General features: G+C 36.5%; 1 non-coding gene and 1 pseudogene across 2 annotated transcripts; both read left to right on the top strand.

Moving 5' to 3' along the window:
• The first annotated feature begins 67263 nt into the window (after positions 1–67263).
• On the top strand, positions 67264–270481 carry LOC147577219 (dolichyl-diphosphooligosaccharide--protein glycosyltransferase subunit TMEM258 pseudogene; annotated as a pseudogene). The gene is made up of 3 exons (XR_015240039.1): positions 67264–67347; positions 179260–179332; positions 269790–270481. The product of XR_015240039.1 is annotated as a dolichyl-diphosphooligosaccharide--protein glycosyltransferase subunit TMEM258 pseudogene (transcript).
• Positions 269444–269548, top strand: LOC112850559 (U6 spliceosomal RNA). Its single transcript, XR_003222678.1, has one exon. It is a non-coding gene; the product is annotated as a U6 spliceosomal RNA (small nuclear RNA).
• Positions 270482–288358: the final 17877 nt, after the last annotated feature.

Below are 288358 nucleotides of genomic sequence, written 5' to 3'. Positions count from 1 at the left end.
GTGTCACATAGATGTGACTTTAATTACAAATCCCTATAGAATTCTTGAGTAGAATACAAATAAACAGAATAAATAAGAAAGGACAAGTGGGATTTTTTTTTTCCAGAAAAATCTGTGGGAATTTAAAATATTTCTTAACTATTTGATAACACAGGTTTCTTATCTGTGAAATAGAAATGACTATAGCACAGGGTTGGGTAGAGGATAAGCTGAAAAGCATCCATTGCTTGAATATTATATTGACTATAATAATGCAACTATGGTTAAATCCTGCCAGAAAGGCAGATGATTCATTTGGCCTCCTGTATTTTATGTGAATATGCCTATGTTTAAAAACATACTGTCATTTCAAAATAAATGATAAAGTTTCTCATTTATATTGCCATCCACTCTAAAAATATGTATTTGCAATCTCTCTGTGTTGTTACTTTTGTAGTTCTATATTCCAGGTAGATTTTTGGAAAACATAGTATCAAAAAATTTTGTAAAATCTTAGGCCTATTGATTGAAATACATAGCTATTCTTGCTATTGGCAATTGCTTAGGATTTAAAAATTTTTTCCCATTGAAAAACGTGTGTGAAAAATATGACTAACATGATACATCTCATTCTTCAAAGCCGATCAGGATGTTCTTTCTGGTTTCATTCATAAATAAGACTAATATGTGTGAGGAAGTAATCTTTTATTTGATCTATTTGACAATTTATTTATTTGACAATTTTCAGTATAAATAGCAATTTATTTTCTCACTCAGTGTTTGAACTTTGTTCTCTTTCTGGAAATTGTAACTAAAATTTACAAAAATGAAGTCTTTTACGTATAATATGTTTGACATTAATTAGCTTCGTTTCTTGGATACTGGTGTGAAGGACATAAATTCACTTTTGGACTCAGGAGACCACACTTAATAATAAATGGATGAATATTTAGGAAAAAAAAAACCAACACCATTGCATGTGAAATGCACCTAAGTAAGGGCCTATGAAAAAAGACTGGAAAGCAGTCTTTCCTATGTAACAGATATACAGAATCAAGATTTAGAGAATGTCAAATGATCTGCTATTAATAACATTCTTCCCATTTGGTCACTTTACTTTAATGTCTTTATTATATATAAATACTAATCATATATATTTATGACCACATATGTAATCACAAGAATGAACGACAATCATCTCTTAAAATTCAAATTATTAAATAGGAAAATTTTAATACCTCGTAGGACACCCTTATTATATATAGAAGATGCTTCATATCTGTTAGAGATGCTTAAAACAGTTCCATAAATAGATACTTCCACTTACTTCCTGTATATCACATTTTTTTAAAAGTTTTTTCAACATTCCTAAAAGATTTATCTTACTCAATGGCCCTGTCCCTCAAAAGAGCGCAGGTATGACACTTCTCAAGAATTCCAGTGTTATGGTAATTTGTAGAGAACAGCATATTACAATACAAATGGCTGGGGCCAAGTGATTCAATTAGATGGCAGGTTAACGATCACACAACAGCTCTGGGAATCATTGTGAAGCTAAAATAAAGATTTTGCTAGCCATGAGTCAAAAAAAAAAAAAAAAAAAAAAAGGAAGAAAAGATTGTCTTTTTTTTAAAGAGATTATGCCCTTCCAAATTCAGACAGTTTATGGCCAGTTTGAAAATTATGGAGGTGGTAGGTAGCAGTTATTTTTTTTTTAAGGTGATTATTTGGCAAAATAAGAGTTACCCTTAGCCCATCTATCCTTCCAATTGAAAAAAAAAAAACAACTAGTGTTTGAAATCTTGAAATCTAGAAGCCTGTTAAGTTCTGTTAAGAAGTTCAGTTATACACACTAGCCTTCCTAAGTGGGTGGCTACATTTGTGGCTCAGCAAAACAAAACACAACACTTTACATGGCCCTTAAAGATCACTTTCACTAGTCAAGAAATGTGTGAACCCAAAGTGTCTACTGTTTTTCTATAAAAACTGGTTGCTTTTTTAGGTTTGTCTATTGAAATGCAATCATGTTTTTGTTTTGTTGTTGTTGTTGTTGTTGTTGTTGTTTTTAGACCATTGTCTAGATGATATGTTGTCTGGAGACACACTTTACATTTAAAGACAGAAATAAATTGAAAGTAAAATAATGAAAAAAAGTTATATTATTTAAACAGTAACATTAAAAAAATATAGCATGGTTATATTAATATCAGGTGAAATATACTATAATACAAATATAACTGGAGATAAAGAAGGAACTTTCATCATGACAAAAGGTTTGATCCATCAGGAACATGTAGCATTTAGAAACATATATGCACCTCACAACAGAACCCCAAAATACTTGAAGCAAAACTGGCTGAATTGAAAGGAGACATAGATGATTCAACAATAAGAGTTGAGAGACTTCAGCACCTTACTTTCAATAATGGACAACATGACTAGGCAACAGATTGGGAAATATATGACTTGGACAACACTATAAACCAACTAGACCTAACATATTGAAAGACAGCAGACTACACATTCTTCTCAAGGGCACATGGGAAATTCTCCAGAATACGATATGCTAGGCCACAAAATTAGCCTCAATAAATTTTAGATGATTGAAATCATACTGAGTATATTTTATGATCATAATTGAATGAAGTTAGAAATTAATAACAAGGATATTTTGGACATTAACAAATATGTGAAAATTGACCAACATACTCCTAAGTAACCAATGGGTTAAGGGTAGGATAGAAAGGAAATTAGAAAATACTTTTACTTAAATGAAAAGGAAGACAGAACGTATTGAAACTTAAGAGATGAAATGAAAGAAGTTTTTGGAGAGAAATAGAGAGTTATAAACATTAAGTAAAAAAGAAGAAAGATATAAAACAATCTAACTTTCTACCTTAAGACACTGGGAAAAGAGAAAACTAAATCTAATAGAGTAGAAGCAAAGGAATAATGAAGTAGAAAAGTAATGAAATGGAGACTGGAAAAACAAAAAATAAAAGCAAAAGTTGATTCTTTGTAAAGATCAACAAAATGGACAAACTTTTAGCTGAACTGATGAGAGAAAAAAAAATAGAGAAGACTCAAATTACCAAAACCATGAATGAGAGTGGGAACCTTACTTTAAATTTTAGTTACAAAATGATTACAATGGAATACTATAAAAAACTATATGATAACATATTAGATAATTTAGTTGAAATGGACAAATTCCTAGAAAGATAGAATTACTGAAACTTACTCAAAAAGAAATAGAACACCTGAGTAGACCTACAAGTAAAGAAATTGAATTGGCAATTTAAAACTTCCCCCAAAGAAAAACCCAGAATCAGATAACTTTATTTGGAAATTCTACCATATATTTAAAAAATAAGAATGATACCAATTTCTGACAAACTCTTCCAAAAATAAAAAAAAGGAGAGACCGTTTTCTAACTCATCCTATGATGCCAGGTTTACCCTACTACCAAACCAGACAAAGGAAATCCAAGATAAGAAAATGACATACTGTTATCTTTTATGAATATAGAGACACAAAAATCTCCAGAAAAATACTAGCACACAGAATCCAGAAACATATGAAAAGGATTGTATACTATGATCAAGTAGGACTTATTCAAGGAACGCACAGTTGGTTCATCTTATGAAATCAACAAGAGTAATACACTATATCAATAAAATATTTTATGGCTAATTGATTTTCAGCAATGATCTGAACACAATTCAGTGAAAGAAAGAATAATTCTTTCAATAAAAGGAGCTGGGACAACTGGACATCCACATGCAAAAGAATGATGTTGGATCCATCTTTACATCATACAAAAAAAACTAACGTGTGCACAACAACCTCTCTCTTAGAAGAAAATGTAGGAATATATTTTCATCATCTTGAGATAGGCAAAATTTTCTTAGATATGAAACCAAAATCTTAAGCAATGAAAGAAAAAATAGATAAAAAATAGGACACCATCAAAATTAAAAATTTCTGTACTTCAAAGGATTCATCAAGTGAAAAGACAACCTATAGAATCAGAGAGAATACTGTATATATGATAAGATACTTGAATGTAGAATGTATAAAAAACTCTTGCAGCCAAATAATATAAATAATCTTATTTAAAATAAACAAAGGAATTGAATAGTCATTTCTCCAAAAATAGCCTGTGTAAGCACATTAAAAGATGCTTGACATTATTAGTCATCAAGGATATGTATATCAAAAGTACAATGCATTGCAACTTTGCAACCACCAGGATAACTGTAATTTAAAAAAATGAGGACAGATTACTGGTTTCTAGTGTTAGGGATGTGGGGTTTCTAGGTGTTAGGGACGTGGGGGATGGGTGGGTGTGGTTACCAAGGGGGAACAGGAGGCTTCCTTGTGGTGATGGAATTGTTTTGTATTTTGACTGATTGTATCAATGTCAATATTCTGAGTATTCCCTTGCACTGTAGTTTTACAAGATATTACTGAGTGAGGGAAATGGGGTGAAAGATACATGGGCTCTCTAAATTATTTCTTATAACTGCATATGAATATGCATTTATCTCAAAACAAAAGTTTAATTTAAAAAAGCATAAGGGACCTTTTCTTCATTGACAACTTGAGAGGCTGACATGACTTAGCAAAATAACACCCTTTAGTATTGGCTGCCTTGATGTCAGAGACCCTACTTTTATCAAGTTGTGGCACAGTAGAAAATGGTAAGTAATTCTGAGATGACTCAGCTCCAGCTCCATCTGGCTGCCCCAAAGGCTGAGGATATAATAATATTGGGACACCTTGATCACACAGTTGGCACACCAGCTTGCTATAGTGCCCCAGTTAAGAAGCTGTATCCTGGAAAGCCTAAAATGTCTTTGAGAGGATTCCTAAATCCACCATCTGAGTATAGCATGTGTCAGGCACAAAAATTACTACGAAAGAGCAAATAAATATACTGTATTTATCATACTTGCTTCAACCAGTATTACTTGGCTGAGTAGATGACTTCATGTTGAATTGGGAGGAAAAATAACACAAATGTCAAACGCCATGATAAACATTTATTTATTAATCATTGTCAGCCTAGGAGTACTTCCTTAAACAAGGAATCAGAGGAAGGAATCTTTTGTATTTACTACCATAAATAGTTGAAAATGGTGCATCTTGAAAATGTTCCCTGTATTACTCAAATAACCAACATTGTCTTCATGACTGTTGTCACCCTGCTAATTCTAACAATCATTGCACTCTTCTAATTGTTATTATAAGCTCTAATTGCCCTGTTCTTTGATCTATCTTATGTTGTCCCTCAGGCACTACTTGTCACTTCATGATTTGTTTTGGGAATTGACTTGCATACTTAGTCCAGTGATGGTCTAGTGGACAAAAAAAAAAAATGAAATTCTGTGCATGTGAGACAATGAACACATGATTCCTCACAAAGAATATCAGTTTTGAACAAATAATAGCTACCATATATAAATATGAATTCAATGGTGTAAATATTTCTTAGAAAGGACAACAGCACTGGTATCTGAAGAATCATAAAGGCTGCTTTTTTATATCAAAAAATAAATATTACCTTTTTGTATAGATGTGAAAAGAATCCATTTATTTCTTAAATTTATGTCCTAGTTCCCTCAATATGATACTGTATAAATAATTTATCTTTGTAATGTATTATATATTAATATTTAATTTTCTTCTGGTTCTAATATTATCATATTCAGGCACCAGAAAAATATATGTGCACATATATTTTTATGGAACTTACTGAAATCTTCAGATGTGTACTTAAGTTTTATGTAGATACTTCTTATGTAATATGAACCTTCACCCATTTGCTACTTCACCCATTTGCTACTAATTTTAATTGTTCCCAAGAGCAGATTTATGGGTTCAATATCAATTATTTTTGAAATATGCCTAAAATATTACCATTAAATCATACATTGGGGATTCTAATTTCCTCAAATAAATAATGTCCAAACACCCAAATATCAAGCCATTTCTTTGTGACTAGAAGAAAACAACTATTTAATCTGTAAGATATTTGAGAAACCACTTTTTAAAAATAATAAGGAAATGGACACACCTATATTTCTAACTGTTGAAGTATAACAGTTATGAAACTCCAAAAATGTTTTAAGATATGCTATGAAGCACAGCTTTATTTCCTTCCTACTTAAAACATTTTAACTAAGTTTATTATAAAGGTTAACCTACTTGACAGGCCCAAATAACAGAAGTACAGTAACACAAGCACTCCTTCAATTATCCCCCAAAACAAGGATAAAGCAATATAATCCTATCTCAAGATATTCCCAAATTTAACAGAGTGGTCATCTTTGAAAGCTAGTTTTCTTTTGAAGAGTTTATTTTCAGATAACTGAAAAATGTTAAATGCTGCTGACCACTAAAAAGACATTTAATGAGCAATAAAATATAACAACAAAAATGTTAAAGCTTGTTCCTCTTTCTTAAATATGTATGGTATTTTAGTGAGCTTTTGATCTGTTGGCTGTATTCCCTCATCCTTGAAACTAGGATAAGGAAGGCCTAGATGCCTTGCAGTTTCTCAGGAAGTTCAAGTTGTTTTGCATGCTAGTTTTCTAGCTGTCCCAGGTCTCTAATCCATTAACATGAAAGTGCCTTGAGTCTTCACCAATCTTATGATTTTTTTCTTAAATGTAAATAATAATAGTACTTATCTGATAATATTGCTCTGGAGATAAAATGAATTAATTCATATATATAGATATGAATATATATGATGTATTTATATATATTTATATATATAGATATAAATATATATTTAATGTTTATTTATTTTTGAGAGATAGAGAGAGCAGGAGCAGAAGTGGGGCAGAAAGAGAAGGAGACACAGAATCTGAAGCAGGTTCCAGGCTCTGAATGTCAGCACAGAGCCCGACTTGGGGCTTTAACTCACAAAGTGTGAGATCATGACCTGAGCCGAAGTTGGATGCTTAACCTACTGAGCCACCCAGGTGCCCCATGAGTTAATTTGCTTAAAATGCCTAGAACAGTCCTGAAACATGGTAAAAACTCAAAAAAAAGAAAGAAAGGAAGGAAGGAAGGAAGGAAGGAAGGAAGGAAGGAAGGAAGGAAGGAAGGAAGAAAAGAAAAAAAAGAAGTTAGTTGCTCTGATTATTATTGCTCCTGCTAAGCTTGAAAATTAAAGGATACTCATGTAATTAAGCAGTATTTGCCTAAAAGCACATATTCTAAAATATTACTCAGGCAAAAATTTATTAAGTGGCTTCTATCTCATCTTGATTCTAATCTCAAAATAGATTACTATTTATATACTATTTGCTTTAATTTTGGTTTCCAGGAAAGACTTTGAATCAGAACAATCTGTTTTGAATCTTGTCACTTCTATTTACTAGTTACATGACCCTAGTAAAGTTAATCTTTCTAAGCTTCCCTTCATTTGGCTGTAAAGTAAGGATAATTCTCTTGGGGTTTTGGGTAAAAATCAAAGAACATAATATGTATAAATATCTAACATATAACTTGGCCCACAATAGTACTCAATAACTGTTCTTTTCCACTCCTATTTTATAGTTTTCAAAGTTATGATCTGAAAATAATGATTATGATGCATAAAGCCAATTTTAGCTCAATGCAACACGCTAATTTAAATCTATTCTCCATTGCTTAAACCAAGGAAAATTTTATAGTTAAGAATCAACTACTCTGATTTTTCTATTGGCTCAGAGAGAATTAAGCATGAAATTATAAAAATAAGGAAGAGCTGTTACCTTTTTACTAAATTTCTTCTCTAATACATACATGACAAACTTGTCCTAATCCTTTTCAGATAATTTGGCAATAAAAAACTGGTCTTGCCATTTCCCTATGTAACCCTTTGGATGGTCTTTACCTAGGTCAGGGAAACATTATATATAAAATACCAACAAACATTTAGATTTGTCCAGGTAATAATTCTTAAATTTGTTTAACTCCTTTTTTTATGTTATCAAGCAAATGAATACATATGTGACTATGACTGAGAAATGTAGAAAAATGTAGCAACATAAAAATGATCACTCATAATCTCACACTCAAAAAGAACCATTATCTAACATTTTTTTCATTCTTTTTATTTTTCTTCCTTTTTTTTTGCAGAAAATCCAATTCATTTTTTTAAAGCTTATTTATTTTGAGAGAGAGAGAGAGACAGTGTACCTGTGTGTGCCGGGGAGGGGCAGAGAGAGAAGGAGAGAAAGAATCCCAAGCAGACTCTGCACTGTCAGCAGAGTGCCCTCCAAGGGGATCCATCTCATGAACCATGAATTGATGACATGAGCCAAAATCAAGAGTCAGACACTTAACTGAGCCACCCTGGTGCCCATTTTTAAATATTTCATAAACTTATTTTACATTGGAAAGACACTAGAAAACTTCACAAAGGCGAAGCTTTTGGGAGTGAGCCAGTACGAGTAGCATGGGCTTTTCAAGGAGGGATGGGGGTCGGCTCCTCAGAACCATCTCAGGCAGCAGAGCCACCTGGAGTCCTCAGTGTGCTGGACAGGGAGGAAATGAAATTACATGAAGGAGCCCATCACTTTCTTGGGTTGAATTCTTCTGGGTACAAGGGAAGATCACATGTGGTCAAAGTTAGCCTTGAACATTTCTTCATTTACAGTGAGGTCTCACTAACTGGGGCAGGACTGAGCAGAGTAAACCCTTGCTTTCCATCTTCTTTCTCACACCAATATCAGGTACTCACTCTTTGAGGGAGAAAAGCAGATAAAATCTCTGAACTATGCAACTTTAAATCATTCTCACACTTTTATTCTTCCTCCCTCTTTTGTGTAGACCATAGAGTTGAATCCTGAGAAGTTAAATGTTCATAAAAAATACTTTTATTACTTTGCACTTATTTTTCTTATAGCTTTAAACATATCCAGTATATGTAAGGGAGCTTACATTCAGAATGAAGCCAGACTGAATGGTTATATTACTCGTGTAATATACTTATATATGTAATAAAATTATGTATTATATTAATATATTATGTATAATTACTTGATTATATATGATCATATATCAATTCAGGAAACTCCTCCTCCAACCTTCCATTGGTGGACCATTTGGAAAAAAATACTCAAGTTTCCTCTATTTGTTGGGCCTCTTCTATCATAAGGACTTCCAGAGTTACCATTAGTTTAGGAGATGTTGCTGGATCATCTAAACAATGAGCCTTTCAACACTCAGCACAAATAGGGAGTCCAATAGGGAAGGCATAAAACATCCTGGGAATTATAAAAGCACAAGTGGCCTTGAATTCATATAAATTCTACAGTACTAATATGGATCCTGAAAGAGTTAGAGGCCTTCTTCAGGTACTGCAGGATGACCTGAAATTCTTCCCATAGCACCCTTCTCCTGCTTTTCTAGTATGTAAGAGACTTGGTGGACCAGAGAGAGGTGTTCTGAATATCATGTTCTGAGAGGTTTTCTGAGTACCATTTGCCTGGGTGGCTTAGAAAGAAATATCTCCATTAAATCTAGAAACACTGTGCAATAAAACTCAGGGTAGGAGAGGAGCATAACAAGGCTAGAGGTTTATTTTATGTGGAATAAGATCAAGATCATCAGTAATTTTTAAAAAAAAGACAAGTTTAATTTGAGACTAAAGATGCTCTTTGGAGGAAATTGATCCCCCCGGTGACAAGCTGTGTTTGATTTCAGATATTTTTGTTAGAAAATTAGCCCTAGTGTGAGTGAAAGCACCCACCATATATCTCCTCCCATGTTCCCTAGCTCACTCTTCTCCTGTGAGAGAAATAGAGAACTACAGACATCTGGAAAACACCTCAGGTGGAAACATATTTGTAAGACCCACGTCAGCCCTGGAGGATGGATGTTCTCTGTGCTGTGGGAAAGGGTGGTTCATCAGGAGATGGAAAGGGCTAGGAAGGGCTTCAGGGGTAGAATTTTGGAGAGGGAGGAAAGAAAGAAATTATGGAACCAGGGAGAACACTTGGGCTAAGCAAGCAGGCCATGATTCTTCCGGATATCAAAGGAGTTTATTGGCTAAACTAGGGAGGTGTTCTTCCCTCCATCAAACTCTACATTCTTGCTAGAATATTTTAGTTAAGAATAGCTTAAATCTCCCTTGGGTCTAGGGTGTTATGATGTAGATAAGGAGCTGTAAAGCAGAGTTAGGGACAGAGAAAGAGTTTTTTGTCCTGGTACCAGTAAGTTTCTTATTTGGAGCAAAAGCAGATTCCTGTTTGTATGTGCGTGTGTCTGTATGTGAACTCTTCTTTGGAGAATAGCCAGTTGTAATTCCTTTTGAGCAAACTCTTAGCTCTTTTAAGATACACCCGAGACAGTTCAGTAATAAGCCTAAGATTCAAAATGCTTTTTGTTCCATTAGATGATGATTTCAAGCTGCACTGGTGCTTTCTAATGGACCCATTTTGAGTTCTGATCAAGTTTGGTTTTTAATATTGGTGCAAACAGAATCATCAAAGCAGCTGCCTCCATAAAATGGGATGGGATATAGAGGGTTTGTTGAGAGTTTAGTTGGACCTTTGCTTACATTTATTTCAAGATTTTGATAAACAAATTCCAAGATGGATATCATCTTTTCATACCTAAGAGAACACTTTGATGCACTTGTAAATATTAACATATTCTAGCATATGTAATATGGCATATGTAATAAATACAATTGAATAGTGACTCAATAATATAGCTGGGAAGCCTCAGTATAATACAACCCAAATTTGGTACTTTTTTTTTTTTTTTTTTTTTTTTTTTTTTTTTTACTATACACAGGCCTCATTGGTTATTTGGACTGGTAAAATGGAGGCAAAGGGGTAAATACTCATGCATTTAATGATCATATTTTTATTGGTGCTTGCTTGCTTTTGTTTGTTTTGTTTCATTTTGTTTTGTTTTTAAAGCTGCCATAATGTCTTCCACTAGTACATATAATGATCGGTGCAAATTAGAGAAGACATCCCTTCTGGGTTGACCTGTTATGAAAGGACAACCTCTTTATTTGTACCCCTGATCGGCATTTATCATATCCTCCTGCTCTCTAATTTTTGACCCGGCTTTTTCAAGCTGGCTCTACAGATGTGCTTGCTCTCTTCTGTTCCTTTGAGTCAGCAGTGTTGGCTTCATTTTACTGATGAGGAAACTGAAGTTCGGTGAATAACTCGCCCGAGGACACACTTTTGTAGTTAGTGTGACAGGGACTGGACAATAAGCATGCCTCGCATCAGAGTCTGAGCTAGGAAATACTGTCTTTTAGGGAGCTGATACATGAATTTAGTGCAATTTTATGCCTGCAACTGAGATAATTGGAAAATTAATATTCACTGTCATTTTCAGAATCATTATCTCTTGTGACAGTAAATGAAGGTTTTCCTGGGACCTCACTGGAAAGATGATGGGATTACTTCAAATGCAGGTTCAATAAACATTTGTTGAGTGCAAAATGTAGCAAGTGCTAATTGATATGAGAGATAAAAAGGCAGCACAGCCAAGCAAGTCTCCTTCATCAAGCAAGTTCCACTCATATATCCAGTGGACAGACATAAAAGACTGAGCCCATTTGTGGCAGATTTCATTTCCCAAACTTGGCCCCACCATATCTTCTGCTCTTTTTTTTTTTTTTTTAACGTTTATTTATTTTTGAGACAGAGAGAAAGAGAGCATGAACAGGGGAGGGGCATAGAGAGAGTGGGAGACACAGAATCCGCAACAGTCTCCAGGCTCTGAGCGGTCAGCACAGAGCCCAACGCGGGGCTCGAACTCACAGACCATGAGATCATGACCTGAGCTGAAGTCGGACGCTTAACCGACCGAGCCACCCAGGCGCCCCATATCTTCTGCTCTTTGACACGCTGTTTTACAGTGTAGGCTTGCCACTCCTGCATCAAAGGCAGAATCTTACTCCCTTTCCCTTGAGTCAGGATGGGCTTTGAATCTGCTGTGACTGATAAAATACAGAAGTGATGCTGTGTGACTTCTGAGGTTGTGTCATAAAAGACTAAACAGTCTTCACTTTGTTTGCTGGAACACTATCTCTTGGAGCCATGAGCCAAGAGCATCTCTGGTAGATAAGAGATACGGCAACCACCATGGTAAGGTGGCCATGTGATGAAGAAATGAAGCCGTGTGGGGGAGACCTCATGGAAACACTCTATAAGTCATCCCGACTCAGGCACCAGCCATGTTGAGACAAGAAACATCTACATGATTTCAGACTTCAGCTGTCTTGATTATCTAGCCTTGAATTCTCAGAGCCCTGAATGTGGAGCAGAGATAAGCCATCCCTGAGATGCCCTGCCCCATTCCTACAAGATCCATGAGCAGATAAGATAATTGTTACTTTATACTATGAAATTTGGAGTCATTTAAAAAAATTTTTTTTTTTTATGCAGCAATAGTAATAGGCAGGGGAATACTCTTAGGATCTGCACACAGATGCACATTTTTTCCCCCCTCTAGCTTTATCTGGCACTTTTTATAAAGGGGAAGCAAAAAGATGTTGGAAGACAAGTAAGCCAATATACCTAAAGATCTTATTTCCTAAGTGATTTCTAATTTTAGAAATACTATAACAGCACTTTTTAAAATTAAACAAAAATATATATAAAATGTTCTAAAGGAAGGAGTACATAGGTTTTAACACAAATGAACACTAAAAAAATTCCCAGGACACTGTCTCCTTTATGCTGTTTCAAACACTAACAGGAGATGAGGAAGTACTGTCATTACTTTTATTATATATTATTTGGTGCCTGAGTTATATTTTATCCAAAATAGAGAAATCTCTATTTCTACCCTCTGGGTATACAATGTAAATCAGAGAGACGTTGTAAGTGTCTCTGACAGAACCCAGAGTGTTCTGATTTCTTTATGCTGATTTGGAAGTTTTCAAACAACCTAATCACCAGAATGTAAAGATATCAAGTGAAATGGAAAGCAATGACAGAACACTCTTTCGAGTCTCAAGTCTTTATTTCAACAGGGTAACTCTCTATTTTCAGTTCTTCATAAAAGAAGCCAATTGCATGCTCCATAATAGTTATAAGAATTACAAGATGCTGAGTTCAGTGATGTGCAAAGAATAGTTTAAATGAATGTTAAAAAAAAAAAAAAGACACATCTTTGGAATTTGGCTGTACATATGTTGGAAAAAATAAAAACAATAAAATCTACTAATTAGATCCAAGGACTATCTGAATTAGTAATAAGTCTGAATCACACATTAGGATAAGGAACTGTGATTTTATTACTTTACAATGAAATAAAATAACTTCTGCAGTTAGAAAGACCTTTTTCAGTACAAGTTCTGCATGACTGTTTCTTTTACTAAATGGATAATTTATAACTTGCATCACTGATCAACTGACCCTCCCTCCCCAGCCCTGCATTTGTTGAGAACTTGCGTTTTCTAAGAACTCAACAAACATGTAGCAAATATTAGTCTCATGCCTAGTACTAGTGTACAAGATGTGGAGAGTTCTAGTGAAAACAAATTATTTTCCTTGTTCTCCATGAATTTAAATTTTGATTGGGAAGTTATTTTTAAGAAAAAAAATAGCCAACTTTTTTGTATTCAGAATACAAAGTGATTTATAATTCTATTTTGTAATACAGGAATTCTTAGAGAATTCAGATCTAAAGAATTGCTAAAGGCTTCTTAGACAACATTGCCTTGGCAACAGTAGAAGATCAGAAATTATCTAAATCTCTGAGGAAACGGAACTCTATTTGGACAATAAGACTTGTAAGTCTTACTTAATTTACCTTCTGTATTGTAATAGTTTGGTTGAGAAACACTTTCTTTTCAGTTACGTATTTCTTTCTTTTCAGGTAAATCTGGGTCCAGGCTAGCATCTAGATACTAGATGATCTTATTGAAGCTATCTGAATTAATGGAACTTAAAAAGTTTTAACCTTTAAAATAATCACGTACTCTACATAATACAAATGGCTAAAGTATCAGTGTTAAGTATCATGGATTATTGATTATTGGAGTGACTTGAATTATTGTTGAATTTGGTGGTTTTCTCTGAGACCTGATACTGGAGAGAAACAATGGGTTAGTGTCAGAAGACAGGAATTTTCAGCCTTTATTTTTATCTTATCTTATCTTATCTTATCTTATCTTATCTTATCTTATCTTATCTTATCTATCATCATTTTATTTTATTTTGAGAGAGGGAGAGGGAGCTCATGCAGGCACACAAGCAGGAGAGGGGCAGAGGGAGAGGGTGAGTATCTTAAGCCAGCTCCATAACCAGCACAGAGCCCTACACAGCACCATGTCACGACTCTGGGATCATGACGTGAGCTGAAATCAAGTCAGAGGCTTAAACGACTGAGCCCCCCAGGTGCCCCTGAATTTGGCGTCCTAATGCTACTCTCTACCTGTTTTGTGGTTAAGGAAGCCATTTAAACCTCTGTAAATCAATCTGAGTTAGTAATGAGTCTCAGTCACACATTAAGACAGGGAAAGGCATTTTTTAAACAATAACTTAAACCATTACAAAATGATTTCCAAGTACAAGTTGGAAGACCACTAAAATAAAGTTTTCTCATCTACTTAACAGATCTGATAATACCATCTCATGGAGTGTTTGTGAGGATTAAATGAGATAGAGTGAATGAAAAAAAATTTTAAGAGGAAATTTGATACACAAATTATAGACATTATTATGATCCTCTAATTTTTTTCCAGAAGCTTTTAGAAAAAACAGCTTTATTCTGGAAACAAGGGTTCTATCATAGAAATAGTATCAAACCAGTAGAGATTTGTTGATCATCTGCAGTGCTGCCCTCTTTTCTTATTTTGGTGAACTCAGTGAGGACAATAGCATACCTTGATTCATGATGTTAAAAAATAATTCAACAATATTGAGCAGTTGACTTAAAAGGGTCTTTAATTCAGAATAAAATGTAGAGTAATTGTCTGATTATCTAACATGACTCCTAACCATTTATAACTTAGCAGTCCTTTTTTCAAAGAAGTAGTAAAAAATTTAGTTTCCAATCTGCTTGCTAGTGTGTGTATGGGAAGGGGAAAAAAGCAAAGGGCAAACAATACTTAAGGAAAAGTCAGTCGCTTTTTTAGGAGCATTTGCAGAAGTAAAGTGACTAAGTTTCCTCCAGGGCCTTCAGGCTCAGTGGAGTCAAATAGTTTACTTTGGCCTCTATCATGATAATTGGCTTGTAACTCCCTCTGTACTTGCCTTTGTATCCTCTGTAAGCCCCAGGAGGGGACACACCTCACTCTGGGGGCTGTTTTGTTTTTCTAAGTTGCTTTGAAGCCAACTCTGTGCAAAAACTAAGAAACTTCCAGTGTGGCCTTGGGTTTCCTTACTGATATTCACAGCAGGATTTTACCCAGGATGTTCCAAAAATTGCAAGGTGTTAGGGCACTTGGGTGACTCAGTCTGTTAAGTGTCTGACTTTTGATTCTGGCTCAGGTTGTGATCTCACAGTATGTGGGATGGAGCCCCACATAGGGCTCTGTGCTGACATCTCTGCAGAGCCCACTTGGGATTCTCTCTCTCCCTTTCTCTCAGCCCCTCTCTACTCACGCTCTCTCAAAATATATAAATAAACACTAATTTTTTTTTTTTAATTACAAGGAGTTTTCGGGTTCTTCCTCAGCTCTTGCCTCACACAAATCCTCTACAATCCTGAAGAGTAAATTTAACGTTCTTACTTAGCTATCTTCCCAATTCATACAGGAGAAAGTTCAATCTGCTTTATAACCTGGGCCCAATCTACCTTTTAGTATTCTTTCTTGCCACTCTCTCATACCCACTCAACAATTTCTGCACACAGAATTGTCTGTTTTGGCTTACTTTTGCCATGCTCTCACTTTCATGCCTTCATGGTTGGCTCAGGATAAGCTCTCTACCTGGAATGCCTTTTTTTTCCCTCTCTCTTTTCTGCAGAGCAATGGTCTGTTCATCTTCTCTGTTCTAAAGCTGCCTTTCACTCACACTTATAAGTTCTTCTTCGCCTACCGTAAAGCAATATTAGTTATATGCATGCCATAGAACATTGTATAAGCCTCTGCTAGAGTAATTATCACAGTATCTATTATTATGTGTTATTTTTCCTGTTTTAAACAACAGAATGTAAGCATCCTGAACACAGAACTCTGTTCCATAAATTCTTATCTCTTTTCCTTTAGGGACTGGCTTGGTACCAGTTATATGCCAAGTATTTCCTAAATACTAAATGGAGATGTTTTCAAATTTATACTGAATTTGTCAAGAAGAGAAAATATACTCTCTTTTTACTAGTAAAACAACGGCACTATACTTCCCCTGTGTATGAACAGATTTTGAAACTCATAAGGCATTGCACAAACGTCGGTGTTCTGGTTGTCTTGATCCATTTATTCCTGTAGCAGTGGTGGAGCTTAGCGGTTGAGAGCATGGAACTCTGCTGACCAACTGGGTTGGAATCCTGGCTGTACCACCTACTGGCTATTTACTCTTGGGCAAGATAGTTAAAATTTCTATGCCTCAGTTTTCTTGACTGTAAAACAGGATTAGTTTCCTTGCTAGTTGCTAGTGTGGATGTGAAAAAAAAATGACAACAAAACTTAGTGCTTAAAGTGCAGCTGTATTTCATAGTGTTGTTATGAGGATTTTGATGGGCTAATCCATGTGAAAAAACAAACAAAAACTCAAACAGGCCTTGGCACATAACAATGTGAGGGTAGGCAATTGGCAATTCATCGAAGATATGGAGTGTTCATTAACAAAAATATTCGTTGAGTGTCCAGTAGGTAATAGGCACTATTCTATGTGGAACAAACCAATAAACAAAGAAAATATGACTGATGTGTCATGGAGAAAATTAGAGCAGAGGAAGGGGAGAGAAAGGGAGGGATTGGTATTTTAAACAGGGTCGTCAGGGAAAACTTCTACGGAAAATGAAATGTGTAGCTGAGGAGAGATTGTTCTAGGTGGGGGAATAGCAAGTGCTCAGGCCCCGGGCAGGAACGTGGGTGGAATATTTGAGGAATGGTTATGGCCAGTGTGGCCAGGTAGGAATGAGCCAGGAGGGGAGTAATCAGTGATTTGGTAACAGAGGGCCAGAAGCTGGATCCTGAAGGGCATGGATTACCTTGCATTTTATGCTGGCTGGTAGTTTTTCAGTAGAGGAGTGATGTGATCTCTTACCTTTAAAAGGCCCCACAACAGACTGGCTATTGACAGTGGAAGAATAGATATGAGGCTATTACAACAATCCAGACTCTGGTGCTAATAATTATTTTCTGCTGCTTTAAAACAAAAATATCTAATGAACAATTATCATATGTGCATTTATTACTTTTAACAGTTTTTCACTATTTTCTCACTGGAGACAATATATCAGAATCTAATTTTGTTATTAAAATCCTCATTGATTTTATTTCTAGTCTTAAAGTTTAAGAGTTGTTCCGTGGTCTTACTTTCACATTTTCTGATACCTTGCTATAATATTCTGCATGGAATGTGAACAAGAAACCAAATGCTGTTAGTAATTGTATTTTAGCACAATCACTGCCCCCCAAGTGCTTACCTCTGCATTCAGTAACCAAATACTAGGAATATTCTGAATGGCCTGGGGTAACTTCAGATTTTATTATAAATTTAGGTTTAAATAGAAATATGTTTTTATATCATTTATATTCCTTTTGTTTTTTCCATTTTATTATTTCCTTCGATGAGGTAATTCATTTCTAGTTCTACAGTAATGCTACTGCCCTTTAATATCTCTTATTCACCTTTCTCTTTCTACCTGCTCTCTTCACACTCTCTTGCTACCTGCTTCAGTCTTTACTTTCTTCTCCCTCCCCATGAACATAACGATTGATTTCTATTTCAATTTTTCTTCCATGTTTTTCATAAATTTCCACATTGACATGTTATCATTCTTTATATTCACTTTTTATTTTTGTATTTCCTAAAAGCAGCTTAGATGTTCAGTGCCAACATAATTTCTTGATAAGCTCTGTATAAATACCACAAGTAGATTTTTATGTCATCCTCAGTGCATATTGTTCAGTAACCACAAATATGACAGTCACTCTGCTGAAGCGTTGACCTTACAAATGATTGGTGACAAATAACTCTCAATGAACTTTGTACATCACTGTTTATTTGCACTGTGAATTCTAGTTTAATCATGAGAAATGTTTATTTTCCCACCATGTGGTGTATATAGTTATGCTAAAATACTTCATTACTATTTTTTTTTTAAAACAACCTAACCTGCTGGTGAGAGAAAAAACGCGGGGTGTGGGGTGGGAAAAGGTGTACAATTAGTGTAAAGCCTCTGGAAAAGTGACAAGATAAAGATTTAAAAAAAAAAAAAAGAACGTCAATATCTGTTAACCCAATTTTATGAACTTTATGAGATTGAGAGATCACAGATGACTAATTTTGGGGACAGAATTTACAAAAGCCAGTTGGGGGTGGGTTAAATGTCTAAGCGAAATGCAAGAAGGTTGCCCAGAACATTTTACTGACCTCATCCCCTATTGCCATAGACAGCAGCATCTCAAGTAGCTGTATAGAATGGGGCTGGTTTCTGATGCCTACCATTCTGATTAGCAATTACAACTGAAATAAAGAAAGTGCCATCATAGAATGGTCTCCTTGATTACACAGAGAATCCTGTAAGAGCCCAGTTATGTACATGATGTTTGGTGAAGAAGATGAAGGATGAAAATAGAAGAATGAACAGGCTAATGTAGAACCACTCACTCAGCGTCATCAAGATGTACTCAGGTCATCCGTGTTTCCAAATAGATGAGCACTTGTTTACTTGCTTTTCTACCATAGTTCCTTGAGAAAATCTTGTTTCATATACAACATATCCTTCCAACTGAGGGAAAATTACTTTCATTTTTAATTTTCCAATTCAAAAAACTGTCCTAAAGTGAGGGATTTGACAAAAGTGCTTCAATTACTCTTGATTTTGTGGGTTTCAAGACATTTGAAGAAATGTTACCAAAATATTAAGCATAGAGGTGGGACATTTGAAACCACTTGGGTTAATATTGGTTGCATTTGTTTTCACAGCACAGATACAATAATCCCAGTAGCTCAGTTATGTTCTAGTGCTATTTCTGATTCTCATCACTTTAGATAAAGAAGTGGCCAAATTTCAGTAAGGTTATTGGGTGACTTCGGGCAAGCATTTTTCATCAAAATAGTCAGTATCCGTATGTTTGGGAGTGGGTGGGTAGGTGGGTGGGCAGTGGTCAAGTCTGCTAAAACCCAAACCAAATGAATAAAGAAACAACCCCCACCCCCCAAAGCAGTAAAACCCCAAAGTACTGATATTTCTTTGTAAACCATGTGGAACATTTTCTCTGAATAAGAAAGGCAGACATTTTTACTTTATACTAGAGAATATCATCTTTTCTAAAATCCAGAATTACTGATATGGGACCTTGGCAATTACAAAACATTTACACATCTATATCATTAGCTCAGACTTCTTTCCCTTCACTCCAGAGGCTTAGTTCTACCTTCCCTGAAACTTCTTCCCGTGGGTATCCCACAAACAATCCAAACTCAGTCTGACAAAAATGAGACCATTCTTTTATGCCTCAAATCAGATGCTCCTTCTTTATTTCTTCTCTCAGTTATAGTTCTACCAGTCACCCAGGCCGGAATATTTAGCATCTTTGATTCATACTCTTATATCAATCTCTGCATTTGATAGATCACTAAATCCTGAATACACTCACTTTTACCATCTCTAAATCTACCCATTCCTCTGCATGTCCTTATTTTCCTGTTCACAGTGTTTAAATATTGACAGGTATTTTTTGAGTACTTTCTATATGTCAGATGGGGATACAAGGTGAAGACAAAGTCTAGATTTACCTTACCTGAGTAAAAATATATTTTAGTCTTCCCCCTTCTGAATAGTCGTCCTCATATTTACCATGGAGATCACTCTAAAATATGGATTCAGTATTCTATATTGAAATTGGCTCCTTATCATCTCTAAAATAAAACCCCGTCTCAATCCAAAGCTCTATAAGACCAGATTCTTGTCTACATTTCTAATCTAGTCTCCTTTCATTGCCCTCTCCTCCTCTCTCCCAATTTATGTTCCAACCGTATTGAAATGGCTTCATACTTTCCGTGCATCCATGCCTTTTTACAATGCTTCCCATGTGTCTGGAATATCCTTTCTTAATACCTTCATTTAAAACTCCAGTCATGCTGCCTTGGATCTACTGTACAGTGGGGAATAAAAGGGGTGTCTCCCTTTTCCTTACTTTTAAAGAGGATTCCAGTATTTAATCAGCAAGCATAAGATTGGGGTAGTTGCCTTTTTAATTCTTGCTTGCTGATTATTAAACGATGTGTAGATGCTGAATTTTATTAAATGTTTTTTCTGAATCTATTGAAGTTATCACCTTTTCCTACTAATGTGATGACTTCTGTTAATCACTTTTAAATGATAATACCATCTTTCTATTCCTGGGATGAACCTAATTGGGTTGTCATGTATTAGACATGCTAAAATTAGATCTAGGATACTTGCATCCTTGTTAATTTGTTAGATTGGTCTATTCATTTTTCATCCTATAGTTATGTGGTTGGGTATCAAGATTATAGCAACTTCATAAAATGATTGAAGAATATTTTCTATATTTCAGTTAACTGGAATTAGTTGATAGAATTATCTATCCCTTCAATGTCTGGAAGAACTCACCTACAAATCTAGGCATAAAGTTTTCTTTTTGGATGAGGTTTTTAACTACTGATTTAGTTTTCAAATGCCATATGGAGTATAAATGTTAAATTGTATTTTTCTAGGAAATTTGTCATTAATCTAAGTTTTTATTGAACTATAATTGACATTTGTTTCAGATGTACAACAAATGATTTGATATATGTACATTTTGCAAAATGATCATCACAAGTTTAGTTACATCCATCACCACACGTAGTTACAATTTTTCTCTTATGATGAACTTATTATTATTACCAGTCAATGCTTGTATGCTTTCTCCATACATTTGTGTATTCCTTTATCTAAACCTTAATTTGACTGGCCTATGCTTATGGATTCTTAAGAAAGTCCTTTTTTCAGACCCTGGAGCCTAGGTTAAGAAAAACAAGCTCCCTTCTCACCTCTCTTTCATCTCATTTTCTTCCTTCCTTCCTCCCTCCCTTCCTTCCTTCCTTCCTTCCTTCCTTCCTTCCTTCCTTCCTTCCTTCCTTTTTAATTTGTTTTTTTGTTTTCACTGACTGAATGGCTCACTGAGAGTCCTAGCTTTTGAGGAAGTTTTGCTCCAGATCTCTGAAAAGGCTCCATTCCTGCTCTAAGCCTCTTTTTTGCTGAGATTAGTCGCTATACCCAGCATATTCCCAGAATAAGTTTGTTCTCATCTCTCTGGAATTTATTTTCCTCCTTGATATCAACCCCTAAGGATTTCCCTTATTTTCTTACAGATCAATCATTCCTTTAACAGGGATTATTTTATTTTTCCAGAAAATTTGTTTCATTGTTTGAAGGTTTTCAAATTATTCAGTCTACCCTGTTGCCATAAACAGAAGTTACAATCTTTTCATTTCTTTTTCTCCTCCTCCTATCCTCCTTCTCCTTCTCATCTACAACGTGGTCCTCTCTGTACTCTAGGGACGATTTGAAGATGCAAAAGTATTTGACAAATATATGTAACCATATTAATTAATGGAGGCAGGTAACTTTACTGTTATATGAAATTGTCCTTGACTGAAAAGGTATATATCCCAGCTTACTGTATCCATTAATGCTCTATGATTTAAAGTGTGCAATGATAATGCATTTCAAAATTGATTTTGCCTGTTTTTCTTATTCTTTCTTCCTCTTTAATTTCCAGTGCCTACCACAGTTTCTGGTATGGAATTGGTATTAATTTTGGTGAAGTAATGCATAAATAAATACACACCTAATATAAATGCATAAACTCACATACACTGTACTAAGGAAGTAAGGAAGAAAGGGGATGAAATTTTGGGTTTTGTTTTCTATCCTAATATTGGAGTGGAAAATTGTTTAAATAAATTCTAAATCACTCAAGTTGTATGTAGTTCAAATATAATAATGCATAGAACATTGCATCCATTGTGAGTCAGATCTCAGGATTGAGATATCAAAATATCAGAAACTTGAGAATTTTATTTCCTTTATTAATTCATTTTTAAACTTCAGGCCTTAGGATTTTTCAGTAACTTAGCTCTGATTAAAATAGTAAACTAGGAGAAATAAGTCATTGTGAACTTGACTGGTTCACATTTTGTTAACTGATATCCTTTAACAGAACATTGTATTTCAAATAATTAAAAAATATATCAGAAACTGTCTTGTATAGGTGGGTAATAAATGAATGTTTATTAAATTTGATCATTTAAAGAGATAAATGTGAGAAGGTAATTATTCTGATTGTAACCAAAGAGGGCTATATGTTGTAAAAACACATTTTAGAGAAACTGTGCTAAAATTAAAACTGAGACTTCTCTAAGGTAGCATTTTAAGAACATTTAAATTTAATTCCTACTCTTAATGCTTGGTATTAAAATGTGCTATGCATGTGACATAGACAAAGCTTCCAGAACTTCAGGGACAAAGGTCAGATACTGAAATGTAAATACACTTATAAGGGAGGGAGTTTGGTAGAAAGCTTAATGTGGTGGTCAGTGGAGGTTTGCCTTTTTAATCACAATTCCTACAGGAAAAGACAGAATGTATGTCAATCTTATTGGACATATTTTTATTTCAAGCATAGGAATAAAAGATTGCATTGTATTCAGAAAATTAAATGCAGTTTTCTCTATAGCAATATTTATTTCAGCAATTTATTATTTAATGTAAGAGCTATTTACAAAATAAAGATCCTGACAGGGCACCTGGCTGGCTCAGTCAGTTGAGCATCCGACTTCGGCTCAGGTCAGTGGTTCATGGGTTCCAGCCCTGTGTTGGGCTCTGTGCTGACAGCTCAGAGCCTGGAGCCTTCTTCAGCTTCTGTGTCTCTCTTTCTCTCTGCCCCTCCCCTGCTCTCACACTCTGTTTCTCTCTCCCTCAAAATAAACACTAAAATAAATAAATAAATAAATAAATAAATAAATAAATAAATAAACAAACAAATAAATAAATGTCTTGAAACTTATTAATACTTAAAATAGAACAAGAAGTAAATTTCATAACAGGATATGTATGTCAAATGTGATTAGAATAAATGCAATTTAAATAAAAATTCCAATGTGAAATATGTGTCACTATTCCATGTTCTCTTTAAAAATTCATTCGTAGTAACTTACATGGACAGTCATTGTCAATTGTCATGATGAAACATAACCTCAATTTTGTTTTTAATTTTTTTTTAATGTTTATTATTTTTGAAGAGAGAGAGAGACAGATCGTGAGTGGGGGAGGGGGAGAGAGAGAGGAGACACAGAATCTGAAGCAGGCTCCAGGCTCTGAGCTGTCAGCATAGAGCCCGAGGCGGGGCTCAAACCCACCAGCCCTGAGATCATGACCTGAGCTGACGTCGGACGCTTAACCAACTGAGCCACCCAGGTGCCCCAACCTCAACTTTTTTAACATCATTTTTTTTTGTTTTGTTTTTTACTAAGAGCCTTTGATATGATATGAAACCAGTTGTTTTTGAGACTAAAAAAACCTAGCCACATTAAGTACTTCAACATACAACTTTACCATGTACAAAGCTCTTTTTCTATAGAGAAGAGATTCTTCCTCTGATTCCTCATTAAAATCACCAGAAAATCATTTTTAAGTCACCAGAAGGACTTCAAAATGCCAGTTCCACGGCCCAACCTTGGTCCAATTAAATTGATTTTTATTCTTATTTATTCTCATTCTTATTTTATTCTTTTATTCTGTTGATAATGTACACTGAGTTGGCAAGACATTTTATAACAATAAATATATAAATATCTGAAAAAATGAAGTGAAACATTTAACCTAAGTCAGATGTGTCTACTGTAACCATGCTAGTTCTGAGCATGATGCCTGGTGCAGGTAGAGGCAATTTGCCTGCACAGAATAAGTAAAGGGGAGATAATGAGGTCCTTACTTATAATTTTGATGGAAGTTTAGGAAGCAGACTGTGCTTGGGCCTGTGTATGTCCTGGTCCTTTAAAAAATAGCAATTCATTATCAAAGTAGTTTGACTTATTAACAGTTTTTGTCTCCCCCCCCCCACTTTTTGATTAAAAAGGGAACATATTGATGTATGGGTTTTCTAAACTGTGACAGCCAGTGGGCCATAGTGGATTTGTTAGAGTTGTTAGAAGGTTTATGGTTTGTTTTGCCTTTTTATGGAGAGAAAAAATTTTTGATTAAAAATAGGAAAGCACAGGAAGATAGTCTACATAAGGTACTGTCAGTTTCTGGATAGATAAAAGAAACAGAGAAAACATGTAATATAGTGAGCATTTTTAGATGCAGGAAGAAATTAATATTTAAGATGAAATATATAATGAAAGAATAAGATTTTATAAAGATAAAATAGAGGAAATTGCTTAGCACTTAACATTTTGTTCTTTCTGCATTTGAAAGTGTATTGCTCACATTATTGGGTTGTTCCTGGATATGACCATTCAAATTCTGGGAAATAATAGGCATGTTTATTCATTGTATTTCCCTTCTACAATGTTTCCTAGCTTTTTCCCTGAGAAAATCCTCATATTAGAATGTTTATAATGGACCTGAGATATAGACTTATGAGAACTTCTGTTTTTCCATTTTCCCCTGAGCTTTATGTGATGAAAGGGACATAAAACATAGACTCCCTCTTCTTCAAATGTGGATCAGTAAGTCAGGTTTTTGGTAATGACTCAACACACGACTTCACCAGGATTGATTTTCCATCTAAGACCTTGCACAAATGTGTGTATTTATGTCCTTGGCTTCCTTTAATCTCAGAAAGGATGAGAAGCTATGGACTGTGATCATGTATGTAAAGTCAGCATGATACTATTGTTATTAAATATCCAAATATAATTTGTTGTATTGTTAAGGAGGTTGATCCCTTTAAACATAATTAAAAACATTTTTTTAATGTTTATTTATTTTTGAGAGACAGAGAGGCAGAGCATGAGCGGGGGAGGGGCAGAGAGAGAGGGAGACACAGAATCTGAAACAGGCTCCAGGCTCTGAGCTGTCAGCACAGAGCCCGACGCGGGGCTCGAACTCACGAACCGCGAGATCACGACCTGAGCCGAAGCTGGATGCTTAACCGACTGAGCCACCCAGTTGCCCCTAAACATAATTTTTAATAGAAAACCCATTTGGTAAATTGTAGTTTATTAGAAAAATCCATTCCTACCATCTGGCTGTACATTACTCTCTAGTGGTTGCTTCTTCATATTACAAGTATGGTCTCAAATACAGAAGGCATATTTCACTGATTCCATTGCTTCTACTGATGGCAAAAATCACTGTCTTCATGGTCCAGAGCAAGACCAGCTGAGAGTCATTTTTTCCTTCTTAGTAACTGGTAACTGGCTCCAAAGGTCAAAGTGCGAGTTTTCTATGCGTCAATTTTCATGTTGGAATGGACTTTCAAGTGAGGTGAGGAGTCAGGAAATGTTTTTCTAGCAAGCGCTGTGCTAGATATCTAGATGTCTAAGGCACGGTTCCCAAGGAGCTCACGGTCCAGCGACTGAGCCAGTGAAAAGTACTGATAAATCAGTGTGCTTTGATGTGAATGCTGAGGAAGCAGCCTCAGTTTGGGACTGTGAGGAAGATGTCCCAAAGGAGGTGATATTTAAACTCCATCTTAAGGGCTGAGGTTTTCAGGTGGTTAAGGGAGTGAAGAACATTCCATGCAAAAGAGAGAGTCTGGGGCATTCTGCAATAATGGGAAGTTGCAATACAGGAATCCATAGAGCAGGAGAGGTGATATAGCCAGAAGTAAAGCATGACAGGAGTTTGTATTTTTTTTTTCCGTGGAGGTAACTGGTAGGATAATACCATCACATTTTGCCATTAAAAAATTAGCTCTAATGGACTGATGATGTGAGAGAATAGTTAGGCAGCCATTGCTATGATCTTAGACAAAGATGATAAGGATGTGACCTAAAGCAGTTGCCATGAGAAAACTAGAAGAGATAGGACTCGGGATACTGATGAATAATGGTATGTGGGCAGTAGCAGTATAAAAGGAAACTCAAATATGTTTGTTTCAGGTAAATGAGTGAGTAGTGATTTCCTGATTAAAATAGAGAATATGTGGGGCGCCTGGGTGGCGCAGTCGGTTGAGCGTCCGACTTCAGCCAGGTCACGATCTCGCGGTCTGTGAGTTCGAGCCCCGCGTCGGGCTCTGGGCTGATGGCTCAGAGCCTGGAGCCTGTTTCCGATTCTGTGTCTCCCTCTCTCTCTGCCCCTCCCCCGTTCATGCACTGTCTCTCTCTGTCCCAAAAATAAATAAACGTTGAAAAAAAAAAATTAAAAAAAAAATAATAAAAAAATAATAAAAAAAATAAAATAGAGAATATGTGAGCAGGAGCAGATTTGGACCAAGCAGAAAGATGTTTGTCTGTTCGTTTGGGTCATTTTGGGGTTTAATGAAGGCAATTTCTTATCTTTCCAACTGAAAGAGGATGGGCCCTCAAGTCAGGACCTCTTCCAAGAGCTTGCCTTCAAGTAAATTTCTTCATTTTATCCAGAGACAAGAAATAAAAGTGATACTTAAAAAGACATAAAGAGGGGCACCTATGTGGCTCAGTCAGTTAAGTGTCTGACTTCAGCTCAGGCCATGATCTCATGGTTTGTGAGTTTGAGCCCCGCAGGGGGCTCTCTGCTATCAGCACAGAGCCCACTTTGGATCCTCTGCCCCTCTCTCTCTCTTCCCCTCTCCAATTCATGCGCTCTCTCTCTGTCTCTCATTCTCTCTCTCAAAAATAAACATTAAAAAATAAATAAAAAAACATACAAAGACATAAAAAGAAAAGACAGGTTCAATTTTATTCATTCTTATTCTGAGTATCCAGTGGTTTGGCAAGGGTGGGAGAGATAACACTGTCTCATAAGAGAACAGTTTTCATTAAAAGTCCACAAGTATAAATAAAATGTTGTAGATATTTATTGAAGAGAGTACTCTTCCCTGGAATCCTGTGTTACTTTATAAATACCTAATACAGTCTTAATCATATAGTTATAGTTATGGCTATTGAGGACATGGCCTGGGTTTTCTAAATCTTTGTATTTCTAGGACCTAATTATATAGCTCTACACCTACCATGTAATTAGAACATAATTGGGCTCCCAAAATATTTTGTGAATTGAAGTACCCATTAAGTAATTTCTGTAGTAATTATAAATGATTTAATCAGCTTCTTTAAAGGAGATCTTTATTTCTCAATTTAAAAAATATTACATTGTCACCTTGTAAAATAAATATTTACGTCACACCTGAGATAAAATAGCATATATATTATAAACATTTCCGAACTGTTCATATGGATCTTTCTTTTTTTTTTTAAATGTTTGTTTATTTTAGAGAGAGACAGAGTGTGAGCAGGGGAGGGGCAGGGATAGAGACAGACAGACAGACAGACAGACAGACAGACAGAATCCGAAGCAGGCTCCAGCCTCCAAGAGCTGTGAGCACAGAGCCTGACACGAGGCCGGAACCCACAAACTAGGAGATCATGACCTGAGCCGAAGTTGGACACTTAACCGACTGAGCCACCCAGGGGTCCTTCAGATGAAACTTTCAGACATGTAATTGCTATACATTACCGAGTTACTGTGTCACATCATGCTATGTTGTTTATAATGCTTTTTGTAACCTAATTATTTTGATTATTTCTTTTTTTGATGTATATTTTATCATTAAAAGGTAGGCTACACCAGAGAAGGGAGTCCACCTATCGAATTTCCATTTGTACCCTCAGTGTGCAGGATAGAATGTGGCTCATAATTAGTGCTCAGTATACTTCTGTTGAATGGAAAAGTTAATACTTTTTAAAAAATCAAATTATATCGCTCTGTTAGGAAGAAATAGCGGAGGCCTTATTTGTAAGAGTAATATATAGATACATTGTAAATTTGTAATAAATAAAGCTTTATCTATTTCCTACTACCTGTAGCAATAGCTTTAGTATTTAGAATACCATGGTTGCCAGGCACTGTATGAAATCCTTTAGTTCCATTTAATTTTGGTAATTTTGCAAATAGTTTCTAACATTAGCAATATTTTATAGATGAAGAGCATGAGACTCAGAATGTTTCCATAACTTGCCCAAAGTCACACAGTTGAGTCAGGATTTGAATTCGTGTGTAAAATGGCAAACCTGTTAAATTCTTCATTGCAATTAAATTTAGTTTTTTTCCCCAAAGATCTAACGTGTCACAAAATTCAAAAGCTATTTTAAGAAAAAAATATAAAGAATTTTAATGAAAATTAGAAAATGAAGATATTCTTACTTGTCCTCAGAACAGATGTGTCAAATGATAGGATTTCCATTGCACAGGTATTTCGTCAAGTGTCTCAGGCTGACATGTCTCTTAAATCTGTATTGCTACACCTTACAGTAAACTATGCCCGACCACAGCAAGAAGGGATATGAGATAACGTGTCGATTATGAAAATAAGGAAAAATACTACATTTTTCCTCCACTATATCCCCCTTATTAGCCCTAAAGCATTGTGATAGATTTTTCTTTTGAGATACAAAGAGAATAATAAAACAAAATATTTTCTTTTTTGTTTTCTATGGAAACTTAACCTTCTCGTTCCTATGTGTACACAGAGGAATAAATGTCGCATTACCAGAGTTATTCCAAAGATTTATAATATACTTCATACTTCAAATAAAAACATCTCCCTCCAGGCCAGTTTGTATGAGTTTTTCCAGTGAGCATAAGAAAAAGACAACTAAAATTAAAGTCAAAATTACCTTGCTGAGAAATATATGTGCTAAAAAATGTTCCTTTTCTATAAACCCTGTAGAAATATCGAGATTTTCATAAATGAATAAAATGATCTTGAATTTTGTATAGAATAATTAAGTCATCAATAGCCAAGAAACTTGTAGAAAATGATGAAAAATATATACCACACCTTCTGTATTCATTCATCTATTGATGGACACTTAGGTTGTATCCATATCTTGGCTACTGTGAATAATGCTGTAGGAAACATAGGGGTGCATATATATTTTCAAATTAATGTTTTCATTTTCTTTGGGTAAATACCCAGTAGTGGAATTATTGGATCATCTGATCCAATATTTTTAATTTTTTGAGGAGTGAATACATCATGGATACAGCATACAAAGATACAGCATAGGGAACATAGTCAGTAATATTATGGTAGTGTTGTCTGATGGCAGATGGTAGCTACACGTATGGTGAGCATAGTATAACATATGGACGTGTTGAATTACTATGCTGTACACCTGAAACTAATGTAACATTGTGTGTCAGCTATATGCAAATAAAAATTGTTTTAAAGATGAATAGGGGAGGCGTGCTTTATAGATCCAGGGCATATAATTAAGCTATTATAATCAAATGAGTGGTAGTCCATGGGAATAAGTGAATAGACCAGTGGAATGAAATAAACCAGAAATAGATCCAGGCATAAATGAAAATTCAAATCTGACAAAGGTAGACTTTCCACTGAATGGAATGGCACAAGGACAAATGATGTGGCAAAAGTGGCTTCCGTATGAAAAAAAAAAAAAGTAAAATTTTGTCCAATGCACATAATTGCCAAAATAATATTCCAAATTGATTCATATTTAAATGTATAAATTAAACAATAAATATCTTAGAAAAAATCTAGGAGGCTATATATACAATTTTGAAGCTGGATCTTTTTAACAAAGACTAGAAATTCGAAAACCATTTAAAAAGGTATAGAAATGATTGACAATATTAAAAATAACACACTTGAAAGGTGAAATGTTAGCAAAGTCAATTGATGAATGGTAGCCTTGGGGGGCAAGAGATGACAAAGGATTAGAATTTGTACAATATGATTTTAAACATTCTATAAGAAAAGATACAAATCAATAGGAAATTTACCAAAGAACAGGAAGAGGCAATTCAGAGAGGAGCAAATCTATATGGACACCAAACATGAAAAGATGGTTAACTTCACTAGTAATGCAGGAAGTACAAATTAAATTGATAATGAGATCTTGAATGCTTATCAGACTGGAAACATTTTAAAGCTGTATAATACCTAGTGCTCACAATAATGTGAAACAATGTCAAATTGTGAAAGTTTCTAGGTTTTGCGGGGAAAGCAATTTGGCAATATATATAAAAAAATGAAAAATACACTTTGATGAATTTTATTAAATAACTCTTTGACCAAGAAAGCAGTCTTCATCCTGGGCATCTATCCACAGAGATAGAAAAAGCAAACGTAAGAATATGTAGGTTCAAAGATGGGTGCTTCAGCATTGTTAATAGTGGCAAAATCTAGAAGATGAAGTCAATTCTCAGAACAAAGCAAGAAACAAAACTTTCTGCAAAAATAAGGAAAAATAGATAAGACATGTCTTGAACAGAAAAGAGAGAGGAGGCAACTCATCTATGATTATAGCAAGATTTTGTGCCAATGTTAATATTGATGGGCAGAATTTTATTATAGCGATCATGTCCTGCTTACCTTTTTTCCTGAATCATGTAATAGAAATGATAAATTCTGGCTTTTAGCAAAATCAGTGCAACTTCTAAGCTGATGGAAGATTAATGAAATAGTATCAGCGTCAAATGAGGTTGGATTCTGGTCAGTGTTGCAGAAGAATCCAGTCTTTTAAAATAATCAGCCCAAGTTACACTAACCTTTAAGACTATATAACTTTGAACTTCACTGTGTAGCTTTGATACCTAATTTTACTTTGAACCCTGATCTTGACTCATGAAGTTCTATTGCATAACATGGAAGGAATTGACAAAATGCCCCTAAAAGCTGCCTAGTTTTCCATAATTCATTTCCTCCTTTTTTAACAGATATTCCCAAGGTAATAATTTTTGTAAATTGTGTAATCCCATGGGCAAGACCATAATCTTGGTCACTTCAGCAATGAACTTATGTAGTCCTTAAAAACCATTCATCAAGATATTATTTTCTCATAAAGAAAGAGCAGAAAACAAATTTAAGTTTCTAACACTGGGAATTATTTTCATTGGACTTCCCCAAGGAAATGCCACCAATATCCTGAAAATATATTTCCTATGATTTCTTCTGACTGATTGACCTGTAACTCTGAGCAGAGTAGTAGCATTGTGGAATGTTAGAAAGGAAGGTCCCTGATGTTGTTTAATTCAGCATATCTCTTTAACAATGCCGATACTGAGATCAAGAGAAGCCGAGAGGTTTGCTAAAGCAGGGACTGAGCTGCACCTAGAGCAAGAGCTTAATTCCCGGGAAAAGGATTTTTATTTTAATTTTTTTATTATTTATTTATTTATCTTTGAGAGAGAGAGAACAAGCAGGGGAGGGGCAGAGAGAGAGGTAGACAGAGAATCCGAAGCAGGCTCAAGGGTGTCCGCATAGAGCCTGACGTGGGTCTGCAACTCACAACTGTGAGACCATGACCTGAGCTGAAGTTGGATGCTAAACTGACTGAGCCACCCAGGTGCCCTGGGAAAGGATTTTTAGATGACACCATGTTCCTTTCCTTGATAAATATTATTAAAATATTGTTTAACTAAAAGTATTCCTGGAAATTTTTTTCTTGTTCATTTTGTATCAGCCAATGCAAATATGTGTAATTGTTCAGAGGTTGGAAGCATCTTATGTTCTTGTTTTTACTGCAGGATCTTCTAAAATGTTCATATGTAGGAGCTCCTGGGTGGCTCAGTGGTTTAGCATCTGACTTTGGATCAGGTCATGATCTCCTGGTTCCTGAGTTCAAGCCCCATGTAGGGCTCTGTGCTGACAGCTCAGAGCCTAGAACCTGCTTTGGATTCTGTCTTCCTCTCTCTTCTCCTCCCCCACTTGTGCTCTGTCTCTTTCTCAAAAATAAACACACACACACACACACACACACACACACACACACACACACATATATGCATATATATGTTAAACATATATATATATATATATACACATATATATAAAATGTTAGTCTTATCATACATGATTTGCAAAAATCTTGGAGGAAAATCTTTAAAAACTATAGTAAATTTCAAAGATGGAGGCAAATTTCTTAAAAGGCATGAACTTTAGAAGCCACAACACAAAACATAAAAATTTTGGACAATATGAAGAAAATATGGGTTCCAAGTCAAATAGACTTGGAAAATTTTTGTAATATTAACTGCTGATATTATATCTGGTCCAGTCAGGACCTGATATCGGTTACATCTTTGGTAAGATGTTTCTCTTCTTGGGGTTCCTTTCGGCAGGGAGGGGGCTGGAATACCCAGGCTGGTCTAGCAAAGTCACTTCCAGCCTCATAGTCTATTTACCCCATGATGTAAAAATATATATTTACTCCTAAGTCTGTTTATCCCGTGATGACATACAAATGAGTGCCATGAAGTAGAAAACATTGGGAATTCCTAATCTTTAATATACAAAGAACTTTTGTGAACTATCATGAAAAGCCAGATAGCCCAATAGAAATATGGATATGAAAGACAGTTCACAGAAATGCATATCCAAATTGCCATTGTAAGAAGACTCTGTATTTGTTTAGTAACCATGGAGATGCAGATTGAAGTAAAAGCTAGATATCTCTTTACATCTATAAAGACAGCAAAAATTAAAAAGTACAGTGAAATCTGGTTCTAGGGGTACAAAGAGAAGAATACTTCCATTCACTGCTGGTGGTTAGGTAAAAAATTTCAGCCCTTTTGGAAAAATGATCTGGCAATGTCTGTGTAGCTTTAAACTGTAATATTTTGGGGGCGCCTGGGTGGCTCTGTCAGTTAAGCGTTGACTTCAGCTCAGGTCATGATCTCACAGTTCATGGGTTTGAGCCCATATCAGGCTCTGTGCTGACAGCTCAAAGCCTGGAGCCTGCTTCGGATTCTGTGTCTCCCTCTCTCTCTTCCCCTCCCCTGCTCGTTGTCTGTTGCACTCTGTCTCTCAAAAATAAACAAACATTAAAATTTTTTTTAAAGTGTATATTTTTTGGACACAATAATTCCACTTTTGGAAATATATTCCATAAAATAGAGTCATCTGCATTGATTTGTACACCCAGACACGTACACATTCAAGGATGCTTATTGCATTATTGTGTATTATTTTTCATAACAGTATAAATCAGGAACCAATATAAACAAATATTAATAGAGAAGTGCTATATTCAATGTAATGATAACTTGAAATATAATAAGCCTTTCTGTAAGAGAGAAATAGCTAAGAAAAGACTCTTTTAGAATGAGAAATCAGTTTATATAAAATGCTAGCAATAAATTACAATAATATTGATTTTCTTGTGTCTACTAATATTGATTTTTTTTGTATTTATAGGGATAACTTTCAGATATAATATTTAATTTTCAGTCATAACATTTTCATCTAGATAATTATATTTTGGGAGATGGCATAATGTGTCTTCTTTTTCATTTAAAGACAGTATATTTTTATCTTTGTCCAGGTCACCTGGCTGAAGCAGGAACCACGATGGATCTATCTGGGAGGGGGGTGGGGGTGGGGGTGGGGAGGGGTGGGGGTGGGGCAACTCTTGTGGGAAATGCCACTCAAGACAAAGAGAGGTGGGGATGAAGTTTCCTGGATTTTCCTTTCATCACTCTTTTGATAGCTCTCATCTGCTAATCCCAGTTGGAAACATAGCCTATGGGAATCCCTGCCTTCAGTATAAAGCAGACTAGAGTAAGGGCAAGCAATGGATCTGAGGGAAAATTGTCCCAGCACCGGCACACTTTTCCTTTGGAAGAATGATATATTTGACAGTTTTCCTCAACTCTGTCATCATCGCTAAGATTTTTTCAGATGATCTCCAGATTTAGGTTTGTTGTTTTATAAAACTAACTAAAGAAAAGTTAGAGAATTTTGGGGAAAATTTTGTCCTGTGACTAGTCTAAGAGGAATCTTAAATCTATGTAAAATTTCATTAATTTTATTACCATAATATTCATACCACTTCTTTGCCATTCTCAGGCATTTTTATTGCAGTTCTTTTTTTTTTTCTTTTCTCACCTACAAACGATCCTTTAGGTAGGTGGCACAGCCTTAAGACATTGCTCTATTCTTTCTTAGCATTTTGTCTTGTATGTAAGGAAGATGATTCCAAACACAAATGGATTATTTGCTTTTAAGTCCTACTTTTTCTGCTTGGAAGTGTGTAGATTTTATTTTTAAATATTGTATTGAAATTTAATACAAACAAATGAAAACTTTAGCCTGTCACTTAAAGAACTTTTTTGATTTGAAGCTTCAATTCTGTCTTTGGTGTAGAGATATTTTTCTTCTTTGATTATTGCTCTTTACCTTGATTCCTTTTATGACTATATTAAATATCCTATTTATTCACATGTTTTTAACCACAGATGAAATTAACAACTACCTTATCTTGACTTGCTTGAAATATTTTTAATGGAAAGGGCCTGAAATTGCGGGCATGCATATGATTCCATTTTGCTTGTGTCTAGGATTTATATAGACTTTTTCTAGATAATTTTTGTGTTTGTCATTCCCGTGTGTACTTGGAAGAGGAAGAATTAAACATCTTCACTCAAGGGGCGCCTGGGTGGCGCAGTCGGTTAAGCGTCCGACTTCAGCCAGGTCACGATCTCACGGTCTGTGAGTTCGAGCCCCGCGTCGGGCTCTGGGCTGATGGCTCAGAGCCTGGAGCCTGTTTCCGATTCTGTGTCTCCCTCTCTCTCTGCCCTTCCCCCGTTCATGCTCTGTCTCTCTCTGTCCCAAAAATAAATAAAAAATGTTGAAAAAAAAAAAAATTTAAACATCTTCACTCAAATCACCATTCTAAACAAGAAGTATATCTTAATTAAATTTATGTATTAATCAACATACAGTTTTCTCCAAATATTACCAGAGCACATGGCTAATTGAGTAAATTAGAAAGTATCCTCTTACCTCAAGGAGTTTCTAAGTTGTTGAAGAGGGGGAAAAGACATTCTTTCAAAAATTGAGGGAACTGAGAATTTTGATTCATCTCTAGGACTGTTTGGTATCACAGGTTCGCAGGCTTATTATTGGTGTGAGCCAACCCTATCCATCTACTCATCCTAATTGCAGTGTCCCATTGGTATACTATGATGTCAGGTTTAGAGAACATGGCACAGTGGAATAGCTTTGGAGACCAACAGATTCCTGACTCTTTAAGCAAGCACTCTGATTCCAGTTTCCTCATATCTAAAATGAGGCTAATCCTACTTGTGTATATTACTAATTTATTTGAGACACTTTTATTAAGTGGTTACAATGTGCTGTATCATGTATTAGGATTCTGGGGTTGTGAAGATGAATAATATCCAGTATCTACCTTCAAGGATTAAAAAGACTGAGAATTATGTGAGACTGATGTCTTCATTTATTTAAGAAATATTTGTAACGAACATAATTGTTGTTAGGAACTCCCCTAGGCACTAAGATATTGAGATGAATATTGGGATGAATAAAGCAAACTTATTAGACAATGGTGATGACATTTTAGCAGAAGACAAAGGTAAGATGATTAAAAATTATAAAAAATCATGTCACATATAGAGAAGTTCTGTGAAGACAAATAAAGCAAGATTGGGAATAGAGAATATATGGGACTGAAGAGTGGGAAAGGGAGCTACTTGAGATAGGATAGTCTGGGTGGTCTTTCTGGAAAATGGGAGAAGGAGAAGCAGATTTGGAGTGTTTCAGAAACACAGAATCAAGGAGGGGTGCCTGGATGGCTCAGTTGGTTAAGCATCTGACTCTTGATTTCCACTCAGGTCATGATCCCAGGGTAGTGGGATCAAGCCCGGCGTGGGGCCCCACACTCAGCATGGAGCCTGCTTAAGATTTTCTCTCTCTCCTTCTTTTCCTCTCCCCAACTCATGCATGCTGTCTCTAACATAAAATAAAATAAAATGAAAAATAAAAAAAAGAAAGAAACAGCAACAAGGCAAGAGTTGCAGAGCTGAGAATGGAGTGGGATTTCCTAGGCTTTGTTGCATGGTAAGGACTTGAGATTTTATTCTAAGTGTTACAATGAGGAAATCATTGAGGAATTTATACAGAGGACATGATTTGATTTGTGCTTTGCAAAGATAAGTCTTGCTCTTGAGCCGGGATAGCTTGTAGAGGGGCTGGGGTAGAAGCAAGGGAAAGGAGAGGTGGGGTGGCAGTGAGGGGGAGGCTGACATTGGGGTGCAGGAGACAAAGCTGTGACTTTGACTTGGAGGTAGTGATGGAGTGAATGAGATATCATCAGATAATATGGTATTTGGTAGGGGTGGTTTTTTGTTAAATAATTCCATTATTATCATCAAGTCTGTGTTAAGCAGCAAAAAGAAGCCATATATTCAGTCATGAGTCAAGTAGGATAAAAAGTAAAAACATTTTTTCTCCTAAATCTTATAAGAGAAATTAGATGGTATTAAAAATAGTCATGTAAGAGTTTTCATGACGAGGCCATGGAAGAATTTCTACAACTTTGTAAGAAAAAAAAATACCAATGGAAAATAGAGAAAAGAAACTAAAAGGAAGAATGTATGGCTAATAAACTTATGAAAATACGCTCAACTCTATTGTGTAATCAAGAAAATTCAAATTAAAATATAAGGAGATTATATCACACCCATGTTTTTGCCAAAATTAAACACTAACCGGTATTGACAAAGATATGGAAAAATAAAAACATTTATACAAACTGTTGGTAGAAGTTTATATTGATATAAACATGCTGGACAACAACATTGCAGTATATAATAAATTTGAAATTGCTATTTCTCTATGACTCAGCAATTCTACTCCTAGCTGTATACTCTAAAGCAGATGTTCTCAAAGTTTCTTCTTGGACCTGTAGCACCTGTGTCACCTAGGAACTTGTTAGATATGCAAAATCTTAGGCCCTGTAATGGTTAATTGTATATGTCAATCTAACTGAGCTAAGGGATGTCCAGACAGTTGGTAAAACATTATTTGTGAGGGTGTTTCTAGAGATAAGCATTTGAATCAGTAGACTGAAAAGATCTCCGTTACCAATGTGGGTGGGCATTCCCTTGAGGGCCTGAATAGAACAAAGAGGTGGAGGAAGGGCAAATTTCCTCTCTTTATTCTTGAGCTGGGACATCCATCTTTTCCTGCTTTCAGATATCAGATTATGAGAACCTCTGATTATGAGGTCTTTGGACTCTGGGTCTTACCCCAGTTTGCCCCCTTCATCCCTCTCAGGCCTTCCACCTTGGATTGGATTATATTGGTTTTCCAGCAGAGAATGAATAATTAATTATTTAATAGTGCAGATATGTTCTGCAGCAGATCATGGGACTTCTCTGCCTCCATAACTGTGTGAGCCAATTCCTATATCTTTTCTGATATATATCTATATCTATTTTTTTAACTGGTTTCATTTCTCTGGATAACCTTAATACAGGCCCCATCCCTAACCTACTGAATTAGAAACATTGAGGTTGAGGCCCAACTATCATGTTTTAATAAGCACTCTAGGTGATTATAGAGCTAAAATGTGAGAACTACTGCATTAAAGAAAGATTTGCACATGTGTACCAGAAACATGTACAAATAGGTTAAAGCATCTCTTTAAAATAGCAAAATACTGAAAATAACCCATGTGTCTGTTAATAGTATAAATTATAAATGAATACTGTATAACAGTGAAATGAATGAACTACAGCTGAATACAACATACATAAATCCCAGAAATAAAATAGTCAAAAAACAAGGCAGAAATTGCAAGTGAAAACTTAATAAATACACATATTCCAAAAAATGAAGAGCATCTTATTGAGGGAAATAAATATATGTGGTAAAAATGGTAAAGTGTTGTGGAAGAAAGAAGGGAATAATAAACTAAAATTTCAGGAAAGTGGTTATTTATGAAGGAGCAGAAAATTGGGTAAGATCAGGGAGGAGCCCTTAGTAGTCTCCAAAATGATGATAAAATTTCATTTCCTAAACTGGGTAAGGTGTGAATATTCATTGTATATGGTGCTTTATAACCTACAATATTTTATAAATACTTGGTTTTTGTTTCCTCAATATTTGGCAACAATAGTAATAATAAATGCAACACTATTAGTGGAAATAAAGCAAACAAACAAAAAGAGATCATGGAGAACAAAGTGGACTACTTTCTCTGAGGTATCCACCCTGTTAGGAAGAATGTAAAAAAAAAAGTTCAAGAATAACACAATATTTGCATTCACATCCGTTCTCCTTTTCTCATCATCTTTCCTTTTCCTCCATGTACAAGTTCAATCATGAAAATTTATCCTCACTTTAAGTTCAAAGTCAAACTTGTTTTTTAAAAGTGGATCATATAGGAAGATGCACAGATAACTAAGAAAAATAAGCCTGGAAATGCAGAAAATAAATCCTAAAAATTTTAAGTGCAAATATCCTGATTCAATTAAAAATGCTAAGCTCCAGTGAGTGACTAAATATTACATCAGCATGTTCCCTGAGTTTTAATGAGGCAAGGAAGAACTGTAATCCTTGCAAGAAGGGCAAGTGACAGAGGACATTATGTGAACAACATGTTCTCTACTCGGTAACACTATAGAAATACTGCCTCCTTGTCATCGACTCTCAGTTGCTGTTTATACAGGAAATAGGATTAAAATGCATGCTGGCCATCCACACTGCACATGTAAATTCACTTCAATCAAGTTAACTAATTATTACAATAAAATATTCTGTATATAAGCAGAGGAAATTCCTTTCCTTCCATAATTACATTTAGGCACTTAAGGATGACAAGTTTCAATTATAAAAGGAAGAGTTAACCATTTCTGTCCTTCTTAGAAGCATGCTATCATTTGAGTAGTATTTTATTTTGGCAACTAAACAAGTGAAGACAGGTGCATGTGCATGGAGACAGATTCTATGTGTAATATTTCAAAGAGTACTTTTGAGACAGGAGTTATTGTGCTAACTGCATAATGTGCTGTTTTGCCACAGAGTAAGATAGTTATCTTCCCCACAGGATGCCAGTTAGGGACAATAGAAACTTTACATTGCTTTGAATTATGTGTTGAAAAATAGTTTTTTTTAAATAAGTAGGTATAACCCAAATGAATAAAAAATATTATTAAAAAGCATATAAATAATAGTGTTTCAGTTTCAACACTGCTGGAGTAGAATAGTTGTTTTTGATATAATTTCTGTTGGTTTTTGCAGTTGGAAGCATAGACCACAAAGGTTTTCATTTAAACTGTTTAAATTTTTTAAAGACTTTAATTGAACAACTGAAATGCAATACGAGTTTAAGAAGCTGGACTCTTTGAGATGTCTCACTAAGGGCAGTCAATGAACTTGTGAGCAAATTCTAGAAAGGGCATTGAAACTATGTCTTACGGAAGTGCATTATCAAATGACTGGGCTTTTTATCAAAGCTTTGCTTTGTTTTTTCTTTTTTTTAATGTTTATATTTGAGAGAGAGACAGAGTGCAAGAGAGGGAAGAGCAGAAAGAGAGGGAGACACAGAATCCAAAGCAGGCTCCAGACTCTACGCTGTCAGCACAGAGCCTGACACAGGGCTTGAATTCACCAGCCCTGAGATCATGATCTGAGCCGAAGTTGGATGCTAACTTACTGAGCCACCCAGGCACCCCATCAAAGCTTTGCTTTAATATGAAGTAGTTTCTCAAGCTAAGTAATGAATAGTACTGATATCTAACTATATTTTATTCCCAAATTAGCAAATATTAAATATAAACCTAAATGCTTTTAAAGACAGTTTTCTAATGAAGCCATCATGTATTAGTAAAACACAAAAACAAGACACTGACATCTAACTATATTTCAGTATCAAGTTAACAATTAATAAAAATAATTTTGGAGCGGGAGTGATCAAGATTGGTACTCTCATTTGTTGCTGATAATTACGTAAACAATACAAAATTTATCAAAGTCAGTTTAATAACAGAAAATAATAGCCTTAAGAATATTTCTACCCTGAGTTGCCTGGCATGCACTGGGGAGACCCAAGAACATGGTTCTCCCAGTGATGTAGCAGCAAAGGAAAAGAAAGGGATGAAGCTCTGCCACTTAGTTGACAGCCAGCCCAAGTAGAAGTCACACATTAAAGTGTGACAGGGGCACTTCTGAGAAGATGACTTAATAGGAGGATCCTAAGCTCAACTTGTCTTATGGACATACCAAGATAACAGGCACATTAGTGCCACTAATTCAGAAGATGACCCAAACAGACTTTCCGCAGTTAAGGTGACTACAATGGCCCATGAAGACATAGCTGGGAACCAAACCCCTGGTGAAACTAACCACAAGCAGGAAGGACATCACAAGCATGGAAAGCTAGAGAATCAGATACCTCCTCAGGCATCCAGGGCACGGGGGACCCGTACTAGGAAGACAAATACCCATAACAGTTGTTTTTGAAAACCAACGGGGCTTAACTTCACCAGTTTTTACAAGTGGGGCTTAACTCTGGGTACTTCAAAAATCATTGGGCTTAGCTCTGAGGGAACCAGAGGGCCACAGGAAACTGAATCCCTGTCCTTAAAGAGCTGGCATAACAGATAATTTGCTGAGATACAGTATAGAAACAGCAGTTTGAAAAGCACCTGGGTATACATGAAAGAGATTTACTTTCTAACCTCAGAATATATGCTGGTGGGTCAGGGATCTTTAAGAGACTTCCCAAGAACAAAAGAGCTGACAGGCACCATCTCTCCCCACCCCTCTTCCCCCCAGCCTGGATAGTTGGCAAAAGCCAATGTGAACATTATCCTTCTATCTTGCTAACATTGTGCACCCAGCCCCTACATTCTCCTGTGGATTGGCCCATCCAACTCACCCCACTTGGCAGGTGTCTTTCCAAAGTGGTTTCTTCTTCTATACATCCTGCAAATAGTCCTAGCAGAGACTGGCACTCTCCAAAGTGACTCCTGCCCTGTGGAGAGGGGAATATAACCACACATACCAGTGTGCCTATGGTCCCACCAGCCAGACACCAGCAGTAGAGAAATATTATCTTGTTGATCAGTGCTACTGAAGTTCCAGCAGATGGACTGGGGTCAGACATTGTGTCTGACTGCTGGCCCCACTCACCAATAGAAACTTCTCAGAGAATGGCACAGGTTGAGAGTCCTGCAATTCTGTGCCACTGCAGCCTTGGCAGATGGGTTGAGGGCAAGCATCTGTTCTGATGATTGACACTAACCCAACTACAAGCCTACAGTGGGCCCATACTGGCCCCCTAGGAGCACAAGGACCAAACCCTGCCCAATGTGCCCACAACAAGCAAAGTGGGTCATTGCAGCTAACGTTCTGAACTGAAGACAAATGTGGCTCAGCCACAACAGTAGGGCACACACAACCCACATAGGAGACACCTCTGAAGTTCCAGGTTCTGTTGAGCAGGGAGCATTGACACCACAGGACCTGTTCTTAATACAAATGCTACTTTCAAGGTCAGGAGACATTGCTGGCTTTACTAATACATAAAAACAAACACGGAGAGTTAGATAAAATAAGGATACAAATGAAGATGTCTCAAATGAAAGCACAGGACAAAACCACAGCAAAAGAGCTAAATAAAAAGGAGATAAACAATATGCCTGATGAAGAACTCAAAGTAATGATCATAAAGAGACTCACTGGGCTTGAGAAAAGAGTGGAGGATGTCAGTGAGACCTTCAACAAAGAGAAAATATAAAACAGAACCAATCAGAGATGAGAAACTCAGTCACTAAAATAAAAACTAGAGGGAATCAATAGCAGATTAGTGGAGGCAGAGGAACACTTCTGTAACCTGGAAGATTGGTTAATGGAAAATAACCAATCTGAACAGCACAAAGAAAAAAGAATAATGAAAATGAGAATAGATTAAGGGAATTTAATGACATCATCAAGAATAACATTTGCATTATAGGGATCCGAGAAGGAGAAGAGACAGAGAAAGGGGCAGAAAATTTATTTGAAGAAATAATAACTGAATACTCATAATCTGGGGAAGGAAACAGACATCTAGATCCAGGAAGCCCAGAGAATGAAGGAGGTCCACACTAAGACACATAATAACTAAAATGTCAAAAAGTAGTAATAAAAAGAGAATTTTAAAAGCAGCAAGAGAAAAGAAAATAGGTATATACCAGGGAAACTCCATAAGGCTATCGGCTGATTTTTAGCTGAAATTCTGCAGGCCAAAAGGGAGTGGCATGATATGCATAAAGTACTGAAAGGAAAAACAAAACCAAACCTTGCAGAATAGTCTACCTAGCAAAATTATCATTCAGAATAGAAGGAGAGAGAAAGAGTTTCTAGACAATCAGAAGTTAGAGTTCATGACTGCTAAACCAGCCTTACAAGAAACATTAAAGGAAATTCTATGTATTCTATAGTATTATCAGAATATGGAAAATAAATATTGTCTTTTGAATATACTCAGTAGTTTAGCATTTTAAAACCATATTATACCCCATACAACATCAAAAATTTTGGAGAATTTCTACACCATTTTAACATAGTGTAGAATTTAGAATATTTTTTTCTGATACCAGTTAGTAACGCATTTTTCAGAAATGCAAAAAGGATTAATGGTGGTCCTGTGTACAAACCTTCCAGTTGATTCAGAATATACTAGAAACTTAAGAGCCCCTTGATTTCAGAATCCATCAACTTACTTGTTTATAAGTTCTGGTTGTATTTTATAAAGTGGATTTTTATAATCCACTTTATAAATGTTCTGGGATAGGTTTAAGATATTAGATTTTTCTTACAGGCATAAGTGGCAACTCAAATGCAAAGTTAAGTAATTGTTCTTTTATAGGTTCCAGATGACACTAAATATCATTCTGAGTGAACATGGTGATCTGCTTGTATCTGTAGTTCTTGAAAGCCTCACATCTTTGTTCTTATTCTGATATTTCCTGTGTAAACTGGCAAATGCTACTAGATTTGATAAATTGTCTTTAAACTCTTTAAGGGAACAACAGGAAAAACAAGGAGTAGTTGTTTATGGAGCAAGAAGGGGAAGTTACTTTAGTAAGTACATTGCAGTAAAAGATAAAGGATCACTTTCAAATTATATGTAAGTGGCAGACATTTCTTCTTAGCTTGGTGGAAGGGAGGGCAGGTAAACTCAATTTTAGATTAAATAACGGTATTAATATCAAGTGGCAATGTATTTGAAGAAGGAACAATAAAATTCATTTGAACTAAATTAAATTTGACTCTGGGATGGATTAAGGAAGTATATATTGTTTTTGATAAACAGTTTTGTGAGTTAACCATATGTGTGGTGCCACAGTTAACAAATATCAATAGTATCTAACTAAAGTTAATATTGAGATGAGCTTCAAAATCATGAAACCCTATCAAATAACCAGTGTTGGAAGGAGGCCGGTTAAAAATTATAGAATTATTGGGGCGCCTGGGTGGCTCAGTCGGTTAAGCGTCGACTCCTGATTTCCGCTCAGGTCATGATCTCACGGTTTGTGGGATCGAGCCCCACATTAGGCTCTGCTGACTGCATGGAGAATGCTTCAGATTCTCTCTCTCCTCTTCTCTCTGTCCCTCCCTGGCTCATGTTCTCGCTCAAAAATAAAGAAACTTAAAAAATTTAATTAAAAAGAATTATAGAATTATAGAGAAATCCATTTGTGATTTTCAGGGCACCTGGGTAGCTCAGTCGGTTGATCATCCGACTTTGACTCAGGTTGTGATGAGCATCTGACTTCAGCTCAGGCATGATCTCGCAGTTCATGGGTTCTAGCCCTGTGTCAGGCTCTGTGCTGACAGTGCAGAGCCTGGAGCCTGCTTTGGATTCTGTGTCTCCTTGTCTCTGCCCCTCCCTCACTTGTGCTCTGTTTCCCTCTCTCAAAAATGAATAAGCATTATTATTTTTTTTTAATTTGAAAGCAACTGACAGTTGGAGGGGATTTTTCCCAAGGGTGATCCTAGACATAGTGCAGTTGGCAGCAGTAAAGAGTTCCCTAGGTTTCTACTTACCGTGTTTAAGTCTGAACCTATGAAAATGTTTTGGGGCATTATTTTTCTTGGTCTCCTCTTTCTTTTATCATTCAACAACACCTTACTTTCTAAGCTCTGTTTTACCCGAATGCGTCCCTAAAATGCAATTTATTTAATATATGGATGGATTGATCTAAGGTCCATTTGAAAGGCTTTTAAACTCTCTTACATTGGCCACCAGAAATTTCCCAGTTTGTAATGGCACTTTGCTTAAAAGTGTGTTAGAATAATTTTAGTTAGATAAATCTTTCTTAAAAAGGTAGATATAGTTGAATGTTATTGCTCACATGTAGTTTGGGTAAATTTGTTAAATCAGACAATTTCCAGTTTTCAGAACTTTTAAAATTGATGGTTAATAAATATGCATTAAAGTTCAAAGGTCTTGGGGCCCTTGGGTGGCTTAGTCAGTTGAGCATCCAATTCTTGATTTAGGCTCAGGTCATGATACCAGAGTTGTGATGTTGAGCCCCCCAACCCCCACCACCACCATCAGGCTCCACTGAGTGTGGAGCCTGCTTAAGATTCTCTCTCTATCTCTCTCTGTCTCTCTGTCTCTCTCTCCCTCTCTCTCTCTCCCTCCCTCTGCCTTTCTCCCCTACTCATGCTCTCTCTCTTTCAAAAAAAAAACTGCAGGGGTGCCTGGGTGTCGCAGTCGGTTAAGCGTCCAACTTCAGCCAGGTCACGATCTCGCGGTCCGTGAGTTCGAGCCCCGCGTCGGGCTCTGGGCTGATGGCTCAGAGCCTGGAGCCTGTTTCCGATTCTGTGTCTCCCTCTCTCTCTGCCCCTCCCCCGTTCATGCTCTGTCTCTCTCTGTCCCAAAAATAAATAAACGTTGAAAAAAAAAAATGAAAAAAAAAACAAAACTGCAAAGATCTTAAGTGTGCATAGTTTGGTGATCTTTTTCAAAGTGAATGCATGCATTTTTAAGGCTATTTATTTTCCTCTAAGTACTGCTTTGGCTGCTTTCCATAATTTTTATTTGTTGTGTTTTCATTATTTATTTTAAAATATTTTATAATTCTCACTACTTTTTTGGCTTTTTAAATTATAAAATATTTTAAGATATTTTATAATTCTCACTACTTTTTTGACCCAAGATTATATGTGTTCTGCTTACTTTCCCAACATTTTGAGAATATTTTAGTTATCTTTTTCTTGTTTATTTCTGCATCACATCTATTATAGCCAGAGAATATACTGCATATGATTTCAATGTTTTGAAGTTTGTTGAGACTTTATGGTCTAGAAAATTATTGCTTTTAGTGAATGTTTCATGTGCACTGAAAAGAATGTATGTTCTTCAGTTTTGTTAATCATGGTACTAAAACATATATTCTTACTGATTTTCTGTTCCCTCTTTGTGACAATGATTTTGTAACATCATTTTCCACTGGGATAACATAAAATAATATAGTGTTTCCTTTAACATGGTTGATTTATAAACCTTCCTCATTTAGTATTAAAGAGATTTAAAATACTTATGTTTGAAAAACAAAGCAGAACACATCTGACTGGGCATAAATAGATTATTATCTCATTATGTCCACATCTGCATCTTTAAGGTAGGCATTCAGCTATCTGAATGCACACTTCTGGTGCCTGCAAAGCATTTTCTTGTTAAATACAAAATGAGAAGCATATGCTGTTGAAATTATATGCTCATCTCCCTAGCATCTTACCATTATAGTATATTTCATTGTGACTTCTAACTGCCTGATGACTTTCACTGATTTCTAGAGACTCCTCTACTCACTTTCAAATCAGGCCAGAATTTCTTGGAATTAATGACTCCCAGGAAAACTTTTAACTGATGACTGGTAGGAATTCTATAAATACCTCAGTGTGTTTTTCCCTGAGTGAGATAATTCAGAGCTGTTGTGTCCTACTGGATCTCAGAGTCTTCTAGCATTCCAGTGACTCCCTTAGTGGTAAATGACTTGGAAACAGACACTCTTTGTTGCCCTTCCTTCCTTGTCTTCATCCCTCTGTACCTGCTAGTATTTCCTAGGGTCAATTCCAAAATAAATTCCTTACATTAGATTCCTTGTTACAGAATCTCCTTATGGAAAAATCTAGACTAAGATATTTTGTTATAGAAGGGGTAAAAGGAATGAGATTCTTAGAATGGAATTTGGGATTAAGTACTTGCCAACCACATGGCAAAAAGGAACCCATTGTTGGTGATGAAGAATGGTGTTAAACCCTGGCATAGTAAAACATCACAACTACTAAGTAATTGTGACAATTGCTAAATATCATGAGATATTAAGTTGAGGTATGGGAGAAGGGAGATATATTGGCTTGTGTAATATCTTTAGCAGTTAAGTGACATGGGCAATGTGATTAAGGATGGTGGAGTGAATTTATTGTTAAATGCATCAGTGTCTTGAGGAAGAAAATGACAAGCTCAGATCAAGGCCTGGTATCCCTGCCACTAAAGAGCAGGATATACCAAAAATTAGTGATTGTGGCAGTGTTAGAGTGACAAAGAAAGGTGAATTTCCAGTCCTGCCATTGCCTATGTAACGTCAGAGAACATTAAGTAGAATGGGGACCCCATGACCAGAGATGGGGTCATTAGTGGAGGAGCTTGAGGTAGACTATGTAGTTTGGCAGAGGGTTCTAGCAGCCACAGAAATTTCTCTTTCTAGAAGATAACAGCTTTCCCCTGCTTCAAAACCATGCCAAAAGGCCATACCTGAGGTGAATATACTGCAAAGTCATGCTGTAAACAGCAAATGAGGAACTGAGGGCTTCCAACAATCATGTGAGTGAGCTTGGAAATGAATCCTTTGCATCCAGTTAAAACCCCAGATCTCTGAATTTCTGGCCAATGCCTTAATCTGCAACATGGTGAGACACCCTGAGCCAGAACTACCCATCATGATGTTTCACATAAGACATTGGCCACAGATTCAGAGACAACCTACTCTCATATTCCTTACCCACAGTAACTGTGAGATTACAAATGTTTGTTCTTTTAAGCCACCACTTTGTGGGTAATTTGTTACACAGCAATAGATAACATACAGTGGGAGAGCAAAATGCTGTAATGGGAAAATTATAATCCATCGCACAATTTTCAGATCTGAGCCCAGAGCTAATCATCTGAGAGGAAGGTCGATTCTCTTTGTAAAGACACAGCAAGGCTCCTCAGTTCTATAAAGATATTTATGGACTTTTACCAAAGCAGCTGTTCACTGTGGAAAGAGAAATATATAGATTTTTAAAGAGCTGTTGAACTGACATGAGTAGATCCAAAATGCCACAGTAATCTTGTTAGAGTGAGGAAGTCTGAAAGCCCAGCAATAAAGACTCAAGTCTGTTTCAAAATGCACCCAACATGACTCTATGGCCTTATAGTATGGTTATTTCCTTACTACTTAAGTGCCTAATTGAGGTGGATATACTTAGCGGCTGGAAAAACCTCTTATACTGTTTGCCTCTTCTACCCCAAACCAAGATAGTATATTGTAAGCAATCCTGAGTGCATATGGAGTGGAATGGCAGAGATTAGTGCCAGGCTCAATGACTTGAAGGATGCAGAGGTGGTGATCCTATTGTATCTCTGCTTAATGAACCTGTATAAGTCTCTGAAAAATGAAACAAAACAAAACAAAAACACCCCAGATCCTATGGTAGATAATGGTAGACATTGGTAGCTCCAATTATAGCTGCTGTGTAGGGTGCAGATCTTTACTAGACAAATCGACACAGCCTGTGCCAGTGGATATGTACCTATTCATCCTATCAATACATGCTTTCAATCCCCATAAGAAACTTCTGTTTCAGAAGCAGTTTACATTCACATTTAAAGAACAGCATTACATATTCTTGATCTTGCCTCAGGCCTGTGTTAATTGTCCTGCTCTCTGTCACAGTATAGTCTGAAGAGATCTTGATCATCTGGACATTCTACATCTTGATCATCTGGACATTCTATATAATATTATACTGGCCCGGTATATTGATGACAACAGTGAGGAAAATGGATGCCCTTTGGATTACTAGGGCAAACAGAGCTACTTGCCTCTAATTTGGGTAGCCTGAGACTCAGACATTTTATAACTAATACCTTAGTGAGTATTCAATATGCTCTGGGCACTGTTCCAAGTGCTTTACATGTTAGTCCATTTAATCTTTAGCAATCCTATAAGGTAATATGAGGTATCTATGGGATAAAATGAGGACACTAAGAGCTTAAGTACATTGACCAAAGTCACAGTTTGGAAGTGGCAAATCTTTTTGAATTATTCTTTTCCTCTCTCAATGTCAAGTCCATTGCTATCCTTTATTGATGCTAAATAAATCAATCCTTGACCATACCTCTTATCTTCTCTTTTTCTACTCTTTTATCTTTACCTTTTCTAATATACTAAGTCTGACAGACCAGGTAATTAAGCTTATGAGAACTCTGTATGAAATCAGAGTAAATGGGATCATCAAGTGGTCACTCAACTTTGTAACATCTGTTTAGATTCTTCAGATACTTTCTCAGGTGTATTTTTCTAGTTGAGGTTGCTGAATAAGTTGATTCATAGAAAAGTGAAGTTGAATATACTTCCAGAGTGAAGTTCCATTTGAACCAGAACCCCTATTGAGTGAAGTTGCCTCTTCCTGTTTCTGTTTTTATGTTTTTCCGTATATTAAAGCCAGTTCAGTTCTTTCAAATTTGTTAGAGTTATATTATCAATTTAAATCAAATGTTTTGGGTATATGTAGATAAATCCATATTATTGCTCAGTGCTCCAAAAATTAGGATAACTAGAATGTACACATATTTAGTGGAGGAACAGAATTTGAAACTATAAACTAAATTACTGTTAATAGTGACCTATTCCTTTAAAACAGTAAATATCTTAGAAGCATACATTTAAAGCAGTTAACCAGAACTTTAAGCACCGTATTATATTTTAAACACAAAACCCTACTTTGAGGGGCGCCTGGGTGGCTCAGTTAAGTGCCTGACTACACTTCAGGTCATGACCTTGCAGTTGGTGAATTTATGCCCACGTTGGGCTCTGTGCTGACAGCTCAGAGCCTGGAGCCTGCTTCAGATTCTGTGTCTCCCTCTCTGCTCCTCCCCACTTGTGCTCTGTCTCTGTCTCTCAAAAATAAATAAACATTAAAAATTTTTTTTAATTTAAAACATTACTTTGAAATGTTTTGCAAGAAGAGGAAAAGAAAAATGATTAAGGAGATAAATAATTGTACCCCTAAAACCAGACCCTTTCAAATGACTTCTAGGTATACTTGTCAGTTGAATTTCAAATAAGTTATGGGAATATGGTTTTCCTTCATGTGGTTGTGGCCTTTCCAGTTTTTTTTTCTTTATTAGTTTCATATTTTACATACCAGATTTGCTATTTGATATATAGTGCCATGAAAATGTGTCAGCTGACTAAATGCTTACTTTATAAGTTAAGTGTGATAGAATTAAGATGATTAATTGAGAAAGCTGCTGCTTAGAAGGGAATATATTAAACATTTAATGTATTTAGCTGGATAACTACATCATTAACTTCATATTCTTGTACATTCTTTCATATTCCTTCTGAAGAGAGTCAGTAGCTTGAGACTTGACCCAACAACTACTAACAAGGGAGTTGTCTGCAAAGATAAAAGCTTTGAAAATCACAACAAATAAAGCATCTTGTTTTCCATTAAGTTACATTCAAATACCCATGTACTATAGCCTGTAATTAAGTCAAATATCAATTTTAATCACTGCATCCTTACTTAGTACATAATTTCTGTAATGCAATTCCAGCAGTATAATATCAAGCAGCTAAAATGCCCTAGTTAAATGGAATTTTAACTGCTGCAAATTGAGACATAGAGAAAATCACCATACCTGTATTCAAGCAGTTAAGCTGAGAGATTTATGTTTGGGAAAGTAAGGGAATAAAGACTGGTTTAGTCCATATATTTAACAAACATGTTGTTAGGCTGATTTACAACGTCCCTATTGGTTTTGAAATAAGGCTACTGGCTGTGACTTGATTTTAAAGAGTGAATAGAAAAAGATCTTTAAAGATAGGATTCCCATTCCATTGGCTAAAAAATTGAGCCTAAAATTACATTTTGAAGATTGACATCTAGAAGATAGCAGAGGTTAATTTGGGGGGGGGGGCAATAAACGCCTTCACTCTGCTAGCTTTCCAAGAAAGGAGTTTGTGCATGGAAAAGCTTTATTATTTAAACTACAACTTGCAGTTCTTCAATTAGAAGCAATTTCACATGTCAGATTTCAAGTCTATACAACATCTCACATAAATGTAGCAATTGCCTTGTATATCACTTGGCAACAGCTCAACTCTGTTTAGGTCTGTAGGAAAATATTTTGAGGAGAAATAGAGACTGCAAAATAATTACTAATGTCACCATGCTTTCTTTACATTGACATATCCTCATATTAGAAAAAATTGTCTGGTCATATCCTGGATGTTGCTAGGATTAAAAACTCTTGCTCCTTTCTTTAAGGAGTTGGCCCAACATCCACACTGTCGTTGTTCCAAGAAATGGAAATTATCTATGAGATGTCATGTAGCTAATGGTTCTAGAGCCTTGATAGAAAATTTACAATAAAAAAAAAAGAAAGGTTTGGAAATTATGAATAATTCATCTGACCATTCAGCACAAAATGTTCAGCTGAAATATCTCAGTGTTTTGTATACAAATGTATACAAGCTAAAGCTACTCCTTTTTCTCTGAGGGAAAGGGAAAAGTTTTTTGGTCACACCTTTCTTTCAGCATCCAACTTTGAAACCCCCATTTGGATGAGGTTCATGTTCATAGTTTTTGAATTATTGATTACTTGAAGGCCAAGCTATCTCAATCTGTGTCATAGATGCATAATTTATCATGATATTTAAAAGCATGTGTAACTGAAAGGCTTCTGGAACTTTAATCCGATGCCTAATGACAACACATTTTGAGCTTTTTTTTTTTTTTTTTTTTTTTTTTTTTTTATGTTTTCAAAGTCTTGGCAGAAAGACAGGGCTTTCTGGTGCAGTGGCCTCACGTGAAAGCTCAGTATCTTTTAATGTTCCCTTTCTCTCTTTGAATTTTATACTTTTCCTTTCCTTTTTGATTTGGTTCTTTTTTTTTTTTTTTTCCCTGAGTCCTTCATGACGCTAATTCTTTCTTTGGTCGTCTTTGTATTTTTTTAAGACTCTATTTCACAGACCTCTCCATGGTGCCTCGCATTTATTCTTTGTATCTCTCTTCTTTATGTTCTTCTTTTGTGCATTCTGCCTTCTTGGATTTCTAATGCTTGAGAAAACCCTTTCAGCCATTTATTTCCTATTTATTATCTTATTTTTCTTTGTAGTGAGAGCCTAGTTAATTTATTACTGGTCTGAATTTTGTCTCTGATGCTTCTAATATTTGCTGCACCACAGTGGAGAAAAGAGGTGGATAATGACAAACTTCCTTTAACTGCTGTTGTTGGAATGGTCAAGTTGAGTGGGGTGATTTCAAAGCCAGGGGTGATTCAGGCCTTCCATTTTCCCAGAGGTCAAGTCAGCCAACACTACAATGAGGCCGCCACCTTCCCACTTCCTTGCTTCTAACCCTGGCAATGGCAACTTCACACTTAAGTTGCAACTGACAGAAAATTCCAACTCAGCAGAGGGTCAGAAAAGAAAAAGGGGCCAAGAATTGTGGGTGGGATGGAAGGGGATATGTAAGCTCCTTCAAGGCTCAAAGGGCAGCCACACGCTTCAATAAAAACTTGGGGGAAAAACCACCCCGTGTTTCTATTTTAAATGGCTTTTTAGTTTTTGTCTCCGTTGTTTTGAACTCTTCTTTCAAAGCATGGCTTGAGTAATCTTTCTTAGAATGTAATCGTTCTTACCTTTTGGTTCCTGGATTATGTAAATTTATCATAAAGAGCTGTTGTTTTACGTATGTGATACAAATCAGAATCCACATTTCACTTGCCCCACTGTTTTCAGGAACTTGACTGTTGGCTAGAATAAGATTCTCAAAAAAGGATAGTATCTACAGAGATACATGTGATGGCCAATTTAGGACTTTATGCATAATTTTTTAGATAGAATTAAATACGTTTATTGTGAGGACACACTAGGAGATGTATTTAGAAGTAAAATTTACAATTTGATTCAGCATTCCTGGACTTTATGTAACCTGCTTGTAAAAGGATCCTAAGATTGGTGAAGATCACTTGATATGTTAGCAATATTTTGCCTTTTCTTGAAATTTCTATATGTAGCTGTTTTATTTCAGAAGATGGAATTCAACCCTTGGTGTATAAAAATCCACCTACTGCAGGTCTTTACTTCTCATAACAGGGAAAAATTACCTATAGTCAGGGCATTCCATTTCATTACCCTATTAACATGACCTCTAGGCTTCCAGAACTTGTTATCTTTAGATAATATGGTATTGACTTCTTATATTGCTCTTCATGTGCCAAGACAAGGGATGTTTTTTTTCCTCTACATTAATGCAAAGCTTCTTCAAGATCCATGCACCAAAGTTACACTTCACACCTTTGAACTAAGGTGCCTGGGAGGGCTTTTAATTCCCAGTATAGACAACTGGCTGAGCTCTCAACTCCTCTGTTAGGAGGGCTTACATGTGAGCTCTTCCATTAGGCCTTTCACTGCAAACTTCTAACTAGGTAGCCACTCATTTATTTGGTTCTCTCTGTAATGTGTTCATTTCTCAGTCATAGCCCCTAGAACATGTTACACACCCAAGATTGTGCTTGATATAAAATAAGCATTTAGTATTTGTTGACTGGCTGATGGGTGAACTGGATGGGTACTTGATCATGTGCTGTTCCTTCATCAGGCTGGCATGCTGGTCAATTCATTCCTCTGGGTTTTTGCTGATGCATTCCTTCTGAATGGTCAGTGCTCTGACTAGCTGAATAAGGTTAGAAGAAGAAGAGGACAGGAATAAATAGCCAACATTATTTAAGGGCCAGCTGAGCCAGGCACTGTTCTGAGCACTTTACATCTATTTGTTCATTTTACCTCACAACTACCCTGTGAGGCAGGTACTAGTATTATCCCCATTTGACAATAAAATAAAACTAAGACTCTGAGAGATTAATGAACCTTCTATGATTTTAGAACTAGTGTGGAAATTGATTCAGTCCTGTGCATTTGACTGAAGACGTCATGCATATCACCTTCTTCTGTCCTGTCTTACTTAAATAGTGAATGCAAACTTATTTTTCCAAAATCTTTATGGGGTTAAAAGATAAACCGAGGCATATTAAAAACTTTTCAAGAGTTTATTTGGGAAAAAAATTGATTTGAATCTGCCAAACTGGAAGTAATAGGAGCAGGAGAAAGACTTATATACCAACAGCCAGGGGAAAGGCTTATATAGAGAAAGTACAGAAACAAAGAAAAGAAATTATTTGATTGGCTATAACTTAAAGCCTACCTGGCTATTTGTGATTGGTGTCCCTCTTACCTTTCTGTTGTGTAACCTGGAAGCATTTACAGGCCTAGAGTTTGGTTTGCTTATACAGGTGCCACAGCATTAGATCGACCTCAGCCTAATGGCCTCTTTGTTCAATTAATTTAACAATTGCCAATTATTCCTCCATGGAGCATTTTTTGCCATCATAGAAATTTCAGTTTTTTCTCCTTTGGATAGAGTTAGATGAAATTATCACATTTATTTTATGGGACTATTTAAAATGTGTTTCTCCTGTTCCTTGAGGTCTGGATGATACTTACCATCTTATTTCTGGTGCCTGCACATTTCCTGAGCCATAGCTGAATAAACAAATGAATGTCCTTACTATAAAAATCTTTATAACACTTACATGTTTTACAGTTATTTATCTTATCATCTCTTAGCCTCTTTCCTAGCCTTGCCTCTAAAAATGTGTAAAATCATCAGTTGAACGAAGGGAAGAATAAATATGTGAAGGTGTGAATACATGCAGGTGACTGCAGGGTGAAAGGTTTGTTCTTAAATTGGATTTGTCAGGCTATCCAAAATTTATTTCCCCTTTTCTTGTTTGTCTGAAAAATTCCAACTCCAGTTTGAAGACTTGAGGTATGCATCTTTTATCAGGAGAACTCCCATCCCCCAATATTTACATCCAATATTTACACCTACTCCAGTCTGGCAGAGGGGATATGGCTCCTTGTTCTAGCCTCAATGCCCAGACCTTATCTCCATGATAGCACTTCCCACCTTGTGGTACCATTGTTTATTCAAAGGTCTGAGTCTCCCAGTAGACTTAAGACCTGAAGACCAGTGTCTTATTTAACTGTACATCTTTAGTGTGTAGCATATTTCTTAGCCTGCAGTCAACAGTCAATAGTTATTTATTGAATAAATCGGTTATTCTATATATCAGTAAATTGGGGACATCCTGAAAATTAATAGAGAGAAGGGAAAGTTAAAGCTATTCTTTTTTTTTTTTCCCCCTCAGTTTGTGTAACTTGGGTAGGGAGATTGCAGCTGCAGGAAAACTCCTTCACTTTGAAAACAGTCACTTAGTGCTGTTTAAAAATATACAATAGGGGCACCTGGATGGCTCAATAAGTTAAGAATCCAACTTTGGCTCAGGTCATGATCTCACGGTTTGTGAGTTTGAGCCCCATATCAGGGTATCAGCAGAGTCCACTTCGGATCCTCTGTCTCCCTCTTTCTGCCTTTCCCCTGCTTATGCTCGTTCTCTCTCTCTCAAAAATAAATTAACATTAAAAAAATAAATTAACATTAAAAAAATAAAAAATAAATAAGTAAGTAAGTAAATAAATAAATACAAGAAAAATCACTTTAGGTCAATAACTGTAAATATGCAAACTAGGGCTTCCAAAACTTTCCATAATAAAAAGTAAAAATCAAACACTTATTTTTAAAAAATTAATCAATATTGGTCCATGGTAGAAGGGTTATAAGGATTTTTAATTTTTCATAATGGGTGATTATATATATATATTCTCTATTTGCTATTCAGGATTGGTGGGGCAACATTCCTCCCCACATCTGCACCTATCAAGACACTACTATATCTTTGAAAAGGACTCCAAATTATTTTTATTTTTATTTATTTATTTTTGAAAAACTTTAAAAGTTTATTTATTTATTTTCAGAGAGAGAGAGAGAGGGCACAAGCTGGGGAGGGGCAAAGGGAGAGGGAGAGACAGAATCCCAAGCAGGCTCCACACCATAAGTGCTGAGCCCAAAACTTGGCTCGAACCCACGAACTGTGAGATCATGACCTCAGCTGAGTTCAAGAGACCGACACTGAATGGACTAAACCACCCAGACACCCCTGTTTTTAAATAAATTAACATATGTTTCTGGGAGTTGAGTCTGTGTTTGCCTGTATTACCTTGAGATCAAATTCTGACAGAATATGGGACATTTCCCCCTTGCTTTAGTTTGACCTCATATTTCCTAGTCCTAAATTGAAATGTGTGTTATTTCCTGGGCAGGGAAATAGGTAAAAGTCGACGAGGGCAGTGCGTTTTAAGAAAGACTCCCCAATGTGTGAGTATTGTGTAAGGAAGCAAGTTTTTGGCTTGGATTATTTATTAATGCTTCCTAAAGTTGAGCAATTTCCCATAAAACTATGGAATAACTTATTTTATATATATATATATATATATATATATATATATATATAAAATTCATTTTCTTCTTAAGTCTTTGTATTATTTTCATGCTTATTTCCAGTTGGTAGATGAAGACAGAGGGACAAATTCATATACAAGCAAGATTCTAGGCAAAGATTTTTTTTTAATGTAATTTATTGTCAACCTGGGTAACATATGGTGTGTAAAGTGCACTCTTAGTTTTTGGGGTAGAGTCCCGTGGTTCATCGCTTACATACAACACCCAGTAGTCATCCCAACAAGTGCTCTCCTCAATGCTCATTACCCATTTTCCCCTTCCCCCAATACCCCATCCATCCTCAGTTTGTTCTCCGTATTTAAGAATCTCTTAGGGTTTGCCTCCTTCCCTCTCTGTTTGTAACTATTTTTTCCTCTTCCCTTACCCCATGGTCTTCTGTTAAGTTTACAAAGATTTTAATATGAGATTAAAAAAAGATACATTGGGGTGCCTGGGTGTCTCAGTTGGTTAAGCATCCGACTTCAGCTCAGGTCATGATCTCACAGTTCGTGGGATCAAGCCCCACATTGGGCTCTGTGCTGACAGCTCAGAACCTGGAACCTACTTTGGATTCTGTGTCTTCCTCTCTCTTTGCTCCTCTCCCACTCATGATCTGTTTCTCAAAAATAAATAAATGTTTAAAAAAATTAAAAAAAAGGATTCACTCAAACAACTCATTTACTTTAGCACTATTTTTTGTTTAGGAAAAAAGATTCATAAAAGTTGAATATGTTTTTAAAATTTAATGTTTTCAAAGATTTTATTTTTATTTTTTATTATTATTTTCTTAAGTAGGCTCCACACCCAGTACGGAGCTCAGCATGGGACTTGAACTCACAACCCTGAGATCAAGACCAGAGCTGAGATCAAGAGCTCAACCAACTGAGCCTCCCTGGCACATCTATTGTTTTATTTTTAAGAGTATTAATTTTACACAGGCTACATGAATGTATAAGTAGCTTTTAACATATTCTAGGGGCATATTTATATGTATATAAATGTATGTATATGTTTTTATAATCTACACAGCTCTGAAATTAGTTTTGAAATGTATGGGAAAACAGGATTTGTTACATGTGCTCCTTCTTAAGTCTCTGAATAGCTATGTACGCTATATTTTACTGTACAAAATGATTGGATGTTATACAGAATTATTTTCTAGCTGGTGTCATGAGGGACAATTTTTTTTGCAAAGAATTCTTTTACTATTTTAGAGTGTCTTTTTAAAATAATGACAATTTTAATATAAAATTAATATCCGTAGACTTTTAAGAACACAGCAAGTATTACAAAAAGAATTTGCGAGACCTGATTTAGAATATATTGACTAAAATAAAATTTATTCATATTAATTTAGATCATAACTGCTTTTGAACATCATGAAACATATGAATGACTTTATTCCAAGTGAAGATCATTCAGTAGACTCAAACTATAGTGCTTTCCAAAGGAATTTCCTTTTAATGGCTTGCAGATGGTGTTGTGTTCAATGCCAGTGAAAAAAATGAATTCAGCTTTAAGACATAAAAGTTTACATGAAATTAATCCCCTGCGTGGATTAAGTATTTCCACTATCATGGAAAGAAATTTGGAAAAGAGTAATAACAGATATTTTAAAAATGTATTACTGAAAATGTTTGCTAAATATTTTAATGATATTCCTAAAGCAATCCCTTAAATTGAAAGCCCCCAAAATAAGTAATTTTCTTTCAGAGAGAGGAAGTCTCTTTAGGGATAGAGGAAGAAAATCTTAACATTTCAATATCCTATATTTATTTTTTTTCAATCAGCATTTTATTTTTTTATTTTTTAATTTTTTTTTCAACATTTATTTATTTTTGGGACAGAGAGAGACAGAGCATGAACGGGGGAGGGGCAGAGAGAGAGGGAGACACAGAATCCGAAACAGGCTCCAGGCTCTGAGCCGTCAGCCCAGAGCCCGACGCGGGGCTGGAACTCACGGACCGCGAGATCGTGACCTGGCTGAAGTCGACGCTTAACCGATTGCGCCACCCAGGCGCCCCACAATCAGCATTTTAAAATGCTAAATATAATATATGAAAAACGAAGTTTCTAAAAAATAAACATTCCTTTTAAAGGCAAAATGTATCTGTAACCTGTTTCAAATGTGTAAACCAGTGCTTCACAAAAGTGGTCCTATAAGTATACGCATCACCACCAGCTTGAGGATTCTTACTAAAATGATGGGGGTGGAACTGGGGGATATGTGGCCTAAGGTGTCTTGTCATGGGAACACAACACAGTGTTCCCAGTTTCCCAGCCCAGTTTCACAGTGGCTGAAAGACCATCTAGGATCTTACTCTCCTTGAGTCTCCCCACTAAGCCCCAAATAGCCATGTAGTGAGGGTAAAGGAAGCTAACTGTAAGCTGCTACTAAAAGAACTGAATTTCATGGCTTAAACTGAGCTTGTTGAGAATAGATTCCCAACTCTTAACTTTTAAAATTGGCTTTAGAAAATGAAGATGCCTAGACCCCATCCCAGCTCTTATATTAGAATGTGACTTGGTCCCACCCCTCTGGACCCTTACCTCCAGTACTCACCCAATGTGTTCAGTGCTCTGAATTTTAGGTGGGCTGAATTTTCAGCTCTTCCTGGGTATCAGCCTGACTCTTGCTTCTAGGCCTCAGCACATAATGTCATTTCTGTCTCAAATACTCTTCACTGCCTCCTCTCCTCTCCTTGTGCCTCTTTCATCACCTTGGTCAACCAGGACTCTTTCTGCAGGCAAGGTGCCTGGATATGTGCTTCCATAGAACTTGGCCTTTCCCCTCTCAAACAAATGCCTCTTTATTTGTTTATCTTCCCTGCTGGATTGTGAGTTTCCTGAGGTTAGGAAGCATGCTTCTTCGCTCGCTACTCTATTTCAGTGTCTAGAACACCTGCCCTCAAGAAATATTTACTGAAAGATCTTTTTTTTTATTTCCTAAGGGTGCTAGAATTCTGATAAACCATTCAGAACTAGTAGCATCCCAATATTAGCATTTCTTTAGTCATCTATCAAGTCTTTTTTTTCCCCCCATAAAATGAGGACCTCTGTATAAAATCTTGGAGATCTGCATTTTTTTTTCCTTTTAAAGGGGCTGAGCATACTCATTATACCAAGTTGCCCTATGCATTTTAAACATGCTATTAGCTTTAGAATTAAGACATAATCTAAAGGAAGTGCTAGGAACCAGTCCAAAATCCAAACAGGAAGTAAAGAAAGCAGTTGAGAGGGAAGCTAATAGTCATCTGGACTCCTCTCTATCTCAAGCATCCTTTCCTTACACCCATCCCAACACTGGGGTCAGTTCTGCCCCAACATCTGGGAGCAGTTCTAACTTCAATACAGGGGACTTTAAGTATTTTTAACTGAATACTCGAGGACACGCACAGGTGAATCTACTTTCCTCTGGTTTTACTCTCATCTTTTGTTTCATTTCTAGAAAATTCAGTGCCTGTCTTGTTAGGAGATCACTTCCTCCACTTATACTGCACTTGGGGAAACTGAGTGCAGAACAGCACGTCAGTAGTTTCTCATGACCCACGGGGGGCTTACTAGTTTGACCCTAAGTGGTCGTTCCTGTTCATGTTCAAACAATCAACAACACACCCAACCCTTGAGAAATGTGAGCGCATACTACTCACCCTCCTTCTCCAAACGCTCCCTCAGAAATAAAACATACCCCTGGGTAGCTCTTTCTCCCTCATCACTTTCGCCAGATGTCGATTGCCGAATTCCTCAGTTCTTTTATTACCAACAATCATTCCAGAAGATGTGTTGTTACTCTCTCTCCAGAACATGAAGTACTCATATCTATTTTGCTCATGACATCTACTTCATTTGCACGTGGTCCAAGATGAAAACTATAAGCGGTAGACTTGTACATATTGGCATTTCAGTCCTATGATTCCTGATGTTCTCCCTAAAGTTAGGAGGTGATTCAATTTGCAGTGATTTCTGTGCATGTAATTATTACTGTGTAACACAATATTTTAAGAGTACATTAACTCGTGCCTTATGAGATGACGTATGGCATAGCTATACAAATAGCAGCAGCTTGGATGATCTAGAGTTCAAAAAAGAATGGAAGAATGGTATTATCCTTCAATTATGACTGTGTCTGAGATCCATATGCCAAGTCTTGTCAGGCTCATGCCTGTGGGTGCCTGCATTCTGTGTCATATTTACTCTCTGTATACCAGATAACAGAAAAACAAACAAACGTGAAGTTCAGAGTGCAGATCTCTTTCAGAAAAAGCACGTAATGTGTATAGTAAAATTGCTTAGGCTAAGAAAAAGATTGTGCCAGTTTATAATAAAAATGAGGCTTTAAATAGTTTATAAGTGGAATATTTAAAAAATCCTCTTTGGCTTTTGTGACCTTCAAAAATAGCCCTGATTATCAAAGCAGAAATAAATCAGATGTGTGAATCAAATTTTCCCCTACAAATAAACACTCGCGACATCGCGTTAAAATAAATTCCATAGGATTTATGGGTAAATGAGACTCCAGTGCCAGCAGTGTTGCCTGTCTGATCAACTTCTAAAAGGCAAAATTTTTTGGCAATAGACTCTTCCTTGCCATAATGCAGATTGCATTTTTAATTTTGCAAATGTCTATTGATTGACCATTGTGTCCTTGACATTGTACTAGGTACCAGGCACTCAGCGATTAAGCCTGCCTATGGAGGAATTACAAGTGTTTTACTTGCAGTCAACCGATGTTCTCCCTTAACTCTGATCGTTGTCGGAAACTAAATCTGGGTTAGGAGGAACAGAAAAGAAAAATAAATGAGAAAAGCATTTTTCATGAAGAACTATTCTGCAAAGAATACCTTATTTTTTTCTTTTCTCTCTTTGTCCCAAATCTAATCTTTTTATCTGACGTTGACATTTATTCTTTGCCAAATGTTTAGTCTTGCTATTGATTTATTCTTTGCCAAATGTTACTATTTTGTTGACACCCTCTATCATTTATTTACCCCATATTTTATTTACTGTAATCTATGTATGCACGGAGCAAGATAGATTGGGGAGTGAGACTCTCAGAGTATGGTTTTAGACCTCTTAAGAAAAATTTCCTTTAGTTCTCTCCTCTGCTCACTGCTCTGAAGATCGAGTCAGTATTGTGAGGCAGATGTGAATTAGGTAAACCCATTTCTGCAGGCCTATTAGATTTTTATGATTAAGATATATAATATTATATATATATATATAAGCTGTAGCTAGTATCTTACAAAGTTTTCTTACTCTGAATATACTAAAAATGATTGTCGTAGTTGGAAGAAGGAACTACAATGTCAAAGTGTTAAGACAAACATTTGTCAGTTGATAGCCAAATTGGAAAAACATTATAAGAGATTATAATGAAATTCACTTTATATGTCTATTATCAATACTAATATTTTTATCTGTGAAAAGAGATTCATTATTTCAACTTTTTAATTATGAGAACTCAACTTTTTCCACTTCATATGAAGAATCCAGGCTCCATAGATATTTTGCAAGATTACTTTTCTTTAAATAAACATGTACATGTATATATGTGTATATATATATATATATATATATATATATATATATATGTATAACATACACACACACACACACACAGATGAATAGCTTTTTAAATATGAGCGTACAGGGACAACTAATGAATCTCTTTATTTCTTAATTGTTCTTTCCTCCTGTGGACTTTGGACAGTGCTTTTTTATTTTAGGTAACAGGTAATTCAGTTAAATGAATTGGTTATTTTCAGCAAACAGATCCTTCTTGGCCTCCCACTGGGTCTGAGGCACTGAGTCAGGAGTTGGAATTAATCACCAGGTCAGGGAAAATTCCAAACAATCATTAGTGTCTGGAATCATATGAGACATTTCCTCATGATAACATCATAAAATTGAGAAGGAAAAATTGCCTTCCTGAATTACAAACTGCAGAATTGAGAAGGTAGCATCAACTACAAATTTATCCACTTATTAGGGAATTTAAAACTTTATCATTTTGTAGAGAAAGAGCCCATATTGTTATTCTATGTGCCATTTATACAGCTTTAAAAACCCCCAAAGATTTACTGACAAAGATGCTAAACTTCTGCTTTTAGAAATTACCTGAACAGTGCCAGAGACAAATTTCTGTTTGAGTATAAAGCCATTATTTCCAATAAATCAATTTATTGGGGGTAAAGATTTCAACCATCAACTTTCTCTGTGATGATTTTACATTTTTTATTATGTTATGAGATTATGCCGTAGCCTATGCCAGAAGCCTGTTGCTGTGAGCTAGAAAGATGAGAATTTAATGAGGTATAAAACATATACACAAATTGCAACGTCAATGATGATGTCTTAATAGCTTAAGAGGCTTGCATAACTGCATTATAAACTGGAACATAAAAAGATACAGCATGTTGACATCAAGCTTGTAAATCAGCAACCCAAAGGCCTAAGAGCTTCACAATCTAGAGCAGAGGCAATTTGCTTCAGTATTCTTAACAACAACAAAAAGCAGAGTGCACAACATCCATAGAGAACTGTTTTCTTATTCCAAAAGTAAGAAATCCTGCCATTTGCAACAATGTGGATGGAACTGGAGGGGATTATGCTAAGTGAAATAAATCAATCAGAGGAAGACAGATATCATATGTTTTCACTCATTTGTGGAACTTGAGAAACTTAACAGAAGACCATGGGGAGGGGAAAGAATAGTTTCAGAGAGGGAGGCAAACCATAAGAGATTAAATACAGAGAACGATTGAGGGTTGATGGGAGCGCAGGGGAGAGGGGAAAATGGATGATGGGCATTGAGGAGGGCACTTACTGGGATGAACACTGGTGTTGTATGTAAACGATGAATCACGGGAATCTACCCCCCAAGCCAAGAGCACACTGTATACACTGTATGTTAGCTAACTTGACAATAAGTTATATAACAAAAATAAATAAATAAAAATAAAAGTAGGCTGGATTTACTTCTTTGTTAAAATGAAACAACCTAAGTCTTAGAGAAAGAGCGAAGTTAATTTTTTAAAATCATTTTTTCCCCTGTAAATCAGATGACAGAATAAGAAGCCATTTCATTTTTATTACAACTAAAAGCCGAAGCAAAGGAATGGGAAAGGCAGAATGGGTGTGGAAAGGAAAGGTGATCCTTTTCATGTATTGGGATCACCACCAATCTAGTCTCTGCTTTCTCAGTTTATTAATGAGATCTCTGAAAAGTAACCCAGACAGATTCATTTGTTTTACAACTCAAAGATTTCCTGAGAATATCTTCCTAAACCTTTAGTTCTGGAAGTCAGTTCTATTTGCTGTCATGCCATGCTTTCCTTACTTCCCTAGGTTTAAAACCAGCAGCTACAGCAGCAGCAACAACTTGCTGAACGTCACGGACAACCTCTGATAACGTCAGGGCCCCACAGCCGTGCCAGAGAGCTTTCAATATTTCTAGATTTTTTATTCCTGAATTGGGAAAAAAGTCTGTTGGATTATGAGGGATACCAACTTGGTTGTTATATTTTATTAATATATTTAGGAGAAGGATAAAAAGTGAAGGAGCAATATATCAGAGAGATAAAGATCCAGCTTTCTTTTTTAAATTGGCCAGACCTCATAGGTTCGATTTCCAGATCTGCTAATTAATAATTTAAGAAATGTGTGATCTTGGGTAAATTCCTTATTTTCACTATATTTCTATCTCCACGTCTGTAAAATGGGAATTATAATGATGATAATAATAATAATAGCTACCTTGAGGTTGCCTTTTTAGTTAGAACAAAACCTGGTGCACAGTAACACTCTATATAGAATTAAATGTTGGACAGCTCAGTCCTTTTCTTCAAGACTTTCCCTAATTAATCAGGGACACTGGCATACCTCTGTTGCTGTTTCATATGGATTCAGAACATCTTTATAATTATTTTTGAAGCTTGACACTTTCATACAGATTAAGGAAAATCTAGAGAAAAACTTGCTTTGAAGGCAAAATGTTAATATCTAAGTCAATAGTATTCCTCTTAGAATGTGTTTTCTGTTGAAAACTTTTCCTTTTGTTAAAAGGAAAGCACATTCACATTCTCAGCATTTACAGCTAAGTGAAAAACTGAAAAACATTTGACTGTCAAAAGTTTTATTACATGTCAAAACTTGAATTTTTATTAGAATATGATGGAAAAAATTTCAAGTTGATTTTTTCTCACTTAAATAGGCAGAAATTTTGTATTTTAATTAGCTTTGGAAGTTGTCACTATCTTTTATTACTTGAGAAAAAATAGATTTTTCTATATATGAAAATAGAACTAAATAGTGTTTAATTTAAAAATCCATATATGCATTCCAGTATTTTCCAAAAAAGTCTGATTTAAGCATCACTCAGGGTCCTTCTTGATAATGCAGATTCCCAGGGTTCATTCCAGAGCTATCAAATCAGAAGCTCCAGGAGAGTTTGTAATAATGTGCTAGGTGATTCCTCTGATCAGATAAGTATGTAAAGAACTAACTTAAACAAATGTTTCTCTGAATTAAACATGTCTTTGAGATATTTAATCATTAAAAGACAACATGGACTTTCTAAGAGAGAGGCTTCTATTGATAAAAATAGCACAAGTTTGAAGGGCAATAAAGTTTATATTTTATCAACACAACTAATTTATTACCTTAATTCCTTTTAACCATCTCACACTATTCACACTAGTTATATTTAAATTTGTAATTTCCTCAGAATCACAAAATGTTTTGACTCTCTGACAGTCAAAACTAAGAAGTGCAGATCATACCTAAGGAGCTTTGTAAGTGCAGACCTACTGTTGCTGGTTTAATTTGTGAAGGGATTTTAAATATTGATTTTTTTTTTTCTTTAACAAATGACTTAAACTATCTGCATGTTGGTGCCTGCCAAGGTATTGTGTGAAATTTTACCAGCTGGGAATTATTCCCTCATTCTCTGGTGTGATTAACACTTCCAGCTGTAGAATAATTAAAATGTCAATCAGTTCTGAAACAGAGCAAAACAGTTTCTCATTTGATCCGTCAGTTGGAAGGCTAAATGGGGAACACGTCAGGTGTCTGGCCCTCATCACAACCAGAGTTCACATCCCACCCCTCCGTTCTCCCCCACCACCTCCCCTCTTCTGCCTTTGAGTACACACACACTCTGGAGGCGGAGGGCACGTTCTGCGCAAGTGTGGTTCTTCAATATGCCATCATTTTTTGAAAATGTGTTTTGTTGATTATCCTTAAGGAATTGGAGGAAAAGGAGGTCAGAAGTTTAAGTGATGGTTGGATATATGTGTTTTCTGCATGGTACATGTTTCTCAGACCATGTTAACATACATTCCATTAACTTTTCCCCTGCTTTCTTGAGATATAATTGACATATAACCTTGCATAAATTTAAGGTATACAACGTGTTGATCTGATACACTTCTGTATCATAAAATGATTACCATAATAGCCTTGGCCAGTACCTTCACCACCTCACATAATTGCCATTGTGTATGTGTGTGTGTGTGTGTGTGTGTGTGTGTGTGTGTGTGTGTGTGTTCAGAACATTCAAGAGCTACTCTTTTGGCAACTTGCAAGTATACAATACAGAATTACTAACCGTAATCACCATACTGTACATTAGATTCCCAGAATTTAATCATCTTATAACTGGAAGTTTGTTTAGTTTTGAAACTTCTTCCTTTCTGACCTGTGGGCATTGACCTGATGTATGCCTCCCATATATAATCTTCCATAATGATCAGGCTTCTAGGTCTAGGAGAAAAAATCCACACCATGCCGTATGCAAGGCATGTTGTTCAATGATTAATGCTACATAACGTTCTAGAGTCTTTAGTCTTGTGCCAATATGGTGGCTGGAAAATGCAGGGTGAAACAGAAATTTAGATTCATGCATCCTTGAATGTTCCAGCCCCATCTCTGCTTCTTAGATATTCTTTTATAGGTCTCGATGCCTGGAGTCAGCAGTGGCTGTGTGGCTTTTATGTTTTCCTGTTAGAGTTCTTTTTAACTTAATTAAGGCCTTAATAGGAGTTTTATTTCCCTTAGAGGGTTATTGTGAAGTTTAAAGTGGCCTCAGACACAAGTACCCAAAATACCTGTTCCATCAAATATCTTTCTGAACTTCCAATTTTACTCAGAGGAATATTGCTAATCAGGTATGTGAACTGTTTTGGATGAATCTGATATTCTAGGTAACAGTCTGTCTGACTTCTATAGTGATTATTTTGGTGTGTTTTTTTTTTTTTTTTAAGCCTTTTAAGAGGTGGTAGCAAAATGTGAGTTTCTGAAAAGGGTGCCAAATTGGTGGAAGCTAAAAAAGTTGGGTTTCTGAGAAAGGTCCTCTCATCTGAAGGAACCCTGAGGATCTCGTAAGCTAGTGCCTACTTTGCTGACAGACTGAAGCCCAGGTAACATGGTAATGCCTCTGTGATTTATATCTTCACATACACCATTTGTAGCACATTTGCTAGAGCACATTTATAGACTTAACTCTTTAAAGCTCCTTTCTTGGGGCGCCTGGGTGGCTCAGTCGGTTGAGCGTCCGACTTCGGCTCAGGTCATGATCTCGCAGTTCGTGGGTTCGAGCCCCGCATCGGGCTCTGTGCTGACAGCTCAGAGCCTGGAGCCTGTTTCAGATTCTGTGTCTCCCTCTCTCTCTGCCCCTCCCCCACTTGCACTCTGTCTCTCTCTGTCTCAAAAATAAATAAACATTAAAAAAATTAAAAAAAAATAAAGCTCCTTTCTTACCATTTTTCTCCTTCTAAAATAGTTGTGCACACATGTGTTTTTTGAATTTTTGTTACTGCTAAAAAATTTACTCTTTTTACTATTTTTTCCTCTTTCTTCAACACCAAACATCTTTGTTCCAAAAGAGGAGTTAAGACAGCTGTAATCTTGGTTTACTTTTATGGGCAAAAGAATTATTTTACTGATTTCTTGAGTCATTATTCTTATACATTAAAGGTAATCTTTTCCTCGGATGACCATGCTTTTATTGTGTGGCTAAGATTATATCAACAAGGGCCAGTCCACTGATCTCTTAAGATTCACACTTGAAAAGGAAATTTGGGATCCAATAAGGGAGGTGAGACTGCAGTTCAACTAAAGAAATTGCCTTTTAAAAAGGACAGTGAAATTCCTTCAAGTACAAGGTGTGCACCTTGAGCTGTTAAAAACTGTAGTTATTGTTGGAATTTTACTCTGGGTAGCAGATATTTTAATGTTGATGAGTCCCGAGTGCAATACTCTTGGCTATTTTTGAAGACTGTAGTGCGTTAGAAAGCAAAAAAATATAAAGTTACCCCAAAAATGTCAACATCGCATCTGAATGGGTTCAGAGCAAAATCAGTCCATGCCCTGATGCCTTGTGCTTTCTCTGAGAATACAATAACTACAAATGGTGCCAGGGGGAAAAGGGAAAGGGCTTCTGTTGACTTCAAATAAAGGCGATATCTGACAAAAGGGAAGCAAATGGTACCTGGATCCGCTATTAACAAAAGCCTTGTATATCTACAGCTGCACTCTATGAGCACTTTGGAAATTAAAGAATTGCCAGCTTTTCCACTTTGGGACAAAAAACATTTGTGCTAAACAGCCGGTAAGTAAGTGCAGTAAACATATTTTTACAGTGAATAGAATTGTTTTATATTTTGGGGACTGATGGTGAATTTCTACTGCTTCTTGATTAGCAAACATTTGGCAGTTCTCGAGTCTTTAGACATTAAAATGCCAACACAGATTTTTATTCTCAGACTGAGCTCCTATATTTTTTTTCATCCCTCTAACAATTATCCTCAAAACATTTGAAAGCACTAAAATAAAACGTGTTCTGAAAACACATTAGGAAACGTTTTACCTGTGTGACTTTAATAAGCATGTAAATAAAAAAGTACTGGGTTGCTGTTGAACTTCCTTAGGGCAGACATGAGAACACAGTACATGCGTAATGGCTGTTTAAACTGTTGGTGGGCACTTCCTAAGGTCTTGCCTTGGGACAACCAAGGGTTTTACTGCTGTACAAGAAGGCTAGTAAAAACAGATGTTTGTGCAAAGCTTCTTGGGTTTCTCTTTTAGTAGTGAGATTCCTGCTCATTTTTTGAAACCAAGAAATTTCTAAGAGATTTGTAAGTTTTCAACAATGACTTTTACTCACTTTGATTTTTAAGGGTCACGTCCTTATGAAATCTTTTGTTATTATATTGTAATTACCTCCTTTGGAAGATTTTCTTTTAAATGATAATTTTGAGTATCTGACATTTCTACCTTAACAATGCCTTTAAGATCAGGAGATTGACTATATTTGTTTTGCATCCATACTGTCAATATTATTTTTCATTATAGTTAGATTAGCTAATGAAATAGAAGGCAGCTTTTTAATTATCAGCTTTTACAAAATTTGAAAATGCAAAGAAAACTCGTGAGTAAAATAGTTTAATTTTGCAGTGGCTTACATCTTGGTTGCAATGCAGGATTTTGCAAATCTGTGATTGTATGAGTGTGTTGTGGATGTATTTGTGCATGTGTGTATGTGTGTGTGTACAAGGGGGAGTCATGGCTTTGTCATTATAGCTAAACATTTTAATTATAACATGATGGTGGTGTATTCGTTTGCCCTGGAACAAATTATCACAAAGCGGCTTAAGACAACACACTTTTATCGTCTTTCAGTTCTGGAGGTGAGCAATCTGAAATGGGTTTCACTGGGGTTAAAATCAGAGTGTCAGCAGGATTACCTCTTCTGGAGGTCTAAGGGAGAGTCTTCTTCTTTTTTTTTCTTTTTTTCCTTTTCTATTTTCTAAAGGCTGCTTGCATTCCTTGGCTCCTGGCTGCCTCCTCTATTTTTGGAGCTAGCAATGGCATCACTCTGACCTATTTCCATCAGCGCCTGTCCTTTTCTGACTCTGATTCTTCTGCCTCCCTGTTCTAAGGACCTTTGCGATTATATTGGTCCCACCTGGATGATCCGGGATAAGTTCATTATCTCCAGCTCAGAATTCTTAGTTTAACCAGAGCAGCAGTCACTTATGCCATGTAAGAGAATATACTTAAAGGTTCTTGGCATTAGGACACAGACATCTTTGGCAGGGAGCATCATTCTGCCTACTATATGCCTTTTAAGCGGCACGAAATTCTCTCCTAATAAAATTCTCACCACTCACCTCTCCCTTCAGCAACACTGCCCACGATTTCTTACCTCTCCTGAATTCCCGCATTTCTATCATCCGACTAGTTCACCTATTATCTCAGGTAACCATCCTTGGGTGTACATGAAATTAATGTGGATGCAACTTGCCCAACCTCCCCCCAGTACACCTACTTCAGAAACTCTGGACTTTTCCTGACTTCTCCCTCATGTGGGGTGGAAACATTACTTCTAGAACAGAATTCTTCAACCTGCATTTCTTTTCTCCGTGCTGCTTCAGTTCCCTGAAACTGAAGCATATCTTTCTTCCAGAGGTGCCATTTCTGTCAGATCTTACACTGGAAGTAAATTCTTTTTCTACTTCTCATACTCAAAATGCATCCGGCCCCTTATTCCTTGAAGGCTCTTCCAGACCATTATTCCACCACCATCATTTCACAATCCCTCCTCCCTTGAAGTTGTGTTCTCTCCATACTTCAGCCTCTCCTGTGTATCTTCGTTAATATTCTAGAGCGGTCCTTGCAAAACTATCTGTGAGGTAAAAGACCAGTTTTTCTTTTTCCCAACCTGTTGTCAACTAATACTTTAGTAAAAATATAATAAATATGAGTTATTTGGGGATTAAAAGAAGAAAAAAACAAGACATTACTAAATACAAAGCAAAATTTTATAAGATTCAATCTAAAATATTTCAATAAATATAATCAAAACAAATAAAATAGGATAAAATAATAAGAATCATAAAAATTAAACATAATGCATTGAAAAATGTGCTTGTGAATGGTTAATATAGGGTATAGTCATATTGCTCATAGCAGTGTGTTATTCTGCATCATAACTAAACAGGAACAAAGAGTTTTAAGTGGAATAACAACTTTCCATATTTTCCCCTATGTACTCTGAATAAACACCATAAATACATATTGTTTGTCTTTGAAAAATAGGCTTGCTTATATAAAATAGAGGGTCTGATAACTATGTACTTGCAGAAGATAATGCAAATCTAAATTTTTTTTTCTATATTATCCTTTCATACAGGAAGCTTAGGGTATTTGTTCTTAACTTTAATCCAAAATGAAATAAGTGATGCTCTTTTTTTCAAAATATGTTCAGTGTTTCATCAGTACCTGATTTTAATAATTTATCCAGTAAGGTGCAATTAAATCTAAATTATACTTAGATGAAAGAAATAGATTCTAAAGCCGTGAAATTCCCATGTATGGAAGTTTCTGTGTACTCTTCTTTTGATGGAAAAGTAAATTCTCAATATTCTATCAAATGCAGGAGGTATTTGGTTATAACTTTCCAAACGTAGGCAGTGTCAACACAATCACCCTTTCAGTGATGATTATTGTTAAACCTTGGAACTTATCACAAGCTGTAGAAATTTTGTTATTTCATGCTTTTAAATTTCATTTTTTCCCTTTAATTTATCAGATTTAATTTATCAGCAAATTCACCCATTCCTTCCCTGGATGGAAGTATTAAGATAACTAAAAATGCCAAATGTATCATGCCAGTAAGCAAGCCTGGCTGTAAAATCACATCTTTAGAAAACTGATACCAAACTAGAAATGGATTGGATTTATTTCCTAGTTTAAATATCTTCAGTAAAACTTTTGCCTTAATAAATGTCATGCCTCATTCATGCAACAATTTTTAAATAATAAACTTTTCATATTTTTAAAATAGATAATAATCTCAAAGTTAATATATTAGCCTTTACGTAACCACAGTTTTCACTCTGACACCAGGCTTTCTGTTTAGTTCCACTGAAAACATTTTATAGGAAGACTCTCTTGATGAAGGAAGCGCCATGTTGATTTATACTTTTTGCTCAAGCTCGGAAATCTGGGCAATAACCCAGAATGTTTCCCTGTTTTTGCACCTGTGAAATGTGCCATCAGAAAATACTTCTACACCAAGCTTATACTCCAAACCGTATTTGCTAACTACTTTTATACATTCTAGAGCTAGTTGTGTTCATTGGCACTGAAGCTAGAAGAAAGGGTGGGGGGAGAAAGAAATGAAACCTCTCTTCATACCAGCTTCATGTTTGGATTGCAGTTATACTAAAAGAAATGCCATAGTAGCAACATCTGTGCATTCAAAAAGTTGCAGTTAAAAATGTGTCCTTAGCTTTATCTAGTCTATGTATCTGTCCTTCTTATTATTAGCCATTTCCTAATTTTTGAGCTATGGTGTCACTGGAAAGTGATACTTGAACTACACACTTTGCCACAGATACACCCAACATTTTCAAAGAAACATCTTTGACGTAATTTTTTACTTCCACCTTGGGAAATAATATATAGATTTTTATTCATAGTAAACCAAGCTGCTACTCTGTAAGAAGTCTCCAAGCTAAAATGCTTAAGTGAGGATTATTGAATGTCTACTCTACCAGCTTTTGAATTCGAAGCGCTTTTAAAAAATTATTTTGACTCCCTAGTCTCACCCTGAAACAGAAAAAGAAAATTTGATTTTAACTTATGTTATTTATGTTATTTCTTTATGGTTTTAATCCTTCACTAGCCACTACATTTCCAAAATAATATACCTTGGTTTTAGCACTTCCTCATCCCTTGTGACTAAAAGATCAAATTCAGTATATAAGGAATTGTATATGTTTTGTGGTAAAACCATTATGTATTCTACTGATCTTCATTTTTTGGAGAAACGCCCACTATCATCATTTGGTTTGCTATTATGGCTGCATATGCAGTATACAAGAGCTATGTCTTGGCAAAAAGGTCTAGTGATGCTTATTTCACCTGTTGTAAATTAGGGAAAAGTAAATTCAAATTTTATTTTCCTAATTAATAATGTGAAGAATTTTATTGTTTTAAGTTTATTTATTTTGAGAGAGAGAGAGAAAAAGAGAGAAAGAGAGAAAGCAGGACAGGGACCGAGGGAGAGAGAGAGAGAATCCCAAGCAGGCTCTGTGACAGTGCAGAGCCCTATGTGGAGCTCAAACTCTTCAACTACGAGATTATGACCTGAGACAAAGTCAGATACTTAATGAGCCACCCAGGCGCCCCTAGACTATAATTTTAAAACAAGCTTGATTAAAAATTAAAATTATTTTAAAATAATAAGAGAGAAGAATATAAATAATTGTTTTTCTCATACTTCTGTATGTTTTTGGATTATGGTTAATGAATTAATCTTAAAATGTCACAGATTGTAACACTGTGCCATATACGAGTTTTAAAATACCCAATCTGGTATATACACTGCCAATGAGATGAGATCGCTGATTCTGTGCTTGGATGTCACAGCAATGTTGAATTGTTATAAACATTTCTAAACATTTATTTTCAATTTCTGAAAATAGTTCAGTTTTCCAGACAAGTAACAGAGGGATCTGCACCAGTTCAGTTACCATACTTTGGCCTCAAAATTATAGGCTATAAAAATATCTCGTGAAGTTAATTAAAATGCAGATTCAGAGTCAATAGATCTGAAGTGGAGTCCAAGAGTATGAGTTTTTTTTAAACCCCCTTAGGTGTCTCTTATAGGGAGTATTTAGACTACAGCTTTGTGATGCAATCTCCAAGAAAGCTATATTCTCTTGATCTTATGCTGATCTTATTTTACTAATCCTTGGAATAAAATTTCTGAAAATGTTGAGCAGGAATCACCTGGAGTGCTTGTCGACAAAGTAGATTGGTAATTCTCACTGCAGAATCTCCAAGAGTGGGACCTGGGAATCTGCATTTTTAAGAAGCTTTTCCAGGCTCCTTATGTATATGTAAGTCTAGAACCCACTAGCCTGCATGCTATGTGTCATCTGCTTTCTTCCATTTTCTCCTGTATTTCTAATCATTTTTATTCAAATACAGCATGACATTTATTCTACTTTTAGCTTTCTCATTATTTTCCTTTCTACTTTACTGGCTTCTATTTCCTTCCTACCAAGGTTTTCTCTTCTTTTATGAGGTAACCCAGTCTCATGACTTTACCATGTAACCTCTCTGGATAAATCATATTTTTAATGTGGACTTCCATCTTTTATTCTATCTTATATTTTCAATTCCTCTGGGCAACTCTTATATTTTTGGCATTTCAATAAAAGTTTGAACAGAACTGAATTTATCTGCTCTCCCAAACTCTTTTATATGTTGATTTTTTGGGGTATCATTTTACAAATGCCACCATTTTCCCAGTCTCTAGGATCAAGTCTTTAGATTTGTGCTTATTTCTTGCTTTGATAGGCAAGATTCTAAAATGACTCCTGTGATTTGTACTCCTTGAAATACATCCCTTTTTGTAATCCTCTCCTTTTTAGTGAAGGCAGAACTGTGATTCACTTCTAACTATTAGAATGCGGCAACAGTGAAAGAATTGCTTAGATGTAGCTAATGTCTCTAACCCCTTAACTTTAAGTTCGCTAAATGGGAGATTATCCTGGGTAGACCTGTCTTAATCATGTAAGTCCTCTGTAAGAGGAAACAGCAGACACCCTATTCCACACTGGCTTTTAAGACACAAGCTGCCATGAATTCTATAGCATCAAGGAATGAATCCTGCCAACAACCTGAAGAAATTTGGAAATGGGTTCTTCCCTAGTCAAGCCTCCAAATTAAATGCAGCCCCACTACCATTTTGATATCAGCTTTGTGAACCTTGAGCTGAATACCCAGCAAGGCTACGTCCAAACTTCTGACTTAAAGAAACTAGAGATAATAAATGTTTGTTGTTTAAGCCACTAGTATTGAGTAACTTGTTATGCAGCAACAGAAGAAGACTAATACACTTCTTTTCCTTCAATTTCCAGTTTCTCTTCAAATGAGGCAGAATTTACTATTCTGCCTATACATTATTTCTTACTCCCATCTTTCACCTTCTGTTGGTGCCACTTTGATTCCGAATCTCATTTATTCCCTTTTTATCACTGAAATGTCCTTTTAAATGCTCTTTTGTTTTCTATATCTCATCCTAAGAACCACTACAGGCACTAATCATGTCTCTCTAGCTGGAAAGAGAGAGGGTCAGTGTGGTTATATAGTGTAATGTTTGATCTGTGATTTTGCTGTAGAGAAGTTAGAGGACAATCATGTCCATGGCAGAGCTACCAGAATGGGTGGCTGAGATGGAGAGAGAAGGACCCTAGAGATAGGTTAAGGTTAATAGAAATCACAATCACTATGTTGTATATGCTATCCAGGTGGACATTGAAAGTATAAAATATGCTGGTTATTTTAATGTAATATTTTTTTTTTAATTTTTTTTTTCAACGTTTATTTATTTTTGGGACAGAGAGAGACAGAGCATGAACAGGGGAGGGGCAGAGAGAGAGGGAGACACAGAATCGGAAACAGGCTCCAGGCTCTGAGCCATCAGCCCAGAGCCCGACGCGGGGCTCGAACTCACGGACCGCGAGATCGTGACCTGGCTGAAGTTGGACGCTTAACCGACTGCGCCACCCAGGCGCCCCTTTTAATGTAATATTAATATAAGAACTGAATATATATGGGGCACCTGGGTGGCGCAGTCGGTTAAGTGTCCGACTTCGGCTCAGGTAGTGATCTCGTGGTCCATGAGTTCGAGCCCTGCGTCGGGCTCTGTGCTGACAGCTCAGAGCCTGGAGCCTGTTTCAGATTCTGTGTCTCCCTCTCTCTGACTCTCCCCCGTTCATGCTCTGTCTCTCTCTGTCCCGAAAATAAATAAACGTTAAAAAAAAAAAAAACAGGAACTGAATATAAATGGAATGACCCATTTTATATTGTTTCTCATGCCTATCTTCATAGAAACTTAGTAATAGTGCCCCTTGACTTTTTGAGAAAAAATAAAAGAAAATATGAATGTTATCTAACTCTTTACACCTTGTAACAAAAGTCATGTGTTTCAAAGTCCAGACAAAAAAATTTGATGCCATGTAAGAAAAAAACAAAACAAAACAAAACAAAAAAACCCTTATGATTGTCAAACCTGCTAACAAAAGGTGACTCACTTAAGCTCTTTCATACAGTGGCTGCTTTCCACTAGGAAAAACAAATGCCAGTGTTAATCAAACCAGCATGGAAGTTAATTAGAACCCCAAGAACAAGCAGATGGGCTTTGCACCTTGGACACATGAGTACCCTATTTCTAAAGATGACCTCAAAAGATTGCATAACAATCAAGCTCGGCACAAGTCAAAAATAACTAATTAACTTTTCATTTTTCCCATAGTAATTTAGTCTTGCTCTTTGAAAATATTTTTAAACTGAGAAATCCCCATTAATTTCTGTATATTGGTTGTTCAAAGGAGGGTAATGACCCTTTACTTGATTGTACATACCCATCATTTAATTTATTTTTATGTGTGCCTTAAAAACAACTCTCAAACATGAGGCATCTTTAGTTAATGGCCTCATTAAATTTGAATACAGAGACAGGATTCTAGAGATTAGAAAACTTCCGAACACTATATGGAAAATATTTCCTTATCTACCTAAGAGTTAAGAGAGAGATGGCCATAACCTGTCCCAGAGGCGCTAGTGGAGGGACTCTTCCACTATCCCAGACCCCTGGAGGCTTAGAGTGGAAACGTTGGGAAGATAGTGCATCGAGGAAGGCTTTCTTCCCAACAGTTCCTTCGATGTTTTAGATGCTGCTCTCACCTCCTTCAGGAGTGGAATCTGCCCACTCATTGGTTGCCCAGACCCAGCACTGATAAGATCAGGGGTCACCTGCCTTGTCACTGGGACAGGTTTTGTTTTGTTGTGCTAGTTTTTTTCTATAATCAATCTACTGAGGCCCCACAATTATATTAACTGACCCGGATGAGCTTAACTCTGTCCTTCCCTTTCACTTTTGTATAGAATCCTGACAACTGGCCTAGATTTTCTCTAACCCATGCCCCCCATGCTCTGAAGTTGCTTATGACCTTTGGATACCTGCCTTGGTTTTGTGGAGCATCTTCCCTTCCTGACCCTAGAGTACAGTTCCCCACATGGGAACTGCTTTACAAATAAATGTCTCATTTGTGAATTGTGATTTCAGCTGTTGACCACTCACCATGTTAACCCATTACTTCCCTCCATTTGCTCATAAACAAAAAAAAAAAGCGCATTTTTTGCAATGTGCAAACTATTGGGGATACAGAAATAAATAAGGTGTCTGCACTTGAGTGACTGGTAAAGGAGACAAATATGGGGGAAAAAGAAAAGAAGGTTCCTGCCACTGTAGAAAGAGACCTCGTGCGGAAGATGACTGCTATAAGCCCCACGAAGCAGGATTACATAGCATGCGTGTAGCAAGAGATTGCCTCATATGTAGGTAGGCCCTTGTAGGGGATATGGGCCCTCCCCCAGCCTAGTGACAAAAGGCAGTGAGTCCTGGCTCTGGGCTGCTCTGGCAGGATTGGCACTCTCCCTTGTAGCTGACCAGACTTTGGACACCCACCATGAGGGACCAGAGACTCCTGGAGAGCTATGTTCCCTTTCCCATGTGCATTAATTATTTGCATTGTTCGTTTATGAGTTTCCTCAAAGCCAACTGGATGCCAATAATGCCAAGTCCAAATCATCTTGCTTGTCGATGTTGGAATCCTAATCAGACTTTGTGGTGGTGTCTGTCCACCCACCTTCCCCCTTATTACTGACAGAAAAGTCACTGGGCCTTGCCCAGGACCATTGGGACCAGCAGAGTGATATCAGAGAGGCTCAAGACCATGCATCCTGAGCTGTCCTGCAGGCTTCTAAGCAACCCCTGGCTACCCTCTCCTCCTCTTCCCACTCCTCTGAGCTCTAGATAACAAAACCAATGGAGAAAGGCTCTAGGGAGAGAGCAGTGCTGAAACAGAGGTTCCCCGAAGAGTATTGCTACCTGTTGGGGTCAGCTTATGTGACAGAGGAAAGAGGATCAAGTCCAGAATGTGGGTCCTGAGCCACGGCCCTGGGCTGCAATCCTCCAACCATAACGAAATCAGGAGCAGCCCATGCTGCTCAACCCTGTCCACATGACCAGCCAAGATATTGGACACCTGCAGGTGAAGATGTGCTCACTGCCAAAAGGGGTCAGACATTTGAAGGACACATAAAGGAGAGTAAATACAATGATAAAAGAAAGTAAATAAATGAGCAAGCAAGACTAGATGAAATAGGCAGATCAAGTTTTTTAAATAAAATAATATCCTGGGGCGCCTGAGTGGCTTAGTCGTTTAAGCCTCTGACTTCTGCTCAGGACATGATCTCATGGTTCGTGGGTTCAAGCTGTGCTGATAGCTCAGGGCCTGGAGCCTGCTTCAGATTCTGTGTCTCCCTTTCTCTCTGCCCCTCCCCCGCTCACATTCTCTCTCTCTCTCTCTCTCTCTCTCTCTCAGAAATATATAAACATTAAAAATTTTTTTACATAAAATAGTATCCTCTAATACATGGTAAAATAAGGAAAAAGCAGGCCATTCTAAAAAAAACAGTGGAAATTTTGAGTGTTAAAAGATAATAATTAGAATTAAATAATAGATGGGATAAAAACATGGAAAGAATTAGGAAGATAAAGAGAGAGAATTATAAAAGAAAAGTTAGGATCTGTAGAATTTGGTAGGATTGGATGGAGAGGAAATTATTGAGGAATCATGCATAATTTTTTAAAACTAAAGCAAGGTTAAAGTAAATAATGTTGAAAAGATTCGTAGGATACTAAATAGAATAAATAGAGAAAAAAATCACATAGATACATTATGGTGAAATTTAAGAACATCAACAATATTGAGAAAATCCCAAAAGTTTTAACAAAGGAAAAAAGACTAGATGGGACTTAGACATCCAGTAAGTAACACTGGAAGCGACAATGAGGTATGGAATTTTATTCTGATTACTATTATTAAGTATTTGTGACCTACAAAAAAGAAATAATAAACACCATACATCTATTATCCAGGTTAAGGAATAATACATTAACTACATTTCTCGTGTAAGTACTATGCTTGCCTGAGTCAGATTCCTTCCCACTATGCTGAATTTGGTGGGCATCATTACATGCATGTCTTCATGATTTTAGTACTTGTGGGCACATTTGTAGACGATGTTATTTTGTGTTGTGTTTTTTTAAATACGGAAGCCAGATATTTTACTATCGCTATTAAACTGTCACTTATCTTGGTGTAGCAGTGTTTCTTCATTTGTATAAATGACAGGAGCCAAAGAGATACATGGACAAATTAAGATAATATTGCATATCAGCTAATGCATGCAGCTAAACAAATTTGATTTCCACTTTAGTAATTTCTAGAGGCACTTACTTAATATCAATGAGTTCTGACAGGAACTCATTGATAGATAATGTAGACTAGTTACATCATTCAGGGCCTTTTTACGGAATAATGTCAGCCTTAAAATATATGTTCTTTGAACTACTCTTCACCAGATAGATACTATGAGAAACTCTGAACATTTTAGCTAGAATCCAGTTTGAAAATCACCAATGGATTGTGCAAAAGGTAGAAATTATGTTTATTTGTAATCATTGATACGTTCATGGAACTTTCCTTCAAATATCATAGTTATAAAAACAGTATCTATTTTGCCATGGATATTACTAAAATATTCTATTTCATATCTTCTCTTCTCATTAATTTAAGACATATGCTGAGACTAAGTTGTTTTATAATGATATTATTGGGTATTCTGTTTTTACTCCTTAAAGAGTTTTGATATATTTCCTTTGTGTAGTCATCTTGCTTAATTGGTTCATAACATCATGTGCGGACACGTCCTGTATCTTCAGCAAGAGGTTAACTTCTGCTACTTTCCCTGATAGAAAAGAGTTCACTAGGAGCTTTCTTACTTTCCAAAGCATGGAATTAATCTTGTTTGTTCAATTTTGTCCCTACTTCTAGAAGCCCGGAATAAATGGCATCCCACAAAACCATCCAAGATTGTTGATTCCCAATGTCTGGCTACAATTTGTCTATGCTATTCATTCATTTTAAACATTTTTTTAAAGTTTTAAATAATTATAGATTTGCAGGAGATTGTAAACAAATGTGCAGGAAAGTCCCGTGCAACCTTCCCCCAGGCTCATCCTGTCTTACACAACAACTATGCTACAATATCAAAACCAAGAAATTGACATTGGTGCAACTCATGGAGTTTATTTAAATTTCATAATGTATGCATGTACTCATTTGTGTGTGTATAGCTGTATGCAACTTTATCTCATGTGTACACTTTGCATAACCAACACCACAATCAAGATACTCACTCACCTGTAACACCACCACAAAATTCATTCAGGCTTCCTTTTTATAGCCACACCTACATTCTTCCCCCAGCCCCACACCCTGGCAACCACTTGTCTCTTCTCCATCTTTGTGTTATTTTTATGACTATTACATAAATGGAATCACACAGTATGTATCCTTTGAAAATTGTCTCTTTTCACTCAGCATAATTTTCTTCAAGTTCATCCAAGTTGTTGCCTGGTATCAGTATTTTTTTTTTTTCTTTTTTTATTGCTGAGTAGTAGTCCATACTATGGCTGAACCACAGTGGGCCTTACCATTTACCTGCTGAAAAACATCTGAGTTATTCATAGTTGCTTTCAAGCTATTACAAATAAAGTTGCTATGCACATTTGTGGACAGGCTTTTATGTGGACATAATTTTCATTTCTCTCAGAGAAGTGCCTAAGAGTGCAATAAGTAGGTGGCATATAGTATGACCATGGTAATTTTGAAAGGAACTGCTTGAGTATTTTTCAGAATAGTTTTATTATTTTACATTCCCACCAACATTTTTTTCACCAAATCTAGGAAGTTTTTCAGTCATTATTGTAATTTTTTTAAATATTCTTTTAGTCTCCTTCTCTGCTTCTGGGACTCTGATGATGTGAATATTAAATCTTCTGCTGTTGTGTTCCACTGATCCCTGAGGTTTTGCTCATTTTTTTTCTATTTTCTTCTGTTTTTCGGATTGAGTTTAAGCTTACTGGTTTTTATCCTCTGTTATCTCCACCTTGCTACGGAGACCCTTTAGAGTTTTTCATTTTATTTATTGTATTTTTCAGTTATGCAATTTTCATTCGTTGTTTTGTTTTTGTTTTTTTTTAATGTTTGTTTATTTTTGAGAGAGAGACAGACGGAGTGTGAGCAGGGGAGGGGCAGAGAGAGAGAGGGAGACACAGAATCAGAAGCAGGCTGCAGGTTCCGAGCTGTCAGCACAGAGCCCGACACGGGTCTGGAACTCACTAACTGTGAGATCATGTCCTGAGCTGAAGTAGGTCACTTGCCGTCTGAGCCACCCAGGTACCCCATTCATTTGTTTTTTATCACTCATATTTATTTGCTGAGATTTTCTAGGTTTATTTGTTTTTAAAAATTGCAATTGATTGTTGAGGCATTTTTAGGATAGGTAAAAACTCTTGTCAAATAGTTCTAACATCTAATTCATCTCAGTTGATTGTCTTTTTTCATTCCAGTTGTGATTGTTCTGTTTTTGGTTGTTTTGTTTTGTTTTGTTCTGTTTTGTTTGAATTTTGGTTTTTGGCATGACAGGTGGTTTTCAACTGTATCATAGACATTATGGTTATGATATGATGTTTGGAGACCTTCAATCTTATCTAATCCTTCCATTTTAGTTGGTACTTGCTCAGTGTAGATTTAATGTCTGGGTTCTGGTCTACTTTGGTGGCTTTAGTTCCCATGACAGTTTAGTTTTCAAAGCTCTTGCAACGCTATTTCAGTGTGCTTCATTCTTCAGGTACTCCTGGGCATCCCCTTCAGTCCCTGCTGGTGGCCTCTCTGGGGTGAATGGTGCTGCGTGTCATTTGGCCACCTTTTGCTCTGATGGGTGGGACTTGGGCCTGGGTCTCCTTATATTACTGGGAGACTCAGGAGCAGCTTACGCTGGCCTTGGGGGCAGCTGTGGCCACCCACTAGTGTCCCAGTAGTGAACCCAGGACCAGGAGTGCCTGAGGCTTCACTGTTGCCACTGCTGCTGGTGGAGAAGGTTACAGATAGGACCTGCATTGCAAAGCAGGGGTTTGGGCTCACCACGGGTCTGTCCTGGGCTCCCTTGAACTCGTTCTTTGGTCAGGGTGATATATGTGTATGAGTATTTGTGTATGTGTACATACGTTGGGGATTCCTGGTTATAGGTTTACTGGCATCCTTTTTGCCAGCATATGGTTGATCAAAATAAAACCCAGAATCTGGACACATTATTATTCCTCAAGTCTTGAGGTTCCTAGCCAGTCTTTCCTCTTTCCTGCTTTCAGAGTCATTTTATCATTGTCTGATGGGTATTTTTCAGGGTATTTGGCTGTATTTAGAAGGTAGAAAGGGAAAAGTGAGTCTGTGCTGTCTCATTCCAGAACCAGAACTATTTATTCATTTTTTATTGTAAATGTATGACTCCATTGTGGTGGTGATGACCATAGAGGAGGTAGGGAAGTGATTACCCACAGACTGGAAGTTCTCATTCGGTGATTTTTGCATGTCTTTGAACTTTATGTAAATGAGATCATACTTTATACATTTGTCTTTGAAAATTGAGATTTTTGTTCAACTGTCTATGAGATTCGTCTGTTTAGGTGCATAGTTCAAATTCATTCATTTTCATGACTGTCTAGTATATCTCAAATTATTCACTCATTAATATTGGTGAATATTTAGGTTTTTAATCCATCTTTTTTTTTAAATGCCACAGAATAATTTATTTTATACCTGTATCCCAATATTTTACTCTGCATCTGATAGTAAATGAGTAATGAAATATACTTAAAAAACAAAACAAAACAAAACCAAAGCTATGTAGATATCAATAAAATAAAAAGAAGAAACAACAGAATAATCAGCAAAACCAAGTTTTTCTTTAAAAATATTAGTAGGCTAGAAAACCTTCTAGGTAAGATGATCAATTAAAAGAGAATATGCAGGGGTGTTTGGGTGGCTCAGTTGGTTAAGCACCTGACTCTCGATTTTGGCTTTCATCATGATCTCAAGGTTTGTGAGATGGGGTTCCGGGTCCAACTCGGGCTCTGCCCCTGACAGTGCACAGCCTGCTTGGGAGTCTCTCTCTCCCTCTCTTTCTCCCTCTCTTTCTCCCCCTCCCCCACATGTGCATGCTCCCGTGCTTGCTCTCTTTCTCTCTCAAAATAAATAAATAACCTTAAAAAAAAGTAGAATATGAAAGTAATCAAAATGCCGAAGGATATATGGGAATAAGCTATTGACACAAGTGATATAATTATCAATAACTATATATTCATTAAATTAATAATTTGAAGAAGATTTGCTTATCTATGTAAATAGATAAAAATGTAAAAGGCCAAACTTAGGGTAAGGAAAATAACCAAAAACCTAAATAAATAATCAATTAAAAAATTGAAACAATATTAAAAGACCTTCCCTGTTCAAAAAGTCCTGACATGTTTGGGCTTAATAGGTACATTTTATCAAACTTTCAAAGAATAGACATTCCAGCTTTTAAATTGCCACATAAAATAATAAATGTGGGAGAACTACCTAACAAATTTTGTGAAGTTACTCTAATCTCGATTGCAAAGCTAGGTAAGAGAATAAATAAGATAAAATTATGAATTCATTTAGCTATGAATATAGTTGCAAAACACCAAAGATATTAGCTAACCAAATTAAACATATATTTAAATATATATATATGTACACATGACCATCAATTAGTGTTTAATATGGAGTTAAGGATGGTTCAAAATTAGAAAATTCTGGCAATGTAATTTATCGCATTAATGGAACAGATTGAAAAAAATCATTAAATGGAAGCATCACATAATGTTCAATAATTCTTTGTTACAAAAATAAGCAGAATACTGGGTTTTGAAGGTAACTTATTAACTTGAAGATATATGTGAAAAATTATTAAAAACACAGTCTTTAGTGGAGAAACCTATTCATATTCCCATCAAGACGAAGAATAAGACAAAATGCCAATTTTTACTCCTACTGATTTAATATTATTAGACTTTCTGGACAATGTTATAAGGGGGAAAAAGCATGGCAACTGTTAAGGATTAAATAAATGAAATGAAAGTATCATTGTTGGTAGGTGATATCCTCTAAATAATACATAAAAACACATTGTGAAAAACTGCCAGTACTGATAAGAATCTAAAAAAGTAGCTTAAGGACTTCTGGTTTTCAACTTAAAAAATTAAACTTAAGGACTTCTGGTTTTCAGTTTCATCTAAGGAGCTTGGAAGTTGTCACCCTGTCCTAACAGCAAGGAAAAAGCTGAACAGACTGAAAAATTAATAACTCTTCTTGAATCCATAAGAGAAGTGAGAACACAGAGCAAATCACTCCTTTAAGATTGGAGAGATAGGCAGGTAAAAAAAAAGGAGTCATAGCTTACCAAAACACAGACTCACAAGCAGAAAGCATGGAGACACCCACACAAGAGTAGGAAAACCTGAACTAATTAATTGATAAATTGGTGGAGGCTGAGTGTGGACGACTTAGAGAAGTTAAAAAAAAAAAAAAAAATCCAGGTGGATGCCCCGCCTCCCCCTTCCGCCGCCACAATCACAGGGGAGCCTGCCCAATTTTGTGAGATTTACCTCTAGAAACTCAACTAGTCTCTCACAGTAAATACTGGATAAAAATCCCCTTGAGCTACTACTGGAATGAGAGGGGCGGGGGTTGGGGGGGGGGAAGCAAAAACAAAAACACAACATTTTGAAATACACCAGAGCATAAGAGAGCATAAGGCCTGCCTTCAAGGGAAATTACTTAACCAGAGCCTAACCTGTTGGGTGGTTATTAGAGCCTACTGACTTGGGAGAAGTACCCAATTCCAGTTCACCCTAGGCATTCTCTCCCATCTACTATTCAAAAAGGTCTATTAGGTGGACAATCAGCCATAATCTTTGCAGGAGAAGCTGTGACAGGTGGAGCCTGGATTTCAGTGGGATGAATTGAATGGCGGAAAAAGGCCGGGGGGGGGGGGGGGGGGCGGAGGGCGGTGCCTGGGTGGCTCAGTTGGTTGAGTGTCCGACTTTGGCTCAGGTCATGATCTCGCGGTGTGTGAGTTCGAGCCCCACGTTGGGCCCTGTGCTGACAGCTCAGAGCGTGGAGCATGCTTCAGATTCTGTGTCTTCCTCTCTCTCTGCCCCTCCCCTGCTCATGCTCTGTCTCTCTCTGTCTCAAAAATAAATAAAAACATTAAAAAAAAGAATGGCAGAAGGTGGGGTGATGGCAAGAGCAAGTTTAGATCACAACCAAGACGTTTAAGAGAGAGAAGGCAAAGAGCGAATAGTAATAAGCAAGTATTGAGATCAAGGAAACAATTTTCTCCCTTCCTCTTCATCACTTTCCCTCTCTTACCCCAATTCTGGTATAATTGTGAATTCTGTAAAATTGAAATCTAGTCAACATTTCTGTCTCTATGTAAGAATTTTTTTTTTAATTTTTCAGATGAGAAAGACTTGGGTGAATTAATAGGCTGAAGATAGGAGATTGATAGGCAGAAGATAAAAGAGGGAGAAAGTTGGTTTAGTGAGGCTGTAACTCAAGAATGAAGAAATGGAAGGAGAATTAAGATCCAAGGTTAGACCTGACCAAGAGCAGTATTGTCATCAACTGAAACATGATAAGAAAGGATAAATTGGGAGAGGCAGAGGAAAAGAATATTTGTGTGTGGTAGGGATGGAAGTTGAAGGAATCCGCAGGGTAGAATTGCCTTTATTTCTCTGTGAATCTAGAGAGGCAAAATTATCTATTGACGGTAAGGTGTCAGGTTAGGAGCAGACAAAAATAAAAGTCTGAAATTGGAAAGAAAATGGCATTTTCCTCTTTATTGGAATGGAACCATCTTCAGGATGCTTAGTATATGGCACATCTCAACTACCTGAACCGCCTGCTCTGTTGTAAATCTTTTCTTACAAGTAGAAAGCCATGGCAAGCAACCTGTCACAGAGTTCCAACTGCGTGCTAAATGCGTGTTTTTCTTTAAAACCTTCTCAACGATCACTAAACAGATGGCCTTCCACAGTTAACTTCACCAGAACATCTTGTCAGGCCAAGCCTGTTTAGCTTTGAAGATGGCATTAGTTTCCACTGGCCTGACTGTATTACACTGCAGGGCTGTTTACCTACTAATTATTTACACAAGCCTAATAGTTTTTATAAAAGCGAAGTTCAGGAAAAGATATGACTGTCATTTTCTTTTCTTTTTTTTCTAATATATTGCTTTATTAAAAAGTTTCATTCTACAATTAAGTCTAATCATTCCTTTGTTTAAAATAGGTCATAGGCCCCATATTCTAAATTGGAATAAAACTATTATTTGCTTTTTGTTTTTAATGTTTATTTATTTATTTTGAGAGAGAGAGAGTGAGTGTGTGAGTGGGGAAGGGGCAGGGAGAGAGGGAGAGAGAGAATCCCAAGAAGGCTTGGTGCTATCCGTGCAGAGCCCAGTGCGGGGCTCAAACTCACAAACCATGAGATCATGACCTGAGCTGAAACCAAGAGTCTGGAGCTTAACCCACTGAGCCACCCAGGTGCCCCCGAAGTATTATTTCAACTGTAGCTCTCAAGTGTGACTCTGTGACTTGGACCCATCAGTCTCATCCTATGATGGAGAGTCTTTTTCCTGGTTTTCTCTCTGAGCCTTCACACAGGCTCTTCTCTATAAGTGCATCATGCACCTCCTTGTACTATCTCGTGTAATATATACTCAGGCTTCATGTCTCAGCTTAGATATCACTCCTTCCGAGAATGTTCTCTAACCTTCCAGGGGTTAAATACTCCTACCATGTGCTCCTCTGTTTCTGCTTTACAATTGACTTGTTATCTTTTCATCTCCATCTGTATTTTTAGCCAGGTAAGGTCAGATACCATATCTGAAAGTATGCTTTTCTTTTTATGGTACCTTATATATAGTTCCTGACACATAGTAGGAACTCAGAAAACATTTGTTAGATTAAACCATGGTTTTACTATTTTATGACTTTGAGAAGAGAATGTATAAAAACAGCAAGATTGGAGTTTGGAGAAATGATCCAGTTCCTGGTGACACATTTTACTAGCTATAGGACTTTGTAACATTATTTAAACTTATTTGATCATTATTTTTCTTTTTTTTTTTTTCTTTTTTCTTTTTTTATTTTTGGGACAGAGAGAGACAGAGCATGAACGGGGGAGGGGCAGAGAGAGAGGGAGACACAGAATCAGAAACAGGCTCCAGGCTCTGAGCCATCAGCCCAGAGCCTGACGCGGGGCTGGAACTCACGGACCGCGAGATCGTGACCTGGCTGAAGTCGGACGCTTAACCGACTGCGCCACCCAGGCGCCCCATCATCATTATTTTTCTTAATTGTAAGATGGAGTTAAGTCTATCTACCTACCGCCTAGTAAGAAGTAAATAAAACAGTGTACAATTAGCACAATGAATAGCACACAAAAAAGGGTAACCTAAAGAATGGATCTATCTTGCACTACTTTTTTCACTTGAAACACCAATACCAACGTTCTCTAATTGTTTCCCTCCTTTTCTTTTCCTTTTACTCATTGTATCAGGATGGCAGCAGGAAGTACATTTGAAAAGAGCTATTTATACAGTAGTTGAGATACCAATAGCAACTGAAAATAGCTCACATTTATTAAGCAATTACTCTGTGTCTGGCATTGAGCTAACTAGTTTATATGTACAATATTCCTAGCACTTATTTTTATCGTTCTATTCATGATATTCAGTGTCACAGGATGAATTCACTTGCTCTTCCTGCCGTCTGTGGTGACAGTGGAAGACAAGACAGAATCCCAATTATCTTGATAGTTCGGGTGGACACAGTGTATGCCTAATTTCTTTTCTATTCTCTCACCTTTTCGCAGCAGTAGCGCAGTAGGAAGAGAGGAGATACATGAGAGGAAATAGACTCCGAGTTGCTCCTCTCCTGAAGCTTCTGTCCACAAAATTTGCCTCTCTACAGCTACACAGATGTGTCCCTTTCTTTTCAAATGGTCACTGATTTCTGGGCCATCCTCTTCTTCGAACTCCAGTGAACATCCTGCACACTTAGTGTCACTAAAACCTCACGTTGTTAGTGGTGTTTGTGGTGGCGGCATGTGTGTGTATTTTATATAGTCGCCTTCTTATGGCCATATTCTTGTGTTTCCCCTGTGGGTTTTTCAGCTTCTTAAAGGCAGGAACTGGTTCTTACTTTCCTTAAAACCCCCAGAACCTGCACTACCAGCCATATGGTAAGCTCCCCAAATTCTTGTTGAGTGAATACATTTTAAATAAATCACACCCCCAGACCTGACACATGTACATACACACACCCACGTACGAATATTTGCTAGGTAATTGATACGGCTGTCCCAATTGTGTTAAGATGTGTACTGAACGGGTACGTTTATCTTGCAGAGCTTAATTTGGGCTAAGTAAAAGATACTGTATGAGCAGTGCTGGCCGCCATAGAAAGTTGGGGCTCTGGGAAAGAACAATGGGGAGAAGGCGGGTGTGCAAAATGAATAGGTTGTGCTTCTCTGTTAAAAGTAGGAATGATGAGAAAAGAACTAAGTGTGCTAACATGACCTTGGACATTATTCTGGACTCTGAGCTAACCTTATTCTGCCACCTCAGTCAAAATAATTTTCTCAATTAAGGTCTGTGTTCTCATCTGTCAAATAAACGTGCTAAAAATGACCTTCACAGGATAGTCCTCAGGAAAAGCTAATAAATGATTGCAAAAATCTGAGAGAAGGAAAAGCACTGTGTAAATCTTGAATAATAAATCAGGACCTTTCTGTACGAAGTCAAACTAGGAGGCATTTAATTTGGAGTCTTCCAGCGTTTGGCTATCTGCTGAAGGAAAAAGGATGACAATAAATGTATATATAAAAGAAGAGCTGACAGTTGAAAAACTAAAATGAAAAGTAACGACATAAACAATGTTAGGAGATGCCTTCAAGGAGACGAGTTCTCAGAAAGTTGAGATCTCAATTTAGAACATTTCTTTCTCTCTAATTGTTGTTCTGTGTGCTGCTGCAATATGATGAAATGGCCATAAACTTAGTGTGATAGGCTTGCAGAATAATTTAATTATAATTTAACATTTACTTTTATGCTATGCAATTACTTACATTGCTTTTTGCTGAAGACAATACATTTAAGCAGCTGCACACAATGAAAAAATAGCTGACAGGGTCAATTCTAAAGTTATACTAAGGTTTAGTTACATTCCTTTTTCACCCAGTGGACTTAACAAATTAGGCGGCATGAGACTGGTTGAAAGAAAATCAGACAAGTAATCAGGAATCCTTGATTCTCCTCTAAACTTTTGTAAGATCTAGCTCTATAAATTTTATAGATTCCTTAACTTTTAGTGGGTAAGTGACCATTTTCTTATGATAAACATTGTCACGGGATGGTCAATATTTCTTTCATTCACTAACATTCTGTGAGAATGATACCAATGTTGCTTACAGAATCAAAGAAAGGCTGTGTCATTTCTGAGACTAAATTGATCCCCAAAGCCAAAGTCATTGACATATGCTGGGTATCTATGCTACAGTATTGTGCAAGACTGATTCATGATGTTAGGCTTTCATTCTCTCCTCTAGATTCCTTTATAGTTTTCCTCTTCCTGAAAGTTTACATAAGTAATTTTCACATGAGCAGTTTAGTGCAAAATATTTGTTGCCTGCGTTTCATAAATTGGCTTTATGAAAATATCACTTAAAATATTTTTGTGTTAAGTACCATTTCCCGTTCTCTCTTTGTGACTTGAATATTAAACAATCTATGTTAATTTTTAGATTAACAGTGTTACCTTTTACTACCAACACATCCATTTGACTTCTATAGTTTAGAATTTGGGGTGATTCTTATAGTAAACAGGCTCTGTTAGAATTAGAAGTCCCAAGTTAAGGGCATAACTTAGAGGCCTATAGTTTTGAAAGGGTGCAGGAAACACAGAAATTATTTTATATATAAATATATATCTTATTTTAATTATTTAGTATATATATTTTAGTCCATTTATATATTAAAAACAGATATGTATTTAAACAATTTTATTGAGATATAATCAACGTAAAAAATTCACCCATTTAAAATACACAATTCAGTGTTTGAAAATTCACATGGTTGAGCAGCCATCGCTATGGTCTAATTTCAGAACATTTTTACCCCCATATCATCTATCTTAAGTAATCTATCTCTATCTCCCCTCACCACTCCTATCTCCACTTCCAAACAACCACTAATTTACTTTCTACCTCTATGGATTTAATTATTCTGGATATATCAAAGAAATCAAATCACATAATATATGTATTTTGTGATTTGATTCTTTTACTTAGAAAAATACTTTCAAGGCTCACCAGTGTGGTAGCATGTATCAGTACTTCATTTTATTTCGAAATATACATTCTGTGGATAAACCACCTTTTATTTGTATATTCATCAGTTGCTTAACATTTTGGTGGTTATTAATTCTTTTTTAATGCTAGGAAAACTGCTGGGAGCATTTGTTTGTAATTTTTTGTATGGACATACATTTTTAAGTTTATTTATTTGAGAGAGAGAGAGCTCACACAGGGGAGAGACAGACAGAGAGAGAGAGAGAGAGAGAGAGTGAGAGAGAGAGAGAGAGAGAGAGAGAGAGAGAGAGAGAATCTCAAGCAGGTGCTTGGAACTGTCAGGGAGGAGGCTGATATGGCATGAGATCATAACCTGGGCCAAAATCAAGTCAGACACTTAACTGACTGAGCCACTCAGGCACCTATTTATGGACATATGTTTTCATTTCTCTTGGGTGTATATCTGACAGTAAAATCACCGTATCATATTGGTAACTAACATTTTGAAGAACAGTCACCTGTTTTTCAAAAATGTTGCACAATTTTACATTCCCAGTAACAGTCCATGAGGGTTTCAATTTGTCTGCACTCTCACCAACACTTGTTATTATATTTTTGATTATAGACATTCAGTGTGTACAAAGTGATATTTCCTTGTGGCTTTGATTTGCTTTTCCCTAGTGACTAATGATACTGAACATCTTTTCATGTACTCGTTGGTCGTTTGTATATCTTCTTTAGAGAAATATCTATTCAAGTCCTTTGCCCATTTTTTAATTAGGTCAAAGCGTTATATTTTGATTACTTAGAACTTTTTTTATTATTTAGAATATATAAAGAACTTTTACAATTAAAGGTTCTTCATATATTACATTTGTTATCTTCCAGTTTTAATGATAACCATCCTGGTAGATTTGATGTGATGTCGAGCACCTTTTCGTGTGTTTATTTCACCATTTGTATATCTTTGGAGAAATGTCTATTCAAGGCTTTTGCCAATTTTTGGATTGGGTTGTTTGGTTTTTTATTATTGAGTTTTAGGAGTTCTTATATATTTTACATATTAAATCACTATCACTATGATTTGCAAAAAAGTTTCTCTCATTTTGTAAGTTGTATTTTCATTTACTTAATAATACCCTTTGATGAACAAATGTTTTTAATTTTAGTGAAATCCAACTTACTTATTTTGTCTTTTATTGCTTGTACTTTTAGTATCATATATCTAAGAATTCTTGTCAAATCCAAGTTTATGAAGATTTACCCACAAGTTTTATTCTAAGAGTCTTATGGTTTTAGCTTTTATATTTAGCTTGTTGGTTGATTTATTTATTTTTTTGAATGTTTTAAATGTTTTTATTCATTTTTGAGACAGAGAGAGACAGAGCATGAGCAGGGGAGGGGCAGAGAAAGAGGGAGACACAGAAACCAAAGCAGGCTCTGAGCTGTCAGCACAGAGCCTGACACAGGGCTTGAACCCACTGAGTGTGAGACCATGACCTGAGCTGAAGTCGGACACTTAACCAACTGAGCCAACCAGGCACCCCAACTTATTTTAACTTTATTAACTTTAACTTTATTATTTTATTAACTTTAACTTTTATTAACTTTAACTTTGTTATTTTAACTTATATTACTTTATTTTAAGTTAATTTTCATATGTGTTGTGGGGAAAGGGTCCAACATCATCCTTTTATGTGTAGAAATCCAGTTGTTTCAGTATAAACTGTTGAAGAGATTTGTTTTTTCCTATTGAATGGACTTAGTGCTTTTGTCAAAATCAGTTCATCATAAAGGTTTGGATTTATTTCTGGACTCATAATTTTATTCCATTGATACAGTACCACCCTCTTTTGAATACTGTATTTTAGTAGTTTGGACCACTTGCATTTCATGTCAACTTTAGGTTCCGTTTTTCTATTTTTGCAAAAAAAGGCCATTGGAATTTAATAGGAATTGTGTTAAAACTGTAGATTGTTTTGTGTAGTATTGAAATTTTAACAATATTAAATGTTCCTATCTGTGAACTGGGATGTATTGCCATTTACTTAATTCTTTTAGCAATATTTATAGTTTGTGGTGTACAAGATTTTCACCTCTTTGATTAAATTTATTCCTAGGTATTTTATTCTTTTAGATATTTTTGTAAATGGAATTGCTTTCTTAATTTACTTTTCCAATTGGTCAGTGGTTGTAGAAATAGAACTGATTTTTGTGTGTTGACTTTATATTCTGAAACTGAAAAATTCATTTATTATCCTAGTAGTTCTAGGGCCTTTGGGAATTTCCATGCATAGGATTATTTCATGTGTGAATAGAAATAATTTTATTTATCGTCTAATTGCTCTGGCTAGACCTTCCAGTACAATGCTGAATAACAGTGGTAAAGCAGGCATCTATTTCTTGTTCTTGATCTTAAGGTGGAAGCTTTCAGTCTTTCACCATTGAGTATGATGTAAGCTGTGAGGTTTTCATAAAAGCTCTTTCTCATGTTGAATAACTTCCCTTCTATTTCTAGTAATGTTATAATATTTACTTTCGACAACCACATATTTTAAAGAACTTAAGGGAGGAAAAATAGGCATTTATATTTACACTGATATTCACCATTTCTGTTGTTCTTCCTTCATTTCTAGTTACCACTGTCCCCCTATTATCATGTCCCTTGTGTCCGAAGATTTTCCTTTAGAATAGATGTGCTGGTAATAAATTCTGTTACATTTTCTTTGCCTCAGAATGAGCTTATCTTACTTTCATTCCTGAATGATATTTTTTTTCTGTATATTAGATTCTGGTTTGACAGTTCTTCGCTCTCAGCACTTTAAAAATGTTGTTCTAGTACCAATGGTTTCTGATGAGAAATCCATTATCATTTAGACTGTGGTCTCCTATAGATAATATATCATCCATTTCTGTTTGCTTTTAAGATTTTTTTTAATCTATAATTTCCAAAAAGTTGACAATGATATTTCTAGGCATGGATTTCTTTGTGTTTATTCTATTTAGGATTAGCTGAGCTTCTTGAATCTGGATGTTTATGTATTTAACCAATTCGTTAAGTTTCCAGCCATTATTTCTTCAAAAATTTTCAAACACATTGTTTTATCCTTTTTTCTGGAGCCCTGATCACGCAAATATTAGACCTGTTAATGTTGTCTGATGGATCCATGAAGTTCTGTTCAATTTTTTCAGTCTTTTCTTCTTCTTGTGCTGATTGGATAATTACTATTGAACTAGCTTCAGTTTACTGACTCTTTCCTCTGTCTTCTCTATTTGGTTATTAAGTCCTTCTGGGGAATTTTTGTTTGTTTGTTTTAGTTATTGTGCATTTTAGCTTTAAAGTTTTTATTTTGTTCTTTTTTATATCATTTATTTCTTCTCCAATAGTTTCTCTATTTCCATTCTTTTAAAAAGTGTTCACCTTTACTTTTGGAAGTTTGATTATAATAATAATTTTGTCAGGTAGTTCATTCAATATCTGCATCATCTCAGAATTGACATCTGTTGCTTTTCTCTTCTTTTTAGGTTATTGATTTTTTTTCCCTGGATTTTCATATGCTGACTAATTTTGGATTGTATCTCGGACATTTGGTACATTGTTTCATGAAATTCTGAGTCCTGTTTAATGCTTAGAGATTGTCAATTTTGTATGTGGGTGTGGTGTGTTTTATCAGTTAACAGACCTGGCTAGGTGTAGGCTGGAAGTTCTAAACTACCTTCTGTGGGTTATGGCTCTAAGTTGGTTCACTTTTAAAGGAGTTTGTAGTGTTAACTGGCATCCAGAGGCCACTTTGAGACCTTCAGGATAATAGTTCCATTCTCAGAGCCTTTGGTGTGCTGTTGAGGATCACATTCATGAATCTGTATCTTAGATTATACAGAATTTTATGGGACCACTTTCTTAAATTCCTTCTTCTTTGCAGTCTCCTTGACACTTTCTGGCTCTCAGAGGCATCCACTCTTTTCTTTGGTCTACAAAGTTAGGGCTCTAGTTTCCTCACCTGGCTGTGTACTTCACACAAATCTGTCTGTCTCTGGGTTCAAGTAACAGGATGAGAGAGAGAGAGAGAGAGAGAGAGAGAGAGAGAGAGAGAGAGAGAATTGGAATACTCCTTCACATTCTCAGGACCACAGTTTGTCTTGTAAGAGGAAAGGGTTCTTTTCCCTCAGAGTTTGAGTCCCTGCCCAGCTGCTGCCCAGCCCTACCACCACTGCCATGGGTTTGCCTGGGACTAGAATGGAGAAAGTGACGGGGGAGTGAATTTTCCCACTCTCTCTGACCTGGGGGATCTCTTCCTTGATGTTCAGACCAGAAACAAAGGTCTTCTCTTGGAACCCTTTCTGCCTGCAACCAAAGTTTAATTCTGGCCTTTGGATTGTTTTTCAGCCCAATCTGGGGGGGACTAGAGGGGAAAAATACAAGAAATTCACTCGTATATTGGCCTTACTTTGAGTTCTGGTTTCCTTTACCAATCTATCTGCTGCCAGGTAACTTTTCAGAGTCTTAAGATAGCTGCTCAATGCATCTGTCCAAGTTTTTAGTTGTATTCAGTAAGAGAGACAGGATGAAGTATGTTTGCTTTTATCTGAACTGGCACCAGAACCTTAAATGCATATTGAAAAGATTATATTAAAGTAGATTATTCCTTATTTCTGTCCGTCTCATTTACTTGTTTTCCCTCCATGTATTTTTAGGTTTATATTTTCAAAACCACTCTAGGCAAATGGCACAAATTCTTTTTGGAAAACAAACAAACAAACAAACAAACAAAAAACTATAGAACAACATTTCAGACCCTCTATTGGTATTTAGACCCATGTTTTTATTACCTTATCACCAAGGATTCCTTCCTGACATTATTCCACTAATTTTAAGTTCATTTTCTTTAGTTTAGCTGTGGCAAATCATATCATTTTCTATGTAAGAAGTTGTTAGGTAAATACTTAGAGGAATTTTGAATTTTAATTGTATCTATTTAAATAAAAGTTCTTATAGGTACATATGCATATTTAAGAATAATGACACAGTAACAAGAAAATTTCAGTCAGTCTGCCTCCCATTAAAGGAGCAGAGGAGATCTCCACCTGTCAGATATAAATACACAATTCAGAGAGGTTGCTGAATATATGCTTCAAAGTGAGATACAGATGTAGAATGCTGATTTTTAGGCAAATTCTTACTTCTTATTGACTTGACATATAACCTAGAAAGGATTTTCTCTCTAATTTTATGGTCATCACAGCGCATTATATAATTTTCACTGAATAATTACAGGTGTACTAAATATTTTGTGGTGCTTAGTAGGAAGAAGAATCCAAGTCCAGGTTCAAGTGGTCGAGTAAGCGAAGACCACTTGAGTGGGAATAGAAGTGCTGGATGTGACCCAGCATTGAAAAGAATTCCACGTGCCTGACCTTGTGGGAATTTAAGGAACAAAATTGATTTATAACTAAGCTAGTAAGGGTAGAGGTAAAGATTTTTCAGAATCCATAGTGAAAAGAACAAAAAAGTGTTATGTTTCCCTAAGGTGTATCTTTTTGTGGTAGACTATAACAAAGCAATAAAGGAATCGGCAATACTTGCATACCCAGTGGACTATTTAAATATTACTGTGACTGAGAACAAAAGACTTCAAAATTTCCCTAGCTCTCTTGTTTAAATCTATATGGGAATACAGATTTAGAGCTAAATGGAGCACAATCACACAGGGAGCCTCTGGAGGCTACAAGGACTATGAATATTGATGGCAATTCACTTCTGTGTTGTGCTCTGAACAAATGACAACAGAGTAGTAAACAACTATTTCCTTGGAGATGCAAATAGATTCCATAGGCTGTGAACTGAGACTCTTTCCCACTCAGATCTTATTCAAAGCAGTGTATTTAGAAGGGTACACATACCCTAACAATTAGACTGGGTTTGGCAAACTAGAGACAAAGAAACAGAATTAGTTCCAACTCATTATAACTGTAAACAAGACTTTTTTTCCCCTCTCTTGCTCACCAAGTAGGCTAGAGATGACATTATTTTTATTTCACATAACACACACTTTTAGAAATAAATGAATTCATTCTAGGAAAGTTGCCTTTAAGTATTTAACAAGATTTTGCTGGATCTGAATTCTGCCAGTGCTACCTTTCAGAGGTATAGTATTTTCTGGAAGATTGTTCCTAATATCATTTTTACTCACTGAAAAGCTCTATTTTCCAAATAGGAGAATTTCTCTCTGGAGTCTGCAGAGGTTCATAGGTGACCTTCCACGTGACAAAATGCCACCAGGACCTAAGGGGAAGGTAAAACATTAGAATAGCTGATGTAAAATCTGAAAATCATATTCTGAAGAGAAAAATAGAATCCTTTCTCTTGGAGGAGAGAAGCAGCTGGCACTGTTGGATTGAAATTTAGAAAAGGAAAATATACTCAACCCAAAGACAGATGAGCAAATTGTCAGAAATAGTGGGGTTGAATGGTAAAACTGTCCTCATAGAATTTAGCATGTTTATAAATATATTTTAAAGCATTAGCATTAAGAACAACAGTTTTTTAAAGGCAGGCAAATTTAGATTACTTATAAAAACAAACAAAAGAAGTAAATTTGTGTATTGTTTTTTATTTCTATAAGGAAAAAATAGTCACTAAATTGAATTTGGAATCCCATTGAATTTTCTGAGAACAAGGGATATGTTATTCTTCTTTGTGTTTCTGGGACCCAAGTTGAACTCTAAATACAGAGATAAACCAAAAGCCTGTCTACATAGTGAGTGCTAAGATACCAATCTATAGGGCTGCTCAGATATCACTAGAAATGCTGTAGGATGGTGGTGGGGGGAGTATTTTCCTGGGTTCCTCTTAGGAAGACCATTGCATTCTGTTAGGAGGGATTCTTTGACACGTCCTTGTGTTTGGCAAGCTAGACCTTAATGAGTATGCTCAAGCAATAATAGATGACTAATTGCCTTCTAAGGAGCATGATTTTTTTTTCAGTCATAGGGCTCTGGAGTTCTCTAGTGCAAAGTACAAGTTCATCAAAGAGCAGAGAGACAGAAGAGCAAAAAGCAAGATGAGAGAGGAGTTAGTTTTCCTTTGGTCTTTCTGACAAGAGACCCTCAGTGTCTTTTCTAAATAAATACTTAAAGCATTTACACAACAACTATGAAAAAGAGGCAGCAAATCGTTAGCCTTCTTGGGGTACCCACATGACAGAGTCTGGATCTGCTTATACATCTCACCATCCTTAAAGGTGCTGTATTCATTGCTGAATGCTATTTGGTTCCTTTCCTGTTAGAGGATATTTCTGCTAACAGGAAGTAGGAAAAGTCAGTCTGAGGATTAGGGACTAGATCTTGCAGATTCTGTTAGAGGCTGTCAATCATGTCAACCTTTCTTGAAACATTACTCTCTACTTTTGTGCCATAAACTGGGCTGTCTCCGCTGCCCAAGCTTCCCGATTCCTGTGTTTCTAGTAGATTTTCCATGCAGAGCTGCTGTCAAATATGCACACGCTCTCACATCTCACATTTTAAGAGTCTTTCCAAGATGTAGCTGAGTCCTGATGAGCTGAGGGTGTAGGTCAGTTCTTATCTTGACACATTTGCAGCATGCTGATCCAACCCTGGCCCTATTTTCTCCAACCATCATTAAAGATGTTAAGCCCCCGAGATCATCTATTTTCTCTTTAGGTTTCTCAGCACACTGCCGCTCTGTCTGGTCAACTCCAAAATTTTCCAATGTGCTGTCTGAGAAACTTCTGTTCTTTGATTATTAGACTCCCATTCATCCTTAAGCACCTCACTGATCCTTCCTAACAATGTCTGCCTTTTAGTGAGCTCTGGCTCTTGTGGAAATCATATTGTAGCTTACCTCAGCTTGCAGTGGAAGGAAGGTTGTCATTCTCCCAAACCCTGTATGTATTTTGGTCTGGGTTTGGGTCCATGGCCAGAGGCTGCTGGTTGTCCCTGGTTATTCATTCACCTTTCTTTTATTGTAATGGAAGTTCCAGTTTTTAGCTGAGTCATAGTCATCTCAAATAAGGATATTTCCCAGAATCCCTTACAATGGGGTGGCATGTGACTAAGTTCTGGTTAATGGGATATCAGCAGGAGGAGTGTATAGACTTCCTCAAATGTCTTTAAAGGGAGGGGACAAATCTTTCTTTTCGTTCTTCCCTCCTATTAGATGAAGGGGATGTGATGCTGGAGCTGGAACAGCTGTGGCTTGTGGGATGTTGGCCACAAATGGCAGAGCCACAGGAAGAAGTCTTGGTGTCTGATGTGTTGAGTATTCTAACTACATTGGACAAACTACATTGGCTTATTTTTGGATGCTATTTAAGAGATAAATAAATCTATTAAATATATTAAAAAGATAAATAACAAACCTTTTTCCCCCCACTTACTGCCAAACTTAATCATAATGGAGATAGGACACTCCTCTTCAGTGCCGGCTCTCCTCTGTTATTAAAGCCAGTTATCCTTTAAGATTCATTTTTTGCCTAAACCATTTCCCACCACTCCCATTGTTGCCATCTCCTGACCTCACTCTCTTCCTCTTATCCACTGAAGACCTCAGCAGCTAGTCTCAGGGGTTGTTTCCACTCCATATTCTAGAAGAGTGACTTCATGCTCCCTGTGTAAAATACAGTCACCACACGGGCATCTTAGTTGCTGGTCCTTCTCAATTCCTCATTTATATCAATCAGGATAGGATACGTTATGTGCCAATGACAAACAACTCTCAAATCTCAATAGTTTACAGTAACAAGGGTTTATCTCTTATTCGTGTTGCAAGTCCATTATGTATCATCTTCACTCTAGTATCCCTGCTGGCCTAAAACCTCTAACTTAGCCATTGCCCCTCTTATGGGAGAGGTAAAAAGACATGATGATCCATGTGCTGGCTTTTACAGCATTTGCTCAAAAGTGACACACGTCAATCACATTTGAAGTTCATTGGCCAAAGTAATTCACATGGCCAAATGTAGAATCAATAGAGTGAAAGGTGGACAAATATTTGGAAAAATAGTATACTATACCACACTAATGCCTATTGCTAAAGATATAACATATATAGTAAGTATTTATAGACCAACTGAAATATAAAATCTTTGTTTTCATTTAAAAATAATGTAATTTTTATTTTGAAGGAACAAAGATCATCTAATTCAATTTTTTATCCAATTCTGAAACAACTTTTTTTTTAATGTTTATTATTTGAGAAAGAGACAGAGAGCAAGCAGGGGAAGGGGCAGAGAGAGAGGGAGACACAGAATCGGAAGCAGCACCCAGGCTCTGAGCTGCCAGCACAGAGCCCGACGTGGGGCTCGAACCCACAGACCACGAGATCATGACCTGAGCTGAAGTCAGCCGCCTAACCCACTGAGCCACCCAGGCGCCCCATGAAATAACTTTTTATAGCATCCTGACAAGGGTTTGCTATTCTTCCTTTAAAAACTGCTTAGCAAGGAGCTTACTACCTTATAACAGAATTCACTGATATTTGGTTTTATATAGATATAGTTATTTCAGTGGCACTTTGAAGGGATAGAGGTAAACATATGGGATCAAATCCCATCTTGGATCATAAAGTCCTATAAATTTTGAATCTCTGTTGATGTTAACACTTCTTTATAATAAATTGAGATTTGTCTTCTCATAATGTCTGTCTTTTGGCTCTTAGCTGAGTTTGGAGATGATGAATATAGGGCTAGTAAAGAGAACTTGTCTGGAAAATTGAGCAGCACCTGTCCTCTCTGAAGGAGGTAATTTTTACTCAGCTCCAAACAACTGTATAATCAAGAAAATTGCTCGTTTATCCTGCCCATAGATTAATTTACCCTCCATTGTAGAAATGGATTTCAATTAAAAACAAAGCATATTAACACTAATAGGCAAACCACAAAATATCTGCATGTTATATCTGGCCTTAGGGTCTGTAGAATGTGACCTCTCTGTAAGACTGACTGACATAGCTTAAGAATAAAACCATTCCCCTCTGGACCTTTTATGTATCAGTAGCTCAGCTATGCCTTATAGTTCAAAAGCTGAAAGGAAACCAAGTTTGGAAAACAGGAAAGCCAAGAACTGGCGAGTGCCCTAAATTCTCTTAGTTGCCTTGCGATCTATGAGTTTCATAAAACTGGGGCCAGAGACAGCAAAACTGCATGTATGACATGGAAAATTCCATCCCAGCATGGCTGGGCATCACAAGAAAGGTAATTGATGTCTCTCATGTACATGGTTTCTATCTTTATATGGCTGTAATCATTGATAGAACTTTTTAAAAAGGCAGAGGGAGTGCCTGGGTGGGTCAGTCAGTTAAGTGTCCTACTCTGGATTTTGGCTAAGGTCATGATCTTGTGTTTCATTGGATCAAGCCCCGTGTTGGGCTCTGCACTGACTGCGTAGAGCCTGCTTGGGGGTTCTCCCTTTCCCTCTCTCTCTGCTCCTCCCTGTCCCTCTCTGTCTCTCTCTTAAAATAAATAAATAAAATTTAAAAGAATAAAATAAAAAGACAGAGAATCAGAAGCAGCATGAGTAGTGTGCAAGCCTGTGAGAATTCCCTTCTGGTAAGTACAATAATGATTCCTGTCTGTTTTTGGTCATTCAGGCACCCATAAATCACTGTTACTTCTGTTATCCTGCGTAGGTTTTTCTTATGTTTATAAAGATATCTTGAGATAGTATGACTTTTTTTTACTAAAATTCACTTTTGTAATATTTCTTCTGTTTGCTTCAAGTGTTTGCTTCCTTAAGAAAAACAATTTCCTGAAGAGTACACAGCTTTGTATTCAATGCTTCACTCTAGAATGATGCTATGAATCAATCTCTAAATTGGTAGTCAGCAATTTCTGGAATCTATTCTTTTTTCTCATGTTAAAAATTAGAATATTTCTTTATTCTGTATTTCTGGGATTTGTCATATTTGTCACAATTCTTCAATAATTACTAACAGTTGGTCCTGTGATCATATCTGTAGATGTTGTTTCCTGGGGTATAATTAGTCAGAATCCAGGATCTTGAAGTCATTTAAAATAGCTCAGTGGTCTTGTACTATTTTGATTTTTGTTTGTTTATTCACCAAATATTTATTTAAGCCCAACATGTTTGGGTTAGGACTTGGGGATGGAGCTATAATACTAGATACAGATTTTGCTTTCTAAGACCTCAAGTATCATCATAGTAATAGTTAAAGGGATTGAGTGTTACTTGTGTCTAAGGAATACATTTCAGACATTTGCTTCCTAGATGCTCATTTTTTTCCTCATAATATCATGGGGAAGAAGCCATTCATTTTATATACGAGAAAGCTGCTGAATAGAGGGTTCTGATGAGTTACTGAAGAGCTCACAACTCATAAGTAGAAGTATCAGTATTTAAATCAAAAGTTTATATACACACCAAGATACAACTCTGGCCCTGTGCAACTTGAAATTCTGCCTCTCATTAATCCAGTTTACTGTGGTGGTTTGGCTTTAAGGCCATTCTTAAGAGAGAATCCAGGAATGAAATAAGGTTCAGGGTAACACTTATTTTCTGTCTCCCACAGATATTTCCTAATTCCATCAGTGGACATATAGGATTGTGCAAAACTAATAGATGCATAATATTACAATACTGGAGAATGTCCTTCTCTTCATCCTTTTCCTAGCTTTAAACACTGTTGTAAATACCCTTTACATTGTTGTTTGTCCTAAAACGTGTACACAACTATCCTTTCTATCCATTTCCGACATCTCTATCATGTTTTTTTTTCTTTTTCCTTTCCTTTTTTTATGTGTTTCTTCTTTCATTTACCCATATGTCCTTTACCTGGAATCATCAAAGACATCCCTGGGAGCTGTATTTTAAATGACATTACACTATTGAAATAAGTCAGACACAGAAAAGAAAAAAAACTGCATGATCTCACTAACATGTGGAATCTAAAAGAGTCAAATATATAGAGTCAGAGAGTGGAATGGTTACCAGGGATGGGGAGGTGGGACAAATGGAGAGATGTTGGTCAAGTGTACAAAGATGTAGTTATGAGGGATGAGTAAGTCTAGTCCTCTAAAGTACGGCATAATTAATAATCCTGTATTGAAGACTGAAAATCTGCTAAGGGAGTAGATTTCAGGTACTCTCTTCACACACAAAAGAACGGTAACTTTGTGAAGAGATGATATGTAAAATAGCTTGACTCTAGTAATCATTTCACTATGCATATGTATGTCAAATCATCATTTGCACACCTGAAATATGTACAACTTTTATTTACAAATTTTTTTAAAGAATAAATGCGTTCTTCCCCCATGGTTTATTCTTCTTAGAATCATACACAGCTATTACATTTTCTCTTTAATGGAAATATCTTCCCTCCGAATATATTTGGTAATAGTAGTAATCCTTCCCATCCCCTAAATTTCTGGAAATCAATTTTCTTAAGTCTTTTTCTGTGATAGCATATCCAAAAGTAAAGTTCATCCTCTTTTGTAACATTCAATTCAGTATTCCAAGCACAGTGGTACAGGCTGTGCTCTGCACAGAGGTACCCTGCTAAGGAAACATGTTGGGGGTGGCGGGGACCTGAAATCAGCCTGAGTTTAGTTCTCTAAGTCATGGGGCTGTGGCACGAAACCTGTACCTCCCCACCCCCAGCATCCTGCCCTGTAAGATGGGATGCCTGTGAGACTAGATTCCTTGGCTAATAGGACAAGATCTTTTTCTTCTAAGCTTCCTGCCACTTTCATTTCATCAATAGATTCTTTTTGGTAATAATTAAGTCTAGAACAGCAGTATTCTCTGTTACTTCCACTCTTCTTTGGACATGAAAAATCAGGGGCGCCTGGGTGGCGCAGTCGGTTAAGCGTCCGACTTCAGCCAGGTCACGATCTCGCGGTCCGTGAGTTCGAGCCCCGCGTCAGGCTCTGGGCTGATGGCTCAGAGCCTGGAGCCTGTTTCCGATTCTGTGTCTCCCTCTCTCTCTGCCCCTCCCCCGTTCATGCTCTGTCTCTCTCTGTCTCAAAAATAAATAAACATTAAAAAAAAATTTATAAAAAAAAGAAAAATCAACAAGATAACCTAAAAGAAATTGCTCTGCTTTGATCAATATGAGTTCTCGTCAAATCTAAATAGGAGAAATTTGTCAACTCTTGGTTAGCATCTTTGCTAAGAAAAAGACAAATTGTATTAGAAAACATATTTAATTTGCTCAGTCTGGTCAATGGTCTGTAGCAGCCAAAGATATTTTTGATGAAATAGATATTGTTTTCAATTTAAAGTTAGAAGACCAGTGTTTCAGTCTTTGTATCAATTTCCTCTTACTAGGACCATCACCTTTTAAAAGTAACTAGTCTTCTCTGCATGTTTTAACCTATAAAATGAGATCAAATGGAATGATGTGAATGATGAATTCTTTTAGTATTCTAGAAATTAGTATAACAACATAATCTCTTGTGTTTTCACCTCCTGTATCCTCGCTTAAATGGACTTCTGCCAGGCTAAAATCAGATGGAACTTAGGTAATGAGATCTTTGTTATTTTATCAAAAGTCTGAGTCAAAATACGTTGGTGTGTACTTTTAACTATTACAACTTAAAACTATTACTTTTAACTAATACACCGTATTTCACTAATTGAAAGATTACTTAATGCCTTAGTGGTATTATTAGTAATTGTCATGACGAATCTATTCCCTTAAGACTCCATCATATATATAGAACTCTGTAGTTGTATAAAAGTCTTTCAAATATTTATATAAAAGAAGATAATTTATAACATCATATACCTTCACATCAGACTAAACTGTGCTTTGGCTCTAAAAAAATGCTGGCTATGTGATCTTAGGAAAGAAGTAAACTCAATTCTCTAAGGCTCAGTTAATTCATCTAAAAAGTAGCGATAACAATCTTGCTAACCGTGAAGAATGAGACATTGTAAGATACCGTGTCTGAAAAGTACACTACCACCTTTATTTTTTTTTTTAATTTTTAAAAATGTTTATTTACTTTTGAGAGAGAGAGACAGAGCGTGAGCAGGGGAGGGGAATAGAGAGAAGGAGGCACAGAAACTGAAATAGGCTCCAGGCTACAAGCTGTCAGCACAGAGCCCAACGTGGGCCTCGAACCACGGACCATGAGATCATGACCCAAGCTGAAGTCTGATGCTTAAACGACTGAGCCATCCAGGCGCCCCCATTACCACCTTTAAATTGATGTAGTTATTCTTCAAAAACATGCCACCATACACCATTACAAAATTAGGAGTTCGTCTAAGATTATATAATAGTGTTGCCCAACTCCAGGGGATTTCATGAGCACTGGCATGCCCTGCAGTTGGGCAAAGCCTTAGCTTTGAACTCAAGTAGCTTACTCCATAGTCTCTGAGTTCCACTAACTCAACAAACAAATACTCAGTATCTAGTAGAAGGCTGGCTGTGTGCTACGTGACAAAGACAGATAGGACACGATTCCTTTTTAGTAGAGCATAAAACTTAATAAAAATTTTGGATAGAGAATAATGGCTAGAAATAAAAAGTAGCGAGGGGCTTTTGCTTTCACATACTTACTGCACATTAGGAAAAGGCTCCTTCTCTGGGTGGAAAAGTTAGAAAAAACTGTTCCTTATAGGGGGGCCTGCAGGGGAAAGCAAGCTTCATGCCACAGCCTCATGATTTGAAGAGCTCAGCTCAGCCTGATTTCAGTCTCCAATCACGTTTCTTAGCAAGGAATCTTTGTTCAGAGCACAACCCGCACGACTGTACTCAGATACCCTGAAGTGAAGATTATAAAAGAGGATGCACTTTACTTTTGGTTATGCTATAACAGAAGACCTAGCGATGCTAGCGAACCTCAAAATTTTGCGTTATTTGTATAAAGCCAAGTTACCGGGCCATTGTTGCATTCAATGAAATATGAATCTGGCATTTACAATAATTGAGCAGCAATTTAAATTTCTTACTTTAGTGCTTAGAGAAAATGCCAAAAGGGATTGCATTCACAAAATAGAACTTTTTTTTTTCTTTACGTCTTTCTTTCTCTTTCAATATCTCATACCAATGGGTGGGTGGGGGTAGAAATATGTTTCTCTCTGTCCCACTGGTTTAAGACATCAGATTTTTATAGGAATTGTCTTTACAGGTAGAATAAAGATGAGAAATGTTGTAATATAGTGTGGTACTTGAGAAAATAATCCATTTGCAGACATCATTAAAGTCCAGAGAGTTGGCTAGCTAAGCAGAATTTTTTTTTTATTTTTTGCTAATTTTTTTTAATTTTTAAAAAATTAAAATTTTTTAAAAAAAATTTTAAAAAATTTTAATTTTTAAAAAATTAAAAAAAATTATTTTTTGCTAATTTTTTAATTTTTTTTATTTATTTTTGAGAGACAGAGACAGTGCGAGCAGGGGAGGGGCAGAGAGAGAGAGAGAGAGAGGGACATACGGAATCGGAAGCAGACTCCAGGCTCCAAGCTGTTAGCACAGAGCCCGACGGAACTCGAGCCCATGATCCGTGAGATCATGACCTGAACCGAAGTCGGACGCTTAATCGACTGAGCCACCCAGGTGCCCCCAGAATATTTTTTTTAATGTTTATTTATTTTTGAGACAGAGAGAGACAGAGCATGAACAGGGGAGGGTCAGAGAGAGGGAGACACAGAACCTGAAACAGGCTCCAGGCTCTGAGCCGTCAGCACAGAGCCCGACGTGGGGCTTGAACTCACGGACCGTGAGATCATGACCTGACCCGAAGTCGGATGCTTAACAGACCTAGCCACCCAGGTGCCCCCAGAATATTGTTTTTAATTCAATACTTGCTAAAGTTAGTGGTGGTGTGTTGTAAATTACCTGTCTCCCTGAAGTCGTGTAAAATACACCACAAACTAACATTTAAATAAAACCAGTTTCTGTCCCTCCTTTCAACTCCTAACCCTAAAAGCTTATGAAAAAATATATATACTTTGGGATAGGGAACAGATAATTAATGGTTGCCTGTAATTCTGAAGCGGAGCATGTTCAATCTGGGTAATTACACCAAATCAGGCAGAAACACTATTATCAGCTGTTAAATGCTATTGTACCACTACGCTTTTTACCTTTGTTTTTCCACTTGAGATGAGACATGACACCTTAATTGAATATATCCTCAAGTTGATGACAAATTTTAAAACATACAAAAGTACTTTCCCCCTACTGAGTACTCAAGAACAGTTCTAAAAGTAGCTGAAACTGATCTCACAAGTCTACAGATAACAATGTATTTTACCTGATCATTCTGAAGTCTCTTCCGGAAGGGCACCAAATACCTCTATATTTATAATTCATGTTTTAAACTTTAAGCACGTGATTTTCAAATCAATTTTTAATTGTATTCATACTTATTCACTGCTCTGTTTCAAGGAGATCAGACTGAAAACAGGATTGAGAAACATATCATTCCAGAATTTGTAAGTACCTGAGGTATTTTGCTCAATACCCTGGCTTGTAGATGAGAATAATAAAATTCAAGAAATTTAGTACTTATTTTAAAAAGTCATCAAACTTGCCTGTGGCCTATATCAAGAACTAATACCCGATCCCCATCCAGTAGCATGCTTTCAACTCTAAAATTGGGGTTCAGAGCTCAAACTGATGCCAGCATTTGGACAAGAATTGAGACAGTGAACACCACTCAAACTATATTTTATAACTTTATGTCCATCACTTCAGCTTTAATGTTGTTCAATATTCATTGTAACATTGAAAATAAACAAAGCAATCATTGAGATAATATAGTGAGAGAGAACAATAGAATATAGTATCAGTATCTTTCAAAAGTATTTTCTTGACTAATAGTTTTTGACTAATGTATTCTCCCTTATGTTTAACTTTCAAGGTAGGTATAGAAGAGAAAATACAAACTTTTCACCCAATTACTCTCTTTGCTGATTTAATAGTTTTAAAATCCTTATCTTTTAAGAATTTTTGACTGAGATTAGATAGTTTTGTCTTCAACATTCTTCACTCAAAAGACTTGGGGTAATTTATTTAGAATAGAGCACAACATAAAAAATAATGCATTTGTTGTTTCACCCACCGATGTTTATTTTAAGAACACAAAGGACTAAGTTATGGAAGGGAGAGGAAGAAGCTATAGATGAATTGCAGAACCATATAGGGTGTTCCAGATATAATACCATTTGGGAAAAATTTATTGTTTCAGATTTTATACCTATTTAACTTGCAGTGACACTGAGACATCTAATTGGAATGGACTAATGAGCAAGGGAGAGATCTGACTCATCTCATAAATCTGAGTTAGTCATTTCAATTGTGCAAATTTCCCAAGGGACAGTTAAGCAAAAGAAGGACAAAGGGTCGAGAACTAGACAGAGGATTCTCATGTTTTAAAATGAGATTTAAAAACAGAGAAATCGGAAAAGAGAAGTCAAAACAAGAAGCAGGAGAATTGAAAGGGAAGAAAGAAATGAAGGCGTCTTGATTTAGTGTTCCAAAAGCCAATGCCGAACGGCAGTCTTGGAGAGGTCTGAAATACTGGTGATGTGTGGTCTGCCGTGGAGTCAGTTCATCCAGTGTATGTTAGAGTCACCTGGACCTCCACCATGGTTTTCTCTCCCACCTTCCTGTGAGACTTAATGATTGTCACCCGCTCTCTGGTCTGAACCCCCCCCCCCGCCCCAATCTTCAAAGTTCTGGACTTATTCAGGGCTGAAATGAAGGATCACAAATATGTCTTTAAAAGTGGTTTACCTCAATGGTTGTAGATAGCTATACCAGGATCAATATTGAGCCTTAAAATAATTGTAGACTGTTATAGATATTTTATTTTTGCTGTTTACCCCTTCTCTGGACTCATCGTTTTCTTGATTGATATGCTGACTTTTCCAGCCTGATTTCTTCTTTCATTGTCTACCACCGTAGTGTCATGAAGATTGTGTGCAGATTTTTATCCTAGATTTTTAGAACTCTGGTATCTTCGGTATCATCCCATTTAGCCTCATTTCATGGGAAAGAAGCAGATACAAAACAGGCTTAGTGCTTTGCCAAAAAATACAGCAAACTGGCTTCAGAGACTGGTCTAAAGTTTCCAGATTGACATTATGAGTTAACTGTGATTTCTCTTTATTTTTAGTGCATATTTATATTACATCAAGGACAGAGATGTTTTAATAGAAGATGATAATGGCTTGATCTTAGCTTTACTGTTGCTGTGTGACCTTAGATAAATTACTTCACTTTTCAGCACCTCATTTTTCGCACATTTCAAATAAGCATAGCAATGGTAATTTTTTTATAACATTGTTGTAAAGACCCAATAGGCAAGCAAATACATGTAAATCTTTAGAACAATGTCTTGTAAGTGGCAACCAGTCAATGTTTGTTAGCTATGTTGTTATTGTTACTGTTATTATTACTATTCTTATTCCTTGGTATGAACAAATTTTAGGCCTCTTCTCAAGGAATTCATACTGTTGTGTGTAATTAATTTAACAAAATTAAACTTATGTTCCTGAGAAATTTATGGACTTGGGAGATTTCAGTTTGATTCCAAGTCTGCTATTTTTTTTTTTTTAAATAGCAGAGGGAGGAGCAGAGGGAGAGAGAGAGAATCTTAAGCAGGCTCCATGCTCACATTGTGGGGCTCGATCCCCCAACCCTGGATCATGACCTGAGCCGAAATCAAAGAGTCAGACGCTCAACCGACTGAGCCACCCAGGCGCCCCTAACTCTGCTATTTATTATCCAGGTACACTTGGGACAGTAATTTAAACTATCTGACCTCAGTTTCTTCTTTTGCAAAAGAGGGCAGGAATGATTCCTGACTCCTGGGATTACTGTGAAGATCACACCAATAATGCCCATGCAAGTATTGTGTAAATTATAAAATGCTATCTACGTGCAAGACTATTTTTTTTTCTTTCATGGGACACCAAATCCAGTGGAATCCTGTTCTGTGAAATTGTGCTTAAATAGAATATGAAGGCAGGTTGTATGACACCATTTATTTTCTCTTGTTCATACATAACTTCCTTCTTTTCTCCTCCCTCCCCTCCACCTCCTTCCCCTTTCCTCCTTTCATCCCCTTCCTTCTTTCCTTCTTTCCTTCGTTCCTTCGTTCCTTCGTTCCTTCCTTCCTTCCTTCCTTCCTTCCTTCCTTCCTTCCTTCCTTCCTTCCTATAATTGTTTTTTAATGCCACTGTGTGCCAGGGCCTGTGCTATCTATTGCAAATAATAAAATCCACTTTTCCCTCAAGGAATCTCATTGTCTAGAAAGGGACGCAAACACACACACAAGAAATAAATTATATGATGTGCTAAGCTCGATAGTAAATGTATGAACTAGATAGCAGGTTTAGTTATACAATTATCGAATTGGGTCTTTGGAGCATTTCTTTTTTTTTTCTTTTTTTTTTAATGTTTATTCATTTTTGAGAGCCAGAGAGACAAAGTGCAAGCAGGGGAGGGGAAGAGAGAGAGGGAGACACAGAATCCGAAGCAGGCTCCAGGCTCTGAGCTGTCTGCACAGAGCCTGACACAGGGCTCGAACTCATGTACTGTGAGATCATGACCTGAGCCAAAGTTGGACGCTTAACCGATGCAGTCACCCAGGTGCCCTTGGAATATTTCTTCATCCATTTGTAGTATGTTTGTATTACAAAATCTTTAAACCGAGAAAACAAAAGTTAAGTCTTAGACATGGAGTTATAAGTACCTTGGCAGACAGAGTTCATATATGCAGGGTGCTCAAGAATTATTTGTGAACTAATTAATTTGAAAATATATAAAGATAAAATTTTAAATATTTAGGTGAGAAAAGTCTTATTAGGAGTCTAATAATTTTATAAAGTGACTGAAATTTTCTGAAATCTTAAGTTAATATTCTATATATAACTGACTGTTATTGTTAAAATATGACTATCTGCTATGAACAATGAAAGGCAGTCTCTAAAATATGCAGGTATCTTTATTAATATCCAAATTCCAAATAACTTATCTTTCCTTTTGAATCCAACTTAGATAACCCACAGTGATAAAAAAATTCTGATCAATATTTGAAGCATGTCCCTTAATGACAAGTAACAGCATTGCAAATTCACATCAGCCTGGAGAAACACTGAAGCAGAAGATACAATTTTAGCCCTTTATACACTAATCCAATGAAAAAGAAGCAAAAAAATCCCCCACATTCCTATATATTTGTACTGAAATACATGAACACAAGTGAAGAACTGTCAGATCAATTGAGATAATTATAGTCGGTGACTTAGTCTGAGGAGGACGGCCAAAGGAATTCTAGCAAAGATCCCAATGAGCCTGTAATCTCTCCTTTTGCATTTTATTCTTCTCACAGTTTTTATTTCTTCGGTTATTTGTGGTAATTGGGTCATCTCCTAACCTTTTCCCCCTTCTTAGCTGCGTCATCACTGAACATCTTTCTGTGTGCCCCGGTCTTTTCATCCACCCATCTGTCTAACTGCTCCATTCGCCTCCTGCCGCGTCTCATGCCAGTCGGCTCCCAGCTCAGCTTCGCTTCCACCCACCTCTTCCTTTTATGCTCCAGTGCACAGTGAGCTCAAAATGGCATCCAACTGATCTCCCTCTACTTGAAGGATCACAACACCATTGCCGCAAAATACAGAAAGTTTCTAAGTTAACTCAGCTTTCTTGTCTACTGTCTGCTAGTTAAATGCCATTTTTAAAAAGAATTCAAATCGCTTAATCCAGGTTGTATCAAATCGGGCGACTCTTCCTTTGTGGCCCTGGAAAATTTGTTTCCAGTTCTTCCCAGACTGAATATTATATTATGTTCTGTTATACAAACATTATTAATGAGGTTTCATTAAAGCATATTTTCATACTTGGTGAATTTACAAAATACACATGACTATAAACAGTGAAAGTATTTGTAGCAAATAGAATCAGAATTCCACTGAAAAACTCTAAAAGTATATTTTCTCTGTAAAAGTCCTTAGCCCAACACAATAGCCATTAGTTTATTTATTATATCTGACCACATTGACTAAAGTCTAGGGGAAGTGAGGAGAACAATAATGAAGAATTGGATAATGAAAAGGTTCCTCTGGTCATGGAGATATATTGTCCATAATAGTAGCTAACATAATGGAGCCCTATATGCCATGCACTGTTTTAAGTGCTTTACATGTACCTGTTCTCTGAGGCATGCACCATCGTTATCCTCATCTTACAGCTGAGAAAACTGAGGCCATAGGTTATAAGTAACATGTCTGAGTGACCTAGCCAATATGAGGCTGACCTAGAGTTTGAGCTCAGTCACTCAGATTTCCTGAGACCTCTCTCTTAACCTGCTGTCTACTCAGTAATAATTTCAAGCCTTAATTTAATTTTAATTACCTTGAATATATTTTACATAGAGCTTAGTAGGTGAGCTCAGCCAGAGGCAATCAATATATTTCACGCCTGAAATATATATATTTTATATGAAAACTCACAAACATCAGACTAAAGTTCAACAGACTTGGCTGATGAGCTAGAATGACCTTAAGTCATTCTGAGTAGGCTATATAACTTTTTTAAACCTCTGTTTTCTCAAGTGTATAACGAGGGAAGTAATAGCCCTCTCTTATTCGGTTATTCTGCAAATTAAATGAAGTACTAACAGTGGGCACACAGGAAGTGCCCAGTAAATAGTAAGTAGCTGTGACTTTGTGTGCGTGTGTGTGTGTGTGTGTGTGTGTGTGTGTGTGTGTATTATCTCATGCTGAATGGCTCAATTTTAAATGGCAGTCTTTTGAATTCATCTACTCTATTTTGAAATTTCAGTTTCATTTAGTTGCTTGCAGTGAAGATACAGAATGGAGAAAGCCCATCGGCTTTCAAGAACAGTTCTTCCTAAAAACATCTATTTCTAAATTTGCAAATGTGGGAATGTTTGTAGAGGTTTCAGCTTTTTCAAATCCTTTTGTAAAAAGTCATGTGTTTGCTGTGCATATTCTCATACACAAAATTAAGTACTTTTCATTTCTTTATAACTGACACTTCTATCTTTCTTCATGGACACTTTTCTCAAAGGACGAAATATTTTACTCCATGAGTGTTACTGTCACAAGATGAGTAGAAAAACCATAAAATTACACTGAGATGCAGATACCAAGGATTTGTTTTCTGACTTATATTTGTGCCTTAGCAAAGCTAATATAGCAAGACATGACTTTCAGGTTAGTGGGAAAAAGTAGTCATTCAAGAGTGTTAAATCTTCAACTACCACAAACCTAGAGAACTTTCTATAAGTTTAGTGCTATTAAAATAATGGTAACCCTAGTGTATGATTGTAGTTTTAGCACAGCACTATTATTCAAAGTAAATAACATTCTATTTTTAAGTAGAGATGATATATGTGATCTATTTCTAAAACTTTTTTTCAGAGCGTTACGTGTAACAGAACCTGAAAGGCATTTTGCCAATATTTTCCCTAAAAGACAATGTCTTTATAAAGGAAATAAAATATATATGATTATAATTAATTAATGCACAGCTCCTAAAAAAGTTACTTCTGGCACTAACTACCTGCTATTCAAGAAATCCTTTGGCTTTTTAGTTTTCCTCTTAAACAGGAAGTCATATTTTCATAATGATAAACAAGTACAATTCCCCAAAGATTTAAAGCCAGTTCAAAAAGGTCAGATGGGTTCTAATATTGGCAAAATCATATTTTCCAGATGCAGTTTCACAAATTTAATGGTTGCCTTTTTTCTTTTTTTTCTTTTTTATAAATAGAAATCCCTTCGCCTATCAGTATCCAAATAAGTGATATTATAGTAAACAATTTAAATATCTAGTTTTAATGGTATAGCATTAACCCCATTAGAAAAATGCTATGCATAGAGCCATCTCAGTGATCTATTTGGAAAGCTTAAGTTAAAAAAAAAAAAAAAAAAAAGAAAAAATCCAGGTTTTTCTTATGCTTTCAAATTTGCTTGTGCAAACTTTCCTAAATTCTCTGTGAATATATTAGGTCTTTATTTCACTTTTTCCTTAATCGTTCTGGTGACTGGTTTTTTTGTCCTGTCACTCTAGGATGTGAGATGAATTAGAAATAAATATGCTGTGTGAAAACTTTAGATTATGAGGTGTAGTTTTATGTTATTTCTCAAACTTGGCATTATATATTACGTGTTGTATTACATTGATTTAAAATATAAACTTGCCTTTGTTTGATCTACCCATGTTTCATTTAATTCTTATGGATGTGCCACAAAAAATGGTCTACAACATATTCATTAAAATTTTTGACATGTTTTTATTAGGAGAATAGTTATTTTTCCTGAACATTCATGAGATTGTGCCTTTTTTATTTGGGCAAGGAGAAAATTATTCTCAGCATTGCATCAATGTTGTGTTGAATAATTTGCTGGGCATTTAAATTTCCCTTTACTTCTTTAGCTCCTGTTTAGTCCTTAACCTCTTGAAATGTAGCCATTTCCCTTTTGCAGCGCAGCTGCTCTTACTGAGATCACCTGTGATGTCCTGCTTGCCACAGTCCATAGTCTTCGTCTTTCCCTACTTCCGGCCAGTAATTGCCATTACCAATTCCTCTTTCTTTTCTGAAGAGGAAAATAAATGCATCTTCCTATTTTTTATCCTACTCTTATGGCTATTGCTTCCCAATTTGATCCATTGGATTGTCTTCCTCTGCAGCCTGCTGAATGCTCATTTTGCATAGAATTTTCTTCAGCACTATTTTTTTTTTTTTTTTTTGGCCAGGGTGTGAGGGGTTCTTTTTTAACCTTAAGCAAACTCAACTTTATTATTTTTCTAGGGTATAAGTGACCACATACATTCCCATGACTCCCAATTTTGATCTTCATCTTACATTTCTATCTTTAACTCTAATTTTATATGCCAAACTGTTAGTTGGAATTCACTAACTAGAATGTGCTTCAAGATCAACAAATCTAAAATAAATTTAGCACCATGCTTCCCAAACCTAACTGTCCTCCCTGACTCTCAATCTCAGTTAATAACCCCACCCAGTCGCTTAAGTGAGAAACTGGAAATCATACTAGACTCATTCTTCCCCAGGGATGATATCCAGTCGCTCATCATATCCTGTTGATCCTACCTATATTTTCTTACCCTTTGCTGCACCTCTGCTGGCCTTCTGTCACCATCTTCATTAAGAAGTGCATCACCAATTGTCTAGACCATTACAATACCTTGTTTCTGGTCTTTCTCACTCTAGTCTTTCCCTTTTCCATTGTTTTCCTTTAAAGACCTTCTTCATTCGGTTCTCACCTCTGTTTGGCATCAACTCCTTTCTATTTCTACTTTGAACTCTCCAAATATTAGATTTCAAGTACTCTTCCAAAGGGGCCATGGTCTGTTAACCACTTTTGCATTGGCACAAGCTCTTTTGCTTCTACCTTTCTGTTCTGTTTCCAGTGCCTACTCACTATTACCTATCTAGCTAGCTTCTGAAAGGGAGCCAATTCACTTCTTTTTCAAGCTGCTCTTATCTTAGGTTTATCTATTGATCTATTGATCAGTCTCTGTAATCTGCTTATTATATGTTGTGTCTAAAGTGGTCTTATACATCCATTGGAATTTTGTTTAATAAATGTGGGTTTTTTTGGTGCCTACTGTGTGTCTAACAATGTGCTAGGATATTACTAATAGAAATAAATGAATAGGTAGGATTCCTGACCTCAAAAGCTCAGTTTTGTAGGTACATCTTAACTCGTGCATTATTGTCTCTTCTCCGAAGATTTTTCTAACCTCCACTTCTCTAACAGGCCAGACTTAGGCAGTTGTCATCATGCATTCAGCAGCTTTGTAGGAATTATATTATTCTATTATAATTACATAATATCTTTGCATTAGACTCTAGGTCACTTAGGTTCAGGGACTGTGTCCTTCATCACTCCATTCCTGGCATAAGGGAGCAACTCAGTAGGTAAGGTTTCTTAATGAACAAATTAGTGAAAAACTTTAGAAATGTCTACAGAACTTTCTGAGCCATTTAAATTTATTATATTAAGATATTAATTTTTGATTATGCATACCTTTGTTTTTCCATTTAACATTTTTTTCTTTTAAAGATGCCAATTTAAAATGTACCTAGGGGCGCCGGGGTGGCTCAGTCGGTTGAGCGTCCCACTTCGGCTCAGGTCATGATCTCGCAGTTGGTGATTTCGAGCCCCACGTCGGGCTCTGGTGCTGACAGCTCAGAGCCTGGAGCCTGCTTCAGATTCTGTGTCCGCCTTTCTCTCCGCCCCACCCCTGCTTGTGCTCTGTCTCTCTCTGTCTTTGAAAAATGAATAAACATTAAAAAAAAAAGTTAAATGTACCTAAATATAATTAGGATTTATTTTCTTTGAAATTACTCAGTTATGTATTGGAAATGAGCAGTATAATACAGGCAGTCAGTGGAAAGCATGGCCATTTTCTTAAGAAGCTCAGATTCTAATAAAGAAAACAAAGCAACTCTTTACATTATGAATCTGTTAAAATTTCACTTAACAACTTTTGAGGAATACCTACTATCTGCTAGACACTGTGCTAGAAATTATGGATTTTTAAAGGGTAAGATGGGGTTCCAGACCTTAAGAACTCTATTTTACAAATAAAGAACTAATGCTGCTTATATCCACAATAAAAGGAAAACACCAATTAACAGAATCATTAATTGTTCTTTGTGAACACCTCTATTGTAATACATCTATTTTAATTAAGGCTTTCTACCTAGATCAAAGGTGTTAACATGGCTTCCTGGTGTGAAATGTAAGACTTGTGAAATACTAACCACTTGCCTTTACTCAAGTCCTATAATTAGAGGAGGACTTCTTACTTAAACAAATAATTAACTTTGATAATGGCAGTGTAAAAACAAATGCTGTGGACACTAGTAATGCTATAATCTTTCATTACATACATACTCAAAACAAATAAAATTTATAGCAAATTATTATCTATAATTATGGAGGGACTTATGCATGTGTCTGTCTGTCTGTATGTATGTATGTATGTTTGTATATGTATTAAGTAAAATGGCAGACAGGCAGAGTAATGCTGAGTACACAGAATAAATAACTAGAATAATTAGTGACTAGAGTTAAAAAATTCCAGACTGATAAGATTTTAAGTAACCAATGGAATGATCAGAAAACAATTACCAAGGGGCACCTGGGTGGCTCAGTCGGTGGAGCCTCCAACTTCGGCTCAGGTCATGATCTCATGGTTCGTGAGTTTGAGCCCCGTGTTGGGCTCTGTGCTGACATCTCAGACCCTGGAGCCTGCTTCAGATTCTGTCTCTCTCTCTTTCTCTGATCCTCCTCTGCTCGCACTTTGTGTCTCACTCTCTCAAAAATAAATAAAAGTAAAAAAAAAAATTTTAAAGAAAACAATTATCAAGAAAAGAAGAGTGGGAGAGGAAGGAAGGGAATGGATTAAGTAGGTGACAACGTTTAAGAAGTGTACTTGTGAGCTCCTGGGTGGCTCAGTAGGCTAAGCATCTGACTTCGGCTCAGGTCATTATCTCCCGGTTTGTGAGTTCAAGCCCTGCATCAGGCTCTGTGCTGACAGCTCAGAGCCTGGAGCCTTCTTTGGATTCTGCATGTGTCTCTCTCTCTGCCCCTCCCAAGCTCACACTCTGTCTCTCAAAAATAAATTAAACATTTAAAAACACCCCTTAAAAAAAAGAAGTGTACTTGTGATGAGCACTGGGTGAAGTATGGAATTGTTGAATCACTATATTGTTACACCTGAAACTAATAAAACATTGTATGTCAACTAACTGGAATTAAAATAAAAACTTAAAAAAAAAAGAAGAGTGCTTACCAGGTAGGAGAGCAATATAAATATACATTTAGAAGTATGGAAATATAGCAAGTACAACTTTGGAGAAAGAAATTACTTGATATATATTCTTGAGACTTGCTGTTCTGTAAGAAATATAACTATGAATGAAGCTTTTATATTAAATATGTCGGTGCTCATTTGCTTTGAGGTTGGAAAGCAAAGCAAAAAGCCTTAATTTCAGAGAAAATTTATGTTATGATATAGCGCGCATGGCTATCAAAGCCATTAAAATTTTCTGCCAGAGTATTTTTGTTCATAATTGTAGATATATTAGGAAAAATGCAAGGTGTGTCACAAACTTTAATATCTATCATTGAAAAATGGACAGCCATTCAGGTAGTGAAATATTAGCTGTGTGTGTGATGAGTAGAATGCAGAACCTGAAAAAATAGATAAAAGGTTAATATTTATAACAACACTGTGTAACATTCTTGTAAATTTGATGTCCCTTGAGGAACCTTTTTTTTAAAGGGGGAAGTTTTATTAAATAGATGAAAATACCCTTTTAAAAATAGACTTAGATAAAGACTGAGGTAACTCATTTTATGAAGGAATATTACAAAAGCCAAATTCTCTGTTTTTTGTTTTTTTTTTTAATTTCTGGTATTAAAACTACAATAAGAAGTGTGGCAGTGGTTATAGTCCTGTTTCTACTGTTACAAATCCAGTGCAATTTGGAGTACCTCTAGCTAACTGACGAAGTTAAAGTGATATTCAATATTTCCTGTGGATTCATGTTAATTTGTAGTTTCAATTTGTTACCATTCACAGCAGAACAATTTCCTCACCAGGTTTCCTCATTGAAAACAATTCTCAATTTGCCAGAGCTCCTACCACACAATCTTTAGAAGTACAGAGGCAGAATTGATTTTCAATAAAAGAAGCAGATTACATCCTTGTACAATGCCCATTATCTCTAAAAAAATCTTTAGCTTATGATAATATGGATTCTAATTACCTCATTACTCTTAGTTGCAATTGTTTACCATGAAATACCTAGATATTTCTCCTCTTGTCCAAGGAACAGAGAGCTCATCTGATAGTTGTTTTCCTGACCACAGTTCAGCTCCTGGAAACTGACTGTTAGAAAACTAAAATGGTGACCAAAACAGATATGAAAATTAAGTGAAACTTAAAAAAAAAAAAAATGGAGTCAAAGATATTGCCTTAGAACTTCATTTACTGACTTCTAGAATCTGTCCAAATGATTAAGAAAGGTGGAATTGGGGGAATGAAATATCATCAGCAATGAAAAAAGGAATAGTAGCAACAATTCAGCTGGTTGCTACTATTTCCTATTAAACATCAAAGCGTGTTGTTGTTTTTTTCAAGTGTTTATATCAAATATAAAGATGACTTTGGGAACTGACAACTTCTTTTCTTAAGGTATCAGCACTTTGTTATGATAAATAAGTAGATAAAATTCCATCAAATATCAATAAATGCTCTGATTTTTCATAGGAAAAAATGGAAACTCATTTTTCACTGCTGATCAATAGCATTCTTTATCTAGTAGGACTGGATTCTTCCTTGAATCTGACCATGTCTCATTGTTTCCTAGAAGATACTGTTATTTTTTTGATCCCCTTGCCTGGGGGAAGGCAAACAAACAAGTCAATAATGCTTTTTGCCAGACACTGCCTTTGTTTAGAGTGTTATATATCAAATTTCTTAAATGTGTTGTGTGTCTTAAACATAGAGATGGGAAAAAAAAGGCAAACTCGAGTAAAGTCACAGATATGTATCTGTGCCTTCCACACCATCTGCAGAGCCCTCAAATTTATGGACCCGAGACACAAAAAACTTCCATCTTGGCTCCTCCTGCAGAGCCCTCAAATTTAATTACCTCTGTAGAAAATGATGCACAACAATCATTGGCCATTTGGGTCACTATCTTCCCTTCAGAGCTGCTCCTAGAGTGGCTGAACCACTTTGGAAGAACGGAGAGAGTTGAACAGGAACCAGCAATTGAACTACCCTACTGTCTGTTAGGCTTGTAGTTATAATCTCTGGAGAGCTATCTTTTTGTACTTGTAGTCAGTTGCATTTTATAGCAGAAAAGATTGAATTTGGGTAATTTTTACAGATGAACTAAGTGTTTAAACAGGTTTACTTATTAGAAGGACCATCTGTGCCCACTTTACATGCATGCAAATACACACACACACACACACACACACACTATACGTGTATATATACATACATATTTTTTCTATAAACTATATACCTCTTCCTATCCCCAAAAGTGAGTGGCAAATTAAAGCTTTTTTAGGGATTCTTCTGGCAGCCTACATATTCCAAGATGTAATCTCTATCTGTAATTGTAAAATGTTCAGCAAGTTATTATTCAGAAATCAGCAGTTATCAGTCTTGCTTTACCACTTTTCCTAAACTTGTTTATACTGTGGCTTAGATTTTCAAGACATTTTCAATTTGAGTAAAAATTCCAATTTTGTCTGTATTGTGCAAACTTTGTGAAAGATGATGGTCAATAATATGTGTAAGTTGGGTATAGTTTTTCAGGAAGGAGATATTCCAAGATCCCACCACATTTGCTACAACTGGGAAATAATGTAGAAGATGTGAAAATGACCTGTCTGAAGCCACTTTTTATAGCAGTGTAACAGACAAATTGAGAATCACCATAGAAAACCTTAGACCATAAATCTTATATCCTATCAAATGCATTGCCAAAATGCAATGCAGGAGAGCAATCTAAAGTTGAAGTGTACTTCCCAACAGTCCCAAAATCCTCTTTTCCCTATTTAGGGTGGGTAGGATCTTGCTCTAAAAGTTTCAACAAATACAGAGAAAAGGCAGAGACAAAAACTCCTGAACTCCCACAACCACAAATGACCTCCTACAAATTTCTTAATTAGTATTATTAATAATATGAAACAGTATCATGCTTAAATTACACCCCCCCCAAAAGCATAAAATTTAATGATAAATGAAACAAAAGAAAAATAAGCAAACAAATGAACAAAAAACTTTGGACCTGACCTATTAAGGTAGATAGAACTAGATATGAGATATTTTTCTTGTTACTGTAATTTTCAAAATGATAACGAGCTATATAATTACAGAACAAGACAGGAGTTGAAAAATATTGAATTATAATTATTTATATATATATATAATTACATACCAACAAAACCAAACTACTAGAATTAAAATGAGTTCATTAAATAAACTGATACAAAATAAATATATTAAACTTCCTTAATAAGTCCCTTGAAAGCTAGCATAATCAGTTTTAAAATACAATTAAATAAAATTTAAATCAAAGCATATATACTTACCAAGAAATGTGCAGAACACACATGAAAAGAAAATTCTACTGAGGAATATAAAAAGAAGACACTAGAAAAGTATTATGTGGCCTTGGGACATTTGTAAATTTTCTTCAAATTAAGCTGTGTATTTTATGCAATAGCAATCAAAATTGCAAAGTTTTTTTTTCTTGAAAAATTTGTGAAATATATTTAGAAAAATAAGTGGATAAAAATACCCAGTAAAATTCTGAAAAATATAATGAAGGCACTAACCTTATCAAATATTAAATTATAATTTCAGCTACATTGATTGACAGTGTGGTAAGACTCCAAGAATAGACTAATCAATGAAACAGAACAGTCTCCATAAATTGATAGGAAAATTAGTATCTGACAAAAGTAGCTTTCTGAATCATTGAGCAAAGTTTTGGTTATTAAAAAAAAAAAGAAGTGAAAAGCAATTGGATATCTAGTTGAGAACCAAAATAAATAAAACAAATAGAGCTCTAAGTCATACCTTAGATCAACATGAATTCCAAATGTATTAAAGAAGTAATATAAGTACTAGAAGAAATATTAGATAAGTATTTTAACAACTTTGGCATTACAAAGCCCTCTAAGCACATATCAATGGTAGATTACATAGAATATATAGTCATATATTCAATTAAATAAAAATTAAAACCTAGTATATTATAAATACACTATGAAGAATTAGAGAAACGTGGTTAGAGATATATATTTGTAAGACATCAACACTTTAATGTTCTTAGTTACAAACAACAGAAAATGACTAACATAAGCAGAAAAGTAATTTGAGGAGCTGCTCAAAGAACCAATAGGAAGGCTTGAGAGGTAGGTTTGAATCAGTAAGCAGCAAGGTAGGACAGGTATAGCCAAGGTCCTATACAGGAGCAGCTTCTTATCAGCAGGTGGTCATTGTGAAACTTTGAGACCTTTTACTCTACCAATGTCATCTCAAATTATCTCTTACAGACTCTATCTTTCATCACTTCCTCTAGATTCAACATTCCCAGCAAAAGTATCTGATTGGCCATCCTTAGATCATGTGCCTCTGTTCTACTTGCCAGAAGATGGAGAGAGAAAATGTTATTTCCCATTTAACTTCCAGAGTGCAAAGCAGAACGGAATTCTCCCAATTAGAAAGGGAATTTATTTGCTGGGCAGTCCAATTATTTTCTACTAAAACATAAAATCCTTTACATTTAAATACCTTTTAAGAATTAAATAAGAAAAGAACAAATACTCCAACAACAAAAATGAGCAAATAACATTAAAGTGCAATGTGGAAGTAGAAATACTTCTACTTCTCAATCCAATAATGCAAATTATTGAAACAATTAAAATATGCAAAGAAATTATCAACCAAAATTATAAAAGTTTAGAAATATCCAGTGCTGGTGAGAATGTGGGGCTATGGACACTTTGATATGGTTGTGTTACTGGCAATATAAATTAATATAACTTTCTATAGAATATTCTCAACTATATTTCCACCAGAATGTAAGCTCCATGAGTGCTGCCATTCTCTTCTGTTTTGTTTACTGCCATGTTCACAAGGCCTATAATAGTGCTGGGCACATTGTAATTTCCATAAATTAGTTCTATAAATGCTGTTCAATAAATTAATATCAACATTTAACTTCCACATAGTCTTTTGCTATACAGTTCCACCTCTGAATATTTACCCTAAGGATGTAAATATCTGAATGTTCAACAATCACTTACTGGCTAAATATACTATGGTCTTGGGGTGTCTGGGTGGCTCAGTCAATTAAGCATCCTACTCAATTTCGGCTCAGGTCATGATCTCACAGTTCGTGAGCTCAGGCCCCACATCAGGCTCTGTGTTGATAGTGTGGAGCCTGCTTGGGATTCTCTCCCTCTTTCTCTGCCCCTCCCCTGTTAGCTCTCTCTCTCTCTCTCTCTCTCTCTCTCTCTCAAAAGAAAATAAAAACATTGTAAAAAATTTAAAAAATCTATACGGTCTTCACATACAATGGAATATTAAATATTAGTTTTAAAAATACACATGTATATGTATTAACATGAAACAATGTTCACGACCCGTTACTGAGTGCAAGAAAAGCAGTTTGCAAAATGATATCTTATTTGTTCAAATTTTTAATTTTTTCAAAAGGAAGGGCCATCTCTATAGGTGATACCTGTGTGGACAAAAGCTTGCTAATTATATACCAAAATGGTAACAGTGGCTCATCCTTTATCCCTTCCCTTCTCTTCTTTTTTGGAATAATTCAGTCCAAAAGCCTTTGGGTGGGACCTCCATGAGAGGGAGGGTTTGCCATGGACATTGTCATTTTCAGTAGTTGCATTCTCCATGATTAGACTTTACCACAAACCAGTACTTTTGATTTTTCCAGGGTCTTTCACCCTAGTTCCCTGATCTAAAAATTCCTTGTGATGTACAATGTAATTACTGTTCTAGTTGTTACTGCCTGACACCTCCCTGTCCCCCCATCCCCAGATATGCCGACTTTGTTCCCTATCAGCTTAAATGCCATGGTCACTTGTTTAATCACTCCCTCACATACATCCTCAGTTCTCTCCTGTCATCCTCTCTTGGAACTCATCCTTTTGTTGGAGTCACTAGTAAAATACTAAATAAATGAACTATATTATGTTAAGTAATGTTAGCAGCTATGGAGAAACATAAAGCATAAAATAGGAACACTCTATTCCTAGGGTGTTGCATGCCTAGAATGTTCAAGGGCCAGGGAGGACAACAATGTGGCTATATCAGAGTAATGGGATGACCTCAAAGAGGTACAGATAGCCACATATGTAAGGCCTAAATTTAACACCTAAAATCTTAACCACTTTTAATTTTTTGGCATATTTTCATCTAGTTTTGTTCCCTACATAAATTATCTTCCATAGTTAGGATTAACGCCACACATTTAAATTTTTTTGCATTAGGCCTTTTTAATATTTTCCTTTTAGCATGAACATTTTCCAATGGCATGACCATTCCAACACATTTTAAGTTACTCCATAATATACTATTATATACTACATTTACTACCTTCCGACTGTTCACAAAGAAAGTGGATAAGGAAGCACAGGCTGATGATTCTGCAACTCAGCATTGGTTTTTTTATTCCTGATTCTCACAACTCATGGAACAGTGCTTGACTCATTTCCACGACTGCACCTCTTCCCTATTCCTTTTAGTTTACCTAGCCCATACCAGAGTCTGTATCTTGATAAGGTTCCTCTTTTCCTATTTTTTGGGCCCCAAACCTGTGGAGTTCTCAGCTTCGTGGTTTTAAAAAAAAACAAAACAAAGCAAAACAACAAAACATAAAACAAAAAATATCCACTATCTTCAGACCTATTTCTTACAGGTAACATAAAGGATTCATATTTTTAAAATGGTTTCATATTAATACTTCACAAGTCTATGATAAATAGTACATCAGCACATAGCCAAACTTTAATTTCCCAATTGCAGAATGGCAACATAAGACATTTGGAGCAAAACAAAAAAAATGTATGGTTTCTATTAGTGCGTTTGACACACAATTTGCAAATAACTCAACTCACCTAAACAGGGAAACATATGCCATACTGAAGACCTTATTAGTTCATTATGACTCTACTATCTCAGAAGGAATGCATGACGTCCTCTGGCCCACGCAGCAGCTATATGGCTGGAAACTCTCTGAATAGTGGGGAACCCAGAAAGAGAAACATAAAAGAAAGATTGATAGGAAATACGCTAATCAGATGTTTTATCTCCTTTGGGGAGAATTCTAGAGATTATCCCAATTTGAGCCATGGGTGGTGGAGGTAGAAAAGGTAATTTGGATCATCCTGGGGTAGATGTGAAACTCCAAGTATTTAGCACAGGGTTCTGTCAAGAACATCAAATACTGGCTTTCTAGCATAAAGACCCTTGTAGGCCAGCATTTTCCACACACTGCTTTGTTGAATCAGGATTTAAGGACACAACTTGGATGGATATTCTTCCCAAAAGTGACCAAAAGATCTGCATAATGCAATCAGCTTTTATTAAATATTAGCTATATATATGTTGTGACGCTGGAAAAACTTCTCTCCAGTTCCCAAGAACCTGAGTGTTTTAACGAAATAACACAATTACAACTACCTGATTTAAAATGGCCATGGATATTAGTTCTATATGTGCCATTATTTAAATAGCATAACAAAGATCATTGAATTTTCCCAAACCATCACCTGCTTCCTGCCATCTTTATTATTGTGGTTATATATGTGTGTGTGGGCGGGGGGTATAAATTGCTTGAAAAGTAAAATACCATGAATGTAGTCTTTTTCACTACAAATTTCTGTTCAGAAAATGAAATCTCAGGAAGAAACATTTTTATACTGAAACCCAGATAAATTGCATTTTGTCTTTCAAGCTCATAGAAGTGTCCTCCTTAAATCTTCCTCAGCACATCCAGATTATGGCTTCCGGTGGAGCCACCTAATCACACAGTGGGAAGGATACATTAATGGAAGTCAGAAGTATGGCAGTGAATAGACTAATGGAAGCTTTTTAAGAATTCCAAGTACTCTTCATATTAGAACCTTTGTCATAAAGGTGACAATATTAACAATAATAATCCTCTCTAACAAAGGACTAATATCAGATCTGACTCAGTAAGAGCCACTGGTTCCACTCTGTTCTGTCCATGGATGCCCTGATTTCCATTTCTAGCCCTGAGTACATATTGTTCAATTCAATAACCTAAATTTTCACTGGTAAAACAGAACGTCAAAATGAATTCAGTAATTAGCTTCCCTGTTAGGGGGCTCATTTAATTTCAAAGCTAATGCTATCCACATTTCCGTTTCTAATTAATCCAAATATAGAAATGCTATAGTAACCAGACAGTATGTTCTTCGAAGAGCTGAACTCATGACATTGTCATGGCGTCAACAAATGTTCATTAGAGTGGTGATTATAACACACTATTCCAAACAAGTAAAACTATTTCTCATCTTTTTTCTTGAATTTTTTTTTTTTTTGCAATTTTAAAACATTTGAGAAATGCGCAACTTCTCCCAGTCTGATTCCTTGAGAAAACTTTTAACCAGTTTGTAAACAGGATAAATGTTTTTATAAGATTCAGAATTAGAATATGGGTGATTATTTTCAGATCAAATCCCAGAAACCTAAAGCAGTTATGGAAGGTTTCCTTGAGAAATATTTTAAAAACGACATGCCTACCTGGTGGGGTAGGATTCCATCCCAGTAACAGCTTTGGCATATGTGAAATTATCTAGTGTTATAAACATTCCTTTAGTTCTTTCTGGGGATGTATATCTATATTCTAACCTTCCAAGTAGTCCAATGTCTGTGGAAGTAGGTAAAGGAAAAAAGGAAAACACTGAAATTTGAAACAGTATCTAATTATTCTCCAGTAGAAAAAAAAAATTGTTAAATGGAATATGGCATTGGCTTGCTCTCTCTCCAGCAGTAAGGAGGATTATTTAAATGTGGAACTCTGCCTAAAGTCACATTTTCAAATAATGTTACCTGCTTTTCCCCAGATGAAGGTGGAGGTTAGAGATTTGTCATTGGGTAAATATATAAATATACAATGATGTGGATATTACATATGTTCATACTTATTAGGAAGCGAATAAAACAAAGATTAATTTATTGATTGCTTGAAGGAGAGTCAAAGTCTTTCTCAACATTCGGGTGAACCTGGAAGACTTCATCTGGAAAGCGTCTGATCAATTCACAGAAACAGTAGGCTTGAGACAACCCAAAGAAAAGCGTTAACAGCTACCGGATCAAAAGGAATCACGAACATAGAAAAATGAGAAGAAGCAATCAGTGCAATACAAAGTCTATCTTCTTCCATCAAAATGAGTACTGTTGAGTACAAGGAGATAGGTTGGATCCTCCTGGAGTGGTTGGACTTATGATTAGAAAAACTTTGTAAGAATGATTTTTAAGTGGCTACAATGAGGTTTTCAAGGAAGAATTATACATTAACAGTTTTTTAAAACTTCCAAAACATTGGTCAAGCAATAAGGATGTTTGACCTCTGCTTTCTTGGAAGCAAATCAAAGACAGGCTGTTTCATAAGAACAGAGCACCACCTTGTGTTGGTAAGTCATTACACCTTCCTGGGACACCTAGGGAGGCCCTTGGCATTGTAGTAAATGAGAGCTCTGTCGGTAATGAATGCTACTGAGTAAAATAGGCAGGTGTAACAGCTCCTCAGTTTAAACTCTTACCTAGCCTTATGTATTTAGCTGTGTTTACGTTCTAAGAAAGATAAAGAAAACAAAATAAAAAGATGATGATTTTGACCAAACAAAAACTATTTTTCACCTTTTAAATATAAATGTTTTATTAGGAAAGAATTTTGTTAGCTAAATTCATAGCTGGGAACCTAAGTTGATTTTGCATTTAAAACATTATACTCATTTTTTTTAAAACTTGAGCCAGGTTTAATATCAAATCTCAATAAAACAATTTTTTGAGTTTGAAATGACTCAGAAGTGCATTGTTTCCCAAGTAAGTAGTCAACAAATAAGTTATTTAGAAATCATCAAATATTAACTATGTTAAGTTGAAAATATATCCACCTTAACTATTTCTGATAAAACCATAAGAGAATTTATCAGGTAAGAAAAAACATTAGTCAAGTAGCATTGCAAACCTTCACTTTCCTTGAGTCACTGCTCTAAGGTGAGAAATAGAAGGTGAGAATTTTTTTTTTATAGAAGGTGAGAAATTTTTGAGTACTGCCACCGATGCCGATGTAAGTTTGCTCATTGTTCAAAATTAAACTGAAATATTAACATAAATTTGTCTGTGGTCGCCCGGTCCTCAGTATTCCTGGGCGGTTGGTTTTGTAAAGTTACAACAGTTTAGTATCCAAACGATTTTTGCGCATGCGTCCTCGCATTCGGCGTGTCTTCAGTTCTTTGGCTACAGGGTCCTGGTCTCAACCCCCTTTAATGTCCCCCAACTGTCTAGAAGACCTCTCATGCTATAGGACTTTCTGCAGTGGTACAAATGGTTTTTGCAGTAATATAATGTCCACCAGCCACATATGGTCCTTGAGCAATTGAAATGTGGCTAGAGTGACTAAGAGACGAAATTTTAAATTGCATTTAGTTTTACTTAATATCAACTTAAATTTCATAGTTACACATGACTAGTGGCTACTGTATGAACAGGGTAGGTCTACACAAATGCCTTAGGAGAAAACTAGCTGTTAAGTGAATAAATGACAAATTATTCAAACATGACATGTTAAATGATTTCTACATTTTAAGTGTAGGAAATAATTAAAATTCTAATATTCATATTTTATGCCTTTCCTCAAATATAAGCTGAGAACCCAACTCATCCTTGTGAGAATTTTTTATGGTCTAAACTATTGGGCTAGTTTTGTTTCTTTCCTATACTCACCTTCTGCCTAGCATTCTCATATAGTTTAAAAAAAAAAAAACATTTTGTTTTCTACATCCTGGGCAAAAAAAAAAACATTTTGTTTTCTGCATCCTGGATGAGTTCTGAAAGCAATAAATTTAATTATTTGTTTTATTAGAACAACATACTATGTTACCCACCTATGTAAGTAGATTTGGAATTTATGTGAGTAGACTTCAAACTCAATACAGTCTTGTCCAAATTTCTAAAATATAGTATGAAGCCCTTATCTCATTAGTTCTTTCTCTCCCTCCATCCTGACCAAGTACTTAAAAGAATGTGGTATCTTGAAAAGCTTTTTTTTTCTTGATGAAATCCTGCAAGAGTATAGGCATACCTTAATATGTTGCATTCAATTCCCAATTTCATTTGCATTTATTCAACAAATATTTATTAAATCTATATTATATGTCAGGCACTCTTCTAGGTACTGGGACAGATATAAAAAATAAACTCTCTTTTATCCTTAAGGTTTGCAGTTTTAGGGCCAGAAAGTAGCTAATTTTAATAGTTACTGAGTATGTAATTCTTCCCACAGCTCTATGAGGCGCTATTATTCACTTCATTATACAAATGATAAAAATAAGGTTTGAAGATATAAAGCAACTTTTTAAAAGTATTTTAATTGCCAAGTGGAAAAGTCAGGATTTGAACTCGTATCCTCTTACTTGCAAGCCAGAAACTGATAAAAGCCATGTTACACTGAATTTTCTATAGATAGTTATTTTAAACAAAACATTATAAGTGCCATAAAAGTTTTGGGGAAATACTGTGAGAGCTCAGATGAGGAAGTCACTAAAGAGAAGACATTTCTCAACAATTCAAGTATACTGAGTATATACTTCTTTGATATATAGAAAAGTGGATTTGAGCATAAATGAATCAGAATTTTATCTCATAATCAGATCAGTATTTTTCAAGCAATATCTAATTTAACTTAGAGACAAAACAGATCCCCTGATTACACAGAGTAGTATTTGATGCTGTGCAGGAATCCCGGATCATGCCTTTTTATTTTACCTACGGGCTTCTCTGAATCACTAGTTGAATAAATACCCCAAAACATCATCGGTCCTTTGTGTTTAATTGCTAAATATGAAATGAGAGACACTTGCATTATTCTAAGAGAATGGGAACGGGTCATCTCACAATGACTTTTATATGGGAAGGCGGATGTTTTTATATCTTATTTAAGATGAAACACGTATTCTCTTTACCTTTTAGAAACTGAAAAATTCTACACTTTTTAAAAATCTACTTTTTTTCTTTTAGTTTTTTTCTAAATATGTAAACAGAGAGCCTTGATATCCAGTTTTTGAGTTGTGATTGTAGAGATGATAACCACCCTTTGTAGGGAAGCCATCTTATTTTCAAACAACGGTATACCTGTGGTCAAATAGGAGAATTCAAAATTGGGTTAGTATGGCTTCATGTCAAAATAGCTAATGTTTGGGGCGCCTGGGTGGCTCAGTCGGTTAAGCATCCGACTTCAGCTCAGGTCACGATCTCGCGGTCCCTGAGTTCGAGCCCTGCGTCGGGCTCTGGGCTGATGGCTCAGAGCCTGGAGCCTGCTTCCGATTCTGTGTCTCCCTCTCTCTCTGTCCCTCCCCCATTCATGCTCTGTCTCTCTCTGTCTTAAAAATAAATAAACGTTAAAAAAAAATTTAAAAAAAAATAGCTAATTTTTATTAAGTTAATGTTTATTGAACCTATTTCTTCTTATGCTTTTTCTGTGAATATTTTCCTTCTTCTTGGATATATCTGGGTATTAAAATTTAGGAGATATTAACATTTCATTTTTTGTGGGGAGGTTAGTTATGTAGATTGAACCTTAGTGTCTCAATGACAGTCCGTGTGGTCAAATTATGTGTGAAAAGAGTGGTGTCCTGGGAAAAACAGCCCAGTTGTGACCTTTAATGGATTTCTTTAGGGGACGTTACTAACTCCCTGAGAGTCTTTTAACATCCCAAGAAAGCTCCTCCCTCCCACACCTCAGCAAATGACTGAGACTAGAATTCCATCCCAATGTAGAAGCTTATAACTGAGTCACATGCTATCTACTGTCTCAAGTTAAAAATTAAAAATACATGCACCCCAATGTTTATAGTGGCCCTCTTAACAATAGCCAAATTATGGAAAGAGCCCAAATGTCCACCAACTGATGAATGGATAAAGAAGATGTGTTATGTATATACAATGGAATACTACTCAGCAATGAAAAAGAATGAACTCTTGCCATTGCAACAATGTTGATGGATCTAGAGGGTATGATGCTAAGTGAAATAAGTCAGTCAGAGAAAGACATATCATATGATTTCACTCATATGTGGAACTTGAGAAACACATCAGGAGTGCATGGGTGGCTGAGTTGGTTAAGCGTCCGACTTTGGCTCAGGTCATAATCTCGTGGTTCGTGAGTTTGAGCCATTGTTCGGGCTCCATGCTGACAGCTCAGAGCCTGGAGCCTGCTTTGGATTCTGTGTTTCCTCTCTCTGTGCCTCCTTCCCTGCTCGCACTCTATGTCTCTCCCTCTCTATCTCTCTCAAAAATAAACATTAAATTTTTTTTTTAAAAGCACAACAGATGAACATGGGGGAAGGGAAGGAAAAATAAGGTAAAAACGGAGAGGGAGGCAAACCATAAGAGACTCTTAAATACAGAGAACAAACTGAGGGTTGGGATGAGCACTCAGTGTCATACGAAAGTGATCGATCGCTGGGTTCTACTCCTGAAGCCAAGACTACACTATGCCAACTAACTTGAATTTAAGTAAAAAAATAAATAAAAAGAAAGACAAATAAAATTAAGGATTGTATAACAACAACGACAAAAAGATACAACGTCCTATACATTGAATCCTGTAAAGCAAAATCATACTGGCCTCTTAGTGAATTAAGCAGCTATCTTTTGGTTGTTTGTTTTGAAATATAATTGAATATATAATATAATTGAATATAATTTGCAATATAATTTTCTTGAAATATCATTGTATTAGTTTAAGGTATAACGCAGTGATTTTTGTAATGATTAGTTAATGTCCATCAATATACATAGTTACAATTTTTTTTCTTGTGATGAGAACTTTTAAGACAAACTCTTAACAACTTTCAAATATGCAGTATATTGTTATTGTCAACTATAGTCACCATGCTGTACATCACATCACCAATGTATTTCTTTTATAACTGGAAATTTTTACCTTTTGACCACCTTCACTCATTTTGCACCTCCCACCCCCCAACCCCCGCCCCCCCCGCCCACATCTCTTGTCTCCAGCAATCACCAATCTGTTTTCTATAGCTACAAGTTCATTTTTGTTTTTGTTTCTTTTTAAATTTCTGATAAAATATTCTATTTTGTTTAAATTATTTTATTTCTCTTAGCTTTTATGTTTTGTCATATCAGATTTCATGGCTAGCCGATTATGCTTATGAAGAAGCAGTTTTATACTGTATCCGAAACATCCAAATCACTTCTTCAGCTATCTTTTTTTATTTATTTGTAGTCATCTATGTACTTAATCAGTTTACAAGCTTATACCTCTTGAGTGTCCAGCATTGCGGCAGGACACACAGAAGACATGAGAAACATTGTTTATGTCTGATAGAATTTGCAAGTTTGCTTGGGTGCCACAGTTAACAAATATCATCAGTATTGTCAGATAAAATAAAGATAAAAATAGCAGTAAGCCAATAAATGTAAGGGGCATTAGAAACATTAGTGTGGGCTCAATATTCTCTTCATAATTTCCTTGTGACGTAGGAATCATTTCACTTCATTTTATAGATGAGGAAAGTGAATAGCAGGGAAGCAAAGTGGCTTTTGGGAATTTGACTCCAGCGCTGTTGTTCTTTCCACTGTGTTACCATGTTAGGGGTCGCTGGAGGTAGTACTCAAGGGGAATCTCAAAAATGTGTTGGGCTGAAATAAACAGAGGGCAGGAGGGCAGCAATAGAAGCCGAGGATGGAGGGGCACCTGGGTGGCTCAGTCAGTTAAGCGTCTGACTTTGACTCAGGTCATGATGTCGCACTTTGTGGGTTCAAGCCCCATGTCAGGCTCTGTTGCTGACAGCTCAGAGCCTGGAGCCTGCTTCATATTCTGTGTCTCCCTCTCTCTCTGCCCCTCCCCCACTCATATTCTCTCTTTCTCTCAAAAAAAATGAATAAACATTAAAAAAAAAAAGAAGCTGGGGATGGGAATGAACATGGCAGATGTGGAGGCTTGCCAGATGAGCCACCGCTTTGTGTTGTGTAGGAAAATGAGTAGGACTTTGAGCCAGAAGCAGAAGGTCTTAGAAGCCATGCATACTAAGGAGCTGATTCGTTTGTGATAGATTACAGAGCAGGACAATTGCATATTCAAATGACATTTTAGGAAGATTTCTCTTTCTTAAAAATATTTATTTATTTATTTTGAGAGAGAGAGAGAGAGAAAGAGTGTGTGTGTGAATGGGAGAGGGGCGGGGGAATCTCAAGCAGGTTGTGCCCTGTCAGCACAGAGCCCAACATAGGGCTTGAAGTCATGAACCGTGAGATCATAGTCTGAGCCGAAATCAAGAGTCAGATGCTTAACAGACTGAGTCACCCTGGCGCCCTTAGGAAGATTTCTTTAGTAAGTGAGGCTGGAAGAGAATGGGGAGAAATAGTTGCAATCAGAAGGGCAGCTTGTCTAGAAGTTGTAGAGAAAATATTGTAGTGGATACAGGGTAAGACGAGAAACTTCTTTTTATGCTTCTAAACTTTGAGCTTCTGGAATGAGTGGTGTATGTTCATTGTTTATATTTATGCATCCCCGTTTCCTCTCAGTCAGCTCAATGTGGCTTCCATAACCGCCATTTCCAATTATTTTTCTCAACAGTAGAGTAGTTTTCAAGTTGTTTTTTTAGTTGTTTAAGTCTTCTCCATCAATATATAAGTGTCATGATGGAAGGAAATTTATCTTCATCTCACTGTTCCTAGAACATATATGTCGAATATATCCTGACACATAGTAGGTGCTCTAGAAGTATGCTTTTGAATTTTTACATCATTGGCTTTTGTTCAAATCATTATAACATCCTTCAGACTTAATGTGTGGACATATTTGCATAGCAGGATTGGAAATATATATTATACGATGCTTAGCAAAGTTGCTCATGAGAGAATTGCATACTGGAATATAACTATGTTTAAAATGATGGTGGCCTAATTCCAATTACTCAGAAGCTGATTAGTTTGCGAATTGTCCACAGGCCCCCTGCTTCTCTTCCTTCTAACTGCTGCCAACTTTTGGCTAATTTTGTGCTCATTAGCACTTCCTCTAGAGCTTGGGCAAGGCAAGGGTGTGACCTTTGAGTCTGTCCATTTTGCTGCTTATTAACAGTTTTGGGGAGGATATGGTGCTATAGAGATTGAACTATTGGCAAATATGAATAAATATATTATTTTGTGTAGATTTTATTTATTCATGTTATTATTCCTACTTTATGCATAACTTATTTGAAAGGTAAATGTGTAATATGAATATAATATACATAATGGTCTCTCTGATCGTGAACATTTGTTGACACATCCATACATATGGATTATAATGGGAATAGATCTTTGAATTCAAAGGTTAAATTCAAGACAGTTGTCATGCCAAAGTTATTCAGTGTGCTAGTGTGTATCTTCTATGTCTCTTAATGTTCAAGGACTTAGACAACCTTGTATCTTCATAATTTTGTTTTCATTTTACTTAATAAGAGTCATCTATATTTTAAGAACCACATATCATATTTTAATGACTTAATTTGAGCACAAACCCATATACCAAAGACCTGTATGGTAATGAAAACATCAAGTTCTGTGATGAATTATAATGAATTGCAAAATACCGTGGAATTAGAAATATCATCAGGATTAGATATTATAGTATTAGACATGAAAAAACAACAAAAAAATAAATTATAGCCATAAATTCAGATTCATTAAGATAAGGTGGAAATATCAATGAAAGACAGTAATATTAATAACATAGATAATATGCTGCAGGACTCATGAGCTTAAAATATACCGAATAGTTACATTTTCTGAAGAAATGCCATGAAAATAGTCAGTTATATGGACATACCAAATTGATAAAATCTCTTCCTCATATAGTACAAATTACTACTGTGTGATCTGGAGTTAGTTTGAATTTGACACATAAAAAAATCCCATTGTTTTAATTAATGCAAGTGTTTGTGTGATGAATAAAGAGGTCAAGGAGTATATAGGTACAGAGATCAAGCTGTACTCTTTCACTTTTATCTTTGGGAAAAACACAGATGGAAGTAAAAACACAGACAATGCTATTATTTACCTTCTTTGAAAAATTAAATTCAAAATGGGTTTAGTCTCACAATTTTGTTAGATATATGCTAGAGGTACAGCAACATAATGTCAATGAAAATAAAGAGGATAGGAGCTCCTGGGTGGCTCAGTTGGTCGAGGGTCTGACTCTTGATTTTGGCTCAGGTCATGATCTTGACTCAGGTCATCATCTCACAGTTTGTGGGTTCGAGCCCTGTGTTGGGCTCTGTGCAGACAGTGTAGAGTCGGCTTGGGATTCTCTGTCCCCCTCTGTCTCTACCCCTCCCCCACTCACACACTCTCTCTTTCTCTCTCAGAATAAATAAACATAAAAAAGAGTATAGTTTGACCGAATGGTGAAAATTATAGACTGTTTCTAAAGATGTTTTACTGACTTTGCCAAACTTCCTTTGAATTAATTTCAAATGGGCACTAATAAGTAAAATTAGATCATCTATCAATGTAGTACCTAATAGTGTATTTCCCGGTATAACACAAGTGTACTTGTCTCAAGCTATGTCATATTTTACTCATAATGTTTTCAAGAATTATTCTTATTAATTAGCTTTTATAGTCTCCAAAGTTTATTTAAAGCACAGTAAGATATAAATAAATGTATATACAAATAAATAAGTTTAGCAATACTAAAATTCCAAATTTTAAGTGCATCATTACTGCTGTATTTCTCTCAGCTGCTGCCACTGTGTTGCCATCATCTATTCTATTTGTATTAGAAATTCTGGGGGAAGAAACAAGTAATCCAGCAATATATATATATATATATATATATATATATATTTTTTTTTTTTTTTTTTTTTTTTTTTGGCCATGTCTTTTGGCCATTTAAGAACCTGCCAGAGAAGCATTTATGTACCAGTCACTGATTGATGCAGATTTTTATATTTTGTTTTTGTATTTAGTATTCAGAGATGGTTGTAAATAGGACTGGTATTTGAATGCTACCCATCAGTACTAGTTGTTTTTGGATGGCATCTGTTCTGAAGGGTCCATGTCAAATACATACTAGTTGTTAAATATTTTGAATATCATCCTAGTTGCAACTACAGTTTTCCTGGCTTGTGTGCATGAAAGCAGGAATTTTGTCAGTTGATTACTAGCCCTAGAATACAAACTATTTTTAAAAAAATAAATCACTGTATGTTCAGTTTACTTAGAAAATAAACCATTGTTTGTATTTTACATATTTCACAAGAACGAGTTTATGATTGACAGAAGGACACCAACATATGCTTTCCAGAGACATACAATTTCTCCAGTAATACAAGATGAAGATACTTTTGCAGAGATTAAGTAGAGCGGGCGTTAACACAGCATGCTCCCAGAGACAAGAGCTGCTTCAGGGACCCTCAGAGATCCCACAGGGAGTCAGCTCTTAAGGAAACTACCTGTGTGGGGTGAGGCAGCCAGCAGGGGCTAGAAACTCTCCCTGTCTCATTTTTGTCACAGATTTTATATCCTCCTGAGAACTCCCAACTGCAAGGGACTAGCAAAATGCCTGCCTGCCACTGAGTACAAGAGCAAAAGCGATCTTAGCACATTCCTTGGATATTTCTAGGGCCATGTGTAAAATGAGGTCATTTTTCCAGGAGCAGCCTTCAGCTGGCCCGAGCTACAAGCCTGTGTGACTCCTCTTGGATTAATATAATATAATATAATATAATATAATATAATATAATATGACATAATAGTATAATAATTTTTATTAGTCAACCTGAATTTTATATTTTGATGATGATTCACTTATTACTCAATTACCTACTTTTCTCAGCTTCTGACCATTGGAAGCTACCAAGTCCTCCTTGATTCCTCTCAGCATCCAAGACAATGACAGATATTTACTCTCCCTGAGCCAATAGCTCCACTTTCTACATATAGAAGACACAACTTTAATTGGTGTGTATCACACTCTTTGCTTCAGTTTTGTGTAGCTATTTAGGATTCGATGAACTATTTTTATTTTTTTAATATGAAATTTATTGTCAAATTGGTTTCCATAGAACACCCAGTGCTCATCCCCAACAGGTGCCCTCCTCAATGCCCATCACCCACCCTCCCCTCCCTCCCACCCCCATCAACCCTCAGTTTATTCTCAGTTTTTCAGAGTCTCTTATGGTTTGGCTCTCTCACTCTCTTTTTTTTTTTCCTTCCCCTCCCCCATAGTCTTCTGTTAAGTTACTCGGGATCCACATAAGAGTGAAAACATATGGTATCTGTCTTTCTCTGTATGACTTATTTCACTTATCATAACACTCTCCAGTTCCATCCACGTTGCTACAAAAGGCCATATTTCATTCTTTCTCATTGCCATGTAGTATTCCATTGTGTGTATAAACCACAATTTCTTTATCCATTCATCACTTGATGGACATTTAGGCTCTTTCCATAATTTGGCTATTGTTGAGAGTGCTGCTATAAACATTGGGGTACAAGTGCCCCTATGCATCAGTACTCCTGTATCCCTTGGTCAATTCCTAGCAGTGCTATTGCTGGTTCATAGGGTAGATCTATTTTTAATTTTTTGAGGAAGCTCCACACTGTTTTCCAGAGCGGCTGCACCAGTTTGCCTTCCCACCAACAGTGCAAGAGGGTTCCCATTTCTCCACATCCTCTCCAGCGTCTATAGTCTCCTGATTTGTTCATTTTAGCCACTATGACTGGCATAAGGTGGTTTCTCAGTGTGGTTTTGATTTGTATTTCCCTGATAATGAGTGATGTGGACCAGTTTTTCATGTGTTGGTTGGCCATCTGGATGTCTTCTTTGGAGAAGTGTCTATTCATGTCTTTTGCCCATTTGTCCACTGGATTATTTATTTTTTAATCCAATCCTCAATCCAATCCTCAATTGGGGATTGAGTTTGGTAAGTTCTTTACAGACTTTGGATACTAACCCTTTATCTGATATGTCATTTGCAAATATATCCCCCATTCTGTTGGTTGCCTTTTAGTTTTGCTGATTGTTTCCTTCGCTGTGCAGAAGATTTTATTTTGATGAGGTCCCAGAAGTTCATTTTTGCTTTTGTTTCCCTTGCCTCCGGAGATATGTTGAGTAAGAAGTTGCTGTGGCCAAGATCAAAGAGGTTTTTGCCTGCTTTCTCCTTGAGGATTTTGATGGCTTCCTGTCTTACATTTGGGTCTTTCATCCATTTTGAGTTTATTTTTGTATATGGTGTAAGAAGGTGGTCTAGTTTCATCCTTCTGCATGTTGCTGTCCAGTTCTCTCAGCACCATTTGTTAAAGAGACTGTCTTTTTTCCATTGGATATTCTTTCCTGCTTTGTCAAAGATTAGTTGGCTATACTTTTGTGGGTCTAGTTCTGGGGTTTCTATTCTATTCCATTGGTCTATGTGTCTGTTTTTGTGCCAATACCATGCTGTCTTGATGATGACAGCTTTGTAGTAGAGCCTAAACTCTGGGATTATGATGCCTCCCGCTTTGGTCTTCTTCAATATTACTTTGGCTATTCGGGGCCTTTTGTGGTTCCATACAAATTTGAGGATTCCTTGTTCTAGGTTCGAGAAGAATGCTGGTGCAATTTTGATTGGGATTGCATTGGATGTGTAGATTGCTTTGGGTAGTATTGACATTTTAACAATATTTATTCTTCCAACCCATGAGTATGGAATGTTTTTCCATTTCTTTGTATCTTCTTCAATTTCCTTCATAAGCTTTCTATGGTTTTCAGCATACAGATCTTTTATATCTTTGGTTAGGTTTATTCCTAGGTATTTTATGCTTCTTGGTGCAATTGTGAATGGGATCAGTTTCTTTATTTGCCTTTCTGTTGCTTCATTATTAGTGTATAAGAATGTAACTGATTTCTGTACATTGATTTTGTATCCTGCGACTTTGCTGAATTCCTGTATCAATTCTAGCAGACTTTTGGTGGAGTCTATTGGGTTTTCCATGTATAATATCATGTCATCTGCAAAAAGTGAAAGCTTGACTTCATCTTTGCCAATTTTGATGCCTTTGATTTCCTTTTGTTGTCTGATTGCTGATGCTAGAACTTCCAGCACTATGTTAAACAACAGCGGTGAGAGTGGGCATCCCTGTCGTGTTCCTGATCTCAGGGGGAAAACTCTCAGTTTTTCCCCATTGAGGATGATATTAGCTGTGGGCTTTTCATAAATGGCTTTTATGGTGTTTAAGTATGTTCCTTCTATCCCGACTTTCTTGAGGGTTTTTATTAAGAAAGAATGCTGAATTTTGTCAAATGCTTTTTCTGCATCGATTGACAGGATCATATGGTTCTTTTCTTTTCTTTTATTAATGTGATGTATCACATTGATTGATTTGCAAATGTTGAACCAGCCCTATAGCCCAGGAATAAATCCCACTTGATCATGGTGAATAATTCTTTTTATATGCTGTTGAATTCGATTTGCTAGTATCTTATTGAGAATTTTTGCATCCATATTCATCAGGAATATTGGCCTGTAGTTCTCTTTTTTTGTTGGGTCTGTGTCTGGTTTAGGAATCAGAGTAATGCTGACTTCATAGAATGACTCTGGAAGTTTTCCTTTTCTTTCTATTTTTGGAACAGTTTGACAAGGATAGGTATTATCTCCGCTTTAAATGTCTGGTAGAGGGGCGCCTGGGTGGCTCAGTCAGTTGCACATCTGACTTCAGCTCAGGTCATGATCTCACAGCTTGTGAGTTCAAGTCCCGCGTCGGGCTCTGTGCTGACAGGTTGGAGCCTGGAGCCTGCTTTGGATCCTGTGCCTCTCTATCTCTCTCTGCCCCTAACCCACTAGCATTCCGTTTCTGTCTCTCTCAAAAATAAATAAACATTAAAAAAAATTTTTTTAAATGTCTGGTAGATTTCCCCAGGGAAGCTATCTGGTCCTGGACTCTTATTTGTTGGGAGATTTTTGATAACTGATTCAATTTCTTCATTGGTTATGGGTCTGTTCAAGTTTTCTATTTCTTTCTGTTTGAGTTTTGGAAGTGTTGTGTGGGTGCTTAGGAATTTGTCCATTTTTTCCAGGTTGTCCAATTTCTTGGCATATAGTTTTTCATAGTATTCCCTGATCATTGCTTGTATTTCTGAGGGATTGGTTGTAATAATTCCATTTTCATTCATGATTTTATCTATTTGGGTCATCTCCCTTTTCTTTTTGAGAAGCCTGGCTAGAGGTTTACCAATTTGGTTTATTTATTCAAAAAACCAACTCTTGGTTTCATTGATCTGCTCTACAGTTTTTTTAGATTCTATATTGTTTATTTTTGCTCTGATCTTTATTATTTCTCTTCTTCTGCTGGGTTTGGGGTGTCTTTATTGTTCTGCTTCAATTTCCTTTAGATGTGCTGTTAGATTTGGTATTTGGGATTTTTCTTGTTTCTTGAGATAGGCCTGGATTGCATTGTATTTTCCTCTCAGGACTGCCTTTGCCACATCCCAAAGTGTTTGGATTGTTGTATTTTCATTTTTGTATGTTTCCGTATATTTTTAAATTTCTTCTCTAATTGCCTGGTTGACCCATTCATTCTTTAGTAGGGTGTTCTTTAACCTCCATGCTTTTGGAGGTTTTCCAGACTTTTTCCTGTGGTTGATGTCAATTTTCATAGCATTGTGGTCTGAAAGTGTGCATGGTATGATCTCAATTCTTTCATACTTATGAAAGGCTGTTTTGTGACCCAGTATGTGATCTATCTTGGAGAATATTCCATGTGCACTCTAGAAGAAACTATATGCTGTTGCTTTGGGAGGCAGAGTTCTAAATATATCTGTCCATCTGATCCAATGTATTATTCAGGGCCCTTGTTTCTTTATTGATCCTGTGTGTGATCCTTTATTGATCCATTGTTGTAAGTGGGGTATTAAAAGTCCCCTGCAATTACCACATTCTTATCAATAAGGTTGCTTATGTTTGTGATTAATTGTTTTATATATTTGGGGGCTTCTGTATTTGGTGCATAGACATTTATAATTGTTAGCTCTTCCTGATGGATAGACCCTGTAATTATTATATAATGCCCTTCTTCATCTCTTGTTACAGCCTTTAATTTAAAGTCTCATTTGTCTGATACAAGTATGGCCACTCCAGCTTTCTTTTGACTTCCAGTAGCATGATAGATAGTTCTCCATCCCTTCACTTTCAATCTGAAGGTGTCCTCAGGCCTAAAATTGGTTGGAGCATTTAGTCCATTTACATTCAGTATTTATTATTGAAAGATATGGGTTTAGAGTCATTGTGATGTCTGTAGGTTTCATGCTTGTAGTGATGTCTCTGGTACTTTGTGGTCCTTGCAACATTTCACTCACAGAATCCCCCTTAGGATTTCTTGTAGGGCTGGTTTAGTGGTGATGAATTCCTTCTGCTTTTGTTTGTTTGGGAAGACCTTTATCTCTCCTATTCTGAATGACAGACTTGCTGGATAAAGGATTCTCGGCTGCATATTTTTTCTGTTGATCTCATTGAAGATTTACTGCCATTCCTTTCTGGCCTGCCAAGTTTCAGTAGATAGGTCTTCCACTAGTCTTATCGGTCTCCCTTTATATGTTAGAGCGTGTTTATCTCTAGCTGCTTTCAGAATTTTCTCTTTATCTTTGTATTTTGCCAGTTTCACTATGATATGTAGTGCAGAAGATCGATTCCAGTTACGTCTGAAGGGAGTTCTCTGTGCCTCTTGGATTTCAATGCCTTTTTCCTTCCCCAGATCAGGGAGGTTCTCAGCTATGATTTGTTCAAGTACACCTTCAGCCCCTTTCTCCCTCTCTTCCTCTTCTGGAATTCCTATTATATGGATATTGTTCCCTTTGATTGCATCATTTAGTTCTCTAATTCTCCCCTCATACTCCTGGATTTTTTTTTATCTCTCTTTTTCTCAGCTTCCTCTTTTTCCATAATTTTATCTTCTAATTCACCTATTGTCTCCTCTGCCTCTTCAATCCGTGCTATGGCCACCTCCATTTTATTTTGCATCTCATTTACAGCATTTTTTAGCTCCTCATGACTATTCTTAGTCCCTTGATCCCTGTAGCAATAGATTCTCTGCTGTCCTCTATGCTTTTTTCAAGCCCAGCAATTAATTTTATGACTATTATTCTAAATTCTTGTTCTATTATATTGCTTAAATCATTTTTGATCAATTAGTTAGCTGTCGCTACTTCCTGGAGTTTCTTTTGAGGAGAGTTCTTCCATTTTGTCATTTTGGGTAGTCCCTACAGTGGCTCCAAACTGCAGGGCACTTCCCCTGTGCTGTCTGGAGTAACTCGTGTTGGTGGGCAGGCCGCAGTCAGACCCGATGGATGTCTGCCCCCAGCCCACCACTGGGGCCACAGTCAGACTGGTGTGTACCTTATCTTCCCCTCTTCCAGGGGCAGGACTCACTGTGGAGTGGTGTGGCCCCTGTCTGGGCTACTTGCACACTTCCAGGCTTGTGGTGCTGCTTCGATGGGATCTGGCATATTCGCCAGGGTGGATCCACAAGGTGCAAAAAGGCCAGAGGGAAAGGCTTAGCTCACTTTGCCATTGGCAGTCCCCTGTGGGAGGGTCCCTGCAGCACTGGGAGGGAGGCAGACCCATCAAAGGGATGGATCCACAGAAGCACAGTGTTGGGCGTTTGCACAGTGTAAGCAAGTTCGGTGACCGGAGCTTGTTGCCTTTGGAATTTCAGCTGGGGGATGGGAGAGGGAGATGGCACCTGCCAGCGCCTTTGTTCCCTGCCGAGCTGATCTCTGTCTTCTGAGACTCAACAACTCTCCCTCCCAACGTCCTCTCACCTTCCCGCTCTCTGAGCAGAGCTGTTGAGTTTTAACATTCCAGATGTTAAGTCCTGCTGGCTTTCAGAACTCATGGAGTCTGGCCGCTCTGGTTTTGGAAGCCAGATTTCTGGAGCTCTGCCTTACCTGGCATGCTGCCCCTCCACTGCCCCGGCTCCCTCCCACCAGTCCGTGTAGTGCACACCACCTCTCTGCCCTTCCTACCCTCTTCCATGGGCCTCTTGTCTACACTCAGCTCCAGAGAGTCCGTTCCGCTAGTCTTCTGGCGGGTTTCTGGGTTATTTAGGCAGATGTGGGTGGAATCTAAGCAATCAACAGGACGAGGTAAGCCCAGCATCCACCTACACCGCCATCTTCTTCAAATGAACCTTTTTTTTATTTGTGATATGAACTGTGGTGAAGACAGTGATTCTCATTGCCACAGGAGCTGTCTGTTCTGTAGTCTTATAGGATGGGAGACTTTATCATGTTGACCAACCTAGGAAAAACACACCAAAAGATACTCGCTCACTCACTCACTCAGTCACACATCTCTAGGTATAATAGCATCCACAGAAATCATCTTCTAGTTATCAAGCATTCTCCATTCCTGATAATTTTCTTTAAAACCTAATACCCCATATATGGCCATTCACTAACTTCTGTCTGCCTTATGCTTAGCATGAAGTTGTGAAGAGATAAAAAAGCATTCACAACCTTTCTCAGAGTACTAACACAACACAAAGGCAAATAAGCCCAGGCTATATAATGGATCCATTATACATAGGATATTCACTAATCCAATTAAAGGACATATATTAACCCAATACGCCAAAATACCTGCTTCTTCTTCACTCTGAAGAGCACAAGTGTTGTTTGCACATACAGTTGGAAGGAGACTGGTTGTTTTCAGCTGCATTCATCTTTACAAGGCACACGGAGAAAAAGATTTGTAGTTCCAAGATGTAAATACTTTGATTTTTCTTTTTCAAATATTAACCTGGGATAAGAAGAATCTGCAAAAGCTAGAATAAATACAGCATATTAAATAAACTTCCTTTTAAAATGTATATCAAGTTAATCTATGTTTTTTTTTGAGTTTTGTGCTTGTGTGTGTGTGTGTGTGTGTGTGTGTGTGTGTGTGTGTTTAATTACAAAGCAATGCATGCTTAGGGATATAAAAGAGAGGGGAAAAAAATCACGAATCATCCCAGCCTGTCCCGTTAGCCCCTAAATCCCACCCTCAAATATAACTAACCTTAATGTTGTCCTTCCACATCATTGTCTAAGCTTATACAAGCTTTATTCATATATATATATATATTTTTTTTTTTCTTTTTCATCTTCTTTTGTTAGGCAAATATAAGATTCTATTAGAGAAATTACTATGAAACTACCTTTTTATTTAATATAATAAATAGGTATTTATTTATCACCCTTGCAAGTCATTATCAGAGCACTGACTTCCTTTCAAACAGCTATATAATATTCCATGCATGACCTGGAAGATATTCAACCATTTTCCTATAAGTGCACATAATGGCTTTTGTGGTTATTGTTATTTTCCAGTATTTATGACACTCAAGCAAAACTACAATAAATAACTGCCTCCATATATCCTTGGGCATGGCAGCACTGCTGTTTCTAGAATAGATTCCCACAAGTGCAACTACTGGGTCAATGCATGCATATATATGTCTTGTTTTCCTTTATAATGCTATATTGTTTTATAAAGAGGTTTTGTTTGTTTTTTATGAACTCATACTAGATATTATAGTTCTTTTAATTTTTGTTAATTCAATAGGTGAAAAAATGGTACAGTGTATTTTTTAAATCTGTATTTTCCTGATTGCTAGTGAGATTGAGACAGCATTATTTTATGCTGACCGTCCATGTGCATTTCTTCTTCTGTGAATGGTTTCCTTATCAATCTGTAAGCACTTGTGTAACTCTATAGCTATTAACCTTTTGTTATATGTGTTTCAGATATTTTATTTATGGTTTTGTGATTTGTACTTTTTAATTCTTATATAGTCATATATATTCTTCATACTTTTATTTTTAAGTTTCATCATTTGCTTTAAGGTTTTCTTTATTCTGAGTTAAAAAAATACTTCCTAATACTTTTCTAATATTCTTTTTTTAATTCTCTGTTAGAACATTTTATTGAAAACTGAAAAAGAGAGAGAGTGAGTAGGGGAGTGAGTACAGAAACAGAGGGAGAGAGAGAATCCTAAGCCGGACCCATGCTGACAGTGCAGAGCCCAATTCAGGACTCAAACTCATGAACCATGAGATCATGACCTGAGCAGAAATTCAAGAGTTGGACCCTTAACCAGCTGAGCCACCCAGGTGCTCTCTAATGTTTTAACTCAAGTTTAGAGCTTTATTCCATTTGGAGTATTTTTTTTTTTTTTAATGGTTGGAGGTAGGGACTCTAATTTTTTTCATTCTGTATGGATAAATGATTCTAACACTTTTGAAATAAAATGCTATCTATGGTATTTATTATTTCATTAGATATCATTTTGTATTTGAGGACTCTTTATTTGGCTCCAGTGACTTAGTTTACTATTTAGGCGCTCACAAATATTATTTTATTACAGTAGCTTTATGGTATATTTTGGTATCTGTTAAGGTGCTTCCAACCCCCACCTCTATACAGTAAAACCTTGGATTGTGAGTAACTTGTTCTGCGGGTGTTCCACAAGATGAGCAAACATTTTTAATAAATTTTAACTTGATAAGTGACCAGTGTCTTGCAATACGATTAGTATGTGCCACCAAGCATCACATGATCACACCTGAGCCAGTGGTTCTTCTCTCTCTCTCTTTCTCACTGCAGGATTGTGGATGATCAGTCTCCCATGCTCTGATGCTTGGTCTCAGTCGGTGGTGTTTGGCAGAAATCAGTGATTTTTCAGAATGTTGGAATGTGCCCATAACTGGCACTAGTGTGTTTTTTGTCACTTCAAAGCACCTATGGACAGTCCTTTGCTCTTCCATACAAGAGTAAGCTTAGGAAGGCTGTGCTACATTCTAGGTGATTAGATAGGTTCCTTGTTAAAGTTGCATGAAAAGAAAAAGATTCCATCGAGCCAATAGATAGTGATTCTGTTAGTGATAGTGAAAGTTGTCTTACACAACCCTCCTTTCTCTTGTCTCTCTCACAGAACCATTTTCACAGGTAAATGCAGGTTAATTTATTTTCCTTTGTATTTTGTATTTTCCTTATTGTTTTGTATTATATTGTGGTATTGTAATCATTTTTTGTATGAATATTTTTGGGCTGTGGGATGAATCATCTGAGTTGCCATTATTTCTTAGAGGGAAATTTTTTTTGATAGACAAGTTCTTTAGATTACAAGCATGTTTCTGGAACGAATTATGCTGCATACCAAGGTTTTACTGTATTTTTATTTTTCTGTGTGAATTTTAGTATAATTCTGTCAACTTTAATGTAATTTTATTTGGAATTATACTATACCAATGGTCATGCACACACACATATACACATATCATAAATTCTTTACATGCTTATATTTTTAAGTGAAATTTTATGTTTTTTTTCTCATAGGTCCTATACCTTATTTTTATGAAATTTTCCCTGAACTTTTTGATATTTTTGTTTGCTTGTATAAATAGAGTTCTATTCCCATTTCCTAGGTGTGATGTTTTATTTTAAGTTGGTCTCAGGGCAGTTTGCACCAGCTTGTAAGTTTATTGAACACAGCAATATCGGTGTGCTGCATCTGGCTTGGATGCAATGCCTGTGGGCTCTACTACAGGGGCTAGTCACATAGCAATGATGTGCCTGCCTGATCAGTGAAGTAAGTATAAGACGAGCTGAGATTGCATTTTGAGCTCCTGATTTCAAGGTGTTCCATACACATGTGGGAGGTTCTTGATCCAAGAGAGAAAGCACATCCAGGATGGCCCTGCAGATGAAGGACCATTGGGGCCCGTACTAGACCTCTCTGGACCCCTTGCTGTGAGGCAGTCTTTGGCTCTGATGCATATCCTTAAATAGTGATATTACACTTATATGCTTTTCCTGCAATAAAGTGCAGATTTGTAAACATTGTGGTTGAGTCCTGTGAGTCTTCTTAGTGCCTTCTTTGGTTTTCTTTGGTATCTGATTACCTTAAGCATATTTTTGTACTGGTTTGAAAATACACTTATACATACATATGCACATCACTAGCTTCTTTACTGGCTAAGTTACTTATCTTCTTACTCCATTATATGCTGACTTCTGCTCTTTCATATTCTTGAAATACACTATGGTTGTGACAAGAACCAAGGGTTAAAAAGGCTGTTGCCAAGATAAAATATCAAAGTACATTTCTGAAGTTGGGAAGATAAATTTGTGTTTAATATACCGTAACACCGTGTACTACTAGGGTAATACCACTAGCCCATTTTGGAAATGGCTTTTGTAGTGACAAGGTCAAAGAACATATTTCTGGAGACTCAGAGAGATGCCCTGGTGTTCTACCCCCTACCAGGCAGTTCTCCAGTGAAGTTCTCCACGAACAAAGTCTTCTTGCTCTGGTCATTAAAACAGTGCCAAAGTACTAACACATATGAGGCTGTTGGCTAATATTTCAGTTATTTTCTTTCTGAGTAACATTCCTCATCATTTGAAACTTAGATACAGTCATGTGATTGATTTGTTTTCTCCAACGAAATATAGGGCATTATTTTCCAAGTTTCCTCTGAAGATAATAGAAGCACATGACTAGATGAAATCTCTTTGGGCCTGAGTTCCTGAGTAATTGTAGTAAACAGTAGCCCTCAAGTGATTGCTGGACATGAAACGTAAGCAAGAAATAAACTTTGTATGTTAAGCCACAGACAGGTGTTTGTTACTGCAGCATAACCCAGCCTATCTAGCTAATCTAGGGTATTCCTGTCTCATATCTGCCTTTTAGTATATACTGAACTTCTGGGCTCTGCTTTATATAAATTCTAGGAGAGATTATTTGTTGAAAGATTCTTCTATAAACACTCCTCTTCGATTTTCTTTTACCATTTCTTTTTTTACTCTTGGATTTGAAACATCGTTGCAAATTGTGTTTTATCTGTTTTTTATATTGTGTAACTAGAAAAGATTCTTCCCTAAAACCCGTGTATTGTATTCTAAGGTTAGAATGGAATATATATTCCTTCAAGGAGCCATTTATTTCTTGATTTTTCTGCAATGATGTGGTAACTATGTTTTCAATCAATGCCCTACTTCAGTGGTTACTGGTTACACCCATTTTTGCACGATTACAAGAGGAACACAAGCAACAATAATTTTGAAATTCATTACAATGCCAGGGTTTATATGCTCTCATTAAGCATTAATTGGTAGTTGATGGCTATTGCTATTTTTAACACCATTAGTTCATAGCAATATAATTAGTAACGCTAAGTACAGGAACCACATTAATAGCATTACTAATTGTAAATCTGGAGATAGAAACACAACATGACTGGTTAATTTCCAGGCAATATCTCATGATAATTAGCTGTAGGACATTTGTGCTGAACTAGAAAGGTAAATAATTTAAATTTTTTTTTTACATTTTTTTGTGGTTTGCAATACTAATACCACCCTTTAATGCATAGATCTCATCCTACCTTCTAATGTTAACATTTTTTTTTCCTTTTGAGCTCCCTTTTGATGTATAGTAAGTAATGATCCATTTATTGCTCACGCAAAAAAATGTACTGTCATTTGTTGAACAAATTTTGTTGTTCCATACTGAAGTTACAAAAATAAAATACATTAAATGACTTACTACTTGTATTACATTATAATTGGCTTCTAAATTTAGTGCAAACCTCTTAATAGTCTTTCATAGGTACCCTTTCTCCCCTCATTTTTCTAGCAGCAGACTGGTCAACTTCCTAAGTCTACTATTAGGTTTCATGATAGTAGAATTAAGGAGGAAATGTTCTTAAGCTATAATAAGTGATTTTTTTTAAAAAAACATACTAGATATTCTATATTTACTTTTGTGCTTCTTTAACATGTACTGATTCCTTCTGCAGTCACATTCTATGGGTTTTAACAGTCTTTAGTACCTACAGCACTGGAGAACACATTCTTTAATTGCCCTTTTATGTGCTTGCTAAAGGACAGGGTTTAGAAAGAGATTGTTTGTTTTGGTTTTTTTTTTCTTTTCCTATTCTTTGCAGAATTTTGGTGGACTATATGTGAGGAAACTGGGAATAATAAAACACTGCTATAGTCAAAAATATTTGAGTCACTGTATAAGAAATCATAAAGTAGACTATTAATTTTGCGTTAATCCTTCCAAAAGTATTTTTCCGTTTAGCTATGAAGTTCTTCAGAGACAATATTGGTAACATGCCATTTCAGGCATGTCTTTGTGTTTTTCTTTGGCTTTTTGAACAGACTAGATTACATCTGAAAACACCGTTTTTCCTCTCTTGACTTGGTTTTCCTTATTCTTTTCGCATCTGACAGTCACCATGCGTGTCTTGCTGCTCCATTGGTAACAGGGGGAATGGCCAAAATGATGATTTCAGCATGTTGAAGCTGTGAATGTCAGTAGATTCTATGATTTATGATTGGATAAAATTGGTAAAAATGAGTTGATTGCTTAGCGAATTAGTTTGGAATGTTAATACAAATCCAAATGCTTTTTATACAATGAGAAACAAGAGGGAAAAAGAAAGACACATGGTTGGTGAAACCCTCGGAGAGTTTTATTTCCCATATTGGCATTTGAGGATTCTGCGAGTGGAGTAGCTTTATTATTCTCTTTCTTGAGCTTTCAACTCTTAACAGAATGTACATTAACCTGTCAAAATGTGCAATGCTATTATTTAGTTGTAATTAGTTAATGATTATGTCGTTTCTTTTGGCAGGGAATGCTTTAACTGATGAAACAATCTTCTACTCACTTTAAAAATATACATATATAAACAATAGAGAAAAAGGAGCACTGGGGGAAGCACGTGATGATTCTTTATTTTCCATCACATTAGCACATTAATGTGCGGTGAGTTTAAAGAAGTGGCATGAATAAGCCGCTACACTGTACTGTTGGTAATATTGACTTTTATGGGCAATTTAATTCTAAGTCTACAATATATGGTTTAAAGCAGTTCTGCTTTTCCAAAGATGGAGTATGAAGGTGATCCTTATTTCAATGGACCACCAAAAGAAAATAAACTATTTCATCCTTCTGGCCGTGGCTGAGGTTAGTAGAAATAATACTACCAGTTGCTTCACTTTCACCAGCTAATCATTTTTAAAGTGAAAGGTGATAATTAATTAGCTGCAGCTAATTATTACTAGAAAACCTTGTGGCTGAATCGAAGAGGAGCGTTTCCAACTTAACGATAAAATTATCAAGATGCTTTCTCCCCGTTCATGAAACAAGTAGAGGCCTGGATTTTAAGATACTTATCACATTACTGGATTTACTTTACTTTTGTTTTTGCAACTTGCGAGCTGAAAGAGTGGCCCTTCCCCTCCTCTTGCCTGCTTCAGAGGAGCATGCTGCTCTGGAAACCGACAGGTAACGGAGCAGGTGGCCCGCTTGTTGGGGAGAATGTGAGCTCCGAGTGCTGCAATTTCCTTGCCATCTGCCTGGAGCGCATGAGCTTCCAGAAAGCCTGAAGTCTTCAGGATAATATATGGTCAGTCTGGAAAAAAAAAATTAAATACATGTGTGAATCTGTTGTGGGAACAAGACACATGTGTAACAAAGGCAAGTTTTATGTGTCCCGAGAATGACTGGACCGTGAAATGATAGAATATTTAGAATTTTAACAGCCATGCACTATCTGAAGCAGATGCGTACGAGAGGAGCCTGCTGCCGAGAGTGATGCCCTGGCAAACCCTTAGGAGAAGCCAGTGTTTTATTGTTCCAGACCTTTATTTATCCACCAGCAGATGTCCCTATAAGGCAATAATATCTTACAGCTAGAACAGCTGATTATGAAAATCAGAAACTGAACCACTCATCATATTTCCAAAGATTAATGGGATTAAATCCACCATGTACTTCAAAATGTTTCCAGAGATAGATAAAATGCAGTGCAGTGCAGAAGTAAATTCAGTGTATTTCAGAAAACCACATGGAACAAAATTCCTTTTTATTTATTTATTTTTTATTCTAAGAATCCCCAACCTTTATCAGCGCTAAAACGACTTTCTAAAAATAAAATAAAATAAAATAAAATAAAATAAAATAAAATAAAATAAAACAAAATAAATTTTTGTTTGTGTCGGTATTATCAGTATACTCTAAAGTATCCATTGAGCAAGGAAAATACTCAAGGTCCAAAAATTAATCTGAATTCAGTAAAATGTTTAACTGAATTTGTATTTATAACTGGGTTAATATCTTCATACATTTGAGAAATAATGTAAGACATGTTATTTTTTGTTTCCGTGAGACACATTACTCAGCTTACAGACAATTTTATTTTTTTTTATTTTTTATATTAAAAAATTTTTAATGTTTATTTATTTTTGAGAGAAAGACAGAGGGTGAGTGGGGATGGGGAGCAGAGAGAGAGGGAGACAGAAAATCCGAAGCAGGCTCCAGGCTCTGAGCTGTCAGCACAGAGCCCGCCCTGGGGCTCCAACCCCCGCCCTGAACCATGAGATCATGACCTGAGCTGAAGTCAGACACTTAATCGACTGTTCCACCCAGGCATCCCCAGACAATTTTAGATGCACAGGTAGATTTAAGGAGTCTGGGAACCACTCAGGCTGCCCAGAGGATCTGTAGCTCCAACCGCTGAAACAATAGTGTCTTCCATTACATGTTTTCATTCTTTAGCGATATGCTACTTCTTGATGGATGGAAAACAGCGTAGAGGAAAATGGTCGCTAGGAAGTAACAATTGGCCGACAGAGTGATTCCTTCATTGATAAAACATGCTGAAATTCAATTAGTTAAATTTGATAAAGTTCAAAGTTAATATCAATACTGATTAGCATTGCTATTTTTAGAAGTAATAGGCCCATTTGTTCTCCCCTTATGAGAGACAAATGCTATTAAGGCCAAAGTGCCAACCGAGGTGTGATAAAAAAAATAAGGATTTTGAAACAAAGCAACTCACACTTCTCACTATCGTTGCCACTTTCTAGCAGTGTGAGTTGGGGCAAGTTACTCAGTTTTTAGCTTATGTTTTCTCAATGGAGAAAAACAGTAAAAATCTCATGGAATTGGTGCAGGCATGAAGATAATTTATAAGCATGCTGGTGTGTTATGCAAATCAATAGGTGCTTAGTTCCCTTCATTTCCTCAATCAGTTATTTTATGATTTCAGTGAATATCAATTCATTTACTTTTCAGAAGAAGGTGAAAATTACCTCCCATTGTGGGAATTAGAAAACAGGTCATGGAAGGGCATAAAAGTCGGGGGGGGGGGTGGAATAAGATAAAGTCAGAAATAAAGCGAATGTAGAAAATGCAAACCTCAAAGTTCTGTACGTATTATATCAATCAACTGGAAGTTTTATCCTGAGCTTTCTGGTGGGCAGTGCAAAGAAGGATATGTTCATCTCTTGTCCATCTATGCATTCAGCAAGTATCAGAGTACCTCCTCTGTGCCAGGCACCCATTCTGGGAGTTGTGGATGGGTCAGTGAACAAAACAGAACATTCTCCCATTCAATGAAAGCAGACCGACAATGAGCAAAAGAAATAAACTATAGGGTACTCTAGATTTGAAAAGTGTTTTGAGGGAAGGTAAAGCAAGGAAGAGAAACTGGGTGTTGTACAATTTTAAAACTGGAGCGGCCTCCCTGAGAAAGTGGTAGCTGAGGTGAGCCCTCAAGGAAATGGGGGTTTCAGCCCAGCAGATCTCTGAAGGAACACAAAGGCAGGCAGCAGAATTAGTAAGTGGGAATGTGCCTGACATAGGTTTCCTGGTAGTAAGACAAAAAAGAATTTCTGAAGCTGAATGAGGTGTGAATCCGTGGACGCCTTCTCAACTATATTTATTCATTTATTACAATCGTGAGTTTCTCAGGTGTCATTCTTAAGATGTTCTCATTGAGCCTATGGCCTTAACATTAGGAGGTGGCTCAGTAAGGTCAGTTCTAGAATCACACAGATGAGTCTGTTCAGGGACAAGATTTCTAACCGGCTGTCCTAATCCAAGTTGTAATTTAGCTCATCTGCAAAAGAAGTGTCTGACATTGTGTCAGGGAATCCACATACCCAGATTTGTATGTGTATGTAATTGTGTTCATTTTTCTGAGGAAATCTTCCTGGTGTTCAAGATTCTCAAAGGGGTCCGTGACTGCAAAAGGATTAATAATCACAGTTTGAGAATGAAAGAACAAAATCCTTCAGACAATCTCTTTTTCAATCGTTCTTTTTCCTTTTGAGTCACTATTGAATTTGTTAGAAGAGGATAGCAGGTTACATTCTGCACCTGAGTAAGGGCAGACTCGTGGTTTAATAAAATGCTCAAAAAGGGTCAAAGAGAGGTAAATAAAAGGTATTAACAATGAAAATGAAAATGAAAAGCACGAGAAAAACACAAAACATGAAGCTCCCTATGTTGGCCAGTGAGCATGGAGGGCTTGGTCAGCAGAGATAAGTGTCAGTGCGAGCAAGAGAATGTGGGAGGCCAGTGGCTGCAAGATGCATGTAGGATATAGCAGGATAAAGCCAATTTTCTTGGTTAGGCTTTCTCATTGGTTTTTAATCTAGGCAATTTACATGAAAAGTTTTGTCATACCGAGTATAACTCTAATATTTAACATTTCTAGGAAGAAATCAACCAGACATCTACTTTGATTTCTAAATTCAAAAAAGAAAAAAAAAGTATTGCTAAAAGTTCTGAAATGGATGCTATCTTGCTGCCAACACAAACAGGAAGTAACACTGTAAATGAGAAATAAGATAATAAATGAGGTAAAGGGAGAAAGAAACAAAAATGTTTTGTGTAAAACAAAAAGAATGGAAATAAGAAAACGTTTCTCAAAGTCTGCCTAAGTGATGACTTCCACTCGTATTTTACAGTATATCTTTAGAAATTAAACTGGTCATCACAGTTTATCATTAATAGCACAAAAGGAGTGGATGATAAACCCTGAGCTATGGAGGTGACATGAGAAAAATAAATTCTGGAGATCAGTCAATCGGTAGATACTGGAACAGCCTGCCATGAAGGCTGCGGGTCTCCTACTAAGATGGACATTTAAAGAGGACAAAGCCCTATCACTCTGGGACCCTTTTTATAGCTTCCCATCTCTTTCTTGCCCTTGCCTCTCCTATCCTCACCAAGCCAAAGGGGTGGAAATGAATAAATCACCTTTGTAGCCTCCTTCCATCTAGAGATTTTATGATTCCTAGTTCCCATCCACACTCAAAAGGCATAGATATTTACTCAACATTCTTTTTTTTTTTTTCCAGGGACTCCTCTGCCTTTCAGGCATTACCAAACATATAATTAAGGAATGCTTTAAAGCTTGAGCAGGCTCAGTTTTTAACACACACCCCTTCCATTTGAAATGCAAAATGGAAATGCTAATGAGAGTTTCCTTGTCTATCACCATTCCCCAAGCTGAGAAATGCTAGATCTCAAATATCTTCAGATTATCTCGTGGAATAGGTAATGAAAAACACTGAATGTTCAATCCATAAGGTAATTGTACTCATTAATTACAGGCCCCAAATTTTCACAATGAAAATAGATTCGTTATTTTTACAGTGAGGTGGTGATTACTGAGCAAATGCCAAGCCTCATTTATGGGATAGAAGGAATGATCCAAATCTATTCTTTGAAGTTTTTCCCCTCACCTCTACCAATGCTCCAAACAAAACTCCTGAGCCTCCCCTCTAGGAACGAACAGTTTTCTTAGAAGTATGATTGGAGAGCAAGAAAGAGCAACTTCATGTCGTAGAATGGGTCATAAAGGCAGCAAATTTCCTGAAGAAGGAAATTGTTTTGTGATTTCATTTCTAACTGCTTGTTCAACATGTCAACCTTGATGCCCACAGGAATCTCAAAGTCTGTATATCCCAAACCTAAAGTGTCTACCTTTTGTTTTCTCTTACTCCCCTTCTCCTAGTTACTCAGGATAAAAACCTCAATATATATGCTATACGTTACAGTACAGTAAAGTATAGCATTACTTTAAGAAAATGAAATGCTGGGGCACCTGGGTGGCTCAGTTGGTTGAGCCTCTGACTTCAACTCAGGTCATGATCTTACGGTTCCATGAGTTCAAGCCCCTCATCGGGCTCTGTGCTGACTGCTCAGAGCCTGGAGCCTGCTTCAGATTCCGTCCCTCCCTCCCTCTCTGTCCCTTCCTCATTTGCTCTATCTTTCTCTCTCTCTTATAAATAAATAAACATTAAAAAAATAAAAAATAAATAACCTCAATGTATCTCAGGTTTACTTTCTTGCTTTCCTCCCATTTCCAATCAGGCTTCTTTCTCTTCTGCAATATTTTATTAGTTGTATGTTTCACCAGTGTCTCTGCTTTTGTTCAGGTCTCCATCTCTTTAGGCTTTACATTTTCTAACTGGTCTCTCAGCCAATAGTCTCTTCCCTCTTCAGTGTATCTTAGCATTTCGATTTTTTTTATGTTTATTTATTTTTGACAGAGAATGCAAGCAAGGGAGGGGGAGAGAGAGAGAGAATCCAAAGCAGGCTCCACACTGTCAGCACAAAGCCTGATGTGGGGCTCAAACACACAAAACGTGAGATCATGACCTGAGCTTAAGTCAGACGCTCAACCAACTGACCCACCCAGGCACCCCAGCATTTCAATTTTCTTAAAGTAATGCTTTGCTCAAAAACCTTTACTGCTACTCCTCCAGCCACAAGGTAGAGCTTAATCCATCCCATCTCTATGCCTCTCTCTCTCTCACACACACACACACACACACACACACACACACACACACACACAACTCTTAACTCATTTCTAAAGAACAGAGCATAGAAATAAGAAAAATACTAACTTTGCTGTGGAGTAATCTGGCAGACACTGACATAACCATGTGATCAAGATTAAACATCACCAGGGATAAGTTATGTTGATATCAAGTGCCTCTCTTATGATGTGATGAAAAAGGCACTTCACTTCCATGGTCATCTCCAAAACCCATAAACCCGGTCTAAATAGAAGGAAGACATCACAGAAATCTGTATTGAGAACAGTTAACAAAATAGCTGGCCAGCACTTCTCAAAATTCTCAGTCATAAAAGTAAGGAAAGACTGAGAAACTGCCATAGATCTGAGAAGACTAAGACATGATGATTAAAGCACTATCCCACTTATGTGGGGATTCTAGAATTTTTCCTTTAAAGGACATTAATGGGAAAAGTGGTAAAAGCTGAACAGTCTGATGATTAGTTAATGGTACTTTCCCAATGTTAATTTCTTGGTTTTGAGAAATGTACCATGGTTATTATATAAGATGTTAACATTAGTGAAACAATGATGAGTGTGTGGGAATTCTGCAAAAGTTTTGCAACTTTTCTGTCATCTAAAGTTACTGCAATTTTTTTAAAGTGTACTAAAAAATAACTTCATTTATTTTCAATTCCCAAATACAGTTGTATATAAGAACTACTACAAAACCTTTTTCAAAATATATATTTCAGGGGCGCTTGGGTGGCTCAGTCGGTTGAGCATCTGACTTCAGCTTAGGTCATGATCTCGCATTTTGTGAGTTCAAGCCCCACCATCAGGCTGTGCTTACATCTCAGAGCCTGGAGCCTGCTTCAGACTCTGTCTCCTTCTCTCTCTGGCCCTCCCCTGCTCACACTCCATCTCTCTCTCTCTCTCTCTCTCTCTCTCTCTCTCTCTCTCAAAATAAAGATCAATATATATGTATATATGAAATATATATATGTATTTCAGCACCACATCCTTGGACATACTGATGCTATAGATTTGGGTGGGTTTCAAGAAGCTGTATTTTTAAGAAGTTCTTGAAAAGATTCTAGTATGCTGCAGGTTTGGGAATGACTGGCTACGGAATTAGATGGTACATTGCATTCAAGCCCAGGAACTGGGCAACTTGAGCTGTTAAATGTTTACATTCTTCCTTTACAACCAGAAAATAATTTCATTTTGGCTTAGCTCACCTGGCTTTCTAAGAGGATCAGATTTGCATCAGGTGTTTTGATTCTCTCTCCCTCTCCCTCCCACCACACTCCCATCTTTTGTCCTCTCCCCTCTCCTCTCTCTTTGTCCAAAGAAACAGGTTAAAATGTAAAGTTCCCTGAGTGGTGTAGTGTAAGTCTAATCATAAACTTAGCATTTCCTTAATGAGAAATGAGCATATCTAAGGACAGCCTAGGTTAAACAGAGTAGTTCTTTAAAAATTGACTTTTTTTTTAAGTTCTTAGTTCATGGATTAATCACTACCATAGCATTGATAAGTATTCTCTATCTGACTGCTATAATGAATAGATAAAACCAAAGTTAGCTGCTCTTTTTATTTTAAAGATTGTAGTTTTAAGTAATCTCTCCACCTAACATGGGGCTACAAACTTAGAGCCCCAAGATCAAGAGTCTCATGCTGTACCAAATGAGCCAGCCAGGTGCCCCTAGAGTTAGCAAATATAAGGTGCTTGAGATTTAAGACAATTTGTAGTCCCTCCATAGATTATATAGTGTCTAGTTAAAAAATAAATAAATAAAATAGCAAAAGCTCTCTATGTATCTTTTTAGAATTTAATCCTCAGAATAATCTCATGAAAGTAGATGGTTTTTTCAACGTTTATTTATTTTTGGGACAGAGAGAGACAGAGCATGAACGGGGGAGGGGCAGAGAGAGAGGGAGACACAGAATCGGAAACAGGCTCCAGGCTCTGAGCCATCAGCCCAGAGCCCGACGCGGGGCTCGAACTCACGGACCGCGAGATCGTGACCTGGCTGAAGTCGGACGCTTAACCGACTGCGCCACCCAGGCGCCCCAAAAGTAGATGGTTTTTAACTCCATTTCACAGATGAGATACTTTAGGCAGAGAGAGCTTAAGCTATTTTCCCAGGGTCATCTAGCCAGTAAGTGGTGGAACCAGGTTTACAACCTGGGATATCTGTCACCCAGTATGATGTGCTGCTGACCTATTGAAATATGTTTGACAAAACTATAAAGTAGTAAATCAGAATTTGGCATTTCACCTGTGTCCAGACTATATGTGAGGCTAAAAAGGTAATAGTTTTTCACAAAGGATGACCAATGTGTGTGTGTGCGTGTGCATATGTGATTTTCCTGTCAAGCTTTTAGTATGCCAAATTTTGATTCATACTCACTAGACAATTTTCCTGGATCTGAGAAATTCCCCAAGGATAGAAAAATCTGGGCTCCAAAGCAGGATGCTTCAAATGTCAGGATAGGTGTGGGGTGGTAGAAAAGCAACATGAGAAAAGAGCAGACACTTTCTTTTGAAGCGTGAAGAAGGATAGGGAGAAAATTCCAGTCTGACCTCATCTAATCCCATGACCAGATATGTTTGCTTATAACGTGTTCTCAGGAAATTTCACCAAACAAGTAAATGAAACAAGCCTGTGTTGTCATTCCTGAAAATCTCCAGTCTATTACAATGAAGAGAACACTTGTTTTAAAATAGTCTGGGTGATAAATCATAGAAGGTTGCATTAATCAAGGCAGCCTAAAGCTGATAAGTGCAATTATGGGTTTGTCACCCTAGGGAACAATCTTGATCAGGGCTCCTCAGACCCAGTATAAACCCTCAAATTTTTGCCCAAAGACTTCTGTACCTAATGTGGGGACTTAGCACTTTTTTTTCCTTAGGGTATTGAAGGCCTTCTGGCAGCGCCTTATCCAATATCCACAGTAATGAAACCTTGTTCTGGTGAGATCTATTAATGGCATGATGATGGACTACCTATGCTGCCAATTGGCAGCCGTCCTCACACATCACAAGTAAAACAAAACAAAAACAAAAACCGAACTTGAGTCCTGGTCTCTCCGATTCCCATGTGTTACAGAATTTTAAAAAGAATGAGTGGAAACGAGTTGTATCTAACCATTCAGAGAGATGCCTATCCTTGCTTAGGTTGATTTTTTAAATGTTAATGGAATAGATTTTTAAGGCAATATTATCGTAATTCAAAAAAGCATGAACAAATATATTTATTTAGGACTAAAATGTAATAATTAAGTCATTGTTGAATATTATTTTAAAGTTATGCATTTATTGGTAATTGACATCACTTATTAGCTATGATCTTATTATAAAAAGCATTTTCTTATTTTTCCTATATCAACAAAATGAGAGAAATCTCTTTGGATGCTAAAATACCCAGAGCTCCTAAATGTTGGTATTAATCATCTAATTTCATTTCAAGGGCAATGTCAGTCCCACTTGCTCCAAAGTTTATTCTGCTCATTACACCCTGCTCTGTGTTCACTCCTTCTGATAGGAGACCATATATTACCAACAGCTTCTCCCACATTTCTGTCTTGCCATCATCCCGCCCGATATTGTTGATTAACACTGTGTATGCATACAGTGTCATCCTATTAGCCTCTAATAGCTGATAAGTCCCTATGGGACAGGAGTTACCACCCTCTTTTGTATTTTCATACTTCTTTTTCATTCCATGTTATACTTATTTTATGTTTGATAATGACAAAGTCTGAAAGAAAATTCGTACCAATTGTGTTTTTGAGATACTAAGGAATCCTAAATTACAAGATTCCATAAAGAGATGCCAATGTGGTTAAAAATGTGGTGTAAAACACAAGTTAAAACTTCAATTTGGTGGGAAGGAATGGTACATTTCATAAACAATGCCAGCAACTTACTATACAACTAGAAAAAAAGTAAAACTTGTTCCCTGTGGTACACAATTTGTTAAAATTCTAAAGTTTAAGATCTAAAAGTAAAAAATAAGGCAACCATAATCTTAAAATACTATCTAGATGATAATACTCACAACATAGGAGCAGAGGAAACTTTTTAACCAAGGTGGAAGACACAGAAACTTTAAAAAGAAAAAAACAGACTTATTTGACTAAATTAAATTTTGAATTTTTTCCAGACTCCTCAAAAATAGTGGAAAAGTGATAGGTTTTTGTAAAAAACAAAAGAAAACAAAAACACATATCTTTATTAAACAAACGGTTGGTCTCTAGAATGTACAAAAATCCTTTTAAAGCAAGACAAAGAGCAATTTCATAGAAGATGAACAAAGACTAAATCCATGTGGCCAAAATCTTATGAAAAGATGTCCAAATACACTCATAGCAAGGAACATGCAAATTAAGGTAACAGTGAGATATCACTTTATTCTCATCCATCTGGCAAAACTTAAATATTGCTGCGAGGAATGCAGAGAAAAGGGTACTTTCATACATTGTAGCTGGTTACCTAAAGGTTACAGCCTTCTTGGAAAACAATCTGACAACATCTATTAAAATTACTACTACACAGACTGTATCTTAGAAGTTTAATACCTGGAATTGCTTTCATAGAAATAAAAACAGCAGCAAATGAAAATGCACATACATAGATGGTTGTTACTGCATTGGTAAATATCATGAAACCAACAAAAAATAATGAATCAGAGAGCAAGCTAGTTAATTTGGGGGGGGTTTGCCCTAGGGATTATTAAGTGAGAAAATCAAGATGGAGAAAAGGTAGGCATGATATGATCCAATATTTGTAAAAGAAGGACATGCCTTCCTGTATTTTTAAGTATTATATATAATGGTACATAAGAATATTCATGCCTGTGTGCATTTCATATAGTTACATGAACATAAAAAAAAAACAAAACTGTAGAAGGATATTTACCAGGTTGTTTACATGGGACATTGTTCCCTGGGGACCTTCTCATCTTCTGATGAGAAGGAAAAGAGGGAGAGTGGAATTATCAAAAGAAATGGTGTACCTCAAAAAGCAAAACATACTCCCAGGCAGTGGAGAGTGAACGTGGAGTTTGCTGGTAAAGATAGGTGTCTTGTAGTGCTTAAATGAGAAGATTTCATGTGTAAAATTATGCATAGATGGATATTTGTAGACTTTTTTTTAATGTGATGAAATAGAGTGACTTTTGTCATTCCATAAAGCATCTCCATAGTATCTCCATTGACTCAACAGTGTTTCATTAACTGGTCATACCGGGATCATGATCATTAGTCCATCCATCTCTTGAGTTCAGCCTAATAATATATAAAAGGAAAGGTATCTTGAAAAGAAACTCCCTGGAGACAGCTTGATATAGTGGAAATACACTAGACTTTGAAGTTAGATTTACTGAGACTGTAAACCCAGCCTCATCATTAATTAGTTGTATGACGTTGGACAAGTTGCTCGATGTTTATTGCCCTCAGTTTGTTCATCTATAAAATGGGAGGAGGAAACCCATGCTAGAGACTGAATTATATAATGTTTGTGAGCATGCTTAGCAAAGTGCTTGGCGCATTGCAAGACTCAGTAGGTTACATGAAAAATAAATCAACATAAACTAAAGGCTTGGATAGATTGGGAGCCAGAAAAATCATGTAGTGCTGACTTTAATGGATATTTTTGATGTGGAAGCCATTTGAAAAATGATTATGCACAATTAGTCGTCTTCATTCCCTGCAACACCAAGGTGCAGTAAATAATCTTGGAATTGTCTGCACGGGATTCAGGTTTGCACAGTGGGATCTCTGCTTGCCTTGGCTGGCTTGCATGGCCTGTTCTGAGTTGTTTTTATATATTGTACAGATGGATCATGCTTTCAGATACACCAAGTTGTCCTCTACAAAGGAAGAATTTATGAAGTCCTGTGGTTTTCATTTCATGAAAAGTGGATGTAATTTTTTTTTAGATCATTCAGCTAAGATTATAGGTACTTTTCCCTAATAGAATTTTCTTCTTATGTATTGGCCTCATTTTTAAGAAAATAGGTTTACTTGTACACTAAATCCATCCAAACTGGAGGTCTGGCTAGGTAAGAACCAGATAAATAAGACAACACTGAATTCAGTAGAATATTTTTGATATAGCAAGCTCTGTGGAACGTGATTATGCACAATTCACTTTTGAAAGAAAACTTTCACATTGAAGTAAGCTGTAAACTATGAAAACTGACATTTGGGGACATTTAAAAACCTTATTTTGAGGTTTTGTGAACACTGGAAGAAAATTGATGAGTTTTATGTATGTGGTTCATTTGATTTTAATTTATCCTAATATATTTAAAGATCTTGCTATAACTCATAATCCAGAAATCTTTCTGGTGTTCAATTTTCCCGCTTACAAAATACAACCCACTTATGAATCTTTTAAACGAATTTTAACAGTGATCCTCTAGCGTCTTTTAAATTAGTCTGTCATAAATCATCAGTTAATCCAGGATCTTTGGTTTTTCTACTGGCAAATATAATTTTCCTCCTCTGTTAGAATTTCCCATCTGGAAAAGCTCCTTTTTCATAGGTTTCTAATAACATTACATTCTTTTAAAAATCTTTAAGCATCTCCTATAGAGCAACATTTACTGGACTAGTTACCTTATGAGGCAAAATCTAAAACAAATACCTTTTATCCAAACTAACCCTGTCAATTCATTAACTCATTCTTTAATGATTTTTCTCCGGTCATTGTGCCATTTTTGGTAAAAATGGTCTACTCTGAATGTCCCTATGTGGATAACACAGGCTTATTAACTCAGATTGCTACTTAGGTGAAGATGTTATTGCTTGCTAGAAACAAAAGAGCTCCTATTTATTCCTGTACCATATATGCTTGTTTTGTACATCATTCTCCTGACAGGTGTTAGGTTCTTCTAATTGGCTCCCATATTCATTTTTAAAAAGCAGCTCTAGGGACACCTGGGTGGCTCAATTGGTTGAGTGTCCAACTCTCTTGATTTTGGCTCAGGTCATGATCTCATGGTTTGTGAGGTTGAGCCGTGTGTTGGGTTCTGTGCTGACAGAACTTGATTTTCTTTCTCTCTCTCTCTCTCTCTGTGTTCCTCCCCAGCATATGCTCTCTCTCTCTCTCTCTCAAAGTAAATAAATAAACATTAAAAAATTTAAGAAATAAAATAAAAGGCAGCTCTAAAATTCTGACTTTAAGAAGAGGATTCAAGTGTGGCTATATCTTTTTTCATTTGTATGAATGACTTCATATGTTCTTCAACTGACATCACAAATACTTCCCTATTATAACTGGTAAAACAATGTACAACAAAGATGTGATCTAAAAAAAAAGATTTGATAAAAAAAACGATGTGTTAAAATTATCATACATTCTTTTCACTCCTGTTCTCGTAAGTTGCTAATTTTGCTTTTCTATTTATTCACACAATTGAATACAAGCACATAAATGCAAAAAAAACAAAACAAAAAAAAAAACAACTGTAGTTTTGGTTGGTTGATTATTTTATTATCAGAATAGTAGCATAATATGTGCACTTCCTTTCAACTTGCTTTTGCTTTTGTTCACTTAATACATCATCAATAACCCTATACATGAATAGATATTCATCTCTGGGTTTTTTCTTCCTTGATACACACAGATTTGTACAGAAACAGGAATAAATAATACAAGCTGGTTTGATACTTTTTATAATAGCATTTTCTTCTTTTTGTGTTTAGATGTATGTCTCTTACCTTGTCAATTCACCTAACAGATCCTTCTTTCTTGATCTTTAAACAAATCCTGCCTCTGGATTTTTTGATCCCTATCTTCTGGGACTGATGAGTATACCTCATATTTACGCAGGCACAACAAAGATTCCTTACCAATTTTAACAATTCTTCATTGCCTAAATTCCCAATTAAACACCAGATGGTAATTACATCGCCCAAGAAATGGAATCATCCCCCTCAGATTTTAATACAACCAGCCTATTATTCTTCAGATTATCTAGGTGCTTAATGAAAATCTCAGAGATGAAACCTGAGTGAGCTATTAAGATAACAAGAAGGTTTGATAGCTTGAATCCCCATATACTGCTCAGGCTGCTTGATGTGGCGGCCACGGTCTATGATTTTTCTCCAAGGAATGTCATGCTTGTGAATTATACATAGGGTCAGCTCAGATCAGTGAAAGGTTAACCTATGGGAATACCAACCCTAAGAAAATGGTTCATCTCAAAAAATATTTATATTCTCTTTGGGTGTTCTAAACATTTTTTTCTCAGGTCTTGTCTCTCATCTCCACATATGCTAAATCTAGGCATCTATGAAATGAGGATACTGTGATGTGCTGCTCAGATGCCCCTTCAGAAAAGGCCTTGTTATCCCAGCTGCCAGGAGTACCGCCAGCAGTCAGCCTCCTTCAGGAATTGTCTCAGCCAAGACAGCCACCTTGCCCCATGGTCACACCTCTTATAGATTTAAAGGTCCAGCCTTCTCACCCAGACTCAGGACAGTTATGAGGGGGAATCCATCCTTCAGAACTTCCTTGGGTCATCTGGAGCTTCCAGTGAGACTACCTTGCACCTCAACCTCTCAAGCTGCCCAATCTGGCTTCTTTCCTGAACTTCCACCTGAAAAGTACTCTTCTATAAAACTGACTTCATCTCGTTCCCTAAACTCCCTCTTCCTTAATCTTCCAAGAGAGATGCAATTTATTTAAACTTGAAATTTCTTAATTACCTTCAAGGTTGTCCTTTACTCCACACTCAGTTAACAGGTTATTCTTGTATTTTCCTTCACAGTGTCTCTCATGGTTGTGTTTCCTTTCTATTCCTCACTGTAGATTTTCATTGCTACACTACACAATTGTGGTAACCAACTTCCTATCTCCAGCTCTGCCCTTTCCATCTATTTTGTATTCCACAACCAAGAGTTCTTCCTAAACAAATTTCTAATTACACAACAGAATGAGCAAAGCCATCAGACTAGTTATTAGTGCTTTTCGCCATTATTTCCAGTTCTCCAGAGAGTAGGATTGCCATTCTCTACTTTTGTGAAATTAGACATGACCACGTAACTTGTTTTGGCGAATGAAATGTTGGTAGAAGAGATGTCACTTCTAGGAGGAAGCTGTTGAGCCTATGTGTGCATAGCTCTTTCTTGTCCCCTTTCCATGTGGCATTTTAGATGGTAGAAATCGTTCAAATGGTTAACACTTACCTCTGGACGAAGAAACATAAAGAAAACCCCTCATCAGCTCGAGGTGCACATGTGGCAGGAACCAGAGTTAAGCTTTTTCACCTACACAATTTTTGTTGTCAACCTCAGCACAATTTACTACATCCTCTGTCATTCAAGTTTCTAACTGGGGATCAGCATAAAATTGAATTTCTTGAGCCTTTCCTTTAAAACCCTCCTCTACAAGGTCCTAACCCAACTTTCCAAGCCTGTCTCCCACTCTTTTCTTAAGTGAGCCTTCAGCTCTGGCTAACCAGATCTCCTTGTTTCTCTCTATAATTTATTCCAGAGTTAGTTTTGATCATTTTGTTCTACTGCTTAGAATTCCCAACCCATTTTCCTTTCCAATTCAAATTGTTGGCTGCTCCAAGCCAAGCTTAATCCTGACTTTTCCATGAAGGTTTCCCTGACCATCTCAAGGTCATGCAGCCTTTTGAAGCCATGTGACATCATGTGAACTGTTCATGTTACTAAATGCTTGTCTCTAACTGGAGGATAAAACATGATTCACCCTCCCCGTGCCTTCAAAAAACACTATTAGTATATTCTGAAATATAGTTTTAGAAGTATCTAAATCATTATATTATCATTCACTAGGAAATGATCTATCTCAGAGTATCTCATGAGAGACCATAAATGACCACAACATAAATGCATCATATCAGTAACGTTAGCTAAATGATGTGTAATTATTGTGATACAGGTGGTACATTTTTAGTATTTACTTTAGGTAGCAAATTACGTTTCTTTGGAATAACGAGTCTGTTTCTTACTTTTTATTTTTATTAATTTTTTTTCTAATCTATGTCATCTAATAATTTTTAGCCCATGTATGTGGGCAGTCATACTGATTTTTTATTTTCTGTGTGTAGGCAAAATCTTACATAATCTCACAGCACTTGAATTTCAAAAACTTACGTATCTGATTTCAATCAACTTTCACTGAAACAAGGAAGGCATTATGAATATGTTCTGATAAAATACAGTTTGTTAAATATTTTTTAATATTTATTTTTGAGAAAGAGAGAGACAGGCAGACAGACAGACAGCCCGAGCAGAGAAGGAGCAGAGAGAGAGGGACACACAGAATCTGAAGCAGGCTCCAAGCTCTGAGCTGTCAGCACAGAGCCTGATGCAGGCTCACCAACTGTGAGATCATGGCCTAAGGCGAAGTTGGATGCTTAACCAACTGAGCAACCGAGGTGCCCCAGTTTGTTAAATAATTGTAAAATCACTATATATAATACCTTTATATATTAAATAATATCCTTTGATTCAGTTTTGTTTGTATGTGTGTGTATGAGAGAGAGAGAGAAGAAGAAAGCAATGACTTCTGTTTTCTGCTCTATGTGTTTTTCTTGATTAATACACTTGGAATAAATTCTTATGGTCATTAATTTTCATTGAAAATAATACATATAGAGTTTTTATTCTCAGATATTGACACTGTTTTGTTTTAATTTTTCCTTAAATTGTTAAATGTAATTTGATTTAGACCATTCTAATATTCATTCAGCAAACATTTTGAGCACTAATTAATGACAACTTCTATGCAAATCACTAGCTGAGTAATGATGAACAAAATAGTCTTTGGCTTCACTCACAAGCTAATGAGATCATTAGTGACTGTAGTAATTGTACCCTTTGCTCCAAGCATCACATGACTTCAGGAGTACTTTCTAAGCTTAGGAAGTCTCCTGTAAATTCTGTCTTTGAAGGACAACTCTACCTTTGCCCCCTATAGACAACTGTGGCATAATACAAGCAGTACTGAATTTGGAATAAAGAAATTTAAATTTGCATTCTGGTTTAGCTACTCCCTATCATGTCTACTTTACAAAGCAATTAAACTATCTGAGTAATTTTCACTCCAAAATCAGTGTGATATTTATCTCATAGGCTATATAGAAGTTAAGAGTTATGAAATAACATATATGTATACTTTCTAAGTTTCTGATAACCTCCATGTTAAGTGGCTTCTTTTTTTTCTTGAGTTATATAGAGGAATAATCAGCCTAGGTCAATCACTGCCTGAGCTTCGTAGCTGAAATTTATCAGCTTTATCATCATCATTACCATCATCATCCTTGTTACAATTTTGGCATGCCTTCTCTGTACCATGTGGTGGGCTAGATTGTATGTTTAGTGCTTCTCAACATTAGCTTTATATTAGAATCACAGGGATAGTTTTAAAAAAATGTGCAGGTTCTATTCCAGACTAATTACATCAGAATCTCTGGGGGAGGGACTCAGGCACCAGTACTTTCTAAAGCTCTCCAGGTGATTCCAATTAGGTTGAGAACAACTACTTTGATTAATTATCTCATTAAATCTTTATAAAACTCCTAAAAGTAGAGATGTTCATTTCCATTTTATACAGAGGAAACTTACGCTAGTCAAAACTAAAGACTTTATTCATTGTATATACCCAGTCAGTGGCAGATTTTGGATTCAAACCCAGATCTGTTTGGTTTGAGAGTCCATGTACTTTTTCCTAAGCTCTTATTTATATAATGTCAACTCTGTTTTGCCCACACATTAAAATGGAAGATCAAAGATAAGAAGATTCTGAGCTCAGCTTTTTTTCCACTTTTTTAGGATTCACCCTTCTTACTACAATATGTGTTCTATAGATAGGGATTAACAATTTAACTCAATTGAGGTGTTAGGAAAATTTAGGAATGAAAATGTTCCTATTCCAGCTAACAAAGCAAGGAGCTTTATTATTTGGAATAAAAAATGGGTATGATAATTAAACCCAGTGTACAGAAATGTGGGCAGAGGTGAGAATAAATGGGGTACAAGTTTAATAATTGCTTTTAGATACCAAGTAAAAATGCTGAGATTTTAGTTACAATTTTCCGGTAACATATTTTTTCTATTTCTTTATCTTCAAACTTTATATGTTATTCTGTGTTTGGTTGGAATCTTGTAAATAGAATAGCATATGGTTGAATTTTTAAAAATTCTATCTGTGAGTCTTAGACATTTTTTTGAGTCTTAGTCTTTTAATAGCTAAGTTTAACCCAGTCATATTTATTGTGCTTACTAATATATTTGGGTGTATTTCTGACATACTACTTTGTGTTTTCTAATTATTATTCCCCATATTTCTATTATGTTTTGTTTTTTTCTACCTTCTTTTATATTTTTTAAGTTTTCTTTCTTCTGTACATTTTTATTTTTACAGTTTGGGAAAGTTCACTAGTTATCATCCTTATATGCAGAGAGAGCAGAAACAAACTCTAATTGATCTAAGCAGAATATTCACTAATAAAAAATATTTAGTATCTAATGAATTTAGCTGACAGGATTGTGTACAGTGAGGTAAACTGTTGAAGCAGTTTCTTTCTAATTGCCTGTAAGCTTAAAGTAATTGACAAGGGTCAAAATACACATAATAAGATCCATTCTAATGAATTGCCTGTAAGAGTGTCATGTGTTTCATGTTTATGACTGCCCACCCAGATTAATTAGTAATAGTGCCTCCATTTATTGTATCAATTTTATTACATAAAAAATAATGAATAGGACTCAGGATGATTATTATCTCATTTGAGGTGATGGGTTGTTGGTAAAGAGTACTGTAAAGTTAGATGTAGGTTATGTAGGTCATAGCTTTTGTTTTGGAGTGGTGGGTTTTCATGTGGTTACTATGTTGCCAAAAGAATAAGTAGACAAAAGGAAGAAATAGGACATGTTATAGTTAAGTATGAATCGAGGATCATGAGTAATCCAATTTTTTGTATTTGCAGTTTAAGAAGAAAATTAAAGTTAAACCAACAAGAAACTAGTGTCTCTGGACTATAAGAGGAACACAAAGTATGAGTAATTTATTACTTAATTCAAATTAAATTGACTTTCTTTTGACAATAATTAGGTAATTCAGAGTTTTTGAGAAAATCAGACCTCAGTAGTTTACCCCATGGTAGATAGTGAGTCTTGTCAAGTAATTTATCCCGCTGTGTTTGGATCAGAAAACATGCCCATTGTAACTACATTTAACAAAAGCTTAGTTTAGTGCTGAGTTTCAACATTTATGCCATTATAGAGTTTTCTAGAGTTGAACACTGCCTGGGTCTTGACACGACTATTGCCTCACCAGGCCTCCTGAGCTGCATATAATTCCTGTGTTTTTCTGGCTGGATTTCACTCCAAAGTCTGACTGACACTCTATGCTTTCTCTCTCACACTTGCCCGACTAAGTCCTTTGTATCCTGTCATTTTCAACTTAGATGTCACCTGGGAAACCTTTCCTGACCTCCCTGCCACCCACCTCTGCTTGGGCTAAATTTATCTCTCTGTGCTCCAATATCTCTATGTTGTAGAATCCAGAGGATTAAATGTTTGAGGGAGCTGCCTCCGTTCGACTCTGAGCTCTGGAAGGGGAAAATTTGCTTTATTCGCTTTCATATGTTTGTAATTTGCTCCATTCTTTGTGTGCAACTTATGAGTCAAGTAGAAACAACATCCTGGTTCCTTATGGTTTTGTGCAACTACATTTTACAAACTAAAAAATATTCAGTTATGTTTATTGGATGGATGTTAAGTAAGTGCCGTAATTCACTGATGTTTCAGCAGATGACTGTGAAACCCACCTTACTCAGAATCACAGATGCTAGAGCTATGGCTACTATTTTATTTGACAACAGTGCTACCCATCTTACTGGAAAAGACCTCATTTTCCAATCAGACGTAATGAACACTTAAGGAAGTGCTACACTTGGAAGGAAACATTGCTTCATGGATTTTATGCCAACCCACTGACCATATGTAAATAGACTATGTGAATAGACACTTTCTGTCTCTGTTGTCAATGAGTGGGCTTTTGCTTTATATTTCCAGAACTGCACTTTAGAATGGCTTTAAATATTAGCTACAAAACACACCCTATTGTTAATACATCATATAATCAATCTGCTAAAAACAGCCAAAACTCCCAGAGAGAGTTGCTGTACCATGAGAAGTGATTGGTGGTGGCATTCGTTTCTCTTTTGTATTAGCACTGACTGCGAATGACGACAGTGTAAGAAATCTAGCAAATCAAGGACGCTCTTTAAGAAAATTCTTAAGCCTATTTCCTCTATTCTCTCAAGACAAAGCTTATTCTCTCTTCATCAATATGCAGTGGAGATATGTGTAGTTAGTGGAAAGGGAATGGGATTTAAATTAAATGAGTTTAAATCCTGGCTCCAGCTTCTCATTTGATCAAATTACTTAACCTTTATGAGCCTCAGTTTCCCTATCTGTAAAATGGAGATAATGGTACACTGAAGATTATTGTGAGGACAAAATAATGCACTAGATGTACTGAGTATAGAATTAATACTCACAGATTAGTTGCCATTAGACAAAGTAGGAAGAGAAAACCAATGACCTAAGTCATTACATTTTTTCTATTTTCCTTTCTTCATTGGATGAATTTTGGTTTTAGAGCTGAATATACATCTCATTTCACAGTGAGTACTTGTGAGTATTCACGAAGCTATTGGTAGACCATCACTCTCAAATAGTGAAGATAGCCTTTGTGTGACATGAGTGTTTGCTGATTTCCTCTAATAGCTGGGTTTTATAACTGTTCTGATTCTAAGAAGTCTGCTTATTTTGTGTAGAAGATTACACAACCAGTAAAAACAAAGTGATCTGAGAGTAAAGACGTTCCTTAATACCTTAAATATATAGGTTGTCAAGTGAAAGAAATCCCTGCTGATTTATTCAGAATCGGGCCCATCAAAACACTGTACACAATAAACAATTCTAGATTCAATCTACATTTTTTGCACTGCTTTAGATATACATCTTTATTTCTGAGGCTAGTGGTGAAACTTCTGATCTGTGCTCACTGTGCATATGATAGAGGCAGTGATGGGAAACAGTGGCTGCTGTTGTGTGCCTTACCCTGGTCCAGGAGATGTGTTTGTTTCTTTATGCAGATCGGTACACTTTCCCCACGGCTAGAATTTCCAACCAAAAATAATCCTTTAGGTAGGTTTTGTTTAGCTCCAATCTAATTACTTCAAATATGTAGGTGTTTTTTTTTTTTTTTTTAACTTTCTTCCTGATTCTGAATGAGGATTTAGTTAAATGCCTGTTTAAGAATTGATGAGTAATTTAAAGGATTTAGGAGAACATTCTGTGCTATTATATGCAAATACATGCCATGCATGGCTCCCTATGTCATTAACCTGGCAGTCATTTCATGCATGACTCCCCATCTTATTAAGCTAGCAGTATGGAATATTTGATTTACTAAACTGGTATGAACTACTTAGTGTGCTAATATAGGAATATAACTTTTAAATTTCTTTGGAATAACTATCTTCGAAACAGATTCTTGAAGGCGATAACATTATTTTGACAGCTGTGCTCAGTTTCTAAAAGTCTATTTTAGGAAGCTTCTTATAACTGTTGGAAATGTACCTGTGTGATTTGAATGAACCATACAATAATTGAAAATGAAAACCATCATAGCAATAAGAGCCCTTAGAATTCTGTAGCAAGTGATTCGACAACACAGGTAAATAAATTTGGTAGACGCGTTTGCTTCTAGACAGGATGTTTAACAATGTATGGTTGCCTGAGAGTCTGCCACTAGGCTCCCAGTTACCATGATGCTCTAAAAACTCTTTTTATAGCTAAGGCCCCCCTGGCTTTCCCTGCTTTCGTTGCCATAGCAGCATTCATTGGCCATGGGATTTACAGAAAAAAAAAAAAAAAAAGAGGGGGGAGGGGGATTGCATATTTGTAAAGTTGGTGCAATGCCAAATGTAGCAGGAATTATAAATGCAGGATGCTGGATTCTTCCTTTAGTGTCCATTTCAGCTGGCGCCTAATGTCACCCACATAATCACAAACCACTCTGTCATCATTCAGACCAGCTGCATGAAATGAGACAAAGGGAAATTTAGCAGCAACGGAGGGAATGGTAATTTAAAAGGCTTTTAAATGATGTTTTCTATGTTCCTCAATCAACAATATTTTAAAGCCTTTAATTTTTTTTCCCTACAATAGGATTTCCTTGTTTTTGCTGGCTTGACTGATAACACGTTAGTACTAAGTTGGCCAAAAAAATGTCAGAGACTAGAAAGGAGGTCAAATAGATAAATCCAAAAAGGAATCGAAAGGAAATACTTACAGAAACCTTCATTTCTGGTAGATTTTTTACATTTAAATTATATAAGTACATTTGCCTTTACTCTCTGCTTAAGGTATAATTTTTGAACCACAAATGTTCAATGTTTATCAGATATGCCTTTCAATAAACACTTCCAGATTTGTAATATTATGTCGATCGTTTCTTCAGTCGTGACACGTATTTCAGAGTTCACAGGCAACAGGAAAAAAAAATGTTCATGGGGGAAGAAAACCAAGTGAATAATCCAGGGAAGTTGGTGAACTGTGACATGTGCAGGGCTCATGTGAGCCATGAATATGTAAGGGGGACTGGCTAGGCCGGGGGTGGGGGTAGGGGCAGGGGGAGAGGATGTTAGGTGGGGAATTTGTCCAAGAGAGAGGGAATATACAATGTGTGTTTGCTTGCAGCTATTCCAGGATTCTGGCAAGTGCACTAGGACATACAAATGGATGAAGTGATCTCTTAAAATGGGAGTAGCTTATTGGTAGATGGCTGGAAATAGAGAAATGAGCTATGAGAGGACCATTAATGTTTGGCTGAGTCTTTTCTTAGTTAAATTATTTTTTTCTTTTTTATGGACTTTTCATCTCAAACTGTAAATAGTGCCTACATATAAGGATAAATAATTTCATAAATCGAATAGAGACCTCAGACATCGACTCACCATCATCTGGGAAATTGGTAAACCACAAAGATGGCATTACAAATCAATGGGAAGAAGGAAAGAGTGTTCAATGATCAGTTTGGGGGCAATATGGTTATCTATATGGAAAAAATTAAAAGGAGATTCATAGGTCATAGGAAAGAAATAGAATTGACTAAAGACAAATTCGAGTAAAAGAATCCAAAATCTTTAAGAAAAATATAGGAGACTTTTTTATAGTTTTAAGGAAGGTAATGGTTTATTAAACAAGCTATGAAAGTACAAATTTTAAAGGAGAAATAACACTTTGACAAGGAAAAAAAACAGCATAAGCACAGTGAGATGACCAAGTCTGGGAGAGGATATTTTCAATTCAATAGCTGAGAATTGTTTTGCAGAATAAAGCATTCCAATAAATTAATAAAGGAAAAGACTTTTTTTTTTAAATCTCAGTCAGCAAAAACAGCTAAACAATATGGAGAAGTCACTCACAGAAGAACCCTGAACTGCCAACAAACATATCAAGGTGATCAAATTCATTAATAAGAGAATGCAAAGGAAATGAAAAATGATAAAGCATTTTATATATATCAGATCAACAAAAATTGAAAGTCTGACAAGGCCAAGTATTAGTGCAGGTTTGGGAGAACAGTGCCTGTGAGAGCTTAAATTTGTATGAGGGCTTTGGAAAGCAATTTGACAAGGTATGGTGAAGTTTGAAACATGCCTCCTGTAGGACCGAGCAATCCTTTATCTAGGTGAACACATGTGCACACCAAATATTACAGCATGAACTAAAAATTGGAAACAACATATCATGGCATATTCATATTCTGAATATTCACTGACAGCGTGAAACTGTCAGTGCAGAGCCTGACGCGGGGCTCAAACCCACGAAGCTGTGAGATCATGACCTGAGCCAAAACTGAGAATCTGATGCTTAATTGACTAAGTCACCCAGATGCCCCAACGTTTATGTTAATATGAAATAAGCTATTTATGGATGCATGTCTATATAGTAAAAGCATAAAAACATGAGTAGAAGGAATATACTTCTGTTAAAGAAAAAATGGTCAAGGAATTAAGCAAAGGCAAAAAGAACACAGGAGGTGCTGGTTGATGGGAAGGCATATTTACAGTGGTGTTGCCAAAAAAAAAAAAAATCCAGACTGGAGTCTGATGAAGGCTTGAGATCCAACAAACTTATACAGAGGACAGAGGAACATTTCAGACCTCATCATGGGGGTGTAATTAGTGAAATTCACACTATAGAAAACCCTATAGATAACTAACTCCATTTCTTCAACAACAACAAAAAATTGCAAGCCAAATTGTAAGCCAAAGAGAAAATAATAAAAAAGATACAAGGAAAATTTGAAAAGAGACATAAAATTCCTATCAAGCAATGTCAGTGTAAGGGCCTCATTTGGATCATGATTCAACAAACTGTAAAGTTACATTCATGAAACAATTGGAAATGCAGATAATGACTGGATATTTAAGTTATTTTAGGTGTGGTGTTGGTAATACAATCTACTTAGGACTATATAGCAAATAATTAAAGCAAACAGTGCAGAGATGAGCAGGGCAATCCTAGTTCTTATTTTACTACAAATTAAGAGTAGGGAGCAATTAGTTCTGAACATGTCTCTGGAATGGTCAGAAAAGACTCATTCATTTATTTGCTTGTTTAACAAATATGTAGAGAAGCTATCATATATCAGATAAGATACTCTTATGCACTGGAGATGTTAGTGAAATAAATAGAAGAATGTTTCTGACCTCCTAGAGTTCACACCCTATGAGGTTAAAAATGGACAGTAAACAAACATGCAAATAAATATATCATTGGTAATAAGTGGTAGATAGAAAAATAAACCAGGCAAGGGGGATGGCAAAGGGGAGGGTTATTATTTTATACTGTCAGGGAAAGACTCACTAGTAAGATGCTATGTAAATGGAAATTTCTGAAGTATAAACATGCCAATAGCTGGACAGTGTCATGGAAGTGGAAACTTCTAGGCACAAGACACAGCAGATGTGAAGGATGCGAGATAAGTGTCTAGCTGGGATGATCTGGAAAGAGTCAGGAGGTCACGTGCAGCAGGAGTGCAGCAAGTGACATGAAGAGTCAGAGATCACAGGGAGACAGGTCACGTGGAGCCCTGCAGGCCAAAGTAAAAAAAAACTATATTTTACTCTGAATGAGGTAGAGGGTCCATAGCTCAGGGGTTAGAGCACTGGTCTTGTGAATGAAGTAGGGATGTAGTGGGGATTTTCAGTGGAAGTGTGAACACTTGGACTTAAATTTATAAGATTTACTCTTTGCTTTGTTGAGATTAGGCTTTAAGGCAAGGGCAGAAGCAGGAAAACTGGTCAATTACAACAATCCATATGCCTGTTTCACTTCAATCTCGCAATGTCATAACCAAACTCCTGATTTTCTCTCCAGATGTTCAACTCCTGGAGTCTTCCCATTTATTTTACTGGACCAAATCCAGGCCTCATTTTCTTTCATACCCACATAAAATTCTGCAGATTTGGGCTCTGTCTTCAAAGTATATGGAAAATGCAACATGTTCTTTATTCTGGTAAAATACACACAACATAAAATTTTCCATTTAGCCATTTTTAAGTGCATTTTCTATGGCATTAAGTATATTAATGTTGTGTGAAACCTTCACTACCATCCGTCTCCAAAATGTTTTCATCATCCCCAACCTAAACTCTGTACCTACTAAACACTAACTCCTCATTCCCTTTCTCTCCTCAACCCTTGGCAACTTCTTTTTTCAACGTTTTTTTTTTTTTTTTTTTTTTTTATTTATTTTTGGGACAGAGAGAGACAGAGCATGAACGGGGGAGGGGCAGAGAGAGAGGGAGACACAGAATCGGAAACAGGCTCCAGGCTCCGAGCCATCAGCCCAGAGCCTGACGCAGGGCTCGAACTCACGGACCGCGAGATCGTGACCTGGCTGAAGTCGGACGCTTAACCGACTGCGCCACCCAGGCGCCCCAACCCTTGGCAACTTCTATGGTACTTTCTGTTTCTATGAATTTGACCATCTAGGTACCATTGTAAATGGAATCATACAATAATTGTCTTTTGTGCCTGGCTTATTTCACTCAGCGTATGTCCTCAAAGTTTATCCATATCATAGTATGTGTCAGAATATCCTGGCTTTCTAAGACTGAATAATACTCCATTTTATGCACATACCATGTTTTGTTTATCCATTCATCAGTCATTGGACACTTGCTTTGCTCCCACCTTTTGGCTATTGTAAATAATGTTACTATGAACAGGGGTGTACAAATATCTGTGTGACTCTGCTTTCAGTTCGTTTGGGTATATGTTCAGAAATGGAATTGCTCGATCATATGGTAGTTCTATGTTTAATAATGAAATGCCATGAAAATGAAGGGGTAGATGATTAGAAGAGAACCAAGAAAGAGTCCTAAGAGTGAAGTGAAGAAATGCTTCAAGAAAATAGAAAATGATAAACAGTACTACTAAAAGATCAGCTAAATAAGAACCAAGTACTTTTTTTTTTTTTGGATTTACAGATGTGGGTGTCATTTGTGACTTTGAAAAGAGGTATATTGGTGGAGTAGTAGGAGCAAAATCCAGACTGGCATGGCTTCAAGTGACCAGGGAGTATAGATTGGTAATAACGGGACCAGACAACTTATTTTATTTTTTTATTAATTTTTTAAAAATTTTATTATTTATTTTTGAGACAGAGCATGAGCAGGGGAAGGGCAGAGAGAGAGGGAGACACAGAATCTGAAGCAGGCTCCAAGCTCTGAGCTGTCAGCACAGAGCCCGATGCAGGGCTTGAACTCACAGACCGTGAGATCATGACCTGAGCTGAAGTCAGACTTTTAACCGACTGAGCCACCCAGGTGCCCCAAAGATAACTTATTTTAAAGGGAAACAGAGATACGGGGACGACCTAGATCTCGACTATGGAATAGGAGTTTTTAAGTGGTAATAGTTTAAGAGGAAGGTAAAGAGTGGACATTGATATGTGATAAACCACCAGTCTGGGGACTAGAATAGGACAAAAAGATGGAAGAAGGGCAAGTTTGCTCTTTTTCTTGAGCTGGAACATCCATCTTCTCCTGCCCTTGGACATCAGCATTACTGGTTTTCAGGCCTTCAGATTTTGGCTAGGCCTTACACCATTGGCCCTTTAATTCCCGGGTTTTTGGACTGGGACTAAATTGTACCACTGGCTTTCCTGGGTATCCAGTTTGCAGATGATAAATTGTGGGCCTTCTTGGCTTCCATAATCATGGGAACATATTCTTATAATAAATCTCCTCTTGGGGCACCTGAGTGGCTCAGTGGGTTAAGCATCTGACTTTTTGGTTCAGTTTATGAGTTTGAGCCCCACGTCAGGCTCTGTGTTGACAGCTCAGAGCCTGGAGCCTGCTTCAGATTCTGTGTCTCTGTCTCTCTCTGCCCTTCCTTTGCTCATGTTCTATTTCTCTCTCTCAAGAATAAACATTAAATAAAAATTTTAAAAAATAATAAATCTTTAATTTTTTTTTTAAATTAAAACAATCAATCTCATTTTATATGTACTTATATATGTAAATTATTGGTTCTTTTTCTCTGTAGAGCCCAGAATAAAACACTTAACTTTCAAAGCTAAGGCTGACATGTGAATTCACTACCTCATATATATAGAAAAACAAATTATGGTTTATTGTTATTATTAATTATTTTCTACGCATAAGACCATGCACTATCTATAAGAGTGCCTGTGAAAGATCAGTTACTGTTTTCAATAGATAAGTTTAGTTTGGGACATGAAAATAGTTGGGAAATAATGCCCAAGTAAATGACTTAATATTACTGTTATATCCTAGGACAGAGATGGGGCAGGCTTAGGGAAGAGCAACCTTACACATAGACTTACTATCTATGGCAGTAATTAGCACTGTTTGCCAAATATTTTTGGTTCTCCACAATCCAGGTTCATAGTAGGAACATAATTTCTTACTTTGTGATTGGATGGAATCATGATACTAATTCTGGTCAATGAATTGTGAGAAGATATATATGTGCCAGAGCATTTAATGTATTTAATGCTGCTGTGAGACCCTCAAGAGCTCTCTGTTCCCTCTGATGTGGGAAATTGCACAATACTGGTTACTCAGTCTGAGACCCTGAGAAACAAAACTAAGCAAAGTCTCCCTGATCATCTGAGATGAACGTGCCACCAAAGAAGGAATATATGATGTTTTATTTTTTTAAGCCACTGAGATTTGGGTATTGTTTGTCATTGCCTATATTGACTGATGCTGTTGCTAAAGCTGGTGTTACTTACGTTTTGGGAGAAGTGAGAGGATAGGAATTGGCAGAGCAGGGTAAAGTTGTGTATTTTATGCTGCATAGGACACCTGCTTGAAGGAGTAGAGGTTGAGATCCTTCCCGTAGCCTATGGGAAAGCTTCATCAGCGTAGAAGAGGAAACTTTTACTATTCATCCACTCACAGAATTACCTTTTCTAATTCATTCTAAGTCACTTTCTGTGCTAATGGTCACCTTGTATGTGAAGAATGTCAACATGACTGATTTTGCTACAATCATGTTATAGTGTTTGGGAATAAGCTGGAGTCTCAAGCACGGGTGGGAGGGTGCTTAAAGAAGGAATGGAAATAGTGAAGAGGCAACACTGGAACTGTGTTGCTTCTGTGCTGAACACTACATATTTTAACTCATTTAACCCTCAAAAACAAAACGAAGCAAAACAAACAAACTTGAAGTAGTACTATTGTTCTAATTCCTAATTTGCATGTGAAAAAACTGAGGGTAAAAGGTTTAGATGATTTGCCCAAAGTGTTTGTTAATAAATGCCAGGGTAGAATTTAAACCAAGGGGGTCTAAACTTCAGAGACTGAACTCATAGCCTCTATGCTATGCTGCCTCACAGTTAGTGAATGCTAGACTAAGAGCATGCTAGGTGAACCTTCCATTTATTCACTCATTGAAGCAATATTATTGAGCCCTGTTATGGGTCAGACGTTGTTCTATGCACTAGAGAGATAGCAGAGAGCAAACCAATTTCTGCTTTCATAGATTACATTCTAAAAGATGACTGACAGTAAAAAAAAAAAAAAATCAAGATGTAACATGTTGGGTTGTGTTAAGTGCTGTAAAGAAAAAGGATGTGGAGGGATGGAGGGGTAGAGGAGAGTCTGATAAGAGTGTTTGGGTGACATCTGAGCAGAGTTGAATGAAAGGAGAGAATGAACACCATGAAGATTTTGCTTGCTCTTAGCTAAGAGCAAGCAAGTGTGAAGTCCCTGAATGTGCAACAGGGAGTCAGTATGGAGTAGAGTGGCTACAGGGAGACCTGGAGGAGATGAGTTCACAGATAGTTGAGGTGGGGAGAGGCAGGACACAACTGCAAGATCAAGTAGATGGTGAAGGACTATACCATCATACAAATAATGAGCTTAAGAAAAATTATTCTGGTTGCTCTGTGTAGTTTGGATTTAAGCAAAAATATTTTGGAGGAGGTAGGTACAGTACTCAAGGGAAAAGTGGTTGGAGTCTTACTATTACGGAACCAGGCTGGAATGCTGGTGGAAAAACCAAGCGGCACTCACAGATCTTGGTGGATCGGAGATCTATTTAACACAGGCAGGCTCAGAGGAGACCATTTCTCCAAAGATCTGAGCCCCAAATGCCAGTGGGGAGGGTAATTTATAGTTGTCAGCTTCCATGTCTGTGGGGGTTTTTGCTCATGCAGCAAACGAAAGAAGAAGAACCCGGAGGAGGGGTCTCTAAGCTAGAGACCAGAGTTCGTTTTAGCCCCATCGGCCATCTTTGGCGTACTTTATTCACTTCTCCAACATTACCAGGATGGAGAAAGGAAATAGATTTTTTTTCCTCCCCCAAATCTCTGTGCCCCAGTTACAGAGCTGTCTTTCAAGTTCTTGGCAGGTCGTGCCACTTCCTGCCTTGGACAATGCCTCATTCCATGCTATTCCCTTTTCCTTCATTTTTTCTTCTTCACTTCCTTTAATCTGCCTTCTGGATTCCCAAGACTAAGTGGGGCATTGCCAATTATAGTATTATATAGTGTGGGGGCACCCTTATTACTTCTCAGTTGCACTCATCACAATTACGATTAATTATCTAATAATACCTTTCCCCCTACTGGACCATGAGATCTTTAAGCGGGAGGGACTAGGTAAGTCCTGTTACCCCCCAGGCCCCAAACTTATTACATGTATAAAAAGTAGAATTAGATTTCTTCTTTATTTCCCAGTATGTATATTACTGTAGTTGAAGGGAAGAAATGATCATTCCATTTGGGGCCCTAAGTACTTATCAAAATTTAAAATTGTTTTAAAAGCCAAATACTTTATACTGTGCTTACTTAGTGAGTTGGTAATAATTCTTTTTTAAATTTTTTTTTCAACGTTTATTTATTTTTGGGACAGAGAGAGACAGAGCATGAACGAGGGAGGGGCAGAGAGAGAGGGAGACACAGAATCAGAAACAGGCTCCAGGCTCTGAGCCATCAGCCCAGAGCCTGACGCGGGGCTCGAACTCACGGACCGCGAGATCGTGACCTGGCTGAAGTCGGACGCTTAACCGACTGAGCCACCCAGGCGCCCCAAGTTGGTAATAATTCTACATGAAACCTCAACAATCATTAGGTTGACTGATATAAGAATGTAGATTATCTCATATTTTATAAAAAAAAAGTAAAATGACTACACAATGTCCCCACATTATACTGTTTACAAATGCTAAGCAGGTAGAAAAGGGCGCAATTTAAAAATGCGTTTTTCGGGTCGCCTGGGAGGCTCAGTCAGTTAAGCTTCTGACTATTGCTTGCCTTTGGCTCAGGTCATGATCTTGTGGTTTCATGAGTCTGAGCCCTGCATCTGGCTTTGCGCTAGTAATTAATTCCTGCTTGTAATTCTCTCTCCCCCTCTCTTTCTGCCCTTCGCCCACTTGTGCTCTGTCAAAATAAATAAACTTAAAAATTTTTAAATGTGTTTTTCAAGGAAAACAAGGTCAATGCATTGAAGGCTGCTGCTTTATTTTTATGATTCCAAATTTGCGAAAAGCTTATATTCCTAAAATTAGTAACGTCATATACTTAACTTAGTGGCATTCTGTGTTTCAATAAAGATTGGTGTGTTACTAAATTATACCGCATCTTTTTGGCTTCTTCAATCTCAGTATTGAAAATGTTAAAAAAAATTCTAATCACTTTGGTCAAAACAAATTCACAACATCTTTACTATTCTGCATGGAAGAGCTAACTGGGAACATTCATTAATCTAGCACTTTAAGATTTTAATTTCCAGATGGGATGATTAGCATTTCTGAGCTTTTTATATTCAAACCACAAAAATAAGTCCTTCTCAAGGGTCACTGGAGGCAAATAATTTAGACCCAATGTTTTGCTAAGTTAACTACTGTGCTCTATCTATCATTTAGCTCATTTAGAATATTCACTCTGAGTCCATATTAGTATTTTTCAGATTTTGCTTACAATACAAACCAACTTATTTGGACTAATACTATCAGTATGACACATGCTGGAGAATTCCTTTGTTTATTTTAATTTTTTTTATGTATATGACTCCTGTGTTTTTCTGTTTTTTATTATTTTGCAGATTGATTTATATGAAAATACTGGGCACTACTGTGAGAACTGAATTGAAGTTCATGGCTGCAGTTATAATTCAGGTAACTATATTACTTTGTTAGTTATTTTATCCCCTTCTTTCCAGAAAGTAGTTTGAGGAGAGATGAAATCAGGTACGCTATCATTAATTAAAGAAATAATATATTTTACAAATGTTAGGTGGATAAAAGCAGAAAGCAGTAAGGATGACTTGGTATAGAATACCCTCATTTTGTTCAGGGGACGCAATCACGGAAACTTGAGCATTATTGAATCAATCATTCATGCGTTCTTGAACCAAAGTCCTTATGAAGATTGTTTGTCACTAATATTATGAAGTCATGACTTGCTTTGGTTAGTCCTTACTGACTACAGTGATATTTATGGTGCTCTTTATGACATCAAAGTAATTCCAACAATCTCAGTAAAAATATATCATTAAAAGTATATATGATATAAATGTATATTCCAAAATAATAACCACAAGGTAAGTGAATACCCAAGTATATACCCAACTGAAGAAAGAATTGATACCTCCCACAAGCTCTTTTCCATTATGTCTCCATTTCTCCCACTTACATGGAACTAGTTTTAATTTTGTATGCATCATTCATTTGCTTGTTTTAGTGGTGTAACCATATATAAATGTATTCCTAAAGTCACTATTGCTTAGCTTTTTCCTTTTTGAACACTTATAATGGATCATACTGTATTTCTTGTCTGCAACCTGCTTTTCTCACACAATATTTATTGATAATACACAGCTGTCGAATATTCTGTTGTATGCATCTACTACCATTCATTTATCCATTCTAGTTTCTAGCTTTTTTGCTACTGTGAACAATGTGGCTAAGAATGTCTTCTGATGTGCCAGCTCTCTAGGATATATACTTGAGAGTTATAGATTATTAAATTATAGAGTATGGAATTGCCAAGTTATAGATTATGTGCCAGTTGAACTTTATTTAAGTGATGAGAAGGTATTATCTAAAGTCATATCAGTTCCCATTTTTATCACTTTCATTTCTGCAAATTCTTGCCAACATTTAGTATTGTCAGACTTTACTTTTTTTTAATCTAGCAAGTATAAAATTGACTTTAATTTGCATTTCCTTTAACTAAGGTGGTTAAACGTCTCTTAATAGGTTTGTTGACTGTTTTTATTCTGTACATTTCTATCATGACTTTGACAGGCAGAGCCTAAGATGACCTTTAGCCATCCTTGTCTCCTGGTTTTTGTGCCCTTGTATAATATCCTCTAAATGAGTGAGGGCTAGACCTCGTGATTTGCTTGTAACAAATAAAGTGTGGCAAAAGCTAATGGGATGTCAATTCTGAGATTAGGTTCCATGGATTCTGTGGCTTCGGTCTTGCTTGCTCTCTCTCATTCTTTTGCTCTCTCTCACACTGAGTGAAGTCAGGAGCTGTGTTGGGAGCTACCCAAGGAGAGTCCCGCATGTTAAGGAACTGAGGGAGGCCCCTAGTTAACAGCTGCAACGAATTGAGGCCCTCAGTCCAACACATTGCCAAGAACTGAATCTTGTCAACAACCAAAAACCGTGGCAGTGAGCATGCAAGGAGTTCCTCCCCTCTCAGAGCCTTCACATGAAACTGTGGTTCCACCTGACATTTGGTTGCAGCCTCACGAGAGGCCTGGGTGAGAGGCCCTGAGCCACACCTCACCAGGATCCTGACCCACAGAAACAGTGAGATGATAAATGTTTGTTGTTTGGTAACTGCTGAGTTTTAGGGTAATATTGTTATGCAGCAAATTAACACAATGACTGGGACTGACATTTTCTTATGGCTCATGGGATTTTTTTTTAACGTTTATTCATTTTTGAGAGACAGAGAGACAGAGTGCTAGTAGGGGGAGGGGCAGAGAGAGAAGGAGACACAGAATCCAAAGCAGGCTCCAGGCTCTGAGCTGTCAGCACAGAGCTTGATGCAGGGCTTGAACCCATGAACAACGAGATCATGACCTGGCTGAAGTCAGATACTCAACTGACTGAGCCACGCAGCTGCCCCCATAGGAATTCTTTATATATTCTGAATATAATCATTGTCAATTCTATATGTTGCATTAAGTTTCTATAAAATTATAAATTCTTTTTTCTGTTGTGTCTTTTGAAGAAAGATTTCTGATATAAGTCTCTTGTTCTGTCCGTATCTATATATCCTTTTTATCCTTTGTACTTTTGGGATAATAAGAAATCCTTTCCTAACTTGAAGTCTTGAAGATCCTCTTCTATATTCTCTTTTTAAAACTGTATAGATTTTCGTTTAATATTTAAGTTCTTTAGTTCATTTGAAATTGATTTTCATGTATTATGTGATATAGGAAACATTTTAATTGTTCTTCCATTTGGGAAACTTCCACCCCTCTCTTATTGAATAGGTCATCCTTCCTCACTAATCCGCAGTTTCATATTTATCCTTTTTTATACAGGCACAGGCTCATTTTGAGTCCTATATTCTGTTCCTTGCTTTTTTTTTCCTGTTTCTGTGTCAACATCACAGAGTTTCGATTAGTATAATAACTTTATAGTAGGTCTTGATAGCTATTGGGGCAACTCCCCCTATCTAGTACTTCAGGAATGTTTTGGCTAAACCTATCTCTTTGCAGGGTGCCTGGGTGGCTCAGTCAGTTAAGCATCCAACTTCAGTTCAGGTCATGATCTTGTGGTTTGTGGGTTCAAGCCCCACATGGGGCTCTGTGCTGACAGCTCAGAGCCTGGAGACTACTTTGGATTCTGTGTCTTCCTCTCTATCTCTGCCCCTCCCCCCCTTAAAAATAAACATTAAAAAAGTTAAACCTATCTCTTTGCTTAATCATATACAATTAACAGCAACTTGTCAGATTACATAAACAAAACATTTTTTGTGTGATTTTTATTGAAATGCCACTGACTCTATCAATCAACTTGGAGAAAATTAAAATATTTGTGATATTAAGAACTCTTGCTCATGAATATAATATAGCTCTGCATTTATTTAAGTTTTTTTCTTCAGAAAAGGCACATTTTTCTATAAATCATGCATAATTCTAAAGTATACTTTCTAACCACTTCTTGCTGCATGGAACGTAAGTAGCTTTTGCACATCCAGCAACTTTTCTAAACTCTTTAACTTAATCTAACAGTTTATCTGTAGAGTCTTGATTTTCAGACAATCATTACATCTCTTAATTATGGCAGTTTTGTTTCTTTCAATGTTTGTAATTTGATTTTGTATTGTTTTATTGCATTTATATTAAGTACAGTGATGAATAGGAATAGAGATAACAGCTATTCTTGACTTCTTCCTGATTTCTGAAAAGAAACTTTTTTTTTTTTAATATTTCACTACTAGGTATGATGTTTACTATAGGGTTTGAAGTTACTTTGTTACATTAAGTTGGTAGGTACTTTTATATAAAGTTTATTAAGAATTTTTATCATAAATAATTGTTGAATTCTACCAATTTTTTTAAGACTGTATTGAGATAATCATATGCTTTTCTGTCTTTAATATATAATTCCTTTGAATTGAATTAATACCTTATGTAATGTATACATTTAATCTTATCTTTACCTGTATCAAAACTTATTTGCATTGTGTTGAACAGGAATCATTTGCATTATGATGGATAGCAAACACCTAATAGCCATCAGCCCTATATAAGTTAAATTTCTACAGAGAAAAAATAATGTAAAGATAATCAAACATGCACACCATCATGAGATTGGACAATAAATGTCCAGCATCCTATTGAAAGGACACTTAATAGTCACTTTTGTATATTAAAAGTAATCCACAATTCCTTGTGGCAGTCACTAACCGCCTTGTCATCATAAATAATCTCTCTCTCGGGGCGCCTGGGTGGCGCAGTCGGTTAAGCGTCCGACTTCAGCCAGGTCACGATCTCGTGGTCGGTGAGTTCGAGCCCCGCGTCAGGCTCTGGGCTGATGGCTCAGAGCCTGGAGCCTGTTTCTGATTCTGTGTCTCCCTCTCTCTGCCCCTCCCCCGTTCATGCTCTGTCTCTCTCTGTCCCAAAAATAAATAATCGTTGAAAAAAAAAAAATTAAAAAAAAAAATCTCTCTCTCAAAAAGGCTTGTCCCATTTAAGTTTGCAGTGATTATTCACATAAATGCAGCCCGAGTAATAATAAACCGTGTAGGCCTCTTTGAGTTGCATTGCAAATATTGGGGCATGCAGTATTGAGCAACTATTAAAGCTGCAGAATTAACATCTGGAAGTTTTCTGGAAGTTTTCATAAGACATCTCAGATTGGACAAAATCTCTCTCGACTAGATTTCACTTATCGTATCTAGAAACTTAAGGGAGTTTCTTTTATTGAAGTTCCCCCAATTTTCCAGGACTCCTAGCTTGACAGAAGCTGGCCTTTTTTACTACCTATAAGACTGGGAACCCATTAGGCAGGAACCTTGTCAGTACTCCTGGGACTTCAGTGGCTTGTTGTAACTGACTAAATGAGAATCAGTCTCAAATATGCCATTGAAGGTAAGGTTTTGGTTGGGTAATTAATTTGTGCAATTATTGCCCGATAAAAAGGAGGACAGATTCTACTTGAAACTATGCAAATGACTCTATTGCCATAAAAAGAAAGGACACCAGTAAGAGTTGCTGAATCTGGGATTTCACTGAGAAGCAGATATCACTATTAAATGTTTCATTTTAGTTTATGAAAGCATCTATTTAATTAAGAGTTAGAACTAGTTTAAGAAGAGAAAGGAGTTCCTCATATAGTCATAAAAAAAGAGCACTAAAATAACATTGACAATATTCTAAGCAAATAACGATGACAAAGTTTTTCTAATCAATTCAATGAGTGCTACTTAATTAATTCTTATCTGCTGAATTTGGGTCTGCTATCTGGTTTCACGAATACTTTTACCTCTGTACTAAAAAGAGTTGTGGAAGTCTTGACTCTGTCTAATGCTCTGATCTGAAAGTTATTTAAAAAATGTCATCTGACGAGCTTGTAACTAAAAGTTTATTCTTTCAGGTGTCAGTTATTTAGAGTATCTTGTATGGTCCTTTCCAAGAGGCTCTCAGACTGCCCCGCCTTTTTTTCCCCTTTATTCAAGTTTTTATTTAAATTCCAGTTAGTTAACATACAGTGTAGCATTAGTTTCAGGTGAGAATTTAGTGATTCATCACTTACGTACAACACCCAGTACTCATCACAAGTGCCCTCAATACTCATCACCCATTTAACCTATCCCCCCACTCCTCTTCCAGCAACCCTCAGCTTGTTCTCTATAGTCAAGAGTCTGTTTTCTGGTTTGCCTGTCTTTTTCCCCCTATGTCCATCTGTTTTTTTCTTAAATAACACACATGAGTGAAATCATATGGTATTTGTCTTTCTCTGACTGACTTCTTTTGTGTAGCATAGTAACTCTCTAGCCCCATCCATGTTATTGTAAATGGCAAGATTTCATTCTTTTTTGTGGCTGAATAGTATTCCTTTGTATTTATGTGTATATATATATATATATATATATATATATGTATGTATATATGTATATATATATATATATATATATGTATGTATGTATATATGTATATATATATATACCATTTCTTTGTCCATTCATCAGTCAGTGCACATTTGGGCTCTTTCTATAATTTGTCTGCTGTACATATCAGATTGATAAAGCTGCTATAAACATTGGGTTCATGTGTCTTCTCAAATCGACATTTTTGTACCCTTTGGCTAAATACCTAGTAGTGCTTGCTGGATTGTAGGGTAGTTCTATTTTTAACTTTTTGAGGAAATTCCATACTGTTGTCCAGAGTGGCTGCACCAGTTTGCATTCCCACTAACATGTGTAAGAGGGTTCCCCTTTATCCACATCCTTACCAACATCTGTAGTTTCCTGTGTTGTTAATTTTAGCCATTCTGACAGGTATGATATGATATTTCATTGTAGTTTTGATTTGTATTTCCCTGATGATGAGTGATGTTGAGCATCTTTTCATGTGTCTGTTAGCCATCTGTATGTCTTCTTTGGAAAAGTGTCTACTCGTGTCTTCTGCCCATTTTTTAACTGAATTATTTGGGGTTTTTTTTGGGGGGGAGTGCTATTAAGTGTGATAAGTTCTTTGTAGGTTTTGAATACTAACCCTTTATCAGATATGTCATTTTGAAATATCTTCTCCATTCTGAAGGTTGCCTTTTAGTTTTACTGATTGTTTCCTTCACTTTTCAAAAGCTTTTTACCTTGACAAAGTCCCAATAGTTCATTTTTGCTTTTGGTTCTTTTGCCTCTGGAGACATATCTAGTAAGAAGTTGCTATGACTGATGTCAAAGAGGCTACTGCCTGTGTTCTCCTCTAGTATTCTAATGGTTTCCTGTCTCATATTTACGTCTTTCATCCATTTTGAGTTTATTTTTGTGTACGGTGTAAGAAAGTGGTCCAGTTTTATTCTTTTGCATGTTGCTGTCCAGTTTTCCAACACCATTTGTTGAAGAGACTCTCAGACTGTCCTTTTGGAAGCATAAATTCAGGTCTTTAATTTACAGAAGAGCCTTCAGGCAGCATTGAAGAATATCAAAAACTGTGGATGTAAACATTTAATGACTGTGGTTCTTTTATAACTACAGCTAGTAATATAATACAGGAAAGTAATATCCTCTAATTGGGTATAATAAATGTCCATTTCATAACGATTTTGATCAGTCTTTCCTCTGAAGATAAAAACATAATGGTCAGAAAGAGCATTGAGAAAGAACCTGTGCTTTCTTGTACAGCGTGAAAACTTAACCTAAGAGTGTCCCTTTTGATTTAATAAGTCTTCCCATGTAGCTTTTACATTGTGTATCTAATTAAGAAATGTGGTCTAAATTTAGGTTTGATCTTGGGAAAGCAAGTGAAAGTTATCATAGGATATATGAGCATTTGATTAAGATGGATAGGATCATAACCATCAGAACAACAACACTTAGTTATTGATATAATCAATGTGACAAAACACCTAAAAATTAATATAGAAGGAGGGAACACTGCTATAAGGAATCTTAGCTCTTTCATCAAAAAGTAAACTTTCTTGTTAATGGTCAAGGACATAATAAAGATAATATATAAAATTCATAAAATGCTTCTCATAAGATACAAAATCTCAGCTAGGTGTATTACATAGAAGGGAAAGAATAATATTTCATATTTAAGGTAAGAGTCATCAAACATTTTCTGTAAGTGGCAAGATAGTGAATATCGTAGGATTTGCAGACCATGTAGTCTCTCTTGCAGCTACCCAACTCTGTTGTTATAGCATGAAAGCATTCATAGACAATGTAAATGAATGAGTTTGACTGTGTTCAAATAAAACTTTATTTACAAAACAGGTCACTGGCCAGATATGGCCCATGGTACATCATTTTCTAACCTTTGTTTTAGGTGAAGGCATTAATCAGAAAACTAAGAAGGCAAGTTTTCAAAATAAGATGTGAATTATACATTCCATAGCTTCTTTTCACTCTCAAGTATTATAAAATATAAATCAATAAATTCATACCTCAAAGATACAAACTTTCTGTGGCATATAAAAATAAGAAGCAAAAGTATTTAAAAATAGATTTGTTTTGATCAGTTTTTCAGTATTCCATTTCATTTAGAGAATATCTATATGTGCAAGAAGTACCTATTAATTTGTTCAATTTAACATTAATCAGTGTTTTAGAGATTATATTTAAGTTAACACACTAAAAATTACTATTGACATATAAAGTTCATTAGCATGATTATTTAATTTAATTAAATACAAACATTTTTTTATAATTTTCATATCATGTAGGAGTGTTGTCAGTTTATTGATCTATAAAACTGTATGAGTTTAGAATTTCCACATTAAATTATCCATACGATAAAAACCCAAGTAAAACAAAATGTAAGTTTGTACAATATTTGGCACTGATAAATCAGGGGAAAATATAGCCATTTTTTAATTTATTATTTTTTAAAGAGGTCAAAGAGCTAGCTAGCTCTTTCTTTTTTTAATGTTTATTTATTTTTTGAGAGAGAAAAGAGTGGGAGACAGAGAGGGGCAGAGAGAAAGGCAGACACAGAATCTGAAGCAGGCTCCAGGCTCTGAGCTGTCAGTGCAGAGCCCAACTCAGAGATCGAACTCAGGAACTGTGAGATCGTGACCTGCGCTGAAGCCGGACACTTAACCAACTGAGCCACCCAGGTGCCCCATATAACTATTTATTTTTAAATGAAATTTTAAACTAGTCTCATTTCCAAAATGTTTCTGTGCTGACAATTTCTGTAAGAAGGACTTTTTTTTAAGTCCAGCTTCTTTAAATCATTAGAAGTTTAATTCTCTTATTTTCTGGGAATTTTAGAAATATTTTATTTATAAAAAGGCTTATTTATCTCTATAAACAAATCCCAACAATTATTTTAATTTAAGAAATAAGTAATTTTTAAGAAAAAAGTAACTTTTAAATTAATTTGAACTCAAAATAGAAAATTAATCAAAAAGACTAACAAATTGGATTTTCCCTTCTTTGATCTAACACAGAAAATAGATGTTTATCATCATTGAACAGTAATCACCAAATGGTTAGATCAGAAGTTGGCAAATCAGTCTGTGGGCCAAATTCGCTAATTGCCTATTTTGAAAGACCCACAGAATAGATTTACATTTTTAAGTGGTTGAAAAAAAATCAAAATAATATTTTTGACACATGAAAATTATAAGAAACTAAAATTGTAATGCCTGTACATAAAGTTTTATTTAACCCAGTCATGCTTATTCATTTACATAATGTCTGTGGATGCTTTTACAGTACAATGTCAGGGTTGAGTAGTTGCAAAATAGGCTATATGACTCTCAAAACAAAAAGTATTTACCATCCAGCCTTTTGCACAATTAGTTTGCTGACACTTTTATAAAACTATAGAATAAGTCATTGCCACCACCAGAGGAGAATAACTTACCAGTTTATGCAAATCAGAAACAAAACCAAGACAAATTCAATGCAGGAATATAACACAAAAACAAGCAGTTAAAACTTTTAGTGCCACTTGGGATTCACTCTGAGAGTCAAGAAACAAACATGTTCTATGGCATAAATAGCCTATGAAGTTCACTTTTCTGGTAAATTCTGGTAAGTTCACTTTTCTCTGTTAGGTAAATTTCTTGGGTGTCTCTGTAGATGACCTCCACACTGTTAGATGATAATTTTTAAAAAATAGAATGGATATAAATATGTTTCAAAAATTTCATTGAACTCAACCAGTAAGACATAAAAAACAATTCTCTAAAAGATCATTTTACATTTAAATTCCATGAGATTGATCTATAGCTACCTGTGTGTGTGTGTGTGTGTGTGTGTGTGTGTGTGTGTGAAATCTTTATCAGATTTAGATAATAATGTTATAATTGGTTCATGAAAATTCAGAAATTTTCCTTTGTGCTCTTAAACAATTCAAAATTAATATTTGTATTAACATTTACAATATTAATATTACCTACTCTTTAAAGGTTGTAGAAATTCCCCACATGAAACTATTTGGGCTTGGTGCCTTTAATGTAAAAAGTGCTTTAATAACTTTTTTCATTAATGTCCGTGGAAATTAGTCTATTTAAGCTTTCTATTTCTACTGTGGTCAATTTTATGGAGTTCCATTTTATAGAAAATTATCCATTATTTCATTTTGAGTTTCAAATTTTTCAATTATTTCAAATTTATTTGCACTGAGTTATAGACATTAATCTACATAAATTAATTAGTATGTATACATATATACATAAAACACATATATGTGTATGTGTGTGTATGTGTATATTATTATGTATATGTATATATATGTGTGTATATATATACATATACATATATATATACACCTGTTCTGTTTCAAAGGTTATTTTCCACTTGTTACTCTTACTCTGTGTATTTGTACTTGCTCTCATCTTTTAAAAATTAGGTTAGGTTAGCTACTGACTTGTTTATTTTATTTGATATTTTCAAAAACCATCATTGTTATTTCTATCCTTTTCCTGATTTCTCCCTTGTGAATCTCTGTTTTTATCTTTATAGTTTGTGCTTTTGTGTTTTATTTTGCATATCTTTGTGTTCTTCTTCAAAATTTTGAGTTAGAAAACATTATTATATCATTTTTATTGGCACATTTATGTAAGGTTGTGGATTTTCTTCAGATCACTACTTTAAAAAATTTTTTTATTAAATTTATTTATTTTTGAGAGACAGAGAAAGACAGAGCATGAGCAGGGGAGGGGCAGAGAGAGAGGGAGACACAGAATCAGAAGCAGGCTCCAGGCTCCGAGCTATTAGCACAGAGTATGACACGGGGCTCGATCCCACGAACTGTGAGATGACCTGAGCCGAAGTTGGACACTTAACTGACTGAGCCACCCAGGCGCCCTGATCACTACTTTTATTATATCATAGATTTTGATATGTAGCATTTCCATTATATGGAAATTATATGTATTCTATATGTATACATATATGTATTCTAGGAAGTCTGTAATTTCAGGGTTTTTTTTTCCTTTTTATCCAAGAGTTGTTTCATGGAGAGTTTGTTTTTGTTTTTTAATGTGATTTCTATTTTGTTACATTGTAAGGAAAGAATCTAACTTGTATTATTTCTATTTTATGGAGATCTCAGAAGTCATGAAGCAGAGAATGCAAACCATGGTCACTATGCCATATCTGAATTCCTGATTCACAGAATTCAGGAGCACAATAAAAGTTATTTTACACTAATATGTTAATGGAGTGGTTTGTTACTCCATAAAAGGTAATTGGAACATGGTAGAATGTTAAAAGTTGTTACTTTCTGATTTAAAATAGTAAAAGAAATTCATCATTGCATGTGACACTGTAGATCATAAAATCCAATCAGCCTTTTGGAATTTCTTTTAAACAAAATTGTCAATAATTTTTATTCAGATCCTATTTAGACATCTCCAGTTACTGGGAGTTTACTGATTATAAGACTTTTTAAAATCAACTTAGAATTATTTTTTTCGCTGGCTTTAGTAGGATATGATATAAAAGAAAAGAAAAGCAGAGAGACTGAGAACTCACCTGTTGGTACAGACCAGAACAAGACCCAGTTTTTCTAAAAGATATAGTGTATATAATTGTTTCTCTGGTTTAATTTTTCTGATCCTTAATAGTGACAGAGTAGGAGTAACAGCTTTTATAATTCCTGCTTTTATCTTCTGTTCTCTATGAAACAAAGAAAATTTTTAAACAGTACTTTGTTTAGTAGTAAATTTATTACATATCTGGTAGTCAAACATGGCAGGTCAGAGATGATTGATGTTTTTCACTGTTACAGAAGAATTTTTTGACAAGAAAATATATTAGAACTTATATGATGACTGTTGTTTTGCTTTTAATGAAGTACAAAAGTGCCATCTGCTACTATTTTATGTGCCCATGGCTGACTACTGACCTCAATGTCCAGAATATAAAATCTGTGAGCCATAGTTGTGCCTTTATGGAGTTTATGATTTATTCAGGATGAAGCTGTCTTTCCCTTTGCCATCTGACCTCAGGATAAGAAACCGTTTTCAAATGTCCATCATTTAAAAATCTTGGTTGTTGTTGTGTTGTGGGCTGTTATAGCTCCAAATATCCTGAAGGCTTTGGGATCAGTCCCTGATTTCATTTCAATTCTTCATTTCCACATCATTTATAACAATGCTTAGAATGTACCCGCAAAGAGTTTATGAACTTAAGGTCTTTGGAATCACTCTCAAATTCTCCTGAAATGGACCCAAACATAATGATTAAATTAGATCTGATTCTATGGACTGTGATGAATCTTTGTTTTGCCAGAATTCTAATGCTATCCTAGATCAGAGATTTCTGTGAATCTGTATTCTTTGAGGACTGACCAAAACTGAAATGACATCTTGGGCTTGGAAGCATTCAACTTGTATCATTTGATATGGATAAATAAATTTTGAAGAATACATATTTTAAAAATGTAATGGTTAATACCATTATTATTTAACAATTTATTGCTGGTTTTGTCAGTGTAGAAAGAAAGGAAACAGAAATAAGAATGTAATCATTGGGAAGGTGAAAAAAAATTTTTGCACATTTTATCTAGAAAATCCAAAAGAAACTGAAATCTCTTAAAGTAAATAAGTTGAGTTTTAAAACTTTTCTTTTTAAAACTTTTAAAAAATATGCTATTTTTTTATTTTGTAATTTACATTACATGCATGGGAATATGATCAAAAGGAAACATAAGAATTTAACACTGGTTTTCTCTGAGTTTTATATTATTGCAATTTTTCCCTCAAGGTTTTCCACATTTTCAAAAAAATTTTAGTAGGCGTATATTTTATAATTTGAATATTTCAAATCATTAAAAATAGTCTCAAGATTTACTGAAATATGTTTAAAATTTTGGAAAAATTGATTCCAATTAGTGAATAAAGTTGTGACCATCTTCTAAATACTATGACTGATGATTCATATATCCATATGATTTTAAGAATTAGAAATGATCTAGGTGGGACCAGGTGACTGAGTTATGGCCAAAAAGAAGAGGACACAAATAATGCACTAATCCTAGGCCTATCCCTAAAGTATTTTGTGGGATCTTTTATGCTCCGTTTTTCTCTTATGTGACTGGGAGAAAAGGACTAACCCTTAGTCCTAAATTTGCCTTACTTAGAAGTCTGATTTACTTAGTTAAATTTCTAAGAAACTTTTAAAGTACCTTTTTTAAGAGTCATGCTTCTGAAATTTTGGGAAATGTTTGTTAATGAAGCAAACATTAATTTCCCAGATTAATACAGGCATTGGCAGCTGATGAGAGAGAAGGCCATAATCTGGAAAGATAGAAATTCTTTTTGTGTGTGTGTGTGACAATCCATTTGGCAAACTGTTACCTGGAGTAACTTGAAAGGCAAAGTTTATATCCACTAAGAAAGAAGCTCTTGGCAATATTATTAGGTAAAAAACGCCCATAGTGCATGTTGGTTGTTATCCATAGTTTTTATGAGGTATTAGAAGAAAGAAATAAGCTTAAGAAAGAATTGACAGGGGACACCTGGATGGCTCAGTCACTTAAGCATCTAATCTTGATCTCAGCTCAGATCATGATCTCATGGTTTGTGAGTTCAAGCCCCATGTTGGGATCTGTGCTGATAGTGTGGAGCCTGCTTGGGATTCTCTCTCTGCTTCTCCCATGCTCGTGCTGTCTCTGTCTCTGCTTCTGTCTCTCTCTCTCTCTGTATCTCTTTCAAGATAAATAAACTTTTTTAAAAAAAGAAAGAATTGGCAGGTTTTACTACCATAAATAAGAGGTATCCTAAAAAGTCCAGAAATTCAAGGTCAACAGGTTGAAAAAGCTGTTTTTAGATATCAATGGTAAGAGTTGGGATTTTAAAAGGCCACAGGAAAAATAAAGCCGAATCAAACTTCTTCGTTTCATAAAGTAATTGAGAGCACAGATCAGATGAAGATATGGCTTTCCCACCTTTATGTTTCAGATGACCTCATGGTCACCATAATTACAGTGAGGATGGAAGTCATGGAGTTTAGGAAACAAAACAACTTAAATTGTTACTGGTTTATGAAACTGACTGGAAACAAATAGAAGTAAGTTTTTGAAAATATTGTGTTACCAAAGAAATCATAAGCCTCTTGACATTTTGGGGCCAAAACTACATTTGCTAATTACCCCTTGCATAAGTAGAAAATGGATAGCTCGAAAGGAGGACATACTTTCTAACATCCATTTCAGATATGTCAAATGAGATGGATGAAAATGAAGAACCTCGCAGAGGGAAAGACAGGGGCCATAATGGATGGTGGATAAGGGTTTGCCACCCAGAGAACAGACTCTGGCCTAATTATGAAAATTCCCAACACAGGATGGTAGACTTCCCTGATGCCTGATCCTGTAGGGTACTTGCATTGTTATGGGTGACTATTAGTGTTTCTTTGTTTCCTTGTCTAAATGATAATCCTTTTTATAATTATGCTCTCCCTGTTATCTCATTATATATTGAGTATATGATGGGAGGGCAGACAACTGTTCTTTCAGACCATAGGCTCTAGGAGAAATACAATCTACAACAAGCCTGATAGAGAAGATCGTACATAACCCAGATCACACACACAAAAGAACCCTTACGATCATTGTCCGCCTAAGATGTGGCTGTTGAGAGTAGCACTTTCCATGCAGTTTTGAGCTAGGCATATTTCCTAACCTTACAGATGAGGAAACTGATCTAGTAAGTACCTTGTTATTGATTTTTTCAAAGACTTTTTTTCCATAATACATGATCACAGAGTATTCTTGTTGAATTATAGTTGAATAATGGAAAATTTTGAGGGCATACATGTTGATGCAGTTTGATATCAATAAATATTAAATTACTTGGTTTAAAAATGACTGGTGAGAAATTGAGCTCAATTATCACTAAGACATTGAAGTTTTCTGTTTTTACTTTGTAGCCTTTTGTGCTACCAGTAGACAATCGTCAGCAAGCCATCATAAGCGAAGCAAAGTAGACTGCAGGTGTTGATAACGATCACTTATAAATTTTCACACTATTCCAAAGCTCCACTTTGTTACTTATTCCAGACTTAGCTATTTTTATTTTAATTGGTACTTTTTGAGATTTGGTACCTAACCAGCTGGCATGGTCCAGCAGGTGAGGCAGAGAAGTAGTATTTTTGTCATGATAAAAACAAAAGCAAATGTATTAATGTCTATCAATGATACTTGAAATAGGCTACTGTTTCTCTGTTGACGTGTATTCGTAAGATGATGGCTGGGGGTATTGTCCTTTGGGAGGGCATGTATTTTTGCCACATAAAGAGATACTGGAAAACACCCCACAAGATAGCATTAGGAGCAAATAGGAAGGTCTATATAGATGATTTTGATGTTCTACCCATCACTAATGAAATTAGCATTTATTGGTCAAATAAATAAAACGATGCTTGAGGCTTAAATGACAACATAGAAGTAATGTACTTATTTCCTGGTCATTGAAGAAATTTGCACGTTTACTTTTTATTTTCCCTCTCCCCACTCACCCATACACAAGCTCTTAACACAGGCTATATACTTAAAATAAGTATAATGTTTTACATAAGAACTTGACACATTGATTGTACTTGACAAATAAACACATATTTGTTAATGATGAAGAACCTTTAATTTATAAGTAGCTAATTTGTTATATTTTGCATTTTTAAAGATTTTTAATGTTTATTTATTTTTGAAAGAGAGAGAGAGAGCATGAGCAGGGGAGGGACAGAGAGAGAGAGACAGAGACATAGAATCTGAAGCAGGCTCCAGGCTCTGAGCTGTCAGCACAGAGCCCGACGCAGGGCTTGAACTCAAGAGCCATGAGATCATGACCTGAGCCAAAGTAGGACGCTTAACTGACTGAGCCACCCAGGCATCCCAATATATTTTGCATTTTTATAGTACACACACATACACTACATTCCACACTGCATTTTTAGGTCATTTTAACCATGCATTTTAAGAGTCCTCTTCCTCAGTTGTTTTATTTTTCTATTGGATATTGATACTTTATTACAGGAGCCCTGGGAAATTCACATATCTAGCTATCAAATATCTGAAAAAGAAAACTAAGCTGATATAGTTGTTTACTTAAAAGTGTGAAACAAGTTCACTTTGATAGCACTTTTTTGTTCCAAACACATGCCAAAAATGAGTAAAATAGGGGTGCCTGGGTGGCTCAGTCAGTTAAGAGTCCAACTTTGGCTCAGGCCATGATCTCATGGTTCGTGAGTTCAAGCCCCACATCAGGCTCTGTGCTAACAGCTCAGAGCCTGAAGCCTGCTTCAGACTCTGTGTTCTTCCCTCTCTCACTCCCCCTCCCCTGCTTGCACTCTGTCTCTCTCAAAAATAAATAAACATTAAAAAATATTGGGCAAAATATAAAATAACAACATCAGGAAGACATAGCCTTTCTCAAATAAAAAGGCAACATATTCTCAAATAAAAAGGCCAGAAATGTAAAAGAAATGCAAAATTGTTAGGAGAGCAGATGACAGGGTCTTTCTGACTTAAGGTACTGAATAGGCAAAAGTTTCCAGGACCTAAAGTACATCCTCAAGAAAGACAATTACAGTGAGGTTTGCTACTTGATGCCTTGAGCTTCTTATGGCTCCTGGTGAGACACAGGATGCATACAGTATAGCCTCATGCATCATATAGCCTCATGATCAGAAGATGAGCAAAGCCACACAAAAAAAGAAAAAAAAAACACTAAAATGAAAACTCCTTTAACACATTCCAAAACCCACTCTTGATAAATATTCACAAGAATACTATCAATAGAAAAGAATTACCGTAATCTGATTGAAGCCATCTGTCAAAAACCTACCAGAAAATGTTGAGGATTTCTATTAAGTCAGGGACAAGAAAGGGATGCCTACAGCCGTGGCTTATATTCAACAGTAAAATGTAAGTAATGGTAAATGCAATGATTAAAAATAATCATAGGGAGAAAGAAAATGAAAGAAATTAGAGAAATAATAATTACAAAAGAAGAGATAAAACTCTCATCATGTGTCTATTATGTGATTACCTACATTGAGAATTCAAGAGAATCTATGGACAAATTACTAGAATAACCAACATACAAAGTCAATATCATTCTTAATAAATATATTAATAATAATTAACAAAAAGATCAATCAATATAAAAGACCTTATTTAAAGAAGAAAAATTTGTATGGTGTAAGACCGATAGAGTAAAATCAGGGATCATGAAAAAAACTGAATGAATGAAAAGGTATGTTTGTATGTTTATTTTGAGGAAGGAAGATGAAACACCCCTAATTAATCCCTAAATCTAATATAATTGCAATATTAATCTTTTGGGTTTTGCATGGAGTTTAAAAAGTGCAACTGCAAAAGCACATTGCCACGAATAAGACAATTTGAAGAACTGGGATAGTAGATTTGACCTACCAGATATTAGGAATTTTAAAAAGTGAACAAAAAAAGATATTGACACAAGACAAACAGACTAATGGAATATAAAGACCCTAGTAATTCACACACTCATATATAACAATAATAGATGAGAGATGTGACATTATAAGTGAATGGGGGAAAAGATGGTGAAGGGTAGCAGAATATGCCACCCCCAAATATGCCACTTTGGCATCAGGATCGTTAAGAAGCAGATATAAGACAAGTTCTCTGTCCTCCCCACATTTGCTTATAAGCAGGACATAACTTTGTGAAGATATGTCTCCTTTCCTGTCTACCAAGAAGTACAGAAATTAATCATTAGAGACAACTCTAGACCCTTCCCAGCTCAGAGATGGCACCGGAGGAAACATAACAAATTTCACTAACCAGCCTTTACCTACCATTAGTTTCTCCATATTTTTGTCTTCCCATAATTTGCTACCCGCAGAAGCTCAAAATCCTTTTCTTTGTTCTTGTCACTTCTCTGCAAAATCATTATTCTTTGCTAAGATACTACCATCCCTTTCAGTTACTCATCCACGAGTATTCCCATGTGGATGTGTGAGGCACATTCTCTTGTTAATCTGCCTTTTGTTCACTGAATTTAAAGGGCCCCAATTGGAAAACCTAAAGTGAGTAGAGGAAAAAGGTGTTTTTTTCTTCCTCTGCCATGGGCTATTAGATAAATGGTGATGGACAATTGTTTATCCATGTGCAAAGTTAAATTAGATTCTTTAAAACTTTTCAAGGAAATAATAGAATATCTTTATGACCTCTGGCTAAGGAAGGAGACACAAAAAGCACAAATCATAAAAGAAAATTCTGATATATTTACTGCATTCTAACTAAAACTTTTTGCACAAAAATAAACTATAAGCAAAGTGGAAAAGCTAGTCATATACTGAAAGAAGATATGTGCATAGCACGAATAACAAACAGAAGTACAACTATAAGATAAAATACAGAGAACCAAAATTAGAATTTTTAAAAGTATCATTAATTTACTTTTAGAAAAACATTTAGAGTTACCATTTATCAGAAGGGAGATAAAATCTTATTAATTAAATGAGGCAGAATAAGGAAGAACATAAGTATAATGACAAAGAGAAATCTACAAATAATCCAAACCAATTTTTCCAAATCCTCTCTAATGACTTTGGTAAAATTGCTAACAAGACACAGCATATCATCTTTTGGGTTTCTTTTTACTTCTTATACCCACCATTCAAAAGGGGCTAATTAACAGTGAAATGACCAAAACCCAGGAGCTAGAGGGAATGAGAGACCAAAACCATCTCTAGATAATTTACAAACAAGATAATCAACTCTAAACTAATCAGAATTTGACTTTAGTAAATACAAGTTCACACAATAAAATTAAATCAAATATGGAAAACTGCTCTGGGGCTGTTCCTTTTAATCAATTTGTCCTCTTTGAGTGGTAGATATCCCCACCACTGTCATTATCAGGACTTGGGACAGGAACTTAGCTGTTATTTGCCTATCTTCCAGCTTTTCAATACAATAAGTACATATTTTATCTGTTTTTATTACTTCAATTTGGATACCTGTCTTAGGACACTATAATTATGGTTTTCCACAAAGTACAGGAGTTGTATGTATGTTTAGCATCTTCTTTTTAGAATCCTAGGAGTCCACTTATTGAAACAAATCTCTCTCTCAGCCTAAAAAATACATAGAGCAAAATAAACTATGTCAATAGTTTTTCTTTATTATCTTCTCCAATTATGTTATTAAGAAACTTTGGAATGAGCTATTTTAACCATTAAACATTTTAAGCAGGTTTTTCTGTAGAAAATAAAAAAGAATTATACTAAAAACAATCACCTATTACTGTTGCTCAAGTTCAAGCTATATTTCTACATAAAAGTGTGCATTTTACAAGACAGAATGAATTTATATTGTTGTTGTTTGGGGACATTTACAAGGGAGCAGCTCACATACGGTTATAGATTTGTGCCTGATAATAGAGTACTTTACAGTTTTAAAATTGCTTTTTATTTAATGCACACTTATTATATCATTGGACTCTTAAAATAATTCTGTAAGGTTGCATGGAGTATTTCCATTTTACAGATGAGGAAATTGAGGCCTCAAAAGGCTATAAGACATGATAAGATCATCTAGTGGGTTGCAGAGCCTATTCAAATTTAGGTCTTCTGATTATAAATGCAGGGCTTCTTTTATATGCTTGGATTCCTTGTTTTATTATAGGAAGCATAAACAGAAAACTTGATGTTACATATTCATTTTTAAAAATGTCTTTGATAGATTTCATCACTACATTCAGGAAAGAACTGGAATAGAATTATACTCCAGAGTTTGAGAAGAAGTTAATGAAGTAATGCAAGTAGAAAGTTCTAGAACATAGTAGAAATGCAATAAATGTGTGGCAGGGGCTACACATTCCATTGCCTCACCAGTTCAGTGGGATCTTTCAAGCTAGTTCTTTTAGATTCATTCTGGTCCAGGGCTAGGATTCCCCTATTTACCCATCCCTTGCCATGGAATATCAAAGTCTTTTTCTCGCTGAAGGATTATACAATGAACCTTAGGCTGCTGTGTATGAATGTGTTGTTATTGGGATGGGGTTGGAGTGTGGACAGGGAAACTGGATAGAGTCTCAAGGAACAGATACTAACAGGCCAGAATGTGTGGTTGTTAGAAACAGGCTGTCTTTGGGTTCAGGCTGTCCCAGCTTCTTTCTTTCCATCAGGAGGTTCAGTACAGAATTCTTGCTTTGGCACTTTTTCCCCCCACACTCTCTGCATAATTTCTAACTCTATTCTGCCCCTGACCATGGCATCTTTTGATCTAGTCTTTGGGAGCAGAGGAAAAATTGTGCAAGAAACTCGATCTCTTTAGATACTGGGACTAGTGAATTCTGAGCATAAAAACAACTAATAATAGCTAATATTTGATATTTATTATGTGACAGGCGCTATTCTAAGCAATATGGACATAATCTCACTTATACAATGGCCCTATTTTGAATATGAGGGAAGTAAGGCACATAGAGGTTAAATAAATTGCTTGAAATCAATTGATTATTAACTTACAAGCTGGCATTTAACCTTAGAGGCTTGCTCAAGAGTCTGCACTCAAGCACTTGTCCATGATCCTTTTAATAAAACAGGTTAGCAGGAGACCCTGGCAAGTCCTTCAAGTCTAGCTGTTATGGGTGGTGGTGAGGAGGTGGTTAAAAGATACTTTCAGGATGAAAATGAAGGAGTCTCTGAGTACGGAATGGGAGAAGGCACACCAGTTCATATCTCCACGTAGTATCTTCCCACAAATAGATATCAACATTAAGCAATAATAGACCATATAGAGAATAGTCTCTCCTACTAATGTGATGTCTCCATAAGTTTATCAAACAGGTAAATAAATTTTTTTTGTATTATGATTTTTAAGAGCTTTCATTTAAACCACAGATGGGTTTTACATTGTGCAGTATTTGGACAACAAGGTCTCTAAGTTAATGTCAAAATCAATTAATAAATTTTAGAAAAATAATCACATCTTGATTTATATCATTTGAATAGTATATTAGCTCTTGTGAATACTCGGATTCAGAGTGCAGCTCTTTCCTTCTCTTTTATGTGATATCCCAACAGCCATTAAGAATATTGATTTTCATTTTTTTTTTTTGGAGGATAAATATTCAATTAACTCTGGTTCTTTCTGTTAAATATTTTCCAATTTTTGAAACGTTAACTTGCAATTATGTGTGCAGCTAGATGTTCTTTCCAAGCTAAATTTTGAACTCTCAGTTGAATTTTAGATTATACTCCTGTGATAGGCTATGAATTTTAAAGTATCCTAGAGATAGCACATAAATCAATTTGGTAATAGTCTATTGCTTAGGGGATAATTGCATTACTGTTTTGGTGTCGAGTTGTCCTGATGAACAAGAGTCATCTTGTTAGTCATCTATATATTTCAAGCATTAGTAAATGAATGACACAGTGTGGAGTGTAAATTAGAAATGGATGAATTGGTTGCACCAGATTAGTATTCCACTTTTACTACTCTGGCATATGAAATGGTATTTCATAATTCAGAATCACTCTTCAGAACACTTCTCCTTGCCACTTTGGCTTACCACTTTTAGTCCTTTAAATTATAATTGAATATTGATGTTTCAAAGAGGAAACTATAGCATGCTCCTTGAAGTCATTTTTATGTCTTATTGGCCTTTTCAAGACTTCCTCCTTGTTGATATTTTAAGATTGTTTCTTCTTTTTCTCCAATTCCAAATTTACTCATACATCTTCAGGCAAGAAAATCTCAGGCAGTGAGGGTGAGCAAGTTTTCCAATGCTCCCCTGAATAAATGCAGTTTGGAAATTTAAAGCACTTTTTTTGATCATGTGTGGCCATATCTAATTGTATAATTATTTTACTTATTATCCTCCTATTTAAACAAACTCAATACATGATAATCATGTTATTAAATATCAATGTGCAGCAAGTTGTCACTTAAATAACATAAAGTAGTTTTGATTAAACATAAAGTATGACTTGATTAAAAAAAGACATGCTTGTATTTTTGAGTCAACTTCAACAGAGCAAAGGAATATCTTTGTTTATCATAAAAGATGACTCTGATACTAACACTTTCCGATAATTTGGGTTTACTAGGAAAACTTTGTAGTCTATTACTGGAATAGAGATATGATGATATCATGAATGCTACCAAGATGTTGGTTAAAAAATAGTGGTATAACATTAATATTCACCCAAACTTTAGGCCATTCATTTTAATGTAGACTCAGTTTTAGAGGCTTATTAATATTTAATGCATTTTAGAGTTTATTCAATATTTGCCTTGAGCTCACAGTTTATAAACAAGTACACAGTAATAAAGCAATGAGATAAATTCTGATGTCTACATATTATTTTAAAAATTGTAACATAAATGAGAAGAATGTTTCTGTGAACTGAGTGAAACAAAATCCCCTCCATCTTGAGAGAGTGGTGTCATATTGGGACATTTAATGCGGTGTATTGTGGCAGGACTAGAGGCAGTTCCATGAAAGAAACAAGTGTAGCTAAAACCCCAAAGGATGAACTGATATCCTATGTGTCTTTTTTATATCTCTATTTTATAGCCACAGCAATTCTGTGGGTGAAGGGAACAACAAACAAAGTGATAGGAAGGAAAACTTGAAGTACTTATGTTTCTAAAAATATCATTTAATAAATTATAAGACGAAAAGGAAGTCAAGTGACCGAGTGAGGAGGTGTGGGTTATTCCCCAGATAGCCCTTAAAAGATGGGGTGGGGAGAAAGCCGAGTGTTGACTGTGGATAAAATATTTACAGAACAAACCCCACGGGCAATAATAATTGAATATTTCATATTTTGACTTTTTCAACTTTTATGATATAATTTTTTTTCTGCATTGAGTTTAATTAAGCTTTCCCCAGGGTCCCAAGCCTTGAAAACTTGGAAAAAATAAAGCATTTTGTTTAGCAGGCAGATTCCATAGCCCTCTTTTAACTGAAATATGTATTTCGTTAAAATCTTTTTCCAAGGACTAATGTTCAGCATTTTTAAGGTGGACGATGCTCCATTTACAAAAAAAGTCCTAATAGTTTGGCAAAGACAAGGACTTCTGGGTGGAAATGTTTCTCTAAAGTGTTTTACACAATGCTGATATTTTTTAACTAATGTGAATAACATCTTCAATACTTATATGTAGGAAATATAATAATATTCTTGTAAATATGTTCCACTGCAAAGTAACTAGATGTATGTGCTTACTATGGGAAAGTATTATGCAACTGTGATTCAGATATATAATCTAAATATATATGTATATTTAGATTATTATATACATTTAGATATGTGTATATATATACAAATAATTCAAATTATTCCTTCCTTCATTTATTTATTCCAGTTAGTGATTAATTCATTTGTCTATATATCCATTCATTCATTCATTCATTCATTCATTCACATACAATTTGCCATGTGCCACTTACGATGCTAGGAGATACTAGTAAAGGAAATAGCAAAAAAGAGAGAAAGAAAGAGAGGAAGGAAGGAAGGATGGAAGGAAGGAAGGAAGGAAGGAAGGAAGGAAGGAAGGAAGGAAGGAAGGAAAGGAGTTAATGTTTCCTACACCTTTCTCTTTAGAATAAACTCCTTCCTGCTTCTCCATGATCTAATTTGAGAATCAGTTGCCTGCTTTCTTAATGGATCCAGACTGGATCTCTCACAGACATGCAGAAGTAGAAGGAAAGACACTACTTTCCAGCTCTTTACCCCCAGAATCCAAATATCTGGGTCTAGAAATTCAGTGACTAGGTAAGTCTCCCCTGATTACCATTGGAAAGAAGTATAGTGGGGTGTTGAAGAGCAGGTAAAGAGAGAAAGTTGTTATTCTTAATTTAAAAAAAGGTCATATTTATACCATCTATATAAGATACTATAGTAGTTCTTCTGGAACAAAGTGCTTAGATCAAAAGGACATTATTGGAGGATCAGCATTTATGCATTTATTTAACTTTCTTGTTAGGAAACATCACCTCCATCAAGAACAATATTTTCTCTGTCACCTTTGGTGCTGCCCAAAAGTGTTTTTAAAAAGCAAGGTGATCTCCACATTTATTTTAATGATATTGATGAGTTTTGCTGTAAGTAGGGTGATAAAACCTGGATTATAAAAAATAAGTCATAGAGGGCTTAATACACAGAAGAGTGAGCTGTGATGAGCAAACTGAATATGATGCTTCTATCAGTTACATGTACTTTAGGTGTCTCTATATGCATCAAGACGTCAAAGAATTAAAAGTTCTGTTAGTGCTGGTTAGATTTTTTTTTAACTGAATTGACTATCTTTTTTGCCCCTTCATAACTTCTGTAAAAAACTCAACCTTTTTACGTGGGGTCAAAAGTATTGAATAACAGGAATAGAATCCGGTTTTCTGGGTAATTTAAAATATATATTTGACACTATTATTTATTAAAAGATCTCCAATGTCTTATTTTAAAAGTATTTATTCAACCAATGGTTGCTGACTGCAAGTTCTGCATATGGTAGTTTACCACTTACTAAGGTGACCTCAGTAATGGTGAGGATAAGATCGCTGAGTTTTGCCTTCACGGTTATCCATACACTCACATATTTGACTCTATAATTCCAATTCTGTCCATTTTTGCTATTGTAGAGAAACACCCCAATGCATATTTGTTTTTGATGAATGCTCATGTTTCTTTCTGATGTAAGGAGATGGAAGTAATAAAACTAGCATTCACAGGAGCAGGTGGTAAACTGTCAGTTTAACAATCAAAAAGTTATCTGGCATATATTATATATATATACTATATAAAAGCATCTAAATAGAAGTATATACTGATACATATGTATGTGAATGTATATATATGAAAGAAGCATTTGTAAAACTGTTATCGTCACTGGTTTTCCACCAATAACCATGGCAGGAAATGTTAAATTTTTGCAGTGAACTACTTGTTTTATTCTTCTGTATTTGAGTGAAGTGTTTCAGACAGTTTATTTTTCTCACCCCTCCCCCATCCATCAATGTCTTTTCATTAAAAAAAAGAAGGCATTTACTGTTCAAATTATACAAGTTAATCTCTGAATAAAGATAGTTTTCTGGGAAACATGAGCTTTAACACGTTGGCATTGTCAGAACAATTAACACAAGAGGTTAACCTTTTACATACATACACAAAATCACACACACACACACACACACACACACACACACACACACATACCAGAAACACTTGTGTGTGAAATATACATATATTTTACACAAGCATTCTCTGTTGTTCTTCTGACAATCCTGGCGTATCCTGTAACTTCCTCATTGGACTCTGAAAATAAAGTACTATAAATCAAACAACATAGACTTGGGACTTGATTTCTTTTTTTTTCTTGTGAGACAGCCAGCCTCCCTCTATGGAGGCTGTTCTAAGGTCTTGTACTATAGCTCTGTTGAAAAATTGCGCTGGCTCGCCAAATATCTTAATGACTTTTCTCTCAGCAGTTGGTAATGGTGAAATGTTATTCTAGTAACCATAATGTCTCTCATAAAACAATTGCATACAATATGTACTGTACTTCTATTTTAGTGAGCTCTTCTGTCAGAATAGCGGTGCCAGTAACCATTTAGCATTTCATAGCAAAGTGCTTACCAGTCCTTCAAGTGTAATATTGCAGAAAGAGTGAAGAAATGCGTGATTAAAAACATTCACTGAGAGTGGACCATTTAACGCAACCCGACGCTGCAAAATAAACCAGCCTTCACATATGTAGGCGCTCATCATATAAATGACAGTTCTATGTGGTCATTTAATTTTACGATCTCAATTCTCGCATATATTGCTCACATAAATATAGTGTTCTCCTGCAGGGAGGTCTGCTGGGTGTTATAAAATCAGTGAGACCTCAATGGGTTCAAATGGACATCTTTTATAATTATTGCTATAAAATTTCTTGACAATGCATTTTGTTGTCCAATGGCTAAAGAAAATGATTTTCCAAAAGAATGGGTTTCAACAAAGAGAGTAACAGAGCCTGGGAATTTGTTCCTGTATTCACCCATATTTAAATTACCTTCGTTACTCTCACCTATTGGAGGCCCTCTTGCTCTTCGGAATAAGGTCTCAACATGTGAATTCCAGTTCGAAGTGGGCCAGGTTTGAATTGTTTTCTGGCTTCATGAGGCCGTATGAAATATCTAAAGGGAAGGATTGATTTGCTGTTGAGTGCAATTAAAATCTATTTACAGGGAATTCTTTCAAGCACATGTAAAGATAAGGAAAGGATAGAGAGAAGATTTCCATAAACTCAAGATTAGCAATAGTTTGGAGAAAAGACACATTGGCCCTGAAAAATGGTTCCAATAGCACTAAGCATTGCTTGAAGGACTCTATTACTTGTTCTAATTTCTTCAGGGTCATATAAAGAAATGAATACAATAGATTTTCTCTGCAATGTATTGGGATATTTTGATTACCTCATGATTTTTGTATTTCCTCTAGGATAATAAAGTGTAATTATTATTGTTGCCTTGTGTGACAGGTGTCTAATATCATACTAGTTGGATTTGGGTATTTGTTTCTTATGATTGGCCTGTAACTACTATAGCAAACTTATTGCTCAAATGCCTATTTAGAAATCCAAAGAAATGTTTTCTATTTATTGTGGATAAAGGAAATGAATTGCTTAGTATGTTTTTAAATGTTAAAACATGAATGAGTCGTCACATTTGTTGAACTCTAAAGGAGGGAAGTGAGCCATGAGCCATGGTTTCGCCTTTACGGAGAAAGCCAAGGTGCAGAATAGTAGCACAGGTGGAGACAGTATAGCCTAAGCATCCTCAGGTTCATTTGTCTAGAGGTCATCTCTTTGACCACCTGTAGGGTCCAGTCGTCTATTGCCTCTACTGCTTTCAGGGCTGGTCTGGCAGCAGCACTAATGTTGGCCTAGAGATTTAGCTGTCTCTCATTCTCACTTCTGAAGTTATAGGCATGCAGGGGTTACATTCCTCTCATCTGAGAGGTTGTTTCAGACAGACAGGACACATGACCAAGTTCAGTTATGAAACTCCCAGGCCAGTGAATTCCAGATCTTTTATAAGACCACCAGGAAAACAAAATAAAACTAAAACAAAGAAAGGAGAGCTAGTTTGGAAACTGACCTTAGAGCTGTGAGGGTGGAGAGCTGTGTTCCTCCCATATTACCACCCAGTGGGACCAGAGACTGAAGTTTCCACATGGAAAAGAACAGTCATAAACCAGAGACAATGAGAGGCCAGATCCTGCATCACTATCTGAACCCTCCAGATAAGCTTCTTCACCAAAATAAACTTACTCCAGAAGATTTTAACTAATGAAAGTTGAGCTGAGTTTCCTGAAATTTGCTAGTGAGAGAGCCCTAAGTAATCCATGTTTCTTTCTTTAATTTTCTTGTGAAATCAATAATCATCACCCTTTTATTTTTTTGCCCCAAATAATTCAAGTTCAATATTTGTAATTTGAATGCAACCTAATATGAATAAACTCTTCTCTGCTGGAAGCAAATTCTACTCTCTTGATCTTTACTTCTCTTGTGTCAAAGCTATCAACTTATTCTTTCATTCAATTAATATAGATGTACTGATACAGTTGATATTTGAATATCTTCCATGTGTTGGACATTATTGGTGCAACAATAAAAAGCACATAGTCTCTGTTTTCTTAAGGTAGAAAGTCTAATGATAGAGAACATCATTAAATACAGTTATAATAACAGTATGAGAGGAAAAGTACCCCAAGTTTTTATAAAGACTTAAAGGAAAACCAAGCCTTCATGTGGGAAGTCCAGGAAAGTCTCCTGAATGAGGAAGCATCAAACCTGAGGTTTGAGAGATAAGCTAAATAAATCCAGAAAGGTTGGGGGCAAGACAAGGAGAGGGAGTCCTGAGAAGTCCACACTCCAGAGAAATCATGATGCCCATTTCTTAAAGAAAGGGGCACAACAAGGCAGGCGGCTTTGTAAAAGGAACAGAAAAAATTTCATTTATTTATTTTTTAATTTTTTTAACAAGTTTATTTTTTAATTTTTATTTATTTTTGAGAGATACAGAGACAGAGCTCCAGCAGGGGAGAGGCAGAGAGAGAGGGAGACACAGAATCTGAAGCAGGGTCCAGGTTCTGAGCTGTCAGCATAGAGCCCGATGCAGGACTCGAACATGACCTGAGCCGAAGTCAGACACTCAACTGACTGAGCCACCCAGGTGCCCTCAAAATTTTAGAATTATCGTTATAGGATAAACTAGCCCAGGAAGGGACTTGTGAACAAGGAGAATTGGGGCTTTATCTTAAAAACAGTGAAATGCCAATAAGGTTTTAAGTAGGGGAGTGGAATGATCAGATTTCGGTTTGTCTAATAAAAACAAATCCAGACGTAGATAAGGAGAGACTTAATATTAAAAAGTCCTGTTGCAACAAAAGAAGCAAATACAATACAGGGAGGAGAATTACTGCAATAGGAAGAATGCCCCAACCATGACATCTGCAAGTATCTCAAAAGTCAGGTAGAAAAGGACATTTCTTTTATAGTGAGGAGTGAACAAGGCTAGAAGAAATCAGGCATGGCAAAGTAAGATGAATGGATGAAAATGGCATGCTTAGTTAAAAGATCAGAGAATGTTTACCCTGAGGTCAGCCTATTCCTAGAAGGGGTCATTAAGAAGGGGTTGTATATTGGCGTATGTTGAAGACGGGTCAAAATTCAGGGACCCATATATTTCATCCAGATTTTTATCCAGGTATTTTATCCAGATTTAGCAGTGGCTATGAAAAATTCAGCTAATTGTTTATGAAACAAAGAATGGAAAATTGAAGAGTCTGTGTTTGGCTTTGTCATATGTAAAGAAGGAAGGCATCTGTTCTTTCTTTCTTTTTCTTTCTTTCTTTCTTTCTTTCTTTCTTTCTTTCTTTCTTTCTTTCTTTCATTCTTTCCTTTCTATGTTTACTTCTGTATTTTGAGAGAGAGAGAGAGAACAAGCTGAGGAAGGGCAGAGAGAGAGGGAGAGAAAGAATCACAAGCAGGCTCCGCACTGTCATTGCAGAGCCCAACCTCACAAACTGTGAGATCATGACCTGAGCCAAAATCAAATGCTGGATGCTTAACCGACTGAACCACTCAGGTACCCCAAGAAGGAAGGCATCTGTAAGTTTTATCTAGGTCATATGGGGAAGAGTGGTTCATTGTAGTAAGCCATATCCTAGAAAACAAAACGGTTGGGGAACTTCTTACTCATTGCTGTTTTCCAGAATCACAGGGCTCAGGTAAAGTTTAATATGGTCAGGTTTTAGGAAGACCACTTTGACTACACCAAGGAGAAGAATTTGAGGGGGCAAGACGCCAGTGAAAAAAAGATACATTACTTCAAATGCAATTGCCCTAGACCAAGGCAAAGGTACTAGGCGCTTGGAGAGGCAAATAGATTGCAAAGATTTTCAAAATGTGGAGAAAAATTGGTCTTAGTATTTGATTGGATCTGGGTGGTGAGCAGAGCACTTAACTCTTAAGTCACAAGTGCATTCAGAAGTTAATGCTTTTTGCTGAAATTTCCCTCTTAAATTCTTCAATGGTCTTTTTGATTTTTCATTCTGCAGGAGGTCTTTTGAACCCCTCGTTTCCAAAGAGGTTTTAGTCTATGAATGTAATTATTTTTATTTTCAGAAAATTTGTCTTCTATGTTATCTTCAAATATTTTTGTCTATTTAATTTTGTTCTTTTTTTCAGTGCAGAAATGATATATGCACTGAGTCTTCTTTGACTCTCATAGTTATTTAGTCTCTGGTATTTTCAATTTTGTCCCTTTCGTTTTTATAGATCTTTCTTTGTTTCACTTCATGTGTGTGCTTCAGCATGCTTATCCTTTCTGACTCAGGAGCAGGGTGATGGTGAGGTCTGGATTTGGGTTTAGTAGGGGAGGAACTTCTCTAGAACCTTGAGTCTAGGACAGATGCTACAAGTACTGCCAGCCAATTTTATCATCTAGAGTAGCATAAGCTTCTACAAAGAAGATCCTTGTGTGTACAGGTGCCTCAAGAAATGCATGAATGAAGAGTGACTAATAGTGAGGCTTCTAACCAGGCACTAGCTAATGCGGCCTAATTCTCACCATTATTTTTATGTCCAACATGCTGGTCCAACACAGAAAAGTGCTTTATAACAAATCTTAGAAACATATTATGTCGATAATTAATACCAAAAGCTTCTGCTCATCAACAATTATCCAAATCATTAATTTCCCTGATTTGACAAAAGAATAAGATGTAAATCAGATGTTTAACTAAAGCATGCCTTTTTTTCCATAACAGAACTCTCCTACTATGAATGCATCTAATATTTCCCTTTCCTTAGGTCATTTCAGTGAAGATTACATTAATCTCTTCCCATTGCATTAAGACTGAATTGCTCTAAACACTGGAAATTAGGTCCTACATGATTAATTATAGAATTTTATGTTCTTTCTATATTTAAGAATAGAATTAATTTTTTTCATTTCACTAAGAAAAATCATTTTTTTTTCTGGTACATATTCTTCAATTGATTTTTACATGGGTTGATAATCCGCCTATGCTTCTGCAAGATTGGCTTAGGTTGGCTTCCCCAGAAACAGGCCCTGAGACTACAATTTGAGTGAAAGTAATCAGTTTGGCAAATGATCCAAGAAAACACTGGTAGGAAAGTAGGGAAGTGAGTCCATGAGGGGTAGAAAGCCAATAAACGTACAATAGTGAGCAGATTGCTACTGTTGTCAAATAAAGTTCAGTCCTGATGGGGGCCTCTAAGGGACTGTGCAATTCATCCCTGAGAATTGTCCTATCAGAGTTAACAGAAAGCTGGAATATTAATTCTTCAACTGGTATCTATTACTGGTTGAAGACCATTCCTGGGGGATTAAGTTTCCAGCATTTCCCGTCTTTTCTATGTTGTGGCTGAGTATGCTCCTCAGTACTGACTCAGTTTGGGCTCTTGCATTAAGAAGCTGTATGAAGGGGCACCTGGGTGGCTCATTTGGTTAAGCATCCAACTCTTAATTTCACCTCAGGTCATGATCTCAGATCAAACCCTGTCTTGGGCTCTGTGCTGAGTGTGGAGCCTGCTTGAGATTCTCTTTCTCCTCCTCCCCCACTTGTGCCTTCTCTCTCTCTTTCTCTCAAAATAAATAAATAAACATTAAAAGAAGAAGCTGTATGAGAACATTAAGTGCTGAGGGGGAATGACAGTACAATGACAGCATGTGCTATGGGCCACCCCTTGTACAGATTCACTCATGCTTCACTTTAATTTCACTATATTTGGTCACTGATTCTTTAAGATGATGGCCAGTTGCTGCTCAAAAATAACATACTCTTTAAAATGATAGAAAATGAAGACAAAAGTGGGGTTGTGGTTTCGCTTACTGTTATAGTTGGTTTCTAGGTCATAATTTGTAAACCATATCCTTTATCTCATACTTTTACAGTCTCCTATCTTTGTTCCCCTCACTCTCAGCCAGCACTTATGCTGGTCTAGATTGCTTGCCCAGTGGGTAAGCCAGACCTTCATTCCTTAGGTATATACTGGTTACATTCCCATGTTAAACCATGACTACTATAATTATTAATTTACCATTATTACCAGGCACTGGAACACTAAAAGCTATGTCAGTGAATCCTCTAAATTCTAAACATATGCCTTCTTGCCCCATTTATGTAGGACCAAACTGTTTCCTCATGATAGAGTCAATCACCCTTATAATACAATAATATTTTTTTTGCCTCCTGGTCTACCAGCCTGAGGACCCTAAAATGACCAAATGAGGAGCATAGCTTTACATTAGAGGAACTCTACTGTATCTCCTGGGGGAAAAAATTCCCACTCTGGGAACCAGGAATTCTAATCCCTCAGTACCTAAAATTTTAGGGACAGGAAGTACATTTTAGCCAAAATAGTCACTGAGGGTGATGGCAAGAAGGACCACTGCTACTTTCACTCTTTGGTTCTCAGATCACTGTATTTTAATTGTCTGGGGCACAACACCATATAATGGCCATTAATTAGTTGGAAGCCTATATCATACTTTGAAAAATAGCATTCCAAACTTACAGATGCCTCAACTGAGACTTTAAGAAGCTATCACGATGTGGTATATGATTGAGTCAATGGGTCCTGTGGCCCTTTACCCAATACCTTACCCTTGATCCAAGGCTATCTCATTGAAGGTCTCATGGTAGTAGATCAGACACTCTGTGAGATATCAGATATGATGCTAGGGAGTAAGGGAAGGTAAACCCATAGCCAAAACACATATCTGTCCTAGTAACGATGAAACACTATTACCTCTTGAGGGGAGGGAGTCAAATGTAATCAATTTGCTATCAAATGACTACTTGGTCTCTTCAGAGAAACTCACGTTTTGGTAGGCATTTAGTACTCTGTGTTGATCACTAATGCTTACAGATCAAATATTTGCCAACCACAGTAGCTACGTTAGCCTTGGTGAAAGGAAGCTTAGGATATGGGACTGATGACAACCCCCCTTCTTATCAGCATGCCTCCTCTGTTCTTAAGCCCAATGAACAGGAGCTGGAATGACCAAGAACCAAGTCTGGCTCATATCATTCTATCCTCCTAGTTTTAAGTGCTTCCTTTGTTGTGGATGCTCTCTAAGACATAAAGTCTATATACTTAGTGCCCACTCCATTAGGTTCTATCACATGCCTCTTTCTCTGATCCTTTGGTCTCCAATAATCCCAGCTCCATCTGTATAGGTCCCTGACCAACAAATCAAACCATTTTCTATTTCCCTGGAATCCATATACATCCTGATGTCAGGCCACTTCTTCCCAAAAGAGTTTATTATCAAGTGTATTACTAGAGGATTTCCCTCACCACTCTGCATTAGGGCCACTTATACGTGAGGCTATAGTTGACAGATACCCATTTTTAGCTTCTATGAATATACTGAGCTTACTCATCTGTGAACCAGAACAAGGTTTGTCTTTGTGTCTTCTGCCAGTTGGTCATAGGTAATCCTCCCTACCATGAGGTCATAGGGGTGATCTGAAGGAGAGGAATTAGAGATACGGAGGTAAGTGGCAGAAGATATTGGTCACCTGTTCATGTAACTTATGCTCCATAGACCTGCTGGGGTCTGACGCCACCCTCCCATAGCAAGAACAGTGCTTCACCACTTGGGCCAATCTGTGACCTGATGTTGTTAACTCTTCCACTGTCATTCTGAAAATGTGTTATTACCACAGACCCCATGCTGCCTAGTGGAGCCTAGTAAATGCAATTACTGCAGATGCTGTGGGGGTGGCAGCAAGAACCATGAGCCCTTTTTATGGTCACACACCTTCCTACTATCTCTCTCTGCTCCCTGAACTCTCCCTAGCTGCCTACAGCATGAGAGAGTTCTGACTGGGGTATACCAAGGCAGCTTCCCTTCCTACTCTCCTGGCATTCTCCTTACCTTTTTCTTAAGGAGGATCCTGATCCAAGGCCCAATTTTGTGAGCAGGAGAATGTATATGCCTAGGTAGAGAGAAAGACCAAGACTGGGAGAACTGGACCTCATCTCCAAGTGAATTACAGAGACTCAGCCCTCCCTTCTCCCATTAAGGAAGCCAGTCCTGTTGAGTGACTCCAGGGCCTGGTTCCCAAAGTAGGGATGAGAATGAGGGAAAGGTGCATGGACAGAGTCCCTGTTGCACTTGCCAGAGTGTCTATGCCCGTGTCTCCCTGTGGGGGTCATTTGTGCATCACCTCTCTTCCTGAAAGCCCATTTTATGTAATAAAATTATATTTTTATTAATATAAACAATGATCTGTCATGAAGTAGAATACATTTTTTTGCAGTTTGTAAGTTTATATTGTTATTCATCTGTCATTATTATCCATTACATAAGTAAAAACTATTTTTAAAGGAAAACTTTATGTTTTAGTACCTTTAATGGCACATTTTTTTTTTCCTGCTCTTTGAACAAGGGGCCCACATTTTCATTTAGCACAGATCTCTGAAAATTGCGAGTGAGAACTTCTTGATAGAATTAAAAGAGCCAGGGCACCTGGGTGGCTCAGTCAGTTAAGCATCTGACTTCAGCTCAGGTCATGATCTCATGGTTCATGGGTTCAATCCCTGCATCGGGCTCTGCGCTCACATAGCGGAGCCTGCCTCAGATTCTGTCTGCCTCTTTCTCTGCCCCTCTCCCACTCATGCTCTGTCTCTCTCTGTATTTCGAGAAATAGATAAACGTTAAAAAAAAAAAAAAAAGAATTTAAAAAGGCAGAGAGGGAGGGAGGAGCTGGGGGAGAAGGAAGGAGTAGAAGGGGAGCAAGAGGACGAGAAGCCTCAAATTAGTGACCAACGTAATTGTAAAAGTATTTATCATGTATAAAGATTTTTATGACACTTGTGAAACAAGTTAATCACAATGTCAGAGTTAATTATTGCTAATGACAGTGGCCATCACTTTGTGGCCTTTGAGATGGATTCTGTTAAATATCAAAGGCACTCTGTGGGTTTGCCCATTTGTATTCAAGGGAGGTTTGATTTTGATACCATTTATCTGACACTTTTATTAATTGCTTAACTTTCCAGAAGTCAGAGCCAAATATATTTGCCTTGAAAGCAATTGAAACAAAGTGTTCAGTAACCATAGAAAATATGCATCATGCTCCGCATTGCATTAGGGCTACCAAGGAAGAAAGCTTTATTTATGCAAGAATATAGTTGGAAGAAAAGTGAAAGTCAATTGCCTTTTTTTTTAAATGGAAACAAGCCAAGTGTAATCAATTATACTTGGACATTTTATAAAAGCAATTCTTTCCATTGTATTAATAATAGGTGTACTACAGGAAAAGGACTGCCAGTCAAGGAGATTTAGAAAATGCGGTGAGTAAGCTGAAGGGAATGTTGTGAGCTGCGCAGTGGCTAAGTGGGCAGTGTGGGTGTTAACTCTTTAATAACCTTCGAAGAAGGGGAAGAAGGGTGGCGTGGCGGAGAGTAAGATCAATCAACAGCTCTTTAAAATGTCAATAAGTTAGAATGAGTTCCAGCTCTTTGAGGAACAGGATAGAGTTTACGTTTTTTATCCTTGTGGTTCAAAATACAGAAGCCAGAACTTGTAAAGCAAAGTGTAATTACTCTTTTTCACTTCCTATGAATTTCACTCCCTGAATTCCTTTCACATTTTTATTAAGCAGGAATGTCCTGCCAGCATGTCTCATTTTCCTTGTTCCTTCTGCCCAACTGGCTTCCATATTTCTTTTGAAAGTCTTGTTGTGGAATTTGATCTGTTGTCAATACTGTCAGAGGAGAACTCTCTCTTTACCACAGGTTCAAATGGTTGGGGACCTGCAGTTAACTAGCAACCGATTAACAAGAGAAAAGACAAAATGTTTTCATGCACATATGAATGCACAAAAGCAGTAGCCCCCTGAATAGCTAGAGATAGGGATTTATATACTCAGTTCATAGAGGAAAGGGAGCAGAGAGACAAGTCTTCTGTATGAAGAACAGACAAGCTTAATGGGGAAAAGACAAATGAGTTTTCAGGGAAACAGAAAGTAATAATAATGTTTATTTGAAATTTCTCACCCCAGTGCCAGTGGTCCCACTCTTTCCTGGCTGTGACACTGCTCCAGAAAGAGGACTTACTGCAGCCTCATGCTCTAAAGATTTTCCCTTTAGTCAGATAAGAGAAGTTCCAAAAAGACTTCTTTTTGCATCTATTGCATCTCAAATGTCTTCCATTTAAAACCTTCTTCATACCAACACTGAGGGTTCTGAGTGGATCCCCACACTACCAAAGACAAAGAAAGAGCATAACACAGAAGGAAATGGGAGAATGCCCTGACCAAGGATCGTGTTGACTTGAGTTTTCAGATAAGAGTTTAGGAGTTTTCAGATACTGGAGGGCAGCAGAATATGACACCCCAAATATGCCAGTTTGATATATTGGTTATTCTGATGTATAGTCAAAAACAGCTTCAAAAACAGCAAATGCAAGGAGAGGCTTTCTCTGAACCTCCCCTATCTGCCTAAAGACAGGGGCTCCAAAAGGAACTCAGTTGTCATAGATCCCGTCCAAAGGGATTCATCAACCGGAGAGGATTGACTCCTATCACAGGAGAGGAAAGCCAGACAAACTTTGTCACAAACTATCATATCTCCTGTCTGTTCTTCTAAGAACTCATTCATCTTTCCTAAGGTCACTTTACTGTGTTTTAAGAGGCCCACATCCCTCCCTCCACTTTCCCTGTTAAAATGGTGCTTCATTGTGAATTCTAAGCCACATTGGAGAGTTATTCGTTTTTCCCTGGGTATCTCCCATGTATACATAGGTATACATGTTAAAATTCAGTTTGTCTTTCTCTTGTTAATCTTTGATTGCAGGCATCTCAGCTAAGAATTAAGAAGAGTGGAGGGAAATGTATTTTTCCTCCCCTACAATGTGTTGGGGCAGTAAAGAGAGAACTAAACTTGAATGGAGAGAAGTGTTTTAGAAAAAAAAGAATTATCCAATAAACCACATACACAAACAAACAAAAGCAAGACTCTCCCCTAATAAAAGTACAGATCTTTCTCAACTTATGATGAGTTACACCCAGATAAACTCATCAGAAGTTAAAAATATCTTAAGTCAAAAATGCATTTAATACATCTAACCAACCAAACAACATAGCTTATCCTAGCCAATATTGAATGTATTCAGAATAGTTACATTAGCTTACAGTTAGGCAAAATCGTCTAATACAAAGCTTATTTTACAATAAGGTGTTGATTATCTCCTGTAATTCATTAGACACTGTAGTGAAAGGAAATCACAGAATGGTTGTACATGGGTACAGAATGTCTGTTAAGTGTAGTGGGTGTTCACCCTCATGATCACATTGTAGACTAGGAGTTGCAGCTCACTGCCCAGCATCACGGAACTGTATGGGTATCAGTGGCTTAGGAAAAGATGAAAATTGAAAATTCGAAGAGCGGTTTCTACTGAATGCATGTCGCTTTCACACCATCGTAAAATCAAAGAATTGTGGGTCCTGGATTGCCCTTATTTGTGTCATTTCCTCTCTTTCTGTCTTGCATATCCATAGGAGAACACTATCCAGATAAAACAGCTAAATCTGCCTTCATAGATCGAAGAAATACAATTCAGACCTACTGAATAATTTGTCATTCCACCTTTTATTGTTTCCAGTGTGAAAACGGATGGCTAATTAGCGTATTGACAAATGCTACAAACCAACCTTGTAAATAGTGTTTCTTCCAGTTGCCCCAGGTATAAAGTTATGCAAGGTGAGAATTCAAGAGCCTAGGCTGTCCTGATTTGCCTACATTCAAGGGAGGGTGATATTATGTGTTGAATTACATCCTCCCAAAAGATACATTGAATCATAACCATCGGTACCTGTGAATGTGACTTTATTTGGAAGTAGGGTCTTTGCAAATATAATCGAAGTAAGATGAGGTCATAGTGGATTAGGGTGGGCCCTAACTCAATATGACAGGTGTCCTTGTAAGAAGAGAAGAGACACTGGAGAGCTCTGGCCATGTGAAGACGGAGGCCACATGTCACATGTTAAGGAATGCCTGGGACTAACAGAAGCTGCAAGAGGCAAGGAAGGAGCCTCTCCTAGAGACTTCAGAGGGAGCATAGCCCTGCCAACACGTTGAGTTCAGACTTCTAGCCTCCAGAAGCCTGAGACTAACTTCGTGTTATTTTAAGCCACCTGATTTGTGATACTTTGTTATCGCGGCCCTGGGAATCTACAGGTGATAAAACAGTCTTATTTTTTAGGGGACAGTATCTGTTTCACCTGGCTGAAGCTTCTTTGCTTTCAGGAATCTCAGTGAGTTTCTCAACTTTTCTTTCCAAATCGGAGTTCCTCACACTTGAATGCACTGTTGGTTCTTTTATAGACCTGGGTGAGATGTATTTTAATTTAGATATGAGTCCCCTGTTGTTCTTTCTCAGCTGGTATAAAAAGTCAATTATGCTGTGTGTGCTAAGTATTTCACAAAAGGATGTCTGAATAAGACCTAATCCAGAAAAGACTGGAAGGGAAGTGACACATAAATTCAAATTCACTTAGTTCAGTTCCACTTTAGACTTACTGATACAACTTTAAACACTTATTTGCACTTTGGTTTTAGCAAAATAAGTATTGATACTTTTTTAGGATTAAGATAATAATGTGAGAGGCAAATGGGTTTTATTTTAAAATACTGTACAATACCTACTCCATAGTACATGCTCTATTTTGTTAACGGGAAAATGAGATAAAACTGAAGTTTTGTCTATTTGTACATAAATGCAAGGTATTGTCTAAAAGCATTCCATCATATGCTTGAGAAGGCATGGTCCTTTTGCTGATGAACACAGAATACAAGTATGAAATAGTGAATTTTAAAATAGAATCTCTGTTGGGATAAGGAAATTATTTTAGCATAGCTCAGGCCCCTAGTATTTTCCTATTCCTATCCAATTTTTCCAACATAAAGTAAGGAAACGTATTAAATAGCACCACAGGGATGGAACCAGCAAAACTTTAGACTATAGGACATTTTATAGAATAAATGATCTACCTCTTTAAATGAATAAATTTCATTCACATGTGCAAATACACACACACGAGAGAGAGACAGAGAGAGAGAGGGAGAGAGAGAGAGGGAGAGAGAGAGAGGGAGAGAGAGAGAGAGAGAGGGTTGGAAGTAGAGGTATAATTTAAAAGAATATTAAGAGACATAACAGGTCGCCTGGGTCGGTTACGCAACTGACTTTGGCTCGGGTCAGGATCTCACGTTCCGTGGGTTCAAGCAAGCCCTGAGTCCAGAGCCCAGAGCCTGCTTCAGATTCTGTGTCTCCCTCTCTCTCTGCCCCTCCCCCACTCATAATCTGTCTCTCTCTGTCTCTCAAAAATAAACAGTAAAAAAAAAAAAAATTAACAAATATTAAGAGACGTATCAACCAATACCAAAGTGTAGATATTATTTGGATCCTGGTTTGAACACATAAATCTGTAAAAAAAGTATTTGTGAGAGTATAATATATTTAATATTAAGAAATTAATGTCAATTTTTGGGCCTTGCTATAGTATTATAGCTATATATTTTTAAAAACTGGTTCTCTTTTAAAAACATATGCTTAAGTAATAGAGGAAATTATATATCTAGTATTTAATTCCAAATACCAGTGGAGGCAGGGGAGAAATAGATTATTATATAGATGAAACAAAATTGGTAATAAATTGCTAATTGTTGAAGTGAGGTTTTGAGAATATGGTTATTTAACATTTTTCTACTTTTATATATACTTTAAAATATTTCCATGATAAATGCTGAAAATTAAAAAAAAAAATGTAATTAGATTTATTCCTTGGCTTTAAGGGCTTTGAAATCTACTTACCTGTGTGAATACATAAAATTAGCCACAGAGACTAAGATTAACTATCAGTTAAACAATGCAAAACTAGTGTTATACAAAGTTAAATCATAATCACAGGTGAAGCTTGTTAGGAAACCAGAATATTTCTTTTTTTAAAGTTTATTTTATTTATTTATTTTGAGAGACAGAGAGAGAACGTGTGTGAGCAGGAAAGGGGCAGAGAGGGAATTTCAAGCAGGCTCTGTGCTTTACAATGAACCCATGAGATCATGACCTGAGCTGAAATCAAGAGTCAGATGCTTAACCAAGTGAGCCACTGAGGCACTCTGGAAAAGAGAGTATTTCTGACCTGGATGTAGAAAAATGGACAAGACGAAAAAGACAAAAGGATAAAAGAAGAGTAAATTATTTGACACCTCAAGCCATACTCTGGATTATACTCCCCTGTTTAGGGAAAGAGTCTCTGTTTTCCTTTACTCTTACACTGAATACTTCTGACACCAGATACCGATCAATTCTCCAGCTCCAGCAAGATGTCCTACAATCCAATTCAGTTTTGACATTATCTACCTGGAGTTAGAGTGAGATCCCATAGGTTAAGGACTCAGTCCTACAAGACTGCCCCCACTCCTATACCAATCTCATACCCCAGGTTGTTACCTGTGCTTCTGACTGGCTATGAATCAGGGTTTCCTGGACTTCCTTCTTGGGTTTAACAATTTGTTATAATGGCTCACAGTTTTCAGGGAAACACAATTAGCAGTTTCTTATGAAAAGATATAATAAAGGATATAAATGAACAGCCAGATGAAAAAATACATTGGGCAAGGTCCAGAAGAGTTCTGAGTCCAGAAGCTTCTATCCCTATTGAGCTGCAATGTGCCACCCTCCCAGCACATACACGTTCAATAGCCTAGAAGCTCTCCAAACACGTACTTTACGGGTTTTTGTGAAGGCTTCATCACATAGACATGATAGACATGACATATTATCATTTTTTAGACCCTGCCCCCCCTCTCCGGAGGTTAGAAGGTAGGGCTTAAAGTTCCAAGCTTCTAATCATGGCTTAGGCTTTCTAGTGATCAGCACACATCTAGCAGTCCACCAAAAGTTGTTTAATTAGAACAAAGACACTCCTATCACTCAAGGGCTTTGGGAGCTCAAAGGGGATCAAAGATCAGATATTAGCAGGAACTGAGGACAGAGACTAATATGTATATATTTCTTGTTTCACACACCCCAATCTTATTACTCCTCAATCTCATTGAATTGTACTACCTTTCAGCCTATTCCTTAGTCCACAACCTAGACATGCTTATTTCTTTTTTCCCTTAAGTTTCATATTCAATCAATCATCAAATCCTGTTGACCCCACCTATGAAGTACATTTGCAATCTGACAATGTTTCATTATTTTATCCACTACCACCCTAGGCAAAGCCACCAACATCTCTTGCCTGGGCTAATATAACAGCCTTCTAACTAGTCTCCTTATGTCTTCTCTTGATCTACCCTTACTCCAGGATAATCTCCACATTACAACTATGATAAGCATTTAAAAAGTATAAATCCAATTACAACCTCCCCTTGTTAAAATCCTACAACTTGTGATCATAGACCTCCCTGATCAGCCCTTACGTGTCTCAGACCTCATCATATGACTCTATCCCTTGCTTCCTGCACTTCAGTCATAGGTCAAGATTTTCCTTGCTGTGGAATCTTTGTACTTATTGCCTCTACATAGAACCACTTTGCCTTAGCTATTTATAAGGCTTTCTTAAAAAAAATCATTTATCAAGTCTCTGTACTTTCCTGATCACCCTCTCACCCATCCTAGAACTGTTCCCTATATTTAAAAAAATTTTTTTTTTTTAATTTTTTTTTCAACGTTTTTTATTTATTTTTGGGACAGAGAGAGACAGAGCATGAACGGGGGAGGGGCAGAGAGAGAGGGAGACACAGAATCGGAAACAGGCTCCAGGCTCCGAGCCATCAGCCCAGAGCCTGACGCGGGGCTCAAACTCACGGACCGCGAGATCGTGACCTGGCTGAAGTCGGACGCTCAACCGACTGCGCCACCCAGGCGCCCCTAAAAAAAATTTTAATAACAGTGAAGAATGATCTATTTGTTTAAACCTGGCTATTGACTCTACCACTATGAATTCAGTTCCAAAAGATAAGGACTTTGTCTTTTTAGTCACAGTATTCCTGTGTCCTGAAACAGTGTCTGGCATGTAATTATAAATCAATATTGAATTAGTAAATGATCAATAAAACTAAAATATCTAAGACATTGGGTGGGGCTGGGGTCAGTGATTAAGGACAATTGATTTGGCTGAATTGGAATTTAATGTAGGAAATTAATCAGTAAGTTTGCAACACTAATTAAAAACTAGATTCTTTTCTTTCAGGAATAGAATTTAATGATTCATCACTTACATATAACACCCAGTGCTCCTCCCAAGTGCCTTTCTTAATGTCCACTGTCTATTTAGCCCATCACCCCAACAAGTAGATTTTTATAGGACTAAAACACTAGATTGTATTTAAATGTTTTTGTCTTATAAGCTATGCAGAATTCATTGCTGTTTGTTCATAGATAAGTGGATTAAAGTCATAATTACCTGGCAATCTGAAAAGCAGTAGAGAAAAGTAGAATGAATACTATGACCCACTGGAAGGCTGCTGAAATAAAGGACTTATTTTTTATTCCAGTGAATTTTAATCAATAACTATAAAAGACTGATTAAAAACTAACAATGAATAGTGGTACAGCTCTCATTTACTCACTCCTAGAGACTGGGTACTCTACCACGAACTTTATAACATTTGGTTAATTTAAATCTCATAACTACACAGTGAGGTACGTATTATTTTTCCCATTTAGAATATAAAGAAACTGAGATTCAGAGAAATTAGATATCACCCCCCATCCTAATACTATAAATGACAGAGCTCAAATTTAAACTATTTTGTAAAATAAGCTTATTGATTGAATTTAATATACATAAAGAAAAGTATGCAAATATAAATGTATGGCTCAATGAATTCTCACAAAGTTAACATACCTGTTTATACATAATATTACTTATATTGAAAAAGCTCCTTTTTTTTTTTTAAACTTTTATCATGACCGAAATCCTTTGGTGTTATATGGTGGCCAAGGCTTCCTCTATCCTTACCTATGTAAAAGGAAGATTGCGCTGGACCAGTTAAACCAGTTAAACCAGTTAAAAAGGCAAGGAAGATTTTACTCAAGGAAGATTTACTCAAAATACATTAGGGGTGAGAAATTGAACTCCAATCCATTAAAACAAAGGGCCAAAGGGCTGGAGAGTTTTTGAGCACTGAGGTGAGCTAGTGGAAAACTACTAGAGGCTACTGGGAGGAGGTTGGCCAAAGTGATGAGGCCATCTGTTTGCTAATTTAATTGGGTCTTAGTGAAGTTAGGCTCCTACACTCCCATAGAAACTGAGAGAAAGATACTTCTTTTTTTTTTTTTTTTTTTCAAATTACATTTCAAAAGGATGGCTCCCACATCTTTTCAAAAGACATTCTTGGGTTGTAAAAGAATTATATCTCAAAAGCCCAGAGAAGGAATTTAGAATTACAAGTTTTCTAAAGTAAATGCTCTATAGTCAGAAAGAAACCCATTTAAAATTTACTCAAGCTGAGAGGAACATTTAAGGTTGTCTTGGTCACCTACTATTACTAATATTATCACATATTCATTTCCATTCTGAAGATGACCAAATTTAGGGGATAGTTTTGCACAATACCGGAAAGGAGACACTATATCATTACTTGGATAAATAGAAATGTAGTCACTCTTGTTCTTCAGAGGGCTGGAATTGAGACCACAGTATTATGAGTGATAGGAAATTTGCAGGGCATGCATGGTCTTTGCAGTGAGGTTAAGGGAACATTATTTGCCCAATTCTATTTAGAGAATAAACTGTACAAATGATCATGACAGAGCATAGATACTTGGGAGGTAATAACACCTAACAGGAAAAAAGAATCCTTTAAAGTTGTTAAGGCTAGTGTAACAAGGTATAACAACCTGAAACTAGACCATTAGGTTAGACATTAGGAAAGTATTTTTAAATGTGGGGCTAATTAGATTTAGGAATAATTTGCTGAGAAAAGGCCGCTAAGGTCTCATCACTAGGAATACTCAAGAGTAGATTAGATAAAATACAGATTGCTATTTATGGCCACAGTGACAAGGTCAAACCCACAGTAATACAGAGGAACAAACTCTGTGACCCTGGACATGTTTTTCCCCTCTATGATAAGATCTACTTGATTTTACAAAACAACAAAAATAAAAGCATCATAATTTGTAATATTAAGTCACAACTGAGGATTCCCACAACAAAAATGCATTTCTCTTGACCCTGTTTTCCTTTAAGCCAGCTTTTAGAGGGTAGATGTTTGCATCAGTAAAGAGAATGAAAATGGTGCCCATTTTACATTATAAGGAATTAATTTGCAGCCAATGTGCTTATATTAACAAATTGTTATTTGGTTAGAAAACAGCCTGAGCTGTACTTTGTCTCCTTAATGGCCCTACTTAACAACTCAGTTTAGCTGTTTTTGCTTAATTTTCATGCTAATTTTAAGCTATTCCCATTCTTTGAAGTTTAACAGTATTTTAAATTTAACAGTGTATTGATGTTTGCATTTAATTTTTATTTGATTTAGTTTATTTCATTCAGAATGGTTTGATTGGCACTTGATTGTTTTGCAAATGATGCAGAGTATTGGATGAAATTCCTATGAAGGAGTTTGATTTCCTGTTTTAAATAAATGTTAGGGCAGGCCCTCCTTACTACCATGTACATTTTCTAGAGTAATTTTGAATATCTCAGAGTACCACCTTTCTTGTCCAAATAGGGGAGATGCCATAGATAAGGATTCATTGCAGACTTTTCTCAGGTGTGTTAATTTGCTATCTTATCTCCTCTAGCTCTTTCCTGATATAATACATGTAGCCATTTAACAAATATTAAAGAACACTCCTGTATGCCAGGAACTGTTCTAGATTATGAATGCCTACCATGCATAAGGTGCTTATTTTCACATCTTAAAACCAGAAGAAACAGTGATCATTGTAGTTTTCCTCCTTATATGAGAACTGGGACTAGAAAGAGAGTTTTCCAAGTCAGAGACAAATTGTAATAATAACCAATGCTTTATTTACCTATTTTCTTTAAGTTTATTTATTTTGAGAGAGAGAGCTTGCATGAGCGGAGGAGGGGCAGAGAGAGGGAGCGAGCAAATCCCAAGAAGACTCCATGCTGTTAGTGTGGAGACTGACACAGGCTTTCATTTCATGAACTGTGAGATCATGACGTGAGCCGAAATCAAGAGTCAGATGCTTAACCGACTAAGCCATCCAGGTGCCCCATCACTGTTGCTTTAGTACTGAAGAGGTTTTGAGGTGATGGTGGGGTTCAGAGCTGATGCCCAAGAAAGAGTTCTTGAAGATGTCTTTGGTGCAAGAAGGCATTTTTATTAAAGCATGGTGACAGGACCCATGGGCAGAAAGAGCTGCACTGGGGTTGTGAAGAATGACTGGTTATATACTATGGAGCTGGGGGAGGTAGAATCAAGGGCAAGTTTCTAATGGGATTTTCATATGCTAAAGAAGACATACAGGATACTGGAAGCCTATCTATTGTCAAGCTAAGGTCGTTTTTCCCTCTAGCAAAGCATTAACCTTAAAACAGTAGGGAGTTTCTGGAGAAATGTTTTACTCTGCTTGCCTCAAATGTTTGTCAATGGACTGCAGGTTATAAGGAAATTTAATTTTACCTGCCATTCCCTTCTTGTCTTTTGTTCCCTACATCACTATGGAGGAATAATGTTGGTGCTGCAGGAAACAGAGTCTACAGGTTTCTGGAGATTAGCTACTGATAGATTACCTCTTTCTTATAATTTACGAAGATATTTATAAACTGATGGAGACTGATGTCCTTTATGACTGTGATCTCTATCAGTTAACCACTTGTTTTCTTTCTTTTCCCTTGCTCTTGGGCAACCAGGAGTGCCTGAGGAATATCACACATATCCAACCTGGGAGGGGGGGTGCTAGCTTGTGCTTGGCTCTCAGCTTGTCTTATGCCCCCTCATCAGTACTACCTGAGTTATATGCTTACATTGGGTATGGTAAATGTAGCAAATACTTGGCCACTCCTTCCCCTCCCCAGTTCCATTGCACTGCTCATGAATTACAATACTTTTTACTGCTGTCCCAAGAGGGAGCCAGAAAATCCTTCTCAACAATGTTTAGGCATCCACTACAAACTGACATGCAGATTGATGACTATATATTTACTGGTTTCTACACAGTAACATGTTCAGAAGGAGTCATGATGTAGCACAAAGAAAGACAGACACAGGCACACACACACACACACACACACACACACACACAGGACTTGGAGTTAGAAGACTAACGATGAAGTTGTATTCTGGCCACTTACTCATGTCACCCTTGACAAATCATCTCACTACTTTGTAGCTCAATTTGATTATATGTGGAACTTAAGTTTTTTATCAGCTTTGAAGTTTTATGAAGTTTGAAATTTCCAAGTGAACTATTTCAAAAGAGTCCTCTTGATCTAAGAACATTAGAGACACTCTTGCTGAAAATCTGGATTTATGAAATACCATTAGCTGTATAAGTGATGAGATTTGGGGGTGATGGTAGGGTTTGGAGCTGACAGCCAAGAAAGAGTTCTTAAAGATGTCTTTGGTGCAAAAAAATGATTTTATTAAAGCACAGGGACAGGACAGAAAGAGCTGCACTGGGGTTGTGAAGAATGACTGGTTATATACTATGGAATTGAGGAGGTAATGGCAAATGAGAAACTTACAAAGAGATTTTCAGACTCTAAAGAAAATTCACAGGATACTGGAGGCCTAGCCATTGTCAAGCTAAGGTTGTTTCTCCCTCAAGCAAAGCATTAACCTTAAGACAGTAGGAAGTTCCTGGAGAAACGTTTTACTTTGCCTGCCTCAAGTGTTTGTCAGTGGGCTGCAGATTATAAGAAATTTAATTTTACCTGCCATTTCCTTCTTGCCTTTGTTCCCCACATCACCATGGAGGTGAGGGTGATGTTAGGGGCTCCAGGAAACTGAGTCTACAGGTTTCTGGGGATTAGGATATCGATGATTGCCTTTTTGTTATAATTTACTAAGATATTTATAAACTGATGGAGACCCATGTCTTGTATGACTGTGATCTCTATCAGTTAACCATTTGTTTTCTTTCCTTTCCTTTGTTCTTGGGCAGCTAGGAGTGCCTGAGGAATATCACACATATCCCACCTGGGAGGGGGTGTGCTAGCTTGTGCTTGGCCCCCAGTCTGGCTTATGCTCCCTCGTCATAAGGACCATATGGGTAATTACAGTTAGGTAGCTTCAATGCTAATTTTTATTTCTGATTTGAATTGGATTTAGAGGGTCATAAGTCAAAAATGAGACACTGATTTTTAATTAGCTCAAAACAGTATATATTTTATGTCTGAGGAGTACAAATCAGCCTTCTTGAAAAACAGAAGCAATGAAACATTTATTTAGACATCCCTAAGTTACTTAAAGGAAAGGATTTTTATATTTGTATTAAAATATCAAGCAACTGTGAAATGTAAGTATCTATTTGATACTTGGCTATCTGTTGAAATAACAAATGGTAGAAGTTCATTTGTGTATTTCTATGTGATGTCAAAATAGTCAATTTAGTAAATAAAATTTCATCAAATTAGTTGGTGAGTGTGTTGTGAAGAATTTAACTTAACCAAACAGGGACTTGGTCTCTGCCTTAGGGGTCTGGGAGATAATGTCTAAGCTCTAGGAATGTCCCACCTCCTAGGAGTATCTTAATTTGCTTGGAGACCTTGGGCCAGCCATCTAGTAACAAGATCATGTAGGGTGGGGGCTCTGAGCCAACCTTACAATGTGATGTAGGGTGGGTTGGGCATGAGGTATCAATTGACCACTAGAGGGGTTGAAGACTGAAATCAACCATGTGGGCAATTTATCACGCCTATGTGATAGCTCCAGTAAAACATAAGGACATTGAGGCTTAGTTGAGCTTCCCTGGGTGGCAATACCCAATGTGTATTGTCACACATGGATTTCAGGAAATCAATGCTTTTCACAACTTCACAGGGAAAAGATAATGGAAACTCCATATTTAGTACTTCCGCAGACCCTGCTCTATGCATTTCTTCCCTTGCCTGATACAAATCTCTATCCTCTCTCTGTAATAAACCATAACCATGACTATAACAAAGTTCAGTGAGTTCTTTGAGTCTTTTTGGTGAATTATTACCAAGTGTGATCTTGACGATTCCCAAACTTTCTGTTGGCATCAGAAGTTAAAAGGAGCATAGTCCGTATAAGACCGCTTTCATAGTTCTCTAACCCTCACAGATAGAAAGTATTGATCATCCACATATGGTAGGCCATTAACCACACATGACTGTTGAACATTTTAAATATAGATAGTGCCACTAGACAAGTGAATTTCTAATTTTATTTATTTTTAATCAACTTGAATCTAAAAATGAAAGCAATGTAAAGTCTTTTACATTAATTACAGGCTGAAATAATATATTTTGTATCCAGAGGGCTAAATAAAATATATTATGAAAATTAGGTTCATTTGTTTCTGTGGTAGAGTGAACAAAGACCTCCAAAGATGTCCACATCCAAATCCCAGGGACCTGTGAATGTTACCTTATATGGCAAAAGGGACTTTATCAATGTGATTAAGGATCTTCAGATAAGGAGATCATCCTGGATTATCCTAGTAGGTCTGATGTAATTGCAAGTATCCCTTATAAGAAAGCAATAGGAGATCACAGTGAGGAGCAGGACTTGTGATTGTGGAAGAAGTTGGAAGGATACAAGGAAGGGGCCAAGAGCCAAGGAATGCAAGGGGCATGTAGAGACTGAAAAAGCAAAGAAACATATTCTCCCCTCAGAGCTTCCATAAGGATCCAGCCCTGTAAACATCTTGATTTTAGCCCTGTAAGACTCCTTTCAGATTTCTGACCTCCAGAACTATAGGAGAATATACTTCTGTTGTTTTAAGGCACTAGGTTTGTGCTAATGTGTTACAGCAGCAACAGGAAACTAATACAACTTCTGCTTACTTTTTAAGGTTTGATTACTATAAATGTTAAATTATATATAGATTGCATATTTCTATTAGACAGCTTTGGCCTAAATATTTATTTTTATTGCATTCTAATAGTATTTTTAATTTTTTAAGATTAATTAAATATTTCAGTCTAAATCTTTCACTTATTGTTACCATAGGAAGTTTTTCTTATTGACTATTAATCATTTGATGATTTTCAAATGGTCAGAATTTTTCTCGGTGATGTTAGAGGTTAAGAAGTATTGGAGATACTGAAGTTCTTGATATAATGAGGTAATGATGGATACATTTTCAATGGTGGATGGAGCTTTTGAGTAAAAAGTATAGAGAGTAAAGAGAACCCTGAACAGAAGTACAAAGGAGACAGAAAGTTAAAACAGCATAGACAAAATTGCAAAATTGCAGAGCTTAGCTTAACGAGATTGAAAATAAGGAGCTATTGAAGGTTTATGAGGGAGGCAATGATGTAATTAAATGATGTCTTAGGGAGATTTTTACAAAAATATTTTGCATACTGGTTTAAAGGAAGGTGAGCTGAAGAGAATAATCAATGAACAAGGATGTGTTAGCTATATTCTAGGTAGGGACAAAAGAAGGCTGGCTGAGGAGAGTGGTTAAAGGGGGGCTAGATTACCTCAACTAGATGACCCCAAACCACTAATATTTTTTACATGTTTCATTTATTTATTTTGAGATAGAGAGAGAAAGAGAGCGTGCAAAGGAGGGACAGAGAGAGAGAGGGAGAGAGAGAGAATCCCAAGCATGCTCCACCCTGAGAGCACAGAACTTGACAGGGTGCTTGAACTCACAAACTGTGACATCATGACCTGAGCTGAAATCAAGAGTTGGACACTTAACCACTGAGCCACCTAAGTACCCCCTAATATTTTTTAAACACTGTTGTTTATTTAATGGACACCTTTAATATGGCATTCTAAAAATTATTTAAATGACCCAGCTAGCTTCAGCACCATTATTAATATTACAATTGTAGCCATACTTGAATATTTCCTTGTATTTCTAGGAGTTGATAAAGTATAGTATAAAGGACCAGCTATCGAATCAACATGGTTTGAATTCTAACTGGGCCACTTACCTGCAAGTTACATAACTTCTGTTAGCCTCAATTTCCTCATCTTAAGATGGAGTCATTAATCATTTCACAAATGTATCTTGAAAATTAAAGGGGGGGGCGCCTGGGTGGCGCAGTCGGTTAAGCGTCTGGCTTCAGCCAGGTCACGATCTCGCGGTCTGTGAGTTCGAGCCCCGCGTCAGGCTCTGGGCTGATGGCTCAGAGCCTGGAGCCTGTTTCCAATTCTATGTCTCCCTCTCTCTCTACCCCTCCCCCATTCATGCTCTGTCTCTCTCTGTCCCAAAAATAAATAAACGTTGAAAAAAAAAATTTAAAAAAAAAAAAAAAGAAAATTAAAGGGGAAATAATGTACTTAAATTTTTTTAATGTTTATTTATTTTTGAGAGAAAGAGACAGAGTGTGAGCAGGAGAGGAGCAGAGAGAGAGGGAGACACAGAATCTGATGCAGGCTCCAGGCCTTGAGCTGTCAGCACAGAGCCAGATGCAGGGCTCAAATTCATGGACTGTGAAATCACGACCTAAGCTGAAGTCAGACGCTTAACCGACTGAGCCACCCAGGTGCCCCGTATACTTAAATATTCAGTGTAGCACAGTAAGGTTCATGACAATGCAATAGTATTCTAATATTCTATTCATTTGAATTCCATGAATTCAATCATATCGGCTCTACAAAAAACAGAAAGAGAATTTTTCCCGGTTCAAGTCAAACTGATCTCCATTATCCCTCAGGAGACAAAAACTAAAATGCAAAGGGAAACAGAAATAATTTTTGCCTTTCACTTTATAAGGGTTTAAATCCTAAAAGTTTAAAGGCAGCACAATAGATGTTGACTGGTAGTTTTGAGTCTGCAAAATTTTTGTCTTACTTGCTGACTTTAGAACCTACTCCCTGTTTAAATGTAACTTCGCTGAAAATGTGTTCCAGAAGTTCAAATATTCCATAGAGTGTCCACTCAAGGAAAGAGATTAAATCCTAATATAGTTAATATCAATATAATCTCTGGATATGCCTACATTTGACTATCAGCACCCTGAATTGCAGCATTCCCCTGCCCCAATGTTGGCAATAAGAGATGTACTTTTTGATTCTTGCATCCATCTAATTAGAGAGAACCCACCTTGCAGATGAGTGTGGTAATGCTTTTCTCTGTTCTGTGCCAACATATTTGTAACATCCTTCTAGTTCTTTTGTTACAAAGACTGTGATCACTAGATGACTTATTATATTGAATTGAACTAGGAAGATTTTCCCCCCCAAAGGTGAATAAATACCTAATATTTGCAAGCCAATTCTTTATGATTAGGGATAAAATTGGCTCTGTCTGGCTAGATACACCACTGCATTATCTGATGTCATTTTATTTCTCTTCATACTTTTATTGTGTTCTATACACAGATAATATATGTATCTGTTGATTTGCTTTGTTAGAGACTGTAAATGAAACTTCACAAAACCATCTTGAAAATCATGTAGTGAAATAAGAGTTGGAAACATTTTTTTTCTCCTTATCATCAATGTTGCTTTCAGTTGAATAAATGTACATTTCTTGCTGACTGCAAAAAAAGCCATTAAAAAGCTGTTGCCAGCTAAAAGGTTTCAACACATAGGGAATTATATCACTTGCTTTATTTTCCCCCCTTAGCAGAGACAGACATGGTTATAACAGCCAAATCAAAGAACATTTGTTGGAATGATCTGTAATCAGCACTGCTGCTGTCCATGGAAGTTGTGAACAGTTCTACTCCCTTAAAAACTTGTACTTGGAAACCAGTGTTGCTTTCAATTGAAGCACAATTATTTTAATGCTAATATTAAAATAAAATAATGGATACATATCATATCATTAAGTCTGTCAACTGAATGCAATATGATGATTGAAAATGCAATCTGAACAACAAATATCAATACAAATGGTAGAAGAGAAACAAACAAAACAATTATTAAGTTCAGTGGAGAACTCAAATTAGTGACATTATCACATGATTTTTCCCTCTGAACTGCACAGTTTCCTGATAGAAAATTCAGGTTCATGTTTCTATTTCTAACACACTGCTTAAACTCCAATTTTAAAATAATGAAAGAATTTTATAACCGGTGTATTTCTAATTGTGATTCAGTTACTCAACTTAAGAAAAAATTTAACTTGGGTTGTCAAGCAACTGATCTATTTTTACTCTGCTCCAGATACTGTACTCATGTAAGTTATTCAGAAAGAACAATAGTATTTGCATGGCACTTTAGAGTTTACAAAATGCTTTCACCTAAATTCTCATTTTATCTTCGCAATAATCTTGTGAAGTCGTCAGGGAGGTGGTCAGAGCCATGGCTTTCAGGAGGATAATATGTAATTGATTTATCATCATATACTCTCTTTCTCTGCCAACTTGACTTCTTTGAGCCATTCTTTTTCCTAAAAGGTAGAGACTTTCCTGGAAATGAACATTCATCCATCGGGACAGTTTCCCCTTAGGTTACTTCTCAGTGTGCAGTAACATTGATATATACATTTCTCTTAAAATACAATATGAGCAAAAAAAACCTGTAAGCCAGATCTCTGGGAAAAGTTGAATAGCACAAGCACAAGAAATACCTCAGTTGTGTAGATTTGACAGGAAATAGGATATGTTTCTATGCAAGAAATTTTCTAAATTAACACCTTCTAGTTATCAGATATTGTGGTGCCATTGAATTTAGGAATGGTAAGGGGAGAAGAACTCAGTATTCTCAATCCATTACAAAATATATTTTTTCTGTTATTTGAATGTTTTTTTAAATTAAAGTGAAATTTGTACTAACAAAATAAGCAATTGTTTAGAGTTAAGAGCTACAGTGCTATGGATGGATGCCTTATTTTTCATCGTGAACTCAGAATGCTGACCACAATACTTCCCACTCTAGAAAAATAAAATCAAAAGAAGGTTAACTGGTTGGGTTTCATAGAGATTAGTGTGGGCGGAAATGAATGGTTTGGAATTCAGTTTAGGTTTAGGTAAGCAAAACGGCTTATCTTAAGTCTCAGGAGTCGGCTAAATTTGGTTTTCTTTAGCTCCAATTCCATTTGGAATCAGGAAACTTAGAAATAAACGTTTGTATAATCACACACAAACATACATTTAAATTAATTACAAAGGGGAGGCAATATTTTATGAATCTTAAAAGTGGAACTTGAAAGTTTCAGTTTATTCTAGCTTTATTCAAACTGCTTCCATAGCACGATGAAGAAAAAAATAACAAAACCAGTTTACAATTAATCACATTTGTCAAAAACATAAATAGTATTATTTTTTTCTTTTTACAAAAACAATACATTATTTTGTGAATATTTCAGGGAATATGAAATAAATGTAAGCAAGGTAAGTATATAAAAGTGTAAAGAAGAAGTAAATCACCAATAATCCCATAATGTAGGAATAACTTCTCGTAACATTTTATTACAGTTCTTCCAACATTTCTGGGGCTCCCACACATTGTAGTTGTCTCACTGAATCACAAGCGTTAATATTCACAAAGCAGTAGAGGACAATAAGAAATAGAAATGGAAGAAGCAGAAGGGAGGCCAGAAGTAGCAGCATTTAAAGCCAAGACAAGTTTATGTTATAAATCAAGCAAGGGTTTAGAAGCAGTTGAAGGTATGGTACCATCTGCTCTTCTTCCAGATGTATGCAGGTAAGAAACAAGAAGTTCTACCTTGTGAATGTGAAATGTCAGAGAGCACATAAAGCTTAAGTCAGAGAAAAGCTCCAGCCTCACAACATTTTAAACAGGGGGGATATACCATTCTATTCCTGCGCATTTTAAATTTCACAAACCACAGACTTGGTAAAGCATTACCTAATTTTATTTTCCAAAAAACTACCTAAGCTTAGGGTTTGTCAATGTATGTAGGTGGAAGCACATGTTCCAGAAAGACAGACAATAGTCTCCTACCTTATGGTAAACTCCTAAGCAAGTGTTTAACTAGATGGCTTTATTCTCAAAGTTTTCATTTTCCCTATGATAGTCAGCTAGTCCTTTCCTAACTTGTAGTTGGTTTTATCACTTTCTGGGCACTATACCACCCCCCAGAGTGCCTCAGAGAGGAATTTGCCCTTCTTCATGATGCTCCAGCTGCCTTCACCTGCTCCTCCTTCAGTCATATTGGCAAGTGAACTAACTCTTCCCACTAAATGGGGGTGTGTTAATTACTTGAGTTGAAATTGTCAATTAGCTATCCCCTTCACTTTCTACATAGTATTTTGTGTATGCTAGAGAGGAATAATAGCATAGTGTGGTCACATGGTTTTTCCCATATTTGGTGTCACAACTGGGCAGATCATTAGCTGATATAGAGTATGAGGTCAAATATTGATCCTTGAGGATTACAAAGGATGAATGGACTCTCACAAAAGAAAGAGCCTCAGGGAATAGCAGGATGTGGTGGCTAGTTTTGTAATCAGAGACAATTTAAAATGTAGGAAGTCATAGGACTCTTATCAGTCATTGGTGAAGGTTTTTTTTCAGGGCCAACCATAGAGTCTTTTGGACTTGGTTTATAACTGGAATTGTGGAAGGAGATACCCTGAATTATTTTACTAGTAATTCCTTGACTCAGATATGTAGCAAAAGTAATAATATTATAAATGCAAATGGCACTAATAGAATGGAAAATCACCATTCTATTATCAAGAAGGCATCTTTTGCCATTGGCACTTTTCAAACTATTATTTACAGATATGTCCGAGAGGAGAATGGACCAACTGAAGGATGCTGTCAGTTTTAAATTCTACAGGTTACAATGTAGTCCATCCCTTTTACCCATTAAAAATACTGTTAGCTCCATTTGTGAAGGATGACTTAGTCACAGAAAATGTCTCTGTTCTCTGAATAAAATGTGCCCCTCCTCCTTTTTGAAATGAATCCCTCACCTGCATTTTAATTCCAATACCGCGTACATCCTTAAAGATTTTATTCCATGATTGTGCACTTCGTTTTGTATCTTTAACCTTTTCCTCTTCACAGGTCCCATTTACTATATCTGTAAATATGTCAGGTTTCCCTTTCCCTAACAAGCCTTTTTCCATAGTTCTCTTGAGGTACTATCTTATGTCTCATCGTGTATTCACCGTGCTTCTAAGCAGAATGCTTCACAGTCATTGCTTGGTTCTTGGTCTTCCTTGTGGCTGATGAATTCTTGCTGGTTTTGAGACCTGGCACGGCACTGGATTTGCTCCTCTGAAGGTCACTTATGACTGTTGAACACCAAATTTAAGACTGTACTTGCTCCTCACCCTCTGTGAACTGCTTGTGGTGTTTGACACTTCAACTAATCCCTGCTTTTCTTCTCCCTTGGCTTTCATGAACTCACACCTTTGAGTTCTCCTCCTGTCTCCTTGGTTAGTCCTCTTCTCTATTACTGATTTCTCTGCCAATCCCATACTTGTAAACCTGTAAGAAATCATCACTTGACTCACCTTTATCTTCCGGCTCTCTCGTCTTCCTGGGATATCTTGGACAAAGGATTTTCACCTTTAGCCTTATGTAGATGGCTTCCAAGTGAATAAGTTTAGTTTCATTCTGAACTAGATATGCATGTATGTGTACATACATGTGTGTGTACAAACATGCCTGCACACACACATACATACACTTCCAACTTTTGGCTGCAGTACAGATGTATTATTTTCCAGCTCCCCAGGTCAGCTCACTCTTTCTCTAGGTTTCTAGTCCATCTGTGTTAGTGGCTCCTCTGTCACTCCAATAGCCCACACTTAAAAATTGGGAACCATTCACTATTATGTAGGCCCCTAAGTCCAACCAAGACTAAATCCTGACAACATTCCCTTTCTCTTCTCCTTCCTTTCCATCTCTGTTATAATGCCCTTGTGAAGTCCCTCAGTACTCCTTACGTGACCTAAATATTCTGTCAACCACCTAATCAGTCTTTAGGCCACTTTCTTGACCTTTGCTAGTTGGTCCCAAATACCACTAGTAGATCAAGATCTTAAGTGTGACTGGGCTCCCTTCATTTTCCTACTCAAAAATTTTCAACTGTCCTCCATACCTACTGAGTTCTTTAAAATCCTCTCATTTCATGTTATTTACCTCTTCTAACGTTCCCCCTACCTCTTCTGACATTTCATTTGCTGATGAGACTCCTATGACAAATATCTCTTTTTACCATTGTTATAACTATCTATATCTGTGTCTTATTTTTCCTACTAGAATGGAAGTTCCTTAAGGAAAAAGATCAGGATTTTTAAGCTTTTTGATCCCTGACTGTACCTAGCACCATTCCTTATTCAAAGCAAACATTCAATAAATGAGAGATATGTATGAAGAATATTTTACACACCTAGAGAGTGGAAAGTGGACCATAGGCTAGAGAGCCTTTAAGTATGTTCTTTGTCTTATTCATGTCTGAATAAAACTTTGACAAATGGAAAGCAAGTGTATTTTCTGATCTACCTCATTCTATTTATTCTATACCCGATGCCTGAAAATAAGTTCAATTTTTTTCACAATAAAAAAGCAGATTAAAAGGAGATACTTAAAATTTGTTTTTAATGTTTATTTATTTTTGAGAGAAAGAGAGACAGAGAGAGAGAGTGAGCATGATCAGGGGAGGGGGAGAGAGAGACACACACACACAGAATCTGAAGCAGGCTCCAGGCTCCAAGCTGTCAGCACAGAGCCTAATGAAGGGCTTGAACTCATGAACCGTGAGATCATGGCCTGAGCCAAAGTCAGCTGCTTAACCTACTGAGCCATCTAGGTGCCCCACAAAATATTTTTAATTAGAAAAATTAGAAATAGATAATCCCAGATATTGATGATGATTTCAGAATATGACTACTTTGTTACAATATTTTTTTTTTAATTTTTTTTTCAACGTTTATTTATTTTTGGGACAGAGAGAGACAGAGCATGAACAGGGGAGGGGCAGAGAAAGAGGGAGACACAGAATCGGAAACAGGCTCCAGGCTCTGAGCCATCAGCCTAGAGCCCGACGCGGGGCTCGAACTCCCGGACCGCGAGATCGTGACCTGGCTGAAGTCGGACGCTTAACCGACTGCGCCACCCAGGCGCCCCACTTTGTTACAATATTGATGGGGGAAATGCTTTGGTGTAAATTTCTTGTGTAAATTTGTAACAATATATTTGAAAAGCTTTAAATATAAACTCTCTGCTTGACACAGAAAATTCACTTCTATGAATGTGTCCTATGAAAACAAGATTGTGTTCAAGCATTTACCTTTCAAAATGTTTGGCATAACAATGTCAACATAAAATTATAAAGGAAAAATGAGAGGCATAAGGATTGAAAGGGAAGAGATAAAACTGTCATTATTTGCTGGTGACATGATCAGCTATGTAGATAAACTTTTAGTTCCAATGAAAAAATTGACCAAGCTTACTTAATATAAGATCTGGTAACGAAAATCAATGGCCTTCTTCTCTGGCAATAGTAAAAATCATAACTAGCTAGAAAATATGGTAGACAATGCAATGTCATTAACAACAGCAAGATAAACTGCAACAAAATAATGAGTCAAATGTTTATGGGAGAATTATTTGAAGAAATATAAATATATTATGACTCACCCTCAGATAATAAAGGACTCTACAGTTGTAGTACAGGCACAATACTGGAGAGAATAGACCAAGAAGCAGAACAGAGGATTCAGAAATAGACCCATTTACATGGGAAGTGCTTACTTGGAAAGGTGGCAAGACAACCATAAGGAAAGAAATTATTTAGAAGTTAGTATTGGAAAAGCTGGCAGGGAAAGTTTGAATCCCTTTCTTGTATCATATACAACTGTGTACTCCACATGTTTTAAAGACCTAAGTGTTAAAGAAGAAAATTATGAAATTAAAAGAAGACAATATGGGAGGATATGCTAGCAACCTTGAAGTGAAAAATGATTTCTTAGAAAAGAGTGCAAAATTACACATGTTAAGGAGAAAAAACTAGTTGATTTAGCTATATCAAATTCAATATCTCTATTCAATGAAAGACACCTGACACAAAATTAATAGATGGTTATAAATAAGGAAAAGTTATTAGTAATGTCTAAGAACAACAAAAGGTAACTACATAAAATACACAAAGAATTGTCTACGAATCAAGAAGATAGTAAACTCAGTCAAAAAATAGAGAAAGGATATGAATTGGCCATTCACAAAAGGAAGATACTAACTGGCTAAGAAGAATGTGAAGACATGTTTAGATGCACCAATAATCAAAACATACAAATTATAGTAATGGTGAAACACCACTTTGTACCTATCAAATTGTAAAACTTTGAAAAATGGACAAAATGAAGAATTATCAAGTATATTTTGAAATAGAGACCTTCCTATACCACTGGCTGTATTGTTCTGGAGCACAATCTGGATAGATTTTGTGGTATTGCAATAATCTGTGATCTACAATACATATCAGAGACTCTTGAATAAATCCTTAATGGGATACATAAAGATATGTTCAGCCTGAAATGTTTGTGGAAGCGGGTAATTAGAGGCAACCTAGATTATCCATGACTCCAGGAATAGATAACTAAATAGATGTGGATGGACACTATGGAATACTGCAAAGTAAAATTAGAAGGCATTAACTAGAAACACCTACAGTCGTATACACAGCTGTAAAACAATGATGTTTGAGTAAAGTTTGAGAACAGATTCTTTAACACCATGCCACCTATATAAATTAATCAGTATATATTTTATAATGATGAAGATATATCTTAAGATATATAGTAAACAGAGTGAGTACAATGGGAAAATGGGAATAAACATTGAATTAGGTATAAAATAAATTTTTTTCATTTCCTTTTTTAAATGTTCATTTATTTTTGAGAGAGAGAGAGAGAGAGAGAGAGAGAGCGAGCATGTGAGTGGGGAGGGGCAAAGGGGAGAGAGAGAGGCAGAGAATCCGAAGCAGGCTCCACACTGTCAGCACAGAGCCTGATGCGGGGCTCGAACTCACGAACTGTGAGATTATGACCTGAGCCGAAACCAAGAATCAGATGCCTAACCGACTAAACCACTCAGATGCTCCTAAAATAATTTTTTTTTGAGAAAGAGGAGTTTTGCATGCATTGGTTAGAGCTATGAATGGAGTGTGATAAACTCAATTTTCTAGTTGATGATGTGCTATGTAATAGAAAATTCAGCTGGCTGTTGCCCCTGGCTTTTGGAAGGTGGACTCCAAATTCTTAGGATTTCCAGAGTGACAGGAGTGTTTGTTATTCATGGTGGGACCCTAGATAGTTTATGCTAATCAGTTGTCAGTAAGATCAGTCATGTGTTTACAGGGTTAGGACTTTGAGCTTTGTGACATGACCTCAACCTCTTGGGTGAGAAGTGGGCTGGAGATGGAGTGTAACACCATAGCCATTCATTCAAGCAATCATGCCTATCGAATGAAATCCTGATAAAACTCAGGTGGGCTTCCTGGTCAGCAGTATTCTGTATATTGTCTCACACTGATATGTCAGGAAGGTCATATGTCCCTGAGGATGACAGAATCTTTAGAGTACTCCCAGATTTTGCTCTATGTGTCTCTCCCTTTGGTTGGTTCTGATTTGTATCCTTTTGTTATAACAAAACTGTAACACTAAGTATGGTGCTTTATGGAGTTCTAGACATCATTAGAGGTGATTATGAAACCTGAGGGGACATTGGGAACTCCTAATCTTGTAGCCTGCTGGTCAGAAGTGAAAGTGGCCTGGAGAGCCCAAACTTGCAGCTGGTGCCTGAAATGACGGCTGTCTGGTGAAGGACTCAGTGCTTCTCCTGTGAAGTTTGGCCTAACTTGGGTTGTTGGTGTCAGAAATCATCACAGACATAGACAACAAGCATGCAACCTCCTATTGATTAACAATAGGGTCTTGTTGAAATAGACAGAATATCTTCTTTTGTTCAGAATTAAGATGATATGTAATATTATAGAAGAATCATACCCTTGTTTTTTCCAGCTTCGCTGAGATAATATGACACTAGATATGTAAGTTTAAGTGTACAACATAATGATCTAATGCACATATATATTGCAAAATAATTACCACAATAGGGTTAGTTAACATCTCTATCCTCTGATTTAATTATAATTTATCTTTTGTGGTCACAGCGTTTAAGGTTTACTCTCTTAACACATTTTAAGCATATAATACAGTATTGGTTTTTTAATTTTTTTTATTTAAAAAATCTTTTTAAATGTTTATTTATTTTCGAGAGAGACAGAGACAGAATGTCAGTGGGTTGGGGCAGAGAGAGAGAGAGACACAGAATCGAAAGCAGGCTCCAGGCTCTGAGCTGTCAGCACAGAGCCCGACGCGGGGCTTGAACTCACGAGCTGCAAGATTATGACCTGAGCCGAAGTCGGACGCTCAACCGACTGAGCCACCCAGGAGCCCCCAGCATTATTAATTATAGTCACCGTGCTGTACACTAGATCCCCAGATCATAATCATCTTTTAGCTAGAAGTTTGTAATCTTTGACCAACTTCTCCCCATTTCTTTCACTTCCAGTCCCTGATAACTACCATTCTACTCTCTATTTCTTTGAGTTTGTCTTTTTAAGATTCCACACATTAGTATCATATAGTATTTGTCTTTTTCTGTCTGACTTATTTTACTTAGCATAATGCCCTCAAGGTCCATCCATATTGTGGCAAAAGACAAGATTTTCTTTTTCTTTTTTATATATCTGAATGATATCCCATTATGTGTGTGTGTGTGTGTGTGTGTGTGTGTGTGTGTGTGTGTATAAAATCACACTTTATTTATCCATTCATCCCCACTGATGGATACCTACGTTGTTTCCATGTCTTGGCTATTGTGAGTAATGCTGTAATGAACATGGGGGTGCAGATAACTCTTTGAAATAGTGATTTACTCCCTTTGGATGTACCCCTAGAAGTGGGATTGCTGTATCATATGGTAGTTCTAGTTCTAGTTTTTCTGAGGAAACTCTGTATCTTTTTCCATAGTGGTTGCACCAATTACATTCCCATTAACGCAGGGTACCCTTTTCTCCACATCCTCGCCAATACTTGTTGTCTCTCATGTTTTTGATAATAGCTATTTTAACAAGTGTGAGGTGACATCTCATTGTGATTTGGATTTTCATTTCCCTGATGATTAATGATGTTGAGCATCTTTTCATGTACCTATTGGCTAGTTGTATGTCTTCTTTGAAAAAATGTCTATTCAAGTCCTTTGTCCCCTTTTCAGTCAGATTTTGTTTTTGTTACGGGTTTGTATGAGTTACTTATATATTTTGGATATTAGCCCCTTATCAAATAGTTGGTTTGCAAATATTTTTTTTTCCATTCTGTATGTTGCCCTTTAAATAAGTATAAGAATGATACGTTAACATGCCATTCTAAATATACTAAGGGACAAAAACAATGAACTATTTCTGTTGATTCTATTTTATTAAAAAATACATATGTATCTCTTGTGGTAGTTTGTGAAATTATTTTTCCTTCTTTTTGTTATGTTCTAGTTTTTCCTCATTAATCTTGTACTTTTCTAGGAAGAATAAAATTCAAATCTCTGAATTTTTAGAAGTACATTGTTATAAGAAAACCCTTCATTGTGTTCCTAATTTTATAACACGTTTCTTTTCCCATATACTGACTATTACTAACATAAGGTCTAACAACACCCTTTGTTGAGCTCTAGGCCCCACCAAAATGTTGCCTGATTGCGGTGCTCAGCCTCAGACCCTTGCTTACTTGTCTGCTGTCAAGCAATTTGGGCTTGTGGCATGATCCATTGGATTTGACCTTTACTCTTTCTGTTTTTTGGGGGACTTGGCTGTCAGCTCTCAGAGCTCCTGCTCAAGATGCACTCTGCCAGTGTGACTGATCTTATTGTTCAGGTGGTGAGAGCCCTCAACAAAAAGAGCAATGGATTCATCTCCGACTACCCACACCTGTGAGGCAGAACTTGACCCCACAGAATCTAGAAAAGGGCTACCATATAACCCAGTGTGAAAGGAATAGTCAAGGGCATGGAAATTCAGGCCTGAATACACCTTGTGACATCATTCCAAGTGACATAAATCCACCTGGGGAAGAGTGGGGCTATGGCCCCAGTTTGTTTTATTATTGGTATGCTATTCCCATTTAGACAATACTGCTCTGTGTAAATAACAAAAACAACCTAAAATTTAAGGCATCAAATATGACGTCACTTTTCTCCCTCCACATTTTTTATCTTAAAGACAAACTTGGCTATTAAGGAATCATCTTCACATAGAACCATGTGTAGGCTAATTCTTCTGATTTTGTGAAAATTTTCATTGCCTGATACTAATAAACTTTTACAGTTTCTTAAACAATGACATTCTGTGGTCCATAAACTATCAGGTTTAAAATATTAGCCAGCAGGTAATTATTTTGAATAGCAATGTGGGAAAGGATTCCATAGAACTTCTGTGTATGGTGCTTACGTCATAGAATTTAATAGGACAAATATATGTATTTCATTTTCTTATCTTTAAAATATCACTTTCTAAAGATACTGTGTGAGAAAACAGAGTCCAGAGGTGTGAGCTTGTGCTGTAATTGGTAATTTCAGACCCATTTCTGGCCTTTGTTGTAACAAAGTGCAGCAGGGCCACTTTTTTTTTTTTTTTAAGAAAATGATCTTGGCAAAACTTTTCCTCTCTGTGTTCTGCCCTTTGTTGGTTAATAAGCTATTAATGATAATGAGCACTGTACTAGGTGCTGTGGAGAGTCACAAGAAAGAAAGACTCACTGCCCACCCAGAAGGGGCAATGGTCATAATTTAAATGCTGCCTGAGACAAACAGGCCTTCTTATGTCTCTACAGGATGAACTGTTTTAGTCTGAGTCCATGGATATTCAAGAACTCTTTTTAATGGGAGATCTTTTTCCTTCTATGTTTCTTTCTTTTATGCACATCACCCCCCACCTCCAATCCATTCACATTTCTTTTTTCTTATTTATTCATTTCACTCTGCTGCAGGAAGGGATGCATAGAAAAAGAGGAAGGAGGTTTGAAGAAGATGAAGGAACTCATAAAGAAGTATACAAAGTTGTACTCTCATTTTTATATTCCTAAATCAGGATTTGACCACAAATATTAAGTCAATACTGTAGCTATCTATGCATTTTTTTGGTTGATATGGGTTTCATTCTTTAACACCACCAGGACCTCCAATTCATTGACTCCTCCACATTTTCACTGTCATGTATCCCCTTATCAATCTTGGATTCTATAGTTCACTATTATAAAGATTTCTTTGAATGAACTCTCTTGCTAGTAGTTTCTTCCCAAACAATATCTGCCCAGCAAAATCCCAACTCTAGTTAAATCCAATTCTTAAACTACTTAGTCTTGTGTCTACATGGCTGATGTTGCTACAGAGAAACATAATATTACTGACCATCTTACATTAAACTCTTGACCTTAAGTGGGACCTTAGTATTTGGTGCCTGAAAGACAATCCCATTGAACATTTCCAGACATCTCATTTTCCCTTGTCCCTTAGACAATAATTTCACATCTCTTCCTTTCTCTTCAAACCTTTAACACTTCCTTCCTACTTCTTGACAGTATCAGACAATGACGTATTTCTTGCTTCATTCAGAAAGTGAGAGTAACAGGAAAATCTACCTGCTGCTATCATTTTGTTTGCCAGATGTCTAGCATCTATACCTGCAAATACCCTCACTCTTGTTATATGTATGAACTATTAGGCTTCTTATCAAAAGCCAATTCCATTCCTGTTTTCCTCTTACTTATTCAAAGATTTCATGTCTGCACTGTCCCTCCTCCCTCTGAAGTCATTGATTTTCCTTCACTGCAGGGTAAGTCCCATCATCTTGCAAACATGTGCCATTATCTTTCATTGTACTCACGTCTTTTTCCATCCATTGCCCTGTTAGTCCTCCTCCACCTCTATGGAAAAACTTCTTGGAAAGATTGTCTAAATCCTAGGTCTTATACCTTTATTCAATCTTAAAAGTTATTTTATTGTGAAACATAGCACACATGTAAAACACTGCAGAAAACATAGTACAAATGAATAATGTATATGAACAGGTATAAGAGAACTACTCCTGTAATCAACACCTACGATAAGAAATAGAGGAGCACCTGAGTGTCTCAACTGGTTAAGCGTCCAACTCTTGATTTCAGCTCAGGTCATGATCTCTCAGTTTGTGAGATCGAGCCCCAGGTCAGGCTCTGTGCTGACAGTGGGAGCCTGTTTGAGATACTCTCCCTCCCTCTCTCTCTGCCCCTCCACTGCTCGTTCTCTCTCTCTCCCTCTCCCTCTCTGTCTCTCTCAGAATAAATAAGTAAAGTATTAAAAAAAAAAGAAAGAAATAGAATGTTGTTAGCATTCTGGCATCTCCTATGTATCCTTCCTTTGTCACTTTCCTTTTCTTCCTCCCAAGAATCACTATATTGACTTTTATGGTAATAATTTTCTTGCTCTTATTTATAGTTTGACTATAATATAGGCATTCATAAATGGTATTATTTTTCATAGCTTTGAACATTTAATACATGAAATCATGTGATACATACTCTTGTCTTGCTTTTTTTTCCCTCAGTATTATAATTAAAAGATCGATCTGTATTCTTGTTTATACCTCTAGTTTGTTCATTTGTATTCCTGTGTAATATTTTACTATCTGGCAATATCCCAACTTACTCTTTTTTTTTTTTTTTTTTTTTTTTTTAGTTAAAAAATTTTTTAACATTTATTCATTTTTGAGAGACACAGACAGGGCATGAGCAAAGAAGGGACAGAGAGAGAGGGAGACACAGAATCTGAAACAGGCTCCAGGCCCTGAGCTGTCAGCACAGAGCCCGACATGGGGCTTGAACTCATGAACCAGGAGATCATGACCTGAGCCAAAGTCGGACACTTAACCAATTGAGCCGCCCAGGCGCCCCTCCCCCCAGCTTATTCAATCTGCAATTTACATTTCTGTTGTTTGCTGTTTCTCTTTATGCAGCTGCATCCATCTGGCTGTAGTCTTCATTTTGGCCCCAAACTGCTCTGTTTAAAGTTTCAGGTTTCCAAAGTCGATGATCAATTTCCAACCTGATTTTACTGGACATTTGGGGTAAGATTTGATATGATTTATTAACCTCCCTCTTGAAACAGTGTCTTCTCTTGGCTTCTGGGATATCACTCTGTCAATTTTTCTTCTGTGGCTGCTGTTTATCAGTGCCTTTACCAGTGCTGGCTCCTTCTTATATTCTACATCTTTAAGTGCTGGAATGCCCCAGGAATCAATCCTAGGACACTTCTTTCCTTCTGTTTACACTCATGCTTAAGTAATCTCATAATCTCATGTAGTCTATGACTTTGAATATCAAATATATGATCACCTCCAAATTTATTTATCCAGCCTGAGTCTCTCACCTGAATATGTGACCTTGCCAATTAAATGACTCTATTATAGAAATTTGTATAGAAGTTTCTAAAATCAGACTCTCCATTCTTACCGTCTACCTCACTCTGCTCCAGTGAGACACTTCCTTAACTCTGAAAATGGTAACAAAATTCTTCTGAATGTTCAGACAATAACCATGATGTTATCCTTGACTTTTGTCTTTCTCTTACTTATGTTGAAGCATGATTTTTCAAAGTAATAGGCATGGATTTCATGTAAGCATATAATTAACATGTATAAAAGACATACTGATGAAGGAAGCAGTAAGATATAATCTATAAGCATAGTAAATAATAAATATTAGAAAAAGATTGCCATGTTAGATATAAAAGTAATTAATATCCCACAAGAGCATAAACTATAACTTTTGGGGTTATGTTTTCCACTAGAAAGGAATTATTTGTATCTTTTCTGGACAGAAGTCTACAAATTTAACATGTAACTTCACTAAGCCTAGGACCTTTGATCCAAACAAAGCACATACACCTACCTAGGTAACAGTTATGTGGGTCTTTGTCCTCATAAAATACATGCCATCTACTTTTTGCCTTATTTACAAGTTTAAAATTTTTTTCTTAATATGCAACTGACAATTCATCAATAAGTCCTGCTGGCTGTAAAATATTGTCAGGATTCAAACACTTCTTACTATTTCCTTAGCTACTGTACTGGTCTAGGTCATCATCATCTCTTGCCTGGATTTTTGCAGTTGCTCCCTAACTGGTCTTTCTCTTCTGCCCTTGCCAGTTTCTCTCTCGCTCTTCTCTCTCTCTCTCTCTCTCTCTCTCTCCCTCTCCTCTCTCTCTCTCTCTCTCTCTCTCTCTCTCTCTCTCCATCTCTGTATGCCAAAGGCAGCATGATCCCAATCTGTTCAAATCATTCCAATGGTTTCCTATCTCACTCACAACAAAATTCAAAGTGTTTGCCTTGGTCTACAAGACATGATGCTCTTTTTCTAGCTAATTCCCTAGTTCTATCTCTTCCATTTTACCTTAGCCTTCTTGCTTATTCTCTAGGAAACAATTATCCTGCCTTGGGGATATTCTTACTTAGACAACTCTATTCCTAGTTTTCTGACCCTCTTCTTCACTTCATTTGGGTTTCTCCCAAATGTTACCTTATAAACTAAGCTTTCTCTGGTTTGCTGCTTAGTGCACTCCCACTCATGCCCTGATTTATTATTCTTCACAGCATTTATCACTACCAACATATTCTAAAGTTATGTTTGTTTATTGCCCGTTCCTCCTTTCTAGAATGTAGATTTCATGGGAGCAGTGACTATGTTTTGATAACTGTTATAAAACCTGTGAAACAGGTCTTCATAAATATCTGTTGAATCAATCAATCAATCAGTCAATCAATATATGAATTCTTCCTTGGAAATAATCTCATGGGGAGGCTTTCATGCCTTCAATCACCAAACCTATTGATTACCTATTTTATCCCTTCCCTGTACACACATAATCCCACTTTTGCAACTGTGTACCTGTGGATCATAACTATAAAAGCCACCCCTTCCCAAGTAAGTCTCAAAAGAGCCATAGCTTTGGTTTTGGCATAACTCTTAAAGAGGTATTAAAGTCTGGAAAGAAGTAAAAATAATAGTGCTTAGTGTTGAGAAGGGAAAATTTTCCTCTACCCTTTGAAATTCTTCTGGCTGGTCTAAGAATTAAATTGACACGAGACAGATTAACAGGAGGAAAAACCCCCACAAAGTTTAATTATGTGTGGACAGAGGCTCAATAATAGAGCTAAGACCTAAAGAAATGACCAAGACAGGCAGCTTTTATGCTTTTTAGACAAAGAAACAATAGATCTATGAGGAATTGACAAGACAAAGAAAATTTATGTTTGGGAGCTTCAATTAGTAAGGATTTCCAAACAGAATTTGGGTGGAGTTAGTATTTTAATAGAAGCAATGAGGTGTGTCTATAAAGACTTCTTGGCTCTGAATTTCTTGTCTCTAGTGATAAGGATGTCTCTTTACCTCCTGGTATGAAGGGGAGTCCTTTTCACATGGGAGATTTATTCCCTGCTTTTTGGAGACAAAGGAATTAGAGTCTTCTTATGCTGTCTGTTTCTTAAGTAACTTTAATTCAGTATAATTAATATAGTGGCACATTTGGGGTGGCCTGCTCTTGGCCCGCACGCAAAGTAGCAGGGGAGATGACTCCCCTAGTACTTACCAAGATTTCATTAGTCCAAGTATCACCAGCCTGCACTTAAGGAAGTTCCCAGCCCTTTGCTGATGAACCTCTATTTCCTCTTCTCCAGCGACATTACTGAGACTAGTGGTTCATAAAGTGCAGTTCCAGAGCCTGCAGCATCTGCATCTCCTGAAATCCTGTTAGAAATGCAAATTTTCTGCCTCAACCCAGATTTAGTAAGTCAGAAATTCAGGGGATTCAGCTCTTCCATCTGTTTTTTAACAACCCTTCCAGGTGATTCTCTTGCTCACTTACAATGAGAACTACTGCCTTGGGTAGTTGGCTTCTATATCTTATGAGGCAGTGGTAAAGTTAACTGGCTTGAGTCAACTGCCTCAAATCAAATCTTGGTTTTACTGCTTCCTGGCTGTGTGACTTAAGCTAAGTTACTTAATTTCTCTGTGTCTCATTTTCTTTGTGCGTGAAGCAGAGATGTTATCAGTACTGTCCTTGTAAGTATATTGTGAGGATTAAATTAATACACCCAAGCAATATAGGACAATGCATGGCACATAATAGGAATCAACTACGAAGTAGGTAAACATATGTCACTATATTCATTAGTTATCTCTATTACTGACTGCTTTTGGTTATGTTTTCTCTATTAGCTTATAAACTCTTTGAGGGAAAAAAATTCTATTTCTATATCCTCATAGAATTGAGCATATAATTATCAATATTACAATTACTGAGTGCCTACTATGTGCCATGGAATGTGCTAAGAGCTGTAATTTCATTTAGTTCTTGGAACTCTACTAATTAGATGTCATTATCATTTTATAATAAATATATTTAACTGGTTGTTTGAAGTATTCTGCTGCTTACTTAACTGAACAAAAAATCTGGATTAAATTGTCCTCTGCAATTATTTTTTCATCACTTCAGAAACGTCATAAATAACATAACTGCTAATGAGTCTCAATAGTTACTCTTATAAAGATAAACAAGTTACACAAACTATAGATCTTTTGTAACCTAATAATTTGATTATATAGAATTTCTGTGCACCCATTTATATATCTTATTAATTTGTTACAAAGAGCAAAAAATTATAAATTAAGTCAAATTGTCGGTAAATGACTTAAGGAATATGTTAATGATCTTTCCCCAAATGAATAATTATAAAGCAGGTGCACTTGAGATATGATCATTTAACTGACAGCAAACAGCTTCTAATGGCTTCAATAACCAAGATAATTGTGATATCAGAGAAATCTGTTAAGCTCATCGTTCATACCATCCATTTAATACACAAGAGAACTTCAGCTGGAATCTCCCTGTAGACCCATTGTCCTGCTTATTTAAATAGCAGTTAATTTAAACACACACACAAAAGCCAAACTCCATTATTTCTAACACACCTCTTCCTAATAAACTATATTCCCTGTCATAAAATCCTGGCTGAAAGAGACACTTCTATATATTTCTATGGGCATTCATTGTCTTTTGCTGTTGAAATTTATTCCCCAAATTTAAAATACCATTAGTGGTGAAAGGCACAGGAAATGTGGAAGCCTGGAAGTACAGGTTTCTGACCAAGGCCCTAAGAGGTTGCTGTTACCATGTCCTCCGGGTTCAAAAGAAAAAGAAGCTAGTGGATATCAGCAAAGTTGACAAAATTTGATTTGCTGTGTCTAGGATGCTTAGTTGAGATAAACATGACTCACATTCTAAAAACAAACTAAATCTAGAACCAATGCTTACAAACATAAATATGAGGGAAAATTGATGTTGGTTTCTAGCTCATTTCATTTGAACCTCAAACTTTGTGTTCTCAGCAGGACCCTACCTACGACTGAGAGGAATCAAACTCCAAATAGTGAAGCAGAAATGGAAATTTATTGACTCAAATATCTGAAAAGTCCAGATTGTTTCTCTTCCAGACAGGCTTTCTCATAAATGGGGCAAGATAACTAAAGTGCACCCAACCCATCACCCCAAAGTCCCACATCAAGCCAGCTTAACAAGCTCAGTTGAAATATGGTTTCTTCTCTGTTTGATCTGGCAAACGATTCCTGGTGGAGAATCTGATGGCCTAAATTTGGTTGTGAGCCTCTCTCTAATGCAAGAGGGCGGGAAGATAGGATGATCCCTTTTGAGCACAAACATGGAATTAGTACCCCACATGAAAGCAGGATTTTGTTTACCAAAATAAGTGGAAAGTGTTGCTGAGAACCTCATAACAGAGATTCCCTTACATTTCATTGTGTCCAGGATATATGCACCCCCTACCTTTCTTTTTATATATACATACTTTAACAAACATAATACACAACAACTGCCATATAGATTTTGAAATATACACACCCCTTGTCTGGTGTCCAAATTCTACATCTATTTCCAACTTTGAGATTTCTCTAGTTTATCTTCATTTGTCCCCTGGTCAGAACATGGCTCTTCATGGTATGGTCAACCATGACTAAAGACCCAGTCCTCATTTTAGTTTGTTACTGGCAACACAACATTCATGACATCAGAATTCCTAACTGTAGGTGTCAAGTCCAGTCCACGAGTATGCTATCTTTGTCTTTAAAGAATGTCATCAGAGCTCCATCTTTTTGACAGATTCTCCCAAATATTACATTGATCCCCCAAATATTGATCCCCCAAATATTACATTGTAATAGCTTCTCAGCCTCAATGGAAAAGGAGTTGAAGATTAAGTTAGATTATGCACACAAGGAGCTGATCACAGTGTCCAGCAGATAGAAAGTACTCAATAAGGGATGGCTTTTTATATATGCAACTCTTATTATTATTCTGTCACCATCATTATAATCATTCCCTGATAGCTTCTGGTAGGTATGTCTTGGGATTGACTTGACCTAGGTCATGTGATCATCCTTGTAGTACAAAGGGCAGGAAGATGGAGTCACACTCTCTCTCAAACCTAGAGAATGGGTTACCCCAAGCTTACTGGGCTTTATTTCCAGAATAAGGAACAATGCCAGGCAAGCAAGAACAACATTTATTCACTACAGTTCCCTTATCAACCATCTGTCCCACTTCTTGAATTTTTTTTTTTTTTTAAGATCCTTAAACTTTTGCAAACTTGTAAATGTTTTCTGATGTCAAAATTTAAACTGTGGATTACTGACCTCAGCTGGGTCATTTTAAGACATGACTACTTAAGGATATTAATGATACGCATAGTGATATAAATATAATAGTGATATTATATTCAGAGACATAGTAGGATTAAAGTGTATGTTTCCAAGTTTGCAAGCTTCAACTAAATTACATGTCAAAGTATTTTTTGTTATTTAAAAGCAGATTTAGAAGTCATTTCAGATATGGGGTGCCTGGATGGCTCAGTTGGTTAGGTGACTGACTTTGGCTCAGGTCATGATCTTGCGGTCCATGGGTTCAAGCCTTATTTCGGGCTCTGTGCTGACAGCTCAGAGCCTGGAGCCTGCTTTGGATTCTGTGTCTCCCTTGTTTTACTGCCCCTTCCCCACTCACGTTCTGTCTCACTCTGTCTCTCAAAAATAAATAAATGTTCATTCTTTTAAATAAAAAAAAGAAGTCATTCCGGATAGAGGCATTGGTTTAACTTATTTAAAATTTAATACTATTTTTATAGTTAAGATGAATAGAGGTAATATATATATACACATATCCCACTGTCTGTTTTCAGTATTTTCTTTTAAGAGTTACTTAAACTATTATACTGCAAGAAAGGGGCGGGGGGAAGCCAGTGTTGTGAAGATATCTGCTCTAAGCATAATAAAACAGGTGTACCTTAATAGGTCTACCAGGAATGTTTTAGCTGTTAGCATCTTTTAAATGCTTCTGCTGAGAAACCATGTTTTCATAACAAGGTTGGTGAGTATTAAACCTGCGATAGTTCTTTCTGGGATTACTATAATTTACAAAAACAATAAAAACCTGCTAAAAACATTGATGTATTTTTAAATGTTGTAATCTAGGGATCCCACTGATATTTGTGGTGCAAGATTTGCCCAAGGCTACATAACCCTGCTTGTACATTGCCAGGACTGCAATCTGTTTTATGACAAAACAGATTCATTTATCTCCAAATAAATAAATTACTTTTGTGAACATTTAGAAACATTTGCATAATTAGGCCGTAAGATCTTAGCAGTCTTTTTCATAATAATTAAACTAATCTAATCTTGGACAGGGTAAACAGACTTACTAGGATGAGAGCAGCCTTCAGGCAAGGAACTTACCGCATTCTGCAGGAACTGTAAGGCTGATGATGTTTGTTAATTATGCAGAGCTTTTACTCCCTAGTAATAGCAGCGTTTGTATTGCCTGAAGCTCAGATAGCTACTCCCAGGCACATAAAATTAGACTCTGCTTTTTTGACATTCTCTCTTAAAAAAAAAAAAAAAAAAACAAAGAAGATACTTCAAAATGATTATATGCTTTCAACAAGGAGGGCATTAGCTTTCCACTGATGGATCCTGGATCTGCACACAATTGGCCCATTCTTCGGTCATGTGATCTTGATTATCTTTAGATCTGGAACCTTTCAGACTGTATACAGATACCCGGAGCTGAGGCTTAATAAAAGAACAGCAAAATCAATGACTGTATTTCAGTCTTCAGGAGTTCCTGGAATTCCAAGTTTGAAAAAAGACACCTTAGCAAGTAACTCATTAATAAGAAGGCTTATTTTGTTTATAATTATCAAAAGGGAATATTGAAAAAAGTAAAATAAAAATGAATGCCTTTTGAAATTTCAGTGCTATTTCTAAATAGTTTATCAGACAGGTTGGCTCATGTAGTGGTTTTAATGGTGACTTAACTAGAGGGAACCACTGTTTTATTTTCTGGTGTAACTAGGATATTTAAAATATAAATGCAAAGCTTAAAAAATGATCTAAAAGATAAGAGATGAGTTTCACCAAAGTAATTGATAAAATTTTAATGTAATACTTTTTATAGCTCCTATTGCAAAAGAAACATATTTCTGTACAGATTTTTCAAAAGAAATCTAAATAACTGATGTTTCTAAAACCCAGCCCCTAGAACATTAGCAAATTAAGAACATATAAGTGGAATTCATTGGAGCCACAGGTAACAAAGTAACATTTAATGCATTTATTCTTGTTCATATGAAATGTTAAATAAATGTAGTTGCAATAACACGAGCTCTCAGAAAAGTGATGGTATTTTCCATCCTTTACATGTTATCTCTCATTTTTGTCTATAATTTACTTTGTGTATAATTTATTCATTTTTGCACAATATGTTTTATTTTCACTTGTATTTAGATGGGCTCCTAGAATGATCATTTATTCTTGAAATGTTCAAACCTCAGTGCATTTAATTAAGACATCACAAGCCACTATCTCCATGGGAAGAGATTTGGGATGTCACAAGCATCGGGCATATGAGACTGACAATCAGAAACTAGAAATTAAGGATGGAAAAAAGTGCCATGGCAATTCTAATGTTTTGGGAGGAGAGTGGGAGAGACAAGGCAAAAGAAAACAATCTATCAGTCTTTCCTAAAGCAACCATCCTACAGCAAAAGTGGAAACTATGATTTTTTTTGCTCAGTCTTTTATAAATTACATTTTTGATAGCTTGGAAGTTCATGAAATATTCACTAAGTTTTTGGTTTATATTCACATTTAGTCATGAAGCATACTTTTAACTGAAATATCCTTTTACTATTCTATTCTATGAAATTTGTATTCCCCCTTTGCCACTTTCAGAATTTCCCTTTTTCTACTTTTAGAAATCACAGACATGAGGTTCAGTAGGTTGAGCATCTGACTCTTGATTTAGACTCAGGTCATGATCACACGGTTCATGGGTTCAAGCCCTGCATTGGTCGCTGTGCAGACTGTGTGGAGCCTGCTTGAGATTCTGTCTCTCTCTCTCTCTCTCTCCCTCTCTCTCTGCCCCTCCCCCACTGGCACACACGCATACTCTCTCTCTCTCAAAATAAATTTAAAAAAACTTAAAAAAAATCACAGACATAACAGAGTGTATAACCTCTGTTCTCTTTTAGTTTAATTAAACTGATATTCATATAAAATTAAGATTAAAATGGCAACTAATCTTTTTCTAATAATTTTTTTTCTGTCTACAATTGCAATTTTGTTGTACTCTTAAAAATACTAATTTTTGACCTTATTTTTACAGCACTAGGAGGTATCTTTTATTTTTAAAAAAAAATTGTTATATTTTTCCAGAAGTTAAGGGTAACTGAGACATACAGAAATTCGTTTGCCTGCCTTTGTTTCAGAGAACTGGGAATGCGACCCAGATCTACTTGATTCCACAGTCTAGGTTCCCTCTTTTACTGTCCTTCTCCTTGATGGAGGCCTTGGCCATTTTCTTCTGAATTGTTTTGCAGCCTAATAGTTGGTTACAATAATAGCAATATGCAAACTTTTATAATTCTTAAACTTATAAAAGGCTCTTCTTTCCAATTAATACATCCCTAACATATATATTTATACTTATCTTTCAATTAGCTGCATGGACTGCTATCACTAAATATGATTAATAATACTTCACTTTAAGAATTTGAATTTTAAGAATCCTTTGAGCAAAAAGAGAGACAAGGAATCAATCTAATAACAGTTTTGCTCTCACTCTTTCCATTCCCCCCCACCCCCAAATATGAATTTATATATCTGGGCTACTTGAGTGTTGGGAGATAGACCATTCTCTTTGGATCTCCCATGTTTCTGCACATTGTATGAGCACAGGCACTGGCTATCTTTTGTCCAAGACTATCTTTTCAAGGATGTTTGTGTAGTGAATCACCTTGGAAGATAGAGATAGTGTTTCTTTCTGGGGCAGAGAGCAAGTTTGTTGCTATCCAGTATAATAAAGGTAATATCTACCTCCAGGACAAAGGTGAAGCAATTTTGCTCATAGTCCATTATAAAAGACTGGGGTTTCCCAAGCACACATACAGAACCACTGAATATGCACCCTCTCCTTGGACTATTCATCCTTGTCCCAGCGGCACTTGGGGAGGAAGGAGGTACTGATTCAAACATGAAGCTTATGCTTGTGTGCTGCACCTTAAGTAATAAAGTCCTTTTTCTTTGAGCCAGGAGTCTCATGTCTTCTGCTAACTTCTATAAAACTTTTACAGGCTAATTTTTTAGGGAACAAGTGTAGTAGCACCTCCGACTCTTCTCAATTTTTGACATTGACCCAAGAACCCATGAAGTTTACAGTGCTAGTTAATTTGGCTGGAAGATTGATAGTTACAGTCCACAGGAAGTGGTCCACACTTGGGAGTCCAGTGTGTACAGAAATACTCATCGATCCTTATAAAATGTCATCCTTATAAAAACATCAATCCTTATAAAAAGACATTAAAAGCATTTAAGAGAATAGAGAAGAAAATTGGTGGGATATAGGACACAATACAGTGTAAATCTGAAAATTGAGTCCCAATTGGAAAGGTGGGTCTGGTTGTTTACGTTAATAACAGATGTTTAGTCTAAGTTGTTCTAAAATATGGGTTTTCTTTTCTTTTTTTTATGTTTATTTAGTTTTGAGAGAGAGAGAGAGAGAGAGGGAGAGAGAGAGAGTGAGTGGGCGAGGGGCAGAGAGAGAGGGAGATACAGAATCCTAAGCAGGCTCCAGGCTCTCAGCTATCAGCACAGCCTACGTGGGGCTCGAGCTCACCAACCGCGAGATCATGACCTGAGCCAGAGTCAGAGACTTAACTTACTGAGCCACCTAGGAGCCATGAAATATGAGTTTTCTTTTAAATTAAATACCTTGAAGTAAATCTTAGTTTGCAATTTTATCATAAGCTATTAAATTTTAGCACTGTTTAAAAATAAAATTTTGGGGGCTCTGAGCTCCATGCTGATAGTATGGAGCCTACTTGGGATTCTCTCCCTCTCTCTCTGTCCTTCTCTCTCTCTCTCTCTCTCTCTCAAAATAAATAAATAAATAAAGTTTAAAAAGAAAATGAACATTTCTGGGTAAATAAACTTACCCATCTGACGTAGAAACTAAGCGACAATGTCAAGATCAATTCAACTCTTAAATAATAATAAGGTTTGATTTCTTTCTTATCTTAGATAAAAATGAGTAATAAAAGAATGTTTCATATTTTCTTCCTGTAAACCAATAATCAATTTTATATACCTTGGACTGCATCTTATTTGGAAACCACTAAAATTCTGCCAGTTTATTTTTTAATTTTTTTAATGTTTTTATTTTTGAGAGAGAGGAACAGAGTGAGAGTAGGTGATGGGCAAAGAGAGAGGGAGACACAGAATCTGAAGCAGGGTCCAGGCTCTGAGCTGTCAGCACGGAGCCTGAGGTGAGGCTCAAACTCAGGAACCATGAGATCATGACTTGAGCCAAAGTGGGATGTTTAGCGAATTGAGCCACCCAGATGCCCATCTGACAATTTCTTACCTGCCCTTTCTTTCATTTCTTTATCACACTGAAATTTATTTCCAAGGCCCTTTACTCCTTCCGAGGGTCCAAGACTTACAAGATAGTCCTGACCATGGGAGGGTGAGAGAAGTCCTTCTTTTGCTGTTCCTAAAAGGACTAATTTTTCTCTGTGCCTGTAGATCCTATTGGAAAGCTTCTATCTCCCTTGTTCTGTCATCTAGCAGGGAGGATCTCCTACTTCCAGAATGCACACTCATTCATTAGTCTGCTTCAGGATTCTGGATTTCCTCCTTTTGTCCCCCAGTCTTAGTACTTGTACTGACTTTTTGGTACTACTAATCTCTGGGTTGATTTTCAGCCTACCTTAACAATCTTTCATGTTAAAGTACTTCTTTATAAGATTTAGAGCCATTTCTGTTTTTCTGACCAGTCCTTGAGTGATAAAAAGGGTATATTAATTGAGGGTTATTCTACATCTAGCAGATCTGTTCATCTAACATGGAAAGTCCATGAAGAGAACATGACCATCTGAGATGAAGTTGAAAATGTTTAAATATATTCAACTGAGTGTATTCAGATAACCAAATTGCTTAACTGGGTAACCAGAAGATTTAAACAGTGATCCCCATTAAGATGAAATCTTGCTCTGATACCAAACCAGAAAAGGGTCCAAAATCTCTCCACTATGAAATCATAGTTCCCAAAGATGAAATAATGTCAAGTTTGCCCTCCACTTCCCCAAACTGGAGAGGTCTTAAACTGAATAAAGACAGGCCCCTTCTGTAACAGGAGGCATCAATATTGATCATTTCATCTCGGTGAATTTAAGAAAGTGAACCAGGTGTCGGGTAAAATTCGAAAATAATGGAGAAACATGTCCCCATATTCCTGAAGGATAAATGAAAGTTTTAATTATAGGTAAACCAAATAGCTGTGCCTTATCTGTTTTAAAAGGTATAGTATTTAAATCTAAAAAGATTTCAGTCAGAGAACCACCAAACTCTATGGATGTCATAAACAGAGGTCTGTCGTTGATTTATACCTGTTTAATTTCTTCCTAGAAACTTGGTCAAGTCAATCAGCTATTTATGGTCATGTGACAAATATCTCTTGTGACCTTCCTTAAAATGAGGATAAGGGAGTAATGGCATTTGAATGCGTGGTGAACAACTTTGCTCTGATATCCTGGTAATGCACTTTAGTACATTCACCCTCACATTTTATTTGAAGGTCTTCTATATGCGAGTCAGTGTCCTATGTGCTGGAAATATAAAGAGGAAGGAAACAGAATCCTGACTGTTAAGATTCCAGTATGGCGAGGAAAATTCATAGTCTAGTAAATATACGTTGAATTATTCAGTCGGTAACCAAATTTCTTTTTGCGATAGAAATATTCTCCAATCATGAGACTTACTTGCCATAGAGGATATGTTTTATTCTCTAAAAAGAAACAGTGTTCTACCAGTGTAAAATTACCTTGTAATTTGCGTCTTGCTTTTGTGTCGGCAGGATCTCTGAACATGCCAATATTCCCATTTTTTGGAAGATACAATATTGTGTCTTGTAGCTATCTGACAAAGTTTTATACACATTTGTTTTCAGTATTGATTTTATTCTAGAGCTTTTATAGAAATACTGAAGATATTTTCAAATTATCCCTGGCTTTTACCCATATAAAAATTATTCTGTCCTATGGACAAAGATCCCAAAAGAAACGTTGTTCTACTGTATCTGATGTTTGATTTTCTTGGAGAATATCCTAGCAAATTGGCAGTCTAGTTCAATGTTCTCTATTCCCCATAAAAAACTTATTAACCAATGCCTCTGCATTTTAATGTTATTCTCAAGATGTCCCTGCATTTCTGCCCCTACTAATCGAATGTGAGTCCTGTATGTATGTTTCCAGCCTGTATATGTCTGTTATGCTCTTACAATAATTGCAAAATATAACTAAACATTATATAAATGAAGCATTATATCAAAAAAACTTGTTATTTCTATGAAAACTAATTAGAATGTCCTGGAAAGATTTCATAAATAGAATGACTAAAAGGTTTTTGTGGGGTTTTTTGTTTGTTTTTTTTTTTTTTTTGAATAAGAGATATTGAAGACAAGATTGTTTTGTTGAGGGGAGGGTACAGGATTAGAAAACTCTAAAAGGATTCCTTGCTCAGATTTCTTTACAAGCACTTTTAAGTATTTACTTTAAAGCTGTTAAAGAAAACATTAGTCTGATCACCAGATTTAACTCAGAGGAAAGACCTTGGTTCTAAATTAAAAGATTGGTAAATAAAGGTATATCTATGACTTTTTTAATTAATAAGTTTCAAATAAACAAGTAACCACAGGGCTAAATTTTGTGGGATAAGTGGGCTTTTGCTGTAGCTGTCAAAACTAACGCATTTTCTTTTTGTGTCCCACACAATTCTATGCTTTTTGTGTTCTCTTATCTTGGAATCAGTACTTTGCATGTAATGCTTATTTAATAAATGTCTGGTGAATGAATGGACAACTAGTTTCAACCTATCATTTTTAGAGAGAGTTTAAGAAAGCTTGCTTTTGGCAAACTAACTTAGCATTGTTTTGTGTGAAGTTTGCACTCATCGGTTGACATATTATTAATTGCCTTCAATTCACTTTCTCTCCTCTGTCATTTTCCTTAGATGAATGTCCTCATCTTTGTCCTAAATTAAAAGTTAAACTAGAAATGAAGTCTTTGAAGATGAACATTGCCAAGCATAGAAATATTAGTACTTATCAAAGATTTTTTTATACAAAAAATCAGGGGTAATTTTACATATTCCAACACCTGCCATCACTCCTCGTGGAATTAGCAAATGAACTTCCTAAAAAAATCTAGGTTTTTGCAAGATTCCTCCATACCAATTCACTTAAAAAAAAATGAAAGCCTCAGAAAGCAAGTCCATGAATACAGCAAACTAATCAAAATGCACTTCTTGGCACTCTTCCTGTGGTCACCCAAGGGAAAATATGTCTGCCACTCCACAGCAAGCATAAAATTTCATCCCGACTTTCAGGCGAAACACCAATGTAATTGACATGTACTACTAATCAGATGAGTATAACACATGATAATATCTTTTCCTCTGTGACTAAGAGTGATATGCTTCAGTGGTTATGGCAGCATGCATGAAGCAACTCTCTTTATATGCACATAGGTGTTCAAGTAATGCATTCTGAAAACCAGCACACGGCACTCTATCCATATGTGGTTAAATAATTGAAGCAATTGCGACGTGAGTTGCTGGCCACCACATCTGTATATTTCTGTGGGCTGCAAACAGCACCAGATGTTCTACCAGATGATGGTTTATGACACCACAAGGTATTTCTGACAATCCTAGTGGGGATGCAGGCCCTGTGTTAATGTTGGCCTGCAGTATGACAGTGAGAGCCAAGAGGACACAACCTGGTGACCAACGAGACACTTGCCTAAAGAGCACCACCCATCCTTGCTACTTTGACGCACAGGGAGAAGTGCACCTTCTGTCCACAACCATAGAAGTTGCCAGACTTAATAAAATTCTCTAAGAACATAACATTCTTCAATTTTTAATAATTGAACTGCCAATTACATTAGCCACTGTTGAATATCCTAAAAATTTTGCTTAAACATGTTATTTTACTTATGTGCTAACATCCTAATTTTATAAAGAATATTTGATTTATTGCACAGTCACTGTAGTTGTCATTCAGAATACATTTCTACAATTTTATTAAATCTTATGTCTACATTTTTAAAGTAAATATATGGCCTGTCTGTTGATATCACTCCAAGTAACTTCCTTTTGAAAAATAGTTTTGGGACACCTGAGTGGCCCAGATGATTAAACACCTGACTCTTGACTTCAGCTCAGGTCATGGTCTCACAGTTGTGAAATCGGACCCTGCATTGGGCTCAGCGCTGAGTGTGGAGCCTGCTTAAGATTCTCACTCTCCCACTCTCTCTGCCCCTTCCCTGCTTGCTCTCCCTCTCTAGAAAAAAAAAGAAAAAAAAAGAAAAAAGAAAAGAAGGAAAGAAAAAAGAAAAATAGTTTCTTTTAATGATTAAAAGAATATTTCATAAATATTTGTTGGGTAGTCTAATATAGCAGATACTGTCCTAGGCATTGAGAATAAAATAATAAATAAAACAGATAAAGTCTTTGTCCTCATATAGTTAATTTTAAAGCAAAAGAGAGGGGTGACTCAGTTGGTTAAACATCTGACTCCTGATTTCAGCTCAGGTCATGATCTTATGGTTAATGGGATTGAGCCCCATGTGGGGCTCTGTGCTGATGCCTGCTTGGGATTTTCTCTCTCCCTCTCTCTGCCCCTCCCCTGCTTACATGCATGCGCGCTCTCTCTCTCTGCCTCAAAAAATAAATAAATAAACTGAAAATAAATAAAGCAAAAGAGCTCACATTCTCCTGGGAGAGCTTATAATCTATTGAGAAAATGCATTCTAATGATGTATCATGACATTAGCAGCTATGTATCATTGAAGAGTACCAAGATGAAGAAACATGACCAAGGCAGGTGACAAGGGCTCCTCTCTGTACAGGAGGAGGACCTGCCTCTTTAAGACAGTGGCTTCAGAAGCCAGAATGACATTGGGAGCAGGTGCCGTTGGCCTGTTGGCTTACTCCCAGTGCTAAAGGAAAGGCAGAGCTGCTGTACTTGTGGAGACGGCCTCTGCTCTGAACCTTCTCTTTCGAGGAGTCTAAGTCTCCATACAGGCCAGAGTCCCTGGAGGCTAGAGACATGTGTGGGCCTTAGTAACATAACCTTGAGCAGCTCCTACCTGGGATAACTCTAATTAGTGAGCATGCCCCTGATAGCCTCCTAAGTTTATAAGTAGAGCCTTTCTTAATACATCTCCTGTCTCTAGAATCCAAATGAAATTGACTAAACTGACTTAGACATTGAGTAGACATACGAGTTCTCCCCTTGTCCAAGTCCAGTAAGTTTTCTGGCTCCAGTTCCTTTGTGCCCAGCAAGAACTTGGCCCTCAAATCCCAGATTAGGGAAGCTCCTGGTTCACCAGAGGCCTCAAGTCTGCCTGGCTTGGGATATCCAGGGAAAGCAGGAAAGGGGAGAGGTCAGTAATCAGCTGGGCTTGGAATGCCTTTCCACACCTGGGGTGCAAGGCGTGTACCAGGCCTGATTGTTGGCTGGGCCTTCAGTGACACGCTCTGGTGGGCCCTGCTGTGGTTCTGTTGAAGATAAGTCATGAGACTACATGAATGTTCCTCAAGGCTTTAGAGTTGTAGTATCTAATTGAGAGGAACCCCAAGAAAGTCACCAGAGCTGTATCCTAGAGGAAGAAGTACTTCTCTAAATAGGAAAGAAGTTACAAAGCATTCCTCAAAGGGTTCTAGAGAATTGGTTAATAATGAGTGAAATTAGTCATATGGTTTTAGGGTTAAGGTGGAGAAAGAGCTCAGCTGCTTAGCCCCAATTATAGCATGCAAAGACCCCATTCCTAGGTTAAAGGAGTTCATGGTGCTCAGTTCTTCCATATATTACAGTCCTCAGCCTAAAGAGCAGTCATGGGGAATAGATGACTTCCTCACATGCTTTACCCCTCAGAACGGGTTCCCTCCTTTTTGAAGCATTAATTCATTTATTTATTACCTATTTCTGGGAACATCTGGCATAAGGAATGAGATTCAGGTAATTAGGGGCTGCTTCTCCCTGTAACAGAGCCTGGAGCCATGGGCTGTCTGAGACCCAGGACCAGGGGGTTGAAGCATCTATTTTCCTTCTTTAAGCAGAGTAGCAAGCTGGAGAGAAAAGGCCTTGCTCTGGGTTTGCATTTTACTAATCCAACCAGTTCAGGGCTCAATCATGTTAACCTGCCCAAGTTCACAGCAAAATTCCTGGGTCAGCAAGGAGTTACTATAGCCTCTTCCTTGATCTCCATCCTGCTCTATTAGATAGGAAAGTTCTAATACATTCTGGAACTGCAGAGCTGTATCGTACAAAGGAAACAAAAGGAGCTCCATATTTGTGGAGAAGTAACAATAAAATAGAATCAAGGATTTTAAAAAGTCATCCCTAATCTTACATCTAGAGGTAAACCTGTTAATATTTTAACATCCTTCCTGCCTTTCTTCTCTGTATATTTTCATGGTTTAATGTTAATAAATATATAATTCCACAGTCTATTTTTTCTACTTGCCATTATCCCTTAAGTATTTCCTCTCCTTACTAAAAGCATTGCATATCCAACATTTTCATAATTGCATTATATTCCCTGTGCCAAGATTTACTTAGTAATTCACCCATTGTTAGAAATTTAGATTGTTTCCAATTTCTATTCTGAATGATATTTTAAGGAGCATTCTTGTATTTCAGTTATTTCCAAGATATGTATATCTCCAGAAGTGAATTATTACATGAAATAATTTCCCAAGAATAGTGTGTGGTAATTCATTTTTCAAGGAAGTTATTCAAACTCTAGATATTATTGTTATAGAATAACTATGCCAAATGTTAAAATGAAAAAGTATCTTATTTCATCATACATTTATTTAGTTGGTAGTTAAGGTATAGCATTCCAAAATTTCATTAGAGATTTGTACTTCTTATTTTGTTAATTGCTATATAAGCTATACATTAAAGGTAGATGGATAACAGGATGGACTCTGAGACAAAACTGGTTGGATTTGCATCTTGGCTCCTCTACTTACTACCTGTACAACCTCAGTCTCCTCATCTGCAAAATGGGGGTTATTATAATAATACAACTGCTACTTCACAGAGTTGTTGTATTAAATGGGTTAATATCTGCAAAGTGCTTAGGACACATGCATATATACATAGTAGGCATTCTGATAGTATCACAACTAGTGATTTTTAGAGCATATATGTTAGCTTTTGCTGTATAACCAACCCCAATACTAAGCAGCTAAAAAATAAAAATTGTTTCTCATACTATTGTGGGTTGGCTAGGCATTTTTAGGGTCCCAGCTTGGGTCTGGATGATCTAGTTCCTCAACAGGAATGGCTAGGATGCTGGGGATTTTCTCTACAAATGGTCTCCCAACCTTCAGTAGGCTAGTCTAGGCTTGTTCGTATGGTGGCAGAAGATTTCCTCACAGCAAAAAGGGCAATCTTCAATAAGCAAACACTATTCATGTGTCTCTAACATTCCATTGACCAGAACAAGTTATAAGGCCAAGCTCAGATGCAAGAGGTGAAAAAAAAGTCTTCACTTAAAAAAAATTTTTTTAATGTTTCTTTATTATTGAGAGACACACACACACACACACACAGTGTATAAGCAAGGAGGGGCAGAGAGAGGGAGACAGAATCCGAAGCAGGATCTAGGCTTCTAGCTGTCAGCACAGAGCCCCATGTAGACCCAAACTCACCAACCATGATATCATGACCTGAGCTGAAGTCGAACGCTTAACTGACTGAGCCACCCAAACATTCCAAAAGTCTTCACTTTTTGATGGGAAAAGCTATAAAGCCACATTGCAAAGGGTATGCATAGAGAGAGAAGAGGGATTTGTGGTCATTTTTTTTTGCATCTATCACAAAAGCCAATGAAAAAAATGAAGCTAATGGATATGAACTAACTCACTAATTTCAAACATGACTAGGACAAAATTTATATACATATATAAACATATATGTATATACACACATTTCATATGATTTATATAAAAAATATAAATCTCCATCAGATAGTTCATTGAGGAAAAAAAGACTGCTTTTGAGAATCATCTTATTCATATGAGTGAACACAGATAATTCTAAAGTTAATAAAACCCTTGTGTGTTGCCCCAAGAGCAGAATTTGGCCCATTGTGTATGCCACTCACTGCCTTTATTTACATTATAAATTACTGCATTTTATTATGTCTACTCCCATACCATTCCATTATAGTCTATTATTTTAATATATGTTACAATGGAATTACCAATTAAATTACTACACCATTATTCATACAACCTAGAGTGTTTGACCTCAATCTCTAGAAGCAGGGGAATTTGTAATTGACTAAACCTCTATCTATGTGTGTATGGACTCCTTTAATTGTACATGATATTTTTTTGGTGTTGATGCAATCAGAAATTCTGCTTTAATTCTGTTCATCTCTCATGAGAGAGACTAAGTTCTGTTTGGGACATCAATTCTCGTTTACATGAGAAGATTTGAAGATGTGTGCCCCATAGAGTCTCTGTACTCCCTTTAAATTCAAGTATCTCCTCATTTGTTATATTATACAACTATTTGTGATTTCTACCACATATTCATCAAAAAGTAATATGTTCTTGGGCATCTGGGTGACTCAGTTGGTTAAGTGTCTGACTTTGGCTCAGGTCATGATCTCGAGGTCTGTGGGTTCAAGCCCTGGGTCAGGCTCTGTGCTGACAGATCAGATTCTGTGTCTCCCTCTCTCTCTGGCCTTCCCCTGCTTGCTCTCTCTCTCTCTCTCTCTCTCTCTCTCTCTCTCTCTCTTAAAAAATAAACATAAAAAAGTAATATGTTCTTCATTATCCTCAAGTAAATAAATTCATATCTATTGGAAGCCCTTGTGAGGTAAGGAGTATACTTTTTTTTAAGTTTATTTTTGAGGGTGGGGAAGGGAGAGAAGCAGTGGGGGAGGGCAGAGAGAGAGGAGGACAGAAGATACAGCTATGGGGCTTGAACTCACGAACCATGAGATCATGACCTGAACCGAAGTTGGACGCTCAACTTATTGAGCCATTTAGGTGTCCCAGTAGCATACTTTTTATGTCATCACAATCCTTGTAATGTCAGTCAATTTAATAAGTGCATAGAATAGTGCCTGGTGGTATTAGTTCTTTAGGGTTCTTGTAATGAAGTACCACAAACTGGGCAGCTTAAAACCACAGAAATGTATTGTTTCACAGTTCTAGAGAAAAGAAGTCCAAAATCATGGTATTGTCAAGGCTGAACTCCCTCTGAGAGCTAATAGGACATCCTTCTTTGCCTCTTCCCAGCTTCTAGTAGTTTGCCAACAAATCTTTGTCATTCCTTGGTTTGCAGCTGCATAACTCCAATCTCCACCTTCCTCATCACATGATGTTCTCCTTGTGTGTTGTTTTGTCTTTACAAGGGATACAGGTTGGATTGCACACAAGTATGATGTCTTCTTACCTTAGTATACCTGCAATGCCCCAATTTCCTATTAAGGGCACGTTATGAGGTATTGGGGATTAGGAATTCAACATATCTGTTGTGAAGGCACACAATTCAATCCACAACTGTAGGTAAATAACACACATTTGTGGAATAATCAGCAAGCATTGAATTTCACGAGGCAGTGTTCTTTACACTTTTCTACTAAGTCTGCAAAAGAAGTACTGGCCCAGGTAGATGAATGAAGATGTTGTCAGGAAAATAACAAAGTAATTTGTGACATTCAGCTCATTAAAAAAGCCTATAGGAAAATGTTCAGACTCACTAGTAGAAAGATACGTGAATTAATACCATTACCATAGGGGTCAGAAATTTTACTCTAGAATATGGAGGATCATAGCATGTTCCTGTGTGTACTTTCCATCTCGGCTTCACTTCCTTAGGGAAGTTTGTTCTGATCTCTTCTCAGGAGTCACATCTCTCTCCTGTAGGAGTTTATGGACCACCATGTACTTTTACTTGATAAAAACTTGCAACAATTGTGATTTTAACATTTATTTGTGTAAATATTTGATTATTGCTTTCACCAGTGGACCTTTAAACTCCAAGACTACTGTGCTTATTTTCACTTTTTTTTTTTATATCTGCAACATGTAGCACAGTGCATCATGGTAGGTTCTTAACAATGATTTGTTGACTGATTGTATGAATCAATGAATTGGTGAGATGGGATGAAGTTTACTTTTTCAATGGCTGTAGTAAATATGTATTATTGTATTTGTTGTATGTTCTACATTTACATATGTTATTACATTATAAATGCATAAATTATTATACATTATTAAAATATTTAATAATAGTAAAGAAAACATAAGCAAGATTATAAGGGCAATGTTTATTTACTTAGTTGAACAAACTGTTTTGAAGCACTTTACCAGCACATAGTTGTGTACAAATATTTAGTATGCTAATTACAAATAGTAATTATGTACTTATTGTATGAGCTCTTTCTCTTCAAAGAACTGTAAGTAATCCCAATTTAAGTTACTATATATACTTGAAAATTATGATGCTAAATGTTATATACATATTTTATATTAGTTTTTAATTAGCATTGACTTGTCGTTTCTCTATTCAGTCCAATTCAGTGTTTCCTGTATTCCCTGAGATTAAAATAAGATGTGTTTTACACACACAAACACAAAGTGCACACATACACACACCAGGGCCAAAGTGACACAATGATTCCTCTTCAGTTCCAAGTAAATCATATTCTCCTTAGGATTTATAAAACACCTTCCTAATCCATCCTGCTAAAAATGAGTTAACTTGTTCTGATATTTTAAAGAATGTCTAATTATTTAATTATCTCCATTATGTGAATAAAGCTTTAGTGAATTCCCTTCCTAACATCTTCATGTTCTTCCTTAGGGCTAGGCTTCGTTTGAATGTACAGCAAGTTCATTCACACACACACACACACACACACACACACACACACACACGTACCATAATGATATAACATTACAAAGCAATTTTAATTAAAACTATTGAGAATACGTTGTTGTATTTTAAAATCATCTTCCTCTGAGAATGATATAAAATGGTGATGTGTATACTCCAGTGGGAAACCCAGCAAATGTTAGCTTTCAGTCATTTTCCTGAGACCGTACAAGAGTTCATCTCCAGTCCCTGGTCGGGCTCTTGTGGGAATAGAAATACCGTGCTCTTGGCTTGACATCGGTGCCATTTCCAATGTTACCATGGTGATCACCTATGCAGCATCACTAACCCTTCTCACAACAGCTCAATTTGAGATTCAAGTTTCACGTTTCCATGATTATGGGAGGGTAATTATTTCATTACTCAAGGGAAGAAGATTTAAGAGGTAAATAGCTCTTCATTAAATCTTAAATGCTTCTAGTCTTTTTAGGCCACAGAAATGCCAAATATTAAAGTGATGAAATTTAGAAGAGTAAAACGTGACTGGGAATTGAAAAAAAAATCAATTTTTGCATAGTATAACCATAAATATTTTTTCTCTAGTGAAAACATCTCACATAAAGTACAAGTATATTGTGTCAATAATTCATGATTTAAAACAATTTTCATGTAAACTAAATTCATTTAGTTTGTGTGTATATTTGAATAGAAATACCGATAAAAAGAGAAGGATTTTATGAACTGATCCGGTTTGGGAGGTAGTATCGTACGGTATAAGGCAGACTTTTTTCTATATATCTGAGAATTTTATTGTAAAAGAAAGGATTCTTATTGTGCAGATTACCCTTTTATAAAGTATTGATGCTTTTATTTACTATTGATATTTGAAGATAATGCAGCTGAAAGTAAATATTAATGTGAAATATTTTCAAAGTATACTTGATTTTATGAAATATCATAGGTCAGTTGTCAATTGAAAATATTTAGAGAATATCTTGAATATAACAATAAGCGGCTGTTTATGCAGCACAGCCCAACTACAGTACAAGAGGTTACCGAGATGTAGCTGAACTGTCCAAACCTCAACTTTCCGGGAAGAGACCTTGAAATTCTATAAAATTTTCAGGCCACAAATGCTTGGCTGCTTTACACTGTATGTTACTTAGGTCATGTCCACTACAAGACAAAAATTTCTAACCACACTATGTTCTTTCTAAGATTTTTTTTTCTTTCCTTCTGTCTCTTTTTTCCTGTGTAGCCTCTGACAAAAAGTCCATTAAAGATGTTAAAAGAGAATTAAAGATACATGGATGACTAACTCCTACACGTGAAGGAGGGTGTGAAGGAGCTTAATATTAGTGGTTTAATTTTGAGCTGTCTGAGATTCTGTAGTCATGTGACACACGGACTTAGAGAGGACAAGGAGGAATTCAATCGTAATCATTTTCCCAAACCTGTTTTAAGCCCGTTTTATCCTCTCTTGGTCCTTCGTATTTCCTGACACTGCATCAATTTACCTGTTGTGGTAACAGTTTTCTTTCTTTCTTCCTTTTTCTTTTCTTCCCTTTGCTGTTCTTTTTTTTTAGTGGAAGAAAATTAGAACTGATTCTTGGAAGGTTCACTGATTGAGTAATTAATTAAAAATTATTCATTCATAAACCTCTGGAGAGGTGGAATGGGAAGGTTAAGAGGTTCAGAGTGGCTGTAGTCTTCAGTGCCTCTTTGTTTATTATTCATACGCAATCTAAAAACTCATCCAAGGTATTCTAGCTTGCATATCTCTCAGAAAACAGACCCTGGACAGGGCAAACAATAACCATCCACTACCAACAAAAGCATGTACGTCATGGAAACTTTCAATGGATATTAGGTTTTTAAAAGCTATATCCAATGTTTTAATACAAACAGAGTCCGTAAGTTTGTGGACCACTGAGGGGATCATACTCTGGTAGAGAATAGGCAACAACGTAAACAGAGCCCTTGCGGATGAACCTACCCTTCTAATGTTCCTCATTCCTTGTCTTCACCCAGACTGTCTCCTGTAGTCTTCTCACTGAACTTATGTCTCTGTCACAAACTCCCTTCCTGTAACCAATCCAGGGTATCCAGGGTTGTTTCCCCAATCCAGGGTTCTATTGAAGGGACATTCAAAAGTTGAATTACTTTAACTAGAGTAATTTAGACATCTTCCATCCAAATGCTGTCTGTTTGGGTGTGTGTTTGTGTGTGAGAGAGTTTGGGGGTGGGAACTTGGCATTCATAACAAAAAGGGCCCTGAAGTTGTTTATTTTCAAACAAAAGCTGTTGTTTCTTTAAAAGAAATTTCTTCTGCTCTATTGGTACAGCCAGGTAAAACTACAGCCTATTTACTTTAAAAAATTTTTTTTGAAAATATTTAGAGAGAGAGAGACAGAGAGCAGGGGTAGAGGGAGTGAGAGAGAGAATCCCAAGCAGGCTCCATGCTCAGCATGGAGCCCAACACAGAGTTTGATCCCACCACCCTGGGATCATGACCTGAACTGAAATCAAGAGTTGGATACTCATTGGACTGAACCACCCGGGCACCCCACTACAATGTGTTTTTAAAATAATATGTTTTTCTGTACTTTAAATTTGCTATGTATAAGTTTTTGTTGAAATTTAAAATTTTGTTGAATGTTTATTCTTTTTTTGAGAGAGAAAGACAGAGCACAATTGGGGGAGTGGCAGAGAAGTAAGGAGACAGAATCTGAAGCAGGCTCCAGGCTCTGAGCTGCCAGCACAGAACCTGACATGGGGCTCAAACTCACAATCCGTGCAATCATGACCTGAGCTCAAGTGGGGACTCTTAATGCTGAGCCACCCAGGTGCCCCTGAAATTTAAAGAGTGCACTTTAAATATCTTAAACAACTTTTGGGGCACCTGGGTGGTTCAGTTGGTTAAGCGTCTGACTTCGGCTCAGGTCACGATCTCACGGTTCATGGGTTCTTGCCCTGCATTGGGCTCTGTGCTGACAGCTCAGAGTCTAGAGCATGCTTCAGATTCTGTGTCTCCTTCTCTCTCTGCTTCTCCCCCACTCATGCTCTGTCTCTCAAAAATAAATAAATGTTTTAAAAAATTAAAAAAAAATAAATATCTTACAATTTTGTCAATTATTCCTCAATAAAGCTGAAACAAATTTGTTGCCATTTATCTGAATTGCAATGAATCTTTGAAGGCGCATTGCACGGTGTTGTGAGTTAGAAACACAAGTAGGTAAGGATGTCCTGAATAAATAAGCCAAGAAGGCACCAGTCTCAGGGTTTCTTGCTTCAAGTTCTTTTCAAGGGGCATTAGTATTAAACTAATTGTGCTGTAATGTTAAATAATCTTAGTGGCTTAACACAGCAACTTTTATTTCTAACTAAGGCAAAGCCCTCTGTGAGTCTGGGTGATGCTTTCGGACAAATATCCTTGTTTGTGATACTTGTGGTACCGCAGCAGACTTGTGGCTTTTCCAGGAGTGCTATGGCAGGCAAAAGGAGAGAATGAAAAACTGAGCACTGGCCTGTACTGGCTCACCTGGAAAGTCCATATGTCACTTCCATTAACACATATTGTACAGTACTACTAGACTCAGGCCCACCTAACAGCCACGAGCTGGGTCCCAGAGAGGAAATATGAACTGATACTGGAAAATCCTAGATGAATATCTGGAAAAGAGGAGGAGACTATATAAGGAAGTGGAGAAATCTTGAGCCTCAGAAAGGCATTCCTTTTTTCTCATAAACTACCACTGGGGTTTTGAGTGTACTATGCTTCTGTCTGGTGGAGCCTGTAACGAGATGAAAGAAAGAGTTCCTTGAGAAAGAGACAACAGCCAGTACAGACTCAATGCCTCATAGCTTGGGGAGAAGAGGGAAGAAGGATGTGACAGTAGTTTGAAGGATACCAAGACTTCACACTTTAAAATGTAAAAAAGATCTGCTAAATAATACAGTGCCTACCAAAGAGAGGAGTGTGAGAGAAAGAACAGCACTATTCATTTAGTTAGTGTGGATTAATGGCCACTATCATGTCTCCTGAGCAGAAGGATTTACTAAAACAACCTCTTAGTTTCATTTTGTGCTAACAACTCTACCAACTACCTTAATTAATTGCCCAAAAACTGTTAATAACCATGTCATCATAGACCATCATGTAAATGAGCTTTAAAAAGTAAAATCTGAAGAGCAATCTTGCCATTCATTTATCTGAACTAATTATAATGTAGGAATAATTCTCACAGCAGGTGAAAACTGAGAAAAAGCATGCTTTTGCAGGAAAGCAAAAACATTTTAGATTTGACATCAAAATTTTAGAAGAAACAAAGAGCTTCCTTTTTGCAAGGCAGAGTGTTTTAAGTTTGTTCTTTTTGTTACATTCACATTTTTAATGAAGTATTGGTTAAAAAATCAAGAAGATATGGTGTTTGTTTGATAGCACATTTACCAAAATTGGAATAATAGAAAATTATCAGCTTGGCCCCTGTGCAAGAATGACATGCAAATTCATGAAGCGTTTCATCTTTAAAAAGAAAGATATGGAAAAGTGTGTTCAGTTTTCTTTTTAATGTTGAGGAAATAGCATAGCATATTTTGATTTTATCTCTAGGAAGAAATTATTTCCAGAATCAACAAGGCAGAGAAGGCGTTATGCTTGAGAATCAATGGATATTCATAAATTGATTAAATTGATGGGTTGTTTTGTTTTAGTGCCACTGTAATTTGTAGCTATAAAACATAGACTATATCCTGCCGATGTGTTATTCCAGTGGCGGAGCAGTGGATTACCCTGTACCTGGCAAAATGGAGACAGAGACCATGAGGAGATACACCAGCCGGTGAATCCAGCTGTCTTCCCAGTCTGACCATGGTGCTGTTGGCTACTGGTATGTTCTTTACCTCCTGGTTCTTCGTTTCTTAGGCTACCTCCACCCAGTACACTCGGGGTATCTACAAAGAGCTCCCCATCTCCTTGGTGGCCTTGTTCTTCCTTGGCTTTGGAGTCCTCTTCCTGCTGCTCTGGGGCAGCATCTATGTTACGAGCACCCAAGGGTTCCAGTCAGGTGGCTTCACTGATCCCTGCTTTAAGTAAATTAATTTTTTTACTATTGCTGGAAGTGTCCCACCTGCTACTCACTATAAAGGCAGATGTGTGACAGTCACAAAAATAGAGAATATATTCTTTCTTAAGAAGGCAGCCTGGTGAGGATAGTGTTCGATAGTAATTCACATCCTGATACATACTTGTTAGCTATGTGAGTTTGGGTTTGCTGCTATTTACCTCATGAAGCCATAGGATGCGGAGCTGGTGTGAAGACAAACTATTATGGTATGTAATGGGCCTAACTGTTCTGGCATATGGTTAAGCATTATTGTAGCTATATTTTTCCTTATTTTTCACCTTTATAAGTTTTGTTGTTTACATTCTCTTAAGTTTTATTACCTTTCTTTTTGAGGAAAAATTCTGTTATTTATAAACTAATTTGTCCTATAATGTTAAAAAGTGTTCAAAAATACTCCAAAGAGGAAAATATTTGGAAACTTTGCGGAATAGTCTCAGTTAGAAGGAACCTTAAAACCCTTTCTAGAAGCAAATGGTAGTTTTAAAGTCTGCATCTAGTGGAATAAACTGTTTAAAAATTTAGTTTTCCACATGTGAGGAGAGTTGCAGCATCAGCACAGATAGAAAAACAGCTCTATGCTCTGATAATTTAGTTACCTATAAAAGTATATATAAAAGAAGCTGATTAAAATTATTTAAAAGAGGAGGAATCTCATGAACTTCACTTACATGGCTCATTCTGACCTGAGAAAGATAGAGAAGTAGAAGACCACAAGGAATCCTAAGTTACAGAAAGTCACTTCTTTATTTTTAATAAAATATCAATGGAGATTTTGCTATGATATACTTCTGTAGGATTTTGCCTTCATTTTGATTTCAGTAAATGAAAAATTTGGAGAATGGCATATAGGCTTACTAATGACCTCATCTAGCTCAACTTCATGTCCCATAAAGAAAGTTGTCCAAAACTTATAAAACTTACAAATAGAGGATGACTGAATGACTTTTCAATGGCATTGTTTAGTGGACTCATCTGAGAATTATTTAATGTTAAAGGAGAATACACCTGGGACACCTGGGTGGCTCAGTCGGTTAAGGGTATGATTTGGGCTCAGGTCATGATCTCGTGGCCTGTGAGTTCGAGCCCCACGTCAGGCTCTGTGCTAATAGCTCAGCTTTGGATTCTGTGTCTCTCTCTCTCTCTCTCTCCTCTGCCCCTCCCCTGATCACATCCTCTCAATCTCTCTCTCTTTCTCTCTCTCTCTCAAAAATAAATAAACATTAAAAAAAATTTAAAGAATACACCTGTATTGACGTATGCATTTGCTACTTCATCATTTTTTACTATTTTCCATTTGCATGTTAACTTGTGTGTTTCTAGCTAGGAGAAAAGATGATGCTAAATGTTATAGTTTTATTTCTCTATAAGATTTTATGCAGTTTTGTATCTTATTAGCAAATCCGTTTTAGCATTCCTTTGACTATTTTGAAATATCATTCTGACACTTGTTAAAAAACAGTAAGGAAGATTTTATTCAGAGTACTGGTGCAATGGCGCTTTGCAATAGGGGAGACAGAGATTGGGCTCAATGCTGAACATAAGAAAAAGAAGGGATTTACAGCCAAAGAACAGGGTGGGGGTGTCAGTGGATAGAAAATTACCAAGAGGAGGTATCAAAACTAGTGGGGAGGTTTTCTGCTGAAAACAGGCTAGGGGAGATCAGATATTATAGGGGTAAGGAGGTATGGAATTTGATCAGGTTTTGTGGGTGATCAAATATTGAAGGTAGCAGCTCCTTCTAAACTGACTTGGCAAAATTCTTCCTGCAATGGGTGATGCAGGCCTGTTCACGAAGAATACTAAAGCCCAAGGTCAAGTCCTAGAGGTCCGAGAGGGGCTTGATGGGGGTCAGATTAAGGAGAGAGTGTCTTTGTCATTATTTGTTTCTCTTTATCAAAATCTCCTTTGAACTAGTTTTCCATCTTACTGGTTCTTTCGTTAATTGTTTAATTAATTAAATCTTTGATATGTGTTCATTTTATATTTATATGAGAGTCATGTTTTGAATTTTTTTTTTTTTGAAAATTGTACTCAATCATGAGCTCATTCGTATGTGAAGGTTTTTGAAATATAATTTTCAAAGTTAGGGAGAAGATAATGTCCTTTCTCAGTAGACTGGTCCAACTGTATGCTATCAATCAGTTTTTAAACTACTTAGAGAATTATTGGACACATAGAGAAAGAATATCAGCATCTTCAGTAAGAATATGTTCAGTTAGGCAGTAGCATATCAAATGTTTCTCTTGAGCATTTCTACATTTTAAGGAGATAAGGATTATCACAAAGGACCTAAGAAAAACCACTTCATGTGCTCTGCAAATGTAACATATGACATGATGCATATGTCATCATTTAGTGCTAAAGTTAAGTGATATGTATTTTTAAACAACATTTTAGTAGGAAGAATGTCACAGTGCTTTGACAAGAAAGTTTGTATGCTTATGCATTGCCATTAAACGTGATTTTGGAAAATGAGGCAGGAATAGAGGTGAGGGAGAGATGAGGAGACCACACATTATTTGATATGTCCAATGCTGTATATGCTACTCCTTCTTTTTATTCCTTTCATGCAGTAGTTTGGATCCAAATGAGAAAATGGATAGTTGGAGGGGAATTAGTTGTAAAGGAACCTCTTACAAAGGTGTGAGAATGATACCAAGAAACCACACCTGACAGTGTAGCCTGTAACAGTGGGTGTCTATTACCTACAGAGAGGGCACCCAGTAGGTGCCGTGATCTCGGGTAGAGGGAGTTGACCCTCAGGAATGAATATCATGACTTTACTTTCCTTTTCCCATCCCCTCTGGGTGCTCCCAATTGGCTGAATCTAACCAGAATCCAGAAGATAAAGTTGTGCATTAATGCAACCCATATTCTTTAGCTTCTTGGGGCAGGAGTGGAGTAGGGTGGAGTAGGGTGGAGATGTGTAAAAAAAATGGACCTATGAGGTAATGTGAAAGATGTCTTGCACATCTGGTAAATATTCAACAGGAATTTTATATGCTACAATATAGGATAGGAGAGACTGAGACTGGAAGACTTTTCTGGCAGGGATCAGAGGTTTGTGCAATCCATGGTTTCATGCCAAGGGAACATGTGGTATTGCGTAAGAGCACTGTCTGTCCAGATATGGAATTGGGTCTGGAGGGTAGTAGTCGTAAGTCCAGGGAGATGCAGATACGTTCTGTGAACTCAGGTAGTTGAACTGAATTAACATTCTGGACACAGCTAACTTGGTGACAATGGGACACTCCCTTAACTTATTTTGTTTTCTATTTTTCATGTGTAATAGAATGAATGCTATATCTTCATACAATTTTGGGTGGGAAAATGAAAATAGGAACAAATGGGTTTTTATCAGTTTTTATATTGTGTTACTTCTAAGTATTGTTTTTCATAAAAGCAGCTAAAACAGCATCTTTTGTGTCCGCATATTATTATTTATCAATGAATTCTCCCTGAAGGAGGCAATCAACACCAGATTGTTAGGGTCACTTTAATCAGAGCTGTAATGGTTTACTCTACTCTATGAAGTTGATATTTACTCTATATATAATGAGGATGCAAGAAGTGATAACATGGTCAGCTGCAAGAATTAAGCATTTATATCTAAATGAAGGGGAAAATCTTTATTTTAATTAGATATTCCTTTCAAGTATAAAGGAAAAGGTAAGTTAGTGTCTCTATTACAAAAGAAGCAACTCAAGGTTAAGTAATTTGGATGTGCACTAGTTGACCCAAAGAAAAAAATGAGGGGATTGGTATTTAACCTAAGGTTGTGTGCATTTCAGCCTTGGGGACCGGAAGGCCTTTTCTGAATTTCACTGTGGAGATCCATAAGTACAGCTTGATTGTCCCTGTCAAGTGTGTGCTTGGCTTGCTCTCCAGCTTGCATGGCTCTGCTGATTACTGGCAGCTTGAAATTGTCCTGAAAGAGAATGAGTGCTCTTGATTAATCCCCATGCACAGTATCAACATATTATTGATTCATTATCAGCATGTCGTGTTTCATTTCTCTGCCACAGGGATGGGCTGAAGGCAAATGTGACCTCAAAACAGATGCAACCCAACGAACATCTAGGTTGGGTAGCTAACATTCTTATTTTGGGTAAAGTCCTTTTACTACATAAATTGCCTACTAAATTCTAGCCTGCCTTGTATAGAAGACAGTCCTGACAGACGCTGACAATGTTCCTCTTTTCTAGAGAAGAACTAGAGTTTAACAACTCCAGCTTAACAACTGTAAAGCAGTATGGCTTATTTTATTATGTATGCGTTTCGTTATAAAAAAGCAATAGACAAACAAGTTCTCTAAGTTAGAGTGCATCAGATATTAAGCACTTTATTATTCAGCTTTCTTTTATATCACTGTTAAGTACAAGGCTTAACATTGATTTATTCATTAATCATTTATTTATTCAACAATCCATTTACTAAGACCTACTATATTGTGTGCTGGGCACCAGGAGTATGAAGCTGAAAAGGCATGGTTAGATTCAGAGTTCACAGAAAGAAGAGGAGATAGGTATGTGAAAAAATATATAAAAATTGATATTTACATATATTATGTATAATTTATATATACTTATATATAACATATAAATATAGTTAGATATAAACTTATATTTACACATATTATATATGTATTTTTATATAACATATAAATATATATTTGTATATAAAATTATATTTACATATATTATGTATAATTTATATATACTTATATATAACATATAAATATAGTTAGATATAAACTTATATTTACACATATTATATATGTATTTTTATATAACATATAAGTATATATTTGTATATAAAATTATATTTACATATATTATGTATAATTTATATATACTTATATATAATATATAAATATAAATTTATATCAAAATGTATCAAAGTATATGTATATGTTTAGTAATAGAAGTATATACAAGGTATTGAAGGGATAATTAATTCTAATGGTAGGATTTCAGAGAAAATTGTGACCATGCCAGGTTTTGGGAAATAAATAGGAGTTCTGGGGAAAAGGTTAAGAAGAGAGTTTGGTGCAGAGGAAACAGTCTGTGAAAGGGAACGACAAGTTTCCCTTGAAGTAGTTGAGTGTTTTTGAAGCATACATTTCAAAAGGGAAGTGATGAGATGTTAGGCTACAAAGGTGGGTGAGGGATGGATTTTTGAGGGACTGTCTTCTATACAAGGCAGGCTAGAATTTAGTAGGCAATAGGGTTCTGAAGAGTGGAATCAGATCTGCATGTTCAAAGACCACCCTGATACACTTGAGTGTTATGTAGTTGCCATTAAGGATCCTCAAATAGACGTTGTTGAAGAGGACCCTTTAAATTCAGTCACAGGCTTTTAAAATAGGACAGTTGAGGGGTGCCTGGATGACTTAAGCAACTCTTGATCTCAGCTCGGGTCATGATTTCACAATTTGTGAGGTCAAGCCCCACGTGGGGCTCTGCCTGACAGCACAGACCCTGTCTCTCCATTCCCTGTCTCTCTGCCCCTTCCATGCTTGCTCTCTCTTTCTCTCTCAAAATAAATAATAATAATAAAAAAATAACTTCAAAATGGGACAGTTGAGGAAGTGCCTTGAGGAAGTGGCAGTGTAATGAAGGGCGAGATTCAGCACGTATCTAAGAGATATAATCAGAGGAACTTAGTTCACACTGGATGTTGGGAATAAAGAACTGTTGAGGATGACTCACAGGATTCTCTGAGTCTGTTCCCTACCAACTGAGGTAGGGAAAAGCAGTAGAAAAGTATAGTTGCAGTGGTAGGAAGGAAGAGATGGTGTGGCAGAATACTAATGATTGGTGATGTTTTCACCAGGTGGACTTTAAGGGGTGTCTCGTGGGCAATGGGATCTTTAAGTCTGACACTCAGGCATAGGAATTCAGCTAGATAATGGAAAAAACTCAAACTGTGGGCAGAAATGACAACAGAACGTTTTACTATCAGCTATGTCATAATGGCTGTGTCTCAAAGACCATGCCCAAAATAGTGCAGGCAAAGACAGAAGATTATTCTTCACAATTCTACAAGATAACCGTGTCCTTGTAAGTCACTTCTTTTTATTGAGTTGTATTGATCATATCTTCATCTAGAAAAATAAGACCACACGTAGTGAACCACTGAAAATGAGGCTCTTGCTGATGTACTTACTATTTCCTACTTTTAAAAAACTTTTTAAAAATAATTTTAAGCTTTCATGGAAGTTGCAAAAATAGTACAGAGAATTTTTGGTTACCCTTCATCCAGCTTCCCCAACGGATATCATCTTAGCTGATAATAGAATTACCAAAATAAATAAATTGATATTACTGCAACAGTATTAACCAAACTACAGACCTTATTCAAATTTCACCAATGTTCACATGCACTCACTTGTTTGATGCTGTTATTGTTTTGTTGCATAGTCCTAAGAAATTTTAACACATGTACAGGTACATGTAACCACTACTATGGTCGGGATACAGAAGAGTTTCATTACCCCCAGAAGTCTCTCCTATCAATTTAGAGTCACTCCTTTCCCCACCCCATCCCCTAATAACCAGTGATTTTTTTTCTCCATCTCTATAGTTTTGTCTTTTTGAGAATGGTATAAAAATCCTTATAGTATATAACCTTCTGAAAATGCCTTCCTTTACTCAGCTTAATGCCTTTGTGATTCATCTAAGTTGTTACAGGTATTAGTAGCCAATCTCTTAAATTAAATGTCAAACTCACTTGCAAAGCCTGTCCCTGGCTGCAATTACTTTGGGGATTGTGACCCTATTATTAGCCATGATTAATAAATGGCAATGTTTCACTTATCTAAGATTGAGATTTGAACATAATATATTCCCACGCAAAGAGCCATGGGGTCACCCCATGGAGGTAGGCTTAGTGGTACCAGCTAAATGCCTCACCTGGGTCACTCAGAAGCCAAAACAGGGAGTGGGTCACTCAGAATGTCCATACCTCCAAAGTGATGATAGGTCAGGACGTGGGTTTCCCATGACTACAGGAGACAAGGGAAATTTCCTGGCCTAAAGCCCACCGAGATGATGAGATCTGAGTTGCAGAACCCACAAAGGAAGCATTAACCTGTGCTATGGACTGAGACTGCAACATCTCTGGTGCCCCCGTAGGTCCTGGTCTTCTCTGAGAAACTGGCAAAAACCTATGAATAGTACCTGTGCTTAGCCTGCAGCAGACAATTTCTTTTGCAAGTATAAACAGTCTTGCTACCATGCAGCAAATTCTTTGTCAACTGATAGAAGTACTGAGCAAGGTTTCTGGCTACCAAGCCATGTGGCCCTCACACTAAATACTGGAGAGCAAGCTCCCATACGGAGAGAGGCCCAATGTTCCATTTGTATGGCTGCCTATTAAGTTGAATGACAGGCTGTCTGCACTTCCATTTTTGCTTTCTTTTGAAACTCTTAAAGCCAGGGCTTGAAAGCTTCTGCTTGGGATTAGTCATCAAAAACACGGTATTGATCCAGGTATGGCACAGAATGATCAAAAGAATAGTGAATAGCTCGAATCTTACAAAACATGCCAAACTATTGGTGAAGAACATTAGAAATAGTGGCTCCTGAAAGAAGTGAGTGGAGGTAAGGCTGTAAAAGACCTGTGATTACCTCTTATTTTCTTGTCTTAATACTGAGTGTTGGGATTTGCGAGTGAAGGTTGACATTAACACTAGAAGAACGGCCTGATGGGCGGCACCAAACATCTACAACCCTGTGATCTGCGGAGTTTAGGATAAAAGACATCTTCACACATAAACAGCTTTGAAAGATGAAAAACATACTCTGGAATCTGCATTATTTGTTAGCTGTTCACCAGGGGTTACAAATTAATAATTTTAATTTATCATCATTTTATACCTACTGTCAGCAAAGTGCCAAGGTCATAGTAAGAACTCAATAAATATTTTTGGAATAGAATGAGAAAGGATTCTGGATTTCCAAAGACAAGATCAGGTGGCCCTATAGGCATGTGTTTCAGCTTTGGTGCAGTGATTACATTCTGCTTTAATGCCCCACTCTTTTTTTTTTTAACATTTTTGTGTATCTCTCTAATATTTGGCTTAACAGAAGATAGCTAGGTTTTCTGTGGTTGAAGTATGTAAAGAAAATAAGAGACAGTAGAAGGAGAATTTAATAGTCCTTTCAGATAATTATGGATATTCTCTGATACCCAGAAAACTAGACAAGAGGTAGTTTCTAAAAGGTTAGTTGCATTGGGGAATCTGAAATCATATCAAGGAGTCTCTTGTGCTGGTTTTGGGGTTTGTTTGTTTGTTTGTTTGTTTGTTTTCAAGTTGGCTCTATGTCCAGCACAGAGCCCAATGTGGGGCTTAAACTCATGATCCTGAGATCAAGACCTGAGCTGAGATCAAGAGTTGGACACCTAACTAACTAAGCCACCCAGGTGCCTCATGTAATGTTTTTTATGCACACACACACACACACACACACACACACACACACACACACACCATTGGTCTATCTTACCCTTTGAATGGATCTTTTATCCTTGCATGATTTTGTAACATCCTGCATGGGTCATTTTGGAAAATATTGGTTCATGGGTCAAGTAATATCTTTACCTGTATATTTCACTAGAACATAGGCATCTTGAAGGCAAGGACTATATTGTTTTCATTGATAGATTCCCCATGTCAACCTCAGTGCCTGGTGCATGATAGTCCATAAATATTTGTTGAAGTGATTAATACATAAATGGAAGTCACATGATATATCCACTGAACCACTTTCCAGATTCTTCCTGGCATGTGACACTTTTAAAAAGAAAAGTAACTCATTTATTTAATACATTTATTTGTTAATATACACATAGCTTTATTCTCCTGGTTCTATTATTTCTAAATTTTATGATCCTTGGCAAGTGATTAGTACCTCCTAGCCTCAGTTTCCTGTTTTTAATAGGGCCAAAATCCTTGTTCTGCTAACAAATTTTCCAGGAGGACAAACTAGAGCATGAAATTGAAAAGAATGTGTGTATTTTGTTTGAGCTGTATGTGGGGCCTTTATATTTACACCTCACTTCAAGTCTCTATTTGTACTTTATTTTCCTGCCTTGATGAGATTAATGGTTAGCTAAGATAAAAATAGTACTTTTCAACCATTTTCCTATAGCTCCAAACCACAAAATAGCTCCCAATTCTAATTAGACCATCTTATAGCTTATAAATACATACATAAATCAATATTCAAAGCCATCAAAACTGTCACAGTTATAAAATATAAAATATTTTTATTTTTACTTCATCTGATGTATCAAGTCCCGGGTTATAAGAAGAGGTAAACTTTTTATGCTAGCAAGGGGGTGGTTGGTATTTTCAGAGAACCTATGTGTATGCTTGCAGAACCTATGTATACAAGCTTGCATATGCTGTTTGTATGCTGTCAGATGATGACCTGACAGAATTTACATTCCTTCAGAATATTGGACAAAAATAAAATTTTGAAATAATTGACATCTAAATACAGCCAATTTGTAGGGGCGCCTGGGTGGCGCAGTCGGTTAAGCGGCCGACTTCAGCCAGGTCACGATCTCGCGGTCCGGGAGTTCGAGCCCCGCGTCAGGCTCTGGGCTGATGTCTCAGAGCCTGGAGCCTGTTTCTGATTCTGTGTCTCCCTCTCTCTCTGCCCCTCCCCCGTTCATGCTCTGTCTCTCTCTGTCCCAAAAATAAATAAACGTTGAAAAAAAAAATAAAAAATAAATAAATAAATAAATAAATACAGCCAATTTGTAAAGAATTACATGGGCAGTGGGAGATAAAGACATGAGGCTCTGTTCCTGAGCCTTTACTATGCATTTAGTTATCTATCATGACTGAAAATAAAGACAAAAGCATACATACCCAGAACGCTTAAATATCAAGGTCCAATTTAGGGCAATTCATTTACTGCTCAGAGAAGTGAGATAGCAAGTCTATGAGAATTCATCAAAGAAAAGTTTATTTTCCAGAATTTCTGCAACGTTGTAATATACATGCACAATGGATGAAGTTATTTAAAAGGACAAAACAAAGAAAGTAGTTTGGGATAAGATTGTGAGCATGAGGAGTCTGGACTCTATTCCATGCACAGTATGAAAATATTGGTGTGTAGAGGGACATGATGAAAACAGTATTTAGTGAGATTAATCTGGCAATAAAGTCCTCAGCTAATGCGAGCTGGAGCTAGTGGATCTGTCACAAGTGATCCATCCAGGCCACTAGTATGACATGAAGATAGGGTCTTGATCTAGATTAAGAGCAGCCAAAAGTAGAGATGACTACATAGCTTATAAGGAAGCATCTGTTGCCAGTTCTGAGAGAGTTAGTGGAATGCTTTGAACTTATAAAAAGTGGGTTACATGTTTTCCTATTTATGACATTTCAAAGTGTGTTGAAAGCTATTTTTTAAGTGTGCACGTGTATGTGCTTCTACCAAGAATGAACTTTAGGTTTTATTTCTATTCTCATGGATTCTTCAAGTTCTTGCACAAATCCTTGCTTACACCGACGTCTCAAGTGTGTATGCTGAAGTCATTTGACACTCTAATGCTATGTGGATGCTGTCTGAGAACAGATGGGTTCACCCTTCAGGTTTACATGTTGACTTGTGCTTAAACTCAGCCATCTATGGTGACTGAATACCTACATCAAAATTAACCATACAGAAATAATGCTGCAATTTAATGGGTATGTTGCAGAAACTATCAGTAGACTCAGATCACTCTTGCTTTTGTAGAGTCTTTTTTATTTTTAAATATATGACAATCAAGGAAAAGTTGATAGATTGTGAGAGAAAGAAGAGAGTGTTTGTTGTTTTTGTTGGTGATGCTGTTACAAATTCCAACATATATTATAATCTGTCTTGAGATTCTTATTCCTGATAAAGCAAATATAATTTACTGATCTGTAGTATGATATTTGCACCACCAGTGAGCATAGACCTATCTGTTTCTGAAAGTAATAGCTTGCTTGTGATGATCTGTCATGGCAAGGACAAATCTCTTCTGTTCTTGGGGTGTCAAGACCACAACTACATTTAAAACAACATGATCATTCAGGATTACACAAGAATTATTCCTCCTGATGGTTTTAACATAGAAAAAAAAGCAGTAGAAGAAGTTATCTTGAAACATGGAGCATGGACATTGAATTAGTTCTAATGGGATCAATAGATAGAAATAAATAGACCAGTGATACTGTGAGGAAATATATGGATATTAGACTAGCTGTCAGCAAAGGAACAAGAAGTTTTAGATGAAAGTAAGCTATTAAAGTCAGAGATTCTGGAATGTGAGAAATTATAAGGCAATGGAAACTCACCTTGCATTTTGACGGGGTCTGTAGCATGTGGACTCATGTGAAATTACTGTTAATAGGGTGACTACCTAGTACCAACTTGCCTGGAACTTTCTCAATTTAGCATTAAAGGTTCCACATCCTGAGAAAACCCTCACTGGTCACCTTAAATCTTAGAACCCTTTCTTGAATAACACAAGCCTGGGTCTCCTTCATCCTTCACTTGACTTTCCTGCATTTTCTTCCCCTCATAGAATTCACCTGCACATCAGCACCATCATTATAATCTTGGATGCCGCTGACTAAAAATGGCTGTTGATGGTTGAAAGTCTTCTAAGTAACAGAAACAACAGGCAATTTTTTGCACAGACTTTCATACACATGGTACCTTCCAAGTTTCATGGGCCTCACACATGTTCATATAAAAATCCCTTATCACTATTTGAAACCAATAAAGTAAAAACCACATCGAGTTGTCTTTAATGATATTTAACAGCAGATCGTATTTGTAGCCTTGAGAGGTGAGGTGAGAGGAAGTTTGTTTGCCTGAAATTTATTTTATTTTAAAGATAACTGTGATATATAGTTTCATATTTTAAAATCTATGTTTTTGAAACATCTTCAGATATGCTGGATGTACTAAAATAGATACAATCTGGTAGCCTGTCAGGAAAGCAAACAAAAAAACTGCTAGGTCAGGAGCACAGCTGTTTGTGGAGGGCATTAAATTTTTTTACAGTCTTTCCCATAGGCCAATAGGCTTTTATGCATTGATTTATATTTTAATAATGACAGACTCCACTGGTATGAGCATTTCAGTTCCTCAGAAATTAGATAAAATCATAATTTAGACCCAGGATAAAAAGGTGGAGAGAATTAGTATTCTGCAGTATTAATTAGCTTACTTGCCCTCGCTTATTTCTGATCAAATGGAAGATGGTTCGTGCAGCCACAAACGGAGCTGAGTATCCTTCAACTGTATGGTATGACATTGATGTTTCTAATGCATGTAAATTCAATAGCTTTGCCTTGATTTTAAAAGTGTGGCTTTAAAAACAGTGGTTCGTTTTAGATCACTAGGGTAAGCAATGAACAAAGGAAGCGATTGGATGTAAAATATAACATTGAAAGGACTCCTGTTAAAAGAATTTCCAAGCATTGAAAACAGTCCTAGAGAATGTGCAATTATGCGAGCGTTCTCCCTGTTCGATCCTCTGAATTTCTTCCCAAGCATTTCACTGTCTCACATCTTCATTATGATTCAAGGTTGCCAGAAGGAACTGGTAACTTCAGCAGGCAGGCATTTCATTTTTAAATAATTGTTTGCATCATTTTCTGGAGCACGTGACTTCAATCTCACTCAACCAGCTCCTCCCTGGCCCCACACCTGCCCCATAGCCACTCCTGCATCCGTCTCAACCTGGGCATTCTCTCCACTGTTGTCTCCCAGCCCTTCGTTTCTCACTTCCCCTTTCCACATGGCTGCTTGGTTTGCAGAGGATGCCTTCTTACAGATGTGTTCCCTCCCCTGACAAACAATTACTCCTGTCCCCCCAGCAGGAGGCCATTAGGACATCATCACGGGTTCTGCTAAGTCATCTCACCACCGCAGTTGTGTGCCATCACCTCCCATCTGAGACTCTCTAGGCATATGCCATGCAGGGAAACTAGCAGTCGCAAACGGCCGCACCCCCAGACATATTATTTGTTATTTTGGTCCAGAAGTGTAACAGATAATGGCTAATACACTAATGTCTGAGGGTCCCATTGGATGCTTTGACTGGCATCATTTGCACCAAACTTGCAAAAGACTGAATGGATTATCATGTGCTGGCTGAGAGGTAAAAAAAAAAAAAAAAAAAGGAGGCATTTTCATATTTCCATAGCAATTACACACAATGGTTTGAAAGAGACATAACAATAGCGATTTTACAAAGTTATTCTATTTGTGCAGATTTTCAGCATTCTGAGCTTTGAATCAGTAAATTATCTGATATTAGTTATTTTCCTGGAAAATGGTTAATCAGTGATAACGTTTATTTTTATTTTTAATCTCACAGACTCAGCTTCTGTGGGTGCACATAGCAAAGACCTATCTAAAATGTATTCCTTTTAAATCAATGAAATACACATGCAACGGAACACTTGTGGTTCTTTGTCTTCAGGTTTCTCTGACAGCTGTACCTATTAAATTCTCTTGTTTTAATAGGTAGCATCTCACAGGAATTTCAGTAAGTCGAAGCTCAATATTTAATATATTATGAAATAAGTGGATTTTGGCACAATGCCACATTAACACTTGGATTGTTTTTTATTGATTCTCAGGTCTAGTTTACTGCTGCACTGGGGTGCACTGTGTCTTTGTGTAAAATCAAACAATGTGCTAACAAGCTAAGACTTCCGCAGAGGCCCAGAAGGCAAATGAGGAAGGGGGCGCTGTTCTCCCCGTCAGAAACCTCAACAGTTCATTTGTTTCTGTCACTGCTTTGCTCAAACTCCTTAACCTTACTTCCTCAAACCTCCAACATCAAATGTCATCAATATAGGTTCTTTTCAGTGAAATCTAGTCAAGATTAGTGTGAATATCTGAACCACAGGATCTTTGGAAGAAGCAGTTTTATTTTTGTCCAGGACACGTAGGTAATTGAACCGAGCACTCTGAACACAGTCTCCCAGTCTGGCACAACATAGACACTCAATAAATACTTATTTAATTGAATGGGATTGAATCCAAGAGCTGTATAGAAGCCCTGCTTTAATGAGCAGGTGAACATTGTTTGTAATTGGAAAAGCACAGTATCAGCCACAAGAATCCAAGGCTTGAAATTTAAGGAGTTAAATTTTAACCAGCCGCTTGCACTTAGAAAGATGCTCCTGGAGTACTTGAATTCAATGTGTTCTCTTAAGTAGCTAGATAAACATTCCTGTTCCATGTGGTTTGTATTGTTTATTTGCTCAGTTAAACTAGTTGTCCTTGCCTTTTTTTTCCCATTCTACTGAGGGGAAGAAAGAGAAACTGTAATCCTAGTTTTTCTCTTCACCTGGATTTTTACAAATTCTAAATGAGGACCTTTTTATTCTCTACTTTATCCCCATCATCTACTGCTTCTAATAAATAGATTCAGCAAAAAATAAAGAAAAATGGAGTTCCAGTTGAGCTAGCCAAAGGGTATCAGTGACATAAAAATGCAGGGCCTTTTGTCCTGTCTTGATGCATCTCATTTCAACTGTCAAATACATCCGACTTCCAAATCCAGTGTCTTTGAAAGACAGAAAGAGAGAGAGAAAGAGAGAATGCACATTGTGTTGTTTATTTACTTGGGGAGAATGACGTCTGAAAACACATAAGTGTAGAGACTGACCTGTTCCTTGTAAGTCTCAAATGACTTATTGTCAATTATTCAGTTTGATAAATATTTGCTGAGGTCCTACTGTATTAAAGACATTCTTTTAGCTGCTACAGGTAGAAACAAAATAGAGAAAGATAGGGTACCTGCTTTATGGGGTACTGTAATGAAGAAAGAGGTGAGAAAATTATAGATAAAACAGAATATTACGTAAATTACAGATGTCAGAGTCAGATGGACCTGAATTTGATCCCAGTTCAGTATGACCCTGATCATGCCACTTAACTCCTTAGACTTCAATGTCCATGTCTAAAAACGTAAAGATTAAATGTACAATGCACCTAAAGCACATAGTGTAGTGCCTGGGACACAGTTAAAAGCTCGAAAAAATTGGGGTTTATTAAATGGTTTGAATTGAAGGTTTCCCCAGAAAGATGGTAAATGAGATAGGCCTTGCAATATAAACAGAGTATCAACCAGGTTTACTTAGCTGAAGTGAGTAAAGGGACATTCATATTCGAGGTTACATGCAGAGTTGGCATCATTCATCCCTAGCCTACTGTTGGCATGGACCACCCCTCCGGGTAATGCACTGAAAGCAAAGGAAAGACAGAGTTGAGGAAGAGGGTAGTGATAGAACCTAAGAGACAGCTGAGTCAAGCCAGGATCCCCTGCTGGCTGTTTGCATAGTGCAACACAAGTTTGCTCTTGATGTAACAGCTTAGTAGTCCAAAGAGATTCATATCAGAGGATGTGAGAAGGGCGTATGGGTTGGGGAGTATAAAGAAGAGATAATAGGATAATTTGTTAAACTGGATGGTGCAAGTGTTGAATCAGAGAAGGCAGGGGACATCAGAAAGGCTCTGAGATCTGCCCCCTGGACTCAGGAGCTGATAGGAATAATGGGAGGACACACACTTACTGGTCTGCCTGGACTCTGCCTTGGTCAGCAGTATTCTGAATTTGAGGTACTAGAGGCAAAGGAAAGAAAAATTAGTCAACTGCACAGCTGTATAGAATTCTATCCGAAGCCAGTTTAAATCTTCATCTGCTACTAAGTGTTGGATTAGGGGGAGCGCAGTATATTCTGCAGTTTAGGAACATAACATATTCTGCCCAGTTTGTAAGTTTAGTATATTCTGCACTGTTGATATGGGACCAATGCTAAGGAGAAAATAGAGTATATGATTGAAAAGTCATGGAAAAAAATGAATACTCTAGTTTGGGACATAAGCCCCAAAAGACATATAAAGATGATAATGCTAAGAACATTGAATGTCAAGCTGAGGACGTATATTTAATTCAGAAGCAAAAGGGGACACTCTTGGATATTATTGAGAGGCATAGGGAAATAATCAGAGCTGTGTTTTGTGGATATGAACCAGAAGGAAAAGAAACTGAAAATCTGCAGGCACAGAAGTGAGCTAGAAGCCTCTCAAAAGTGAGGTACTGCTCTAAATCAGTGTTGTTGGAAATGAAAAAAGAAAAATATATGAAAGTAGAACAAACTGGAGTTCATAGTTGGTTCAAGGGTGAAGGAGGGGCAGGAGTCATGCAGGCAGTGTCTGAAGCAGGTACAGGCAGACCCTCTGAAGTCAGATAGACTTTTGGCCTACATATGACCTTCAAAAAGTTATGTATTTTCTGTGCCTCATTCTTTCTCATCTATATAATTGATGCATTAATAGTACCTACTCAAATAGGGCTATCAAAAGGATTAAAAGAGCAAATACATGTAAAATGTTTTGAAAAGTATCTGGTATACAGTAAGTACAACATGACTCAGAGATATTTGGGGGGACTTTGGGCTTCTCCTCTGAGAAATTGGTCAATATGTTGGTGCCACAAACTGAGAAAAGGAATATGGGAGGAAGGACATTATTTGGGGGTAGAGATGAGGATGAGTTTCAGAAGTCAGGTTGACCAAATTCCACTCTTAGCCACACCACCTTGTAGGTAACTCTGTCAGTGATCTAGCCTGTGAGGGAAAGTTGCTGGCAAAGGACCAGATAGGATAAGGTAGAATCATCCAGATTCACCCTAGGATGTGGTAGTGGGGTTAGCCTTTGAATGGGGAAAGATAGCTTCACTCTCATAGAGAGTGTAGCTACAGAGATGTTTCAAGGTCAAGAACAGGGAAGTTGAAGAAATTACTTTGAGTGATTGTAGTAGTGAGAGACACTTTGGTACTTTAGAAGCACAAAGGATCTGGAGCAGTAGTTGGTAACCTGAAGAGTGTGAGGAAATTTAGAAATAATAGTTGAAGGGATTGCAATAGTCACCTAGTGATGAATAAAAGAAATGTAAAATCACCTGCCTGTGGAATCTTTCAGCAAAATGTCTTTTTAGACTTCATTTTCCACACGGGTGATAAGTTTTAAAATTTAGATATTTTATGTCAACCATGAAACCCTTAGCTTTTCCCAGATGAATGATAGCAATGCCACTTGGCCAAGTGTTAAAAATGATTTGGGGTTTCCTGAAAGGTATGTGTTGTGCCGTGTGGGAGCTGAAAGGGGTGTGTGTGTGTGTGTGTGTGTGTGTGTGTGTGTGTGTGTTGGGGATAGTGGTGTGATGGTATGAAATAATACCATTTTCTGAGTTTAATTAACTTTGAGTTATTTAGGTAACATCTAAAAGTTTCTTAAAGATTATGCTAAATAAATGATCAAACAAGTTTTAAATTAGTTAAATGACCTTTATAATATTCTATTGACTGCCCTGAGAAACCTGATCTCACAAATTGCATCCTTCCTCACAATATAGGAAACAGAACAGGGAAGAGTGAAATGTCCTGGCTTTCCCTAAGTATATTGACTAAGGCCCAAAACAGAAATGAGGGATCAATTCCATGTCACTATGATTATCAGTACATGGAGCAACTGTTTGGATTTTAGCCTGATTCATAGTCTAGGATGGCTTTCAGTATCCTGCAGAGTCAGCACTGTTCATTTTGAGGTGTTTTCCATCTACTTTACATGCATAATTGCTCAGCAACTGGTAAATTTGTTGAGTTCAATATGAACCGTCTTAAGGCAAAGAGGCATCCCATGGGCATAAGATCATTTTCTTCTATTTCAGCCTGTGGTGTCAGGAGCAGTTCTGGACTTGTGACTGGCCCTGTGCTCAGCAACCTGCTAGAGCTACTTTTTCCCTCAGCGGGTTTTGAATAGTTCATTTTAGGGAGTTGATACTATTCTATGGGAAAATGGAGTGCCAGCTGGTTTTAAAAATACTCCTTTTCAACTTTCTGTGTCATCTCCAATAAACCCATCCTAAGCAAAGTTTATAAGAAGTAATCTGGGATCATTTAAAACCCTGTAATATAATCCCCCTATTCAGCAATTAACATTGGCATACCACCTCGATGCTAAGGGTTAGGTGTGTATGAACTCTGTGGGAGAACAGCAATGACCCACTGGAATAATAGTGGTGATTATTTGAGTACTACCTATGTGTCTGAGTATTTTCTAACCGTCACAGTAATTCTTCATGTTAGATATAATTATTCCCATTTTATAGTTGATAAACTGGGTCTCTAAAAAAATAAA

The sequence above is a fragment of the Puma concolor genome, chromosome C2 (genome assembly GCF_028749965.1).
Source record: "Puma concolor isolate L17-30 chromosome C2, mPumCon1.1.hap2, whole genome shotgun sequence".
Taxonomy (NCBI): domain Eukaryota; kingdom Metazoa; phylum Chordata; class Mammalia; order Carnivora; family Felidae; genus Puma; species Puma concolor.
The sequence above is the reverse complement of the archived record's forward strand: the minus strand, read 5'-3'. Positions and strand labels throughout refer to the sequence as shown.